The sequence below is a fragment of the Aythya fuligula genome, chromosome Z (genome assembly GCF_009819795.1).
Source record: "Aythya fuligula isolate bAytFul2 chromosome Z, bAytFul2.pri, whole genome shotgun sequence".
NCBI classification, from domain to species: Eukaryota; Metazoa; Chordata; class Aves; order Anseriformes; family Anatidae; genus Aythya; species Aythya fuligula.
This window is the reverse complement of record NC_045593.1, coordinates 11,426,503-11,702,054: the sequence shown is the minus strand read 5'-3', so window position 1 is coordinate 11,702,054 and position 275,552 is coordinate 11,426,503. Positions and strand designations below refer to the sequence as shown.

Genomic DNA, 275,552 nt, shown 5'->3' with positions numbered 1-275,552 from the left:
CTATTCACACCAGCAAGTCTGTGGGCAGAGAGTTCAATCATTACAGTGCCATGAATATTAAACTCAGCTAAAATGTTTAATGAGAAGTGATTCATTCTGAAGGGTGAAGGAGAATAACTAATGCACTCACTGTTTAATAAGAATTGAGAGTTTACTGATTGGGAAAAATTTGCAAGGGGTAGACCCATGACAAGATTGCATAGTTGAAGTGATGTGAAATATCTACACACAAACTGATTTAACAAACTCTTCAGAAGAATATATTCGTGTACCAAATAAAGCAGTACTTTCCAGCACAGTCAGTTTACATGATGCAAACTAACCTTTCTGGCATGTTGTGTAATCACAAGAGGAAGAAAAAATTAGAAGATATATTTAATTTTAAATAATTGTGAGATTACATAATTATTTTCATTATATAATTTTATTATTTCTATATTAAAATGACACCTTTCATTAATAAATTAATGGTATGCTTTTCCTCGGTGTCCATATTATTGTTTTGTAATGTGCTGTACAAACTGCAATACCTGGGAGCGCTACAGGGATTCACTTGGGAAATCTTAACAGTGTATGAAGAACTATTTTGTGCTGCTGGCAACAGTAGCCTCAAAGGACAAAGATGGGTTATAACAATAGCCAGTGACCTCAATTCATGTGATTACAAACTGCAGTTAATGATGGGGCAAAGATATTCTGCAATGTATGCAACAAGGAAAATCTTTGCTTCAATGGAGAATTCTAGGAGAAGCAAACTGCAGAGAAAAGGGTTTTCCAAGAAAAGCTCCCCACTTCCAGCTCCTTGGAAATTTATCACAAAATGTCTTTTGGTTTTAGGGGGAGTGAAATGGGGCTTGTGGATTAGAATTAACAATACATCAAGGAAGGCTTGAAGACTGTATGAAAATAAAATGGTACTAGTTTTATTGGCTGCATGGCTATGTGAAAAGCCATCTACTAGCACTTCACTGCTGGCAAAGAAATGGAAGGTTATGTTGCCCCTGTTAGAAGAAAAAATGACAGTTACTAGTACAGTTACATCTGGAATCACCACTCACAGTCAATTTAAAGACAATCTACAAAGTAGAAACTTTAGAAAAATAAATCTTATTTTAATATAAAAAAAAAAGAAAGAAAAGAAAAAAAAAGTAAAAAAAAAAAGAAAAAAGAAAAAAGAAAGAAAAAAGAAAGAAAAAAGAAAAAAAAAAGAAAAAAAAAAAAAAAAGAAAAAAAGAAAAAGAAAAAGAAAGGGAGTTCTGCCTGTTATTTGCATGAGGAAATCTACACGATTTTTCCTGGAAGATTATGGATGGCTGGAGAACAGGTGAGATTATGACCACAGTAGCATATAAGTAAAACCTAATTAATAGAGAGGGGAAGTGGTTTATTTTTTGGACTGTTTAATGCTTCAAGTTATTTTTGTTAACACCTACTTAACTCAAATACTTGAGAGATGCCTGGGAGAAATATCAAATCCATTTTGGATTTCATTGGAGGACTGAGAAAGCTCATAATACGCATATGGGACCTCCAAAGAGCCTTTTAGGGAAAACAGGAGAGATCAGGTTTAATATTGCTAATACTTTGAAGAGGAAAAGCATCCATGACTGCAACACCATAAAGAAGTATAATAGACCTTACAGCTTCTTTTTCCTTCTCTTCAGGTCTTTGGCTGAGTACTTTTAATACAGGAGGAGCCAATGTTCTCTGCTATTATTCCACAGGATAAGGACACAGTAGACCGCTACATCACCACATCTACTTACCATCAACTTTAGTACTTCAGTTTGCAGGCATCCACTACAAGACTACTGTGTCACAGAAGTAGCACAGCATACCCTAATTAACCCAATAGCTATAGCATGTCAACCTGTTAGATTTCCCCTAATAGTTTCTAAACTGACCTGAGCATTTTGGTTGTAGGTTCAGAGTCATACATACTAGACTTAATTACTTCTGCAAGACCAGTGTCAGAAGAAGGCTGACAGCAGAGAATAAGGTGGGGGTGGAGGGGAAGAGAGAGGAGAAAATAGGACCGAAAAGATAGGGAGTCACAGCTGGTGGTGAAGCTTTTTTAATGGCATAATGTTAAACTAAATTGGAAAATGCAGATACAAATGAGACTACAGTTTAGATAATACAATGGAAACAGTTAGCAATACTAAAAAGTATTGGAAAAAATCCAGAAAAAAATGGAACAAACATAACCAAAATAACCTTCAACACCTACATGAAAAAAATACCATTTCACAAACATTTCACAAACACACATTGTCATTTGAAGGCAGAGTTTTAGGTGTAAGACTAAAACAAGTTTCATATTTATACTCAATACATAAACAGACTGTTTAGAAACTCAAATCTGAAGTGCATCTATATGTAGGTGGAGAGATACTGACAGATAAGTAGGTGACATTTTTCTATATTGTTTTTAATCTTCATTACTTCCATTTGGCCATGAATATCTGATTGAAACTACAGACTCTAGCCCATGCACATAAGACACTAAATATAATAATGCCCCAGGTTATTAGGATTGTTTCTCCAAAACACAGATCAAGATAGTGTGAGATATAAACATCAGAAACTCCTAGCAGGATAGAGGATTACTATCACCAATACTATTTTGCCCTTTAGAGCTTGAACACTGCAGCTTTGCATGAACTTGCACTACTATGAATTGTACTGGCACTGCATATGTCTCAGGCAAAGAGTTCAGAGCATCTGACAGAAAACATGGATAATCAAAACCAAGTGTTAAAACCGATCCTGACAGCAAGCCAAACACAGAGGTTTATTTACCAGTTATCTCAACATGACTGCCAAGCAAACGGCTTTTTTCTTTCAAAGCACCTAAGTGTTTTCAGTAACAGGCATGGTAGGCCAGCTCCTCTTGTTATTCATGTCCAACTTGCGGGAAGAATGCTGCCTACATGTTCAGTTTTCCCAGCCCTCATTTTACATCAGGAGCCTTAAATGAACCCCAGAAATTTTTTTGAGCATTTCTATGTCCTTTGTTACAGAAACATTTTTTCCTAATCGATGTCCATTTCCTAATCAACGTCCATTAGAGTAGACATGCCAGCAAGCATTGACAGCTGTCATTTCCTTTTTTTTTTATTTTTATTCAAGGTTTAAGAATACTTTGAATATAGTAAAAGACATTTAACAATCCTATATTAAGAACTTTCCATGATCTATCTTTCCTAAAGAGGTCATATGGACAAATGTATCGAAACAAAAAAACAAAACTTACTTGTGCTCAAAAAGCCTGCAAATTTAAGAGAAGTTTCCAACAGAGTAATGGTGGGCTCTTCATGATTTTTCTGTTCTTGGCGGATTTTAATGTTTCTTGCTTCAGGTGTTACTTCTTTGTAATCTGACACTATCAACATTTACTTTCCTGAAATCCGATGCATTTATATGATCTTTTACTATTGATTTCACCCTGCATATAGGGAATGCGACAGAGGAGCCTTGCACTTTGTAGATACGCATTCTTGCTCTTTGAGGTTTAAACCATGTGTAGTTTATATAATGGCAATACATTAATGGTGAGTGAGGGGAAAAATGTTCTAGAACAAGCTGTAAATATATCTCTGAGTTGGATAATGTTGGGACACCCCATCTGTGGACTACAAACATCATCCCATCCTACATCATTATCATTCTGAAAATAAACACGCTAATGGTGCTTGCCCAATTAGAACATGTGAGAAAATTCATAATCTCATCTCCAGAGAACAGAGTTCAGGACAAAAAAAAAAAAAAAAAAGAGGATAAGCAAGGAAGCAAGGTACTGAGGATATCAGTTAACATTGAGATTAATTTCTACAGACCAGAAGACATAGAATCTAGAAACAAAACAAAACAAAAACAAAAACAAAAGGCTGTGTGATCACAAAGACTGTCTCACAATGGATATTCACAAGGGTACCTGCCTCAGATTTCATATGCTTTCCCTAGTTCCACTGTTGCCTATCTTTACAGTGTCTGAGTTTGTAACTTGACTCCTATTTTTTACCTGGAGATTTCTGTGGGGACCAGCCAAGTTCCTGGCAATGTTCATAATAACAAGATGAAGGAAAACAACAAGGAACTTGAAAGTTCCTTTTTAAGTAGTTCTAGTGCTGCATCCCAACGTAATCAGTTTTTCAATTTGATTGCATTTTTATTGACAATCCAGCAGTAGGAAAACATGCAATACAGTAAGATAGGGAGAACCCTGAGACTCCATCTATTCAGAATCCACTGTGAAGTTCTTACTGAGCAACATCAGAAGAAAAAAAAAAAAAAAGAAGAAGAAAAAAAATATATATTTCTAATTCAATTGTTTTCATTTCCTAATGTTTTTACCATCCAGCTTTCTTGCTACTACATTAAGATGACTGGCATTTACCAAATGCCTGAAAAATACCTTTATGAATCCATGGGAAAAGTAATTATTAAGTCCTCAGATCTAAACCTGGTCCATAGGCATTATAAGAATGACCTGGAATATTTTGAGTGACTTACCCATGTCTACAAGAAGGTGTTGCTGTCTGTCATAGCTTTAGAGTCCTAGACCTTTCCTGAAAATAAGCAGCATATCCTTCTTATATAATTAACCCAGGCTCAAGCTTCTCTTTCATGATGGGAAGAGAAAACAGTAAAAGCAAGTAAGCAGAAAAGCACATGGCTAGGATTGTTACAGCAAGAGTGTTGAGTAAGTCATTATCCTGGGGAGAATGGGATGTAGAGTTGAAGACCAGCAAGAAGAGGATAAATTGAACCTGTTCCTCTGTCACCCTCTTCCCAAGAATTTAACCTCTGAATTACTGTGCAAGGAGCACTTTACCATTTTCAAAGAAAGAGGTTGCTGCATATTGTGAAGGAGAAAGCTGCAAATGTTCTGAGAACATCTGTTGTATGACCAGGAAGGAGATAAACACCACCTGAAGCACTTCCAAGTAAAAAGACATGTAGGTATTGGGAAGTTTAAAATTAATACATTTGGATTCTACAGAATCTAGGCACCTACAGGATTAGGCAACAGCTGAATAGGGATTTTGAGGATCTAACTTTTGGGTTTATTCACCTAAATCCCACATTAGCATTCAAGACCTTTTGTGTATATAGGCTTGGGTCCAACAGCATCTGTTGCTGGGGAACAGAGCAAAGTTCTTTGTTAATAATAACAGCAAGGAGAGTTATTGCAAAGCAAAGATACTCTTTTTTTTTTTTTTTTTCTTTAACCCTACACAGGATGTAAAGAGAAATGAGTGTATTTTCCAATCAGGCAAATGGAGATTAATCTCAATCTTTAGATCATCCGTAGTGCATAGCTTGCTATTTTCCCATGCCAACTAAAACAGAATAGAGTTCTCCAATCAGTTTTGCAGTCAGGTTAACAGAATAGTCTTTATTCTTCATGTTAGCAAAATTCTTACAGCCTCTGTTAAAACTAGTTTGTTGTTTCTTCAATTTTGTATGAGTCAGGAACACAAAAAATCAGACTCTAAATAAATCTCAGAAACTAGTTAAAACAAAGCAAGTCCAGAGGGCAAAGCACACATAAAACAGCCAGACAGAACAAACAGGTAGAATTATTTTTTGCATGAAATAAGGCTACTTTAAAGTTCTCTTAGTTTAGCACTATGTTTTTAGAGACAATCCCCTTAAATTAGTTTCTAGTGAAATAAAACTGAGGGGGAACAGACAAGCATCTTAACACAGCAATAAACAGCTATCATTGTATTTAGCCTAAGTTTCATGTGTTGCCTCATTTTTAGAAGGATCATCTACCCTTTTACTGTTTACAAGTGTTTATCTGAACAATAGAATTATGAAAATTTAATATAGGTGGAGGACCAAATTGATGATGCATGTTAGTGCTAAACCTTCTTTTTGCTTTTCCCTGAGTTCCCCGAGCCTCCGAGACCTGAATGATTAAATAATCACTTCCAGTACATTTGGAAATGTATTTGTCAGAGCTCGTCCTACAGTATCTTCTTTGCAGGGAATAAACACCTGGGATTTAAAAGTACCTAAGAACTCAGCTGCATTTTGAAAACATGAACACTGTGTTTGGATGTCTAAAAACAATATTCTTTTACTTAACTAGGAACCCTTTAAAAAGTCTGAGATGGGACATCATAAAGGGATCCTAGAAACAGATGTCCCCCAAAATTGAATAAGCCTGTAAAGACACGGGACATAACTGCAGACAGCTGAATTTCAGTGAGACACATGCTTTTTGTTTGCCTCTTGTTTCAATGAACAGAGTCTGGAAAAATTCTAGAGTTTTTGCTATCTTCCTCTGAATGGTAGAAATATTTTTACATAAAATCTGCTAAAATATTTTCTACAAAAGTTTCTTCATACCCTTCTTTGTTTTGAGGAAAGGACCTTTCTCGCTATTTCAAATTGACCACATTTCTCTAAAAAATTGTGGGTTCAAAATAAAATTCTTACTATTTCTTCTGAAGAAATGCATTTATTGCATGAATAAAGCAAGAGGAGCGTAGACTCTTCCCATGAACAGCACATGAGAACTAATGCACATTGCCCATGTTGAAACATTTTGGTGAAACATATCTCTCAGAGGCTCTTTTCTGAAAACTTATTCAATAAATCTGCCCTGAAGATCTTTCTGTCTTCAATTTAACATACTTCAGATGAAATAGGGGGAAAAATGCTGGATTACTAAAATTGCATGAATTTTTTAAATAGAATTTTGGAGGAAATTGTTTTTAAATAGTTGGACTAGCTGATAAACTTTGCGAACATTGTTTTTTCACTTGCCCTGTCCAGAACTCCCACTCCTCCAAACAATACTGCAGTCTGTTTCTGTGTGGCAAAAATGCACCTTTCATTTGAGAAAACCATTTTTATTTTTTTTCTGGAAATGCTGGGCATGTATATTTGAGCACATTCCTGATATTTGTACCCAGGTACTTGCCAAGTCTATTAAATAGTAAAATAGTGCCTTTTGCTTTTTCTGGAATTTGCAAATAGTAGGCATTTGTCATGTCTTATAACCCTCCACCTCCCCAGAACTGTCATACTGGAAAAGAAAACACATTAAAAGACGCATCTGTGCAAGTTAACTTTAAAACAACTTCTTAGACCACAGTTACACAAATGGAAAATGTATTTCTCTGTAAAGAAATCCTGCAAGTTAGCTAATCAGCCCTTAGCCTCAGGGGTTCAGAGAGGTGTCAGTTGGGGATTTTAGCTTGCATGTATCAAGCCAACCTCCAAAAATAGCAAAGGTATAGGCTATAAACCACAGTGTGACTCCTCTCCACCTTGCCCAGTTGCATGTTCAGGGTTATCTGTTCTCCAAAGTTCAGAGTAGTGTAGAAATACCCAAGCTGGCTTTAAATAAACTTGTTTGGGCACCTGAATCACTCAAGGATCAGCAGCACTCTGCTTGGCAAAATCTACCCAGGTAGCAGAAAGACAGCCAAGGACATTTTAACAGTTTGAGACTCTTCCTCTTCTATCTCTATCATCACTCATGACTTTTTTAAAGAGACTTTAGTAAAAAGAGGATGTGGTAACCACCCCATGCACTGGAGAGCTGAAAGAAATTTCTTCCAAAGTTCAGGGGCAACAGGTTTCAGTCCCATTTCTCCTTATCTTAAGACTGGTGTTGATTTTTAATTTTTGTTTTGAATTGCCATAGCAGATCCACACCTGGTTTCAAAATCAGGAGTGAGACAGCCTAGACAGCCCAATCTAGGCAACCCAAGGTTAGCCCTCCAACCTGGCTTGTTGCTTAAGACCTCTTTTACAAGTCAGTACAGAGAAGCTGGTACCTCTGGGTGATTCATCCTTGGTATCTAACATTGGGGAGGCAATCAGCATCTGAAGCAGGTGAGGAAACAAAACCAGAGTGATTATTTCAGATGTAAATAACTAGCTTCCTGCAGTTATGGGTCACGTCTTGTTCCTCCCAACCACATTACCGACGCTGCTGCAGCCTGTGTGAACAGCCCATGCTGAAGCCTGGAGGGGCAGCCTCTGGGCTTCAGTGATCACATCTCCTGGGCAGAAGTTTCTAGAACAGCCATTTGTGTGCTGCCACTCACCTCCAGTGCTAGCTGTTTTTCAAGAGAGAAGATTTGCTGTTGTCCTGATACTTGCCTCTTCTCTCGGTGGGGTCATGCCAGGGAGACACAGCCATCTGTGGCCTGAGGGACGGTGAGCTGGGACCAATCATGGCAGCAAGGTAGGGCTCCAGTGGCCTCCAACATACCCACCAACACCAGACCAGGCTGCTTAAGCTCCAGGTGTTCTTCCAAGGGTTTCCCTTTGTCCCCAGACCTGTCTGGAGGCAAGGAGTGGGGGATGTTATCTGGACCTGGTTATGGGCACCTGAGGGGCTGCCATTGTGCCTTACTGGCCATCTGCCTCACCAGAATGGACACGGCATGACAAAATGATTTACTAAGTCAGTTTACTGAACATATAATAAATATTCTCTTTGACACCGGTGAGCACCAAATCATGAGAGCAGAACACACCTTTCTATCTGAATGGCACTTGAAAGACTTTATTAAAAAAAAAAAAAAAAAAAAAAAAAAAAGCCAGATCTCTGTTCCACAGACCCTGTGCTGCAGTGGTCATTATGCACAGCAAGCAGTTTTCCCTCTGAATGCAGGCAACATGACAGGGGGCTGTTTCACTTCAAGGAAAGAAGAAGCAGGCACCCCATGACAGAAGCAAGGAGGCTTGGGGAAGGAATGAAAACCAAGGAATATTTGAGGCTGCAAGAAGGCTGAATATGTGGCGGGAATTTGCTGCCCAGCACATTCTCACATCAAAGCACCACTGTTTGCTTTGTGTACTCACCCCACAAACGTGACGTTTGCACGTTTTTGCTGTGGCATACCTTGCCTTTGCAATGAAACAAGGCTCTACTCCTCCACCAAAGTACTTAAATAGAATAAAGAAAAGGAAGAGAAAAGGTCTTTCCCTCTTTCCCCCCAAAAAGACATTTGACATCTGACCATGTTCTTTAGATGTTCAGAAGCATGAAACAGTAAATGTCAGGGATCAGGCTTTTCATATGTTTATACTGGAAACAAATCTCTCCACTTTCAAATACCATGTCCAAATGTAGGTTTCAGATATAAAGAATCTGAGTGCTAGATTGAAGTTTTCACTTTATGTAAAGGCCTATATACCTTCAAATACACCACTTCAACACCTAAATGCGTAACATTTTATCCAATAAAATTCGAAGATTGCTGTGATCTTAAAAGAAATTCCAAGGAGACACAGCCCTCGTCTCATTGGTATGGTTTACATTTTTAAGGGATCTAATATAATACATAAGACTTCGTGTGTTTTTATTTTTTGTTTGTTTGTTTGTTTTGTCTTTTTGTTTGTTTGTTTTCCTCAGATATCTGCTTACATACAGATGGGCTAATACATTCAAGATGTATCTTTATATGCATCTGAGGACATTTCATGGATGACAGATGAAAATGTTTTGCTTATGAAACATTTAACATTCAGAAGATGATTCACCTGTAGACAACATTAAAGTAACATACGGGGCTACTTCCAGTCCTTATGAAAAGGACTTTTCATCTGAAAACAGTGGATTTATGGCAAACTATAACAGGTGAAGGCCTGGCTCTGCATTCTTGATCTGTGCAGAAAAAATAACATGATACCTGTTTTATGTCTAACTTTCCCTACTTCTTATTCATTGCTAGCAGTGAACAAGATTCGCATAGTAATATTGCTCTGTTATACTAAGAATCTGACCACAATTTGCACAAGCAGGCATTTAAATATACTGTTCTCTTCACATTGATACCATATATTCTCATGTGATTTGCCCAATATTTTTAGGCTAATTTATCATTCAGTGACTATTACATTTAAACCTCCAGATAATCCACAGGCATCTTTGTATCTCTGGCTTTAGTACATCAGTCTGATATATATCAGACTGCATAATCTGGATTTTTGTCACACACATAGAGAGAATTTTTTATTCCGTGGTGAGTTTAATATCTAAAAATCTCTCAGCCATGACTCAATTTGATATAACTGAGCATAGATGTTCATTGCTAGCCCAAGTCCACAAAAGAATGTTTCATCAAGCCAATGACCAATCCACTGTCTTCAAAGGTCTACATCACCTCGAAACAGTTCTGTAAGAAACTTTACAAAGTATCATTCTTACCAGATTCAGGAGGGCTTGCTATTGGTAACTACTACAGCTATACTCAGAATCTAGACATTAAGCATTTATATTTACTTCATTCTTTATCATTAAGTCACTCAAATTGTTATGATTATTTAGAACTGAATGACTACACTTGCAAACCAATAATTAGAAACCATAGAGATATATATTACTTTTCTATAAAGATTTGTAAAAATAGTTTTAGGTTTAGAATAAGAAATGCAAGATTCAGGTGATCTAATCACAATAAACTGGGAAATAATATAGTTGTTCCTACAATATCTGAATACCATGAATGCAATAAATATGGATTTGTGCAGTTGAATTTTATTTATGGTGGTTATTCAGCAAGTCACCACCTGGCAATTCTCACATAATTTAACATGCAGACACAGGCAGAACTAACAAAACAAAACAAAACAAAACAAAACAAAAGGTTGCCTTGTGATGTAATGTTGTTGTTCTGAAGTTGTGGAAGACGTGCTTTTTCAGAGAGAGAAATCATCTTTCTATTGTATACATGTATTGTGCCTAGACTGAGAAGCCTTAAATTATTTATGAAGATTACAGGCATCACCTCAGTAAAAATAATAGTAATAATAATAATGATAAAATATTACTGCTTTGTCCTGATATCTCTAGGACGCGTTACTTATGGCTTGATGAAAATGCCAGATTATATCAGGGACAAAATTTACCTGCAAAGTGATTGTAATTTGTTTCTTGTTTTTGTATCTACTATAAAAGAGTCTTACCTGCGAATGTGGTTGTTCCTCTATTTCTGGGGAAGAAAAAGGTCTTTCTTCCTGAAAGAACATAAACTGCAACACTTGCTACCTCCTCTACAAAGATTTTATTTCTGTCTGAGATCAAATAAACTTCCTTTAGATTGTTCTAAACAATTTCTCTAATTTTCCACTAAACTCTTGGATGAAGTGGTTTGTCCATGGCCATTCATGGCCAAGACCTATCAAACAGAGACAAGACCATCAACCTGCAGAAATGAAATGAAGAGTCACTCTTTCTGCTACCTCGTGAACTCAGTTATTTGAAAAGGTTAAAAAAAAAAAAAAAAAAAAAAAAAAGGAAAAGGTGATTTTCAAGTTCTTTCACTGCTACATCTAAGGCCCCTTGACTGCCAAAGAGAAGAGATGCCAGAGCCAAATGTGCCTTAGCAGCTTTCCATGCACTGCTTACTGGCACATTCATCCTCTTTGTGGGACCCGTGAAAGGATGAAACTGGAGATCAGTTGCATGTGTACCCTATGAACAGAGGCGATGCTACCCAGCATGGCAAGTGCTCCTTCAAGGTCAAAGAATCTTAGGATCACAGAATCACAGAATTGTTCAGGTTGAAAAGGACCTCTAAGATCATATAGTCGAACCTTTAACCTAGTACTGACAAGTCCACCACTAAACTATGGTACTAAGTTCTACATCTACGTGTTTCTGGAAGATCTCCAGGCATGGTGACTCAACGACTTCCCTGGGCAGCCTGTTTCAATGTTGCACAACCCTTTCAGTAAAGAAATTTCTCCTAATATCCAACTTAAGCCTCCACTGGTGCAATTTGAGGCCATTTCCCCTCATTTTACCACTTGGTGCTTGGGAGGAGAGCCCGGTCCCCACCTCGCTACAACCTTCTTTAAGGTAATTTTAAAGTACAATGAGTTTTCCCCTAAGTCTCCTCTTCTCCAGGCTATGCAAACCTAGTTCCCTCAGACGGTCATCATAAGACTTGTTCTCTAAGCCCTTCACCAGCTTTGTTGCCCTTCTCTGGACACGCTCATGCACCTCGATGTCCTTATAGTAGCGAGGGGCCTGAAACTGAACACAGTATTCAAGGTGCAGCCTCACCAGGGCCACATACAGGGGGACAATCACTTCCCTGTTCCTGCTGGCCACACTATTCCTGATCCAAGCCAGAATGCTGTTGGCCTTCTTGGCTGCCTGAGCATGCTGCTGGCTCATATTCAGCCAGCCATCGACACCCAGCTCTCTTTCTGCCAGGCAGCTTTCCAGACACTCTTCCCCCAGCCTGTAGTATTGCTTGGGGTTGTTGTGACCAAAGTGAAGACCTGGCACTGAGCCTTGTTGAATTTCACACAGTTGGCCCTTGGCCCATCGGTCCAGCCTATCCAGGTCCCTCTGCAGGGGGATCAACATTTACACCTAACCTGGTGTTGTCTGCAAACTTACTGAGGGTGTGAAAGAACATTTGTTCTGAGCTCCACTTCCCATGATGAAATATTGTTTTCCTTCAGCCTTAAGCAGGGGGTTGGAGGATTAGGCCTAAATGAGTTATTTACACAAAGGGATAATTTGTGGGTCAGGTTCAGCAAGAGGTATTAGAATAAGCAAGGCAAGACTGCCACAAGTTTGAATAAAACCAAATATTACTATATTTTCTGGGAAGAAAATAAACACCACCCAAGAGAAAAAGTGGTCAGAAATCAGAGATGTGTTTGACCTGAGTTGTACATACCACAGTGTTGTTGCTCAGGTCAACATTCACAGTGAACAACTGGCCAGAACAACACCACTGCTGAATGCAGTCGCCGCACTGCTAAGCCAGCCACAAAATGCTGGGAACTCAAACAATAATGTTCTAGCACACTGGGTTAGTTTTGTTCCCACCCAACTTTCCTATCTCTCCTTTCACTTTATTATTTAAGGATCTATTACCAGGGGTTTGCACAGCAATTTAGTCACACAAGGCCTGATCCTGTGAGGTGCTGAATACCTTCAGCTAGGGCTTACCGCACATCACTGGAGGAATGTTTTGTCTTTGGCTGCATTTTCAGCCTGGCTGTTTCCCATGTCTTTTCCACATATGGTGGTGCTGCATAATCCATTTAAAGGGCACCTTCGCTGTTCTTTGTATTCCTGATACACAGAGTTATTAACGTAATTGATTTAGTAAAGTATCTGTTTGAGAGAGGCAATTAAGCACATTCAAAACTTTAAGCACAGAGAATATTTCCATGAACTTCAAGCCTACAAACAAAAGCTTTCCAAAACACTCTGCAAAACAGATGGATTAAATTAAGTGCTTGCAATGACAATCAAGTGCATGTCCAACATAATTTGTCACCTGACAGTCACCTGTAGGGAGGACCACAACAGCTCTTTAATGGCTTTGTGCATTTTAGATTCTCCGAGGACAGAAGCAACAGGTCCTTGCCCGGGTGGTCCTTTTGAAGCATGGTATAATCATCCACATGGTTCTCCTCTGCAGCTGGAGCAAACACCTCTTACTCACCACTTACCTGCAGCTTTCCAGCAGATAGATCCTGTCACAGCAGTTAGCCACAGATGTTTCACTTTTTGTGTGATATTTGACAGAGAAAATAAAATAGCAGCTCCTCAGACAGACCTTCTCTGCATTTTATTGGAAAAAAAGAAATAAGGAGAAAAAAAAAAGAAAAAAAAAAAAAAAAGGAAGCAAAATCTGCTCTTGATGCTTCTTGATGAAGAATTCATCCTTAAGAAAGAAAGTAAGTGCAGTCAATCCTATTTGCTTAGAAGTCAAAGGATGAGCAATTAAACTGAAACTAAACTGAAATTAGATTGGAGCTAGTCCTTATGCTTGCCCTTTGGCAAGCTACCAAAAAGTTTCATAGCTGTAAGTGTTCCACGTACTTTGGGAGTCTGCTTTTGTGCTTAAGGATACCATACAGGGCAAAGACTTCCTAAAGTCTAACTAAGAGCTGTAAAATCATTAGCTGGGCATGTGTGCTGAACAGTATGAATGCAAACAATAGTGTTTGCTCTTAGTGTATTTGCATATCTCCTCCTGAGACCATGAAGATTCAAATTCAATCAGTATTAAAATCAGTGTTGGCGGATCATCTGTATATTAGTATGTTCTGGCCTCAGCTGCAGGGAGATGTCAAGCTATCTTTTTAATTAAAATTAATTTATTGTGTTTTCATAGTCTGGTAGAAATAACAAATGTCTATATGAGTAGCACAGTAGTGTTTAATGAGTAACTAATTACAATGTCTGAAATTTGACAAAAAAAATAGTTCACGGAATAAGTCTTCCAAATGAATTTCTAAAGTGGATGTTAATTTTCCTGGCTACAGTTAAGAAAACAAAATTTAACATTTACCAAAGTTGCTGACAAAATACAGCTCAGTGCAGAATCAGATTTTCCATGAATATTTGTGATAAGTGATTGATGCTTTATATTATTACCATATGCAGTAGTTAAACATTTGAAAAAGCAAACTTCATAAAGCAATAACATAGAAGATAATATTTAATTTCCATTTGGAAAAATTTAAAAATTTTCAGATAAAAGTGATCTATACAAGGAGTGAGTAGATCATGTAAACATGAATCATAAAAATGTTCATAATAGGGTGGTGCAAAGCCTTTAATGAAAATTATGGGAGTGTTTGAAACTAAAGTAATAATCAGGATTACAAATGATATAATGTTTAAAAATTATAGCACCATATGTTAAGTACATGCAGGAAATATTTTGATGCACTTTGAAAATACAGACAACAAGCAGGTAGAAGTCTACAAAAAGTGCCTGTTTTCCCTAAACTATATTCTTACTGGATCTGGATTCCACACAAGCTAATTTTATTTCCAAAACTATAGGAAAAGTTGATTTATATTGAGGCTTTGCTTCCAAACATAGCTGATAATCACATTTCACCTCTACATTACAGTGGCTTAGTTTTAAATGGATTGTGGGGGAAAAAAATAAAATAAAAAAATAAAAATCTTTTGGGAGAATTTTGTATTGGTTGTGCATGAACATTCAACATTTCCACCCAAAAGGCGAAATCTTCTAGCCTAATGCAGACCTAATCCTCCTAAGTCTCTTTTATCCAGTCTTTCGTTTGGAAACAAGGGCATGTAACATTCATTACAACTAGAGAAGAAGCTGGACTGGTATATTTGTATTAGAAAGGATAACAGCACAATTTATCTAGCTTTTTCTCTTCAGGAAAAAGGTTCAAAATGTGCTCCGGCTATGACTTGTCGTCAGAATCCAGGAGAACTGTGTGGAAAGAGAAATGTCAGATCATCTTTTAATGACTATACATCACTGGTGTTGCAAGCCCATTCCAAGGAAAACAGAACAGTATTTTAGAGTAGTGTGTAGCTGAGTGGCACAGCTTTGACTATCAGTCTTTTTAACTTACTCTATCCAGGAATGTTTTCATCTGAGTAACAGTCCAGTAGCTGTATTCTTTTCAATGTACTATTAAGAACACACAGGGCTATAAATTTCATGGCTATTAGTGCTGAATTTGCCTTTCTTTGTAGACTATGAAGATTTGGAGAAAAATAATAAACATTTTTTAAAAACACTTTTATGCTGGGAAATGTATTTTTCTCACAAGATATATTCCATATGGTCCTTTTTATTCTCCTTTGATGATACCTGAGTTTATATGGATGAACCAATCCCATGCAAGGTGAAATCTTGATTTGAATTGGATTGATTTGAGTTGGACTGAATCCTATGTACACACCCATCCCTTGGAACTGAATGCTTATTTAGAAAAAAAAAAAAAAAAAAAGATATCTTTATCTTTCTTTGAAGCCTGGAGTGACGGGAGTTCTGACGTTAGTAAGGAGAGTGGGGCTGGGAGACAGCTGTTGGACTGACAAAACTGAATCAATGAAACTAGTTTATGAAGTCTGGCAGCAAGGTGCCATTTCCTCCAACGACAACAATGATACAACAAACCTGTTCTCTTCCAGGAAAAGAATGGGAAATGGGGAGATGCAGAATAGTGGTGTAGGGTTTTTTTTTTGGTGTTTTTTTGTTTGTTTGTTTGTTTGTTTGTTTGTTTTTCTTAATCTTTGTATTTGAGCTGGCCAGATGGCTGTCTGGGCCAACAAAGTGACATTTGCACAGATGAAGCTAGGAACTAGGAAGAAAATTACTTTTATATCGTTTACACTGACCTGGAAATTGATTTATTTTGGTTTAGATATTCTGCATTAACCTCAAGGAAAAGTTTCCAAATACATATATTGGAAAACCAACTGCCTAATCCTCCAATGAGTGAAGCCAATTCAAATGTTGCTTCAGCGAAGACAAAAACCCTGTGCTTGCCTAGGTTTCATCTGGGTTGGTTTCACAGCCTGATCCAAAGCCTGTTGCAGCCACTGGAAGCAGCACCACTGCACTGCTCCAGGCTTTATGCTATTGATCATTTTGTCATCCAACAGTTCCTTTGCTAGTTTGCTGCAAACAGAAATTTGGTCAGTAGGACAACCATTACCTTTTTTCCTAGAAACTAAAAGGTTCTACTGCAGTTATGTCAAGCCTGGGATAGCATGTTCCTATCAGAAGCACCAAAGGTAGATGCTGCCCCAGATTCCCTATATTTGCTTTCACATTTGTCATGTTTCCCAGACCTGAGACAGAAAGAGTCTGTCTGGCCATCCCCTGTTAAATCCTGCATTTGCAGGGCTGTTACAAGGAAACTCTTTTTCACATTGAAACTGAGAGCATTTCAGCAGTAGTCATTAAGAAATAATAAAATAAAATAAAATAAAATAAAATAAAATAAATAAAATAAAATAAAATAAAATAAAATAAAATAAAATAAAATAAAATAAAATAAACACATAGCATCACTGTCCTTTCTTAGTTTCATTTTCAGAGATGATCCTATGTTTAGCAGGGTTGCGGGAAACAATGCAAATAAAAACAGCACAAGAAAGGACAGTTCGATCTGCCACCAAAATGGTGGCATTTGAATTGCTGTGTAAAACATCAGAGATTTCAACAAAACTTAAGTCTTCTCTGAAAGACACCAACTCCTGCAAAATTCTTGCCTTTTTTTTTTTTTTTTTTTTTTTTTTTTTTTTTTTTGGTCTACAGTTCCATGAACTGCACAAACTTAAGAGAAGGCAGAGTTTGCAGGATGCATTTATCTGATAAAGGCAAGGAAAGAGCTGCAATTTTCCCTGCTGCATGAGGTATACCACTCCTCTCTTTCTATACACTGTACTTTTGAACTTTTGCTAGCAAGAAATTTAAACACAAAAACTCTTTCAGGTAGCACTTTTTGAACTGTACTGTGCAATTAATAAATTACTATTCATTTCCATGGAAGAGCCTAGAACTCATGGAACAAAACTGCATATGTGCACATAATGTCCATAATAAAATCCCTAATCTCAGATGAGTACAACCTACAAATTATTTATAAATTTCCATATGATGCTCAAATATATCTTTTATGGAACTGCTCATTTACAGACATAAACCTCTGTATTAATGACATTTAAATGACAGACCCTGTCCCTAGACATACCTTATGTGTAGATTCAATGGAGTTATACTCTGAAGATAATAATCATGAAGTGGGACTTCTGTGCAGGCAGAAAAATTTCTTAGCTTTTCATAAAAAGTTGGCTTTTTATAAAGACCATTCCTGCTGTTAAAGTTAAGCTCTGATCCAGAAAGAGTCTTGAATACTGGCTTAACAGCTAAGCCTCAAAGCAGACTCACTGGTTTCAAATTCAGATGTATTCTAGGGGTGTTGCTGAGTTGAAATGGAAGATTGATAAGAACTTTTAAATTTCCTTTCTTTTGTTTATATATTAACAAATAATCATATCTTAAGACTATACAATATTAATTTTAAAGTACATTTCTTTCTGCCAACATTCAGTTTATAGTGCTCTACCCACTTGTACTGTATGTCAGCTATTTAAAATAATTAGTCAGAAGAAACAGAATAATGTGCAGGAGAAAATTTCAGAAGGAAGAGATTAGGATTTACAGGCCTTAAAAGAAAGTAAGGTAATAAATATAATGCTACTAACCAACCACTCATTACTAAGGCTACTCAGGACCTATTTTTCCTGGAACAGACCCAGGCACTGCTCAATGCTCAAAGCTATTTTGAATCCAAATTGCACATTTCAAACCTCACCTTTTCCTCTGTGGGTCAGTTCAAAAACATTCATGCTCATTTTCAAGAATGGGAAGAGACTAGTTTACAGAACACATCACTAAAACTTTTGCCAGTCTCAGCATCTTCAAAAACTTTCAAAACTATTTTGATGTGAGCTGTTTAATGTACCCTTGAGAACATCTCCATCATACCCATGTATATGGAGTTCATTTATGCATGAAATTACTGGTGAAGAAAGAATCACTGCCATTCCCACACCTTTCTCTGCACCTACCTTCTGTGACATATTTGTGGTTCAATTCCAAATATTCAAAATTTGGAGAGAAACTCATCAATACTAAATCTGGACCCTTCATTTAAAGTTCAGTGCACTTCTGAAATGAAGCTGGGAAAAGTATATTTGAGTCCCACAGGTGAATATTTCCAATTCTAGTAACCTGAACCAAGTCTTTGTGAGCAAATTGCTCTGCAACCTCACATTAGATTAATTACTGATGCTTTTGAGAGGAAATATTGTGTAGAACTGAAAAACCTACATGCCAACATACAGAAGTGTTTGAAACAAAATCAGTGCCAATCTAGTTGGTTTTAGGTGTATTTTGCTGTCTGATTTTCTTTACAAAACCAGGTTTCACCAAAGTGGATCTTTTGCTTACATACACTGAAAATTGCCCTGAAACAATAAAACGGCCTTTCCCCAAAGGTTTTTGACAATAATCAGCAGTCAGCAGGAGGGAATGTCTCAAGGCTGTTGAAAGGTATGATGGTTATTGAAAAGCCTGATGAGTTTTAAATCATTGCCACAGTGGATGTGCTTCAGAAGATGCTGTAAACTATTTTGATTACAGGCATCTCCCGTTTCAGACCACTCTACTCTCACTTTCTTAGTAAACAGGCAGTGCAGGAAGCCTGCTTGAACTGATCTTTTTCTTTGCAAACTATAATACCCTACTTCAAAACCTCAGGAAGGTAATTTCAAAACTTTTCAGATGTTCAGGAACCCAAACTAATCCGCTGAAATCTACTGACCTCACATATGGAAAATAACCAAGTAGGAACTAATGTGTATATCCTCTTTGAACTTCCTCTTACAAATTTCAGACTTAAGAAAAATCTGAAAAGGAAAAGCATTCTTTCCTATAAACATTAAGCTTTACAATACCATTCGCTTTCCGTTCTCAAATTAAACCGGAGCCCACATTTTGTTATGTTTTTAAATTGTCTGCAATAATAACACCTTCCCCCTTTCTAACAAGTAGAATGCAAACTGTACCCAGGACCATAATGTTTGGGGTTGTTTTAAACCACTTAGGAAGTCTGCAGAATCTGGACTCCCACAACTGCTTTGCATTGAGAAGAGAATTAGGCTCCTGAAAGGACACAAGAAGTCTTTGTTTTGGGTTGTTTAAGATGCAGAACAAAGGAAACCCTTTGACAACAAACAAGCCTTAACGGTCCTTAGAAACAGCAAGGGTGAAGTAATTTTTCTTTTACAGAAGAAAGGAATAAATCTAGTTGCATTCCTCAAGTTTCCTATATTATTTTTTTCCCAGGACCTACCTGACATGTTCCCAAAGTCACAGGGGATTCCATCCCAGAGGAAGCTTAGCACATTCAGTCTAGGCTTGTTCTATCTATCCTGTGAAGTGTTGGGAGCATTGCACACTCAAACGCATTACACACTTCCAAAGTCCAGCTTCCCAGATGTCAGTGTCCTGGTAACTCTCAGCAAACAGTTTTTCCTTCCATAATGCACAGCTTTCTCCTGTTCAGTATATCTTTTGCTGAATACATCACTTTCCAAACAGATTTTTTTTTTTACTTTTTTTTTTTTTTCCTGAAAGATCAAGCTTTCATTTGTTGTTTTTTGTTCCACTTGCTGAGAGATCAACTGAGTGTCCTGATGTTTCTCAGCATCATATTTCCATTGTTCTGTGAGAGCTTTAGCTGCTTTCTTGTCTCTGGAGTTGCTCCTACACTGCTGAAATGAGTGGAAGTTTTGCCACTAAAATGTATGGGAGCAAAAACAGATCCTCAAAACAAGGTAAACTGCATCAAGCTCAATTTGGTCTTCTTTCTAAGCAGATAATGCATTTCCTTTCGTATTAACTGATTTTATTTATAATATACATTCTGATTTCAAGCATATAATAGTGAAATGCACAAAATTGAACCTGTATGGGCTTTTCAAAATCAGTATTGTTTTCATCAGATAAATATATAATTTTAAAAGGGAAGCTTACAAGTTATTATTGACTTCCATCTCCAGAACAGTATTTCAGACAAGTGAAGAACTGCCATTTACCTTGGAAGAGCCTTTGAACTAACAGCTTTTAAGAGTATATAAATCCATAAATTCATCCACTGTATTGCAAAATTCATCACTACATCACCTTTTCTTTCTCTCTCTTTTTATAGGAATTAAAAAAAAAAAAATGCATTTGTTATGAATAGATGGAACCAGGGTGAGCTGCTGTGGCAGAAATGCAGTGGAGCATAGAGGGAGCCCATTTGCCTTCTGACACTCCCCATGTCAGGTACACATGGCCAGAACAGATGGGCACAATTCCTCAGGTGACTAGAAGTGCTGGCATGGCTCTGCACTCCCCAGAAAATAGCTGGCGTTGTTCTTGACCTCCTCACCTCCCCTGCAAACCACAAGCTGCCTTTCAGTATGTGTTTCAAGAAGCAAATTAACGCTTTCTCCAAGATCTGAAGACAGGCAGCCCCAGCACTTCTAGAGACTCAGGGCCTAGTCTGTGGCCAACCCTCACACAGGCACCTTTTTCCATTCATAATGATGTATAAACAAATATTCATTCGTGTGTCTCTTTTGCAGGCTCTGTGACACTGATGGAGTCATGAGATAAATCCATCAGAAAAAGGCATCTGTGTATGCTTGTCATGAGAGCTGCATTGATGCAGAGTGCAGGGCAATGGCCTGAATTTACAAAACTGACAAAGACTGAAGGGAACGGGAGAGGAATGGCACCACAGCTGCCAGTTCTGTCTCCTGTGCTTTCAAAATATCATAAGGAGTCAGTCTTCAAGAGATCAGGAGTCCTCTATGTCACAAGCTGTGACAGAGCTAGCAATGATGGGCAGATGATACTTTTTGTTTTTATACGCTTTTGGTAGCAGGAAGCCATGAAAAATTTCTCTGTGCAAGATTAGATGATGCTGGAATGCAATCAGCTTTCTGAAGACGAACAGGTAGCATCTGACAGTCTTGATATATGTCACCTCCGGACATACACTCTTTCACTGCCTACAGCTAATCAGAGGCTATAGATAAGATCATTCCACAGTTGGATTTCAATCTTGCCTCCTTGTCCAGGGACAAGCAACAGATGGACAACACACAGTGCTCAGAAAGCCACAAGGGTGCACACAGAAATATTGTATTTTCCAAAGCAGATACAATTTGTTTGCCAGCCTCAACAATTTCATAGTAATTTTAGGATCATCTGATCACATCAGCATTCTCTGCACTTTATGTATGAGGCAGTAACTTCATTCTGCACTCTGGATGCCATTTAGCTGGTGGGTTTGTACGGTCTCATGTAATCATTTAGCACAGGCTTCTGCCAGAGGCTTGCTGATGATATGAAGCCTCAAACCATATTTTCTGTTTTGTTACAGAACAAGATCTTTGTGGGTACAAGAAATGTAAGACTGGTCATGCTCATGCTGGTTTACTGAGAAAAAAATCTGTATAAAATCATGCAAATATAGGAAGTTTACAAGATTAAAAAGTGATGGGAAGCTCTGCTGTGCCCAGACAAAGTCAAGGAGTCCCACATAAACCTGAGTGTTTTGGGATACCACAGTCCTTTGGTCAGCATCCCATAGCATGAGTTCAGCATAATACAACACCCAGGTCCACTCGGTGTGCCAGGACTCCTCAAAAGCACAGTTCCCTACTTCTTCACTTCCTACAGTCACCATTTAAGATTTTAAATACTAAAAACTAAATTATATGAACGAGCTTGTCAAGACAAATTAATCCCTTAGGTGTCCTCTGCTGCATGGACCTGCAAACAGTAGTGTAAGGTGAGAATCTGGGGCTCAAACTCACCCCTTCTTGTGATCTGGACAGGAGAGTGGTGGTTCCCAGGATCTGGCATCACACTGGTTTCATTTTGCCTTCTGTGCCCCTTCCTGGCATATTCATAGGCCCCCAGGTAGGAGGTTTTAATGCCGATGATGTTCAGCTCTGTCAAAAGAAATGTCTGTAACTAAACACTATAGTTCACTGAATCCTTTCTGCTGATTATTGGGTCTGAAGATTATCAGGCTTTAACTGAGCATTCAGGTTTAAGTGTGCTTTACTTTGAAACCTTATACCACTGATCTATTTGTCTCTAACTTTTTAGCAATTACAACCCAGTTGCCTTTTAGTAAAATCTCATTTAATACCGACAGCTCCTTCTTGAAGTATTAACAGGGAGTGGGAGCATACTACCTCTGCTACTCAGCTGTACTGGCTTAATTACTTCTGAACAGTGACTGTCAGCAGCCATCTACTGCAATACACATCTAGTCAGCTTCTTTTTTAAAGTCTGATTATGTACAAAATGTAACGCTGGACTTTGCTTCTCTGCATTTTAGTCAAATTTTGCAAAACCTACTTTTGATGATGAGCAGAGTAACTCTGTATTCTCAGATGAGAAATCTGTCAGACTCTTTCTGACAATGAGAGTAAGCCTTATCAACTAGCAAGAGTCTCTTATAATAAGATGTTCTGCATCAGTGGACAAAAAACAAATCTTCCTCTCAGGGATTCAATGTTGAATGTGCATATCTGAAGTGATTTGAACAGGGGCAAGGAGATGGGAACAGAGCTCTCAACATTTCTTCAGTGTTGATAGATTATTAATAATATCTTGCTCCTACCTGGAGATTCAACCAAGAGTCTAACTGAGCCACATTGACCTCAATTGTTCAGTATCTCAGATCATGGTCCCCAGACACATCTAGACACAGACACAAAGCCAGAGCTAAGCCGTAGGTGTAGGAAGCTTTTGTTAACCTTTGGCAACTGCATTTGTCATTATACTTCCCTTTCTCTTACCCTGCCTCAACCCTGGAAAGCACTGTTAATATAAACTGCTTAATAAAAGTATTGCTTGCTTAAGGAAGAAATCACACATTTTTAAGTGCCTAGATCTGGCTTTTTAGTTTTCCCAGGCTCCTGGAGAGGTGTGGTTAGGTTTTACAGATCTGGCTAAGACTAACGGGTGCCTGGCAGTAAGATTACACAAATAGAGTCACTCTATGGAGATGAAGAAAGAAATTTTCAATTTAGAGTTCAAACCAGCTGTGATTGCAGAGATCTCCCTCAACATCTCTCAAAACACCAAGTTGGACTCCTTATCAGCACCTGAGCTGAAGGAAGAAGAAAATGAAATGGGGTCTAGTGGGTATTTAAGGATAGATGTACCTGCATAACATAATTACACGTTGCTATCTCTATCTGCAGTCTGCAGATTTTACTGTATACTGACAGAAATAACCAAAGACCATTGATAATGTCCTATAGCCACTTAGAAACAGACCAAGAGCTATAGCCTGTATTCAGTTTTCTTCTGTAATGTGACCTGTATTTCACCAAATTTTAAACCGGCCAGTTGTCTGTCCTTCTTCACAGGAGAGTTAAGGCATTCACACTCTTGAATGAAAGGGGGTTTTATGGCTAATGAAAAGCCACTCTGACCTGTAATGGTTCCAAGGAATCTGCCCCCACAGGATTTCACACAGAAGCCAGGAAGAAGCACTCAATTTTCACTTTTTGTGGCCTGGTGATGCAGCAGTGACTGCACCATAGATTTGTTTGCCTTCATTTTGCAGTCACTGTCCCACTCTCAGTGAACAACGGAAAGAAAGTAGCACCTCTGAGAGTCACTGAAAGGACAGGAGGAACTGTCAGGCTTTACCCTACCCCCTCAGGCTGCCATATGCCTGACCTCCACTACCTCATTTGTTTGTGGGTAAACTCTGCAGTTCATTTCCAGCACTATCAGACTTGGACTTTTGACAAGCATTTGCCTGAACTATTAAGGCAAGATCCTGTTGATTTTAGCAAATTTCCAGCCTTGTTTTTCTTGGCATCATGAAGAAGTCCTACCAACAGTGGTGATCTGATACCATCTCTGAAACATCCCCTGTTATCAGAGAGCACTACAGTCAGTGTAGTTGTACAAAGGAAGGTGCTTCATCTCCCTGTCTCCATTCCAGCTCTTGGAATAATTTTCATGCCAAAGGTAACAAGGAGATTCATAGACCAAAATGCATCAACATTTGCTTATAGCATTCCTACATAGTTCAGCAAACTATTCTCTTTTTTTGTAAAGAAACACCTTGCTAAATGATGACAGCAAGAGTTATATCATTTCTTGGATCAGCTGAAAATTATAGTTTTTTAATTCACACTGCAAGGTGTAAATGCACATGAATTGAATGCTCACTGGATCTGCTTGATGGCAAGGACAGAACAGCTCTCACCTAGAGCAGCTCTGCAGGGAAAGAACATCTTGATAACAAAGGTTTCATCACTGATTGCGTTCATGCTTATCCAGCTCTACTCTGGTAACAAAACCTATGTTTCTGCTGTGGTTTTACTCATACGAGACTACCAAAACACATAGTTCTTGGACAAGAAACACCCAGGAACATGAAGTGATGCACCCAGCATTAAGGGAGGCAGGAGGAAAACTCCTACTAAAAATTTCTGGCCTGCTGGGACAAGCTCCACATGAAGACAGCGGGGTAGATGAGACAGGACTTATCCCTTTATCTGCCAAACCTCTGCTGCTGACAAACACAAATGCAACAGCAAAAACCATCTGTACCCCATGCTGTATTGTTACGACTGATTGCCAAAAAAGACACATTGTGATTCACTGACTGAGGGATTTTTCTGACATACAGTAAAATGGCTGGTGGCTTTTTTTTTTTTTCCAATTAAGAGACACTGATGCTCTGCCTGCATTGCTAAATAAGGCAGTCAGTGAGCAAGCTTAGTGCTGGGTTGCCGATCGCCTTGGCTGACTCTCTGTCAGCAAGTCTCAGCCCAACCGTCCCCTTTGGGATGAGAGCATGGGTAAAACCACTCCTTTTGTGGCTCCCTCCCCTCAACACTGTCCCCCAGCACCCTCCTGGAGAACTCAACACCCCCAAGCACCCTGGATGCCCTAACACCGTGCCTACGATGCACACCTATAGGCTCATGCAGTACAGGTACCCACCCGTAGCCTGTTACACACATGCATTATTTCAGAGCTGGAGCACAGCACTTGACCTGTTTTATTTAGTGGTATGAAGGTAACTCAAGTATCCTGTCTATGGGACCAGGAGAAATTACAGTTAGAAAGCATGCTTCATCAGAAGAAATCTGCCTTCTTCCTGTTCAGCTTGTTCTTCCTAATTTCAGTAGATCTTCGTTATTACACATTCATATAGCACTTTCAAAAGCACCCTACTTGCTTCAGCTGCAAAATTTGCTACTACTTTCTCTAGCATTTGTTACAAAAATCAGTTTCATTCTACCTCTGTGTTTTGGCTCTTTTCTCTTCTTTTCATTCCCTTTTATATATATATATATTTATATATATTTTTTTTCTTTTAGTAATGGAATATATGCATTCAGCAACTACAATTTGATGCCACAAAACCTACCTCTTCTATGATTTTTAGCACATAAACTAAGAGATGAAAATATAGGTAAACCCAACACAGTTTGAGGACAAAAATGTAGGAGTTGTATATTCTGCATTTTTAAACACCATTCTAGACGATCAGTTTAACCTCAGACAGAAATTAGTACCACTTCTCTCCAGAGGTTTGCAAACATTTTGACCTGACATCAGACATCTGCAATGTGCCATGGCAGTGCCTGTGTGCCAGACTCCTCGAGCCTTCAATTTTTCATTAAATGCTTGAGGATGAATGCCTAAAAATCCTGCTATCTAACACAAAGGGGTTTTGCTCATCTGCTCTCTCAGCGTCAGGAAACATGAACAAAAATTGCCTTATGTGTGAAAAACGAAAGAAGAAAGGATTTCAGCTAATTAGAGGCAGATCCACTCCCAAGCCTGTTCTCTAAGCTCAAGTCATTTCTAATTATAAAATTCCTCAAAAGATAAGAACTGTCCTGCACACAACTGAGTGTATAGTGCTGCCTATGACCATTGAGAAAACACAGAACAGACCTTGAATTCATCTGGGATTTTGGGTGAATAACTGTCAGAGAGAATCAGAGAAAGGTCTTACAAATGGCTTGGAAGGTCAAAGGGAAAAGTGAACTCCAGTGTTGAGGAGCATGTGCAGGAAGAGATGTCTCATTACAGAGACGTGACCTTGAACTATGTCTGAGCATTCCTTGCTTCCAAACTAAAACTGACTTCCTGCTTCTGAGTGAGGAGCATTAGAGAAAAAGGACAAACACATAAACAACTGCATTTCCTTCCTCTTCCCCCTTTCTGGTATTTCTGGACTTGAAGTGCTATTTATTTTTGTTCCTGTTGCTGTGCCAACAGGTAGCAAAGTTGGGATCCAAAAAGTATGAAGGCAGTTCCATCTCAGCTTGTTTACGTATCACCCAAGAGCTTAACTGAAAAGCTTCTGGGATAGACTACAGAATGGCAAAGCAATAAGGTTTTTGTTGTGGTTGTTGTTGTTTGTTTTCTTCTGAGGAGTTAAGTATAGCTTGACATTAGGTTTATTTAGGCTGCAAATAGTGCTATTAGAAGCCAGGTTGCTCAGACTCCTCTCCAATTCAATAGGAATCCAATTCAATATTATTAAATTAATATTACTTAGAGGTCTTAAAAACAACAACAACAAATGACAGACAACAACAACAAAGGAGTTCAAAGGAGTGAACAGAGTTCACAACATAAGAAAAGGAAAAGACAAACAGTCTTGCTTCTGCTTCAGAACATGAAGTATGAAGAGGCAAATTTTGGCTTACACAGCATTCATGTCATTCAAGCATTAATACAGGACTACAATGAAAATCAGGATAGAATTTTGTTAGAAGGGACTCAAGAATGTCTTAAAGTAAAGAACACAGTGAAGGAGATGTTTCAGAGATTTTTAATTTTTTTATAACATAGTGGAGATTTGCCTGATACTACATTGATTTAGGGTAATGAGATTCATTGCCAACACCCAGGGAATGGACAGCATTTTTCCAGCAGCACAACACCAGAGACTCACTAGTCCATTAGCACAATTTAAAAATTAATTAATTAATTAATTAATTAATTAAAAAAAAAAAAAAAAAAAAGAGAGAGAGAGAGAGAGAGAGCTTGCAACAGAAGGGGAGCAAACAAGCCTTATTTTTGTCTATAGCCTCAGTGGGGCTGATGGGGAAACAATCTGTTTTCTCTGTAGATGCACTTCTGGGATCCCCACACTTCCCTTGGATATCATCCATTTCCCTCCCACCCACCCCCCTTGGAAATGAAGACACCTTGTGAACTCCTTAGAAAATATGGAGGAAACTGTTGTGAAGCTTGCTGGTCACGATCCAGCTTCTGCATTGGAGGGAAGATAGAAAAATGCCTGGTGTATAATCAGGTCTGATTTTAGAGCCTGAACTTATCATGCTTACTTGAAAAAACTCCAAGTGAATGTGTATTGACCACAAAAATCAGGCCATTACTCTGAAAGAGATAAGTTACATTTTACCTTAATATCTCTGAGAATAAAAGGCTATATAGATTTTGACAAGCAGAGCCAGATATTTGTGAGTGCCTCTTTAAATATTGCTTAATAGATAAATGACACTTGAAAGTACGTTTTATTGCAGTTGGCATTTTACCTAAGGTCATAACTAGTTGCTTCTCTAGTAAAATGTCTTTTTTTCCTAACCACAAGGATATAACTCAGACTCTTGGATTTATAAAAATAAAAATAAAAACAAAAATAAAATTAAAATATTTAAGTGTTAAAGCAGCCCTCTGGGAATAAAAGTAGGATTTCCCATCCAAGAGAAAGCAGTCACTTCAGTGTGCTGAACTGGCAGGACACCAAGGCCTGTAGTACTTCCTACAGACAACTTTCCAACACAACCCTTGAAAGAAAAACTCACTTTTTCACCCATTGAGGTCATCTATGATAACAGCAAACTATAAACAAAAGGAAAACAAAACAAAGGAAGTCTCTTTGCAATGACATGAGGTGGTACACTATTAACTGGGAAAGAATGAAAATAAGAAGGCAGCATACAAGCAGATACAGGCTCTCTGCCATGCAGAACCTTGCACCCACATTTTCACAGCGTGATGCATTCAGCTCCAGAATTGTTTCCCATTGAGCTGTCTGTGAACAGTGTCCAGGAGGAAGGGGCTCTTTGTTTTCAATAAGGGGAGCAGAATCTGGCCCTCTGTAAAACTGTTTAGATCCCAGGATTTGTCTGCAAGCAGAAAATCACCTTAGCTTTTAGCCAGTTGCCATCTGGCAGCTCATTTAGACCAGGGCTCCCTGTGATCAAAATGAAGCATTCCGTCTCAGCCTGCTTTAGCAATTGCTTGCTGTACCTTACAGCTGTTGCGCTTTTTGGGTTCTTGTTAGGCTTTTGGTTTTCCTGTGTAAACTTGTAGCAAAACAGTGCCAGTGATTAGCAAGCTGCAGTATCTGCAGAGTGGCACATACACCCGACATGCAACAAACTCTTCCTGCATGTATGCGTTACACCTTTTGTTCAGCTCACTTTCTTGAAGCTTTAAGTTCTGCCCAGGAATTTGTGCACTCTGAACTGCAGCATACACTTTCAGGGAACTCCTTCCTACTGTATGCATGCATCTTTAAAAGTGTGGCCAACATAACAAAGGTAATTAGGAATTGAAGCCAACTGGGTTTTAGGCACCTGGCCAACACCAGCACTGTTGAAATCCCAGTAGGTGTTTATCTACAACCTGCAGCTCCTAAACACCTTTGTAATCTGTCACTATTTGTGCCAAAGAGAATATTTTGCTGAAACACTGCAAATACACTGGTTTGGTTCATAAAGTTAATGTACACATTGGGTTTTATACCCACTGGGGAGCTGCAGGAGTTCAGGCATCACAAAGCTATCCCCACTGTCTGGCCCAGGACATAAGGGGGCAGGTTCCAAAAATTTTGCCTACAAGCATGAAGGCAGGCACAGGCAGCGAAACCTATGACAGCACACATCCATGCTCTACTGCTGTGAAGTCCAGGAATCCTGTTCCAGGTAAAATCCAAATTTCATACAAGCAAATTTGCTAAGAAAATACATTGAAGATGTGTCTCAGGCACACAGGTTCAACAACAAAGCACTTTGTCCCCTTTCTGAATCCCTTGCAGGCAGTTGTGGGGACAGTGCATGCAGTCTTGGCTGCTGATTGGCACCAGGCAAACCAAGAGCTTGTCCAGCTTGTGTTCAGACAAATTGCCACATGAAAGGAAGCAGATGAGCTGCTAGCATCCTGGCCTTTTGTGATATATATGAGGAAAGGAGGTCTTCTAGCATACTTCCCCTTACCCTTTCTGCAAAAGCCAAATGCATGTTCCCCATGCCTTCATAAGAGATAACTTGTAGCAATTCTAGAATAAAATTACAAATCCCAGATTGTTTCAAACCATCAGTGAACCTGTCCTTGCTACTACTGCCCCAATAAGAAAATGCTTAACCACCTATAAAGCACAAGCTGAAAACACAGTGTCTCTCATTAACATTTTTGATGTGATGCCCATTTGGAGTCAGGAGAATGCTGTATAATTCTCCAGACGAAGGAGAAACCACAATCATTTGACTTAGAATGTTTCCTTCTTCCCGTAGCTCTTGTGTACATTTCTTAGCTCGTATCCCTAAAAAGTTTTTGTTTTTGTTTTCAATACCTACATTCCCCTTTACCTACCTACCCTCCTCATCACGTAATGGTTTTCCTTTCCTAACTTCCCCTCTGGAGGATGGTGCCAAGAATGCACTCCCTGCAGAATTCATAATGACTTTTATTTTCATTTTAGGTTTTTAAAATCTTCTATGGCTGTACATTCCAGTCATATACATTCTTTACACCCCTTCATTATTTATACTGAGTCCCAGTTATTACTGAACATTTCTTTTATTCCCTGCCATAGACTTATGTACTGTACTCATGATTTCTGTGGAAAAAATGAGTGAGGTCTTCAGAGCAGTTGCACTTGATGGTCCAGATTGCTCCTGTTTTCTTCCAAAATCACCCTGCAGTTTTGTCTTTTGGTCTTTTACTGCTGGATCTTCACTTCGTTACGGTGTTTTTTATGCACCATGGTATGGGAGAACATCTGGTGTAGAAATTCATCTTCTGAAGATCACCTCTGAAGACAGCAGTCCTGATTCAGTACCCCATATGGTTCCATTTTGCCCCAGGATGCTACAGTCTGACCAGCAATTCTGAAAACCTTTTTTCCTGATGGCTGAAATATTATCCATGCTTTACCTTTAACTTACAGTAAGTCTTGGTAAGGAATTTCCAAAGCCATTAATAAAGAAGAAGCTTTAAATGGGTTTCTACAAGCACAGAGAATCTCACATTCTTAATGTCTTCAAAATTTACCGATCACTGATAAAAAAATAAAGCTAATATCAAAGTTATGTCTGAAAAGGTATTCTCTAAAACAGGCAAGTTGAGGTGTATATGTTTGTCTTGGTCAATAAAATGCTGTACTTTTGTAATTCAGCCCATCCTTCACTTTGGGAATGGGAGGACATGGGTGGTTAGAGTGATGGAGGAGCACACCATTCCATGTTGGGGTGCTGGCTCCAAAAAACTTTGCAGATACTGATTCTGCAGTTTTCTACAGTCTCTCTCCCAAGATCCCTGTGTTTTCCAGTGCTGCTGGAGGAGCTGAAAAGACTGTGTCACCATGGGCAGAAGTAAATTTCCAGAGAAGGGTCAGCCATGGGAAATGAGAAGTTTTGATGAGAAGCTTGAGAAGTGGAGTACTAAATGACCTTCTGTAAGAAGTTTTAAAACTCTGTATGTGTTATGCATTAGAATACATAAACATATACACATACAAATATAGATATAGATATATATTTTTGACACTGTCTATATGGGAAATCTGTCTTCCCCATATATACCTGTCCAATCTCCACTATGTATCCCTCTCTCCACCACTGTCTATCTGAGCAAACAGCATTCTCACGCTGTATCACCTCCCAGATTTACCCAGCAGCACAGGACAGATTTATGTAGGTATCACCCCAGGGACAGCCTATGCCACAATGGTTACTCTGCAGTAGCCATGTAGGAGAGAATCCAGATCCCTCTGTACATTATACATTATACCTCACATTCCTCCTCCCATTATGGAGCAGTGCTGGCCTGTCACCATGCACCACAGAGCAGGAGTTTGCTTGGACCAAACCCATGCAGCATCCAGCAGACTTCACCCCAATGGCAGGAGAGGGCTCACAGTATGCAGCTCCAACGATGTGGAGGGCACTAGCTGATGATGCCTTGGGATTTTCTTGCACTGAGGGCAGTTTTCCAGCAAGAGGGGCACAGAGCCAAACCTCATGGCACAGAGGACTCTGCCGAGGATTCAGTAGGAAGGGAGGTCCTCCCCCAGACCTCTGGGCAAGACGTACAGTCTGTCCTCTGGCACCAAGAAAGGAAAGACGAAGGCACCCCATCTCCCACTCTGACGTTCATGGTTTAATTTCAGTGCTTGTGTGTTCTAGGTGATTGTTATTCCCCCCAGTGTTTGTAGCCTTAAATAAAAAAAAAAAAAAAAAAAAAAAAAAACTTGAGAAATACTAAGTTAATTATTGTGGTTATTCAACATGCCTCAGAAGGGAACCACAGTCCCATCACTTTAGTTCTTCTGGCTGCAAGTCTGTTCCCTCAGCTGCTTTGAATTTTCAGATGGTCTTAGCCAATTATGAAGATATAAAATGATGCAAGGACTGTAAACTCTTTTTACAGAGAAATGAAGTGAAATGCTTGTTTCTTCTACAGAAGAAGCAAACAAAAGTTTGGGCACTTGCTTTACACTGAACAAATAAATGAGGTACAGTGCATCAAGCCTTACTGTATTTGAAATGTGTCTTTATAAGGTGTAAGCAGGAGATTGTAAACTGACTTCCCTTGCTAAAATTCCCAAGTAAGAATTTTATGTGGCTTGTTATTAAATGTTTAGTCTGTATAAGATGAAGGAAGAACTGAGTCCTCCCAGATTCTAAAAGTGACATGTAAAATGGATGAATCAGTTTATTTCTCATGAATCCTGAAGTGATCAAAGAGCACCAAAAATGAAAGAAAAATCAGAACAGAATCATTTAGGACAATGCTATAAACCACCCTTCAATTCATTACAGTAACCTTCCATTGTATGCACATGAGGAAAATGCCATGGTCTTCTTGCAGTCATACCTGTCAGATACTGCAATTAGCACTATTAGTGTCTCCACACAAGCTGCCACAGAAAAAGTCCAGTTGTCTTTCTGTGTAGAAAAGGAGCCAATTATTATTTAATATTCTGCTTAGACTTGAACCCCAGTAAGTTAGAGGGCCTGCCTTTCCACATCATTACGGTTGGCTCAAATATAGTGCTTTTGTACTCCATCAGAGCCTGGTTTGGCAGGTTTAAAATAAAATAGAGCAAAATGTGCTTGCCTAATGTGCTTTTTCTCTGATTTTTTTCATTAGCTTGGGTGGCCACTTGTCAGTAGGAGGCAGCAGGAAAAATAGTTTGGTTTGTTGGGAGCGCATTGTTTATAAAATGTTCTAAATTAGAAACACATCTACAGATTTGGATGGACATGATTACAAACTAAAATGCATGTAAAAATGTTACCCCAAAGGGCATGTTTGTCATTTGTATTGAGACTGGTTTTGTCCTTTACCACATGAGTTAAGACAGGGTTTTAAGTTCTGGAATTACACTCAGCTCCACAGCACATGGAATGAGAAAGTCAGCAGTAGTAACACTGTACTTGGCTAATAAGCTATAGGATGAAGTAGTAGAGTATCACCTGAACAGAAAAAATACATTCCTTCTCACCAGCCTTTGTATTCCTTCTTCTGTCAATAGGTCACAGCCTGGTGTGATCAAGCAACTGTGATAAGCCTGTGCTTTACTGATATACCTATGAGCAAAGAAAGAGATGTCAGGAAACTCATGTGAGTTTCCTTCAAAAATCAGCCTTCTTTTTTTTAGATCTATACAGTTTTAAGTATTAGAACTGCTTTTTCAATATAACTGAGTGATGACCATTGGGTGGATGGGAGCGACACTCCCAGCCTGCTTTCCTGCTGCACTCCCAGTGCTACCAGCACTGCTGGTCCAAACCACAGCGCTTAGATCAGGTGTTCTGCAGCTGCTCCTTCAGCTGTCTGGCAAAACCTCACCCATGAAGAGGCACAGATCCCACCTGTGCCATCACATATGCTGTGCCTTTCTTGGGCTTCTCACTGCCAGCCCTGAGTAGATCCAGTGTAGAAAGCAGTATAAGTGCCCAATGTAAATTTGTTTTTAGATCAGCCAAGTGCCCAGGCAGATAACATCCTCCTTGAAAAACAGCTTTCCACATTCTCTAAAAGAAAATACCTTAAAGTTTGTTTTGAGATAGTATTTCAACAACATTCTGCTGAAATGAAATGAGAAATGTAGGCATGTATATGCATATATTTTTTCTTCTTTTTCCTTCCTCAGAGCAAATAAATCAAAGCCCCAGTTCTACCTAACATTTTTATTTCTGCAGTACAGTTGGCAAAGAAAAGAGCAAATAAGGCCTCCCTACAGTTATTTGTACACTTTTTAAATGACCTCCCACGTGTAATTTATAATATTCATGAAAATTACCCTGACATTTTCCTATTCATTTATCAAACCCCAGGAGACCATTACAGCTTCTAGCCACTCACACAGAAAGTCACACCATTTCTCACACATTCCAAGTGGAGCCAAAAGATGCTGGCAACCCATCAACTACAGAGCAAGCCTGTGAGCATATTTCTTCCAAAATGTGTTTTTCTTACATTAAGATGGTGTGAAGATTTCTAATTCTTGCAGAGAAACAAAAACAGTCTGTAAAAACCCAGCAACTTGGTAATACTTCAGCATTCTGATCGGAGTCAAAATGAAAACAAAGAAAGGAAGCTAAGTAACAGCAACAGCACCTGCTGTCCGAGGTCCCCAGCAGTTATACAATCAAAAGGAATAAGCAGATCCCATCCCAAGCAATAATTTTCAAAGCAGACCATTGAGAAATGAAAAAGAAATATGGTATGCATGAAAGGCACCTGTCTGGCATCAGCAACAAAACTGTAAGAAAGCAACAGGCAAATGCTTGCGTTTCAGTGAAACACAGGAAATGCGAAACAAATATAAAAATACTGTCATTGACAGATGGGTGAGAGTTACAAACATAAGAGAAACTAGAAAACAAGGGCTGCACAACTAGTACACAGATGGATATAAATCAAGAAACATATTTTGACACTACCAAACAAGACACAAAGGAGGGTGACAAAGACTTCTTCCAAGCATCGCAGATACCTCAGGTCTCTGTCAAAAGCTTGCAAGAAAATTTGCCTTTTATCATTATTTTTTTCTTTTCTGCTCTTCCTGCTCAACAATACTAGTGACAGTAAATTGAAGGAGGAGAATAGAAATTATTGGGCACAATATATTCATTTTGAAGCAAGGAGATTATGCTGTTCACCAATCTTCTTGTCAAAACAGCCAAGAATGGAACCTGATAAATAAAAATTATAATTTTGCCCTTAAATATGGTCCTTCCACATCTTTGCAGGGAGCAGGACACTGTGAATTACGTCTGGTATATTTTACTCTGTATTTATTCCTGACCTTTCATTTTACTACTTACTAGGGACTGTTTTTCTTAGGGTCCTGTTGCAAATGTATCTGGATGGACAGCTCAGTGAAAAGAAGAATTACCAGTGGGTTTTACCTGCCTGTACTCAAGCTTTCCTTCTTCTTTTGGCTTTGGCTGGGAAGGATCTTGTGGCTTAAGTGACCAATCTCTCACACAGAAAGGCCACTTGCATGAGGGACAGCAAGCAAAGTGCAAAGCAATTTTTTTGCTGAAGGGTTCTGGAGTCTTCAGGCTGGCTGGAACACCAGCACAAGCTGGACCGCAGGAATAAGGTAGGTGGGTGCTAGGACTTGTCTGTGTGTTGCTGGCAGTGGTCAGTGCTCAATGATCTTAGCAGGAAATATGGAGACTATGAAATTGAATATGTACTGTGCTTGTCAGAACCGCGGTGCTTAGCACACAAAAACCTCTTAAAATCACTAAAGTGCCTCAAAACTTCTTCATAAACCAGCACAAGAATAGAGTACTGTGTTCCCAACATTATGGATGGAAAAACCTCACAGAACAAAGTCCCAGCCCTTATCACAATTGCTTCCTGGTAGGAAGCAAGGCTAAACAGAGCCCAAGGCCAATCGAAGCCTGCTTGGAAACCTTGTCTCTTGTTGCTCTAGGTATCAAAATAGGAAGTAAACAGCTTAGGAACAGTGCTGAGAATGGTTTGGAGGAAGTACAGTTTCCTCTCCATGCACTTGCTAAATTTGCTTATCTTTCGTGCTCTCAGGATCCCCCCTTTACTCACTGCAGTCAGCAAATGCTGCAGAGGCCTTGCAGAAATGACCTAGAAAAATAACATTTATACAGAAATCTACTGACAACTCACATCTCTGAGAAGCTTTGCAGTGCTCTGCCTGAGAACAAGGGCTTGGAGAGTGCTGATTTAGTAGGAACAGCAGCATATCACAGCCCTCAGACCTTCTCTGTCCAAAGTCCAAGATCTGCACCAAAGATACACCTCAGCTAGGAGATGATCTTACACCTTAGCTGAAGATGCAACCTGGGTCTGATTTTCACCCTATTTATACATGTATGGTTGTAAGTCATATGTATGTATGGATATAAATTTGTAGTGGTAATGAATGGTATAAATTTATACATGTATGGTTTAAACCCTTTGAAGTACTTTATTTGCATCACTTCATGGCTTTCATTTAGCTTTCTTTGGATTTTGCAAAAACAACAAAAACCACAACTAAAAAAAAAAAAAAAAAAAACTTTATATGAGCACTAATATATGGGCCATCTATGAAAGATAATGCTTTGATATATTAAGATATTTTTTCTGAACATACAGATGAAGGATACCTGATCTTTTAACAAGAGATATGAAGATCTTATTGTCTTAGGTGAGGGCTCTGAGGAAAGATTGGAAAACAGTAAACCTAATTATGAAAGAGATGTAAGGGCTATACATGTCACCAAGGCTTTGACCTTACTTGTGGAGAGCAAATCAGAACTGATATCATTATGTCACCAGTATCAGGATCCAAGTGAACCAAGTTAGTACTGGTAAATTATGAGTTGTTGTTGTTGTTTTACACAGTTACAGGATCTTTCTTCTTCAAACACATTGTCCTTTCTCCCCAGGAGAAATTTTGCCAACCTGCTTGACCCATCAGGTTACATAAAACATATTTAAACTATCCTTTCTATGCTACCATAAAACTTCGTATTCTCTTTCTACCCCACATTTTGTGACACTGTCAATACAACTCTAAACTGACACAGGGATGTCCCAGTTCGGCTGATGTTTCCATTTAACTGATAGTAACAAAGTGCATGTAAGATTTGGCCTCAGAGCTAAGAACCTATAACTTTCCTAAGTCTTAACAAGGAACACCAAATGTAACAACAAAATGAACTGTAAACATACATTAGTATTAAGAAGATTAAGTCCATTACTTAGTGTAGAGGAAAAGATACAAAAATGATACAAACAGAAAGATACAAACAGGCTAGAAAATCTGAAGATTTTAACCATATTTTCTCAAGCTGATGGCAAACATAATTCACATTCTCCATGGGATAATAGAAATTAGGTTAGAGTAAGGAGCAAATGTATGACTTTTGAATGAACTGACTTGATGAAATTCACATCAGGTAGAGCAGTGGTTCAGCTGCAGAGCTGCTAACTGCTCTCACTGAAAACACCTGATGTACAGAGAGGTTCCCAAAAACTGGAAAAAGCAGAAATAGGGTACTTTTACAGGGAGGAAAGAAGAAAAAGAAGAAAAGAGAAACCAGTCAGCTTCGTTCCAGCTACTAAAATATACAAGGAAAATAAACAACTGTTTCCGAGGTAAGTAGGCAATAAATTACAGACAACCAGGAATTGTTGAGAACAAATCACATGAAACCACTCCAGCTTTCTTTATGACAATAACAGGCATTGTGGGTGGAGAGAAACCGCAAATGTCATTTATGTTGATTTACACAGAACAGTGACAAAACCCTTACTAGGCTTTCTCAGAAGTTAACCAAAGAAAAATTTTCTAGATGAATCAACAATGAAGTGGGTGCTTAACTGGTAGAAACCAGCGCAGGTAGGTCTCTGTTTTGTTTTGTTTTTACTACAAGGAAGAATCTAGCAGGAATCTCAGCCACTATGCCCTAAGTGGGGACCGATTTGACATTTTCATGAGTGATTTGGTTAGTGGGATATAATTCATCATTGCTAAGAAATTGGCACTGGCAGGGAGGAGTGGTGGGACATGCTGGCTGAGAGCCCTAAGGAATTGCCATAGGTAACAGCAGAAGGGAAAGGGGGGTTGCTTGGCCCAGAGAAAAGGAAGCACAGCTGAAAAGTGGTATTTGCCTGCAAATATGTGATAAGTAAAAGCAAAGCAGAAGGGCAGAGCCTGTTACCCAGGCCTGTATGCCCTCTAAAACCTGGGCTAATAGGCCTACATTTCATCAAGGGAGATGCCAGCAATGCCTTGGTGTGAAGCAGTTTAGAGGAGTGTCTATGTGCAATTGATCCTAGTTGAGGGTCAGGGCTAGAAAAACACTCATCTCCTTCCTAGCATGGCATTTTTTCTGATTTTAATTGCAATGGAACATTAGCGTGGGCTTTAAAAAGGAAGGTAGAACCTGATGTGGGGACATCTACCAATATTTTGCTTGGACCGTTACCATCATGAGATGGTAACATCTCCATTACTATTTCTATTCCAAAACGAAATTAGGTGTTTGAAAAAAGCAAAAGGGAGGGGAGGGGGAGAGAAGGTTGGATTTCAAGCAGGCCTAGAATTTACATGGTCTAGAGTTTACATGCAAGTAGTTTTATGAAGATTCACAAAGGCATTTTCACATCCCATCACTTTTTGCCTTCATCAAGTGAGAGAACATTACATAGTTAGAATGAAAATCGAGACACTCAGAAAAACTAAGTTAAAGACACAAAACTTTAATCACATTTGTTTTTCATTTTCTTCAAAAGCTCTTGACTAGTCTTTCATGTGTGTTGAGTATGTATTTTTAATTCTTTAATTTTATTTATTGGACAAGATTCTGTGCTGGACAAAAATACTATATCAAAACTCTCCTGGATGCTGCTACAAGACACCTAGAGAGTTTTAATGCAATACATGGAATATGTAGAATTGCAGCCCTGTCAAGAGTTTTAGAAAATATGATCAAGAATTTGTAAACATTTGTATTAGCTTTTCATCACCATCACACTCACAGATTTTAAGATCAAATTTAACACTGGGAACCACTAAAGATTTACAGAGCACTTTATACCTGAGGAATTGATGAACAAGAAAACAAAATCCTTTGAAAAGAATAAAATAGGAACTACAACCATCATAATCTCTGAGGGTGGGAAGGACAGACAGGGCCATAATCTTGGTCCATTTTTTTAAGGAAACAGACTAAAACAGGTCAAAGACTACAAAGAACCCTAAAAATAAATAGAGAGAGAGAGAGAGAGAGAGAGAGAGAGAAATTTCAGGATATCAGGCTTTTGAGAAAGTTCTGGCATATTGAAGAGGCAGAGGCTGAATGACTTAGTGGAATACAGTCTATTAAACCCTTGTTAGCTAAATACCATATTTCAAACACACATATCTCTAAAGACCTGATGGAAACATAAGCTGGTTATTTGTAAGGGGGTGTGGTGGTGTTATTCTCTGGGCCTCCTAGCCTGACCCTTCCTTCTGTAAACTTGCTTGGGCAATAAACTGGGCTCAGGCTGTGTTTGGGGCAGAGAAATACAAGGGCTAAGGGGGCATGCACTGCCCAAATACAGCTGGTATGCAAATACAACTAATAGTCAATCATCTCACCCCGCAAACAGGGGACAGCCCAGAGCCCCTTTTACTGTCCCATGCTGTTGCAGGCTGCATGCCTGGATCTTCCCCTTCCGTAGGGATGCCCCTTGAGGTTACTCCTAAAGGTCAAGAGATTCCTGACCTGCAATAGATACTTGGTAACTGACTAATAGCTAGCCAGTTGAAACTCAGCAAGTAAGTTGCTGAGCATGCTGAAATTTTGTGATCTTAGCTAAGTGACATAAAAGATTGATTGTGCATATAATCCTTTAGCCATAAAACATTAAGTCTGGGATTGGGATAGGATCTGGTCATCTAGGTTCTTTGGGGTTTGGACAGGTACTCCATTCTGAACCTCGTTACACGATATGAGGCCTGATGTTTTCAGTCTGACCCTGTACTTTGTGCAGTAAATAATCAAGTGGCCTCACCTTCACAAAACTTGTAAATGTCACATTTACCACTTGAACTTTGTTAAATTGCTGCCTCATCCATGACAAAGACCTGCTAAATCACTGTTTTCATCCATAAATATATTGCTGCTTCTCTGTTATGAGCAAAGTGCATGATCCCTCTTGGGATAGGGGTACGCTCACATTCTTGTCTAGATCCAGTTAGGGATGAGGGCATGGTAAACACCCAGACAGCTCTTCCAGAGCCTGGAGCTTTCCATCCAGCAGAGATTAAAGAGACATGAGAGGTGAGAAATCAGTTTTCAGTGGGGAGAAATAGCAGAACAAATCTTTGGTTTTCTTCCTGAACACGTAGTTCATCATAATAATAATGAGAAAGTAAAGGAGCAGAGGCTTGGATGCCCCCAGATAATGACACATCAGGAAATAAGAGTATTTGGCAGTTGAGGTGTGCATCCTGAATGGATATATGCAGTGATGTGCTGCCAGTATTTTGACAGCATTACCACACACCCTCCCTCCCCATACTGCTGCCCTGGCTGTTCAATCCTACAGGGCTTTTCTTCTCCAGGCATGACCATGTCTGAAGGAAGAGAAAGAAGCATCCTGCATGGCTCATATACAAGATATTTAATAACAGGCATGTGAGTGTTTTCTTCTCAAAAAGCTTCAAACTATCTTGGTTTTATCCCACTGTAGAAAAAAAAAAAAAAAAAAAAAAAGAAAAAGAAAAAAAAAAAAAGTTGAAATATTTAAGATGAAAAGGGTTAAAAGACAGAAAAACTGTTTCCTGCCAAGCTTTAATTTCAAGTCCATTGAGTCAAGACATTCTGACCTCACTGTTTAAATTTCAGATTTACTTGGCCAGCCCTTGGGCTTTTGGACTGGAAGTGCTTACCCTGTGCAAGCAGACCTCTGTACAGCCTTTCCCAAAGTCGCAATAGCAAAATCACTTTGGGAACCTGACTTTGAGCTGGGTCAATGCTTAGTGTCAGGGTCAAGGTTGAGTGTGCATGCAAGAGGTTCTTTAAAAATGCTATTTTCTTGCAATCTAAGCCCATGGTGAATGGGCTCTGTGGTCTTCTGTTGAAGGTTATCTTACTCTGATTTATTTGCAATTCTTTCATATGCAAGGGAAGTTCTGAAAGAAATGTGCACTTTGCCATGAAAGTCACAAACTTGTGCTGGAAGCCACACATCATTTCAGTATTTTAGCTGAATAAGTTTTCACCATGCATCATATGGCTTTGTGATAATAAAACAACTTTTACTACAGAATGGAAATTGCCCCAGGGCAAAGTAAAATAGGTTATATTTGTATTATGTAAAGTGTTTTGTGATGTGAGAAAATATATACACACATTTTTTAAAAGGAGAGAAAAACTCTTTTAGTTCATGTTTGGAAGTTTGGATTAAGTGCCAAGCTTTGATTGAAGGGCGAGCTTAATTTGAACACCTGAACCAACAACGGGTATTTCAAAATTCATCCATACATATTGCATTGCTTTTATTTGAAAGTTCAGAAAATAATGGTGGTAAGAATTTAAGTAGCATGTTAAATCTTCAGCCAGTCTTTCCACTCAATATATTTGTTAAAATAATGTGCTGAAGCAGCAGGAATTTATTATTGGGCTTTTTCACACAAGACACACCTTGAATTTTTCCATTCTAAATCTTTTAACAGATGCACAAACTGGTGAAGTGTTTCACAGAAAAAGCTTCATATATGACATGAGTTCAAATAGCAACATAAAGGAGATATGAATCATCAGCTATTGAACTGTATCTTAATTAGTTTCAGATTTTCATTCTACCATTTTCAGGTGTTTTTGAAGTCAACAGTCCTATGAAGCAAAATCTGCAACAGACATTAGGCTATCAAGAAAAGTCAGTTATCATTTGCTTATACCTGGAGTAAGTTTCTGGTTTAAATTTTTAAAAATAGCTGTTTAAGGTATCACTTTTACAAATTCAAAACACCGATAAGCCAAAGAGTTTGCATACATCATTTTAAGATAATGTCCCACTGCAGCCAGCCTTGCATTTACCAGCAAACTGGCTGAAGCAGTGTCAGAGGCACGGTAACCTCCATTACTGTATCACAGGCAGTAACTGCACGCGAAGATGCCTATATTGTCTGAACAGATGAAGTCAGACAACAGTGCAGAGATCCTGAAAAACAGACTTACTAGGACATATAGCACCTTTGCCTTAGGAGATGTGCACACAAAACACTGCAACAGATGAACAGGAATCAGACTCTTGTCTTGTAAATACACACAGTGCAGCATGGATGCTGCACCAGACAGCACTGCCCTCTCCTCTTGGCACAGGTTGCATGTTTGGATATCACCTCTGGCAAAACGCAGCTAACATGAGAGCTGCTGAAATGGATTAGACCACATTTTCTCTTTCCCCATTTGTTGCAGAATGGTACATTTGCTTCTTGCCCATGGGCCCATTGCCTGATACCACTACATCCACCCTGCCACCTTCTCCACAGAGACAAACCATCTGCATAAACTTTGGCTTTAAATAAATGCCATTATGTTACACAAAGAAATGTTTAATCTGTCATAAGGTTAAATTACAATTTAAAAGTTTAAGGTTGTTTCCTTTGTTTTTATCTTTGTTTGTTTGTTCTTATATTCTCTGCATACATATTTATAATCCTGCCTTTCCCTCAGAAGCGTCTAATCACTTATTCTTGGACAAAACACTTATAGTATGGCACTGATGCAGCGCCTATAGAGATCAGCATCCAGGATCAAATCTGAAAAAGGCAAAGCCCTGTCAAGCTTGCAGAATTCTAGTAATAAGTTCTGGCTTTTAAGTTATGCCTAATGTCTTTTGTTTTCATCTCAGAAGTAAGGGTTATAAAAGAGTACAAAAGCTGTCTGTAAGGTTACTGAATCAGAAGTCTTTGCCCACTGAGATCAGACAGCTGTTGAATCAGGAAAGCCAAAAGTAGCTCACAATTTTATAAGAAGGTTTGCAATTTTCAGAGCCTGTTGTGTTATACCTAGTTAGCTGGGCTGCATGGTGTACGTCATGAGATTTCATCAATTTCCTACCCAGCCTGTGGGTCAGTGAAAGAATCACTGGCTTAAAACTTTTATTAATAAATTGTGTTTCTATGGTGTTTTGCTTCACAGAAGAGTTACTTTGGGGAAGGAGTAAAAAGAGTCTTTTGATAAGGAAATAATCCACACAGGCAACCAAAAAAAAAAAAAAAAAAAGAATTTCACTACATATTTCAGTATTTATGTGTGTTTCTGGAAGCAAATCACATTTTGTTTCCCAGCAGGCTACGTATTGCTGGGCAGACTCCACTGCCTGTGGGCAAACTGGAAACATTCTGGCCAGTTCAAGGCAGTTTGCCATTTCACTCTACTCACTTTTTGGAAAAGAGAAACCAAATGTGAGAAATTGTCCTGGTTCTTAGCTGGTATAGTTTTGGATTTAGGATAAGAATAATGCTGATAAGACGGATGTTTTAGTTGTTGCAGAGCAGCACCTACACCATGTCAATGACTTTTCTGCTTCTTGTGCATCCAAGCCAGCAAGAAGGCTGGGGGTGTACCAGGATCATTGAGGGGCCAGAACCAGGACAGCTGGCCCAGGCTGGACAAAGGGATGTCCCACACCATATGGCATCATGCTGAACGACAAAACTGGGGGATTTGTACTGGGGGGTGCTGCTGCTCAGGGACAGGCTGGGCATCAGTGAGCAGGTGGCAATCAATTGCCTTGTGCACCACTTGCTTTGTATATTCTTTCATCATTATTATTGTTGCTATTTTCCCTTCTTTTTCTGTCCTATTAAACAGTCTTTATTGCAACCTATGTGTTTTACCGTTTTTCTGATTTGCTCCCCCATCCCACTGTGGGGAAGTGAGTGAACATCTGTGCAGTGCTGAGCTGCCTGCTGGGTTAAACCACAACAGAAATGTAGAACAATGTCTGCACTCAAGCAAGATTAACCCTGCTCACTTTTGTGTTTTAACCTTGTCAAAGAATCTCTGCCTGAGCAATTGAAGTTTTGATAAGGACTTACAGCTGCAGGAGTTGTTTAGAAGATTAAAACCACTTGGAGGATTTTATAACAAGAATAATTAGGCACTGAGCTCAGCATTTGTAAAAACAAAACAAAATTGTTGCTGCATTACTGTGGTTAAAAATCCCCAAGATGTAGAACTTGTGGAAAGTTTCTTCCATACTTTTAATTAAAGCAATCGTTTGGAAAAGAAAATCAGTCACGAGATTGGGTAGCACTGAGAGCAGGTGAAGTTCGTATAGGACGCTCCATGAATAAATGAACTATCATCAAGAAGACGGGATACTCTAGAATATAGGTATATCCAAAACAACTCAAGAAACCTGGAAATATGATACATTTCTATCTATTTTAACATTTTAGAAAACCAATGGAAGGACAAATGCAAGTGATATTTGTTGAAACTCTAAATAATACAGGAGAAGAAAATCTGTGGCAGGAAAATAGTTGTGAGTACTACAGAATTTGCAAGTGAGTAAATGAAAAATGGCACACTTTTATTGCAGTTAGGTTTAAATATCAATATGCTTTGTCTGGGTGGGTGGAAGAAGTAGGTCTGCAAGTATTTGTTTTTATTATCATATAATCTTAGAATGGTTCAGGTTGGAAAAGACCTCTAAGATCATCTAGTCCAACCTTTAATCTAGTACCAACAAGTCCACCACTAAACCATGCTACTCAGTTCTTCATCTACACGTTCCTTGAAGACCTCCAGAGATGGTGACTCAACCACTTCTATGGGCAGCCTATTTCAATGCTGCACAATGCTTTCAGGAAAGAAATTTCTCCAAATATCCAACCTAAACCTGCCCTGACACAACTTGAGACCATTTCCCCATGTCTTATCACTTGGTGCTTGGGAGGAGAGCCTGATCCCCGCCTTGCTATAACCTTCTTTAAGGTAATTGTACAGCACTATAAGGCCTCCCATGAGACTCATTTTCTGCAAGCTAAACAACCCCACTTCTCTCAGCCATTCCTCATAATATAATTTTTTATTACCATAAAAATGTGCACACTGCCCTAAAGCAAGGCAGATAGGTTGCAAGTCCAGTAGTCTACAAAATATGTGGCAACTGGGAACAGCGAACACTGAGGAAATGACCAGAACATCTAGAAGTGCATATGACTTCATGATTAAATTATATGGGGAGATTAAATGCATAGAATGAGCATTTTTAGGGACAGCAAACACAGTTAAAGTTTTTTTTTATGGCCAGCTTGTGCTAGCACCTGTCACAGGTCAGCTTTTAGCCACTGTGCAAGACTACCTGCTTGGAAATCAGTTATGGCTTCTTTTCTGTTTTCCCTAGTGAACAGCTTTCCTTTTCCTAGATGTTACAAAAACTTGGCCTTTTCATAAAATTGCTCCCAAGTAAGTTAGCAGCCCACTTCCTACTTTCAAAAAACATGACTTGCTACTTAGGAATGTAAATTACTTTGCATCGTGATCTTTGAGAAACGTAGGTCAATCCAAAGAGTGAGAGAATGATCTTCCTTGTTCTCAATTGCCCAGAGGTCTAAGGGTGGGCAACCTCCGCCCCCACAAGCAGAACATGCTTGGCTGAAGGCACAGGGTAGCAAATGAGTGCAGGTCATGTTGAGTTGAATGCATTTCATTTACACATAGCATGGGCACGCCCTCCACCAGCCTGATGGAGAGGCTGGATGCCAAGACTAATGATAGGGCATTTCAACACCTTTCAAAAGAGAGCATTTGTTTGTTAAGGGCATTTTTTGCTACTTTATTTTGTGCGTGTAGGCAATATACACGCAAAGGCCTGACTTGTCAGACACTCTTGGAAGAGGCACCAACATGGCACAAAAGAAGAAGGTAAAGCCTCTTCCAAAATGTCTTTAAAAGTTTTTGTCAAAGGTTTTAACACAGAGATGAAAATAGATTATTGCAGCACTGACATAGTTAGATTTACTTCTCTGCAATTTAACTGTTTTTAAAGACAAACATTTTTATGAGGTAGATATATCAAAGCACATGAAATAAGTACCACATCACAGGAGTATGGTAAATTATGTACAGTAAGTTTCAAACAATACAGTAAATTATTAAGCTAGTTGTGCGATACCCATCAGGAGAAGTTGGTCTGAATCCACAGTGATATTTATCAGCCTCTATGGATATGTTTCAAACTTACTATTATGCAAGTGCTGCCCTGAGAAGACTCAGGGAGGTCAGACACATTCTCATCACCTTGCAAACAGTGTTAGGGAAGGTCTCAAGGAGATTTAGTTCCCAGAGAAAGACATTAGACATGAAAAGAACAATAAAGAACACTTACTGACCCAAGTGCTTCACAAGCACTTGGCTGCCTACTCTTCTCCCTACTCTTCTCCCTTTTTATTCTCTAGGCAGAGACCTCTGATACCCTTCAGTTTGGCCTGCTTGCTTTTATCCAGGTGCAAAATCATTGCTAAAGAGGGGCAGATACACAGGCAAATCACACAGCATTTCCTAAGCTTCTCACTCAGGAACAGTTTTGTCCCATATTACTGTAAGTTCTTTAAGGTAATAACTACCCTGGAACATCGTATCTCTAGAGGCAAAAGATTAAAAGAATATTTCACAGAGTTGTTGAGCATCATATAATGTTCAAATTACCAAACCCAATTTTAAAAGTTCATAACCAGTAAAAACCATATTAAATTAAATAATTGTTGCTGGACTAGTTCAAAGAAAACATAAACAAACAATGAAGTTACCAATAGTTACTCTAAAACAAAATCCACTTTCCCACTTTGATCTTTCATGTATTTGGGGGCTGCCAAATGGCTTATTTACTTTTACTAGATAGTGGGGAAAAAAAAAAAAAAGAAAAAAAAAAAAAAAAAAAAAAAAAAAAAAAAACAGCAAATCAGAAACTAAGTTATGCAGCCTAATAAAGGGAAATAAGAGAACTGTGTGTTGCAAAATATTTGATTATCTACAACTGTAGTATTCATATTTTGGCAATGAACAACAATCAGAAATATCAGAGTGTCTTCAGTGATGACAGTTGTTTGGAGCCCAAAATTTTAAATTCAGGTATTTATGAATCAACAGAAGTAGACTAATCATAAAGACAATAAAGCAATTATGAAAATTTGCTGAAAGACTACATGATAATAAAATGTAATTCAATTAAATGAACTAAGATGCAATTTCATATTCAAATATCTTAGGCTAAAGAAAAGACTCAAAGGCATAATTAGATACGATGGTAATTGCTTAAAATCTCACCAGTGCACCCTATTAAACAGCTAATAATACCTTTTAGTGCTCCTTCACAGAAAACCTGTTTCAGAGCTAACACTAGGATTAAAAAGATAATGTCATATAACAATCAATCCCCAAGGCTATGGAGTATTCCTATTAACAGGTGTAGCTGAGCATTTTTACATTGTAAAAGTTGGATTAAAATACCTGTATCCAAAGAGATAACTAGAATAACATTACAAAATGGGACAGGAGTAGTGTTGCTTATGCTAGATTTGTTGCACACCAAAATTGGCTTTGTTGAATAAAGGTTAGAATTTTAATTATTTCAGTATTCAGGAAAACATATTTTTCCCATCAAGATCATATCATGGAATCATAGAATGATATACTATCCTGAGCTGGAAGGGAACCACAAGGATCATCAAGTCTAATTCCTGGCTTCACACAAGACTGCCCAAAAAAACAAACAATAAGTCTAACACACCATGAACTCTGTCAGGCTGGAGGCCATAACCATGTCCCTGGGGAGCCTCTCCCAGTGCTCGACCACCTTCTGGGTACAGAACCTTTCCCTGATACCCAGCCTGACCCTCCCCTGTCCCAGCTCCATGCCGTTCCCTCAGGTCCTGTCGCTGTCCCCAGAGAGCAGAGCTCAGCGCCTGCCCCTCCGCTCCCCTCGTGAGGGAGCTGCAGGCCACTGTGAGGCCCTCAGCCTGGTCTTCTTTTGGCTGTACAATCCCAGGGACCTCAACCACTGCTCACATCTTGCCTTCTAGACCCATCTTCACCATCTTCATAGCTTTCCCTTGGATGCTAATGGTTGTATGTCTTTCTTACACTGTGGTGCCCAAAATCACACACAGGCCACACCAGTGCAGAGCAGAGCAAGTCCATCCCTTCCCTTGACCAGCTAGCAATGCTGTGCCTGATGCACCCGAAGCTGCCAGAGCACACTGCTGGCTCAAATGCAGCTTGCTGTTGACCAAAACCCACAGATCCCTTTCTGTGGGGCTACTCTCCAGCCTCTCAACCCCCAGTCTGCATATATAGCCAGTGTTGTCCCTTCCCAGGAGCAGAATCCAGCATTTGCTCTTGTTGAACTTCATGTAGTCAGTGACTGCAGCTTTCTTCTCTTTACTTCAGGGTTCTTCTATCTTCCCTTCACATGTAGGAAGCCTGTGTTCTTCCTTTGTTAAGTAAGTCTCAAGTTAACTAGCATAACCATTATTAGTATACCTTACGTAGGCAAAAAATTCTGCTGGAAAAGTCTAACTGCCCAGAAAAATTTGAAAATATAATGCTAAAGAGTATGGCTTCTGACTAGTAGCATCTCCTATGGTTGCTTCAGAAAATATGTGTTTTTATACATTTCTTTGCATTAGTAGCTGAATAAAACTCCTATTTAGAAAAAAAAAAAAAAAAAAAAAAAAAAAAACATAGATGCAATATTTGTTAAAAGAAAAGTTATCTGTGCATATATTTAGAGTTTCAAGTTTCTTTAAAAATAACTAAATAAATAAATCTGCAATTTTCACTCTTTGTTTGGTAAACTACTCACTTTTAATTTGTTTCTTTTTCTGAATGAGAATAATCTCTTAGAGTTTGCATGGCTGATTAAAAGCCTGCTTAATTTATTTAGTTATTTATGAATGTCCTATACATACTTGCTTCTTTCAACTCCTTAGCAAACAATATGAATTATAAACATGGCACCAAACTTGCTGATTTCTGTGAAAGTAAGGAAAGATCCTCAAATACTAAACTTCATTATTTCAGTACTAGCAATAAATTCCTGATTGCAGCCTTCCTAGGAGAGTTATAAATATTTTTTGTCAGTGTCCAGTTCTACCATTTGCAACATGACGTGACATTCATTGTAGTATCAAAAGTTCAAATCACAATATCCTCTTAGGAAGTTTTAAAGACACTCTTAGACTGAATTAGGATATCTGTTAAGGATCAAATATAGATCAGTAGTTGCTCATTTCCCCACTGACTATTTACTAACCTGATTGTCTGGATGACACACAGAAACAATGGAACATACAACTTGTAGAAGACAATTGCAGTCATTCAGAAAGGAAAACAGAAACAAATGGCACTGTTGTTTGCTTGTTCAAAATACTTCATGGTTAAAGCAAGCAAGTACATCCCTGCACGCACAAGGAACAGATTGATGGGAAGAAGATGCCATGCCATTGAAGCCCAGCAAGGGGGTTGTAACACTAATTCCCATTGCTCTGTGTGGGGCTGCACAGATACGACTAGCTGCTAAGAAGTGCCACGTAATCCTGGGAGAGGTGTTCAAGTCCTGGGTGCTCATTTAAACACTGAGGATATGATGCTAGCATATACATGTGATGCTAGCAGCAGTATTTATGAGATGGCTTCTATATGTGACATCAGGTTCATTCACAAACTCAGAACATGTCCACTTCTCCCTCATATGTAATGCCAATATATTACAAGACTCATCTGTTAACTAATTCCCATCAGTTGTAAATCATTGTGCAAAACATGACATAAAACTTATTGAGTATGAGGTACCACTGCTCCCTTCAAATTAAATACGAATTAGGCCTGAAGTTGAGTTTAAATATTCAATTTCAGATTTTTATATTGTTCCCAGAGTCATTGTTTTCTAAACATGGAATTTTAAAGAAATCGCTAAAGTATGTTGTGAAAGGAGATCAGAAGCATGCAACCAAGTGTGAGAACTGGGATGGGATAATTTTAATGAAAATCATACTTTTCTATCATTGTTACTCAGAGGAAAAACTGAAAGGACATAAAATTAATCCTTTTTTTGCCAAAATTAAGCAATGAAACATCCTAGGGGAATCTTCAGAGGAAGAATATCCAAGCAGAGAAGCAAAGTATATTTGGGGTTCTCTAACCATATGTGAAGCTGTCATATAAAGTTTTATGAGCCCTTTTTGAAAAGCTATAAGGAAGTCTTTGTTAAGTGTACTGGAGATAATCTGAGCTCTTGAAAGTGCTTTTTAAGTGCAGTGAACATTAGTGCCCTCCATGCTAGCGTGAGTTTTATAGAAATACAAATATATTTTTATAGAAATACTACAGATACATTTTCCCTTTTATAAATAAAATACTTCTTCACATGTAAATGGGACCATGACGCTCTTAAGAACTGTATATATATTTTCAGCCTCTAATAAGGGTAAACAGTCTCTTAATGGAACAATTGGCTGTCATGTTGTGAAGGAAAAGTGTAGAAGGTCTTACAATTTATAAAGCTTTTCTGGATACTTAGGCTTCTCAGCTCTTGAGGGAACAAGTTGGAATTCCTGCAGCTCTTAAGTTCTCTCCTCCCAAGTTCGTTTGTTATCTCCTGCTAAATTCAGTCCTTAACAAGGTTTGAAACAGATTAAAATCCTTCCTCTCAGCTTGCAGTCTCTTGGAAGGTTAGGAGTTCATGAGTTCACTGCTATTGAAAAAAAAAAAAAAAAAAAAAAAAAAAAAAAGATACAGAGCTTTCTGACAACTTTCTTTTTCAATAAATAAATAAATAAATAAAGAGTTAAAAAGCAAAGAGAGCACAGGGATGTGCATTATTGAGTCTGAGGCCCCTCAGTCTGCCAAACCAGTAGCTATATAAAGATCTTCTGCTCTTCATTTGTATGTTCTTCTCTGGTTAACCTTCCCAGGTCATGGCTAGATAGGAAAAAAAAATAGGCAGGTGCAAGGAAAAGACACTTTAATTAGCCACTGCCCTCTGCAAGTGGGGTCACAAAAATGATGAACTTAGCATCCACCAGTAAAATCCTTTGGTAAGAAGACAAGTCATAAACACACACCTGGCTTCCTCCTACCTTCTTTGAGTTTCTAGTCCCAACCACATCTCTCCCACAGCAACCTCCATGAGTGCTGTCCTGGCAGGGTCAACCCTGAGTCACCCTCAAGCCTGCAGGTCTTTGGGATAGCCTAAGTATCAGATACAGGAAATAGTAAGAGACAAGTGGGGATGTTCACACTATGCTGGTCTCTACTAGGGAGTGATCTGGTAAAGGTGCTGGGGCTGAGGACCCAGCATTCATACATCAGGGTCAACCTCTCTGAGTAAGCCTATTCGCAGTGCTTCTGGGAATAGGTGCAGCCTTTCCTTTAACCAGGAGATGCAATACAAAGTAAATCACAGAAGAATAAACAGTTGGAGCTGGAAGGCACTACCCTGCAAGATATTAACCACGCCTACCGGCAAGGAGGACAGATGAAATGTACCCTTACTTCTGACAGTAACTCTTGAAGAATGGAGTAACGTTTTGACAATTCTCAGCACAGCATAGGGTGGCATTCAGGAGAGAAATGGAATGCTTCACAGAAATTAAACTTATCAAAGGTGGACTTCAATAGCACTGTTGCCCAAAGAGATTGTGAAATCTCCCTCCTTGGAGATCTTCAAAAGCCACCTGAACTTGGTCCTAGACAACATGCTCTGGGTGTCCCTGCTTGATCAGGTTGGACCAGGTGTGCCCAGAAGTCCCTTCCAACCTCAGCCATGCTGTAAGTCTGTGACTTTGAAAAAGAGATTGCAAATGGAAAGTGAAATCAAAAACACCAAAAAGAGATGCCATGCAGAAAGGCTGGGACTGCTCCAGATCAAAAAGGAACAGCAATTCCGGGGTCTGGACCTCATTACTGGACCCTGTTCAACAGTGACTGAAAAAATACTTGGGATGGGACCCCACCTTCACTCCAGTGTTCCCTGAAAGAGGCCATCTCAGGTTTGCCAGAGTGGTTTGAAACAGTGAGGTGAGAGTAAGAGCCTGTGATGCCACAGAAGGTCCAGAGGGAAAGGAAGGGACAAGAAGAACAGCATTACACAATTACACTTTTTATATATCCACAGTGCCCAAACCACACCATGCTTTAAAGGAGGATGACCTTCCAGGAGGAAGGTAAACAAGGCATGAGCTTTAAGGGAAGCCAATTTACTTCACAAACATCTTCAGGCCTTAAAAGCAGACTGTTCTACAGACTTTGGGCAGAAGTTTGACTACTGCAAAACAGCAAAACAGCTGAAATGAATTTAATTGAAAGTAAACAAAACCACAAACCTAAGCATTCAAAATAAATACTGAGGGCATAAAATAAGTCTTTGCCAATAATCCAGCGTCTGTTTAGATGACATTCTAGGGCTGCTGTTATTTTAAAGTGAAAGTTTTAACAATATACAGTGATATAATCCAAGCACTGCAATAAGCTCTGCCTCCATTAGGAGCTCCAAGCTTCCCCATCCCAAAGGAGAAAAAAAGGTCACATTACACTTGAACAGAGGAGAGAATCAGAGGAAGACCTTCTGGACAAGGGAATTTGCTCTTTTTATCATAGGATGCAGAGGATGTATGTATAGCCCTTTTTCCCTTCAAAATACCTTGGTGATTTGAATGGAGATGTCCTTTCAGGGATACCATTTCCTAGTGCGCAATCTTTGATATTTCTGTGCAATTCCTAGATATCTCCCAGCTTTCTACAGTGTGCTTCTTCCCTAGGAATTACCTGTAGGAACAACACATCTGCCTTAACCATTCAGCCTGAAACTTCCAAGCCACATTCCTGCACTCTTGCCCCAGAACCTCCTTTCACTATTTTTCTCGTCTTGCAGCCACAGGCAGTGTGCAAGGGCTCAGAGCTGCATTTGTGTTCCCCAGCAGACTGATCCTCTGTGTGGGGGGTGAAAGAACTCCACAGTGAAAGAGCTGAAAACAGGGGACAAGTTTTGCTTTTAAAAAAAAAAAAAAGAGGGGGGGGGGAAATAGGCAATCCCCTGTGACACATTCTGCTTCTTGGGCATCTAATCCAAGAACAAACTGTTCTGGAGCAAATGACTAAAACCTTTACAAAAGCAGCCTCTGCACCCAGTGGACAATTACTATGGTGCTATAACCAATATCCCTTCATACTCCCATTACTTTCCCAGTCTCATCATCAGGCAGAGAAATGTGCTCACCCATTCCCAAGGATATCAAAGGTGACAGTGATTTCCTCCACACAATATTTTGGAGTGATGCAGGAAAGCAGAACTATAAGTTAGGTGTCTGTGGGTCCTGTCTCAGGTCAGCTACTCTTTAAATAAAAATTTTGATTGATGCACAAGAAGAATTTCAAAAGTTTTGTTGCCACATTTTCAAAATGGGGGAATATTTGCAGAGGCTGGTAGGACAGACAACTCTTCCAACCATCTGACTCAGTTTGACAGTGTAAATGAAAAGAAATAATGAGAGGCAAAGATTTTTAACAGATAAAGTCTACACACGCACTTATCCCTTTTCTTCTCTGAGAGACGTCACAGTGATTTTATGATGCTGTTAAGGAAAACCTTTGGCTTGTATTGGTTTGGAAACAGAAATTCTTTGCATATCATAGTCATTAACTAGCCTGGCTAAGAATTACTCAATGTTAACCGTGACCTACATGGATTGGAAGCAATTATCCCTTGATACTAAGAGCTTTTTCGTTCAATAATGAAAAAAAAAAAAAAAAAAAAAAAAAAAAGTAGTTATTTTTCACCCTGGGCCACATGTGAAAAAAAGAAATAACAACAAACCAAAACAAAACCAAAAAAAAAAAAAGTTTTCCAAACCAGCCTAAATGCAAAAATGGATGTTTACCCTAAAAACAATTTGTTTAAACTGATGCAACATCACTTCTCATAATATATTTGGATCTATTTCAACAATTGTTGGAGAAAAACAGTGAGTCCGGGACCTCAGAGTGCCTAAGGGCTGCCGTGGCAAGCTTGCGCCATCCCATTGCCGTGCTCAGAAAGCGCTGTGTCACTGGTATGAGGTACATCTGTGAAGCTGGGGGCTGAGCACACAAGATTGGCCTTGGCTGCAGCCCTTGCTGCCCCAGCACGGTGCAGATGTGCACCCTTCTCCCCTTGTAGTAAATGCTTGAGCCGCAGCCAGCAGTAGGGAGTTCCCCTCTTCAAGGGGAATCGTTCACAGCGTCTCTCTGGTCTAGTTAAGGGAGCAAGGAATCCAGGCTTTAAGTATCTCCATGTAAGAGATTAACACTACGAGAGCTCAGTTTGCAGGAATAGAAGTTTCAAAGGGCAGTTTTAAGTAACAAGTCAAGGTGTAGTATGAGGAAAGAGCTGCTACTCACTTCTTTCCAAAAAGTGCTTATTCATATCCTCATGCCAAACTGCCCAAAGTACATCTCTTGGGGGCTTTAAAATGAACATTTTTTGCTCCACCAACTGAAAGTGATAAAAGTTTCCCATGGCTTAAATATGTAATAAGAGCACAGCACAGAGGATTTCTGGTAAGAAACTGCATTATGCTTTCCAGCTCAAACCACAGGATCTCATTCTGAGCTAAGGACGTCAGTAAGGCTCACTGGATGGCAGGTGTCACCCACCAGGGCTGGTGGGAAAGACACCAAAGGGTCAGTCCTGCGAGAGGGCAGAGGGACACATGAGTACTCACTGCTGGGCCTGCAACCACGGGCAGGGTTGTAGAAGTGCTGTGGAAGTGCTTGGTTTGTTGAACCAAGGATTTGAACTTTTTTTTCTAGCCAAGATCAAGAAAGGATTTTAGCCCATTTGTGGGGGAGAAGGTGTCAGCCTGTATGGGAGGGTTTCTCAGCCTTTTGAGGAAGAATGGTTGAATAGGGATAGATCATGAGGAAGGATGCTGGGCTGTAGGAAGATGTGCCAAGGGAGATATTTCTGAACCAGAAGGGAAATGAGTTAATGTTTGGAGGAAAGAGTGAGGGTGAAGAGGTGGTGAGGGGAAAACACTCACATGTGCAGCAAGCAAGGGGACAAAAAACACATGGAAGCACTGCCTTCTCTTTGGATTTCACACTCTGGTTTATGCAGCTCCCTCCTAAACTGAGGTAGCCACAGCAAATGAAACATAAGGAGTACATCCCACTGCAGAGATATTTTTGCTTCCTCGGATGAGATGAGCTGTGTACTCTGCTTTTTCCTTCTATTTTGACCCTGCTTTCTAGCTCAGAATTAGTTGTGAACTTGCAGTAACTGTGTCTGGAAACCACAGGGAAAAGCAAGAGTCTTGGCGAGGGATGGCACAGTTGCAAAGCATCTTCCCCAAGCTCCCTGAGCAGAGCTGTGCTCCTCCGGATGCGCTGCTTGCATTGCAGAGAGCAGAGCAGTGACCTTTCTTCTGCAGCCTGGAACAGATGAGCTTGGGCTTGTTCAGAGAGGGCTTGGGGGCACGAGGGAGGAAGGATATTTCATTCTGTTTACCATCGCCAAGAAAAGTCTTTCAATAAATGAGAAATAGTTATTTGTTTTGTATTGGACTAGATTGCATCCAGATTCTTCCTCTGTTGGAGCTTGGTTGTATTTCATTCCACTTGTGTAACAATCCTGGCCCTCTCTCAGAGGGGTGGGTTTGCATTTTGGATGATTGCCTGATAAGTGCTAGGATGGGACCCCTCAGCATTTCCCCATGTAGTGTGTGTAGCTTGTACCATAGGGCTGTTTTCCAGGGGGTGAACTTGTGGGACAGGGAAAAGATTTTTCATGATACTTAACACACTGTGACTCAAAGAGCATTGGGGTCTCATTTTGGCTTCTCTTTCCCATTCAACTGATGGTCAATTTCTTGCCTCTTTCTCTAAAAGTAATGGTTGGACAACACCATTTTGCACACAGTAATCAGACACCTCTGGGACATGGCCCAGACTCACACTAAAGGTGGACTTTCTCAAGTTAGAATTGAAAAAAAATACATCATAAATGTGAAGCCAAGGGTTTATTGCATTTCTTGTTGTTGCTGAGGTTTCTCCATGTGGGTCCTTTCTGCTGCTGTCCCACAGTTAAGAGAAATAATCATCGCCACTGTCCCTGAAGCTGCTGCAAAGATTTGTAGGCAGCAGTTGACTCCTGAAGGAAGCTGTCAGTGCCCTGAGGGCACCAGCATGAACTTCTGGCCCTCACCAAACTCCCTAGGGCCTCTCTGACACCCACAACACCCTGACAGAAGTTAGGGGATGGAGGCCAGGATTGATCTATGCCCCTGGTGTCGTCTTGATCAGGGGGAGCGAGAAGCAGGAGCTGCCATGGAGGAGGCACCCAGGGGAGCAGAGCCAGGCTGCATGCACGGTAGAGCAAAGGATGGCCTGGAAGCACACCCCCCATGGTACAGCCGGTAGGTAAGTGCTCAGCTGGCACTTGAACACACGTTCCTACTTCCCAAGTTTGTCATGGATCTCTATAAATGGCTTTTTGCAGTAATTCCCTATGGAAAATGCATGCAGGGGATGAGAGTAGGAACCAGGGGGAAGGTAGCTGAAAGAAATTGTAGAAGAGATTTGAAGGCAATATGAAAACACAGCCATCCACTGTGTTTTTAACACAGCATTTAAACACAGCATTTCTGATGACTACAAATCCAACATGACAAAAATCCTCTCTTTGCTTCTCAGTCTAGTAACAGGTCTTGTTGTCATACAGATAGTTTGTTAAAATCCCATACCAGAGATAGGGCCAGGATCTGACCAATGACTTTGTCCTGGGAAATCACAGCCTCAGATCTGAAGCTCCTCAAGATACAAATCTGGTCAGAAAGCGGTGTTAAAGTGCTTCTCAGCAACACAAAACTCCAGACAGTCTCATAAAGGTGACTGTGCCTACCTCAGTGGGCATCAGCATGGATCGAAGGGTCACTCATTGAGTCTGTGAACTGTTGCTACTATTCTGAGATTGATTTAGTAACTGCTAAGTAGAGAAGTAAAAAGAAAAGTGGGGTACAGTTCTCCTCCCACAGACAGATGGGCAGACACAAAATCTTACCTTTTTACCTTAAAGAAGAGGGATTTGCTTGTTTGTTTGTTTTTCACAGTGACAATGGCTTTTTAAAAATCTTTACAACTCTTTGAAAACACCTGTGGTCCAGAGAGCACTGAAATTACTCAGCAAGGACTGAAATCAGTCAGCCCTCAGGCTGTCCCAACAGGTCATATTGGACCTTTCTTCGTCCTGCTAAGGCTTCTGCGTAAAATTTATCTTCTTCATTTTTAATCCAAAGCCACAGCCTTTCGGAAAAAGCAACAATATCTGAGCAAACCAAGCTGAAAGCCTTTGCACGGAGCCCTGCTCGGAGCTAAGGCGCAGGGCGATAGAGCAGCCGGCAATGCCACCTAGCTGCGGCACTGCCTCCGGGAGCTGCTCGCCGTGGTGGTGAGCAGTCAGCCTGCGTAGCCCTTCCTAAAACAACTTCTGGTCATTATTCCTTCCGCTGGAAAACGGGTTTGCTTTTACTCGGGGCATGAGATAAAAGGCTGGTGCTTCTGCACCGGTTATGTTTTATTGTACTTTCAATCCGTTCTTGTTTTATTCGTCCTTTCTTCTGATTTTAATCAGTTCTGATTTTAATCAGATGCTGTGACTGCCTCTGCTCTGGTCTTTCCACCAGTACTGGTGGAAATCTCCACTCCCTGCTTCTCACTACCTGGATGCCTGCATACCATCAGCGAGTTTCTCCTTCCTTTTGACCTTCTCAGTAATAAATATAACTGTTCATTTCACAAAACAGACATAGGTTCCTGTGCAGTAGTTTCCAGCAGCTTTAGAAAAATAAATGACTAGAGCCATTCCTCAGACCATCCAGGTAGCCCTGGATTTCGCAGAGAGCACAGCTGCCCCTGCTGTTTTTGTCTCCTTTCTGATGTCCCAGAAAGCTGATGATAAGGAAAGAATTATATATCCACAGTCTAATATTTCTCTGCCACTAATCAAAAGGAATATGAAATAACTTCGGCAATAAGCAAACCTTTTAATGCAAATGATGACTGTTACTCATGAAGGTTTCAGCAATTCTAAAGAGGATTTAATTTTGAAAGCATTCACCTCCCAGCAGACTCTGTAAGCCACAGAAGACCTCCTGGACACTCACATCATCCATGGATCCAGGCTCTAAAGCCATCCAACACCTGTGCAAACAGAGCTAGTATTACACAAGGCAGTGTGCCCTGCCATAACATCCACTGTGCTGGGCTTCGTGCAAAGGACACACATCTTTCCAAGGAGATACAGTGCAGCGGTGTTTGGTGATGGCAGTGTACCTGCACGGTGAAAAAATAACACGAAATGATGTCAGATAGGTCACAACAGCAACAGAGGATGCCCGAATATCTGTCATGGCTCATTTGTCTTGAGGTAGTTTGAGCTGCCAACAGTCTGGCCATGGGGGGAGATGCTGTGTTCTGATTCATACTCGGCCAATGTGAAATATCTGTAACTCAGTTGGAGCTCATTAACCACTCATGACTCCTCTGCCTTTTCCAGGAATCGGACTATTCCTGCATATTATGGCCAATGATCCCATGCATCTTCCATGGTGCATAAAATACAGCCAAACAGACAGGGACTGTGCTAGGCATGCAGGGGAGGACACGCTGGAAGGAGGCAGAGAGGCAATCCCTGGAAAATCACGCGCTACACAGCATCGGTGGCCGTCTGCTCTTATTCTGCCTCGGGGGGAGCCCGCGTCTACAGATTCATCCGTCCAGAACACAGCAAGGGGGAAGTGGTGGTGGTGTGATAAAAGAAGGATGAGTTAATGACAATGACAGCCCAACTAGAGCTTGTTAGAAACCAGAACAATGCAGGGTAAGCTGTTGCTAACACATCTGTCAGTAAACTGAAAACCCCATCTATTTAAACATGATGAATGCACGTAATTGCAGGCAAGCAGAACTCAAAAAGGAGCGCTGTAAGCTGTGTTGTGTGAAACCCCTCTGTATTATGAAACCCCTCTGCATTACACACTGTTCACTTTAATCCATTTCTTCAGTATGGATCCCAGAAATTTGCTTTTGGCCAGAATACAATCCCCCAGAAAGGCGTTCAGCCCTACCTTAAGCATACATGCTTTGTTTGCAGTACAGGTGACAAAGCAAGGTACTGGGCTGTGACTAAAGGTCAGGCTGTTGACTTGACCTCTCACTTTACAGTGAAAGCTTGATCCCTCACATTGTAAGATCCTATTTTCAACCACATACAACGTTGCCAAACTATAACCATTTGGAATGAAATTTTCCATGCCAGGTATCTGCCTCAGGCTGAAGTGTTTGGAAAATGTCCACAAACTCAGCCGTTTCCAATAATGAGGGTAAGGAAAAATTCCTTGTTTTGTCCAAGTTAAAAAACAATTGTGACCTTTTCTTTGAAAAGCTCTGGCACCCCTCTTCCTTGGAGCAGGAACTTAGGGGGTTGCCTTTCATCAGAGATATCCCTTTTGCCCTTCTGAAAATCTGCCCAAATTTGGCTTCATTTTAAGCATTTGGAAAGCTGAATTTGCACATGCTCACTGTATAGCTATGAGATTCCTTTCATTTTAGCAATCGAACCCCTGAAGGTTTCATCCTCCCTGAGCAGGTTTCAACCTGAGGTCAATCAGGTCTTTCCATGCAATTTCAGCTGCAGACTTCCACAGCCTAAAACAAGGCCAGGCACCTGAAATGGGAGCCAGGAGTCTGTCTCTTTTGCACTCTCAGTGATATTCTTTGGGGTGAGACAACGTGGAGGAGAAAATTCCTGTATTCCAACACAGAAAGGACAAGAGCCAGACGTGTAGGCGGTGATGAGGGAGGGAAAGTCTCAGAAATCCTTCTGACAAGACAAGCAGAAGGAGCAGGAACTCAGGGATGGCACATAGATGTGGAGCAACAGTATGGGATGGATGGAGAGCAGGGTGGCAGGAGGGGGCAGAGGAATGTGGTGGTTGTGGAGGTTGGGTGAAATTAAGCAGGGAGCTTTAGAACTGATCTAGTCCAACCTCCCCTGCCATGGGCAGGGACATCTCTCACTACATCAAGTCACCCAAAGCCTCATCCAACCTGGCCTTCAACACTGCAAAGTCTTTTCTCACCTGAGAATGTGTTTCCCTGGACTACATGTATGTCATGGAGTCCAGGGTCAGCATTTCTACGTGCCACATCAAATGTATGTGAAATGCATGGCCTCAGCCCAGGCACCAGAGTGAATGTATATCACAGAATCACAGAATCACAGAATCACAGAATTTCTAGGTTGGAAGAGACCTCAAGATCATCGAGTCCAACCTCTACCTAACACTAACGATCCCCACTAAACCATATCCCTAAGCTCTACATCTAAACGTCTTTTAAAGACTTCCAGGGATGGTGACTCCACCACTTCCCTGGGCAGCCTGTTCCAGTGTCTAACAACCCTTTCGGTAAAGAAGTTCTTCCTAATATCCAACCTAAAACTCCCCTGGCGCAACTTTAGCCTATTCCCCCTCGTCCTGTCACCAGGCACATGGGAGAAAAGGCCAACCCCCACCTCGCTACAGCCTCCTTTAAGGTATCTGTAGAGAGCAATAATGTCGCCCCTGAGCCTCCTTTTCTCCAGGCTAACAAGCCCAGCTCCCTCAGCCGCTCCTCGTAGGACTTGGTCTCCAGGCCCCTCACCAGCTTCGTTGCCCTTCTCTGGACCCGCTCAAGCACCTCGATGTCCTTCTTGTAGTGAGGGGCCCAAAACTGAACACAGTACTCGAGGTGCGGCCTCACCAGAGCTGAGTACAGGGGGACAATCACTTCCCTAGCCCTGCTGGTCACACTGTTTCTGATACAAGCCAGGCTGCTGTTGGCCTTCTTGGCCACCTGAGCACACTGCTGGCTCATATTCTGCCAACTATCCACCATCACTCCCAGGTCCTTCTTTGCCTGGCAGCTCTCAAACCACTCCTCTCCCAGCCTATAGCTCTGCTTGGGGTTATTGTGCCCCAAGGGCAGGACCCAGCACTTGGCCTTGTTGAACTTCATGCAGTTGGCCTCAGCCCATCGGTGCAGCCTATCCAGATCCTCCTGCAGAGCTTTCCTACCCTCGAGCAGATCGACACACGCACCTAACTTGGTGTCATCTGCAAACTTACTGAGGGTGCACTCAATGCCCTCGTCCAGATCATCGATGAAGATATTAAAGAGGACCGGCCCCAGCACCGAGCCCTGGGGAACGCCACTAGTGACTGGCCTCCAACTGGACTTGGCTCCATTCACCACGACTCTTTGGGCCCGGCTATCCAGCCAGTTTCTAACCCAACGAAGCGTGCGCCAGTCCAAGCCAAGAGCAGCCAGTTTCTTGAGGAGAATGCTGTGGGAGACGGTGTCAAAAGCCTTCCTGAAGTCAAGGTAGACCACATCCACAGCCTTTCCTTCATCCACCCAGCGCGTCACTCTGTCATAGAAGGAGATCAGGTTCGTCAGGCATGACCTGCCTTTCATAAAGCCATGCTGACTGGGCCTGATCGCCTGCTTCCCCTGCAAGTGCTGCATGATGACTCTCAGGAGGATCTGCTCCATGAGCTTCCCTGGTACTGAAGTCAAACTGACAGGCCTGTAGTTTCCCGGGTCTGCCCTCCGGCCCTTCTTGTAGATGGGCGTCACCTTTGCTAGCCACCAGTCAACTGGGACCTCCCCTGATAGCCAGGACTGCTGATAGATGATGGACAGTGGCTTGGCCAGCTCCTCTGCCAGTTCACTCAGTACCCTTGGGTGGATCCCATCTGGCCCCATCGACTTGTCCTTTACATTAATCTTCAGGATTATTCTGTAAAAACTTCACCTCTGAATGATACTGTAAAAATGAATTATATGCCTCTTATATGTGAGAGCCTGGCTATAAAAACAGAGTACCATGAAACAAAAGCACATTAGAAAATCAGTAACTCTTGATTTAGGACAGAGTTTGAATAGTGGGACATAATAAAAAGGTACTTTCATGGCAGAGGAGAGAGTTAAAATTGCACAGATAACTTTAATTCTACTATTTCCCTAACTGCTTCCTTTCAAGATGGCAAAGTCAGGTGTTATGCTTAAAATGTTATCTTTTTTTACGATAGTCTAATTTTCTTGGCAATGCTGGCATTATCCATGGGAGCTAACTTGCACGTCAAAATGAAGAAGATCAATAATCATGGATAGCAATACAAGCTGGGATTTGGTGTTGGCTCTGGTTATTTAGAGATGAAAAATCTGAGGCAGTTTTTCAGAAAGGAAAGATAGACTAAACTGTAATTCCCAGAAAGCTAATTTGGACTGAAGAACTGCTTACTCTGGAAGAAAGGGGGTGACCCTGGGAAACTCTCTATATAGCTTTTTCTTCAAACAATTTTTCAGGTATACTTAGAAGGGTGCATAAAAGAAGCACACCTTTCATCATATCACTAGATTAATTTCACTTTGTAGGATCTGAATTTCAACTGGCAAAATTATTCTGCAAATTAAGAAGTTATTAAAAATGACAACTAACGTTTCTGGAAAAGAACTTCTGACCCACTGACGTGTGTGCTGATACAAGGAAGCATTACAGACATCGGTGTATATTTGCCCAAAGTTCTTTACTGTATTTGCTAAATGCATATGGCTCTGCCATGGGCAGAGAAACACTGTTTCCATGAGACAACCCCATGTTTCAAAGTCTTCGAGACATGGCTAAAGACAAAATCAAGAGTCTGTTGTTGTAAGGATGCTGATGGTACAGTTTGGTACTGAAGAGAGATTTATAACAAAGGGAAAACCTGGTATTTCAGTGTTGTTGCAGTCCCATGAAGGGAAATTTCTCATTGTTTGACTGTCTGTGGGATATCTGTGTGTTCTACCTTAGTGACTGGGCACAAAAATTCTGCTACCTACCTACCCTACTTACATAACAAGCCTGCCTGATAGCCCAAATCCAGACCTAGTCCCTCTAACGACCTCTGCTTTGTGCCCTTACAGACTTTCATAAAGTGAGCAAGTGTCTCTGCAAAGCCACCAGGTACCATCTGAGTAACCTACCTTAGTGTCTTAAAACTCTTGTCGAGACCTATAGGCAGACTCAGAAGTTCCTGTGCAACTATTCTGTATGCTTTGGTCACCCAAGATTTCTCTGAAAGCCTCCAGATGTCATTCACATACATTAACAACTGCTTAGCATATGCTAATATTTCCCAGATGGGAAATGTTGCTCTGCATCAAGTAGGTCCAAAATACGCAGAGATTCTGAGCATTACTGCATGGCTTCACATGTGTCCCTTATCAGCCTAGACATCAGAGAGCCTATTGTCATGTCAGCAAGCTGAGTACAAAGGCATCTGATCAAAATATTGATCCAGAGACACAGAGAAATATGCAGTCCTGCTTGTAGTACATACTGGCATGAAGTCAGAGTCAGCCTGGAAAACTGTTACGTTCAAACCAGTTTGAGGAAACACCACCTTTTTCTTATGTTTATTTTTGGGTTATTTTTGACTGCCTGGGAGGTGCTCAAATATTAGTGTGATGGGAATTACACAAACAATGAGGCTGAATAGGGGACGCATTTTTTTCTTGTGGGAGACATGTCATATGTTCAAGAGTGGCAGTAATTACTAGGCAATTTTTACCTTAAACGGTCACCACCAAAGCAGCCTTTGTAACTATTATTTCCCAAGAGGTCTCTGGACTTGGGAGGCTTTCACAGTTTCTTGTTTGCATGCCACTAGGGAGGGGTCATTAACCATGCTGAATTTATTCTATCCATTGGCCTTTGGGCAACTGTCTGTGCTTCTTTTTAGCTAGAGGACTAACTATAGAGGGGCAACAAGGGGTTTTTTGTTGTTGTTTTTTTCTCACTGTCCTCATTCTTCCAGAGTCAGTAAAATTTTTCAAAGCATCAGAAGCTCAGAAGTGCAGGAAACTGCTCACACCACAGTCTGGAGTGTGGGTTCAGCTTGAGTGAATATTCAGATGTTTCTCCAAAGCTTATCTAGCCTAGCCAAAACCTCCTGAATTTACAAAATTGGGCTGGGCATTTTATGAGAACAGGATCTCTTACAAGATTTTCAGTATTTCCTCTACTGACTAGAGTGAGATCAGCTTTGAAATCAAAATTATTTTGATTTAAAAATGGATCATAGTGCTTCCAGATCTTTAAAAGATTCAAAGTGAATTGGCTTGTAGAAATTGGTTTAAGGTTGAGGAGGATGACTCCTTTTATTTTGCTCTCCTTGATCCAGTTTGCCCTTCTTCAATGGCATCCAAAGAATGGCAGCTGTGTCTCATTTCAAACACCACCCTCTCGTCTCTCTGACATTGCCTTGCTGCTGCAGCACCTTCTCTTGAAATAAATTATTAACAACTTGTAAATTCTAAGCCAGCAATTACTCTCCAAAAGGTCAGGCAGATCAAATGACTTCCACATCAGCTTGAAGCTCCTCCATCAAAAATGAGACGAAAGCACTTGTGTGCCTGATCGTCATTCCAGTCCTGCATCCCAGGTTTCAAAGGCCACCCTTTGGTTTTGAGGTTGAGGGTGGGCAGTCAGCTACCTTGAAGCTTTCCATCCAAAGGGTTTTCCTATGAGGCTGATTGTCTGTCTGCTCTTTTGAGCAGACATGTCAGGTCATTAACATTTACACCCACTAGGGTGGCTTTCTTCCTGTGCTCACAGCTGAGCTGTCTTTATCTCTGCAGCCTTCAATGTGGCAGGAGTCGAAATGCCAGCTCCCAGCAAGACCTGATAAAGCTTTGCTGAGAGACACGGCTGGCACTACTTTGCTGAAGAGTAGGAGCAGCAGCTGTATCCCACCACTCTTTACATCTTCATCTTGCACACACCACCCTCTCTCCCAGAAAACATTTCAACAGCAAAGGTTACTTGTAGTTCTTAGAAGCTTTCCCCAGAAGAGGCTGTTTTTCCTGGTGTGGTCGGTGAGAAGGAACACAGCCACTCTGATGACTCCAGACGCATGAAAATGTAGATGCCAAGAGTGGTGGAGACCAACCTTGCTATGACCCGCAGTATGGGGCCAGGAAGTCTGGAGAGACTGCTCATACTTGCTCTGCCTTCCTATTTTCAGTTTGCTTTTATTATTTGTTTCTCCCCTGGTGGGTGATTGACTTTGATGACTGAGTTGTCCCTTTAATGACCCAGGAGATGGGCAGAACCCAATGGTCATCTGCTTTGTACACAGACTGCCACATTTCCCCTTTGTGCTAATGGGGGTTAACAAAGGTGATCAGAATAGGGCTGCTTTTGCTCCTGTACTGTGTGCTGTAACTGGATGTGCTGCAAGGAAAAACATGGATGTATGTACATACAACCCTTCGAGGAGGCAGTAGCAGCAGTGTTAGAGGTTTTTTCACACTCAAAGGAAAGCCAAAGTCAACTGTGAAGAATAAAACACAGTGGCTGTGACTATTTCAGAGAAGAGTGAGTTCTGGCCAAGCCTGGACTGTATCCACACATTACAGCTAGAGAAGCTGCAGCACTGCCACAATAAGAAGAAGCAGCCACTGACCCCACAGAACAAGTTAATGTGTAAAAGCTGCTTGAATATCCTGCTCTGAACTACAGCTTTTTATTTTTGCTCAGTGTCAAAATTTGCAGAGATTAAGGAATAATTGGGTGAGATTAAGGAAGAGATTAAGGAATAATAAGGAATGGTTGATAGTAGGCTGTATATGAGCCAGCAGTGTGCTCAGGTGGCCAAGAAGGCCAACAGCAGCCTGGCTTGTACAAGAAGCAGTGTGGCCAGCAGGGCTAGGGAAGTGATTGTCCCCCTGTACTCAGCTCTGGTGAGGCTGTACCTTGAGTACTGTGTTCAGTTTTGGGCCCCTCACTACAAGAAGGACATCGAGGTGCTCAAGAGAGCCCAGAGAAGGGCAACGAAGCTGGTGAGGGGTCTGGAGAACAAGTCTTACAAAGACTGGCTGAGGGAGCTGGGCTTGTTCAGCCTGGAGGAAAGGAGGCTCAGGAGAGACCTTATTGCTCTCTACGGGTACCTTAAAGGAGGCTGTAGCAAGGTGGGAGTTGGTCTTTTCTCCCACGTGCCTGGTGACAGGACGAGGGGGAATGGGCTAAAGTTGCGCCAGGGGAGATTTAGGTTGGATATTAGGAAGAACTTCTTTACCGAAAGGGTTGTTAGGCATTGGAATGGGCTGCCCAGGGAAGTGGTTGAGTCACCATCTCTGGAGGTCTTTAAAAGACATTTAGATGTAGAGCTTAGTGGTATGGTTTAGTGGAGGACTGGTTAGTGTTAGGTCAGAGGTTGGACTAGGTGATTTTGGAGGTCTCTTCCAACCTAGACAATTCTGTGATTCTATGATTCTGTGGCTTTGAGAGAATAAATCTCCCAGCATCAAAAAGATGAGAGAGCAAGTCCACTGGACATCTTAAAGCAGGCAGGAGAGAATAATAGTACAACAGCACTGTGGTGATAGGTAACCCACCTGCCAGTAGTTTCATTTGTGTCATCTATGGAGATGCTTATGGTGGCCAGAGGTGAAGGTAAGCACCACACTCCAACCTGCGTTGTAGTCAGTGCAGTGAAGTAGCACACTGAGGCTTCCTAGAAGTAAATGATGAAACCCCAAAAGATGTTACCCCATATTCTTAGGAAAACACTTTGACAGAGAGTGTGGTGATTTAAGGTGCGCAAGTTGCCATGAGTTTAAGTTCACTCTCATGAACGTAAACCAATTTTCCTTTTCAGGCAACAGAGATAGATAATGAATAGATAATGACCAGACCAATCTATGGAGTCCATAGTTAGCTTCAAATGCTTGATGCTGAAGGAATACTTTTGAAATTCAGGGTGATTACTGCCTAGGCAAAAGAAAGCAGGTAGCTGGATATCAAGGATTTATTCAAGTTCCTTTCTGCTATCACACCCTGGTATGGCTCAGGCTGCTAGGGAGATTCAAAACTTGCTGTACATGGCATTATTATTTGTCAGCACTTAGCAAATAAATGCTGGTGACAATAGAGCCTTGGGTCGGATACATGCACACTTGATGGAGTCTCTGAACTGCATTCTTTCCCTTCTGAAAGTTGACATATGCATGCTTTAAATGTGTGTCTATCCTGCAGTTATTTCCTTCAAAGGGAAAGAGCTGCTTCCCTCTAAAGAAATCTAAGAAGGAAAAAGGCAAAGATTCAGCAAGAAAAGACAACTCAGAAGACAGAAGCATAAGAAAAAAAGGGAAATTAAAAAAAAAAAAAAAAAAAAGAAAGAAAGAAAGAAAGAAAAAAAAAGGGGGGGAAAAAAGCATAACTTTCACTCTGAGCCTTAAGGACTGGTGATGATGTATGAGACTTTAGAATAACGTATTTTCTGTGATTTCCCTCTCCTTCAGACCCACAAGATATCTTTCAGCAAAGCACAAAGCCCATCATTGCAGCTGGGACTGCACAGGACACCCAACAGTAACTGGAGCTCCAAAGGCATAAGTAAACTATCATAGGGAAGGTAAGACGTCTCCTTAACCAAACTATAGTGGGAAAAATATCTGAAATAACCAGAAAAATAACTACCAGACTCAAACAGAGGGGAAGGGAAGAAATAAATCCAGTGGAAAACTGGACCAGTGTCACCTTCCCACCAGACGCCTGTCTTGTGTCTCCTCTGAAGCACACAGCATGGTTCACACCATGCTTCCCCTGGTCAGAACACCTTGGCAACAAATTCATTGACCATTTTAAGGATCCAGGTGAAGTTTTGGGAAATGACATTTTTTGTGCCCTCAGATGGCTTGCAAACCTCACTTTTTTTGTGGTAATGTTTAACTGGGACCTTTTCACTGTGAGCTGATTGTTAACATGGATTTCACACCACTGAGAGAATGTGCAAAGTCTACAAAGAAAGACATTGTCTGCTTTGTTAAACAAATGACATTATTTCCCTTCTGCCTAGCAACCCATAACAGGGCCAGAGGATTTGTAACAGGGAGCTAGCAGAATAGAGCATTTCAAACTAGCAAACAGGTCTCAAGCTTTCATTGCACTTTGTAGCTTAGCCAAGAACTTGTAAAAGGATTAGAAAAAAGAATGGATTTCATAATCTAATAACTGTAAAATAAAAAAACTCTCCATAAACTCACATATTTAAAAATTTCATCAGAACTGTAAGGAAATATAGCTTTCAACAACATTTCAAAACACATTTTTTGGAACAATTAATTACTTGAGTCTTTCCAAAATAATGGAAGCTTTATAGAATACTTACATCTTTCCATGCAGACACTAAGATCATCACCTTACCATACCCTCAATTTCCATAGTGAGAACCAAAAAAAAAAAATGTAATACTGTTACTGTAAACATTAAGAGATCCATAACCTTGGCCATTTTCTCACACTTCTTCATAGTTGTCATAATTCCCTTTATGCCTGTGATATGCTGAAACTGAAAGAATATCTGCATGTTCCTTATTTTATGCCTTGCACTCAGTAGGCTTGCCTACAGCCAAGCCATATGACTCAGGCTCTGTAATTTCATGTGGAAGGGAGAAGAGGATGAAAGCAAGAGGCAGGTAAAGGATTCCAGCCATCAGCTGGGCTTAGTGGCTAACCTGTAGGCCTTGTACATGCAGTAGAATGGGGAGGGGAGAGGGGGACACTGCTATATGTAGATTTGTTTATCAATCGAGAATGACTTGATGAGCTGACAATACACCAATGAGACCAGAAAACACACGGGGAAGCAACAAGAGCTGGATGTCCTGCAAGGGCTGGCAAGCTAGAGCCGAAGGTGCCAAGGCCACCAGAGAAGTGACAATACCAACAACCCCCTCCCGCAAGACTGGGGCAGTACCTGGTGTCAACCACCACCCAGGGATCACCAGACAGGCCCATGGTGATGAGACAGGGTGGAGGCCAAGCTGAGGAGGCAACTCAGCAGGTTGGGGTGAGGATAAGCAAGGTGCAAGGCTGGGTATTGACATTCCTGAAGCATGGCTGGAGAAGACATCCATGTTGAGGGCCTGAGCTTGGCTGCAGCTGCTGAGCAAAGAAAAGGAGATCCCAGCCAACCTTCTCTGTGCTCTTTTACATGGATTAGTTTCTCAGCAGTCTGATCCCATGTTGCTGCAGGGCCCGTTGATGCACGCAGGGCGTGGACAACATGTATGACATGATGCCTTTCCAGCTTCTTCCTGGAATGAAAAAGGCAGAGAAGGATTGACTATGATCACTATCTCTTTTAAATTACTAGGCTTAAAGACCTCAGAAGAAGCTCCTGAAGTTTAAAACACACACATGGAGGTGGTGCTTAGGGCCCCCAGAGAAGTCACTGCCAGCAGATGCTGTGACACACGTGAAATGTTGCTTGGCTCAAGGGGAGACCAGGCAAGCACATAGAAGAGAAATACACTGAGGGTCCCAGAGAAAACACAACCAGCTGAAGAAAATCCTGTGCTGAAGACAGAGGAAGAAGGCTGCAGCAGGGAAGGTTCCTTTTCGCTTTTCCTGTCTTTACTCTTCCCTATCACTTACAGCCACTGCTGGAGACAGGACACTGAGCTGCAAGAGAACTTGGACTGACCCAGGACAGCTGCTTTGATGAACTTCCTGGACATACTAAAGGATCAGCTTCATCCTCCTTAAACTGGGAGTGATTCAGGCTCCTTGCACAGTTATTAGAAAAAGAAATGAGCCTCATAGAAAAGCTCATCTGAGACTCTTCTTTCCTCCATTCAGTATATAAAGACCAATTCCTCAGAGTTCCAGTGCTATGTAGGATGAATCTAAGTCCTGATATCCTTTTCTGTCTTACTGTAAAAATGAGACAATAAAAACCTCATTTTGAACATCCTTATTGCTATAAGAATTGCACATGGAAGTTTAAAAAACTGATTTTCTCAAATTGCAAAACAGGGGACCTAATATGACTCCTGTTGTAAGTGATAAAGTATTGAAAAAACTCACCTGAGAAAAGATTTAACAGTAATCTTGATGAGGATGATTTTTAGATAAATACAGTTATTCAATGTACACACAAATGTTCTGCTTTATTGTACATCCCTTATATGATCAGATCAGAAACTTTTTGCAGAGATATTTTTATATGCTGTATATGTACCTTAATTTATCTCTGGTATATTACAGGTAAGGTATAAACTGTTACATGTCATGGAGTCCTTCCTATTGGTACCACTTCTTGTATTGCTCTGGCTGAAAAGCCATGTCCCTCATTTACCCATGTTCAACAAAGCATACTGAAATGTGATTCTGTGAAACTTCATTAGGGACAGGCAAAAGAAAGCTCCAAATGATTAAAAGTCTCCCTAAAAATGTGCTAGACCACACTTTCCCAGGTTGAGCTGTCTACACCCTGCAGTCTATAAGTTATCATAAGGTGTCTGCAAAGCAGATAGAAGAAAACAATAGCACAAACAAGCACTCATGGCCACACACAGGTAAAGCAACAAAATGAGGGGGATTACAAATATTACATGAACATTCAAGGCTTGGCCCAACTTTCAGTTAATTGTGAAAGACAGACATTATTGCTATATAGGATGAGATGGCTTTGAATTTTCAAGTTGTCTCTTAAAAGTGGGGAAAATCTAGGTCACTATTTTCTTGACAGTTTAGGATTTAAAAAACTTCCTAAAAAGGAATCCCTTCTGCTTATGTTCAGGCAGCAGTAATTTGGGAGAACAGAAAATGTCAAAACTAATTGTGACATGTAGATTTTGAATATGTATATGTCTAAAGCATAATACAAAATACTGTAACAACAAAGCAAAACAAAAGGCCATTGCCTTTTTGAAGGAACTTAATATCCAGAACTTAGAATAAAGCCTAAGGAAATAGTACAAACCCAGGTATTTGATAATTAAGCAATACTTTTTTATTATTATTTTGTCATGGGTACCATATCTATATACCGTATCTATATAAGAGGATGTGGAGTATGCACATACATGCACAGCAGCAGTGAACTCCATTCTTGTGCCCATCCCTCCCACCCCTCCCCCCACTCGCATGGATTCTGTGATTATTTTAACAGCACCATGTGTTTTTCCCTATTTCCATTGTTTAATTTGAACAAAAACAACCTGCAGCCTCACTCACAAAAATCATAAATCTCCCAGTTCAGTAGTCTGTTCGGGCGAATTGTGTTAGAGCTCCTGGGCTGTATGAGAACTTAGGCAGTCCAGGAAGTGTTTACAAAGATAAGAGATTTGCAGTGAGAGGGGAAAAAATAAAAAAGTGCGCAGTTCATGTGGGATTTCAGTTATTCATGGGCTCAGAGGGGCAGCAAGAGGAATGTGGGTTGCAAAGTGGGCTGCCAGGCCCATGGCAGCCGATTTTCTGTGGGCAGCATCACCCCAGGAGAGATGGAGACACAAGCACCTTGCATGCTTTCCAGAAAAATGAGTGATGGAAGAGTTAAAGAACCACGCAGTGCATTGCATGGCTTACAAACAAAAGCCAAAGTAAACAAAAAGCAATAATTTATCCCTCAGAAGTCATCGATTTCCCTTATTCTCACACCAGGCGCTGCAGCGTCAGGAATCTGTGTTTGCAGCCAGCACCATGAAATCCTGACTGCTGGGGCTAAGGCTTGGAGGGATCATTTGCTGCGGCAGAGCAGCACATAGGCAGGAGCCCAGCTGGGAGAGAGATGTGGAGAGGCCTCATGCGGGCAGAAAGAGCCCTGTAAAAGGGGTGATATGAGAAAGAGGGCATCATGCTCTTCCTCTGCTGCTTTCTGGCTGGAAAGCGAGTCACAGCAAAGAAAAGAGGATCCATGACTCCTTCTAAGCTGTTAAAAGTATGAAATGGAAGCTTAAAATTAAAGGATTTTTAACTAATTAGAGGAATGCTTCTAAATGAAGTTGCTCTGGGAAGCTTGCTGAATCCTATGTGAGAGCAGAGGAGCCTGGTGACAGGGGCTCCCATCCCGCTTTCATGTGCTGAGCGAGTAATTTAATTAAAAGCGAATTCAGGAAGTTTCTCTAACCCAGCCAGGGGACATGCTGTGATCCTCAAAAGGTAGGTGCTGAAGGAGCACATAATTCGCATAAATTCACTATTTCATGGTCCCTGTAAAAGTTGTTAAGAGCTAGGTAAACAAAGTGTTTTCTCAGTAGCATGGACGCAGTGAGAAGTGGAAGGCTTAGTTTGATTTAAATTGTGACAAAACGCTCAGAAACCATGCTAAGGGCTTAGGGCAGGCAGACGGGATGTTTGTCAAAGCACAGCTCCTGAATCCCGCTGCCTTGGCTCATTGAAAATGGGAATTTTTAAGGTTACACGTGTAAGGCTGCCCTATGCCTTTTGAGAGTGACGGTTGAAGGCAATGTTGGCTGGATTATGTGGATCACAGAGAGGAGATTAACATGGAGATGATATCAGGTACCAGAGGACAGCACAGAATCACTAGGAATTCCTGGACTCTTGGTTTGTGTAAATAAATAGCACGAGTGCAAAAGGAAGGTTTCCAGGTTTGATATTTAGATTCAGCAAATCTCTACGCAGATACAAGGGATTTAAGAACCTATCCAAGAATTTGCACCATGCAGCTATCATAGTCCATAAGACATAACTGGGGGACAATAAGGCTGGAAGCAAACCCTCACAACAGGAAATACATGTTTAAAATGCAGGTGCTGTATCTGATTGACCAGGGACATTGAGTTATTATAGACAAAGTCCTTAATTCAATGTACAGCTGCAGACAAGAGCTGCTTTTGAGATGCTAAAAAACTTGTTACAATTTACATTTAAAGGCACAGGATTTAATTTGATTGATTTTGAATGTTTTTAGGGGCCCTCATGCTAGGATTCACATATTATGGCTTTCCCAGATGTTTCACTGCAGTGGCTCCTTTATTTATACAGGGCAAATGCAACTGCTGGTCATTCTAGACTTCCTCCTGGGCAATCCCAAGCACAAATAAACGCTGGGTGGGGAATGCATTGAGAGCAGCCCTGAGGAGAAGGACCCGAAGGTGCTGGTGGGTGAGAAGCTCAACATGGGCCGGCAACGTGTGCCTGCAGCCCAGCAAGCCAGCCATGTCCTGGGCTGTGCCAACACAGCATGGGCAGCAGGGGAGGGAGGGGATTGTCCCCCTGTACCCTGCTCTCGTAGGACCCCACCTGGAGCCCTGCACCCAGCTCTGGGGCCCCCAGCACAAGAAGGACACGGAGCTGTTGGAGCAGATCCAGAGGCCATGAGGATGCCCAGAGGGCTAGAGCACCTCTGCTGTGGGGACAGGCTGAGGGAGCTGGGGATGTTCAGCCTGGAGGAGAGAAGGCTCTGGGGACACCTTACAGTGCCCTGCCTGTGCCTAAAGGGGGCTACAGGACAGTTGGGGAGGGACTCTTTGTCAGGGGTGGAGGGATAGGACAAGGGGGAATGGCTTTAAACTAAAAGAAGGTGAGTTTATATTAGACATTAGGAAGAAATTCTTCACTCAGAGGTGGTGAGGCCCTGCCACAGGCTGCCCAGAGAAGCTGTGGCTGCCCCATCCCTGGCAGTGCTCAAGGCCAGGCTGCATGGGGCTTTGGGCAACCTCAGCTGGTGGGAGGTGTCCTGCCCATGGCAGGGGGCTGGAACTGGGTGATCTTTAAGATCCCTTCCAATCCCAAACACTCTGTGATTCTGTGGTCTCATCAATGTCTAAAAATACCTGAGGGCAGGGTCCAAATGGAATTGATCCAGGCTCTTTTCAGTGGTGCACAGTGCCAGGGCAAGAGGCAATGGGCACAAACTGGAGCATAGGAGGTTCCCTCTGAGCATCAGGAAGTACTTCTGTGCTGGGGGGGGGGGGGGGGGGGGAGGGAGAGCACTGGCAGAGGTTTCCCAGAGTGGCTGTGGGGTCTCCCTCCCTGGAGATCTTCAAAAGCCACCTGGATATGGTCCTGGGCATCCTGCTCTGAGTGTCCCTGCTTAGTCAGAGTTTGGACCAGATGGTCCCAGAGGTCCTGCTAACCTCAGTTATTCTGGGATTCTATGAAGCTAGGAGTCAGCTCCTTGCTTTCTACATCCACCTTAGAGATACTTTGTTTTGCTCTCTTGAAAGAGAAGCCAGCATAGCTGTGATTCCTTACCCCACCTGCAGAACATGAAACTCATTTTCTCATTGTGGAGGGGACAGAAGATAGTGTTTGCCCAAGGCTTAGATAAGCTGGAGAGCATCAACAGCAATGCCACAGCTCTTCTGCATTTCTCTGGATAAAGCAGAGCTGAGCCCAGCAGAAAAAATCATCTTATTTGTGAGTCTTTAACAGGTCTTCAGCCTGAATATTCAGGCAGCAACGAGCTGCTCCTATCACTAACATCACCCTGCAACTTACTGTGTTTGTTGGCATGCTCGCCTGTTTATTTAGGTGTGTGAGAGGCTTCCGTTGTTATTTGGATCAGACCTGCCTCATTATGTTCATTCCAAGCACTGCTTGCGTGCTGTTTTGTAGACATCTCCTAGACGTGCAGGGCACCAAGGGGATTAATAACATTCATCCAAATGTTTTCCCAGAGGTTGGTGCGAGAAAGAAATATTCATATTGACCTCACAGAGCTGGTTTACAGATCAGATTCACTTAGAATGTGCACAGAGTTAAGGTTTGATATGATGGAACAACATTATACTCCACAGGATTTCATGCTGTTTTTCTTTTCTAGACACTTGGTGTTATTCCCTCTACCTCCAGGCCCCAGGAGAGAACTTCTCTGTGCATTCTGCAGCCGACAAAGAAGGGTGGTTGAGCATTGCAGGAAAACAACCTACATGTAACGAGTCTTGTCAAGGTATCACCTCTCCATCATCTCTGATCTGCTCATGGCACCTGGTGGGTGAACCACCAGGGAGGGGGATAGCTGGCCATTTGGTGCCATGGAGGGTTAGGACCATCTATGATGGGTCTGGTGGCCTTGGTAGAGCCCATCAGTACAAGACAGGGAGATGGAACAGAGCTCTTAGCATTTGAAGAAATGACCTGATTATGAATGGAGGCAGGAGATGGGAAGAGGAGTACAAAAAATTCATCTTCAGTAGGTGCACTTAATATCAGCAGGATGGATTATAATTTTAACATTGCACTTAGAAAGAGCAGGGTTTTCTTTTCTGCTCTCATTGGATGGATGTGAAACAGCAGTTCACCCCCTGGGGAAGGAGCTGATATGTAATGAATGTGGCATCCTCCACCCCACTCCCCAAACACAGGAGAAAAGTAGACCACGGAAATTAAAGACATAAATATCATTGACTTAATTCTCTTACACTTTGATCAGCACATATTAAAGGTACTTGCTCACTTTCCTCACTGTCTACATACAATCTTATATCTGCCATTATCAACTCTGGGAGAGAAAGAAGTATTACTTGCATTATATGGTCAGGTAAGGTTCATGCTATTTTTGGATGAATCCAGGGTGCAGAACCCATGAGTGACTTCATTAAGAAAACATAGATTTACAAAAGAATTTACCAACACATGGGCAACAATTGGAAAAATGCAGAGTTACGCTCCCAGGGCCAGTTGGGCATGGGACATAGGGAGGTTTTTTGTTTTGTTTCCAACAAGAAGTAATTCCACAAGTGGAAATCATGTTTATGATCCTTTTCATAAGCCTTTAAAGACACTTGTTTGTCTTGGACACTAAATAGGATTTTGGCAAAGGAGTGACAAAGGAATAAACTTAACACTCAGTAAAAAGCACTGCAAGAACAGGATAAAACATATATCTTGTGACAGTTATTATCCTGAAATAGGTTATTTCAAAGAACAATCCCAAGCAGTAACCATCTGCACTTAGATGGAAACAGGGACATCAGACTTCTAACTTCAATCCAGCTTACTTTTCAAAATCAACATTCACCAAACTCTTGCCGAAATGAGCAGGCAGTTCCCACTGAAGTTAGTAGAAGATCTGCCATTATCTGAAATAGGAGTTTTTCACACATGGCTGAAATCTGGTGAGATTTGGGAATGTTGTTTGAAGCTAGATAACTCTGCATCTGATTTGTTGTGCCCCTGACTTAGAGTGTTCATGGTTTTGAGATCTACTAGTAATAGCTGACAAACCTGTTTTGCTTCCGCATTTCACATCCGTTTTAGATACTATTGGTCATACTCTGCTGAATCAATAGCCTTATGAAATGGATCCAATACAAAACCAAAGCAACTGAAAGCAATTCCTTTAGAAGTGGTAAGTCAGTCATTATCTCTAATCTCACATTTGGCAGTGCATGGAGGAATGAGTGGATGGAGTGCATGCATGGAGTGCATGTATTTGAGATACATGGAGGAATTAACTAGGCTGCAAGGTAAAAAATCCTCATATTCAGTCTTGATTTTTACAGGTTACTTTAGTGCAGTCATATTATATACATTACATGTGACAGTGTCATGCTCAGAATCCATTCCTGGACATTGGCTTTCCCAGAAAAAAACACACAGTGGACTGGTTTCTTCAGTTGCTTTCTTACATATAGCTGCAAAACCTAGGAAGGGAGCTCTAGAAGCAGGTACCTCTTCACTGCAGGGCAAGTGTTTGGTCTTAAGCAAAGCTGACCTCCAGGAAGCCCAGCTGCATCTCCCTCCAGGTTTCACCTATTCCACCCCTCAGTTACCCTGGCTCAATGGTCAGCCTTCTGGGATGCATCTCAACATCCCTTGTACCTTGCCTGCTAACATCCCACAAGACTTTCCAGGGAAACATAAAGTAAACAGGGAAGCATTTCAGGGAACATAAAGTAAACACAAGTCTGACCATCCCAAAGCCCTGGCAAGAGGTATCCCAGCCCTTCTAATGCACTGCAAGCTGCACAAGGGGAATGGGGATGTTGCACAGCATGGTAACTCAAGGCCACTGTATTTTCCCTTGCTTTCATGAAATTATTAGGAATCAAAACTTTATTAAAAGCTTCTAAATGAGCTTCACAATTCTCTGGTCTTTCCCCAAGGACTCACACACTGATTTAGTTTACAACCAAGAACTGTTAAAAAATACTGCATTGAGAACCGTTAAGGACATCTCAGCTGCCAGGAAATGAAGTGTGAAATGGCAATAAAGTCAGAAAGTGCAGCAAACCCTGTTCTCAGTGGCCTGGCTCAGACTCCTGCATGATAGAGTTAGAGATCTTCTGGGGGCCTGATGGGTTTACCCAGCTGTGAGCTGGGTTCATCTACTTCTGCAGGTTTCTAGCTCAGGAGGCTGCCACACAGATTTTTGGGCTACCTGGTTATCCACCTCCCAAAGCTTCTGGTGCAGCAGGGAGATGGGCTAAAGGGAAGGAAGGTCCACAGGCAATGATAGTGGTACCACTTCACTAAAGAAAAAAAAAAAAAAAAAAAAAAAAACTTTGGGGCAAGCTTTGGGGGACATGGAATTTAGGGCGATCTAGGATTCTTGACTGCTTCCAGATTATGTCTGTTTAAAGCAGCATCAGCCACAAGTGTCTGCTTACCTGTTGGCTATTTCTCAATGCTTTCTGGCCTGCAAGGACATTCTATTTCTCTGTTCAAGGAAATCTGTAAATCACTGAACTGGGAACAATAGTGAGACACAGAAAAGGGCTGTGGCACTCTGTGTACCAAAAAAATCTCCGAGACCAACTAAAACTATTAAACATTACCAGCCAGGCCAATGTTACACGTTTTCAGATTCCATCAGTGTTTACATGAGTAGAAGAAAATTTCATCCCTTCTTTATGGTCAGAGTGCAGTAGAAAGTAAATTTTTATCACTCCCAAGGGTTCTTTGCTAGGGTTCATAACTCAGACTGTAATGACAATAAAATAATATTAATATTATTAAATATATCCATAATTACTTAATAATAATAATATTGTCAATATGACAAAATAATAATGACTGTAATGACAGCCCCAGCATACCAGCCCAACAAGGCAAGGGAACTGTGTCAATCTATGTACCAGTAGTTCTCAGCCTGTATCATCAGATTTGATTAATTACTTTGGGGTCAATCAGTTTAGATGTATGTTAAATAATATATTTCCCTATTTAAATCCATCCTGTTCACCAAATGTGAGGGAGTGGAGCGAGAAGGAGCATGATACTGAGTGACACATGACACTCCTTTCCCGAACCGCTCTCTATCATCTTTGAAAGGTCCTGGAGAATGGGTGAGGTGCCTGAAGACTGGTGGATAGCCAATGTCACTCCGGTCTTCAAGAAGGGCAAGAAGGAGGATCCGGGAAACCACAGGCCAGTCAGTCTCACCTCTGTCCCTGGAAAGGTATTGCAGCAGCTTGTTCTGGAGGCCATCTCCAAGCAATTGGAAGAGAAGATTGTTATGAGGAGTAGTCAGCATGGATTCACCAAGCGGAAGTCATGCTTGACCAACCTCATTGCCTTCTATGATGGCATCACCAGCTGGGTAAGTGGGGGGAGAACAGTGGATGTCATCTACCTTGACTTTAACAAGGCTTTCAATACTGTCTCCCATGACATCCTGATAGCAAAGCTGAGAAAGTGTGGGATAGAGGAGTGGACAGTAAGGTGGGTTGCGAACTGGCTGACTGGCCGAGCTCAGAGGGTGGTGATCAGCGGCGCAGAGTCTGGCTGGAGGCCTGTGACTGGCGGTGTTCCCCAGGGGTCGGTGCTGGGTCCGGTCTTGTTCAACATCTTCATCAACGACCTTGATGAGTGAATAGTGTCCACCCTCAGAAAGTACGCTGATGACACAAAGCTGGGAGGAGTGGCTGACATGCCAGAAGGCTGTGCTGGCATTCAGCGAGACCTGGACAGGCTGGAGAGATGGGCAGGAAGAAACCAAATGAGGTTTAACAAGAGCAAGTGTGGAGTCCTGCACCTGGGAAGGAACAACCACATGTATCAGTACAGGCTGCAGGATGACCTGCTGGAGAGGAGCTCTGAGGAGAAGGACCTGGGGGTCCTGGTGGATGACAGGTTGACCATGAGCCAGCACTGTGCCCTTGTGGCCAAGAGGGCTAACGGGATCCTGGCGTGCATTAAAAGGATCGTGGCCAGCAGGTCAAGGGAGGTGATCCTCCCCCTCTACTCTGCCCTGGTCAGGCCTCACCTGGAGTACTGTGTCCAGTTCTGGGCTTCCCGGTACAAGAAAGACAAGGATCTCCTGGAAGGAGTCCAGCGGAGGGCCACAAAAATGATACGGGGCCTGGAGCATCTTCCCTATGAAGAAAGGCTGAGAGACCTGGGTCTGTTCAGCCTGGAGAAGATTGAGAGGGGATCTCATCAATGCATATAAATACCTGAGGTGTGGCAGACAGAAGGATGTAGCCAACCTCTTCTCAGTGGTTTGTGGGGATAGGACAAGGGGCAATGGCTGCAAGTTAGAACACAGGCAGTTCCGCACTGACGTGCAAAAGAACTTCTTCACGGTGAGGGTGACGAAGCACTGGGACAGGCTGCCTAGGGAGGTTGTGTAGGCTCCTTCTCTGGAGATATTCAAGGCCTGTCTGGATGCCTACCTGGGCAGCCTGCTCTGAGGAACTTGCTTTGGCAGGGGGGTTGGACCCGATGATCTTTCAAGGTCCTTCCAACCCCTACAGTTCTGTGATTCTTTGAAAACTACAGCCTCCTCAAAACATGTTATATTCTTTACAAAAGAAACTGCATTTATCATAACACAGGAAAAATCCCATGGCAATTTCCTCTCCTGGCGATGGTGTCAAAAGCTTCTTCTCCAGCCGTGACTTTAGTTCTCTCCTTCCCCCTTCTCTGAACAATACCCAAATATACAACCCATGCTGCTTGATACTTTCCCCTTTGGCTCCAGCTTTGCCCATTTTACACACTTCTTGACAGTTTTGGCCTCAGTCAGCAACTCCACTCTGCTTTTACTGCTTTTACATTTGTCACCTAAATGTCTTCCCAATGCCTTCTCACACAACTTCTGTCTTAGGTTTTCACTCAAGTGGCCTTGGCTAAGTGTTTTGCCTCATGCCCCGCTGTTTCTCTCATTGCTGCCCTGTTAGTCACCCTCCTGTGGGTTCTCCATGCATGGAAGCTTTCAAGATTCACTTAGACAGATACACACAAATAGCATTTGGTGTTGGCAATAGTCCTGATCTAAGCAGGAGCCTGGGCTAGATCTTTGGGTTACCTGACCTCCATAGGTCTCTCCCCACTGCTGTTTCTGTGATTCCTGAATGAGATAGCATCTTCAGGGATGTTTTCTATCTCTCACTTTGCATTTCATACCTCTGATCTATAACTTTTTGTAGTTTTTGAACTATAACTTTGTACAGCCTTTCTGCTGTCTTGAGAGCATTTGGTCATGCTCAGAACAAAGTCCAAAAAAAATCTACAATTTCAACAAAATAAGAAGTTCCCTAAAAATTGATAGTACCACCAGTCCAGTGCCCATATGACATAGTTTTGGGTTAAGCTGTGCCTTACACTAACAGCCTGTCTGCCAGGGAGTAGACTTCACAATGTTCTTCCATCACTTGATCATGTAGTCAAAGCTTACAGTGGGCTGTGTCCCTTCCTGCCACCCCATACTTATTTTGTTGTCGGTTCCAGGCTGGAGAGCTGGTGGAATGCATTCTTGTGAAGCCTAATCTTAAAACCATTGAGATTTGTATGAAGTTTTGGATCAGTCCTGCATCCTAATTCCAGAACTGGGCAGATGGCAAAAAGTGAAGCGTATTCTAAGAGAACGTATTGGAATATCATAAGAAGCAATAATGAGTAAAATTTGTTTTTTTAGTGAAACATTTAATATGCATGACATACACTACACAATTACTCACATTCTTAAAATGAAATGGATAAATGTTTCCAGCAGGCATCATCTTCTAACAATTCTTTCAAGTTGATGCCAAAGGAAAAAAAAAAAAAAAAAAAACAAAGAAGCTAGTAAAAGTTCTGTACAGAACATACCATTATTGTCTCCAAAGCTATCAGACATGTTTTCATGAAAATTAGAGTCAGGTTAAGAGAGAGGCATCCAAAATATATTTTCTCTAAGGGTGGGGATAAGTAAGTGAATCACGTAAGACCACTGTTTCACGTAAAACATTCTGTTTCCATTAGAAAAGGGCTGTAGATGAGAGCTTCCAAAATATATTTATCTGTATTTACTATTTCAATAAATGTTTAGTTAAGGTAGGTTTAGATCTGATCAAATATCCCATAGAGGAGTGTAAAATCCTTAACATTTTATCCTGTTAGCATACCTGGCAACATCAAAATCTGTCCACTTCTAGAAAATGTGCATACCTCCCAGGTTTACTGAACCAAACACAAAAAGTTGACCATCTGCTTTCTGATCGTATTTGTATTATTGGTCCATTCCTCTTACATACACAGCATGTGAAGTCATCCCAAACCCTCTCTAGTCTGAAAACCCCCCTCATCTTTCCAGGCTTCTATATTTGTTTCTTCAGCCACCATCTCAGTACCTTTTTCCATGCAGTTTTAGAAAATTCACTCTGATTTCATTGCTTTAAGAGACTTGCGCTAACTTTACACTAAAAATGATCTGGTGTTATTCTGCTACTCTTGTAGCTGCCTGCTTCTCTGTCTAACTATGCAAATATATATATATATATATATCTTGCTTGTCTATAAAATTCCTGGCATGCGACAGATACTGACAAAAACTTAAAATGTCCTGCTTGCAGGCTGGGATCATATCTAGATTTTACAGTGAAAAAAAGTCTTTAGATATCACCCACTATTACTACACCTATTTTTGTCATTTTAGATAGTACCTGGGCAATATTTCAAACAACCAGACCTACAAAACACGGGCATGCAATTGCCAAAGTGCTTAGAACAGGTAGGGCACAACAGAGCAGCAGTCAGCAGCCAGAAGAAATGCAGACCATGCAATGAGCCAGCTGCCCTGGATACACACACAGCTGTGCAAAACCAGGCAGTGATGGGAACTTGGAGACTGTAGGGTTTGCTTCAGGATCAGTGCTTAAGTTCATGCATCCAAAATGTCCACAGATTCTTTGTTTTGTTCACTTTTTTCTATTTATTTTTTTCTTTTTCCCCCAGGTCTGTGCTTGAGGATTATTTAAAAAGTTGTTCTTCCTCCCCTGACTACCACATTACCTTGAATATTTTTCTAGCGATGCTTTCCTCTTTCCTCTCCTTCCCTGCCTCTTCCTTTTCCACTTACATAGTCTTCATATACTCAGCAATGGCTACTCTTCCCACCATTTGGAGGATCAATCCTGGTTGCTACATATAGATGGTAGCAGTGACATGCAGCCTACACTTCCAAGTGAACACAAATAAATAATGTGGAATTAGACCATCTTTGCCCCATTCACCAGCTTTTCCCATGTGGAACAGGTGGCCAGTGAAACATCTGCAATTGCTGTTGCTTTGTCCCACAGCTCTTCCCTTCAGGGAGCACCTCCCATGGGTAACCTCGGTGGATGTGCTTGGGCAGGGTTTGGACCATCTGATATCCAGAGGTCCTTTCCCACCTCAACCACCCTATGATTCTGTAATAGCAGACTTACAGCTCACCATGGAGGTGAAGTGATCTGGACCTTAAAAGTGATCTGGAAAGATGTAGTAACATGTCTGGGTCTACCAGTCACAAATGATTACTGAAGCTATAGGCATGTGTCATACACAAGACCTTGCATGATACCTCAAATTCTATTTAGAAGCAATTAGTAGGTCAATAAGTTGCTGGGGTCAATGATTGGAAGAAGACATTACCTATTATATTAAACCACTGTGAAAGAACATTTTCTCTTGTTATGGACAGTGGGATCAGGCTGGGCCCTTCCATCCTTACCAGTACAACCCTCAGTGTGGCTAGTCATATGCCCAAAACATTGGAGGAATGAAGTGTCTGTAATCTTCCTTCAGCTTTTCTCACTTTAAAAATGCCTTGTAACATTTCTGCAGTGTTTTCTGTTGCTGAGATGACTCATTACACACTATATTGCTATGTATCTGCTTACAAAATGCTGGTCCCTCTGTTTTTACTGCATATCATCCAGTCGTGCTATCTATGAAGGGTTACAACTGCAACATCTCCCCAGTTTACAATGTTCATCAAGACCAACTGTTTGCACTACTGCAGTTTGTCCCTAATTGCTCATAGAAAGAGCAGAAAAAATGTCTAGAATCAAACCAGATCTCTGCTTTATCATTGAAAGGTTCAGACATCATTTCACAAAAGACATGCAAGAAATAAAAAAAAAGGTAATGTGGAAACAAACCAGTAAAAGTTGCCACCTGATAGGAGCTAGCAATTACTTTATTTCAAAATAATTGAAAACATCCATTCTTTCTCTGCTGGTAGTTATGCTTGCTGAATTTTAGATCATTTTGATTATAACCCATGCTAGAAATGCATTATAAAAGAAAATTTCACCCCATTGCCATCCAGCTGAGGTGTGCAAAGCCACTGCAGAGTCTGACTTTGTCTCTTAAGCTTTATTCCAAAACACAGCCACGTAAGGCACAATTAATACACAGGTTGTGTTTATTTATTAGTTATGATGTGCATTCACATATCTATACATACACTATCTTGAAAATGCATTAATGGAAGGGACTGGCAAACTAGTACTCAGGTTTCCCTCCTTGGAGAACAGCCTTTTTGTGAAGAAAACCAGAAAAATATGAGAAAGAGAGCTATAGCACAGCTCATTTGCCATCTTCACATCCTTTGTGGTTCATGTTGATATCCCTCAGCCATGCTGGCCAGCAGTGCATGAAGTGGCCAGGCTCCCCACAACCCTCCAAACACAAGCATTTGAATTCACCCTCCCTACTAGAGATTTGGCTGAGACAAGGGGCAAAGGGAGGACACACTCCTTGCTAAATCTGTGACAAGTATGAAAGACAAATCCAGGTCACATATGAGAGTGCCTGATAATTTTAAGACAGTCATAGAGTCAAACAGCAACTAAAAAAGCTTTTGGAGATTTGAACTTTTTTGTTAGGCACATGCAGTCAACCTGTTTCCTACCTCTGTGTCTTTTTCTGGATCCTTAACTCTTCTTCCCTGCATGTTTTCTCCTTTAGTCAGACCAAAATTCTTCAGGCAGGGACTGTCTTTTATTTCATGTAAGGAATGTGCCTACTGTGCCCTCAGCCCACCATCTAGCTTGAGGCTCCAGAGAAAGAAACAAAAATATTATTACTAAGAATAATAGAACAATGAGTTGTCCTTAGAAACCTCATATGCCCCACTGTGTGTCCTGTTTTTGTCCCCTACTGTTGACCAATGACTGGGCATATGAAAGAACATGCTTGATTCTGGGTTACCCTGTGGAGACTGGTTTGCTATTCTAACCAAGTTCTGGGAATAACAGCACATTCTTCATCTTGGAGAAACAAGATACAATAATAAAGAATATTAATGAAATATTGTATTGTGTTCTCATCTTTGGTGAGCCTGAAAACATTTTCCACAGTGAATGAAAATAAATAATCAATAAAGGAAGCTTTTCTAAAGGAAGTAAAGCTGAATATCATCCTACAAATTTACAAAGCCAAATGCAGTGTATTTTTATACTGACCCATAAAATGTTTATAAACATTGTTCATTTTCAGTACCATGGACCACTGAGCATTCAGTAGATGGCAAGGCAGTATCTGATTCATTTTTACAGATATTTTTCTCACAAAACTTGTCTGCATATTCATCCAAGACTGCCGTATGCCAGTTCTCCTCTGTTTGTCATAGTAACTACAACTGAATGCCATCTCAGCTGCAGCAAAGTGTCCTGCGAAGCCTGGAATGTATTACTCAACTCAGAAAAATAAGGGCTTGTAATGCCAGTAGGTTCACTGTTTTTGAAAGGAAAAGCATCATGTTTTAAAGCATTCAATACATGCAGGAAGCATACTTCAGGATGCCTCTCCTGGTGTGTTTTGTTTCCCTTACTGCACTGCGGACAGCCCCATGTTGTTATTTCCCTCTTTTTTTCATACCCTAAGTGCAGTTTCCCTGCTCTAGATGCATTCCGGCACAATGGGAAAATATTTTGTCCTGTGCTATGCATAGTGATTTCCTCTGAAATGCCCCCTCCTGATGGTGAAAAAGAAAGCAGCCTGCTTGCCTGTGACTGCCAGCCAACACAAAAAAACATTTTCCAGCAGTTGACAGTGCTGCCTGGTTCAGAGGCTGTTCATCCAGGAGGAAAAGTGGTGTGATCAGTGGGAACATAGCCTCCAGAAAGATACCAGTGAGCACAGAGGATCCATCGACCCCCCAGCCACAGGGCAGTCAGCAGATTATAATGTTGTAATGCCCCAGTTATACAGCTTGCTCTTGTTTCCTCTGCCACAGCTGGTTCAAGTACACATCTGCACATGTCACAGTGCATAAATATATACATATATATATATCTATACAGACACATGCACATGAAATAGACATTCTTGCTAGCATGACTGACTTCCAGTAAAGCTGAGCTTCAAAACCACCCAACTATCCAGGAACTTTAGCTCTTATTGTTAAGGATATTTAAAAGCCTAGTTCTCACTCCAATGCGCTTCATCCTTTGATACATTAAGAATCTCCCACAGCTTACTGAGCAACACTTAGATGAATCCAGTTTGGTTAGCTTATTTTTATTTGTTTTTTCCCAAACAAAAACACTCTCAAGGGTTTTAGATTACAATATAGGGAATGTTTAAAATAAGATTTTAACCTTATACAAAATCCAGGGCAATGTGTTATCTTCTAAATCTCACATTTGCCTTCTTATATCTATGTGCTAGCTATTCTGCACAGACAATAAGAAAAAGAGCTTCGCATTACACATTTCTATTATATTTTGTTAAGAGTCTCAAGGGATCATTGAATTCTGCAGAGCTGCCAGATTCTGTCCTTTTCTTTGCTCTTGACAGTGTGACAGAGGCACGTGTGGTGAAGGAATACAGCAGCAAGCTTACTTTCAGCCTGCTCTGCCCCTTCCTGGAATACCAGGGCTAAACGCTTACTTCCATGATGGGAGCAGCCCCTTGTGCCAAGTGCCAAACAAACTGAAGTGGAAATAGTGTTGCAAAGCAAAAGATGATATAAATTAGAAGGACAGTGTAGGTAGTGGCAGATTTATCAGGGTATAAAAGGAGCTGTAGCCCTTTTGCTAACCTCAAAACTGGGTGGCAAGTCTTCTGTCATGGGACTGCTATTAAATCATTCCTCATGTGGCTTTATCTGAATTTATGCTCAAAGCTGACCTGTGATACAATGCAGCCCTGGCCCTGACATCACTTAAAACAGGTTGGAGCTGGCCATCGAGCCTACTGGAGCCACAGAGCACAGAACAGAGCTCTGGGGCTTAAAATATATATATATATATATTATATATATTTATATATATATATATATATATATATATATATATTGAAAGGCAAAGGCATCTTGCTCAGGTTATGGTTAATCACAGCAGAGCAAAAGGCTACACGGAAGCTGAACAAGGGAGAAGATTCACCAGGGGCTGGATATCACTGCAAGTTCAGCTGCTTTAACCAGCAAGTTACGGGACAGCCCTCACCAGGCAGTGAGCACTGTATTAATCCAAAATTGTGTCCAGATACACAAAATTTGTGCTGGTACAAGTCCACAGTTCCACTGGAATTCTCACTCTAGCTGAATCTGGGAGAAGTCAGGACAAGGGAGCCATCTGTAGGGCTCCCACCTCCAGTTTTGCTAAAAAAAAGCCCTCTCCCTCCATAACCTCTGCAGTAGCCAGAGTTTCCCTCCATAACCTCTGCAGTAGCCAGAGCTAGGGACTCAGCTTTCCATCTGTTCAGGCCCCTTCACAACACTAATAAACACATTGTGCATGCTGTCTAGAACATAAAGACACCCACAACACAAAGCAATAAATATTTTTGGCAGGTTCTTCTTAACCAAACACGTCCAGTCTGCAGGCAGAGGGCCCTTCTTGGCCAGTGGGCTTCTTGTGAGCCACAGCATGCACCTGGAGGAGCCCCAGCCTGCACACTGCATTAGGAGACAGACGAAATCAATCATCACCTGGAAATAACTACAACAGAGAAGTGGCTGGAGACACAGGTGCAGAGCGATGGATGACAGGAGCTTCCACTGCAGCCATAAATCTGAGGGAGAAGCAGACGCCTCACCCACCCCCTAAAACTGACTTTTCTTCATGTGACCCAAGCCAGGCTGTGTCTCCTCTTTCAAGTGTCAAAAAACCTTCAGGTGCCCACAGACAGGGTGCATGCAGCTAAAATATAGGGCACAGGGGAGACATCTGAAGCAGCAGATCTCTAGGAAATCTTTCTGTGCTTTCTAAATTCTCCTCCTAAATCACATTCCATCTGCACTCCCTCCTTCCTCCTCCTCACTGGCAGGAAGCACTGAAGGGGGAACAGCAGGAGATGGTGGGAGAGCTGCTGAACTTCCTGACCTCTTATGCAGGAAATTATCCCACCAAGAAGATGTTCCTTTGACTGCCCTAGTTTCTCTTTTCATTGAATTTGAAAAGAGGTAAAGGAGGACCATTCTCCCCTCACCATCTTTCAAAAGGGAAGGAAAGCTGAACACAATGCACAGCTGTCCTGGTTTCAGTTAGGACAGAGTTTCCTCCTAGTAGCTGGTAGGGTGCTATGTTTTGGACTAGGATGAGAAGAGTGCCAATAACGTGCTGATGTTTTAATTGTTGCAGAGCAGTGCTTACACCAAGCCAAGGACGTTTCAGCTTCTCACTCTGTCCTGCCAGCAGGCAGTCTGAGGGTGCAGCAAGAGCTGGGAGGGGACAGACCCAGGACAGCTGACCCAAACTGGCCAAAGGGGTATTCCATACCATCTGGGGTCATGCTGAAGAGTATATAAGAGTGGCTAGCCGGGGTGGGGGGGCTGGCTGCTTGGGGTTAGGCTGGGCATCGGTCAGCGGCTGGTGAGCAATTGCATTGTGCATCACTTGTTTCGTACACATTATTATTCTTAGTACTATTGTCATCATTGTTATTATTATTATTTTCCTGTCTTAACAAACTGTCTTTATCTCAACTCACGGGCTTCACTTTCCCTTTCTCTTCCCCAACCCAAAGAGGGAGGGTGGAGCATGAGCGAATGGCTGTGTGGTGTTTAGCTGCCGGCCAGGTTAAACCACAACAACAGCCAATCTCATCTGTGATATTTTCTTTCTGGGGGATTTCAAGGCTGCCCAGGCAAGCTCTGACATCCAGGCCACCAGTCTCAGTGCATCTCTGCATACTCTGGGATCACAGCCACTACCACAGGGCAGCCCTCCTTGCTCAAGGCTCAATGTCACTGCTGCATCAAGTGCATCTGGGGCTCAGGCCTGCTGTTCCCCTACTTACACTCACCTGTGGATTGGCACAGGCTGTGTTCCTGCTGTAATTCAAGCACACACATGTCCAAGTTGATACCAGAAGTTTCCAAGGGTGGCCTAATAATATGATAATATTATAATAATATGATAAATAATAATATGATAAAACCATATGTCAATACACCTCCAAAGGTGTCTGTATACCTGTGACTGTCATTGGCATTGCTTTCACCCCATCTCTGCAGCTGGCAGGCTGGTGGGCTCCCAGCACACCCTGGGAATCTGATCTGGCTGATGCATCCTTCCCCAAGAAAGTCTGGCAGCCCACACAGGAGCAAGTATTGGACGGCACATTGCAGCATGTCAAAGGTTTTTGGTCTCTTAGTTGCTGAGACTGAAGATCTGGCTTTTTGGCCACACACTGTGGGTCTTGCCTCAATACAGAGCTAGGATATGACCAGAGCACAGTCCCACAACACTGGAGTTCAAAAGTGCATCTGCATTCCCTGAAGCAGACATAAACTAAGGGCCTGGTTTCCCCATGAGAACTGGGAAAGACCTTGGAGCCTGGGCTCAGGAACAAAAGGAAGAAGCCTAAAAATTAAACCTGCCTGGGTTTCTTGCATGAGAGGGCAAGGCAGTTCCACTGCATCAGCTCTAGTTCCACCTAAAAGGCAGTGCTGAAACTAAGGAGAGCTAAGCAAATTATCTCAGTAACAATGGTGTGATAGCCACTTTTTTTCTGACAACTCATATTACTCTTGTTCAGTTGCAGTAACTATGGTCTGATGCTGATTCTCCTTTCAGTGGCTTTAGCATGTATATGGGCACAACATACATTTTGTGGAGGCTTATATGTAGGTAGTTCATATGTTGGGCCTAAAAGCTAGAGCAAGAAGTGTCCAGAGACTGGAGTTACAGTCTCTCTGAAATATATATTAAATAGAACAAAAACAGTTTAGTATGTACGACATCAAGAAGTGAAGACATCTTTCAGGACTGTCCATGTCAGTGAAGAAATGCCGTGTCATATTTCCTAGCACTACTATTCCCTAAGCAATACTACATATGCCACAGACTGGAAGAGAATTCAGCCTTTATTTCAGAAAACATTAAATTTTAATCAAATAAACATAAGCAAAAGAAAGGTGTTGAAATAAATTCAACCTCTCATTAAGTCTTAGATTCCAAAATAAAAATCAGTCTTGAGTCTTATCAGCTGAGAAAGAATTAACATAGTCTGGACAAAGTTTAGTGTAACCTTGGCTAAGGAGAGCCAAAAGCCACTTGAGCAATGTTTCAGACAACCCTGTACCCTTGCAGACACTTTCCCAAAGAGCCTGGTTTACTGTGCCCAAACCAGCACTGAAGTCCAGAGAAAATAAAATAACAACCCATATGAGACACCATCAGTCACTGACTTCTGAAGCCCGGGGAGGTTAGGTTAAAAACTGCTGCAACTGAGAAAACAAGTTCTCATTTCAAGAACATTTGACCAGAATAGCTGATCAGACACCGGGGCTCTGGCCTCCCACCCTGGATCTGCAACAGATTTTTGGTTTCTTTATTTATGTAAAACAATAAGCTGTAATAGGACCTATTTTCAAAGTAACTTAAGACTTGTTGCCAGAAGATGAACAAACAGCTCTGATCACCAAGAAGCTGCTGCAGCAATGCAGTATTGGAGTTATTCAGCTGGTGAGGAACCAAGTATGAGTGGTGGGATTTAAATCTTCATTCAAAGCAGCAGTTCTGTATGCTGGGTTTACTGATTTATTTGAAGAAATAATATTAGCATCAACAGGAGATCAGCTAATCATTCTTAGTGATGGGAAAAGCAGCTCCAATCCCTTCAACTTTTACTTTAAAAAAAAAAAAAAAGAAAAATCATTTTTCTCTGCAAAACAATAGGTTGAAGGCTAAATCCCTTCACTGGGATACAAGTTGTATATATTCATAAACAGCTACCAAGGATTATTCCTGATGTTTGTAATGAAATCAGATTTAAGTAGCACACTTATAGCAGGCTAAAAAGCAAAAACAATCACATGTGAATCAGTTATTTTGGTGCACATAACAGCAAATTAGTGTTGTAATTTCCAAAACAGTCAGGGAATTGTATACTTGTTTCCCAGTGAGCACCACTGGGGCTTGGGCACAAAAGTTCCTTGAGGTCCTGTAACAAGGGAGTTGGAGATGAACATTTTAAGCCTGTGAATTATCCCACTGACCTAAGGCCACCCTTAAAAAGGGTAGCTGGTATTAGGTGGCTAGTATTTCACCCAACTAATCTTTTGACAGAAAGAACATTTGTTTTCTTTCTCTTCCTCTCTTGAGTCCACAAGCAAGTTCCCACACATCTAAGGTGTGCTGGAGGTCAGTTACCAACTGTGTAGAAGAGGGAATAAAAAGAAAGCAGACTTATTTCTCTGCATTTTTGTATTTCACATTGTGAGACATCCAGTTGCATATTTCTATTGGGACAAGAGACTTCAGTCAGAGTAAAAAGACTTCACTTTTCATGTTAGCATGTTCCTTCTAAAGGCTTTTATGTTTTAAGCAGCTAGAGAAATACTGACACAGCTAGATTTTACCCCTCCTTCCTACTCCTTAAACTGGTTCAGGACATGATTTCACAATCAGATAACGCTGAGCTATGCCCATACCATGACCAAAAAGGTCCCATCACAGTCTCCACTCATGTTAAGATCCACGTTCCTGCTCCTTCCTCCTCTGGAATCCATTGCTCCCACAGTTACACAGAAAAAGACTGAAATAAGTTGTATTTCAATTATATAAAAATATATATTTTCAGCTGATGCACTTAGATCAGCTGAACTCAGTCCGTCCTCCTCCTTTTGTCTGTGCACCAAGTTTTTGGGCCACCCAAGAGTCTTGGGAGCCCACAGTTGATCCTGCAACCTCAGACACTGTGTCAGGACAGGCACACCACACAGGCAGAGGTGAGATCAGAGAGCACAACAGAGGTGAAGATGAGAGAAAACATGGTTTGCACACATAGTGAGATAAGATAAGGACAAAATGAGAGATCAAGATACAAACTGAAGATAATGCAGGAGACTGCCAGAATAGGTGAGGGCAGGAACCAGGGGATAGGGGGAAATCATTTGCCAGAAGGAAGGAGACGGAGCTTGAGCAAAACAGCATGCAGAGAAACGTGGTTCGCTGAATGCACAAGAAACAGACGTGAAGAAAACATCCAGCAAAGCTCCTCAGAATTGAAGTGAGAATCAGCCAGGGAAAGCTATATGAAGAGAATTATATTCTGTCAACAATCCTCCAAAAGTGTACACTGACACCCAAGAGCATCACTTAGCGCTTAAATTTTCAGATTGTGTCCTGAAGGGGAGATGCCACCACTCCTGGGTAAAAAGGCAGTGGAGATTATGGTCTGACCAAGTGAACAGGATTGAAATCAACAGAATTTTTGCTATGTACTAGTCTTCAGGATTTGACTTTTTGATTTGAAGACTGATGATTAACATCAACTGATTAAAAACGTAGGAATATAAATGGTGCTGGAAGAAGAGGTTTTACCGTCAGATGGCTTGATTTCAGGGAAGAGAAAATCATTTGAACTATTAAGAGACAATGAATGTATTACTTTTTAAACTACACTATTTCTGATTTTCCCTTAATTTCAAGTCCACCTTTGGGAAAAACAACTTGCAGGAAAAAAAAAAAAAAAAGTTTGCTCATACCCAGCAAGCTTAAGAGTGAAAGATGTTGGCAAATCATACCTCCTGTGGGAAACAAGAGACAGCAGAACAGTTGTTAGGTCTCAAAAGATCAAATAAAGATCTCAACTATGTCTTGGAAGAAAAAATATTTTTAAGTATATTTCCCCTATGGGCAGCCTTGTCTGTACTCAGTCATGCTTATGCTATGTGATATTGTGATGAAAGTTTGTATACTGTATGTTCAGTAACATATAAATCTGAAAGAGAGTTGGCTGTGCCATTGTCACAGTAAGCCTGCATTTCCTGGAAAAACAGCGATCGTTTTAAAGATATCACAAGGCCTACTTATCACTTTTATTAATGCAATTATTTATTCCCGAATCAGAAATCATGTAAAACATATTTCCTTTTAACCACATAATTCTTTGCTTTCCTTTCAGCCTGGACAGGCTTACAGTTGGTGTTAGTTTCTGGTGCCAGAAACCAGATCAGCCTATTGCCCTCCAATTCAACATCTTGTCTAAAATACCAGCTGCTTAAAACACCTTTCCCACGGATGGAATACAGGACACCTTTCTCCAAGAAAAGCCGATTTCTAACCACTGTTCCAGAAGCTTTGTTCCATTACTATGTCATGACATGGCTGGGAAATATCTCTGCATCCACCAAATTCAATGCAGCAAGAAATACGAGGACTTCTATAAATGAAAACACAGAATAGATGTAGTTGTCCCAAGAGGACATGGCAATTTCCAATATACTAACTCTGCCTCCCCACCCCAAAGCATTCTTCCCTTCTTTTCTTCTACCTCACTAGAAAATCCTCCTTTGTATTCCTGGCTATATTAGCAAATTGAATTAACAGCAATACAAATGCCATTTGTAAGATTACAAGCTGTACCACAAAAATAATAAAGGGTTGAAGGAATAACTTTTTGCTTAAATTCCTGTTGTTTAGTGTGGCACTTGAGAAGCCGAAGTATTTAGTTAGGTACCTTATGTAAGTGAAGAACGATATTATTGCTTATACTCAATATTAAAAATGCACACAAGATCCATGTGGATCAGATTATCACACAGCTAATAAACTTATCTCAATGACTTCTAAGAAAAATTGCACAAATTCATAGTTATCCAGTTCCATCAGATCTGCTTCCTGTTCCAAGCAGAGTGAAAAAAAAAGCAGTCAAATGAAAAAAGATTCAACCTGAATTTGGCTGTAAGCAAAGCCACAGAACAATAAATATGCATCTGAACATTATTCCATCCATGTATTTAGGATAGATTTTGATGTTCATTGACAGTATTTTTAAGAATGAACTAAGGCATTCCTCTCTAGCTAAAGTCAGTTTATGTGCAATCTGTCGTATGTTGCTTGAGTTGCAGATATTCCAAAAATAAGGAAAATATTAAAAGCTGAAAGAAAATATTTTAGAATTTTATTTCAATACGCTAAGAAAAGATACACAGGGCCAAATTAATCTCTGTTGCCATCACACTGACCACAATAGAATTGCATTTGGAAAGTTCTGCATCAGCACTGCCAACAGTATATCTACATCTTACAAAATTAAAAGCTAACACAATGAGCCAAATTGCTGCTGCTGTCTGCATGCCTGCAGATTCATTGGCTTTCACAGCCAAAGGAAAACTTTGCCTTGGTTCTGTCGCTGCACAGGTCCAACCCAACAGTTCTTACAGACTAGGACGTCACCTCTGTGCTTTGTTAACAAGATAGGAAGTCAAGATCTGTACAGTCCTGATTCTGTTATAAAATTGCCCTTCTGGGTGTTCCAGTATTGTATATACATCAAGCAGTGGTAAAGGGGGCACTGTTTCAGAGCTTGGCCTTTCAAGACCAGCACTGCCTGCTGTCCATTCCCCCACACTTCCCCAGCATCCATAAAGATGGATGTGAGTATATCCCCCTCCCCTTTTTTTTTTTTTTTTTTTAATTCCCCCCTCATGTACATGCCTTTGTCACACACTTTCAAACCTGTCTCCACCACTCCTGAGGCAGTAGGCTCCAGATGTGTTTTCCTTTTTCTGTCCCAAACCTCTCCCCAGCTCATTTCACTGATTTTACCTAGTGCCACCTAGTTCTTGTGTTGTATGACATACAGAACAGAAATCCTCCCTTTCAGTTATCCACCACTTTCCAGATTTTCTAAATCATAACCATAGAGCTCCTCAGCCATCTCCCCACAGACTGAGGAGTCCCAGGTTTTGCTGAGGTCTCACACAGGCACAGCAATTCCATGCATCTGTCTAGCAGTGCCTTTCTTTTGAAGAAGTAATTTTAATTTTTTTTTTTTTCCTGTGGCAAAAAGAAATAGGCAAAAAATGTAATTCATTATAGTTAATGACTATTCAAGGATGAAAATAAGATAGCAGATAGGCGTAAGGCTTGAAAGGTGAATATTTTAAGATTTCATTACTTCTTTGCAATACTGTTTTCTAACAGCATATAAAAATCATCACACTGAATTATGGACTTGCACTAACTATACCAATATTGACAGAAGATTTATGCTCTCAGGCAGACAGTTGCAAGTATTGTAGCTAAAAGAGGAGGTCTGACCAGCTTCCATAGAAAGTATGGAAAAGCTATGCTAACAAGCAGCCACTGGAAACATCCAGCTCTGTTCAGATCCATTGAGATTAGTCTGCCCACCTGAAACTGAGCTATGCTGTCAAAATGATATTCCCATATCCCAAATTCTAGACTTGCCCTGCCCTGGGAGCACTCAAATTGTAATAAAGATCTCTCAGTTTTCATCCTGTCCCATTAGGCCTTTGCAATGAGGCATAACGAGGCATTCAGAAGAGCCAGGCTCTGCTAGGTAAAGCAATCACAATAAGGCAATTTATAAAAGTCCTTAACTGAAATTGCTTGGTTAGAAATTTTCAAACATTCAAATATACAGTACAGGGGTTGCAAAGCAATCAAGTCAACAGCATTTCTAGAAGATAAATATCTTGTCAGTATGCATGGTGAACAATAAAAGCCTAGTTTAGCTTAATGGCAAACCTTAACAATATTCTCCACATCACCCAGCTTTTAAAATATAAAATATTATTCTGTAAAACAAATAAGAAACCAGCTAATACTATTTTCCCTTGCAGATTCCCTGCAAAGCCAAGTGTCTGAACCAATTGCACTCACATTTCAGAAAACATCAGCCTCCCAGGCTGAGCATGCATCTGCCAAATTTTAGCCTGAAAGGTATTTGGGAGTGGGGGACACAAGACCAAATGTTAAATTCCACTAAGGCTTTTAATGGAAGCACTGACAGCACAACATCATAAATGCAACCCTATCTTCCTGGATGCTCTCTCCCCCCCAGCCGCTGGTTTGCTTCTGATTTTAAACTAGGAACTGCTGAGATGTGCCATTTCCAGCTATTTCTTGTGTTACTTATACTTGGTGTAAACTGTTTCTTGTGTTACTTATACTTGGTGTAAACTCATCCTGAGGACTCAGGGCCCCCTTCCTGCAAGCTGATGCATGTGGCCCTGCACAAACTCCCATTATCTACAACAGGGCTTTGCGTGGGTGTAAAAGATTGCCTGAACAGATCAGTTTGCAAAATCAAAGCCTAAGAGACTGCGTTTAAGTGCATTTTCATCTCTGTCTCCTCTCCTCCCTGCAGCTGGGCCTTAGTTATCTCTCCCCCTAAGACATACTTCCTCTTCACTTCAATCAATCAAGGCTCACATCCCAAATTTCACTGCACTGAACTCCAGACTTTCAAGCTCCCCATCTTTATACTCAACAGGCAACATGTTTCACTATTATTTTTTTTTTCCTCTTTTCCTAGTTAGCAGCTATATCTTTAGCCCTGCTAAAAGCTCCATTTGCTTCCCAGCAGATCAGCTCAGGCTCAGCTCCTCATAACCTTCACTCATGAATGAAGATGAACTACAGCTGATATTTTCATGGACTAGAACACAGACGTATTTGATTCCCCAGGCGAGTGTTCGACTCTCTGGGGGCCACTTTTTCATAGTTAAATTCTGTTCTAGAATAAACTTCCTATGGATTTGTTTTTAAACTTTAAAAAAAAAAAAAAAAAAAAAAAAAAAAAAAGCTTGTTTGAACTAAGCTCTGTAAAACATATTTCAAAAGAAAACTATTGTGATGCAACCAGTAAAACTGTCCTTTTAAGCCTGGCATAACAGTCTTCACTTTGTAGATTTTATTTCAAGGCCATGCTTGCAAAAAAAACCTGCTTCCATTAAACTGAGAATCCTCAGTTCTCCATGGTGTCTGAGCCTGGTTTCTATTCCCTTTGTTGCTCTGATGTTCTATGATGCTCTGATTCTTATCAGGCTGGTCTGCTTTTACAATTCACAAAACTACTATTGGATACTATAGAGGGTCTGTCTGGCCCCAGATCTGAGATCTACTTCTCAGAGACCACAGTTCAGAGAGGGGATGATATTGGAAGGGATCTCTGGAGATCACATAGTTCGATCCCCCTTCTCAAAGGGAGGCAACTACAGCAGGTGACCAAGGGTCATGCTTTTGACTATCTCCCAAGGTTGGAGCCCCACCAGCTCCCTGGAGAACCTGTTGCAGTGTTGATGACCATTAGAGGAAAAAAAAAAAAAAAAAGTTTTGTTCTGTCCTTATTACTCCTCACCCCACAAGGGATTTATATACATCAATAGCCCCACCCCAAACCTTCCCTGCTCCATGCTGAACAGACACCCACATCACAGCCTATCCTCAGGACAGATACTCCAGTGTCTTCATCATCTTTGGAGCCCTTTGCTGGACGTACTCCACTATGTCCATGCCCATATGCCTACCTTTCTCTTGTTTTGGGGAGCCCAGCTCTGGATCTAGCACTCCAGATGTGCCCCATCAGTGCCATACAGAAGGACTCAACCTCCCTCAACCATTTGCCATCCTAAATAAAGCCTCTCATCATTAAGAGCAAAGCTACACCACTGACCCTCCCTTGTGATCTCGTAGAATCACAGAATGGTTTGGGTCAGAAGGGACCTTAAAGACCATCTAGGTCCAGGCCCCTGCCATGGGCAGGGACACCTCCCACCAGACCAGGCTGCCCAAAGCCCCATCCAGCCTGGCCTTGAGCACTGCCAGGGATGGGGCAGCCACAGCTTCTCTGGGCAGCCTGTGGAAGGGCCTCACCACCCTCTGAGTGAAGAATTTCTTCCTTATATCTTATCTAAATCTACTCTCTTATAGTATAAAGCCATTCCCCCTTGTCCTGTCACCCCACCCTCTGACAAGGAGTCCTTCCCCAGCTGTCATGTAGCCCCCTTTAGGCACTGGAAGGCTGCTGTAAGGTCTTCCCAGAGCCTTCTCTTCCCTAGGCTGAACAAACCCAACCCTCATCCTGTCTGTAGGAGAGGTGTTCCAGCCCCCTTGATCATCATATCAGTTCCCCTCCTGTTCTCACTGAGACCTTGAAACCAAAGGCCTGCAACAGGTCCTGCTCTACACTGTTATTTGCCAGTGCTTTTACTGGACTGGTGCACACAGGAAACATTCATCGTTTACCAGTTAATCCTAGGTCTTTCTTCAATCCAGAGAAACTACACTGGCATAATAAATTACCAAATTCAGAATTCCAGAGGGGAAAGTTGAACACATTTATACATTGCTTTCCATAGATACACTCACTATTACTCACTATTACTTGCATTGCTGGACCTGCAGCTTTTTTTTTTTTTTTCCACAGACATCTGCTTTTCCTTCAGGATAAAGTTTGTCTTTTTTTTTTTATGGCGCTTTTTCAGATTGTCAGTTTTAGAGAGTACTCTTTTTCCACTTCCTTATGTATAGAAAACTGGAAAGACACAGTATTATTTGATGAAGGGAGAGTTTGCATTCAGCATGACTTTTCTCCCCAGATTCTGTCCAAGCTGGAAAGCATAAAAACTATAATCTTGCACTTTCAAATGTGAGGATAGCACGCTTGAGTTTTACATATTTCATTCCCACAAGACAGCCACCTTTTTTCACCTTAAAATCTCTGCTGACCAGTAAAAGTAATAGCCCAGATATCCTCAGCAATAGCTAAAGCTGAAATTCTCAACTACAGAGAACACCCGGCTTGCTGAAATGTATTAAGTGCATCTTTGACATAATCCCAATTAGCTTAATGGGTTGTTAGAGTTTGCTCCTAGATTTCTCTCTCATAGTAAATAACTTGAGCTATTTACTTGAGCACATTTATTAAAGAAATGTGCTTTCCTGTTTCTATTATAGGGAAAAGTCACCTCGCATCCCCATAGCATTTTATAAGTAGCATGTTTCCTGAAGCTTTACATAGGTAAACATGGCAAGAGGTACACTGATTTAACTTGTGTTTTTCCAACAAATCCAGACAAAACAGTTTCAATTTTCAATATGCACAATCCTTTCACCTTTCAAAAAAATGATGAAAGGCTTCTACCTGCAAATCCACAGGGCTAAGAACCATAGGCATCTTGTTTCATGTATTCAGATTTCACCACATCTTCCCACCTCCTACGTTATAAGATTAAAAATATATACATACTACAATTGAACACAATTAGCAAATTGATTTTTTGTTTTCCCACTGTTTAGTTGGTCAAAGTAGAACAAATTGTCAGAGAATGGTTAAGGCTGGAATGGATCTGTGGAGGTCATCTGGTCTAATGCTCTGCTCAAGCAGAGGATTTGTGTATATTATAATACACACTTCAACAGTATAATTTATCTCCTTCTCTTTTCCCCTCCCAAAACAACAAGAAATTTTATGGAAAATTTTGCATTTATTTTTTCTAATTATTTCTGGGCTGAGACCAAGTTTCCAAGTGGAAGCAAATTTCTATGTCCAAGTTATAACCTCTGAAAAATAGCTTATAATGAGAATGCTGACACAATCTTAAGTGAAGTGACATGAACGGCGCCAATATAATGTAGTCAAAACATGTGGGAAATAAAGTATTTTGTTCCAGAAGGATATGAAATTCCCAACTCAAAATAAAGTATATGTCTGGTATTTACTGGATTCTACCAAACACAGCAATTTTGCAAAACATAAGGACTTTGGGGAGTATAGGATTCAATCACAATTCAAAACCTCTTAGATACACTTGAGACACAGGGATCCACAAGCCACAGGGGGTAACTTCTTTCCTTCCTCCAGAAAACCAAAGGAGATCCACCCTGAGTGAATACTGCTAATTGTTAAAATAAGAGTTCAGCAAAAGATCTGCCTAGAAGAGGCATTCAAAAGCCCACATAAAATACAGAATACTATAAACCAGTTAAAATGAACTGTGTAGTAACTGCAGCACAGAAACTGTAGCAGTACACCAAAAATGAAGAGTTTATATGTCCTTTGCAAGTCAGCCGAAGTAGTTTCAACACTGACATGAAGTAGAGCCTTAGATTAGAAATGATCATGTTATTCTTTATTAGCTGTAAAGCTCTTCTTTACCAGAGGGCCCTTGCCCTAATGAATTTACAGTTGTAGGCCCTCTGCCATTTGTTCCAGCCAATTCTTAAGTCCTCTCAAACTCCTAATGTCAAATGGAGAAAGAGATCTGCCAACACAAACCCAATGACTGTGATGAAGAAACTGTATGAGCCAGTAAGAAATACAGAAAGAGTTAATCGCACTTGCACAAATTACTTACTGTGGGAAATACAGAGAAAGAAAATGTTTAAGGATGATTTGAAGAGGTAGATTGGTGAAATAAGGGAAACAAGAAAACTGGCACAGAGTAGAGAGCAGCATACGACTTGCAGAGCTCTACCCCAGCATAAGGCTGGAATGAAAAGGAATAGACATGAAAAGTAAAAAGAGAAAAAGGGGGTAGAAGTTAAGGCTGGTATAGGACAGGTTGATATTGTGCTGCCTGGGCAAAGACAGCAAATAGGACAGGTTGATATTGTGCTGCCTGGGCAAAGACAGCAAATAGAAGTGAGGAAAAACCTAATGACTCATATCTGCCAAAAAGAGTCACCCCTTTGCCTTCCTTCCCTCCTGCCCTGGCTGTACTGTCTCATTCTTGATGCTGGCTTGGGCATTTGTCTGATCAGAGGAGTCACCTCCCCAAAATAAAACTCCTCATTTGTTCCAGCTGTGTTATTTGTTCTGCCAAATTAGCCACATGAACAGCAATGGAGAGATGAAGGGGACTACCCTTTCTGCATCAGGGAGCCCTTAAAAAGTTTGAGCCAACACTACCCCATAAGATGCAGCCCTAATTTGCACACAAACGTTTTTCAGCTTTGCTGAGGACCCTGTGGTGCAAAAGCACTTCTGCTGGCAGGCAGCTGCTCAGGCAGGGGCTGCAGTCTCCCCCACCTCTCTGATGGATCCACACCTGAATACAAACACAACTGAACTTCAAATATCTTATTATTAAATATCACTTTTTCTTAGCTATTTTAGCAGGTAATGTCGTCTTTCTCATAACTAAAATGTGAGAAATGAGGAAAACTCACCCTGGCATGCTGCTAGCAACATGGGTTTCACTGAACGTTTCACAAATATAACTGCCAGTAGTCTCTTCATACTAGTTACTAAGTCTTGTGCACAGCCCATTGTTTCAGTAGAATGAACCCACAAAAACAGCTATTAATTACTGACTCTGAGCCTAAACATACAATGCAACTCCTACTACTCGGTCAAAAATCAACTTCACATCAGCACGTTTTGAACAGGAATGGACAAGTGTGGTCCCTCAGCTGGTAATTCTTAAATAATGCTGACATCTAGTGGCTGGCTCTGCTCATACCTTTCTTTGTAGCCCAAAGCTATTGCTGTCTGCATCTACCTGAATTTCTTACCATCTAGTGGTTAAGAGGCTTCAGCTGGTATTGTCACATCCCACCTAGTCATGCGCTATTCAATGAAAATGCATCCTAGTTCTACAGATACGAGGTTTTTTTTATGGCAAGGAAAGGGGAAAAACGTTTTTCTTCCCATTTTGTGAATGGAAATTACTACAGAATAAGGAAATTAGGAAGCCAGACAACTAAAAGCTGATGGGGTCAATACTGCAGCCAAATGGGGCTGGAGTAACCACTCTTTCCCAGGAACATCAGGTGCTTGAAAATTGTCAGATCAGATGATCTGGAGTGAGGCACATCAGATACTTACCCTACCCCAAATACTCTTCAGTGTCAGCTAATGGGCTGCTGGCTGGCTCCACACTAGAGCACTGCCACCTCTGAGCAGGGAGACTTTGCAGGTTGAAGGGTCCTATGTTACCCATATAACAACAACTCCTGAAAGAAGTTGGGACATTGAGATACCAAGACAGCTTCTCTTCATGGAGAAGAGAAAGATGAAACCCAGCCAGGACAACAAAGATTAGTGCCTTGTTCAGCCTTGTCTGGACATTTAACTTTTTGAGACCTAAAAGCTACAAAGCAAATAGCTCTACACAAGCATGACCCTGTTGTGTTTTTTTTTGTTTGTTTGTTTGTGTTTTTTTTTTTTCCTCAGAACTAAGAAAGTTCTGCAAAGACATTTGAGTGGAACTCACTTTGGCCCAGAACTGTAGCTCTTCTCACTTTAACTGCCAGAATATAGGAAAAATCTAAATAGATGCACTTCCAAACAAACAGCACTGCCCATACACTACTCCCACACTACATTTGCCTCCTGATACATGAAAAAGCAAGAACAGACCCCTTGCTTGTGCAGGGCATTTACATTTTCTAGTGTAAGCTAATCATGAGACTGAAAAGCCATGCATATATTCATGTGCTGAACTGTGGGATAGTTTTGTCAGAGATAAACAAGTCAATCTGAAATTCCCTGAGTGTTGGTTAGTAAGGCATTTGTTGATAGAGCGTATGTTGATCCTTCATCTTACCTGGTGCAGAAGTAAAATACTCCAGAGATGGGCGAGTCAGTCTTCCTCACGATGGAAATAAAGTTTTGCTATTTTCAAGGAACGATAGGCACATTCTTCCTAGAAAGATGTTATTATTCTACAGACACACTTCATACAGCTGTTCGTATTTTACTTTTTTTTTTTTTTAACCCTATCAAGAAGAATCCAAAACCGCTGCTGAACCTTACAACAGTACCTTGCCTTGTTTCAGAGCAGACTTTGGTGGAAGGCTATTCCTCATCTTCCAGGTGTCAGAGTACTGCAGATAATAGGTACAAAAGCAGGCAAGGAAGATCTCATAGGCACTACTGCTGCTGCTACCAATATCCCAGGCGGTGTGCTCATCCATACTGTGAGAAGCTGACAGGGGTGAAAGATACTTTAGGGAGAATTACAAAAGGTAGGACCATAGTAAGATTGCTGATCATTCAGGAAAAATTGTTTGCAGTAAAGAGATGAATTTCATGTCACAAAAAACAGCGTACTCCAATACCAGAAGAACAAGTATGAACAGACCACATCTTGTATTTTATAGCATTAACAGCTCAGTGGTGTCTGAAATAATGAAATGCCAAGGCAACAGAGGCACAATGTGGTCAGTGTGATCTGTACTGCTTTTCATCTAAGTGCTCTGGCAGAGTTCCAATAGGCTGAAACAAAATTCTCAGCAACTGTAAACACGTTATTCTAAATATCTTGCACAATGAGCATTGTCTTGTTTGAACATATTGCTCAAAGTAGTCATACCAAGACAAAAATGTATCTGCAGAATATTGGGCAATTAGGACATCGAATGGAACTGACACAGGAACATTTTTCCTGAAGGCTGAAGACAACTGTTTTCTAATATCCCCAACCCCATCATTAACACAGTAAGAGGGAGTTATTTAAGACAGTGTTTTTAACTTCAGCTTATTACATTGAAAACAATGACTCAAATCCTTGTCCCAAAGTCAAAGCATTGACCAAAGGTTAATGTGTCAAGTAGTGAAGAAAAGCACTCCCACAAATGTTTCATTTCCAAATGCTCCAACTTCCTCTGTGCAATTGGCAACCAGCAGTACAGAAAACTCAAACAAGTAAAACTACATTTGCCATTACAACCTAATACTCTCTGAGCTAGCTTCAAACCTTATTCTTTTCACAACAGCCCTCTATAAAACATGGGAGAGTTTGACCTTTAAAGTCTAAGCAAAGTACAGAAAGTATCTAGGTTTAGAAATACTTTCAGAACGAAGGACTCCAACCCAGCAATACAGGACTAGGACTATTATGGGCTGCACACATGGAAAATTTTAAGTCTTCTTCAAAAATACTTGCAGTGACCTTTTAACTCTGCATCTCCCCCAAAAGTCTTATGTCTCTGAAATAAAACACTGGCAAAGATTAACCAAGAGGTACTTGAACTTTATATAACAGTTTTTTAATTCAAAGCTTGTACACTTGGAAAGGTAGTGATTTGATTTTTTTTATTCCACTTCATTACACGTTTCCATATATGTTGCCATATAGATTGCATTAAAAGATCCATATTAGAGAAAAAAGCACTGTTCATCATCAGAACAGTATTAGGTTACCTTGCACCCTAGCTGCCACCCTAAACACTGTACAGATGATGCCTGCAGAAGTACATCAGCAATCTGTCTCCAGCAAAAATGTAACCAGATACAAAACAGAACTGGAAACTTATCCAAACTAAATAAAGATTGTGGAATTATAATCTTGCTATATGTGTCTAGTCTCAATTCTTTTGAAGACAAATCCACACAAAATAGAATGGTTAATTATAAAAAAGCTAAATAATAATACAAATATAACTTTAATAGAATAAATACACCAAAAACTAAAAAAAAAAAAAAAAAAAAACCTCAGTTGTGCCCTTCATTAACATAGGGGACTGCTAATACCAAAGCTTTTAGCAATGGCTGATTTAGTTTAGGTCACTATAGCCTTAAGTGAGACTCTGTCCAAGGACTTCCATATGAGGAAGTAACAGATCTCTTCCTTCTGCCAAGGATAAAACCTCCATCTGTAGAAGGCTCTAAGTTCTCCTAAAAATGCATTGAAATTTACCTACTAAGTAACATGAGAGCTTCCAAGTGTCAAAAATACAAAAAAAAACAAAAAATCATATAATGGTGTAGGTTTATAGTTCTAAACAGTGTTCATCTAGACAGATTTCTCAAAAAAATATTACAGCTTTTACAAAAATGCTGTATAACAAAAGGACGTGCCTGATGAACTTGTGTTTCAATAGCAGCAATTCCAAATTTCAGCTTTATTTTTTAAAAAAGCACAAAACACTGAGGTATAGATTTTGCGTTGCAATTGAGAAAAACATTATTTCTGGAAGAAGACCTGAAGAAGTTGATAAGAATCTCAGTTTTTAGCTGCACAACTCCCTCTCCTCACCTTTTCACAAGGCTTATCAAGCTCGCGGTATTGTAGTCCCAAAATACACTTCTATCTCTTTTCAACAGGTGCCAAGACTACAGAGCAAACAACCACCACCAAGGTAACAATTAGATATCTAACAAAATCTATGAAGAAATGCATCCAACTCTGAATTTAACAAGTTCGTTTTCAAAAGCTATAAGCACAGCATGTGTTAAAAAAAAAAAAAAAAAAAAAAAAAAAGAAGTTGCAAAAACCAGTAGTGATCCCAGGAGGAGGGGGGAGGGGGGTGTTTAAATCATGTTTCCAGCAAAATAGTGACAAAATTAAAATACCAAGGCATGAACAAGTCTATAGCAGGAGCAGGGAGAAGAGCTAGATAATTTACAAAAACTATTTCCCAAACCAAAAATGTTTGTCCCTAAACACTTTAGCAGGTAAGCCACAAACATTATCCACAGGTTAGTGAAACCTTTTATGATAGATAAAAGGCACATTACTGTGGAGCAGTAACATAACAGATGTTGTGTCAAAATGAGAAAAAGATACACACTCTCCCCTATTGCAATCTCAGAGAGCGATAGTGTCAGGAAGAACAGTTCTACTACTTAAACAGACTACACAACATACGCTGACAAATCTCTAAAAAAAGAAAAAAAAAAAACAGGCAAAGAGATGGATGAAAAGAAAAAGGGTACACATAGGAACAAGCAGGCAAAGTAACAAAGAAATCCTTGAACAACGTTAATTTGTCTGCTTGTCCCTACATAGGAAAAGGAGAGTAGCCTTTACACTGTAAGTGCTACGTTTTTTTTCCACACAACTTCAGGAACTTTTCAGGTTTTTTTCCATTAAGCATTTGCAGTTACAAATGCCCTTGCTTACAAGGAGACAATATCCGAGTGATATCTATTTTTACCACATGAACTCTCTCACTGTAGCATTTTTCAAGTTGTTAATAATCACTTGAAGGAAAAAGCATTTGTACAGGACTTTCACTGTACACGATCATCCAAGATAGAACAAAGAAAATTATTTCCTTCAGGATATATGCATGTGAGTTGACTAGTTAGCAAGATTAAAATATACTTAAAATAGTTGCATTATCACAACACTAAAAAACAAAATTGACCTATGATTATTAATTGGCCTGTGTTAGCAATGGCAGCAATTAGTATTCAATGTAGTTTACCTCTCCCTGACATGTTACATATTTTAGTGAACAGAACTTGTCTTTTCATTTGTGAGAAGAAACTGGCTTTGTTTTCAACAGCCCCAAGAATTATTCTGATACATTAGCCTATCAGTGAAAGCAGAAAACATTAAAGTTCTTAATATGTGAAATAGTTATTCTTTCCATAGCTACTCTCTATGCAACACAATTAACAGTTTTGTGTAAAATCTTACCATTTCCTCACTTCAGCAAGTTTCACCTCATTAACTTCTGCCAAAGTGAATGGACACCTAACAGTAGTCTATTAAGCATGGTGGCCAAAGAAGCATAAAATGTTTTTCTTGTTTACCCTTAAGGTATACTATACCTACAGATTTCTAAGGATGTTCTGGTTGTTCCACTAGCTCTTGCAGTTTCACAGCAAGATGTATTCATCTGTAGCATTTTGAGAGCCTACCTCCTCACCAAGGACAAAAATACTTTTAAAAATTGACTATTCATCTCAACCTCATTTCCTTCCTCATTCTTCACCACATCAATGATGAGCGCATGGATTCATTCAAAGCCGAAAGGAAGTACAATGAAGACTAAATTAAGCAGTAAGTGTCGTACCAAGGGAACAGTTCTATCACCAAGTTCTCAGCCTTAAATTATCACCAAAACTAATGGTATGTCGCCTCTGCTCACAAAAGAGCATTAGTTTTTCAGGGAATCTTAAACATCACTGAGCCAAGTGCCACTTATTTCAGTTCGTTCTCAGGTATCTTCACACTCTTACATTTGTAAGCTTGAGAACACAGGACAAAAGGACTTGGTTCACAACAGGAAAATATTGCCTATCAGATTGCTCTTCCATACTCTCGTCACCAGAGCTATAGTCAAAAATGGATCCTATCAATAAGGGGAAGGCAGTAATGGGAAACATATAAACAGAGAATCTTCTGTCAACCCCAATCAGTGTTTCTTCCCTTTAAGCCACACCCATAGCTTCTGTAGCTATGTAGTGCTGAGCTAATCAAAATTACTTTTAAAGCATCTGTTTGGTTCAAGGCTACAATCAGATAAATTCATTCCTTATAGATCAATCACAACAAGCACTCAAAAAACAAACATCCTTCCTAAAAGATCCTAAATCACAAAATGGTTTGGGTTGAAAGAGACCTTAGAGATCACCCAGTTGCAGCCCCCTGCCATGGACAGGGACACCTCCCACCAGACCAGGCTGCCCCCAGCCCCATGCAGCCTGGCCTTGAGCACTGCCAGGAATGGGGCAGCCACAGCTTCTCCAGGCAGCCTGTGCCAGGGCCTCAACACCTCTGAGTAAAAAACAATTGTCCAAAAACTAAATCTTCTATCCTTCTGAGGCCACCACCCACAAACACGGACAAAGTACAAGATGATTAATTGTTCAAATTTCCAAATTACAACAGTTGCAAGAAACAGCATTCTTCGTAACAACTTAAGAAAAAAAATAGTGCAGCTAAGTTTCTATTAAAAATAACACTATGTCAACAGAAGTCTTAATTTATTTCCAGGTGTTCAAACTGTTATTACACATATGCCATTTAACTACTTTTTATTTGAACATTAAGAGAATTACAGTTGGAGGGCTCATATTTCCAGTGGCCTCTGTAATAGATACCACCAGAACAAAACATTAAACATTCCACATGTTAACAATATGACATTTGAGTTACCAGAATTACAATTTTATTTATTTTTATTTTTTTTTTTACTAACAAGTCACATAAGAAATACGTAACTGGGGCATTTCCTTTAACAGAAATATCAAACTCAGTACTGCATTTGTTTAATTTCAATATGAACGTCTCTACGTAAGAGCAACATCATACATAACAGTTTGATTGAGCACACATGGTACTTTGGCATATCTAACTCTGATGTATGTTTCCCCCTATGCTCCATAGTAGGTATAAATTATAAAACATATTGCTAATATGCCCTGCATAAATATTAAGAACCAAATGCATCTTTCTTTTGCAACTTCAGTGGGAAAGCAAACAGCGTTTATTTTCATCTCATACTAGTCTTTTTCATACATGCAGATTTCTTCCATGGACACTTGTACATATATCCTAACTACCATTTTTTCTGCAAGAAAATAATCTGTATCCAAAAAAAAAAAAATTTCTTCTCTCAAATTAGAAAAACTACAGCCATAGACAACACATGACAAATCACAACCATTAATTTCAAAATAACACTGAATGTGTCAAATTTATGTCAACTAACTATCAGTCAGCTGAGGTGCAAAGAACTCCCTCACAATTCAGGTTCTGTTTGGAGCTCATTTGTGAAACTAACTAGTTTATCTAGTTACCATTTTTGTAGGACATGCAGATGTTATGACCAGAGCAAATAAAATTTATTTCAATCAGTGTTACAGGCAGGAATATATACCCATCAGATGGAAAACTATTTTCCAAACACACAAGCTAAGTAAAATCAAATGGCCCCAAATTTTACCAAGTAAAATGGGATAAACAGCTCCAGTACTTATCTCCACAAATTCAATAAGGAGGTTATCTGTAAGAAATAATAGCTCTTGATTAACAAATACTAATTTATCTGAACATCTCTACCATCAGTTTCCACAATAGATGTAATCACTACAGGAAAAACTTCTTCCACTTACCCTCCCAAAACGAATGAATTTAATTTTCCACCTTCCTGAACACAATTATATTGTACTCTAATATACAACTCCCATCCAATGACCTACTATCACAGTAATCTAAGTGAGGATAATGTTCCTATTCTTATGATAATCATGCACTTACGCACTTTAAAGGAGCCACATGGAAGTTTTGAGGTAAAAAGTTGAAATCTGGTTGCAGTCAGATTTAAAGAAAAAAATGCAAAATACACGCTCCAAATAAAAAGAGTCCTAGAAACTGTCAGTAATGATCTACAGCAATTTATTTGATTCACTGATCTACTAATCTGAGAAATTTTAGCAGATATTTCGTTTATACTGTTTGGTCCAAGTGTCCCTACACACCACTTGAAGTTGTGCCCAAAAACATGTCTGCTACCACAACACATCTCTTCCTCTTCTATTCAACTTTTTCATAGCTCTGAAACATTTCCTGAGCTACACAAAACAAGATCTTAACTTTGAACTATCTCAAGAACCCCTAAGTCAAATAGTAGATGAAATTATCTAACACAGTATTTAAGTTAAATGATCTATACTTAATTTGATGAGGTCACCTCCCCTCACCATTCATATACCATTTGTATTGAATTATAAAACTCCACAGCACAGGAACAGTCTGTGTATGGCACTTAGCAGAACAGGACTTCCAAGTATGTCTGCAATATAAGCAATTATATTAAAATATCCCACAGTTAAACAGTGAATCCTGTTTATCTATACAAAATTTAAAAACATTTAAATTTACCAAATGGGAAAGTTACAGCTGAACCAATAAATTGTACATTCACTACATAGTACCACAAAGTCTTGAAATGACAGTTTTCACGAAGTTTTCATCTTCTTCCTTCTATTAATCATGAACTCTTAAAATGAACTCTTCTCCAATTCTGCTAATGTTAAGCTTCTTCACTGTAGTTATTATGTCAGCTAACTCTGAGCTTTAGCCGTTTCTCTACTTGAGTGCTCATTCGCTCTGTAAGTCCTACTTGAACATATCCATCCTTCTTCTTTCCATAGCCTCATGATGCCTACCAAGATCTCCCTGCAGCTAAAACAACATCTAGTCTAATAGAACTTCCACTGGACAGAGGCTTCTCAGAATGTACACTGGTAGACAAGCAGAGTTCATTACTTGTGGATCCACTAGGTACCAGTGCTCCACTGTAAACACTACGTACCTCCTGTACAAAAGAAGAACCAGTTATAAGAACCATGTAAGCCACACAAGGCAAGCCAAATGGTTTGGTCAGGCAGGGTGGTCAGGGCAAAAGCATGATAGTCTGGCTGAAGCAATTTTAACCCTGTATGACCATTTAACCTGTGTTACAGCCTATTTTAAGCACTATTGTTTAAACAGTGCTCTCAAACAAAAGCCCTACAAAAGCAGGTTAACTGCTATTTTATATGGAATAATTCAGTATGTGTTGAAGAATTTAATGCAAAGATTGAAAAGTGTGCCTAAATAATAACAAAGTTTGGAGCTTTTAAACCTACCTTACTCTTAGATATATATGTAATACTGTAAAAGTTTATGCATCACATTCTAGAATCTAGAGTCCATGAATAAAGGCTAATTGTATTTTCTAAGTCAAGCAAGCTATATAAAAATGGGAACAGACTGTGTGGGTGATGTTCAAGTGTTACTGCTTAGCATAACACTCCATGCAAATAATGCAAAAAAGTCTATATACTCAGGACTGTTTACATCTGAATAAATAGGGAAAATTAGCAAATACAGTATTTAAAATTATCTACAAAAATGTGTTTTTACCAGGTATTCACTGTTTGTATCAAGTTTTAAAGCAGAAAGCTGAGGGCAATACCAAAGGGTATGAAACAAAAAAAAATGTAAATGGAGACATTTTTTAAATCTCCTTAGAAAACAAACTGTAAACTAAACTGAAACAAAGGCTAAAGCCAATAGGTGGCCTTATCAACAAACACCTTCAATCAAAAGGCCATAACAACTATGCTTTACATATTACTCAATTTGTTTATTTTACACCATGAGGTGAAAGCAACACAGTTCTTTTTAGTAAAGTATACACAAATAGCCTCACTCAGAATACACTTTTAATGCACATAAAAAAAGTATCCATCTTACAAATTGTTTTGCAATCCAAATATACAATAGCTTCGAAAACAATATTTTAGAAAACAAAAGCCAATGTATAAAGACCGCTTAAACCAACAAAAGTGATAAAGATTTCTGTATGGCTGTCTTTACAGTTTTCTTACTGCATCATCAATATCAGAAATCTGTTCCTTCAGTTGATTCCACTGTTCTGGATTTAAAGAAATACCTGAAATAATTAAAAACAAATACTTAGTACAAAAAGAGAATTGTCATCAGCATCTTGCATACTTACAACCAAGATTGATTTCATACACAAAGACTGTCACAACTATTAATGCTTGGACTACATCACGTGTACTACTAACAAGTCTCAGCTGCATGGTTAAACTACTTACTTGGAACCCTTTAGTTTAGACTTTCAGCCCTGGTCTGGGCAGGTTTACCTTACAAAGAAAATGGGTACAATACAAAATTCATTCACAAGTACTTTGTGAAACGCAGAAAGGGAAAGAGACCTATCGCCCTGATAGGAGGCGGCACAAAACTGGATGAGATGGGAAACCAATCCTATTTAGGTTGGCTGCTAAAAGCCAAATACCTCTGTAGACTGAACTAAGTATTTTTGATGTACTATAAGTCTGTTTTTCTTCTCTTGTGAAGAAAAAAATGGGGGGTGGGGGGAGGGGCATGTCTTAAACCACTGTGAATAATGTATGCTATCAGTAACATTTTACAGAAACTCTATCCTATTCCCTAGGATTCACAAACTAACATGAAAGGTTGTTTTTTTTTTTGGTTATTATTTTTAAACTTCAATATCACTACAGATTCTTGTGACATTCAATCAATAATCACTCAGTACCCCAGAAACCATCTCCTCAGTTCTGAGTTTTTACTTCCTCAAGCTTCAGTCCAGGCATGTTTTCTTTCATGTAGTAGCCTCCTCCTTCTTCCACTATTAATCTTTATGCCCACTCTATATAAGTACAGACTCACAGGCCTACCTCTCACTCTCTTCAGCCAGGCTCTTCTACTATTTACCCCCTTTTTCCCCCCTCAGTGATCAGGCTTCATTCATTGCTTTCTCACTGTAGGTGGAGCAGGACCTGAAAACAGGTGAAACTATGAATTCCATCTTTGGGACTCGTCACCTTTTTCCCTCCCTCTTCTACCACCACTGTTTTGCCAGAGTACTGTTATTTTAAGCAGCAAACACTCCACATTGTCACTTTTCTAGCCAGTTCTCCCACCCGTCCTAAGGTGGAAGATTTATTTTGAAAATAGTTATGCCAGACATGCTAACCATTATTGGAGGACCAAATGTCATCAAGTTGCCCCTGAACAACATACTATATGAACTGTACGCAGACATGAATTTAGAACTGCTATTTGAAATAATCTGACAAAGCAATTCCTAACTGTTAAGACTTTTTTCTTTTTTATTATAAAATTTCAATTGTTTATACCATTTGCAGCATAGCTTTGTAAGCAGATCGTAAATGTATCACTGGAACATTAAACCCTCATGCTATCACATTATTAGTGGTATCCTAATAAAATCCAGTCCTGTTTGCCACAATGATAAACATTTCTATCTATATCATGTAGGTAGACCATCACTTCACCTTCCCACCAAGTCTCACTGTTGTTTCCCACTCAAGCTTTTGATTGATGTGCTTTTAATTTCCACCTCAAAATACACCAGTTTAGTCTTTAAACACTAAAGTCATGTTTTTTTTTTTTTTTTTTTTTTTTTTTTGTTAGACAGCAGCAACACATCCAAAAAAATAAATTTTCCTGTAAGGTGCCTATAATACTCTGATCATACAAACCTACTATAAGTGATTATCTATGAGATGTTGGAAATTCTCAAGCTTTCCAAACATCACTGTGCTGCTCCTGGACACATCATAAAAATATGAATGCCTTTGATCTTCAGAACAGAATGTTTCACACTCACCTTTTTCCTTTGCAGAATGTGAAAAAGGAGTAAAGTAAGCTTTTCTAAACAACCAAATGACATTAAGGAAAGCAACTATCAACTCATCCTCATCCTGCAGGTGGCCCAAGTTCCAAAACCAGTTAAGTGAAAGGATGACATAAAAATTAGGTATGGGAGAAGCAACTAATGGCTTAAAGGCTTATGTTGTGTTGCAGATTAGACAGACGCAAAGTACTAAAACTCAAGCACTTCAAGTATTTTCACCTCAAGTAAAATATTTTTTCCAAAAAAATTTGTCACATGAAACATTTCTATTATTTTAATTTGAAATTTGATAAAAACAAAGAACACAATTGTTTTGCATAATTTAACATTGTATTCCAACTAAAGTAGAAAAAGGTAGAAAAAGTATGGTGAGTTTTACAGCTCCCATAATAAGTTTGCTTGTACCCGATGCTTTGTTTCCATAAATTATGCAGGATCCATTTAGAAAAACTGACTCAGGCCAACAAAATCACTTCACTTTTGTTAATAATGTACAGATAAAACTAGTCATCTGTTAAAACAAAAGTATTACTCTTAAAATGCCATGCAGTAACAAAGCATAAATATCTGGTACACATTTTCAATAAATTGCAGACAATGTTTTAATACAAAATAAGATGAAGCAGAACGATACCTTTTCTGCCTGGCTTCATTTCACCTTCTTGATCCATCCAATATTCTCTAATATCAATTAAGACTTTCCCTTTAAAGTCACGAACACTGACATACCTCATTTTGCCAATCTGTCAAAACACATAGAAGGATCTTTTAGGTATTTTACATATTACACCACTTTTCCTAACAGTATTTGACTCAGACATGTGACATTACCCACTGCAGCTTATTATAGACATGAGAGAAACAACTAGATCAAGAGCTTAATCTGGAGTAGTCAGTAGGCTAATAGGTAATGACAATATAAATGGATGAAGGACTTAAACCAGTTAAGCATTAAATACTTTTTTTTTTTTTTGCAGAAGAGGCTCTCATAGAATAGAAATACCTATATTCTTATCAAATTGAATTCTTACAAAACCCACTAATTTCCTTTTATTTTATTATTACCTATACTATAACCATCTTTGTTAGCAGCAGTTGTGAACAAAGAAAGAGGCAGCTCTATTACCAAAATTAAATTTTAGAACAACCCAAAAAAAACCGCTTAGATATTCACACAAGAACAGCACAATTTCTAGAGGAGTCTTAGTGATATTTGGTTAGCTTGTTTAAAACAAAGCAAATACAGATGGAAAATGAAAGGAAACGACCAAGTGGCCCCACATCTGTTTTCAAATCTGCTTGGTACTTCATTGGAACAGAGGGCAAAAATTTCTCAATTGTCACCAGATGTTGCAAAAAATCAAAACTTTCAAAGTTTGCCAGCATGTACCACGGCGTGAAATTATCTTCATTAAAAGTGATGCTTTGGGAATTTCTGTACCACAACAACTTAACTGAACTTTGAGGCCTTTTTCTTTTTTTTGGGGGTGGGGGTTGAGAGCAGATGGGGAAGCATAGCATACTGCACCACACTATACATTTAGGCTTATTAATTTTTTCCCACATTTGACGACATATTTATTCACATCAATTCAATGTATGTGAATTTGAGAATCAGAAACTAGATAATGAAAATGAAGCAATTAATTTAAGAAACACTTAAGGGTTCTGTATGTACTTTCTGGATACAGCTTCTGAACAAAGAACACATCCTAAAGCAAATATTAAAACAGAAAAAGTAAAACAGCTTTATTAAGAATATCAAATTTCCCTAATTGATGCATCTTGCACAAACATAATTTAACAGGGGATAAAACACATCTTACAAGCTTCAAGCCTGACCAGAAAACATGAACTCTTATATCAGTTAAAGTCATCCACGAATGTTTAAGTCTAAGCTGTTACTTCATAAAATAGATATAAACAAGTGTGTTATGTTTGGTTAAAGACATTTTTCTTCTTATGCAGACCCTGTTCAATTATCTCCAAAATTTATTTAAAAAAAACTGGAAAATCTTTATATGCCATAAGCATGAAGCTTTTTTCTTACTTCAAAGTAGCCCTTAAAACGAACATGAGCTTACATTTCTTAATAGTATTTTGTGATTTATTAAATACTTCCACAGCACTACAAATACAACACAAAAATAAGCTATGATGTCAGAGCAGCTGAGTTCTTTCAGACTTAACTTGGTAACATGGCCATATCTGTCAGCACTGCTGGCAAAGGATAGCCTAAGTAGTCTGCATAAACAACATTTCTTGGTTTTACACTGTAACACTTCACCGACTTCAAGTGACTTAGGTCTCCAAGTACTAGTACTCCAGAACATCTTTTATCCCAGGTCTATCAAAGACCACTAGCGCATTGCCAGGTAGTTCCAGATTTGCTCTAAGAAATAAAATCCTAAAACAATACAGCAGATTAGAGATGCAAGTACAGTAGAAGGGTTTAGGATTATAAAGACTACATATCTTAATTCAACTACAGTAAGACATGGGTGCAAGAGTATAAAGCATGCATTATTTGGCCATTAAGTCTACCTTAACTGGAAACAGTTCCAAACAAAAGTGCTGAAATTCTTAGGTTTCATGCCTCTGCCTACATTTCCTCTGAATGCTCACATTAAATTCAGAATGTTTAGTTGAACTCTATGCAAAACAGTTCTCACTGCTAAAAGCTTTAATGCTGGTTTCTAACATACAGTTCTAATTAGCAACAAATGTTAAAATCAACCAAAACTTATGTTTACCTAAGTAATTTGATTTTTCTTAAGGTCGCGATACCTGTAATTCTGGCACCAAGTCATTTCGGAATATTTTTTTTCACACAGCAGCTGACAGTACTGGAATAACTTCACTAGATATAACACTATAATCACTGTAGTGTTCCAAGGGTTGTATTGCTTTAACACAGGGCAGTTAATGCTGCTCAACTTTCACACACAAGCTAATATGCTTTTTTTTATTAAATATCACAACTCTTTAGATACACTATTATATTAAGTCAAAGATACTATTTCCAGGTTTCCATTACTTAGAATAAAATGCACTGAAATGCTTAGGTTACTTTCAAATACACTTATCTGACTTCCTGAATGAGTTTCACTGAGTATATTTATCTACATTTTCCCCCTAAATTGCCAGTTGCTTTTAAACTGCATACACACCATGAAAGTAGGAATTGCCAAAAGTCAGCCTTCTATCGTAGCTGGTAACTGTATGTATAGTGTTAGAAGGAGCACAGTAAGATAATGCAAACCCCTAGAATGCAAGGTTCTGTAAACAGCTGAGCTCTGCAGGACAAATTGGTTCAGAATGTTAATTCTGAAACTGAGGTGGTTACCTATGCAACACTATTCATTATTTCCATGATCAATCACCTCTAGAGAGCATCACAAGCTTGTTTATTTATCTTCATGGACCTATGATAAATAAAGACTTTACACTGTGAAGCTGATGAAATTATTTCTCACAAGTCAAAAAGTACATACAACTTAACTTTCTAAAATGAGAGAGAGCGGGGGCAAAGTTCTTTTCGCACGAACTGAAATAACAAATTCTGTGAAATACCTTGTGTAGTGTGGCTCCATTCTGGACTGTCATTAATACTGTATCCAGACAGCAATAACAAACCTTATCCAAATCAGGCATAGGCAGAAGACAGGATTTTTCTCAAACTAACCAAAGCACACGATGCAGAGCTTACATGGGCTTGAAGCAACAGATAGGAATCTACTGCATGAACACTAAGCCCTTCCACATTAACATGATCGATGCTTCTCCTTAGGACCTCTAGCAGTACATCACAAATTGGAACAAGATAAACTTCTGCACTTCAGTTGTGCCCAAACCACCCTTTTAACAAATTCCAACGTATGCTAGGCTACCTATAAAGCCTAAAAAAGGCCATGACATGCAAATAAGATACATTTGGTCTCATACTGAAATAATTCTCTACTACTTAGATTAATTCTCCTCTTAATGAGCTTCAAGAAGAGTTACACCAACATCTGCTTTAAAAGAAAAATACCTAGACCTTGACAAAAACGCTGAATCTTCTGAGTACAGCAGTCACGAAGAGCTCTACATTAAGTGAACCTGTATACTTCCAGAACACAGCCTGAGGTTTGGTACATTAAGTCACTAAGCTTCTCATCATTTGCTGCCACTCCTACACACAATATGGATATTATAAAACTTCTGACCATCCTGTGAATGCTTCACTGACCGATTTCTATCAGTATCGGTTCAAGCCACATCTGTGCGAATTCACTTGCACATCAATTTTACTGTCACAAGGAAACAGAAAAGAGGTTTGCAGTATTAATATCCCCAGAAAAAAAAAAAAAAAAAGTACCTAAAAAAATTAAAATGCAGCTGGAGCTTCTAGCATGCTATCATGGGTAGAGGGGAGAGAGAGGAAGTAACCATTGACCAGCAATGCTATTTCTACACTGAATCAGTTACACCTCAGTTAATGCACATTAGGCTGATGTAGCATAAAAAAACCACAATGCTTCTCATAACAGAATAAGCAATCTAAAAAATATTTGCTGTTGAGTAACTGAAAGGCAGGCAGCGATTAATATGGTGCTGTCAGCTGAAGCCCTCTCTTCAACTATGCATGATAAACAATGTAAGGACTGATAACACTAAGAGTAACTGCCCTGTATGACAGAATCAGTCATGCAGGTCTTATTTCTTGAAGAGATTTTTTTTTTTTTTGCCATATTCCTTTGCACAACTAAAGCCAAAAGCCATTTCTTTTGCCTTACCCAATATTGGGACCATTTTATTAGACATCCTTCCCATGCCCTTCCACAAACTTTAGTTCACTGTATTTAGTACACTGGTTCTTAAGTTTTTCCCTGCCCTTAACAAGCTACCTATACACAGACATTTATTAACTTTTGACACACTCCCCTAGAACAGGTAATTCAAAGCTACATAAATTCTTGCACACCTTAAACATGAGAAACTAAGTTGTGTTTTTGTAGTAGAGAACTAATTTTCTGTACTTAAAGGTGTAGTCATATAACAAGGAGAAATGCTAAGTAGGTAAGTGGACAGTAGAAGGCCTCACTGTTCCAAAATAAGGTGGAAACTTGAGAAAAACAGGATGAACAGTGTGGGAACAGTAAGACAAAAATCACAAGTTCTCAAAACATAAAAAAGGAGGAAAAAGCAAAAAGGGAGAAATTAAAAGGGTTGAAAAAAGGAAAATTGTACAGATATGGTATAGCGGAGCATCAAGTAGCTTGTGAACCTGTAGTACTCAGCCAATGAGGAAACAGGAGAGGTGATCGTGTGTCAGGTAATAGGGAATAAAAGGTAATGATTTGTTTACTAAAATGAGCTCCTAATTGGCATGCCGTTGCAATCACAAATAAAATAACTTCACAGAAGATTCTGTCTGAAGAAAACTTGAGATTTTTCTCCCATTGCAGTACACAGTGCTACTGCTACAGCTAACCCCAGAACCACACCTTGAGCTCATAAATGCATCTTGCTGCAAATAAAAAGATCTACATTCAGATGATCTTACACTCTTTTTGAATGTTCAGTGAGAAAAACCTGCATCACAAAATAAACAAGCAAAACCTATTCCAAGACACTGTCTTATAAGACAAAAGTCAAGATGCCATTGACCTAGTTAAATAGGAATGAAGAGTCCATACTTAGCCTTCCAAAAACCTTTCTTTCAAGAGCCCTGGTTAAAATACATTTCCACCCAGAGACTGTCCTGATTTAATACGTACAGTTTATTCATGACGAGTGTTGTATTTAAAGACAAAATTACTACTTAGAAAGTTACCATGGACAAAGACCATGAGGAACAGGATAGATCACTTGCCACAACTCAGATTCTTTTCCTCTACTGGAAATGCTTTTTGAGTACCTCATCTATACCATAGCATCACAACTCTTTAACCAGGGCTTCAAGAAACTAGACTCTACACTACCACCATATTCATACCACCTCAAAATTTATATTGAATATGATGTAACATGCTACTTTAACCAGGCTTTAAAAGAATCATCAACTTTACCTGAAACATATTCTCATCTCTGTTACTGCTTTGCTTAGAAGAAGCGGCACCTTTTGAACTTTCACCCGTCTTTTGTTTCTTCACAGCCTTTTCTGGAGCTGCTTGCTTTTTCCGCTTTGCCTTGGAGCAAGAATAAAATAGAAATGCATGAACCACACCTTGCAACATTTAGTTACAAACAAAGCTTCCATTAGAGGCTACAAACTACTACTACACACTGTATCACCTTCCTTTTGTAATGGCAGACCTCCAATACTGTACAATTTAGACTGGAATTTCAAAAAAATCTCCAAATGAGTTTAATTCTGTTCCCAGTGAAGTTTTTAATAATACTCTGGCTTTAAAGAGAGTTAGATCAAAATACATTTCAAAAAGCCTACTATTTTTGCGCAGCAATATTATCAGTTCAATAGTTTTAATCAAAAAAATAAAGTCTGATGGAAGTTCCACATTCCTTTCTTCTGAAATGAACAAAAAATGCAGGACAGCTACCAACTTCTAAAAAAAATGAAAAATTAAAAATGAGATTATGAAGAAAGGATCTGGAAGTCACCTCCACCTGGGGAACATTTTTTTCTTCATTACCAGTGTCCCATCTCTGTCTATATATCACAATAAATGGTTTTAAAACATTCAGATGGTATTACCTGTAAATTAGATTACTTGCAGGTGCTACAAAGTTACTCTGTCAATATTTATATGGTAAGCACACTCTCCCAGCCGACCTCCCTCCCACCAAGAAAACAGTGATACAGAAATACCAGAAGTTGGTCTCACCTGCTAGAACCATATTGTGGGTAACCTTTTTCAAACAGAAATGGTTGCAACAAATATGGGAGGTTGTCAGAGGAAAAAAAAAGACTTATACCCACTGAAGCAAACAGTTTGAGTATGACTTTTCAAGAATACATTTCCCTACCAAAAAGCCATCACCTGACCGTTTTATCTGATACTATTATTTGACAGAATACCTAATTTGCTTATTGCAACTAAGTCACATTTGAATCAATTCATTAAAGCAAACTTGTTTTTTTTCACATACAACATTAAAAGACCTGATGCATCATTACCACCTAGTGTTTCTAAAAAAGGTAATTCCCTGTTGTACTCAGTTTTTGATCATAATGACTGGTACACCAACAAAAACTTATAAATGAAATAAAAATAACTCGGAACATGTGATTTATGCATTTAAAAGCAGTTAACATGTAAAAATTAATCAGCTCAAAGACACTCAGGTTGGCCCAGCTTTTAAGTAAGAAACTAGCAGATAGTAAAAGAAAATCCGAAACAGAAAAAGAACATGTAAAAAAGATAAGCAAGTGGTAGGGGGATAACCAGACAGGTGGAGGTTTTCACTTTGGACTTGCAAGATATCCAGACAACAGAATGAAAGAGGAGGGGGGTTGTCTCTCAAAAGTAGTCCAAATTCTTGCCACAAGGGGCTGCTTATACCAAAACCTATCTCTTGCCACAAAACAAGAATTACAGAAAGCTTGTGTCCAGATATACCATATGGAAAATATTGTATAAAGCAAAATGCAACGTAAGAAAAAAGTTTACCACAAGGCAAAAACCTCTTAACTACCCAAGCCCTAGCCCTGTTTTTTTTTTCCTCAAGTGTCTAACAAATCATATGGAATGACATGCACTTCACCACGTATAAGTTATTACAGTAGTAATGAACTGAATATAATTTTCACCTTTTTGTCAACTTCACTATCTGAATCACTGGCAGATGAGCTTGAAGACACAAGTTCCTTTGACTTAGGCATTCTACAAAGAGAAAGATAACATGAGAACACTGTACAACAAATACAACCCATTGTATCTGGAAAGCAATCTTCAAACCTGTTTGTAAAGCCTCACCTTATTCAAAACCCTCCTAATTTTTCCTGCCTTTTCATATAAGCTTTAATGAACTCTTGATGCAATCACAAACACCATTCCCTATTCCCCTTTTTGCTGCAATGGCCTTAAATGCAGTGTCTTAGTTTCCAAACTGTTTAGAAAGGGACAATTTTTTCAAAAATACTGCACACTACTATCCTTATAGTTTGAATTCTCAATACTACATTCATCAACTATTAAGGACAGAGCATTATCTATATTCTTATACAGGCATTTCGCCTAGCTGAATATGCCAGCAAGAGCTGTATAATGACAGTACATTAAGATGAGCCTCCCATCAGTCATAGGGAAGTCTGAAAACACACCTTAGTTACAATGGATTACAGTACTGCAATTAATATTTCAACTGCAGCTTTAACACATCAGTCATTATGGTCTATTCATTTGCCAGACAAGCGGACATTCAATTTTCCTTGAATGCATACTGCCAGGTGTGTTTCTACATCTCTTTACTATGCAAACATGTGGTTAGATATAGCAGCTGAAGATCTTGCCTGCTACTAGAAACTCTTTGTGACAAACAAATAGCTCTTTCAGAATAAAAATAAACATCACAGAGAAATTAAATATAAAACTCAAACTATGGAAGACTTAAAAAAAAAATATTAGAGAAGCAGATCTCAGTAAAGGAAAAGGGGTGTTTTTAAATAAACTTGTGGTCAAATAAACCACGTACACAGGTAAAAATGGAGTCTGAATAATGCTAATGGCTCCATGCGGTTCTAAAGTGGGGCAAGTTCTGTCGTAATAGCTTGGAGCACAATGATGGAAGCCGTAATGCTGGAAATGAAACACCGTACGTGGGAGCTAACAAACCATGCTACAGGATGGAGGCAGAGGAGAGCTGGAACGGGACAAGGCAAAGCCAAGCATAGTAATGGCATAAAATGGAGGGGCAGAATGAGACTGATAATCCAGGGTCAGGGGCCACAGACAGAGGTTGCAATCCGCATTAGGATGAGAGGGCGACAACATGGAGGAAGGCTGGGGCTGGAAACTGGAGGAAAGAGCCATGGAGAGGGAGGGGTGGTACCCCCTGTGGAGAAGCTGGCAAGCAGAGGGCGAGGCAACCCCGCAGCAGTGGGTTGAAGGAGGGCGTAATGAGACAGGCCACGGGAGGGCTGAGGGCAGGGAAAAGAAGAAAGCGGGGCCGGGATGAGCTGGGAGCACCGGTAGGCGGCTCCCAGCCGCCATTTTCCTCCCCTCAGCCTCTCCTCGCCCCCCGGGGGCAGGGGGCGAAGGCTTGAGGAAAGGCGGGGGGGGGGGGGCAGGGGCAAGGCCAGCCCCTGCCCTGCGACGGGAGGGAAGGGCGGCAAAAGGGGACTGCGGCGAAAAACAGCAAAACCAGCCCAAAAAAAATAAACACACAAAAAGGGTCGGGGGTCGTCCGCGGGCAGACTGCAGGGGGCGAAGGGGGGGGGGGGGGGGGGGGTAACAGACCCGGGCGGTTCCCTGCCGCCATTTTCTCCCTCCCTCCCTCGTTGCCCCCCCAACATGGCAGCTTCTCCTCAGCGCCAGCTCCTCCTCCCGCCCCCGGCCCGCTCCCCGCCGGGGCAGCCCTCCCGCGGGGCGCAGCGGGCACTCGAGGAAAGGAGGAGGAGGCGGAGGAGAAGGGGGAGGAGGGGGAAGCGCCGCCGCATGGCCGCCCTGAGCCGCCCCGGGGGGCGCCGAGCCCCCGTCAGTGAGGTACCGGGGAAGGGGGGGCGAGGGGGGGGCACAAAATGGCGGCGGGGCGCTGAGGGGGGGGACCCCAAGACTCACGTCCTGCTCCGCGCGGGGCTCGGCTGCGCCGCCAGAGGAACGGAAGTGACGCAGCGCGGGATCCCCGCCCTTGCCCTCTCACCACGTGAAGGGGCGGGAGGGGGGAGGGGAGGGGGTGCTTAAAGGGGACGCGGCGCTGCGTTACTCCCCCCCCCCCCCACCTTGGGGTGAGGAGGGGGGAAGATGGCGGCTGCTGAGGGGCAATGGCGGGAAGGAGGGGGGTGGGGGGGTGGAAATGGCCGCTTGCTGCGGCCGTTCCTCGAGCTCGCTGAGGTGACGGGAGGAAACGCGATGAAAGGGCGCCGCCGCCGCCGCTCCTGCTTTGCATGCCGAAACCGCAGCGCCGGCCGTCACCTGAGGCGCTGTCCAGGAAAGCGCCGCTTCCCCTTTCTTCCCCTCCCTCTTCGTTTTCCTCCCTGCAGGTGTGTGGCGGAGGGTGAGGGCTGAGCCTCCTTGCCGCCCTCTCGGCGGCAAGCTCAGGGCACCCCTCCCGGGGCCGCAGGTTCTCGGTGTCTGTGGTAAAAATCCGCTTTTGGGAAGCCCCCCTGTCTCTGTGGGGTGGGGCACGACACCACAAAGCAAGCCAACCAACCCAGAAATCTGACCAAAAAGACCTTGAAAATATAATTTGGCATCCCCTGGTGGGTATTCACGCCAAAGCACGCTGCATCTGAAGCGCCCTGCTGGTGCTCTCTCCTGTGTCAGTGCCTGAGAAAGAGCAGTAGGCTTAATTCACCTGAACACGTGTGCACGTAGGTGCTGGGATAAGCCAAAATGATGCCTCGTTTTGGGAGGTTGTGCCCTTTTCCCCCGTCTTTGTTGGTGGAGAAGACTTCTTGCAGTGCAGCAGCCAGGTATGCTGTTGGAGCAGGAGCGGTTTCTCACCATGTTCTTTCTGTATTCCCTACACTCTGTTTCAGTTTCTGGCCTTCCTTTGCGGGTAAACTTGAGAGCAACATGGGTTTGGACAGCATCTGTGAACACTTCAAAACATTTTGAGAAACAAGATGAAAAAGCTGCAGGCAGACCTCATCGCTCCCTACAACTACCTGGAAGGAGGTTGTGGTGAGGAGGGTGTTGGTTGCTTTTTCTCAGGTGACAAGTGATAGGACGCAAGAAAATGGCCTCAGGTTGCACCAGGGGAGTTTTAAATTGGAGATCAGGAAAAAAAACGGAAAGTTTTACATTGGAACAGACTAATCAGGGGAATGGCAAAGTCCTCATCCCTGGAGATATTAAGAGTTTTGTCAGTGTGGCACTAATGGGCATGGTCATTATTTAATGGTGGGCTTGGTAGTGTTAGGTGATGGTTGGACTTGGTGATCCTGAAGGTCTCTTACAACCTGAATGACTCCAGGATTCTAGGAGTCCATGATGAGATTTATTACTGTTAAAATATTGTTGCAATCAATGTAACTTCACACGAAACTACCACAGCCTGTCATAGTTTGCTGATCCCTGTTAGCACCAGTTGGTCATGTAGTACTGTAAGCATGGCAGGATGACAGTACTTCAGATACTCACTGTCAGTTTACTTTAGTCTCTTTATCGTTATCTCTCAACCTGTGCTTTTGCTACCATGACAATGTGAGCTTTTCCAAAAAAAAAAAAAAAAAATAGAGCGTAAACAATCAGAAATGGGAACTGTGCTCTAGTCCCAGCCCTAGCTTCCAAGTAAAGCTGTTATGAATAAAGATGGCACAGGGTGCTATGTAATCTGCCCCTGCTGTTCCAAGAGCAGACATCTCTTAATAAAGTGTTTAAAATCAAAAGTTTTGGGCTTTCTGGATTACAAAGATCCCTGTTCATGAGACAGGGTCAGAAGGATAAATAAATTTCAAATGAGGATAATACCAAAAGTCAGTAATCCTAGACAGTGTTTCTGAAATACTTATATAAAGGGAGGTTGAGAGATGAGATTTCTAGAAGGAATCCATGAGTTTTTCATAGTTTTCACTATGAAGTGAGGTAAATAGGCGTTCAGTAGAGCCTTTTTGACTTTAGTAAGAGAAAAACAGGAAGTTAATACCAAAAATTAGAGGTGTGCTATTTTAACTAATTCTTGGAAATTCCCCATTTCATAATGCTGTTACATGTCTTGCAAAACAAATAGAAAAATACACAGTTCTTACTACAAGCCTGACCTTTGGAAAATAAAATGATGTTTGTTTACCTAGAAGTAAAGCACAGTAAATCGCATGCATGTAAATATTAGTAATTATCACCACTGATCAAATATCAAGACTGTCAAGCCATTTATTCATGGAAGATGAAAAAACGATCTCTCAGTACTTAATGCTTAACAGCAAGACTAAAGGCATTCCACACAAGATCGTCTCCATATAGAGAACATTAATGCAAAAAAATATTCTCAGACCATGACATAGCTATTGGCTTCAAGGCTTTTACTAACTTTCATATTAGAATAGTAATGGCAATTCAGATCTTTGTAATCCCTATCTGCTTTGCTTTCTAATAGGTCAACACCTGGTATACAAAGAACGCAAAGGTTTTAGGAGCATCACATTCAGATCAGCAGTGCTTTATGCATTTTTATGTGAGTCCCTCAGCCTTGAAATAAAACAAAATAACTGAAAAAAAAAAAAAGATTTTTCTGCTGGATCTTAATGAGTTAACCTCTTCCACCTGCAACATTTCCTCCAAAGCAAGCACCAAGTTTATTTTTATAGCTGAATTCCCAAATAACAGGTGAGTGAGGGGAAGGGAGTGTTTGCTGCATCTGAGGTTTTCATGTTACGTTCTTCTGTAATGATGGGTTTCTTTGAGAATTATTCTAGTAGTTAAGTTTAGTGGCTCTTTGAGCTTTTTGGTAAATTACCCTTACTGTATTTTGTTCTATTTAAAAAGAAGAAAGAAGATACTAAGAAAAGATGCTGGCTTTTAAAATGTGGGGAAGGAGCCTTAATCTTTGCAAGGTAAATTTGTTCTGTTACCTTCTGAGTGAGTCATCTATCCACCAAAAGGGTATAGTTCACCTTCTAAGCTCTTGAAATAGTTTTTTGTAATGGATTTGTTCTCTCATCAGACACTTTCATTCAGTAGCTGCCTTAAAAGGGCTGAAATTCTTCTAGTTACGGCCTGACTGCCTCATTTCATCTTACACATCTTCAGCTGAGAAAAGTGTTGAAGCATTAGCTTTTTCTTCAAAGAGGAATTATAGCATGGAGATTTGAACAGGAATGCTGAAAACTGCAAGCTCATACTTATGAACATGGAGCAATTATTAACCACAATAGTTGACTCTGCTACTTACAAATACTAGAGTTGGTATGTATGGTGCAATTGCCTAAAGTAACTAGGAAAATAAAACTAACATTCACATTTCAAAGAAAATGTACGGCATTGAAGAGGCTTTCACGGTAGGGTGTAGTTCTACTACCTCAGCGTTCCCTAGGTTTCCAACTTCAGATGCTGTCGTGCTGCGGAAACCTGGTGTGCTAGCTCTAAGGAACAGTACAGAGCATAGAGTGGAGTGGAGACACCACGGCTAGGCTCTTTGACCAGGTGGAGACTCGATTGTTCTTGTGCACACTGAGACTGATAAGCTGCACTTTTTGCTACCCTGAGCCAACAACCTGACATGTTTTGACAAATGCTGTACCCTAGTGTACTTTTCACAGACTCATAGAATCACAGAATCGTCTAGGTTGGAAGAGACCTCCAAAATCACCTAGTCCAACCTCTGACCTAACACTAACCAGTCCTCCACTAAACCATAGCACTAAGCTCTACATCTAAACATCTTTTACAGACCTCCAGGGATAGTGACTCCACCACTTCCCTGGGCAGCCCATTCCAATGCCTAACAACCCTTTCCATAAAGAAGTTCTTCCTAACATCCAACCTAAATCTCCCCTGGCACAACTTTAGCCCATTCCCCCTCGTCCTGTCACCAGACACATGGGAGAGCAGACCAACCCCCACCTCGCTACAGCCTCCTTTAAGGTACCTGTAGAGAGCAATAAGGTCTCTCCTGAGCCTCCTTTTCTCCAGACTGAACAAGCCCAGCTCCCTCAGCCGCTCCTCGTAGGACTTGTTCTCCAGACCCCTCACCAGCTTTGTAGCCCTTCTCTGGGCTCTCTTGAGCACCTCCATGTCCTTCTTGTAGTGAGGGGCCCAAAACTGAACACAGTACTCAAGGTACAGCCTCACCAGAGCTGAGTACAGGGGGACGATCACTTCCCTAGCCCTGCTGGTCACACTGCTTCTGATACAAGCCAGGCTGCTGTTGGCCTTCTTGGCCACCTGAGCACACTGCTGGCTCATATTCAGCCGACTATCCACCATCACTCCCAGGTCCTTCTCTGCCTGGCAGCTCTCCAACCACTCATCTCCCAGCCTGTAGCTCTGCTTGGGGTTATTGCGCCCCAGGTGCAGGACCCGGCACTTGGCCTTGTTGAACTTCATGCAGTTGGCCTCAGACCATCAGTGCAGCCTATCCAGATCCTCCTGCAGAGCTTTCCTACCCTCAAGCAGATCGACATACGCACCTAACTTGGTGTCATCTGCAAACTTACTGAGGGTGCACTCAATGCCCTCGTCCAGATCATCAATAAAGATATTAAAGAGGACCGGCCCCAGTACCAAGCCCTGGGGGATGCCACTAGTGACTGGCCTCCAACTGGATTTGACTCCATTCACCACAACTCTTTGGGCCCGGCTACCCAGCCAGTTTCCAACCCAATGAAGCATACGTCAGTCCATGCCATGAGCAGCCAGTTTCTTGAGGAGTATGTTGTGAGAAAAGGCATCAAAAGCCTTCCTGAAGTCCAGGTAGACCACATCCACAGCCTTTCCCTCATCCACCCAGCGCGTCACTTTGTCATAGAAGGAGGTCTGGTTCATCAAGCAGGATCTGCCTTTCATAAAGCCATGCTGACTGGGCCTGATCGCCTGCTTGCCCTGCAAGTGCTGCGTGATGACTCTCAGGAGGATCTGCTCCATGAGCTTCCCTGGCACTGAGGTCAAACTGGCAGGCCTGTAGTTTCCCGGGTCTGCCCTCCGGCCCTTCTTGTAGATGAGCGTCACCTTTGCTAGCCGCCAGTCAACTGTGACCTCCCCCGATCACCAGGACTGCTGATAAATGATGGATTGTGGCTTGGCCAGCTCCTCTGCCAGTTCACTCAGTACCCTTGGGTGGATCCCATCTGGCCCCATTGACTTGCCTACATCCAAGTGTTGTAGCAGGTTACCAAACATTTCCTGGTGGATTATGAGGGCCACATTCTGCTCATTATAATATCGTTAAAATACCAAAACACACCTCCATCCCAAAAGCTACCCGCCTCCAAGGTGTGACCACCCCTCACTGAGCATGCGCTCTGAATTTCTCAGAGCCTATTACTTTAAATGGAGATGGGAGAATTTTTCACCAATCATAACTAAGATATGCTTGACTAGAGTTACTCAACCTCCACCTGAAAGATAGAAAATAATATAAATTGGCCTAAGAGAGAGGGGATGTGAGGGGAAAATATGACTGTCAGGGGAGATACCATCCCAAGGGAATACACCATCCAGAGGACTTCCTGACTCCTGGGATCAGTCGATAGGCTGAGTCTTTCTTCCCCCCTCCATTGAGATGCCTTTGGGTGAGATTTGAACATGTGGTTATACTGTGTGTCTCTTGTGGAAACTTAAAAATCTCTGTAGAGTCTTTTTGCCTTTTAATGCATGAATTTCCAGGCTGCGCACCTGTGTCACCTGTGTATTTCATGCATGCTTGCTTGCTTTTGCAGGCAGTCACTATTGCTGGCAATTCAAAGAACGTGTGTACCTGTTGCTGTAATAAATTGCACTTGAATGCGTTGTTCCTAGCCGTGATAGTTCTCATTAAATGCGACTAGAGTAAAGGTGGTTGTATGTTATTGATGAATCCATGACTGCGGTAGTTTAGTGCTCTGAATCCAACTGAATCCCTAACAGTTCATGTGTTATTGGTGAATCTGTGATTGTGATAGTTAGTACCTTGAATCCCACTGGATCCATAACCGTTAATCGGCTATACCCCTTAATGCGACAGTATGAGACACATTTTGGGGAAGACAGAATGAGAGACAGCTCTTAAAGTTTTAATATTCAGTACTTAATAGTATAACAGGTGAGTGAAAAAATTGGAAGAGGAGTGTAAGGCTAGCTTCCACACAGACTTTTTTTTTTCTTTTAGCTTCAGGAAAGAAAAAGTGCATTGTTAGGCATTATTTTTGCTTGTATACTGTAACTGGTTCATTTCCCCCATGTGTCTGATGTGTGATTTCAGTTTGCATTAACACTTACACATCTTTGTGTTATGGTTGAATGTTGGGACTTTTTTTTTTTCCTGTTGCAAGTAGGTATTATAAACATTAATAACTTTGACATATGATATAATAAATATTTTTTATTTATTTTACTGTCATATATGTTGTTCTTATCACTGTTCAAGTTCTAAACCCTGTTGTTAAAAGGTAATATTTTTTTTTACATTAATCACTTCAAGTCTTAGTGAAAACATCACTTTTTTGTCTTCTCTGTTTATAAAACATAATTTCACTTCAAAAGAATGTCAATACGGTGATAAATGTCTTACCTCTGTATAGCTCTCTGAAATAATTTCCAGGTGAGAAGATAGTACTGGATTCCTTAAACTAATAGAAAAAAAAAAAAAATGCTCCTATTCAGGGCTTTTTCAAAGAGAGCACTAGATGTTAAATTACCTATTCAGGAAATAAAAGTTTCAGTTTTTGTGAGCGTGTTCTGTACTTGCCGTGAGTAAAGCTTTTATCTGCTGCTACATCTGCCCTGCCCTCTGGTGGTCAAACAAGCCAGCTGAGAGTCTTCAGAGTAAGATTCAGAAATTTAGAGGTGTGTTTTGTTTTGTTTTGTTTTGTTTTCTGTTTAAATTGCGGTCTTGGGGGCCTGTGGTAGTGGCAGGGACGTGCTTCTTTTAAAGTAGGACTGTTGCCACTGCATGTTAAATTGTGGACTTTCTTCTTGCTGTATTTTGGTGATCTCCTTTCATATATATGAAATGAAGGTCAAAGATCTGTTTTTCTTAATGCTAGCTTGCCAGTTTTGTCTGGTATTTTTAGATGCACTGAGCTTTGGACAAATAGAGTAGCTGTACTGTTTAATCCCAGTTTGAAGTTTTGTCTCCACTGTAGATTTTCATTCTGGAAATTCTTGGCAGTTGTTCCATAACTTTAATAGGAACATAGATGGAGAATTTTTTTTTCCTATTTGGAAAAAAAATCTTTTGAATGTTTCACTAAAGCTTTTCTGCATTTCTCCCTCTGCCTCGTGATTTGCTGTTTATCACTCCATTTATTTTCCTTCCAGTCAAGGATATAGAAATAGGTAAAGTTCAAAATGCCCTAAAGGGCCTAATTAAATTTATTACTGCTTCATTTTGCAGTAAATCTGATATACATAAAACAAGATCGCATCTCTGAATGATAAACCATTGAGGTTTTCTTAAGTATAGACTATGAATCTGATCCTGTGAGCTAGCAGTAACATAAATAGATGTTATGTAATGGTTTACAAAGTCATCAAGAAGCATCAGGTTCTTATGAGGGAACTGCTCAGAGAAAGACTTCTACCACTTTTTTTTTTTTTTTCCAAGAATATGACAAGTCTTAAACTCTTTTTTTGTCATGCTTAATAAGTGTGGCTTCTCATAATGTGTTATATATCTTTTTCAAGTGATATATATACTAAAGATTCAATGTACAAAATTCAACTGGAAAAGTAATCTGAAACTTCTGCTGAAATTGCAGCTGAATCGAGCTGCCAAGCAGGAGCTTATGCACAGACATATACAGTGCTGAAATCACAAGATATAGGATGGAATATTTAGGTTAGACTCCTAGAAATTACTTGAATAAAAGAAACTATGAAACCTAAAATGCAAATGTCTTACGAATAAAAAAGATTTATTTTTCTTCAGCTTTTGAAACCAAAGGTTTAACAGGGAGAAGATAGTCCACATTCATCAATCTAGAAGAAATAAGCAATTGCAAGCCTGACTATTTGAAAAATATAACTTTATTGGTACAATTTCAAAAGGTGTGTGAATGTCTATGTGTGTATAGAGATGCATATGTTTTTAATGAAATGTGTATTGTATACTTTATTTTTCACTATATTGAGAGGTTTTAACTGAAAGAACTTGAAAGGCGGTGGAACAAATAAAACTTCAATTTCCTTTTTGTTGAAGTGCCATGATTTTTTGATTCTTGATTTTTGAATTATGAACAATGATTCTTTGATTTTTGAATTATGAACAATGTTTACTAAAACAAGGAGAGTATAGCTATCTCATTTATGTATCCTGAGTCCATTAAGGATATAGTGACAGAGGTCATGTCCTGTAAATTCTTCTATGAAGCATTTGTATAGAGCCTTCTCCTGAAGTACTCTGTTATTTAGTTGCAGGATTAGGACTTTTGTTTTTCTAAGCAACAGCAATAAAATGTCTTTACCCGATACCTGCTTTCTTCACAGAACAGCTTTTTTACTAAAAGTGCACAACAAAGGTTGGAAATTTATTCCTTTTCCCATGCAGGTTCATTTTCCTATTGTGCTTGATTAGGATAAGAAAGAACGAGAGGTACAGTGCTATTTAGTTCCTATGTGAAGCTAATAATAATGACCAATGAACTATGTTCATTGAATTGGCAAGGATGCTTGGCTTCGTAAATACCTGTGCTTCATATGTAGCTGTAATAATGTAAACTTCAGATGAGATTAATCCAGAAGTGCTGTTTTATGAGCCTTCGTTCGTTTATGAAAACTGCATGTCACAGTGCAAAGCACACAAACGAGATGAAAGTATTTAAGGCTTCAAGTTTTGCTGTATTCAGAGTTTTGAGAAGCGGCCAATGCTCAGAGGGAAGCATTACTTAAAGGTGACATGGTCACTGCTGCTTTCCCAGAAAGTTGAATAGCTTGTTAGTAACTTCCTTCACAAGTGTTTTCTCCTGTCCTGACAGTAAAAGATCATCCACATATTTGTAACAGTAATACCTCCTCAGGAGGTTGCAATTGCTCCAAAATCTGTTCTAGAACTTGCCCAAACAAATAGGTTGCCCTGTAAACCCCTGAGGTAAAACTGTCTGCCTGTAATGTTGCTTCCACCCCCATTTCAGGGTCTTTCCAGCCAGAGGTGAATGTATCTTTGCTCTCAGGGCCTGAGAGCACTCCATTAATAACACTGTTATTCCAGTCTAACAATTTACTATTTGAATGCCCAATTTCATCGTCAAATCCCTTCCCAACAAGTTAGTCCCTGCCTTGGGTACATACAATAATTGCCCAGTGATCATTTTATCCCCTAGTCTCAGCTTGGTATCCCCCAAAAGTGGCACTGTTATCCCAGCCCCTTCTACCCCCATCACATTTATGGTTTCATTAGTTCATTTAATCCCTGATACTTTACAAGCCAGTAATGACCTAGCTGTCCCAGGTATTGGGTTCAATGGGAAGGTTTGGGGGGGAAGAAGGGAGGCTGCAGTGGCAGCCCCCGTGAGAAAAATCCAGAAGCCTCCCCGTGGCAGATAAGGGACAATTTCATCCGGCCCCAAAGAGGCCCACCGCTGCTCAGAGCCAAGCCATGAGCAATACAGTCCATGCCTCTGTGAGAACACATCCACGAAAACAACCAAACAAACATAAACCTGCTGCTCAACAGCAGCTGGGAGAGCGAGGAGTGAGAAACCTCCCCGCAGACAACAAGATCAGCGCAGAAGTATGGGAAGGAGGTGCTCCAGATGCCGGAGATGAAGCACCCCTCTGGGGGGGCTACAGGGGTAAGATATGCTTATCACTGTAAGCATATCTTAATGCTACATTCCTTTCCTCTAAACAACATAACTGTGCAAAAACAACATTTCTATTCCCACGCTAACAGGAACAGAACTGCACAGGTGCAGGTTCAGTCACCCAGAGCTAACTGCATGGCCTGCAGTATGCTGCCCCACAGTTTCTAGGAGCAATTTGGTGGACTGTTGCCGTGTGGAAACATCTGATAAATGTGCCGTGTACATGTAAGTCTTTACCTTGCGTGCAAAATAAGCATAGGGAACTATGGGAATTTGTGGGCAAGCTGTGGTATGGTGGGGACGGGTCAGGCTAGGTGTGCACATGGCCTCAGTTGGGTGACAGCTACTCTGCTTTTCTCTTGCGTGGTTGTGGTGGCACACCACAGTGCACAGGTGAATTTGGAGCTCAGTCATGGCAAATGGAGCCAACTGTAGGTTTTGTGGCGAGCTCTGTGTGAATGCAACTGTTTTTGCTGTCTTCTGGCTGCGTGGCCTTGTGAGTGCGGTAGCTGGGTGCTTGGTGTGTGTGTCAGGGTTGGGGTGGGAAGGTGCTGGGGTGGGACACCTCTGGTAGGTGTGTGGGGACAGGTATGGCGTGGGGCACAGGTGGTGGGCACCCCTTGTGTTACTGGCTGCTGCGTGTGCTCCCTGCGTAGGCAGGAATGGGAAATCAGCCCTATACTTTGCCATATAAGCTCACGGGTACGCCCGTGGTGCGGCTACGGGCACACACACAGAGTAATGGAGGGAGCGAGGAGGTACACGCGCTGCTCCCTCACGCCTAGGGCCTCACACAGAAGAACTACACCTCCCAGCAGCCTTTCGCACATCCCGCGCACGCGCACCCTCCGGGGGCTCGGCTCTCCGAGCTGCGGCGGCGCTCACGGCGCGGGCGGGCGGGCGGACTACAACTCCCAGCGCCCCCCGCGCGCATCTTCTGGGTGCGCACGGCGCCGGCCCGGCCGCACTCCGCCGTTGTCGCCGTAGGTGGGTGGGAGGGAGGGAGGGAGGCAGCGAGCGCGGCGCTGAGGAGGAGGAGGCGGAGGTGGTGGAGGAGGAGGAGGAGGAGGAGGCGGCGGGAGGGGGGGGGGGTGAGAGTTGAGAGTTCAGACGCCGCCGCTGCCGCCGCCGCCAGCTCGGACTCATGATTCCCATATGCCCGGTAGTTTCGTTCACCTATGGTGAGTAACGGCGCTGGGGGGGGGGGGGTTATGGGGGCGGCCGTGAGGGGAGCGGGGAAGGGGGGAGGGGAAGGGGATGCGGGGGGGGGGGGGGGGAGGGGAGGGGGGAGGTTGTGAGGGGAAGGGATGAGGGGGAGGGGATGCGGGGGGGGGGGGGGGGGGGCTGAGGTGCCTCGGCTGACCGGGCTCGTTCTGTCTGTCCCCTGTCCGTCTGTCCCCTTCTCCCCCTCACCCCCTCCTCCTCCTCCACCTCTATCCCCCCCCCTCCCCCCCTTCCACCCTCCCCTACTCCTGTCATGGCCCCGACCGCCGCCTCCTGTCGGTTACCGCCGCCGCCGCAGTGCCCGGCCGGCTGGGAGAAGATGCCAAAATGGCCACCGGCAACTACTTTGGGTTCACCCACAGCGGGGCTGCTGCTCAGTACAGGTAACCGCCGATGCGCTTCACTCTTTTTCCCCGCCCCGCCCTCCCTCCCCTCCGCCCGGGCCCGCAGCCCCCTTCTCCCCCTGCTCCCTCCCTTCCAGCTCCCGCAGCCTCCCCCCCTCCCCGCACCTCCCTTCCCGAGGGGAGCCTGGGGCTCGCTGCCCCCCTTTTGGGGGCCTCCTCCGCACCCCGTCCCCGTCCCAACCCCCACCCCCCCCCCACCCCCCCGGGTGGTGGTGCCAGGGACCCTTCTGCTCGCCTTGCCCCGCCCGAGGGTGTGTTTTGCTTATCCTGCTGCCACCCGCGTCCCCCGTGGTGTGAGGGTGGGGAGGTGGAGCTGGGCACCACGGTGGGAGGAGGAGGAGGAGGATCAGCGGCAGCATCAGGTCCCGAGGCCCTTAACGTTAAAATGGCCACTTGCAGTCAACAACACCAGCGAATTACCGCCTGCCGCCCCCGGGCCCATCTCCTTCAGCTGCAGGGAGGACGGGGTTTGCCTCCCCCCCCCCCCCCCCCCCCCCCCCCGTGTCTTTGCCCCCACCTCTGTCAGCGTGGGAGGACAGAATCCTTTAAAATTACACCATCCCAGCTGGTGGGAGACTGGATGGATAGGGCAAGAGCTGAAGCTCGGGGAAATACAGGGGATTGTCTCGTTTCGCTGAAGCAATGTTGTAATTAATGCTTGCCTGAGAAAATAGGGAATGTACTTTCATGGCCAAGCAAGCACCTTTTTAAAAAGATTTCCTTACTTGGTTATCTAGGACCAGGGGAAAGTCTTGGAGTGGAGCTCAGGGATCTGAAACTGTACCTCTTTTATGTAATGCATGACGTACTCCCTTAAATCTTGGTATCTTTGTGCATCAAAGACTGTGTATCGGAGTTGAAAAACAAAAAAGTGGTAATTGGTAGCATCTATTGTCTCTTTCTGAAATGAATGCTCTTAATTTGGCAACAAAAAAAAGCAAATTATATAACCAGAAACATCTTTACATTTTTGATTTGTATTGGAGTAGTACCTTGAAGCCAACATTTTAATCCCTATTATTTGTTTTATACATCTCTAATAAAGATCGCCCTAAACACCCAAGTCTTGACTAATGGAAAAAATGTAGTAATAAAGCAAATATATCAGAGGTTATTAACAAACAAATGCAAATGTTAACAAGCTAATGTAATTACTGTTAAAAAAGCTAATGTTAACCATTGTTAACAAGCAAATCAAACTTGCATACCTGGTGTAGTTTCAGGAGAGTACAGTTCTATAGAGGTCTTGCAATGATGCTAAAGTCGGTGCATCTATTCTTTCCTGGAAATAGATATAAAATATGTTTGTTTTCATTTATCTTCAATGTTGAATATTTAAAGGAAGGGATTAAAATTAGCACATCTACTAGTTCTTTTAAGATGAGGTGCTCATGGTGTATTTATGTGTTACTTGACAGTTATAGTGAAATTTGAAACTGGGTTCTCATGGGTTGTAGAACAGATTTTAAATAGCATAGTGGATTTTCTTTTATTTTTATTTTTTTTAAGAAATGATCTTAATGAATGATTCTTAATGAATAATAAACTGTGAGGTCCATATGACTGCAGTTATGGAGATGAATTTTTAAAATTATTTTTGCTTTTGTTGTGAAGCTGAGGGGGTAGGTATATAGACTTAAGAACCTGAACAGCTCAGTTGAACTTTCCTTTTGCATTGTAATATTAGAGTGTGTAATTGGAATAAAGTTCAAGTTCAAAACTGTTTTCATAGTTAATCATAAATGTGTTCTTGAGAAAATGGAAAAACTGATCAAAAGATGGTTTTTCCCCTTTCCTACCACAAGTATATCAGTAAGACTTTGTGTCCTATAAATGGTTTGAATGTGTACTGTGTCTGAAAGTGATGAGACACAGCAACCAGTATTAAAGCAGTCCTTTCTTGAGAGAAATTGAATACTTTGATCAAAAACCACAGAAATCACTTGGAGCAGCTGAAAGGGGGTCTTAGATTCATAAAGCAGATTTGACAGGTCCTTAGTGGCTTATTTACTGAGTGCTACAAAATGTATATTCTACTCTAGTATGTTTTAGGTAGAGATAGAGGCCATCAGGGAAAGATAATTGAAGATGTAATATTGCAAAATGCTCTTTAAGCTTGTTACCAGTATTCAAAGTATCACAATATATAAAAATACTAAAATTCCTGCCTTATCAGAAACCAGGATTGTAGGGAATACGGATGAATGTTTATCTGCTAGCTAACACACAGGTGGGCCTCATAAATCCACAGAAGACTTCTGGCCACAAAAGTAGTCTGTGGATTTAAAAAAGTTGATCAAAATAACAGGTGGTTTAGGAGGGAAAATCAGACACTTGCAACTGCGGACTTTGTTTTTTTTATTCTTTTTTGTTATAAGCCAGTTACAAGTTGTCCTAGATCTGACCCTTCCCAGCTCTTGCTGCACTCCCAGCTCTTGTTGCACCCCCAGCCTGCCCGTTGGCAGGACAGAGTGAGAAGCTGAAACGTCCTCAGTGTAAGCACTGCTCTGCAACAATTAAAACATAAGCATGTTATTGGCACTCTTCTCATCCTAGTCCAAAACATAGCATCCTACTAGCTACTAGGAGGAAAATTAACTCTGTTCTAACTGAAACCAGGACTTAAGTTTTACTGCTCTGGCTTTTATAGAAAGTAACAGAAATGTTCATAATAAACATGATTAGTCACATTTTTGGTTTCTCTCTTGACAAAATGGCTGTCAAAAATTCTGGTGCATTGGGAGGACTTCAGGATACGACTTTAAAGGGAGTATCAGTGCTTCTTTATGATGATTTGTAGAATCTTGTTCAGCACTTCAGCTAAGTGCAAAAAAGTCTTTGCAGTTCTTTGTAGGATATAGGCCTTTCTTGGAATATCTCAAAGTGCAAAACCGTTAAATTTTCTGTTGAAAACATGCAGATGGGAATAAAAAGAACTTTGCATCAGAAAGTAGAGGGTCTAAGTAGTTTCTGAGATACAGTTTCAGAGGAGAAAATCTGACATACTAATTGATAGTTGAAAGGTGTTTGCAGCAGAGGTTTTCTGTACTTAATTGCAGGCTCATAGATGACCGGTATGAAGCCTGTTGGAATTCTTTTTTCTCAAAATGTTAAGTCTGATTCACATTAATGGTAGTGAAGACACAACGTATTAAAAGTGTTGGGCTCAAGGAGGTGGCTTCTTAATGTCAAGAAATGAAAAGATGATGAAGCTATTATTGACATAGAAATCACTGCATGTCTTCCTGTGATTCTGGGTTGTTTGTGGCCATGGTGGATCATTTAAATATTGTCTCATCCTTCGTGTGCTGAGTGAATGATCAGTAGCTGCACATATGTTAGATCTTGGGTTTGGGAGATTCATGAGCAGAGTGTTCAGGAGTTGATAACATGTTTACTGTTTAGACATGTAAGCAGTATAGCTCCTGAATTGGCTAGATAAGAAAGGGAATAGATGTCTTTTTTATTTGTTCATAAATATTAGTTTTCATAAAGTACATCTGAAATCTTACCTCATTTCATACTTAATCAAAGGCAGCAAAAGAACTAAGTGCCCTTTAAACCTATAAATAATGGATTAGAAGCATTCTTGTTCCTTTCAATGTTGTTACTGCATAAAATTTCCTGCTGCCCGCTTCATTTAGAATTCTTCTGTGAACTGCACAGTAATAATATCATGACTTAATGAGAGAAGAATCAGATTATGCAAATACCCATACAGGAAATTTCTCTGAATATTGGAATAGCTTTACAATTTGTACTTTCTGCTGATGGTGGTATTACGACCTAAAGTTATAAATCTGCGTGCAGTGCAAAACTCATCTGTTATTTTTTTCAGTATCTGTTCTAATCTATTTAGGAGTCTGAAATAAATGTGTAATTTGGTGATACCACTATTCTTCTCTTGTGTGTGTGCACATTGTAGCTCACATGAACCACTGTGTGTCTTTGGTTTGAAATGAAGAGCTTAGTATTGGCTTGTCTTTCACATGTAAAAAAAAAAAAAAAAAAAAAAAAAAAAAAAAAAGGCATTCTTATTTTGATGCTGCAGAGTCATTGTTACACTTTTATTTTAAAGTTGGCTGATTAAAATATGGGGATGCTGGTGGAAAGATGAGAGCATTGAGAAACATTTGGATAGAGAAGTAAGCTTTTCTTTGCTTGCAAATGTAATGGTCTCATTTAATCAACCTCGCGTTAAAATTTTGGTTTCAAGAAGATAGAGTAACTATTTGAATTTCATCTTAGTGATGTTCTTACCAAGGCTTTGCTGTAATGAGACAGGTCATAGATGGGAGACCCTTGGTTAGTTAGGAGTGATTTGTTAACTTCAAATTGCTCTCAAGTAGCGTGAATATTGTACATTCAATATTGCAAGGTGTAACACATAAGGGCAAAGGAAGCTGCTTGGGTCCAGAGCAAATCATGACACTTGTGAGTTTAGGTTAACATGCAGTCTTCTAGGCAGCCATATGGAAGTGAATTCTTACAGTTCTAGCTCGTGTGGCATTCAGGTGCTGTGCTTAAAATGAATGGGGAACAAAAGTAATCATAATTTTATCACAGGATGAACCTACTTATATCAGATAGAAAGCATTTACAATTTTTACAATCTGTGAATTTTATGACCCTTGCTGCTCTGAGTTGCATCACATCTTAAAGGATGTGCACTTTTAGTGAAATGAACTTCTTGATATGATCAAGGTGCCTGTATTGCTGATTCTCCTTTGCTCAATCTATGGTAGTCTTAAACCTGCTATTCCATCTTGCTTAATGTACACAAGAAGTGTCCAATAAGCTACTGCTGTTTATGCAAAGATTTTGGTAGACTTGTTTCCAAACCAGTGAAGTGCCACCCTCAAGTGAGATGTGCCAACATTACTAAGGCAATATGGAGCTCTGGTTCTGTTAGTGTGGGCTGTGTGCCAGTTCTGCAGTTGACTATAGACAGGGAGGTGGTGGTGCTTGGGGAGGAAAGGTGCCTCAGTAATAAGAGAAAACTTTGTCGTTTGTAAGACTGAAGTCTGACAATGAAGTGAAATTTGCAAAAGGCTTGTGACTTTAAGAACCAAGAGCTTGGGGAAACTTTTCAGTTGATTCTAAAGTCTTTTGTAGTTGTAACCTCAAAATAGATTGATTGTAACTCTGAGGTGTTAAATTTTTTGTAAAGTTTGTCTGTCACCAGGTAGGGTGAAGTGCAGTTGCATTATTGGTACCTAGAAAAGCAAAGTAGCAGCTAAAGGCAGGAAATATAGAGTGCTTTGAGAATTAAATACATTTTTCCATACTATTGAAGTTTCTATCATCTAATAGAGAATTTGCCAATTTTAGTGTATCTTTTTCTGACAGGGAAAATGTTAGTAGTTGATATTTTTTCAGGCAGATGTGACATCTTGAGCTCAGTTCTTCTGTTGTGCTATCATTGTGAACGTGGCTGTTAACTAGACTTGAAGAAAAGTAATGTTTTGATAATGAAGAAAGCAATATAGGGATGAGCCGTCTGTTGTGTGCAACTGAGTGTGGGGGTGGTAGATACAGAGTGTATATTGCATCACTGTTGTAGATGCTTGCAGCTATGGTCAGAGGTACAGAGAGAAGAAACATTATCTGATTTGATTGGCTTAAGAAGGTGGTGAGAATGAGTGTGAAGATTAAATGGTAAAGGTATATTAAAAGCATGAGCATATTCATCTTTGAGATGAATTATTGATAGCATATGATTTAGCTATGCAGTTGCAGTCAGTACTTTTTGTAATAGAATGATACAAAGATGTTTTTAGAAACAAGGAAGAGGAAGAGAAAGTTAAAATTGCTATAAGGAAATGTCTTCTTCAGGTCATGTGTAGTTGGACTGTAGAATGCATTACCAGAAGCTGCTAAAATTTAACAGGATTCAAGAGAGTTGTACACTTGCATACCTTCATGTCTCCGTTTGGATTCTTTGTGAATTGCATTACAATCAATATTCTGTTCACAGAATTGTGATAATAGGAAGTAATAAATTTTGTTGAAGTAATAAAAAAATTATATTAAATCTTCATTAAAGTTTGATGCTTACATTGAGTGACAGGCTACAGAAAAACAGAAGTCTCTTCTAAAATACAAACTAACTTACTGTAACTGAATATCTTATTTCAGCATTTTATGCTGTTTATCGTTCAGGAGAAAAATGTTTAGTATTTTTCACTCTGCCCAAGTTTCATTAACACATCTGAAACTTCATCTGACCAGTTAATTCAGTAGTGCCACTTTATCCATTTCTCTGTAGAAGCAGCAGGTTGTAGCGCTTCATGCAGTTTTTGCAGAGTTAGGTCGTACTCATTTCAATCTTGATGTCATTGAAAGAAAAAACTGCAGAATTATATTTTTAGACAGACATTTTCTATTCTGCTATTGATAGAATAGTCTATGAAACTTTGAAAAATCCCACAGTTGGGTCTCAATAAGTACAGTTTCCTTAACATTAAAATATTTGAAGAGGTTGGAATTTTCAAGAAATAAAGCTTATTTTTTGTCTTAAGTTCTAGATATTTGTATTTTTAAAATTATGTTTGAGTAGCTCAAATGTTGTGCTAAGATGTCACGTAAATCACTTATTTAAATGAAAAAATATGCAAGAAACATAGTGAAGTTGTTGTTTCTGAGGAAGCTGGTAATTTGGGTTGAGACAATTGGTTTTAGACTTACTCTAAAATCTCTGTCCAAATAGCACTCTTCAGAACACTAAAAATGAAAATACAAGAATGTCCTTTGTCTCTAGGAAGAGTTTTCAATGCTCTAAACCAAGCTGGAATAGCAGCAGAGTTAAAATTTATGTATTGATTGTTAGTACACATGCATAGGAGATCAGCATTTTTATATTCTATGGTCTTATGTGCATGTGAGCTGTAATTCATTTTTAAATTAAATAAGTTTGTGTGGTGAAACGCAAGGCTTATAGGGAGCCTTTTTTGTAATATTCTTTGTTACCTTTCACATGCTGAATACCCTGTGTAGAAATTCTGTGTTCTTTTGAAAGTTAATTCCTCTGGCAATAATAGCAAAAAGTACCATATTAAGTTTCTTAATGCATGGCTTGCTCCACAGATGTCCTAATGAGGAAAATAAAGTATCTTATAATCTCAGGTCACCTGAAGTTATCTGGTAAAACAGACAGCGTTATATCCACGTGTTACATTTGCTTGATATTAATAATAATAATAATAAAAAAAAAAAGAAATAAAGCATTAAATAAATAAAGCTTTCTACTTTCAGTGTAATTTTTTAGCAAAGCCTCAATTATTTTTAATAGAAAAGGCCAATATCTGGAAACGGGCAAAAGCAAAGTGTATTCCAGAGGAGGATTTAGTATTTGTTTCTTAAATTTAAGTGCTCTTAGTTCTCTGTCATTGTTAGGAAGATAAATCACAGGAAATCCAAGCCTTCCATCAGTGTTCATTTACAAAAATAACTAACAAGAGGGGTGGGGGTTCTGCTGTATTGGATCTAACAGTTAAAAGTTCCCATCTAAGCTTGTTTTTTGTGGAAGGATACTACTCACTTGCCAATCTTTATTATATAGCTGTTTAAACTAGACAAACTTTTATTATTTTGGAACTGGACAATAATGTTTTGCTAAGTGGACACCAGTTCTTCATTAATTGCTATTGATCAGCAACATCTGCTTCCTGGCTAGCTTGTGATCTACAATAATTTGAAGTGTTCTACCATCATGTGGAGAAAGGAATAAGGACTTTCAAAATGGGGGAGGAAAAAAAAAAAAAAAAACACTTCTAGAGACCATATTTCTTCTTCTATATCAAAAACACTGCTGCAGTTTCCTTGGTGAAGATTTTTGTGCAGCACAGAAGAGGCTTTGAATCATTTCTTGAATATACCTACAAGCACACTTTTTTATTTTTTTAAGCTATACTATAGCTTAGCGGATTTCACAGTGTAGAATTGGGCCCTCATAACTCTTCGATGCCTCTGTGTTTTGGAATGGGTCCAGTCTTGTTTAACATCTTCCTTCCTAATCTGGACAATGGGGTAGAGTACATCCTCAGTAAATGTGCAGGTGATACAAACTGGAGGAGTGGTCTACTCACCAGAGGACCATGCAGCCATCCAGAGGGACCTCAACAGCCTGGAGATGTGGGCTGACAAGGATTTGATGGAGTTCAACAAGAAGAATCACAAAGTCCTGCTGGGGGGCAATTCTGCAGAAAAGGACCTAGAGGTCCTGGTGGACATGAGTCAGCAGCATGAGTTGAACACGAGTGAGCAACGTGCCCTTGCTGTGAAGAAGGCTAATGGAGTTCTTGGCTGCATTAGGCAAAGTCTTGCTAGCAAGTCAGGAGAAGATGATCCTTCCCCTTTATTTAGTGTTGGTATGGCTACACCTTGAGTACTGTGCCTGGCTGGTTCTTCACTCCTCAGTACATGAGAGGCATGGACATACTGAAAAGAGCCCAACTGAGGGCAACCGTGGTGGGCCACCAAGATGAAGGAGGTTCCCTCTGAGCATCAGAAAGCACTTCTCTGCGGTGCGGGTGACAGCACTGGCACAGGTTGCCCAGAGAGGTTGTGGAGTTTCTCTCCTTGGTGGTCTTCACATCTGGACAGCTGGGCATCCTGCTCTGGGTGTCCTAGCTTGGGCAGAGGTTTAGACCACATGTCCTCCAGAGGTCCCTTCCAACCTCAGCCATTCTGGGATTCTTAAAATTTTAACATGGAAAAGTTTTCTATGTTACACAGGTTGAGAATCACAGATCTGGGTATACACAATACCAAATGCTGATACTAACACTGCAGCTACAGTCATGGTCTTAAGTCCAGCTTGCAAAGTATAAAAGCAAAACATGCATCTATCTTGGAAAAACTTTCTTTGACTTCGTGAAAGAAGTTTCGTACAGCACACAGCAATATGGACAAGGCTAACTTCTGCAGTGGCCTTAGCTCTGGGATGAATTCTGCAAGATTGCAGGACAGTGCATCCCTTTACCCTTCAGAATATCAAGTTGATACGGGGTTGGAGTTTAGTGTGGAAAAAGATGTATGGTCACAGCTCACTGCAGAGAGTCTTATCTAGGAGGTCTAATGTCATGGTATGTCATATGTGGTACTTTTTCCCTGATACTAACACATCAGAAAGATTTTATTAGTATTTTCCAACATTAATGCCAGTAGAAACTAGTATAGATGTTCTTCAAAGATTGAGTCAATGATTATTTTTTTTTTCATACAAAAAATACTTTTCTCACTCACTGTAGTCCAATAATTATGAATGTAGATTTCATTCTCAATCTCAAGGTTTCTTAGGTATGTTATGGAAGATAAGAGCAAACTAGGTATAGTGTGGGGTGTAAAATTTGAAAAGAAGCAGATTTATGTGGCAGTAATGAGCAAAGAGCATGGGGAAATACAAATATGCATAGCAGCAGTTTAGGGCAGGAAGGGAAAGACAGTAAATTCAGTATGGTGCTGGAAATGACATTAAAGTTGACTGAAATTGACTGGAGCAGGCGACTTTAGCACTAAGTGTAGACTGTAAACTGGCTGTGGCTGGGATAGTGAAAATAAAGTGAAATCTGAACTGGAAGATTCTTACTAATTAATGTGCATTGTTCCTAGAATAGAGAAATGGAAGTGAGCTTGTTGGTGGGGAAGCACTGTTGCTGTTAAAATCAGCTAAAGAAATAGATTGGCATGAATTGAAAATATTTTTTGAATTAAAATTCCTTTTAAAATTCTTTAAAGTCCTTTACTAATAACTTAAATAATTATGTTTATTTTGATTTTGTTCTTAGAGTAAGCTAAAACACTGTAAGAATTGTAATATGAAGTTACCTTGAATTGAGTGGTCACAAGCTGGATTTGCTTTAAGTAAATGTTCATCTAGCACTCCTTTGCTTTCCTGGAAATAATCAGAAATTGACTAGAGAAAACCCTGAGAAACATAATTAAACTTCAAAAATATCTGTGCTTTGAGTGTAGAATTAGCAGAGATGATTTCCGAAGGTTTGTTTCAATCTGAATTATTTAGTGTTTTTAAGCTTTGCCCATTTAGTGAAGTCAGTTGGTCTCAGTGAAACTCCAAATTCAGAGATGCTTATAAGGACGTGAGAATTTGTTTTGGGCAAGAAAAGATTTGACCTGCACAGAAAACTGGCTAGGTTAACAGAGCATTGAATTTGTTTGTGTTAGCTGTGGTGCAGTAATTGTGTGCATGTTCTTAGCACATAGAACATACGGAGGAATTTAGTTCAACTTTTTCCCACTGTGTTGGATGATTAAGCTAAACTGAATTACTTTCTTTGTTGTGTTGAAGAACACGCACGTGTTTTGTTACCATAGCTCAGCTGGCATATTCATTGTTGCTCTAATAACTTGATCACATGCCCAAGTCTTTGGGTCTTGTTTATTGGGACTAAGTTGAAATACTTGATGAGGTGCAGTATGGAAAACTATTACTTAATGTAGAGATTAATAAAATAATTGTAGAGACGTGCTGGTAGGGGTGGTTATTAGAAGAGTGATCGTCAAATAGGAATAATTACACCGGAGTTATCCACGGTTTGGTTGATTGTTATTTAGTATTTACTTTAGTATGGTATGTCATCTTAGAGTTTGACGTGAGGGAAGTAATGTCAATACGTGGGTAGCTTTACAAGAAGCTTATTTGAGAAAGCCAGACTGGGAAGAAAGCAGTAGCTAGCAAGCACAGCTGAACCTTCGTCTGAATTGATGCCATGCATAGCCACAAAAGATGAGTAGGTAGTAAATAGGTGCAAAGATGCATTGCAAGAAAGACAGGTAGAACAGGGGGTCTGACCAAATAGTCTGAGAGGAGTTAAGTTGTGTGATGAGACGCTTGTCCCTGAACAAGGATAAAACCTCATGTAAGTCAAGTGACAAAGTTGGCAGAAAAATCGTTAAATACAGGTATAATTACATGGAAGAGTCTGGTCATCTTAAGTGTTAAAGGTTTTCAGTAAGGACCTGAGGAGAAAAAGGAAGCCTGTACATTTGGAAATGATTGTGTGAACTTCTGTAACGATGAGTAGTTCTTTCAAAAAGGAAGAAGCAGCCAGTTCTAGAATATTTTTCTTGTAATCTTGCAAACTCGATCACTAGCTCTGCATGTTGTTGCAGAAGCGAGGGGAACAGGTTTGCTAAAGTAAAAATGGTGATAGAACTGTACTGGCCTTAGAAATCAAATGATTGGGGCTGTTAATTCTATACCATGATAAGGAAATTTAATACAAAAATAACAAAAAAGTAAGACTGAGTAGAATCTTGTTAATATTACCATCACAATCTCTTTACACTGTTGAATACAGAAAACTTGCAGGTAGCTTTAATCATGTATTTCTGAGAATAAAAGCATTTTCTTTGATAAACCGGCTGATAGTGTTACCACATAATGTGGTGTGAGCACTGTAGTGCTGTTACTAGGACAAGGGGGATTGGCCTCGACTTGCACCAGGGGAGGTTCAGGTTGGCAATGAGGAGACATTTTTTCTCAGAAAGAGCAGTCAGGCACTGGGACGGGTTGCCCAGGGAGGTGGTGGCGTCACCGTCCCTGGGGGTGCTCAAGGAAAGGTTGGACGTGGTGCTTAGGGACATGTGGGTGACATTGGGGGTAGGGAGATGGTGGGACCAGGTGGTCTTGGAGGTCTTTTTGAACCCTAATGATTCTGTGATACTATTTTGTGATAGCAATTTGGGCATGATTTCATGAAACTAGAATTTTGCTTCCTTGGCAGGCCCCTTTCTTGTCTCCCCCTCCAAGTTGTTTTTTTTTTTTTCCCATACATATGCCTCATGTCAGTTCTGGCAGTCAGACTGCTCTGTGAGCTCCAATGTTTCTAACCATTCTACCATGTCAGAAACTGGGCCAAGGGAAAAAAAAAAAAAAAATCTTGTACTTTTCTGCTAGAGTAATGAACAGCAGAACTAGCTCAAGGGATGGAATATGGCATGGCCAGATCCAGAATATGGGAGGAGGGAAGAGCGAGAATGAGGCTGGGGTGGAGCAAGACTGACCCTTCGTTGTCAGTATTGGACTGTTGATGAGTTCAGGTGAAGTCCAAGTGAAAGTGTAAGGCTGCCTGTTTTCCAAATGTAATACAATTACCTCAGAACTTGTGAATATTTTACACTTCTGTGCTGCTACGTACATAGATACTGCAGCCTAATTTTATAGATTATCATTCACTTTTACTATCTTAAAATAGTCTTCATGAGTGTTCTGACACAGTCTGATTTCTGACCATATGCTTACAAAACAAAGGCCCTACCTATGTAGATCAGGTAGGAGGAATTGTTTCAAGCGGTGGTAGGAGCTACACCAAAGTATTTTAGGTCTTACCCTTCCACTGTTAATGCTAAGAAGCTGAAAATAAAATGAAATATAATTGTGAGTACAACCCACAGCTGCGTTGAATTTGGATGTACTGTAAATGGTCTTTTAACAAATGAAATGTCAGGGGACTATGGTGGAAAGAAGGTAGAGTCCAGACATGGAAGTCCAGTAGTAATAAAATTTTCTCAGTGTGTTTCTGCCATAAAAATGGCTTTTTAATATGTTAAAATCAATGTGTTCTGCTCTAATTGAATGACAGTTTTATTTTATTTTTAATTACTGAACACAAGGGAGTTATGGAAATCTTTTTAGCAAAAATTTCTACAGCACAAACATGCTTTGTTTCTGGTAGTTATGTCAGGGAGAATATTGCTGTCTTTTGGAAAAACTGTTGTGACTTTTTGTTCTTTCTGGTTTTGAATATAACCATTTTTCAATTCCACTTTGTCACTGGTTTTCTTTCAAGTGAATATAGTTTCTATTTTATTTAAAATAGTGGCTATTATCCCCTCGATGGACATGAAATTGAGTTTGAATTAGCTTGTAGTAGTTCTATGGAGATGTAAAACCCCATATAGATTCTTAAGTATTATTGGACTGTACTAGAAGCGTACAAAAAATCAGAATAACCACTGAATCCCCATTTCATATCGTTGTTCCAGATAATGATATTTTGCCCAATTTGTTTTATTTGTTTAAAAAGCAAAAGCACTATTGTAAGCTTTCAATCGTAATGGGTACAGAAGTAAGTAACATCAATTTCTGTTAAAATAATTAAACCTATTATTAATTTTCTGTTTCCACAGTTAGTAATTACTCATTCTTAGTAAATAGAGGCACATTAATGTCCTACCTGCAAATATTAGAAAGGCACATTAGGCACAGCGTGTGCCTGGAAGATTGCCAGAACTCTGGTGGCAGTCTTCTTGCTTGATTTGGCTGTCTTTTGATGATGCTTCATGTGGTGAGGCAGTGTATTCCTGTGCAAGTGTGGCCAGTATTTTATAATTCTAAACTTTAGTGGGAAGAGCCTGATATTAGAGGTATGTTTTGAAGTGTGTCTGCCTTAACTTTTAGAGTTCTGAGCTAATTTTCATGGAAGTCTTTAAAAGCTCATACCTTTAATATGATTTACTGAAAAACTTTTCATTTACTGTGCAAGTGCAGGTCAATAATGAGCCTTAGAAAATAAAAGTAGTATTTTTCTTAATTTGACAGGTGGTTTTATTGAAGAACTAATGAAGCACTTATAAACTTGTCAAATATTAAAAGATAATGGTTTAAAACATTGAGTGAAAGACTTCTGTTCCACTGCTTCAGAAAAAAAACAACCACAAAACCAACCCACAAACCTTCTCTAAGAAGAAAGTAATCAGCCACTTGATACTTCTATATCCACAGAAACTTCAAAATAATATACTGTTGTTTATTTTTTTTTGAGAGAGTGGAAAAGAGGTAATACTAGCCATTGAAGTGTATACATAGGTAGATAGCCATTCCTGTTTTGTTTGTAGAACAGACAAGTATTGATCAAATCCAGGATTTTGAAATGTTTACGTGTGATCTTAATATGTTGAATTAATCTAATTATTTACTTACTGTCTTTCTCCCGTGTAGCCAGCAGCCTGCTTCGGGTGTAGCCTATTCCCATCCAACCACAGTTGCTAGCTACACTGTCCACCAGGCCCCAGTCGCTGCTCACACGGTTACTGCAGCCTATGCCCCAGCAGCAGCTACAGTTGCAGTAGCCAGGCCTGCTCCAGTAGCTGTCGCAGCTGCTGCAACAGCTGCTGCATATGGAGGCTACCCAACAGCACACACAGCTACAGATTATGGTTACACACAGAGGCAACAAGAAGCTCCACCACCCCCACCTCCTGTCACTACACAGAATTACCAGGTATGTTAAAAAAAAAATACTCTGTTTAATGGTTTTTAATGGTTTTTAAATTACATGTTAAAAAATGGTTTTTAAATTACATGTTAAAAAGAAGAGGCCTGTGATGAAGAGAATGTGATGGTATTTGTATTTTTTTTTCCTTCTGTGAATCACAGCATGAATACAACACAAATTACTCAGCAACTAAAATTGATTGTGTGAAGTGACTGCAGTCTCGTGGCCCACATAGAGAATTATCAGCAGTACTACTGTGAGATCTAAGACGTTCACACAATAGTGAACTGACATTTACCTCCAAGTGATTTTGTGAACTGCTGCTGAGAAAAGTAGTGCTGTCTTGGCTAGCCTAAATGTTCAAGTAGCATGTGTTAAATTAGGTCATGGAACTGACTTAGCTGACAGAAATGTTTCAATAAAATTTTTCAGTGGGAGGTAGAAATTGTTGTCTCATCAGATTCTTGGGTGCCACAGGAGTTGCAGCAGCAAACATAAGAGGACAGAAGATTGCCATAGGAGAGAAAGCACCCTTTTTCCTCTCTGCACTAGCGAGGTCACTGCCTAACCTTGTGTGACTACAGACTGCCACAAAAAGGAACTGTTTCTCTATTTTCATTTTTCCCGGTTTTCTGTTGACACTTCCTTGTGTTGAGTCCAGAAGTTGTCAGCACTCAGGTGGGTCAGTTCAGGAAAAGGATCCCATAGAAAAATAACCAATGAAAAAAGGAGGATCTTTCCATGGGATTGATAAGCTGAGTTAAATCTGTTTGCCTCTGCACAGTTACGATGTCAGTGCAAGAGGTAAAGGTGCGATGACACAAGGCTGTGAGGAGTGGTTTATTGGTACCTCAAATAATTTCCCATTCTTGCAGTGGCTTAAACGTAGTATGACAGCATCCTGTTACTGAATCATATTCCTCCTCAGTTAACGAATAAATAAACATGCAGTATAAATCAGAATGCTTTATCAGTTTTGCAGCTGGAATAGTTCAGTCTGCAGAGGTCATCTTGGAACTTTATAACATACATGTTTACTCCTGTTCAGTTTTTAGAAGAGAGTTAGAAGTTGCAATTTTTCCTGTCTGTCTAGATTCACATAATACAGGTGTATAAGCACATCAATATCCTAGCTCATTGGTTTAGATAGGGCATTTTAGATGCAGAAAGAGTGGGGGTTTTACGTGGCCAGGTAGTTTTCCATTGGAAATGTGAGCTTGATTTGTATTTTTAACAGCGTTTTTTCTAGATTAGCATTAATTAGTCCACGTCTTCAGTGGATATCTCTAGGCTGGTGTGTTTATGCACAGGAATTTTATAAATTTTGTGACATGGCTCATTTAAAATTTGCATTTACTAATGAGGCAGAGGATGTTGAAATAGTATGTCCCATGTAATATCTCCTTAATATATTAGTTATAAAATTATCAAGGCGTTATATAAATTCTAATTAGTAGTTTTGTTTGTTTAAAAGGATGGTAGTGTTGTTCTGTGTTATCAGTTTTTTTTTGTCCAGTTTTCAGAATTTGTTAGATACGGTAATGCATTGTATGTAACCTAGGAGTCCTTCCAGTTGGGTGTATACTCACAAGGTCGTTAAGGTAGTCAGTTACAAGATATATTCAGACAGATAAGAGGGTCACCTAAATTAAAGAGAAAAACAATTCCATTTTATGGAGTTGGATGGAAGAGAGTATTGTTATATTTCTTGGAAATTTCATGTGTCAGTAGACTTCAGCTAATGTAGTTCATGTGTTGCTACCCACTAGTCAGTCGGTTAGTCACACTTTACCATAAATATGGTAAGGATGAGAAAATACACGTACATGCATATAGTGGTTTCCAGGATCACCTCTTCCAAGCTTACTTACCATCTTCTTAGTTTTGGCCATGTTGAATGGACTATTTGCCTTGCCCTTCTAGACTAGTTATGGTTCCCTCATGGAACAGTTGATATGTCAAAAAAAGAAGAAAGCTTGAAAAGTGTCACTTCCATATTCTAAAAAATACAACCAAGAAAAAATATTCTTGATTATGGGATTTTAAAGGCAAATATATGGTGATGTTTTTAACCATGTGACTTTTTTGTTTATGGAAATCACATTTTGTGGAGACCACAAAATTGTTGTTTTTTCCTTCATATACTTTAGGAATTTGATATAGTCCCTGTGAAAAAAACTACAGAAACTAGTTGCTTTTCAGTTACAAAAATAGTGTGGAAGGGAAAGTGATTTAGAAACGTGAGGTTAATTTCTATATTAAGTCTGAAATTACCAGGATTGTCTTTTGTATGGAACTATTTGTGAACAAATATAATAATTTAATTTCTTTAATGCATATATCTACATATATTGTCTCCATAAATATATATCTATTAAATATCTCCTTTAATATAGACTAGCAGGAAATATGTTTTGGTTTTTTTTTGACACTCTAATGATCTTTATTACTCTAGATACCTTATTTTAAGGAGAAAATTACTATTTTCTTTTTTCTTTTTTTTTTTTTTAATTTTTAGGATTCCTACTCATATGTTCGATCTACTGCCCCAGCTGTAGCTTATGACAGCAAACAATACTATCAACAGCCAACAGCAACTGCTGCGGCTGTGGCTGCTGCTGCCCAGCCTCAACCTTCAGTAGCTGAATCATACTACCAGACAGGTGGGTTGCATCCTTCCAGCTCCTGTCATTATATAGTATGGGTAATACATTAATGCCTTAAAAATATGTCTTTGAACATAACACATTACCTAGATTTTTTTGTTAGTTTTCTCATGTATTTCTCGCCAATATGTAGAAGTATACGCTGCATCTAGAACTTGAACGTTACTGGGACATTGCTGTAAGCAACTGTCTTTGTTTTGGATTGTTATTAAATGCACACAAAACATACTTCTAGGCAAACGCTATGCTGATTTGTCTAGAAAGTTTGCTGAACTAGGTACAAATAGTCAATGATGGGTTCGTATGATAATTTGGTTAGACTTTATTTGTAATTCTGTGGTTACTTAATGATATATGTAGTTCTTTAATTATTGGTATCATGGCTGCTACTAAGTGTATTTTTTTTTTTTTACATTAGTGAGAAGTAATATAAAGGTTTAGATGTTATTTGGCTGAGTATATTCCACTGAGTAAAACCACTGAATGAGAAGGTCATTTGAGAACGTGACAGCGTAGTAAAAATAAATAAATAAATCTGAGGCTTACTAATGTGACCTAAGACATAATTACACAGTTGTGTGTTACACAATTGCACAATATGTAACCATGACTGTTAAAGTAGTAATAATAGTAATAAAGGAACTAACCAAAAAAAACACCTCCCCTTGTTATATTTAATTCCCAGAATTATTAGGTATTAAGCATTACTTAATATGGTTTACACTGCATTCAACTAAAGCCTATCTAAGTTTGTATACTTCTGTTTTCTATATTTAGCTCCAAAAGCAGGATATAGCCAAGGGGCAACTCAATATACTCAAGCTCAACAAACGCGACAAGTGACAGCTATAAAACCTGCAACCCCAAGTCCAGCAACAACTACGTTTTCTATATATCCAGTATCCTCTACTGTGCAGCCAGTAGCAGCTGCAGCTACTGTTGTTCCATCCTATACTCAAAGTGCAACATACAGTACAACAGCGGTTACTTACTCTGGTAAGGGTTTTGCATATTATGCTGCTGGGATCTATGCAATTGTTACAGAAGATTACAGGATTTAAATACTCTGAACATTTGTGTTCAATTACATCATAGTCTACTGAGAATTGTCAACCAGTTACATCAAAATGTTTTGCCAGTATAATGATTTATCTTTAAGAGTTTTGATGTTCAAGTGTGCCTATTTTGTTACATGTGAAACTATAGAAAGTATTAGCAGTGGTATGTGCACCGTGTTCTGTGACTTGCTATAAGTTTTGGAGGGGAAATATGGGGGGTTCGAAAAAAATGAAGAGACACGTCCACACAAATAAAACCCAGGGAAACTGGAAGAGAGCATGATACTACCAAACAACAGAGAGGAGCAATCCAATATAAATCTTGTAATTTGGGGATGTATTGGCCCAAAATGGGGGGAGAATGGGTGCTAAAAAAATAACAAAAACACTTTCCTTTAAACCTTAGGGGTCCAAATCCTAGTTAAAGGTGAAAAGAAAATTAAGTTGTATGGCCAGATGGTGATCAACTGGCATGTTATAGCTACCTTGAAGTCTTTTGTTTTCTATTTAAAAAGGAATTTTAAAGGGACTTCATTGAAACAGAACTTGATCAGAGGATTAAAATATTTGAACCAGTAGATGTAGAAAGTTTATGGGAAAACTGGCTCAAAGGTATGAAGGCCAATTTCCTTGATTTATTCAGCTTTTATACTAGAAATCAAGGAATGCATATGTCGAGTGTGCTGCAGAGGTTTTAGCAGACAAGCAGATTTGCACTAAAACAATTTAAATCACTGAAGTAGAATGTAATAGCACTAGCAATTCTGTCTTTTCTGTTCATTTTTTTCCCCTCCCTTTACATAATTTCTGTCCTCCTTTTAATTTTGTATCTTGAACAGTGAATCTGGTTCCAAAAGACCATTCCAATTGGCTTCGAGAAATACTTTATTCTTGTTACATCATACTCCGTCTTGCCAGATGTACCAGGAATTTTCATGTATTCTTTAGGGATGCTTTGATATATCCAGCAACATAACTGTGTGTCTGCAAGGACGACAAAAAATATATATATATATTCAAATATTCCCAATACAAGTAGTATGCTGTATATTTGTGTACTGTGAAACATCAAGAAAAACTTGGAATGTGTAATATGATATCAACAAATTGCTTATACCCCACACACTATTACGCAGCATGCTTGTAACTACTGTGTTATGTAATTGATACAATATGTACTGTACAGTGATGTAATATTAATTTTATTTTGATCTTTGAGGTACCTCTTATTCTGGCTATGAAGCTGCTGTGTATTCAGCTGCATCATCCTATTACCAGCAGCAGCAGCAGCAACAGAAACAGGCAGCGGCAGCAGCAGCTGCTGCTGCTGCAACAGCTGCTTGGACAGGGACCACCTTTACTAAAAAGGCACCATTCCAAAACAAGCAACTGAAACCAAAACAACCTCCCAAACCACCCCAGATCCACTACTGTGATGTTTGTAAGATCAGCTGTGCTGGACCACAGGTACCTGTATTATGTAATATTCTGCTATACGTTTTTGTTGTAATTTCTTCAGCTTAAAAAAATGACCCACTTTAGAACATCTGTTAAATTTTAAAGACCAATTCTGCAATTTTATTAAAGGAATAATTAATTAAATGAAAGCGTGTGCTATTACAGAGTTACTATGAGAAGACAAAAGATGCATCCTGTTAGCTTGTACAGCGAAGCTTCAACAATACTTTGAACTTCAGAAGTATTATAAACTATGAATTTTATTTGCTTGTTTAGCATAGCAAACGTCTTAGAAAATAAGTTTTTCAATATTACTCAATTATATACATTTTGTCAATGCTAAGCCTGAAAATTTGTTCTTCATTGTATTCCATCAATCCAGTTTAGTTTCACAGTGGGTAAAAGTGTGTAAAAAAGTACATACCAATTCACATAAGATCTGCGTGTGCTTGGCTCAACAGTTCTTCAAGTAAATATATCATTATTTCCCACCCTGTATCTCTCTAGGTTGCCATTGCTGTTATAGGAGCAAATATCAACTCCTGCATTTCATTTTCAGCACAGCTTTATGTGCTACCTTCTTTTGAATCAAACTGTTTTGCTCTCAGGATACGCTTAATTAGTGTAATCATGCAGGTTGAGGCAAATGCAAATTTGAGAATAATTCAATGCAATGCAGGAAACTGCAACTGAGATACAGTTTTCTGATCATCTCAAGTTTACAGTCACAGTATCTTTAGAACTGTACTTGATTGAGAAATTGAGCAGGTAGGGGAGGAAAACCCAGACTGTATTACTTCTAACAGTGGAATTCTGGTGGAGGAGAAGAAAATTTCTTGGTCTTACAAGTGGCCTGCTTATTCTTGAGAGCATGTCATATAAAATAAAGGTTCGGAGTAGGAAGTAGTTCTTATACAAAGCATGTATTTTATGTTACATTCTATGTGTATTCATTTGAAAGATGAACAAGCAGTACAAAGGTGGTTTACTGTGTATTATTTATTTAAACAGACTTACAAAGAACACTTAGAAGGCCAGAAACACAAAAAGAAAGAAGCGGCATTAAAAGCTTCCCAGAACACCAATAACAGCAGCACTTCTGCTCGTGGAACTCAGAATCAGTTGCGCTGTGAGCTTTGCGATGTGTCTTGTACAGGAGCAGATGCGTACGCTGCCCACATCCGTGGAGCCAAACACCAGAAAGTAAGAGCTTTCTTTGTTCTTATTACACAAGTCAGTTGTATATTTCCCCCCTCATCTTAGAGGGAAGAAAATGAGCAGAAATAATTTGAATAATTTTGTTTAAAAATGTTTAGTTCTGCTTTCTGTTTCAAATGTAACTTTAAGCTCACTATTAGAAGGGCATTTTGGGGAAAAGGGGGGAAAAATACTGTCACTGCATCAATGAGGAGGGAATGTATTAAGGAAAGGATGGAAATCATAGCATGAAGATGGAGAATAAGGTGGGGAAAAGAGTCAGTAAGTACATGCAGTGTCATGCTTGTCTTTGCTAACTCTTTCCAAAACTTTTCTTGGTAGCCAGCCTACGTGTTTGGTGCTGTGGAGTTCACAGTGTGCTTTGAAACACTGTAAGCTGAGTCAGTACCAAGGGACGGGACAATTACACATCACACCTTGGCATTTCTTGCTATCAAAATTCCTCTGTGGGAGCACAGAACAGTGCCCCACAATAGTAGACTTCATAATGAGTGTGTTTGGAGTACTTCAAGTAAGCATGCTTTCCCTGCTATCTGGGTGCAGATATGTAGGCGTGTTGGAATGAAGACTACAGGCTTCGCTGTGACCCTGTGACCTGTGTTTTGAATTTGGTCATACAATAGTAAATGGAATAGCACTGTAGTGTGTGTGTGTTTATATATTACAGATCTTTTTCATAATTTGAGCAAGATTGATGTCAGTAACATATACGGTGTTAATATTCAGCTTTTACAGCTCTTACCTTTCTATGTCAGTGGACTGTACAAAGTGGTATCAGTAACAACATTCCTATTAAAATAAAGAAATCTCACAGTGCATTTAAAAGTTTCCTCAATATCAGTTTTGTTACTGCAAGAACAAATACAATTTAGACTAGTCTAGTGTTTTTTTCATAAATATGTTTAGCCATTATTTTTTTTTTGTGGTGTGCCCAGTAATTGGGTAGGTATATGGAGTGTGGTATATATTAACCTCATACATGTGGATGTTTCCCCGTAGATAGTCACTGTCTACTGCTAATTTAAGTTGTCATCTGTGTAAAACTGAAATCTCAAAGAAATCTCTTACTTTGACACACTATGAAGAATCCTGTACATTCTACTACAAAAGTAATTTTGAAGAGTTGCTTAAAGTTACAGTCTGTATTCCAGTGGAGAAAATATGATTTACTTTAAAAAGGAAAAAAAAAAAAAAGAACAAAAAAATAAGTGTGTTTGTACTGTTGTATGCATATTATTGTCTACACATGTTTGTGTTAATGGTGTGTCTAGCAGATTTTTTTACTGCTACATTCAAATCTTTCCTAATCTTTAGCTTTCATTTTGCATGTTTGGTTTTTATGGACTGCTTGCATTTCTTTTTCAGGTGATGGTCAGCTGTTCCAAAAAAAAGCAATATTCTATCCTTAAGTACTAGACAGCTAGATATCCTTAAGCACTAAGATAGAAGTTATGACAAATCATGTGACTCTTTGCTTTCTATGAATTTTAAGAGCTCTAAAATACCTCTCACATCCTCCTTAGTTGCCTCTGTGGATGTGCTTAACGAGAAAAACAATTACTTTGTCTAAGGAATCTCTTCGGTTTTGCTAAGTAATTTGGCTGTTCTTTCAAAATGAATATACTTAAAAGATAGTGATCAAAAGAGAGAGAATCGTTGAATTTGATTTAAATAACTTTTACTTCTAAGGTGTATATTTGGAACCAAAGTAATTTAATTTACTGTGCTTTTTGAAGAAAAGAAAAAGCAACCAGGCAGCAGAACAGTGACATTAGAACAGTTTGAGCAAAATCCTTCCTTCAGTTTTATGGGCCTTTCAATTTATTGGCTTTCTCATCCACATAGCTTTTGGAGTAAATGCTGAATTTGCAATGGAAATAAGCAATCTGAGATGACACTTAACTATTTCCTTCTTACAGATGACAAAAACTTCTACGTGTTCTTTTTTTTTTTTTTTTTTTTTTCCCCAAATCACTTGATTTTTTTTTTTTTTTTTTGGCATCATATTAATGTTTGCATTACAGCTTCAATAACCTATAACAAGTTATTTTTTTTTCTGGTTGTCCCAGGAACATTATATGAATTTCTTTTTGTTTTTATAGGTAGTAAAATTGCACACAAAACTTGGCAAACCCATTCCTTCAACTGAACCAAATGTGGTTACCCAGGCAACTTCCTCAACATCCACATCTGCTTCCAAACCAGCTGCATCTGCTTCAAATATAGCAACTAGCAGCAGTACTGTGAACTCCTCTGTTGCATCCTCTGCAGTGAAAATTCTTACTCCCATGACAAACACACCACTTAACACGGCGTCCAACAACAAAACAACTTCACCTGCTGCTAATATAGCTGTAAAGAAAATATCTACACCGAAAATAAACTTTGTTGGCAAGTACAGAAGTCAGTCTTTATTTTGAAACCTAACCTATTCCATATTTTTTTTAAAGATCTTAGTGTAGCAAATGCAAATGTATTTAGTTAACCATGCATGACTAATAAATGATAGCTGAAGATAAAAATGCATATAAAAGTTTTGCTTCACAATTCATGGTGTTTCCTGACCTGTTGTCTCCACCTGACCTTTCCTGGAGGCTTCTTCCTCTTTCATGAGTGTTTTGGTTTCTTACATAGTAGCTGATGGAGTATTGCAGTTTATAATCCAGTTGGTCCTAATTTTAGTTTACAGTTTGGGCTGCTAAGGCAGGCAGGCCAGTTAATAACTGGACAACTGAAACATCCGTATAACAGTGGAAGTGTAACATGGAAGCTTTTGAAATGAGCTTGATAGACATACAGAGATAGGAAGCAACTGTTCTGAAATAAGCTATCCTCCTCTTGAGGGAGAAACCTATGCAGTTGCAACATTGAGAGCGTAGTACCTTTGCTAATATGCAAATTATGTGGTTTTAAAACACGTTTTTGGATCCACTTACAAAAAGATTTGATGATGACAAGAGACTATTACAATGTCTTTGTCCCTTTCAGTCTCACCTATTTTGAAAAATCATGAAAGTAAATGATGAAAATCATGTAAAGCAGTAGGTTTTTGTGCTAAAACTAATATTAAATGTTTAAAACGAACTCGAATGTTTTCAAACTTATTAAAAAAAAACAAGACTGTTTAATTATAGTTTTAATATGTTTAAGTTTTACCTTGTTTTAGAAGACTGATAAAGCTTTGGCCAGAACATTGATATTTGTACATCATGTGTAATCAGGTTCTCATTTTATGGAAGTTAAAAATTTTAATGTTTTGATTTGTAGGTGGTAATAAACTTCAGACAACAGGTATTAAAGTGGAAGATACGAAGTCAGCAGAAATTGTTAAAACAGCTCCTGTTGCCATGGTACAAACACAGGAAATAAAACAGGAAGTAAAAACTGAACCGGTGACTCCTACAACTCTTGCTGCCTTGCAAAGTGATGTCCAGCCAGTGGGCCATGACTATGTGGAGGAGGTATTGAGACAAAAATGTGTATTTTAACTATTTCAGTGAAAATTTGTTCATCATGAAACAAGGCATTGAACCTGCAAAGGCTTGTGCAAATGTTCACATTTTTGTGTTGTGTATGTTTTGAGCAGAGTGGGGCACTCTTCATGTTGGTGGTATGAGATGTGGACGAAATTACTAGAACCAGAATCTGATGTAAATTTTTCATTATTTGCAGGTTTACAATTATGAATTTCAACTCAGTATGTTCAGGTTGAAGTTTAAAGCTGTGTGCTCATTGGAATGGAAGAACTCTGTTCGTTACGGAGCACAATGGTGTCTCTGGCAGAAGTGAAAGTTCTAGTTTGCCTTCTTTTAGTTATTGTGTGAACTTTAATTTACCATATGTTGAGTAGACAGTATCCAATGTCACTAAATTAAAATAATTTTTACATCACTTTTGGGTTTAAAACAAGAAACAAAAACAGCAACAACAACAAAACCCACAAAAACAACTGTTAAACTTTATTTTCCAGGTAAGAAATGATGAAGGAAAGGTGATCCGCTTTCACTGTAAACTTTGTGAATGCAGTTTTAATGATCCTAATGCCAAGGAGATGCACTTAAAAGGGAGGCGGCACAGACTTCAGTATAAGGTTAGTTAAAATGTTGATGCTGCTATATGAAAATCCACTAGATGACAGCTGACTAATTGCACAGTCTTACATTTAAAGAATAGCTAAGTACTCTGAGTGAACAGCACATTAAAGAAGGTAGAGAAATGCATTCACCTTCCAGTTGATTTTCTTCACAGAATAGTCTTCAAAGTAGTAAGGCAGACTATAAAACTGCATTTTGAATTTGTTTTTTTTTTAAGCATTTTGAATGTAGCTTTTGGGAAACTTTGCAACATTAAAATATGGTACAACATATGCAACCAACAGTAGGTTCTTTTGTGTTGTTTACCATTAATTTCAAACAGTGTAAAAGAACAGTGTTTAATATTTGGGCAGGATAGACCACATAAACCTTTTGTGAAGACACTTGATAAACAAGCGTTGGAGCTCTTTTTCCAGTCCTGGATGGAAAGCCACCTGTATTGACATATGGTGTGCATTTTGATTATTATGAGCAATGTAAGAAGAATCTACTGTGGTCTCAGGAGATGTAACTAACTTGTGTAATCGTGAAAGGGATGAAAGAAGAGAATTGCTGGAAAAATGTATTCAGTAACTCATGCCTGTACATCTGTATGAGGTACCTTTCAGGAATAGGGTGTCAAAAAGCACACAGTAGGTGTGAGGAGATTTTTTTTCAGGCTACAGAATAGTCACCCAGCTACAGAATGAACAGCAAATTACTTGGTGTTTCATGTAACATTTTAATCTTAAGTAACTTTGTTCTTGATGTAGGTAAAGAGGGGATTCATTCTATTTGTAATAAGTTATTTATTTAAAATACTGGATAGCTATTTTTCTTCAGCTACTCATTCAGTGTAGTTCTGAAACTGCATTTTACTCCCCTGTTAAGCATTCCAGAAAAAAGCCTGTAATTTTGAGATGGCAAGAGGTAAACCAACATTTCATTCGTTTTTTTTTCTGAACTAGAAAAAAGTAAATCCAGATCTACAAGTAGAAGTAAAACCCAGTATTCGAGCAAGAAAAATCCAAGAAGAAAAGATGAGGAAACAGATGCAGAAAGAAGAATACTGGAGAAGGCGAGAAGAGGAGGAACGCTGGAGGATGGAAATGAGGTAATGTGGTGTTTTATCAATAAATGAGACAAAGCTGCAGGCAGATTAAAACTAACTCTGCTTCTGTGGTTATTTCTTTTAAATGATGTGGGAACTCTGTACTGTCTTGTTTTAAATTAAATTGTCATTAACTCACTGGGGTTTTCATTTGCTAGTGTTGGAGCCCTCTGAGGAATGTGGACTTACTAGAATTACTTTGCTATAAACAAAAAAAAAAAAAGCCATTCATTTTTGTTTACCCTCTGGAATTCTCTGGTATTTGCACAATTACTAGAAGGGAGTGAGTTAGTACATCCAAGAATTCTTTTAGAATGTTTGGAAATACTAACATCTATGTAAAGAGAATTCTTTGATGCCCTTCAGGCGATATGAAGAAGACATGTACTGGAGGAGAATGGAGGAAGAGCAGCATCACTGGGATGACCGTCGCAGAATACCAGATGGAGGATATCCTCATGGTCTTCCAGGACCTCTAGGCCTGCTGGGAGTTAGACCAGGAATGCCTCCTCAGCCCCAAGGACCAGCTGTGAGTTTAACTTGAGGAGAAGAAATTAAATCTTACTTACCAGGAGGCACAGTTAAGGGCTATAAATTATTCAGTGCTGAGATGTCTCCATTGTTTCTTAATAAAGGATTTGGAAAGGTGAAGAAAAAATTACATGCTAATGAAACCATGTAGACGAACCTTTCTTCCAAAATAAGTCCACTTAATATGACCATAGGATGCCTCGAAGACAAATACTGATGCTTCTGAAATACAAGTCTTTCTGGATTTGTGTATTACTTTTATTTAATTCGCATTATACAACATTATCTTCTTGATCTTTAAAGGTCCCTTCCAACCCAAACCATTCTGTGATTCTATAATTGTGGGCAAATATATGTGTAAAAAGTGGTTGGATCATCAGTCCCAGAGGATAATGGTTAGTGGTGGGTCCTACTCTCCTTTGAGGTTGGTAACAAGTGGAGTACCACATGGGTTTATCATGGAATTTGTCTCGTTTAGTACCTTATCAATCATCTGAAAGGTGATGGAGTTAGTGCATGCTCATCAGGTTTGCTGCTGATGTGAAACTTAATTGCATCAGGGTGGGGAGAACAACCTGTACCTTTGAGAACAGGATTTCCATCCAGATGGACAGAGGAATAGGCTGGCAGGAACTTCATGCAATTCTGCAAGAACAAATAGCTAGTGCTGTACTTGGGACTGAGTAACCCATTGCATTGGTGCAGGCTGGGGAATGACAGGCTGGGTAGCAGAGCTGCTAAAGGGAACCTGGGAATCTTGGCAGACAGTAAGTTGAACATGAGCCAGCAATGTGCCCTGCCAGCAAGGAACACCAACAGCATCCTGATCTGTATTAACAGCAGCATAATCAATAGATGATAGAAAGCAATCTGCTTTCATTAAACCCAAACTGCAATACTGCACTCAGTTTAGGGCTTTCTAGTACAAGAAAGACATAGATAAATAATAGCAGGTTCAGTGTGGGGTTACCAGAATGACTGGGGGCTGCAACACACGTGCTTTGTGGAGGGATCTTGTCACTGGCAAGAGAGGTTCAGACCGCATACAGGAAGTAACTTTTTTCACAGAGATGTTGTGCAGCCTCCATCTTTTGCATTTTTCAAGGCATGACTGGATAAATCCCTGAGCAATGTGATCTGATCTTATAGCTGACCGTGGTTTGCACAGGAAGTTTGACTAGAGACCCCCTGAGGCACCTTGCTATTTGAATTCTTCTTTATAACAGCAACTATAGATACCTTGTTTTGCAGCAGTGAATAAGTATGCAAGTATTTCCCATTTAATAAAAAGACCATAGATATTTATTTTGGGGGAGAGGAGTACTTTGGATCTAGAGATTGCATAATTGGTTTTATTTTGATACAGCTTATCTTTCTTCAAACGTGATTGTTTGTGAGCAGTGTAAGTGTTCAAGTACATCTCAGCTCATGTTTTGTTACATTTCAGTCATTTGAGGCTTGAATATTCTGTGAACTTTGAAATGTTGTCACATTTCAGAAATACACTTTTTTTCTCTGTTTAGCCTGTACGCCGCCCTGACTCCTCTGACGACCGCTACGTGATGACCAAACACGCAGCAATATATCCAACAGAGGAGGAACTTCAGGCAGTCCAAAAAATTGTTTCTATTACTGAGCGTGCTTTGAAACTTGTTTCTGACAATATGACCGACCATGAAAAGAACAAGAGCAAAGAGGGAGATGATAAAAAAGATGGCAGTAAAGACAGGTATTTTTATTTTTTAAGAAATTCACCTTTTGTTTCTAAAATCTTACGGTTTTCCTTGTACCTTTTTCAGTGCTTCCAGGGGTCCTGTTCTGTTCAGGTTTTTATACAGTAAATTTTGATGAGGACTGTGTCCTCAAGAGTATGTGGAATATTCCTATTCCATTTCGTTTTTCTATCTGCAGGACTAGCTTTAAAATTTTAATACTACTTTAAATACTATTTTAAATGCAACTTCTGACTATAATTTACTTCACAGAGCTCTGAAAGGAGTTTTACGGGTAGGTGTTTTGGCTAAAGGTTTGCTGCTCCGTGGAGACAGGAATGTCAATCTTGTTTTGTTATGTGCTGAGAAGCCTTCAAAGATGTTACTCAGTCGTATTGCTGAAAGTCTTCCCAAACAACTTGCAGTAAGTACAGTTCAGATTCTTTCATCTGATTTTTTTTAAGTTTCTGTGTAAAAAAAAAAAAAATAATAATAAAAAAAAAAATCTGTCCAAGTCATGTGTCTGCAGGGCTGACTACTGCATTCCATAGCTCAAGTTGAATTTCTTCTGTTTTGCTGAGTGTTTCCATCTGAATTCAGTGACCACGCTGCATGTTTTGCTTTCTGTACATTGTGTTTACAAGTGTCTAAGTGTCTAGGTGTTTATGCTAGTGGTGTAGTATTAACCATCATTTAATAGACTTCATTTGACTGGAAAACAAAAACGAGCAGAAGATGACTTTCTGTTGTCCAGTTACCACCAGTGACAGAGGTAATTTGTGCAGTGTTACAGAAAGCTTACTGCTTTAGGGTCAAAGTTCTCCATTAATGCCAGTCTGCTTCCAGTACGTATGCTTCGTAGTTCCACAGTTAACAAATTAAGTTTTGTAGCTTCTTAATGTGGCACCATTCTTAAAAGTTACCAAAAAATAAAAAGGCTGTCTTAGACCATTCAGTGGAACGCATATAAACTATTTGCTATATTCCTATAACAAATGAATATTGAGTCTTTAACTCCATTGCTCCCTACAGAAAAAAAGCCTGCCCACCATCATTATAGAAAGGTTTCTTGTGGCATCAGTGTTTCAGTACAGTCTGGTAAATTGCTCAGCAGAATCAGTGGCATGGTAGAAGCATTAGCAGGATCAGATTAATTAGGAAATAGTCTTGGGTCCTGCTCAAAGTAATAAAGCAAGAAAAGCTGAAAATTGCTCATCCTGGTCTGTCTTTGTAGAGAACTGGCTTCTAGTTTGTAAAACGAGATGACAGTTTCCTACAGCTTCTTCTTGAGATATTTAGAACTATTAAATCAGTAGCAAGAAGAAATGCAGAGTAATCTTTGTTCTCGTCTGAAGATGTGACAGCCAAGTATAAAATGTGCCTAGCAGTACCCAACCTCTAAATGAGAGCTGGAAGGAGGAGAATCACCGAGGCTTTGTCTTTAAAAAAGACTCGTATGTTTGACCAGGAATAATACCCAACTGACATTTCAAGTGGCACTGAGGCTTTTCTTTCTTTTAAATGCTGTCCAAGTTTATGCTGTGTAATTTACTTTGCATATGAACTTCCTATATGGGTAGTTTTTCCTCTTTCTTTTGCGTGCTTGGTGACTGCTGTGTGTTTTCATTAATGATTTGATAACAGTAAGTCAGTCCACAGATCTATGTGCATCTACATGTTTATACGTTTTTTTTTTAATTGCATATACTGTGACCTCTTTGAATACAGAGGTATTTGCTTCATATAATTAATGCTGCATTTCTGTCTTTCTGTTAAAAAGACTACATTGAAGTCCATTTTCTTCTCCATACTTTTATTGTTGCTGATAGAAATCTCTGTTTCCCAATATTTAGGTAATAAGTACTGAGAAATATGATATCAAGTGTGCAGTCCCAGAAGCAGCAATAATTTTAAATTCATATGTGGAACCCAAAATGCAAGTTACTATCACGCTGACATCTCCAGTCGTTCGGGAGGAGAACATGAGGGATGGAGGTTGGGAAGTTGTTAAAAATGTTACTTCTTTCTTATGTATTTTATATGTTTATCTATTCTGCTTAAGGTGGCGTTAAGGTCCTGGAAGGTAACATGCTGGCACAACTAATACTGATTGAAACCTTGTTTTTCAACAACCAGTCTTAGTAGACAACAGTTGGTTAAAACAAATGTTTATATGATGCATTTATTTAATTTTTTGAAATTGTAACTTTATGTCCAACCTCAGCTTTCTGGAAAAGGTACAAACTTAAGTGTTTTTCCCCTCTTATAAAATAACTTGAAAAACTAAGTATTTTACAGCATGTGGCTATAAACTGGCTTTGTAGAGCAGTCTTGCCCTCAGATAAAGATTTTATCATTTTAGAAAAACAAATCAAATGGTCTTGGATTTAAACCAGATCGGTATTACCGTCACTTACACTTCCAATTAGCAGTACCACTTAAAATACATTTGTGTAATAATTTTGATGGTAATGGTGCTTCTAACTTTAAAAGACAGTGCGATTTTTTCCAGCTCTCTGAGGTTGCTTCTTGGTCTGGAGTGCTTTTTTGAGTATATTTAGGCTCCTGGTATTACAATCAGTCTTCTATCCAACTGGCAAACCCAGACGAGTAGTGTAAGAAATGGCTTTGTCATTGAGCTGAAGAAGAAGGTTGAGTTTATAAATCAATTTACATTTCTGAAGTCCACAGTTTCTCTGGTGCCAGCAGTGTTGCTTTAGGGTCTGTTCTGTAACACTTTCAAAGCTCCAAAAGCTTTTAAGCCAACAAGCATGATTAATGTCTGCAGTACATTGGTTCTTTTTATTTACGGGTCAGATAAAATTAACTTTTGTTTCCTTTTAATCCTGTATTTTCATAGTTGAAAGACATGGCAAACAGGGTTCTGGTGATTGACAATGAACCTACAAATAGGAAATCTGGTGTTAATGCTTCTCATGCAGGTTGAAAAATTGTGTTTGTTTATGTATACATGTGCTTGTGTATATACATATTTATATAAGCCACAGTTTTTTAATTTCATCTGATCATTACATGTCCTCTAAAATACTTGAGGTTTTATACTGTATTAGTAAATGTTCTGTAGCTGTGACTAGTGCATCAAAGGCAAACTGGGTTAACAAAGTCATCCTATGTAATCAGAACAAAATCAAGATGCATTCTGTAGTTTGGATGACTTCTGAAGAGTCTTTGAGTGCTTTGTACATGACTTTTAAGCTGCACATATCATACCTAACTATAAATGCTTTGTACATGTACTGTCACATCCAACCAATACTACTTGGTTTTTGGCAATTTTAAGTGTCACGTGACTTTTGGTTTGTCTGAATCAGACTTTGCATATTGCTTAAGTCCTTAAGGAATACTTTCACTTAAAAGCTTTGATTATTAAATTAGATTAATAATTAAAAGAAGTTAACCTTAAACACTATGTTAATTTCTTAGTGTACTATGCAAAAGTGCAATATTGATTCCTGCCATAATACTCAATTTCAATTGAATTTTTTCAGGCCTAAAATTTTATGATGCAGACTAAAAATAAATTTCAAATGCCTACAATCAATCCCTTAACTTATGCCCCCCAAAGGAAACAAACCTGTATTTTTGTCTGACCCACACTTGAGTTAAAATGATCGTTGTGAGTTTATTCACTGCTGAATGCAGTACTGCCTCTAGGCAAGCCAAATCAAGTTAGTTTTCTCTTCAAGACACTGAGCAGAATAAAATGGATGTGCAGTAAAGTTCACTCTTGAAACAAGAGAAAATAGAAGACTGAATTGCAAATTATTGCAGCAAAGAAAGCCCTATTATGAAGACTGCTGGTTATTTGCTGCAGAGTTAACAGTATGTGTTTGTTTTTTTTTTCTTACTGCAGCTTCTCATGCTCTGTGTCTTACAATGGTTTAAAGTTTTCATTTTTTTTTAGCTCGCTTGGGAAGCTAGTTCAGGTGATAAGGAAGGCTTTACCGGAAGAACCAGTTTGAATAAAGATGAGACTGAGATTTGCACTTGGAGTAGAATTGTGTTTGATGTATAATAATCCCATTACAAGATAAAAGGAAAAAAAAAAAAAAGAAAAATACAGTGTGAAATAAAATTGTTAACTGCATAGCTACTGTTCCTTACAGTGTTGTGCATTTGACAGTTTCCCAAATCTGATACATTCAAAGTGCTCTAACCCCTGCTGTGGAATATTTCCTTCAGCAAACAAAGTGTACATATTTATAAACACATATGTGTGTGCGCGTGTGTTTTTTTCCATCCTTAGCTAACAGCCCCGGTCCAAAGCCTTCTAGCAGAGGGACTTGATTCCTGTCAGGGGTTGCTGCCAAGACATCGGAAGGATTTTTGACCAAGGTTTTCTAAAGCTCATTGTCACACCTGCCATACATTATAAAGGAGGGGGTTTGGATGCATAGTCCTAGCATCTCCTGTTACTTTGTGTTTGGCTTTTTTTTTTTCTTTTCGTCTTTGTCTCTCAGAGTTCAGCAGTGTTCACACTAGTTTTGAAATAGTTGACTGGGTAATATGTGTTTCACGTAATAAAACTACCAAAATTGATATACCTGTTAACTTTTAATGAAGAAGTAGTGTGGACACGGCATGTTTAACTGAAGATTAACCCCTTATATTTAGGCTAGTAATAAATATGTAGGGTGAGAATTCATGCTTGTGTTTTGTAAATTAATTCAGTTTTGTGATTTAGCTTTAGGGTGGTAGGTTAGGAGTCTGAATTTAGTTGAATAGTCTTTAAGGGGTTAATCCTAAAATGTGAAACATGCAAAAATCCACAGATTAAATATTACAAGAGTTCCTTTTTTTTTTTTTAAGTCAGTATATTCTTAGTTCAATAAGTGCCTTGGCAACTTCTGACTTTCACAGTCTTTTTAAGTTTCAAGGGTATTCATATGATTTCTATTATTAGAGGGACACTGTAGATTGACATTTCCAGCACTAAGTGCACTTCTGTGCTCTTACAGTGTAATAGTTACTAATAAAATTATTTTCCAAATTAAAAAAAATATAATTTTTTTTTCCAAAATTATTTTCCAAGTTTTTGTAGAGTTGGAATTGAAGTAATCAGAGTTTAAAATTACATAGTGAATTATTGTGCTATAAATTTGCAGTGTTACCTATTTGCATATTATGCAAGACCGATGGGCGGAGGCCAGCTGTATGAAGTTCAACAAGGCCAAGTGCTGGGTCTTGCACCTGGGGCACAGCAACCCCAAACAGAGCTACAGGCTGGGAGAGGAGTGGTTGGAAAGCTGCCTGGCGGAGAAGGGCCTGGGAGTATTGGTGGATAGTCAGCTGAATATGAGCCAGCAGTGTGCTCAGGTGGCCAAGAAGGCCAACAGCAGCCTGGCCTTTATAAGAAGCAGTGTGGCCAGCAGGGCTAGGGAGGTGATCGTCCCCCTGTCCCTCTGGTGAGGCCACACCTCGAGTACTGTGTTCAGTTTTGGGCCCCTCGCTACAAGAAGGACATTGAGGTGCTCGAGAGAGCCCAGAGAAGGGTGACCAAGCTGGTGAGGGGTCTGGAGAACAAGTCCTACGAGGAGTAGTTGAGGGCTGGGCTTGTTCAGCCTGGAGAAGAGGAGGCTCAGGGGCAACATTATCGCTCTCTACAGGTACCTTAAAGGAGGCTGTAGCGAGGTGGGGGTTGGTCTATTCTCCCATGTGCCTGGTGACAGGACAAGGGGGAATGGGATAAAGTTGCGCCAGGGGAGGTTTAGGTTGGATATTAGGAAGAACTTCTTTACCGAAAGGGTTGTTAGGCATTGGAATGGGCTGCCCAGGGAAGTGGTTGAGTCACCATCCCTGGAGGTCTGTAAAAGATGTTTAGATGTAGAGCTTAGTGCTATGGTTTAGTGGAGGACTGGTTAGTGTTAGGTCAGAGGTTGGACTCAGTGATCTTGGAGATCTTTTCCAACCTAGACGATTCTGTGATTGGTTTTATAAGAATGTAAATAATTGACTCTTTAGGCTACTAGAACAAACAAACCCATATTTTGTTTTAAGCTTATCAACTTTATTAGCTTCTCTTTTCCTGCTGTGGGTTTTCTCTGGGTGTACCCCTTGTCTGTAATATCTAAGTCATACCTATTTCTTCTGTTATCTTACCTGAAACCTTCCTTGTGTAGGTTTGCGTTGGTTCACAGAATCACAGAATTGAAGAGGTCAAAAAGGACCTTGAAAGATCATCAGGTCCAACCCCCCTGCCAAAGCAGGTTCCTCAGAGCAGGCTACCCAGATAGGCGTCCAGAGGGGCCTTGAATATCTCCAGAGAAGGAGACTCCTCAACCTCCCTGGGCAGCCTGTCCCTGTGCTCTGTCACCCTCACCATGAAGAAGTTCTTTCACATGTTGGTGTGGAACTTTCTGTGCTCCATCTTGTGGCCATTGCCCCTTGTCCTGTCCCCACAAACCACTGAGAAGAGGTTGGCCAGATCCTTCTCTCTCTCTCACTTATGGTATTTGTAAACACTGAGGAGATCCCCTCTCAGTCTTCTGAGGGCTGAACAGAGCCAGGTCTCTCAGCCTTTCTTCATAGGGAAGATGCTCCAGGCCCCGTATCATCTTTGTGGCCCTCCACTGGACTCCTTCCAGGAGATCCCTGTCTTTCTTATACCGGGGAGCCCAGAACTGGACACTATTCCAGGTGAGGCCTGACCAGGGCAGAGTAGAGGGGGAGGATCACCTCCCTTGACCTGCTGGCCACGATCCTTTTAATGCATGCCAGGATCCCATTAGCCCTCTTGGCCACAAGGGCACAGTGCTGGCTCATGGTCAACCTGTCATCCACCAGGACCCCCAGGTCCTTCTCCTCAGAGCTCCTCTCCAGCAGGTCATCCCGCAGCCTGTACTGATACATGTGGTTGTTCCTTCCCAGGTGCAGGACTCCACACTTGCTCTTGTTAAACCTCATTTGGTTTCTTCCTGCCCATCTCTCCAGCCAGCCCAGGTCTCGCTGAATGGCAGCACAGCCTTCTGGCATGTCAGCCACTCCTCCCAGCTTTGTGTCATCAGCGTACTTGCTGAGGGTGGACACTATTCCCTCATCAAGGTCGTTGATGAAGATGTTGAACAAGACCGGACCCAGCACCGACCCCTGGGGAACACCGCCAGTCACAGGCCTCCAGCCAGACTCTGCGCCGCCGATCACCACCCTCTGAGCTCGGCCAGTCAGCCAGTTCGCAACCCACCTTACTGTCCACTCCTCTATCCCACACTTTCTCAGCTTTGCTATCAGGATGTCATGGGAGACAGTATTGAAAGCCTTGTTAAAGTCAAGGTAGATGACATCCACTGTTCTCCCCCCACTTACCCAGCTGGTGGTGCCATCATAGAAGGCAATGAGGTTGGTTGAGCATGACTTCCCATGGTGAATCCATGCTGACTACTCCTCATAATAATCTTCTCTTCCAATTGCTTGGAGATGGCCTCCAGAACAAGCTGCTGCAATACCTTTCCAGGGACAGAGGTGAGACTGACTGGCCTGTGGTTTCTTGGACCCTCCTTCTTGCCCTTCTTGAAGACCGGAGTGACATTGGCTGTCCTCCAGTCTTCAGGCACCTCACCCGTTCTCCAGGACCTTTCAAAGATGATAGCGGTTCGGCGTTCACCTCTGCCAACTCCCTTAGCACATGTGGATGCATCGCATCGGGACCTATGGATTTGTGTGGGTTGAGCCCACTCAGACGCTCACAAACCACTCCGTTGTCAACAAGGGCGGAACCCTCCACTTCCCAGACTCTTTCTCCTCCCTCCAGGGTCGAGGAGTCCTCTGGGGGAGTCCTTGAAGCAAAGACTGAAGCAAAGAATCATTCAGGATCTCTGCCTTCTCAGCATCTCCCGTTACCAGGACACCCTCCTCGTTCAGCAAGGGACCCACATTATCCCTAGTCTTCCTTTTACTGTTTACATACTTAAAAAAAAAAAAAAAACCTTCTTGTTATCTTCTATGTCTTTTGCAAGCCTGATCTCTAGGTGGTCTTTAGCCTTCCTTGTTGTATCCCTGCAGACCCTGACAACCCTTCTATACTCCTCCCAAGAGGACAGGCCCTTTTTCCACATTTCATAGACCTTCCTCTTCCTTTTGATCTTATCAATGAGCTCCTTGCTCATCCACACAGGTTTCCTGCCCCCCTTTCCCAATTTCCTACTCTTGGGGATGCATCAATCCTGAGCTTGGAAGAAGTGCTGTTTAAATGTTGCTCAGCTCTCACAAGCACCCTTGCCTTCTAGCAACCTAGCCCATGAGATACTCCCAAGCAAGTCCCAGAAGCGGTCAAAGTTGGCTCTCCGAAAGTCCAGGGTTGCAAACCTGCTTTTCGCCTTACTTCTTCCACCAAGTTCCATCTGGAACTCCACCATCTCATGGTCGCTTCATCCCAAGTTGCCCCCGACCTTCACATCCCTAGCAAGCCCATCCCTGTTGGTAAGGACAAGGTCCAGGAGCAATCCCTGCTTCATTGGCTTCTCCACCACCTGCGTCAGAAAATCATCTTCAACACATTGTAGGAACTGTTTGGACTGTTCATGCCTGGCCGAGTTGCTTACCCAACAGATGTCTGAAAAATTGAAGTCCCCCAGGAGAACCAACGCCCATGATCGTGAGGCTACTACCAGCTGCTTGTAGAAGGCCTCATCAACCTCCTCCTCCTGATCTGGTGACCTGTAGTACACCCCCACAACAGTATCCCCCATACCAGCCCACACCTTAATTCTCACCAACAAGCTCTCCACTTGTCCTTCACCCTCCTCCAGCTGGAGCTGGGTACACTCTAATTGCTCCCTCACACCCCTTCACTTCCCCAGCCTGTCTTTCGTAACAAGGCCGTAGCCCTCCATGACAGGATTCTACTCATTCAAGCTGTCCCACCAGGTCTCTGTGATTGCAACGAGATCGTGGCCCTGCGACTGAACACAGATCTCGCGCTTATCCTGTTTATTTCCCATGTTTCTGCGCATTCCTATACAGGCACTTTAGGGAAGCAGCAGGCACAGTGACCCCTGGAGGGATGCAAGAAGAAAAAAATTCTGGATGGAGTATTGGGATCATTGCCTTAACTGAGGAGCACTCAGACAATCCTATGGGACAACTCAGAGGTTTTTCCCTACTATCTTCAACAGTGAGAGCAGTGACAACTTCACCCGGCCCTTCTCTGTCGCTTTTAGCTCCCCTCTCTTACGGTTTCTTTGGGTTTTCTTCCTTTTTTTTTTTTTTTTGGACTTTTTTGATTTTGTTTTAAATGAAACACATTAAATGTCTTCATTTGCTCTGTAAAGGCTTTGTTCGTTTCTTATTTCCACTTCAACATATGGTCCATAAGTTGATTATCTGTGAGAGAAGATAACCTTGTTTTTCTCAACTTGGTTCTTAGTCCTCATTTTAACCCTATGCAGAGCAGTAAGAATATCATATAAAAATGCCTAAATCTCAGTGTAGTACCTTAGTTGAAATTCAGTTATTGGAAACTTAGAGCACCATGCTCGTTTACAGTTTTTTTTTTTTTGCTCTGCGTAGTAGAGTATCCTACTGTTCATTATATATTTGTCTATAAGTATGTGGCAGCTTCAGGGCTGTCTCTGCAGCATACCTAGAATTTTCTCCGTGTTGGCCTGTTTCGTAAGTCTTTCTGTTTTACTAATTCAATTCTCTGACTTACCGAAGGTTATATCTTGCTGCAGTAAACCATATAGTTTTACACAGTCAGTTCCTGTGAAACAAGTGCCATTGAGAGAGGGCTTTTTGTTTCCTCTTACCTGGTATATTACCAGTCATGCTACCTTTTTTTGTTGTTGTTACAGGTCACAATAACCATTTTCATAAATAATAAAATAAAAACATTAAATGTATCATATGCTTATAATTTTAAGCAACCTGAATATACCATTTCAGACTGTTCAGTGTGGTTCCTGTTGTTGATTAAACCAATTCCAAAATGGCCTTCTGGTCTACTCTATTTAGGTAACAAAGCAGTCAGCTTGGTAACTTAATTAAGTCCTTTTCTGAATATTTAATACACAAGATCTACATTTGCGTTTAGACATTGTGCTTTTGTTTTTTAAACTATTCCTAGCTTTTCTTTTTTCCTGCTGAATCTTAATTAAAGCAGTCCCCTTTCAGATCTTTCTTTACATCTGAAGTTATATTGGAGCATATGTATTATGGGTTGAGGAATTTGAGTAAGAGAGGTTAGGTACTAGAAGGTAGTGGAACTCTGTAATATTGAAGAGCATTTCAGATTCCTTCAATTAGCTTTTAAAGCAAAAATCATTTCATACCAAGGTTAAGATATAATAAAAATAACATCACTACTAAACATCTAGTGCTTCTGAGATGTTATACGTCTTTTGAGGACTAGGTCCCAAATAACAGATGACAGTTAAAACATACAAGAAACTGAGATTAAATGTTACTACTTGGTTAAAGTGGATTTTTGTGTTCTGTCTGTCTTGTGTTCTCTGTGCTGGCGCACTGTGTCCAACCATCCTTCCTTCAGTATTTAATTTTAGGGGATACGTATTTTTCCAGTGATAGCTTAAATAAAGAAGTGCTAAGCATTGCGTAATCTGCAATGCATTTGAAAATAACCTGAGAGCTAAATGAAGTTTATTATGCTCTTGATCTTCATGCTGGGTTGCCCTAATCCTAATTGAATACCTTTTATGGAACATTTACACGTGTTGTTCAAGGGTTTAAACTTCAAATGGCATGTGTGACATTGAAGCTACTTTAAGGAAGTGTCTTGCTCACCTGGTCAAACACCCATTCCTCACTGCATTTTGCCAATTCAATCCATTTTAGATGTAACCTCGGGTATGGTGAAAGACCCAGCGGACGTCTTGGACAGGCAAAAATGCCTTGACGCTCTGGCTGCTCTACGCCACGCTAAGTGGTTCCAGGTTCGGAACATCATTTTACTTTCTTCTTGTAGCCTTATGAGAGATTAGTTCAGTTGCGATATAAATGTTTAATTGTGTGAAAACACTCAGCGTTGTTCATGCTAATAATACTTACTATTTTTCTGGTCCCTAAATTTAAATGTAGAAAGTTGAGTATGGAGGAACTGCTTTATGCAGTTATTGCTCATTTGACATGATTTTTTTTTCTGGTCATTGAGAAGGCGATGTTGAAAGTTTGACTTGCTTGGGGTGATCATATGTTGTATATTTGTTATATATTCCATAAGGCTGCAGAGTAACTTTGCTTTAAATAATGGAATATGTGTTTAAAGCTTTGTGTTTAGATTTAAGACTTTTTTTCCTATTTTTTTTAAGTGCATTAAGTGTAGGGAATGAAAGGTGAGAAGCAACTGTTTGGTTTAGTGACTTTGCATTCTGGCAAAGGCACAATAAAGAAACCAAACAGATTCCCTTGACCTTTCAGTCTCTATACCTACTTCTTAGGCATTTACTTTATCCTTTTTATTTCTAATATAGAAAGATACTGTATTTATTGTTACAAGTGAACATAGGTCAAAGTGTACAGGGGATCAAGAAATGTTATTCTTGTATAACCTGTGCACTTTGACTTTTACAAGCTTAAATTACTAACCCTGTATAAAATACTGCTGTAAATGGCAGCTCATGGAATAAACTTGTAGAATGATTTGTTTCAATCTTGTATCTGAGCTTCCATTGAACAGTGGTGTTTTAGTCTTTCAACAAGGCCTATTTGCTGTAGGTGCTGGCATTGATTAATTTGATTTTGTATCGCTCTCAAGGCTAGAGCTAATGGTCTGCAGTCCTGTGTGATTATCATACGTATTCTTCGTGACCTCTGTCAGCGTGTTCCAACTTGGTCTGATTTTCCAAGCTGGGTGAGTAATACTGTTCCTGAATGAGTCTTTTCAATGCACATGGTGCTGCAAGTAGGGCACTGGAAAGTGTTAGCTGCAGTTAAGTGTAGAAGTAGTATGTTTTTTGTGCTTGTATTTACAGGGAATATAGAGGGTGCCTCTAAAAACATAATTTTCTGAAGTTTAGTCATTTGGAGCTGGAATTTTTCCAAAGGAATTCTCTTGTTCTTTGGAATTCTTTGTGTTTAGCATCCTTTTTCTAGATTTCAAGTGTTGTTTGTTTATTTTAACTTTATATAAATAAGTCTTTGTTTTGTTTTGTTTTACCACCTACTGGTGGTTAGAAATTCCTTGGGTTTTACTGAAACTGGTTTGAAGTGATGTCAGCTATGCCCAGGTACCTTTGTGATAACAGAAAGGTCACTTTACAGAACAAATCACAGTAATTCCTGTGATTGTTAATGTGACCATTCTCCAAGACGAAATACCACAGTGCTAGTCAGTGGATGTGTCAAAATTAGCATCTTTAATCATTATCACTTCGAAAAAGATCTGTAGGTTGAAACCATTTACTTCTGATAATGCCTGCAGCTGAGCATTCTTGTAGCATTGCTTTTGCATTGGTTATTTTAAAAGATGCCCTACAGGAGTGTAATTTGCTCTCCAGTCTGTGGACCAGCCAAAATTAGTCTGAAAGAAAATTTCAGAAATGTGTGTAGATAAACTGACTGTTTTGTTTCACAAACCAAATTGTGTTGCATTGTTCTGCTTCCCAGTATAAACTTTTCAGTTTTGACAAGAAGATCACTAACATTGTCAAGACAGTTTCAGTGGTTGATACTCTTTGAATGAGAAATGTGTTAGACTTTGAGACAATTCTATTAAATTCTGACAGTGATGATTTTTTTCTGGAAAAATATAGAAAAAGTTACATACTTTTTTTAAGTGTGAATAGTAATATATAGATATCATGCCAGTTTCTGTGCTACATGTCTGAAAGGTACACTGTATAAATACAGCATACAAAAGCTAGAAAATTATGTAACTGTCCTCTTAATTATCACTGTGATGCTGAGTTGCCAAAGAATAAAATCTGGTGTGCCTGCAGGAAAGCACCCTTACAGCTGTTGCAACACACATGAAGGTGAAGAACAAGGAATGTTGTTTCTTCTTTGTCACTTTGTCTGTTCTAAGGCACATCTAAAAGGAAAGAGAAGTGTGTGTGAAGTCTAGCTGCATCTTAATTCTCTACAAGAGTGTTCCCTGGTTTTCTGAATTGATTTTTGACAATGCTGATATGCATTGTCAAAATGTCAGTGATGTGAACCAGCACTGAAGTCTGTGTAGTCAGTAATTGTTGTGGCCTACTGGCAAAGTCTTACTGACAAGGCAGTTACAGAATGAAAAATTGTGATTTTAAATACCTGTAATTTATGCTGGTCACAGATTGAATTTCACAGATTGAAGAAACATATGTATTTTTCTGAATACAGAACTTGTTCTGACCTGTATGCTAGAAGCCTGTTACAAGTCAAGGAGCTTTTCAAAAAGAACCTAAGTGCTTCTAATAATAGAAAGTCTTAGGAAGCTTAAACACAGACATTCATAGCACCATCCTTATTTACCTAAAAATAAAAACTAAATTGGAAGAATTTTGTCAACTTCCTGCATGTTAGAAGGAATGACTATTCAGGACTTACAGGTACCTTAAAGGAGGTTGTAGCGAGGTGGGGGTTGGTCTGTTCTCCCACATGCCTGGTGACAGGATGAGAGGGAATGGGCTAAAGTTGGGCCAGAGGAGGTTTAGGTTGGATATTAGGAAGAACTTCTTTATGGAAAGGGTTGTTAGGCATTGGAATGGGCTGCCCAGGGAAGTGGTTGAGTCACCATCCCTGGAGGTCTGTAAAAGATGTTTAAATGTAGAGCTTAGTGCTATGGTTTAGTGGAGGACTGGTTAGTGTTAGGTCAGAGGTTGGACTGGATGATCTTGGAGGTCTCTTCCAACCTAGATGATTCTGTGATTTTCCAGACTTGAAATCCAGGACCTTACATGTACATGAACACTAGGGCATTGTCCTCAGGTTTTTGGTTGCAAAACAAGTGAATAAATGCAAAAACTTGTTTTGTTTTTTAAATTTACTGATGTGTTTTGCTTCATATCTGAAAACAGCTAAGTTACTGTGGATAGTACTCCAAAGCTTGGTCCTCAGTGATCCAGTGGAACTATGGAAATGCCTCGCACAGGAATTGAAATTTATTAGTTAAACAGAGCTAAAATGGAAAGGAATGAGCACCCTTAATGAAGAATTGTAATCAACACTGACTGTAATTAGTTGCACGTGTCAGAATGTGCATTTACTCTTACAAAGTGAAAATAAAAGGCAGCGTTTGAAAAAGTGTAAACTCAGAGGAAGGGGAAAAAAAGACATTGTTTGAAAATGAGACTTGCAAATGAAGTGGTATTGAAACATCTGTTCAGTGCTGAAAAAGCTAAGGAAAGCTATTCCTTGCCATTGCAAATCTTTTTAACAGTTTTCTGAAAAAAATACATAAAATAGGCCTATAATAAAAAGAAGCAATGGAAATGATCACAGAGGGGGGAAAAAAAAAAAAAGAGAGAGAATTTAAAATACACCTTTTAAAATGATCATTTAAACAATTTCTGATGTGTAAATTTTTGAAAATCTGTTGATCAATAAGATTTTTTTTTAAATTGTTTAACATCTGAGTTAGTATTAGCTTAGGTCCAGAAAAAAATTGCTGTGAACTTCAGTTTTGTTAAACCAAGGAAGTAGTAGCGATTTAGATTAAACTTCAAAAGACACTTACATTTTTGATGATTTGAGTTTTTGTGTTCTTATAGGAAAAAAAATATTTTTTGTCATAGTCTGTTACTGTCATTAGATACGCTGTGTGCTGTTTATTCCTCTGGCTGCCAGGTTTAGATAACCCATCATTTTTCAAGCGTTCTAAAAAAGTTGTTGGACAAATTGGCTACCTGTCATACAGTATGTTATCTTATAAATTTCTAAAAGACTTTTGGGCAATCTCTGATGAGAAGAGGCATGTCCACATTGGTAGTCAATGTTAATCTTGCCCCAGCTTTCTTCTATTCATTCTATGCATTTTTTTTCTATTTTAACTGAAATTGTTTTGTGATGTGTAATGTTCTTCAAAATTTCTACATCAATTTAACTGAAATTGTTTTGTGATGTGTAATGTTCTTCAAAATTTCTACATCAAAAGTTGTTGAGTGAACCTAATGAGGTTCCACAAGTTCAGGTGCAAGGTGCTGCACCTGGGTCAGGGCAATCCCAGACAAGAACACAGACTGGGAGAAGAACCCACTGAGAGCAGCCCTGCATAGAAGGACTTGGGGGCTCTGGTGGACAAAAAGCTTGACAGGAGCCAGCAGTGTGTGCCTGCAGCCCAGAAGGCCAACTGCGTCCTGGGCTGCAGCAACAGAGGGGTGGGCAGCAGGTGGAGGGAGGGGATTGTGCCCCTCTGCTCTGCCCTGGTGAGGCCCCACCCAGAGTGCTGCATCCTGAGCTGGGGCCCCCAGCTCAAGAAGGATGTGGGGCTGTTAGAGTGGGTCCAGAGGAGGGCCAAGAAGGTGCTCAGAGGGCTGGAGCACCTCTCCTGTGAAGAAAGGTTGAGAAAGCTGGGGTTGTTCAACCTAAAGAAGAGAAGGCTCCAGTGTGACCTTATTGCAGCTTTTCAGGTGCTTACAAAAACGATAGTGACTTTTTGCTCAGTTAGATAATGACAGAACAAAGAGAATGGTTTTAAATTAAAAGATGGGAGATTAAATTAGAGGTCTGGAGGAAATTCTTCACTAGAGGGAGGTGAAGCACTGGAACAGGTTGCCCAGAGAGGTTGTGGATGCCCCATCCCTAGAAGTGTTCAAGGTGAGGTTGGACAAGGCCCTGAGCAACCTAATCTAGTGGGCACCCTGCCCATGGCAGGGTGGTAGCAGCTAAATGATCCTTCCAAAGCAAGCCATTTTATGAAAAATTCCGTATAGAACAAGAGTAGCAGCTTTTTTCTGTTTTGATCAGTCTTCTTCATTAGCCGGTTTTCTTATTGTTACAGGCTATGGAGTTGCTTGTAGAAAAAGCAATCAGCAGTGCTACCGGACCACAGAGTCCTGGGGATGCACTTAGAAGAGTTTTTGAGTGTATATCTTCAGGAATCATCCTTAAAGGCAAGTTGAATTCGATCAATGTACTTAATGCTGAAGTAATATAAAATAAGTAGTCGTGGTCACAATAAGGTAGAGATGTGCTACTAACAAGCCTAACCATTCTAGGTGGTCCTGGCCTTCTGGATCCTTGCGAAAGAGACCCTGTTGATACACTTGCTGTAATGACAGATCAGCAACGAGAAGATATTACTTCAAGTGCACAGGTAAGGGAGAGTATGTGTAACATTACTAAAATTGAAGGCATTTGTTGTTTGTTTTTGAATGAGGCTATGTGTACATGAATTTTCCTTTCTTATAAGAACATAGTCCAGTTTTTTAGATGATGATCCTGAAGCTAAGCAATGAAAATGTCACAGGATAGGATGCAGAGCAGTATTGTGTTTTGCACTAAAATAGCTGTGACAAGTTTGAAGCACTCCTTTCTGTATATGACCATAAGGATGCTCTGTCTACAGCAGTATTCTATTAGATTTAAAATGATGTTGGAACTTAAGATTGTATAAATAAATTTGTTTAAATTTTAATATTTATCCATTTATAGTAATGACCAGTCACACAGCTGAATAGCTCACTGACTATGTTGAAGTTGAGATGCTGGATTTTGTACAGAAGCAACAAATGTGACACGCATATATTAAATACTTTGTTGACATTGTGGGAAGGAAAAGGATGGATAGTGAGAGCTAAGGATGATACTATCTTACACAGTTTCTTCATTGTTTGACAAAGTACTCAAAACTGACATTTGCTTCTAACTGAAATGTCTTCTTTATTTCCTTTTCATAGTTTGCATTGAGACTCCTTGCATTCCGTCAGATACACAAAGTTTTAGGAATGGATCCATTACCACAGATGAATCAACGCTTCAACATCCATAACAATCGTAAAAGGAGAAGGGACAGTGATGGGGTTGATGGATTTGAAGCAGAGGGAAAAAAAGACAAAAAAGATTATGATAACTTTTAAAAAAAGTTTGTCATTTTATTCTAGGATTGAAGGTGATAAAAAGTCCATTTGTTGCCTTGCTTTTACTTCATTCATAATAATGTCTGTTTAAAACATCCAAAACTAACTTGGGGATTAGATTTGGAAGAGAACAACCTAGCTCTTCTTTGAGATTCTGAACATGGTAATGGATGTGCCGTATCAGACAAATTATGGATGGAAAGACTACAAATGGAAACTCTGTCCTTGGAAAAAAAAAATAGTTTGAGGTTTTTACTTTCATTGCATTTTCTTTAAATGTGTTGCTAACTTTAGTAACTTTTCTTCTTTTTTTGTCCTTTTTTTTTAATTAAGAAGTGTGTTGTCTTACCTTGACTGTATTTAATGCAGCCTTTGTGCTTCTGTTGCTGTGTGTATTTTGACATTTTATTTAGAAGTTTTTTTGTTTGCCCTTGACACTAGTTGTATAAGTTACTTTGTGTTAGATAGTATAAACTGTTCCCTTCCCAATTAATATTTCACAGAACTTTTCTTTTTTTTGTAAAGTGAGACTGCAGGATTATGTTTTTTTTTTCATAAATGTGAAGGGGTTACAACACAATTATCCTGCCATTTGAGTGCTCAGAATTAAATGTTTTTGCCAATCTTGTGGCATTTGTCTTCTTAGTGTGATATAACGGTGTAATTAAGACAAATTTGTGTTAATCTAATCAAGTTTGCCGTTAGTTGTGCATTAGCAGTATAAAAGCTAATATATACAGTATGGTCTTGCAACAGTTTTAAAGCAGCTGCATAATTGATCAAAGTTTTGCATGACGTTTTTGTTTTTAATAGAAGGGCTTTTAAAACTATAATTTTAGATTAAATGCGTAGTTCTTCTTATGATTGACTTTGTGACATAGCAAGGCCAAAAAATAACTTTCTGAATTTCTTTTCTCAACGTATAAGCAGAAGCGGGCATTTCCCATTTGGACAAAGTTTGTCATTCTTTTCAAACAACTTTGTCAATATGATATTAATGCCTCTCAGCCCTTAACAAATAAATGTTTGTCATATCAGTGCCTGTGAGGTTATTCCTTATAGCTATTCCTGTATAAAACTTCTGTGATTTTTTTTCGATATTCAAATTTTAAAAGTGAAGTATTACTAAGTGAAGGTTATCAAAGAAAAAACCCAGAAAATTATTTGATGTGGCCATAGTGTATGCTTATGTCTCTTTCAAAAAGCTAAATATAGCAGTGGTGTAAGTAAAGTTACATCATACTGTTGATGTATGCTCTGGTACACAGGTGTGATTTGTTGTCACAGCACTACAGTGGAATACTCGAATAAAAACTAAAATTTATTAAATGACTTAAATTCATTATACACTGGAAACTGAAGTTTCAATTACTCTGTTCAATGTGTATTACGCTTTGTTGCAAACCCATAAAACACACAGATAACATAGACTAACATTCCGGTATCTAATCACTGGCTGTATGAGAGTGTGAGGCATCACAACTATCATTTGTTATTTCTGATAGTTTATTAAAAAAAAACCCTTTTGTTCCAGTTTGTGGTTGATTTTATCTTTGACCTTTTTAAATAAAATAAGTTTTGGAGTAGGGGGATACTTTTGTCTTGCAACACCCACTGCTAACAGCATGGGTCTGTGGAATGCAAATAAAATATTTTAGAAAATAGAAGTGGTCTTAAAGAAAAATGTTAATACAGTGTTCTTCAAGTATCAGAGTGCAATTTTAAAAGGAGTGAGTATTAGTGGTAAGCAAATAAAGAGAAAACATTCTCATTGTAAGTAAGTTTTCTTAAATAATTTCAATATCAGAAATAAAATAATTAGTGTGTGCTTTAAAATTCCTGTAAAAAAATAAAAAAGATTACACTAGTTTCTGTTGTCCAGCCTTGAGGCGTAACTTCCAAGTGTGTGCTTGTGCTTAGTCTTTTTTCTTTTTTTTTTTAAGAGGGGGATATCTTGCTGCCATAGTGTCTAGTTAGCCATTACTATTTATTTTGAAAGCTACAGGTGCTATTCGTGTGGCTAGTTCAACTCCATACCAAAGTTTCTTTCCTCATAAAGCTAAAACTTGTCTATTCAGGCATGGGACCCTAACTTTAGGATTAAAAAGGTCAAAGATGTTATTTTGGTTTTCCTGTATTTTTGTTCTGCTGGCTTTTATCTCTTAACCAGTTTCTGGATCTTTCGAAATATTGTATACTTAAAGTGATTCCACATTAAATACAAAGCTGTGACCATGATTTTTGCGCTGTGTGGTGAAGAGTTAATTTCGGTTTCTTCCTGTTTTTCCTGCCCGTTTTAATGGGCTGTTTTCACTAGGTAACTACTGGCTCTGGAAAAACTAAGAATGGAAAAGCAACATTTTAAAATGTACAGAGATAGTTTTGACTTTTAAGTACATTGTGTGCTTAGGGAGACAAAACTTCCATTCTTTTTCTTTCTTTTCTCTGAAGGCTGTAAGCTGAAGAGTTTTCTAGCCAGAAAGGCTACAAATCAAATTTCTCCTGATCGATTATTTTGTAAATCTTCTCAAGAGTTTTTCATTATTTTTTATTCAGTGTGGTATTTCTCAGACCTTTTCAAATGAAACAGGTAACAAATCTTTTGGGGATGGGGAAGAAATCCAAGGTTTGTCATCTGTAGTATAGTGTTACCACAAAGGTTCTCAACCAAATAAAAATCAGGCTTAATTCTGTAAGTATCTGTTAATTTTGTACCCATTTTGTACCATTTTCTCATTTGAATTTATGAAAATTGCAATTGTACATATAAGTTCATAGTACTGTTCCCAGTTGTTCATTGGACTGCTTTCTGATGTTGACCTTCTGCATTTTAAGAAATGCTACCCTAATAATACTTGGCAAGTGTAAAGTTCCTAACGGTAGTGTGCATCATTTTTCATAGCTATCAGATTGGCAGCAGGGGATTTTTGTCCTACACAGTGCATACTTTCCCACTTAATGTTGCCTTAACATACCAGCATTAGAAATGGTCATCTAATTAATACAATTGTTTTCTTAAACTGTTTTGCAAATCCATGTCTATTAATATTCTGAAGCCAGTGATTAATTAATTGAAGGATAGTTTAAATTTAGAGGCTCAGCATAGCTTAATTATATTCAAATACATTCTACATCAATCCTATTTCAAATTGATGTCCTAAAATCCAAAGACACATAGAAGGTATCAAGAAATAGCTATTAATTTTTGAAGTTTCCTACATTTGAAAATGTTAAGTTTGCAGAATGGAGCAGCTGACAAAGATAAAATAAATCATTTACAGCAGAAGGTTACTTCATCATTAAAAAGGAGATTAAAAGTCTTGTTTCTACATGAGTCATAAACATTGCTCCTTACATAAGCCTTTTTTCTTTCCTCTTCTGCATACTGTGTCATGTTTACGTCAATTGTATGCATATGATTAGGAAGCTCTCTAGAATATGAGATACCTTCGTCACAGATTTAACTGCAGGCATATGTTTAGATTTATCAGTAATCTGCTGGTTCTGCAAGTTAACGGTTTGCTATTAGGACAGGAAGCTGAGCTGTATTGCTGACAATGCAAGTCAGAACATTATGAGAGAGGTTAAGATGCCTCAACACAAGGGTTAAGTGCTATTTTATGTGCTCCTAAGGTATGTGGTGCTGCAAAAGGGGACAGGTTTTGCAGAAGTCTGACTGTATCAGCCAGCCCTGTATGTATATTTCAGTACATGACATATAAAATGGCATTGTTTAGCTATGTATTGTACCATGTATTCATTTCCATGATAGAAAAGTGTTGGTATTTTTACCTTTTTAGAGTTTGTGCCAGTGTGGTCCAGAGCATTGCCAGTATAGTCACATGAAACAGCTACAGCGAGGCTGGATAATCATGGAGAAAGCACTGGCATTAGCAATGTTGTGTGCTTGTCACAGAAGGAGGGGAAGCTCAAATGCCTGTGATAATTAAATACCATGCCGATTTGTCCCAGTAATGATGGTCGTTTTTTTAAGCATCTGTTCTGTGATTTACTTCTGTCCAAGGTTTTAAGAATACATAGGAATCATGGTCTACAGCTCCCTCACGAGGGGAGCGGAGGGGCAGGCGTTGAGCTCTGCTCTCTGGGGACAGCGACAGGACCCGAGGGAACGGCATGGAGCTGGGACAGGGGAGGGTCAGGCTGGGGGTTAGGGAAAGGGTCTGCACACAGAGGGTGGTCGGGCACTGGGACGGGCTGCCCACAGCAGTGATCACAGCACTGAGCTGCTGGAGCTCAAGAAGCATTTGGACAAGGCTCTCAGATGCATGGACTGATTTTTGGGTGGTCCTGTGTGCAGCCAGGAGCTGGGCTTGGTGATCCTTGTGGGTTCCTTCCAAACTGGGATATTCTGTGATTCTACGAATCATTGACTTGACATTTTTCTCTTCCAAGCTATTTTAGTAACTTTTTTAAACATACAATGGCTAACTTGGTTGGATTGTGTTCTTACTGCTTAAATGGAGTAAGAAAGTTGCTCTTCCAGCACATGAGGGACTAATTGTTTCTAATCATTTACAAAAAACATTTATCACCCATATAAATATTTAACCTGTACAAACGTGCACATGAATTTTCCTGTTTCTTATATTGAGCAATCAGCTTTCTGTGGCCACATCTCGAGAATGTCACCCAACAGTCTTTTTCCAGTCCCAAACATATTGTTTCTGATAATGTGGCTTATTTCAAGTTCATTATGATTTTGGTGCCCTTTTGCAGAAACAAGGATGTACACATTTAAGCAGGAAAAAGAAGTAGGATTTTAATGAATTATGAGAAGGGGAAAGAAACTGAGTAAAACAGTATCACAACAGAACTTGTTAAATGGTTCCAGTTGAATAAATTAAATGAGGAAGGCTTTTTGCTGGAGAACTACCAATGAAATCTAAATGCAAAACTGAAGAAAAGTGATGTCAAGTACTAAAACAGATCACTATAAATATAAATAGTGCAGCAACATGAAGGCTCTGTCTCATGCAGAGAGAAGGGCCAGTGCAGTATGTAATTTGCCACCTGTGGCAACTACTGCAGTGCTCTACTAAAGCGTCAAAGACAAAAAGTGCCAGGTTATTGAGGAGGTTGAGACTGAAATGGTTTAAGCTGGTCACCGTTCATGTGCTTGGGGGGGGAAATGAAAGGGAAGACGAAGAGAGGGGGCTGAGCTTCCATATGCATCCATCTTACTTAGCAGGCAAAGCTGTACGTCTGGCATTCATGCCTTGTTCTGCTACGTTTGAATGAAGGGAGAATCTGAGAGCAGTGGTTAAAAAAAAATAAAATAAAATCTGAAATCAAGATGCTGCAGAGCCAAAAAAATTGCATTTTTATGCAGGAGGAAATCAGCCGCCTCAGCTGGGCAGATGCTTGAAACGTGTCCGTGTGCTCAGAACAGCAGAGAGCGCTCTTGTCATTAGCAGCAGCTGCCCTCTGGCAGGGGACGGTTAATTCTCACATCGCTGCGACGAGCACGAGGCGAAAACTGTGATCTTTCAGCTACTCCGGTGTTCCTCTATTGAGAAGGGTGCACTTAAAAAAAAAAAAAAAAAAAAAAAAAAAAAAAAGGAGAGAGAGGGAAAGAAAAAAACGCCAAAATACACTCTCGATGCATCAAAGTTGCCATGGCAGCAAAATCCAATCACTGCTAGTGCATAAGAGGAGATCAGTGGTTAGAAGCCCAGGCAGGACTACCTCATGAATAAATTAGAAGCAAATACTTTCTGGGGTAAGGAAATGAAGCATTTCAGCAAGTAGGTTTGGGAGAAGAGCGATTCAATTTGTCCAGAGTCACTTTGGAGCTGCAAAGAAGAAATGAGCTCTAGAAGTTTTCCCAGGTAAATAGAGATTCACATTGAGAAAGAGGCTACAGATGAAGACTTGAGAAAATGTGCTTCAGAAGAATCTGTCTTGCAAGTCACTGGGAACAGGAAGAGAGGCATTTTAGATGTAATTCCTGTACGAAGAGACAGCGTATTTCTGCATTCTTGCAGCCATTTCTCAAGAAATGTCTTGCAGCTGTGTTTGTTGTCTGCCTCTTGTGCTGTCAGGGGTGAATTCAGGATAATGGATTCAGGATAAGCATTCCTCATGTGGCAGTGGTAAATCATAAACCAGCATTCTGGATGCCTCAACTAATGTTCCCGGCATGCTGTCCAGTATATCCAAAAGCATAAGATGTGCCAGTTTACAAGCTGCACAACCAATTCAGAACTCATATAACAAGAGCAGCCAGAGCAGAAGTGTTTCCTAAAGAGCAGCAAAGCAAAATCAGAGAAAGCAAACCTGAATGCCATGGGCTTGGAACAAAGCCCTCACAAGAAACTTCCATACACCCTCTCTGCTCTTTTATGTGTTTTCCCCGAGGAATAGCCCCTCTACAAATGTCACCCATGCATTAGGGAAAAAAAAAAAAAAAAAAAAAAAAAAAAATTAAATAAAGTAACTAACTTCCCTGGCAAAACATTCTGGAAGCGCAGGCAAATGCTGGGTTCCCCAAGACAAACAGCCAGATTTCCAAATACCCATCTGACATCCAAGTGTGCCAAACCCAGTGCAGGCATCACCACTGCCATGGTTTAAGTCTAGAAAATTTGGTCAAGAAACTTTCCACATGAAAAGTAGAACTGAAAAACCACAGTAATTCCAGAGAAAAATGTTCTAGCAAATGGAAGACAGTTGCTAACATGGAAGAATATATGGTATTAGCAGATTTCTTTTACAAGATCTGCTTCTGTTGCAATGGTTTGCTCCTTCAACAACTCATTTTCCTAGCAGTATACCTTACTTAGATGAAGGTCATTTTGGAGACAAGGACAAAAATGGGAAGCTAGATCCAGTCCCTAGACTCACATTTGTGTATTACCATCAGTTTCTGCTAAAAGACACATAGCTTTCCTTAATGGGTGAGTTTATGCCTGTTTCTTAAATTATCCATGTTGGAATTTTTAGTTACAGCAACTGTATGGGAACTGGGGATGACAACAGGAGTGCTGGGCTGGATGGCTTCTGTCAATACCCAAGATACGCGATTACTGTGAGTCACACATGCATTTTTCATTGGGAAATCAAATCCAAGAGTATGTCAAGGGCTTAGCAGGCAAATTAAAACAAACACATGTTTTGCTTCAGTCATGCATTACATACAATTTTTACTGATAAAGTAGAAAACCGAAGAGACAGGACATTGTTAGCACAAGCTTCAACTCTGTGTCTGCTTTACAAAGAGAAGAGGCTCCTGTCTCGAGCAAACACTGAATATTTCTCCCTACTGGTGTGCTGGAACCTGCCTGTCCTGTCCTGTCTGACTCAGATGCCGGACGGTTCTCTCTGACTTCTCCCAGAGCGAGACCACTCAGCCATCAGGAAGAGTCCTGCAAGGAACAGCTATTGAGCTAGATGGACCACATTCTCACCTGGTGATGGATAGCTAGAAATCTTCCCCAGGAAATTTCTGTCCACATTGTATTTGGAGAAGTTACTTGGGCAGAAAGAACCTGGGCTGCCTGGTAACTCTAGAAAGAATTCCTTGGCAGCTTTTTCCATCACCCTTCTCAGGGACTGACATCCAGACTGGGAGCTGAATGTTTCTCTTTCCTTACCTGGGGTTCATTCCAAGGCAGAAGAACAGACTCAGGCTCTTTGATGCCAGTAGATCTGTGTCTACACTTATTTTCTTGTTTTATAACAATCCTTAGCAGGTCCCTTTGCCTGCAGGTTGAGAAAAAATGACGTTGGGAGGCAAGCCCTGACGTAACTGCCTCATATCCAGTCCTGGCATAGGCTTGCTCCTGAGGCATGGCTAGAGAGAATAAGTGTACAGCTTGATGTAATTTGGATTCAGAGCCTTTGGAGAATAAAACAAAGGTATACCACACAACAAAGATGACTCAGCATGCCCAAGTAATTGCGTTTGCTTTCAGGAGAGCTAAAAAAAGGTGGAGAACTTCCCTAGCTCCTGTGGTTTTTGTTTCTGATGCATGTGCTTCCTTGGGTGATTAGAGATATTAGTTACTTCCTCTTCTCCCACTTAAAGCTAAGAAAAGGAGGTGGTTCTGCTAATAGAAGTGAAGTACTTTGTTCCCTCAATTTTCACAGCTCTCATAGCAATATTTTGCTTTTTATTCTCAAGTTTAAAACATGAAATTCCCAAGTACGTCTGTATGACTCCAGTAAACACTCTGCTTCAGGGTGTGTTCTCAGCAGTGAACACCTCCGTCCTAATCTTCATTATGTTGTTGTTAATAAAGTCTTGCATTCATGTTTTGGCAGATGAACCCCAAATGGCACGTGAACCCTCCTGGTAATTGGTGGGATGCTCTCATGGCATCTCTCTACTGCCTTTTAATACCTGGCTTGATACTTGACCAGGGCTTAAAAAATCTCAGTTTCTTCAATGGGCTCTGGAAGGCCCTTGTAAAGCAAAAATATTTAGTAATTAGGGGATGGAACATTTAGTATTTAGGGGATGGATGCAAAATTGTAATGGCCTGCATCACTAGGGCTGAAGGAACTGCTGTTTGCCATCTGAGTAATGACAAATGGCCACATGGGACCTCCCAGACAGTTTCACTTCAGAAGTTAAAATGGATCTCTTCAGCGACCTTCAGAGAGGAACCAGGCATATCCTGCCCCAGAGCTGAGTCAGAGGATGGTGCAGGAGTTGTAGCAAGAGGGCTCTGCCGAGGAAAGCTGCTACAGTGCTGCTTTGCCTTTACTGGAGGATTTTTTTTTCATGGTCTGCAACAGTGTCACCTCTCAGACATGCACACACAACCCTCCCTAGAGAAATTCCCAACAATGAATAGAAAACGTTACTGAAAAATGTAAGTACACTATGCAGCCAGTGCAACAGAAGGAAAACACAAAAGATTAATATAGGAGGACAGCATTACACAATCTCTGACCATATACTCAGTACCTGAGAGTAAAAACAAGAGCTCCAAGCTCCAAATGCTACCTTGAAGTTCACTATGAAGGTGCCAGACTGTGAAGGAAGAAATCTGAACTGAGTTTGGGAACCAGGTCCCAGAGGACATCTGAAAGCACCTGCAGATGAAAGTGTCAATCCAGCACTAAAGACATTGCTTTATAATCTTCTTTCATCTGCTTCTTACTTTGATAGAACTCTCTCAATTTATATAAAGCTAAGACTTTTAATATGAAATTGTCTTAACCTGTGTAGAGCAGAGACAGCTGCTGGTTGTTTATGGGCAGACAGATTCGCTGACCTTTACCCAAAGGACATGGCAGTACATTTCTCATTTCCATTTTTTTTTTCTTCTGGTAATTTCCAGTAATCTGATATCCAGGTTAGGATTAAGTCTTCCACATTTCTTGCACACTGTTTTCAGCTACTTTAATGTGGTCTCGTACCTTTTAATATAATAAACTATGAGTTACTTAATTGAGCAATGCAAATAGGGAGTATCAGACTCACTGTGGCTGATCTCTGGATACTCAGGGTAAATCCAACACTTTTGGGATACCTCCTGCCTCCTAAGCATGCATGGCCATCTGCAATGCTCTGGGGAGTATCAGCCCAATTATACTCTAGAAATATCCAGATTTCACACCTAAGGACAACTTTTCTTGTAATGCTCAGACAGGAGTAAAACAAGAAAAGTCCTACAATTCTATCTGGGTAGCTTTTCTGGAAGAAAAAAAAAAAAAAAAAAAAAAAAAAAAAAAAAAAGGTTCAGGAGACTTTTATAAATAGGAGCTTTCTCATTGTGAGTCTCTCCTTCCAGCTGCGACTTCAAAATCTTTACCTGTGTCACCACTGGAAGTGCATTTTCTGGAAGCAGCCTCTGGATCCAGCCCTGGTGAGGGCTCCAAGGGGCAGCACAGCCACAGAGTCCTGCCAGTGATTTCCCATCCTGGAACAGAAGCTCTGCATCCCTCTGTGCCTTTGCAGGTCTACAGTAGGGCAAAGCATCCCTCTGTTTTCTTCAAAATAAGGAAGTAGGGAGGGTCAGATGTAGTCATTCAAGCGTGCTCAGTGCTCAGGAATGGATTTTACTGCTCACTTTGTTAAACCTGCCTAACCTAGAAAGTCTGTGGGTAACAGGGAGGAGAACTGTATCTCCATGAATGTAGATGAAGAGTGGGTGCCAAGCTGGGCTGCTCTCTGAATCTCCTTCCTTGGAGTCCTGAAGAATGACGGCAAGGCATTTCTGCCATCACAAACAATTCAATTAATAGATCTTTGACTTGACTCCAGATCTGATTTGGCAGGAGACAAACATTCAGATCCTTCCCAAGAGAGGACATGTCTCCCAGCAGAAGTGTTGCCACAACACCAGTTTTAAACACCCAGAGGCTACTAACTCAGGTTGCGGGTGGGCTTGGCTTGAAGATCAGCAGAGAGGCTGAAATGTGGCATAAAGCCGTATTCGGTGATCTTCGCCAACTGCACTCCAGCCAGTGCCTGGGATAATGCCTTATGCAGGCTGTGTGGGACCCACAGAGCCAACAGAACCCTGACAAGGAGGGAGAAAAAAGAAAACAGGAGATACGATTTGTTGTAGCTCAGAAGATCTCTGAAAGTGAGCTGATAGGAAAGCTGCAGACAGCTCCTTTGTGGGCCCCCTTCATCAGCTGCTCCACCGATCCCTGGGCACAGCTGGGAATTCGGCCCAAGGAATTACTCAAATTCATGGCATGTAAGTTTTTTAAACAAAGTAATCCCTGTTCATGGGAAGAGCGGAGCTGCTCTGTGAGTTTCCCTCCTGCGGACGGCTTTGTAGAGGTAAATACTGCAATTATATTTTTAGAAAGAATGCAAAATATCAGGAGCAGGTTTAAAAAAAAAAAAAAAAAAAAAAAAAAAGGATAAAATGAGGGCAATGAAATACCAGATGTCCTTCAACCCCCGTGGACAAGCTAGAATTTGACTCTTTACAAAGTTTTACTCTCACATTTGCATGATTGTCATTGACATGCATCCAAATTTGAATTAATTTAAATGACAGCACTTGATCTGCTCACTTTTATCTTGAAATGGACTGAAAGTTGGTGGAAGCACGGAACTAGACTTGGAATTTGGGTGTTACATGAGACGACAGACAGCAAGAATACACCACCCCAGGAACCAGCTTTGATTTTTCTGAACACTCCTCATGTATCTTGCAGATTTTGAGAAAGGGAGAAGACAGCGCAAAGAGGTCCTCAGGAGGAGGTGAAAGGGAATGGAGCCCCTGGTGCCCTGTAGTTTGTTGGAGCATAGTGACTTTGGGTGGCAGCTGGCCTTTTTAGATACATATGCACTTTCCTGAGGGAAGTTACCTTGCCTGCCTTAGCAGCATTGTTTCTTCCATTCTAAAAACATGAAAACCCAGAGATCTAAATCTGGCCCTCAAATTACTGGAAAAGAGCTTCAAATCTCTTCTGCAGTGGGTTCTGCCCAGCACAGAGGAGTCCTGGGGAGCAAGCCCCCAGACAGAGCACTCCTGCTTGCCCCTATCCTCTGCTCCTACTTTCTATCTGGGGGGTGGACACGGGGCTGTGGGGCTGTTTGGCTAATGTGAAGCAGTGGCCACATTCCGATTTTTTGGATGCTGGGCTTTTTTGATGAGAAGTTGAAGAAAGAATTCCCATGTGCTCTGTGGGAATTAAAGCTCCTTTTGCACTTTCCATCCGAGTCAAGACTCTGGCCCAGTGTCAAAACATCCCTTCCATATGTGCTATGCCATCGAACAGCTGCTTTTTGCCTTAGGCTGCTGTAAAGTCAGGGAGTGCTTTGAGGTAACCTTGCGATTGCCACCCTAACTCCCAACCCTTATTTATTTTTTTTTTTAAATGTATTATCCTGTTTCTTTGCATATATCCCAGTTTTTCCCTCCCCCTGGACTTACACCAACCAGTGTAATGTCATGGGCCACGCAGCCGAGAGCAGAGGCAGCGCACAGGAATGGGGTGGGAGCAGCTGTGGGGAGAAACACAAGAGCGTGGGATGACGCAGCAGGGCAGCCCTTGTGAAACTGCTAATGAAACCTAGCCTCCGAGTTTTCTGGGGTTTGCGGTGTTTTTTTTTTTTTTTTTTATTCATCCATTTATTTATTTATTTTTAGGCAGAAGGCGGTTAAATCAGAAGGGCTGCTCGTTCTTTGCGCTCGGGCTGAAGGAAGGGGAATTAATTTCCTTCTGAACTGCCAGTCACTACCTTTTAGCTCTATAAATGCTGCCTTACAGAGTCCTGACAGTGTTTATAGAGCTAAAGTGCGTGCACTTCTTTTGCCTTTGCTTTTTGTACACCTGGGCTTGGAGTAAATAAAGCGGAACACTACAGCAAAAGGAGTAGGAGGAAATGAGACATGCTTATCGTTAATATTTCATACATTGTTGTTTGTTTGTTTTGTTGTTTTTTTTTTTTTTCAAATAAAAAATGCCCACGTCCTACAGCCTACTGACACTAAAATAAAGCATGCTTTATTTGGGGGGGGAAAAATATATATATATATATATATATAATATAAAATATATATATATATTTCCATAAAGTCTACCCCGCATGCAAATCGCCGCCTGGGCAGCTGTTGTTTCAGCGGCGGGGCAGCCCGCCCCGCCCACGCCCCGCACCTCAGCCTCCACCAGCACCCGAGCAGCCGGGGGTTAATTAGCAGCGCTAATTAGCTGCTGCGCAAAGGCGGCGCCGACGCCGGGCTTCAGCAATGGGAGGAGGGCGCGCCTGTGACTGATGGCGGCGCTGCCCAGTCAGGGCGGGCGAGGCGGGGAGGCGGCGCCTCACAAAATGGCCGGCGGGGGCGGTTACGTGCGCCGGATGCCGCAGCTCCTGCTGCGGAGCCGCTGAAGGAGAAGCCCTGGGGAGTGGCGGCGCCGCCGGCTCCTGGGGACGGAGAGACGGGCGGTGGGGCGGCCGGAGCCATGTTGAGCAGCGGGGCCAAGGCGGCCAAGCCGTCCTTCGTGTCCTACGTCAGCCCGGAGGTGCGGGGCGGAGCGGGGCTGCCGGGTCCTCGCAGCGGCGGGGAGAGCGGGTCGGGGGCTGAAGGGGCTCCGTGGGGTTGTGGGGGGTCCTGCGTGGGGCTGTGGGGTCTCCGTGGGGCTGTGGGGGTTTCTTTCCTTAGTCCCGTCTCTTGCAGAGCCTTCTGTTGGTGCTTCGGCTCGAGGTCTGCTCACTGAGGGTGTATTGTTGGTGCTGTTAGCGCTGTGGTTGGGCTCTGCTCGTTCTGGTAGCCGGCGAGTAACAGTTGTCCGGGAAGGTTAATTTTCGTGGAAACTAGCTGTTTGCCCTTGTTTTCCCTTCAGAATTCTTTGTGAGCTGTGGGAAACTGATTATTCTCGATTTTTGTCCTCTTGATAACTAAAGGAAAATGTTTTTCCTTGTCTTGTTAATTAGTACTGGGTTTATCACTGACAGAACCTTGAAGAATGTTGTTTTATTTTTCAGTGCCTCTAAAGCACCCGTGCGATTATTGCAGCCTGTTCAAGGCAACTGTGCTGTTTAAAGCTTATTTTCTTGTTACTGGTAGCAATTTTGTTTTTATTCTTTTTTTTTTTTTTTCCCCTCATTTTTATGATCTGTAGTCTTGTAATTTTACTTCAAAAGCTTTCTGTCTTCTCTGTATACTCCCTGGTGAAAAAGGATATAAACAATAGGTACAAAGATTTCGTGAGTCTGCCAATAAATCCATGTGAAGTCAGTCTTTCATTTTAGCAAGGTGTTTACGTAGTACAAATAAACAAAAACGTTTACACTCAAGAAGCTGAATTTTTTGTGAAAGTAGGAGCTTCACTTGTTGGACTTACTGGAAGATATTTCACCATTAAAACAAGCATGCTGGACGATTAAACTTCATGAAAAAAAATGACCAATGGTAAAAGCTGCAAGTCATATGTGGTATGGTAAGGCATCAATGAATAAAGAGTGCTTTAACGTGATGGTAACTACTGTAGTGTAACTCCTCAGGTCTCAATGGCTGCAGGAACAATAACGAAGGTACTTAAACTGGAAGATGAGGTTCTTAATGAAATATCCTGATGTATCAGAGCTTGCCCTCACTTGTTTTTTATTTGTTCCTGTTGCTTTTAACCATCTCCCTGATGCACTTACATTTAAGGACTTTGTGGGCTATTGCAGTGGAAACTTTGAAATACAACCGTGACTTCTGCCACAGAACTACCATCTTTTTGCAGTGCCTAAAAGCTCCTTGAAACTGAGGTCAGGCATTGGTAGCAAGTAAAGCAAGTTTAACTCATTGCCCTGTCAGGCACTGCTGCCTTTCTGACAACCTGTAATTGCCTTATGGGATGGTTACACAGGAAGCTGAAGACTTGAGTGGTTCTTACACGGATTAGAAATACAACTTTAGAGATATGGTGAAACTTGTTGAGGTTGTTTGGGGATCTGGAAGAGCATGGTAGCTATCCTCAAATAAGCAGAAGTGATTATCTGTCAAGGAACTGTATTCTGTGTGAATATGAGAATAACCACCTCCTGAACACAAACTTTATGTATGTTTTAACTGCCATCTTGAGTTTTAAAACTGGGACCAGACAGGTAAAACAGTGGAAATACTTCAGTCCCTCCTAGTTTGGTCGAGTGGAAACTGTCATCGAGGTAATGTAATTGCCATGCTAGGGCAGATATTAGATAGCCTGCTTCTCTCAGTAGTAGATGCTTGGGGAAGTGCATGCATGATGGATATGTTTAGTGTGGTGTTTCCTCTGGTAGACCCTGTCAGAAGGTGGGAAAGTGCAGTGCAGGGGCTTTGTGAGCTTGAGGGTATATTGAGTTAGAACCTGACTTTGTGGTGGGATTGCCTGTGAGTGTATGGGGCTTTGCTTTGTCTCTCTTTATGCTTCTGACTTGTAATAGGACTTTCTGTCACCCCCGATGCAATACAGAGCAATATAGTAGTGTTATAGTGTAGTCCTTCATGCTGCAACTTTTAGATTTGTTGGGCTTGTCCTCCTTTGCCTGGAAAGTTGTTTGAAACCTTGCTCTAGGTTAGGGGAGCTGCGCAATAAGAACGTGTGGCAGGTAGAGCTGAATTTTTTTTCTAGTCCCAGTTTGTTTAGCCACCATTCCTCACATGTGAGGGACACATGAGGTAATGTTCAATAAAATCGAGTTAGCTTTAAAATGCATTAGGTTTTTGTTTGAATATGAAGAGAAACAGGAACTCAGTTCCTGTTAATAACATATGGCAAGATGGAAGTAAGGTATGAGCAGAAAATCCTATTTATTAAGGAAGTGAGGTGGCTTCCGCTGTGTTTCCCAGGATGTCTGGAAAAGTGGAGTTTTTGACAACTGACTAAATATAACCTAGTTATGCTCTGCTATATGGAACCACAGATCAATCATAGGTCTGTTGAGAGTGAGCCCATAGGATGTTGATATTAATGACACACTTCCCCTCAGGACAGACTTGGCTACCCTGCAGGAAATGGGGTGAGCACTAGGGTATGAGAGTCAATGTTTTGACATGTCTGATCACAGGCTAGGACTGTTTGTCTATAGAGACACAGAAACTGGGACCAGTGAATTATTTCAGGTTTTCCAACTTCAAAATGGAAAAGCCTTGCAAGGTTAACAAGCTGGATCATACTTCCCATAAAAATCTCAATTTGAATAAAGTTTGTGGTGTCAAATTTGGTTTGAAGCTTACTGCTTATTTTTGTGTGCATTCTGAGAAGTTATATACTATAAGGAGTAATGTGAAAGATTTTAGTTCTTACATTTGCCCTTAAATTTAAAACAAACAAATTGTTTCTTGCTTGTAAATCCTGTAATGCTCTTCCATATAATTTCAGAACAGCTGTAATGGTGCCCAGTGGTTGCTTTGCCCAGTCAGAGCTCTGTGAATGGGTATGTGTGTAGAGTCAAAGCAGGATTTGAAAGAGGTGCCAGCTGCTGCTTATTTATTAAATGCAGAATGTGTCCTGTGTGGAATGTAGGTGGAAGTTAAGTAGCCCTTGAAAATATGGGCTCCCACAAATACTTGTTCCCTGTAAATCTTTGTGCTGTATTATGTGTTCCGATGCTCTGTCTGAATTAGTAGTGGAGGTGAAGCATGGTGTAAGGAGGAAAATTTGCTGAAGTGGGCAGCTGGACTCTGAATTGACGTGGGGGAAGCCAGGCACTGAAGTCAGAGGAGATGAAGAGAACAATGTAAGGAAAGAGGAAAGGATAAAAGATGAAACAGCCATGGAAAACATGTGCTATGATCTAATGGGCTATTGGATAATGGAGCTAGGGAAGGAAGGAAAACAGGCGTTTAGAGATTATTTTCAGTGTTATTTTAATTGAAATATATTAAGTGTCTCCCCTGGATTTTACAGAATACAACATGGGATTAGGTTTGCTTGATCAAGGAAGTCATTCAGAAAATACCAAGCATGGATTCTGGTTTGCTTCTGAATGCTCTGTATATGCTAACTGTGTTCGCAGTATTCTGTTTTTCTATGAAATTCCAGTAGGGCTGTTAGACATTAATTTGATTTATTTTGCTCAGAAATAGCACATTCACTTGTTTAGCACAATAACTTGCAAGTATTTCATTATACTGTTTAACTTTACAACTGAAAGATAGCTTTCTTAACTATACATTTCTCCGCCCTCTCAGCCTTATAGCAAACCATAATCAAAATGAAGTTCACAGCAAGCCTGAGCATAATGTAGAGCTGTTCTGTGGAGTGATTACTTGTGAAAGCTACATAATACTAAAATACTCTGCGTTCTCACAGCAGTATCTGCTGTCAGCCTTGAAAGAACAGATGTTTCAGCCAGTGCTCTTGAAACCTTGGAAGTGATAACTGGTTCCTCCATGACATGACTCTAATAAATGTTGTTTTCCCCAGCATGTTTACTAAAATTTTGCCTTCCACTGCTGGAATTACCTCTGGCAAAGATATCAGGCTATGGGCAAGTGGAAACTTCACTGTGGGGTAAGATAGGTTCAGAGCTTACAGCATGTAATTTGCTGTAACAGACCACGTATATGGTTCTCTCTGGCATGAGAGATGAGCAATATCCTGTATCATTAGGCCTCTATATGCATTTCGCAAGTTTTTCAAAGAAATTCTTAATTTCATGACAAAATCAGAGTAATCTGGGTGCAGACATACAGGGAATGTTTCTCACTTCTTCCCCTTTTTTTGTCCACAGTTTATTTCCCTGTGGAGTGGGAGGTGAGGAATTGCTGTCAGTTGTGGTGAGTCTCCAGGATGCAGAACAGGATGTGGGATCCCTCTCCTGCCCGAACTGTTAGGACCCTGTTAATGCAGCATAACAGCTGCTTGACCTTACTGCCTTGAGCTCGATGTTTGTGGCTTTCATATGCTTCAGCACTTGGTAAAAAGTTACCTCCCCAGACAGACCTGGGGAATACCCTGTAGACCCTCTGCAGTATCTTTTGCAGAGAGAGCTGAATGGAGTCCCTGGGTATTGCAAACTGCGATTGTTCCTTGTACTTGAGTAAATCCCTAGGCTGTCTAAATATTCATAATAGAAGAGGTGAGCCTTTAAGAAAACTGTTTTCTTGATTATTTGCTGCTCTTGAAGCAGAGAATGTGCACAGAGCATGGTGCCCCTGTCCTGGGCACTTCAGGGTTGTTGTAGTGCTGTGCTCTGCTCAGCTGAGGTTGGCTTGGGCTAATGAGAAGGATGGTGAATAACAAATCTGTATGGTGTGACATGCTTTCAGCCTGCAGTTTCAGTATGACTAGGTACTCTGTACTGTTAAAATTAATAACTATAAGGTTTTGATGTGTTGCCTCTTGCTATTTACTCAGATAACCTGGGAAGAGGAACATAGTCCATGGTAAGTGTGGGAAGCACCTCAAAGTAAGAAGCTTCTATAAAGCCTCCAGTGAGGCAGAGGTCTTTGTTTCTATAATTTTTGGGGGGAAATCCATACTTCTTGCATGGTGTCCTCTAGGTATCTGTTTTTAGATAGCCCTGATAATAGGGTTTCTGTGTTGTGTCTTGAGTAAGAACTACAAATATGCTGCTTGGGGCACTTGGAATGAGGAACTCCAGGTGAAGAAACATCTATGTAGAGGTGTCTGACTTTGAGTGGTTTGTGTCCTTAATTTCAGCAAATGGTCAAAGGGTAAAATTTTCCTAAGGCCTGAGCAGACTTAGCAACTTGTTCAAGGGGATAGACCTGCTTCTGATGCTCCCCTGTTGTTGTTTCTCTACTCATCTTCTGTCCATGAGCCAGTTCTGCTAACAATAGGCAGTAACAAGAAAACCAAGCGTAGCAAAAGTACAGACTTCCCAGCTGATGTTATGAACTGTGAATTACCTCACCATGTAGGTGCACAAACCTGGGTGTAAGGGGAGGCAGAGGGGCATAAACTTCATGCCTCTGATTAAACCGATGTTGAGGAAAAAGGACAGACTAAAGTGACTGTCTAAGATTTGTATTATCCCAAAGTGGTAACCATTAGAAAAATGAAGTTCAAACTGAGAAGAAAGACTAGCTGAATTTCTGGGTTCCTACATAACTCACCAGGAATCAGTGCAAGCTAACAGCTTTTCCTCATGGAGATCTTTGCTTTCTCTCTTAAAAAGAACAAATATGAAATGTTATGTCAGTAGAACTTAACATTTTAATATCCATCCTTGGAAAATGAGCGAGGCAGAATGTATTCATTAGCAATATTCATCTGTTCCCTACTTGCATTCTAGCCGTCCCTAGTGCATATGTATGAAAACTGTCTTTAAAATATCTATGCTTTTATTATGGGAATGCATGTGTTGACTCTGAAATAGAGCTTGCTTCTAGAGGCTCAGAGGTTGGAAGCTGTTGTATAGGAATTCTACCTGCAGTAAGCACTTCAGTTTGTGTTTTTTTTTTTTTTTTTGGTCAGCAAATAGTGAAACTGGATTTTTAAATCTTAGCTCTGGTTCTTGTTTGACTGAAGTTTCTTGCTGTGATGCATTTAATTAAAATTCTCGCTGCTTTCAGAAGACAGCCAATTTACCCTCTAACCACTTCTATCATACAGGCAAGTTATTTTGAACCTGTAATAAAAGCTTCATTGCACTTTAAAAAAGATGGATGTGAGCTCAAAGGACTTTTTTGGGGTCAGTTATGTTTTTGGTCTACTTTTCTCACAGCATTAACATAGTGATGCTCATATCTGTAAGAGTGAAATTTAAGCTATTCCTGTATACCCAGAAGTTCTCACATGTCTTATGAGATCTTGCAGAGCAAAGGCTAATGAGGAAAACACCTAGTTAGTATATTACTTTATTGTTCTATAGCAGTAATGGTTGGCATATAGTTTGTGAGGGAACAGTGCTGCATTTAGTGGTGCATAAACAGTGATGACAGAAGGCACGGCTATACAGACACTAGGCAACCCAACATTTAGCTTAGAGCTGCTGGTGGTGAAGACACAACACAGGGAAAACTCATATTTATCTGAATGCAGCAGTGCTCTGCCTGAGCCACATTTGTATAATAATTTTTTAGCTTGAAAACATGAACTTTGATTAAAAATGACTTGTACAAGATTCAGACTTGGGAGTCAAAGGCCATGAAATGTTTTGTTTTCTTGTGTTAGCTGCCAGCTACAGTTAGCTACTCTTCATGACACCACCACTTCTGTTTTTTGTGAACCTTTACCACTGTCAGCCTACCTTGAAAGCCTCTGCTGCTCTCATGACAGTTTCCTGGTGTTTCTAATTTTGCTATGTCTCCTTAAAGCTTTGTTTTAGGTCTTCTGAGCTTTGAGAGCAAGTGTTTATGTGAATGGCAAAGGGAGGCTATTTTTATGCTCTCAGGGGCTTTTTTTCTGTGTTTAATCCAGCAAAACTGCTATTGCTTATGTCTCCTTCTGATTGCTTGCCATGATTTGCAAGATCTGGTTCTGGATGCTGGTCACAAACTAAAATTAGTTTGCTGTGGCTCCCTGGGGGGTTCCCATTAACTAATAGCCTTCCATGAAGACTCCAGTGCGTGTGAAGTGACTCTGGCTGCAGGAGGAAGTTCTGATGGGCTGAGCAGGAAGGGTGTAGTATGTCCTCTGGCTTCATAGTCTCTCAGCTGGAGATTTTTAGACCAACTGTCAGCACCTCAAGGATAGAGTAAGTGATACTGAGAGTTGAATAGATCTGTTCTGTGCAGTTTGAGTCCGCACTAAAGGATATCCTGTGACTTGTTTTACCTCTTTGCTCTGGGATTCTGAAATCCCTTTCTCTGCAATTTTAGTAGTACTGTTCAAGTGACTTAACTTTGTTTGCAGTAATGCATATAAGAGAAGTAGAAATGGGTAATGAAGGATGAAGCATGGCAAAATTACAAAGGGTACATTAGAAACAAATATTTAGTCATGTGGAAAAGCTTTTGAATGAACTCTGGGAGATGATGTAATGCATCAGCTCTACGCATACCCTGTACTGAAAAATTGTGAACAGTGTTAGTAATGCTTTGTTTTTGTCTGTTCCTTATGCAAGTAATACATTTCCTTTTTTGTTTTTCTAACTGACACTGTGGGTGTCAACTTAAAACTTATCTAGCCAGTAGACCACTGACCTTAAATGGAAGAGCGTACTGCAGTCTTTTTGTCCCTAGTTTGTAAGTATTCTCCATAATTTTCATATTAGCTAGAATGTAAGGAATTTAAGAGAAGGTGCAGTCACAGCATATATTACAGATATGATCTTGCAAAGAAGTAATTACTCTTCTCTTTCTAGGAGATACAGATAAAGGAACCCATAGAAAAGGAAGTAAATCCTCGTTTATTACCAGGTAACTTGTATGTTTAGAATTATATAATTTACAGTATTTTGTTACTTACAAAGATTCTAACTGTTCAGCAAACACCCAAATGACATCTGTGTCCATAGTAGTAAAATAGAGGTTTGGGAGTAACCACTCAAACCGGTTGAATATTTTAAGTATCTGTATTTGCATGGATTACTGAAAAAATATAAAAACTGGATTTTTTTATATAGAGAACAGTATCTTCAGGTAAAGCTGCATGTGGCAAATTGTCTATACTTCAGTTTGTCCTGCTTCTTAAAGGTGGCTTTGCCTTTTGTCCTGGGACCAAAGACCAAGAACTAGTAGAGACATAACTTCTAGTTGCTTTGCTTCTAGTTTGAGCTGTTCAGGCCTTTCAATGCTTCATTCACTGTTAAGATTTTATTGTTAAATTTGCAGTTCTTTTTTTAAAAATTCTTAGTGTTTTTCAAGGTCAGGAAAGATGACATTGCTAACATAATATACAACTAAAAACTCAAATGTGTTGTTCTGTCAGATTTTTGTACTTTGTAGTAACGACTAGTCTGACTGTTCACCTATTAAAACCTGTCTTTATTTTAAACTTGAAGATCAGTTCCTGCTAATTTGAATAGTAAAATTTCATTGACCATTATTTATATAAATTTGTTTGAGAACCTTAAGATAGTGCTTGGGCCTATAAAATCAGCAACATCTCCAGTCAAAGCTACAAAAAACTAACTGTGATGAACTTGATGTTTTAGTATTGTTAAGAGTTTAGCAGTGTGGAAAACTGGAACAGTTTTCAAATTATTCATTGACTATATTAACTATATTTACTGGGATTTGTTTTTTTCAGGTATATGTTTGCGTGGTGTCTCTTTGCTACTGCATGTATTATTCTTCCACCAGTTAGTTGGCTATAATAGAGATGCTTCTGGATACAGAACTCCTAAATCTGTTCAGCTAAACAGCGTTCAGGCCATACTTTGAAATCTTAGTAACAACCTGGGAAGCTCTGAGTACTTATTCCAGGAGCTACCTCTTAGTCTTTGCCTAACAATGATGAATTATCTTCAGGCACACAGTTACAAGAAACTGTTGGGAAGTAAATACTGTGTTTGAGATAACTGACGTACCATTATTTCAACTAATGTTATGTTTTTTTATACAGGTGAACTGCTACTATGTGAGGCAAGCACAGTATACAAGTACATACACGAAGATGGGTCAAATCGTGGCACCTGTGGGAAACTTGTATGCACAAACTTCAAGATTGCTTTCCTTGATGATGATTCTGCTTCAGATGATAATGTAGGAAGACAAGTCTTCTCGTTATGACCAAACAGGCTCTGAAGAAGTATAGTGTTTCTTTGAATAAATCTTACCTTTCCTTTATGTAAGAACACAGACTGCATATAGATTTATGGAAAGTTTAATGATCACAAGCTTCATGTGGATCAGTCTGTGCTACCTGGTCTATATGTAACTTTCCCCAGTCTCTAATGACTATTTCAGTGAAAATATCCGAAGTCTGTATGTGGACACTTACAGTTAGATGTGATTCATAATTCTTTATATCTTGTGAATTGGTAATCATGTAAAGCTTAAGTTAAAAGAAAGGATTGGTTTGAAAGGTAAATCTGTGGTTAGTTTAAGCTTGATTTCTGACTGCTCATCTAATTGCAATTGTAGAAGTGTCAAAGTGTTGTTAGAAGTGTTAGAAATATCAAACAATTGTAAATTGGGGCTACACGTGCAGAACCATTCTAAGGTTGCACAAGACTGAGTGGGCTGATATGCAATTGAAATGCTCCAGATAAATGCTTGCCCTGTGGCTCTGTGTTATTCAAGAGTCAGGTGTCAAATGCGAAGACTTGAAGCTGACAAACACTAGAGAAACTAAAAAGTCCCCAGTTCTTAGAAATGAGTCTAGTTTACTTTTTTAGATGCCCAAACTAACATTATCACTCCACTTTGTCAAAGAGGAGTGATAATACCACACTTCTGTGGATATGCTAGAGCGTGTGATGCTCTATGAAATTTAGAGGAACATAATACAGGTGTTACAAGTGGAGGAGAAGCTAGCTATGATTCTCAAGAGTGCAGGATGACTTTGAAAGTGAACAAGAATGAGAATAGTTTGACATATTGTTTGTCATCCGAAGTTTCTCAAGCTAAAATTCCAGGGAGTTGAATGCTGAGAACTAAAGCTTCTGCAGCAACGTAGAGATTTTTGGACTGCCTAGAATTAATTTGGACAAAGCTTCAGAGCCCTTTCCCCAGATCACATGAGGTATATGTTAAACCCCATAGCGACCTTGCTAATTTCTGTTCTATCACTAGCTTGCTAAATCCTAGTTTTGTAGCATGCTGAGGTCAGCTATATTTCTCTCAGTGGAAGTTTGGTGTTAGTCACTTAATACAGAGTAGCGCAGACCTGAACATCATTTGAATGAGATTGGCTGTTCACAGCTGTCTTCATGTAAAATATAATTGGCTCATGGAGTGTACCATAAGCCTTCTGGTAGTATTTAACATAAATGTTTAAGTGTAGTTAACTTTTCACCATATCCTTTTTTAACCTCTGAATTAGTGCAATTGAAGGGAGCCTAACAGAACTGAGTTGTCTTTATTTTGCCTAGTGATAAATCTGACTCTTAGGTTGGAATATGTATTTCAAGAAGACGTGGGATACTTATTCTCTGTCTTAAGAGAATAAGTATCCTTTCCTGCCAGGTTCCCACAGCAAGGAAATTTTTCGTAAAAAGGGCTTGGATTACATCAAGTTACTGTACTTCCTGTTTACTGCAATGATTCTAGTTTAAAAAGTGACCCTCAATAGAAATGCATACTTTGAGGTTATTTGAAAAGTAATAACTATCTACGTTGCAGGCATAGTTAAGACTTAATCAAACTGGATCTGCAGTTTATGAATTATGCCTATATAATGTGCATCTGTTTGTAATTTACTAACTGTTCAGTGTTCTCCCTTGCACAGCTTATAAAAATAAAACTGATATTAAAATGTACCAAATACATGCTTCACTTGTGAGAAGGTGCTACTGTTTAGTGTGAGATTCCTGAGATTTTTTTTCCTGTTTTAGGAGCCACAACTTAAGAATAAGATCATAGGAGAAAATGACATAACCCTGCAATGTGTAGATCAAATCTATGGAGGTAGGTCAGCTCTTAATTTAACATGCGTCATACTTCTAAATGAATTCTCATGCCAGTGTTCTTGTTACATACCCACACCTGTTTTAGAAAATGGGTAGTAGAGTTCTTGCTTTTGAAACTAGGTGTGGACAGTCTGTAAAGAGCAACTGCAGTGAGGTTAATTGATGAAATGGCAGATGAGATCTGTCAGAATACAGCTTCATCTGTGAAGCTTGTCCAGTCTACATTTTGATTACTTACCTTGCTGAGACATATGAAACAGTTCCTTTAAAATGCTGCGATTCATACTGTACAAACTCTCTGGTTAAGATAGGTGTACAAGTATCTTATTCCAATGCACCAACTATTTCCTATAAATACAGAGGTACTAACTTTATTTAAGCAGTAGTACTGCAGAGCAGTACAGGTGACATTCCTCAATAACCTCTTGTTTATCTAAGGGATCTTTGTTTCATGAGATTCTTCATGTCTTGTAGATATCAAAGATGGTAAAAAAGGAATTTTTACTTTACAAGACAAACAAAAAGGACTTGATGTTTTGCAGCAGGGCCTACAGATGTGCCTGTATTGCTTTTTAAAAAAAGAGTACACAAGAGTGAGGCTGGTAGTTTGTATGCAGTAGGGAAAGCTTTATTGAGTAGCTTGACTTTGGGCTGGTATTCAGAGTATTTGTGTGTTGATGTGAATTGGTGAAGGAGTGGGCTAGGGAGAATATTGAAGCATGGTTGTGAGACAGTATTTGTTTTCCTTTCCAGTGGCCTATCTGGCTGTACTTGAAGATGTGAAATGGTACACTCAAACAGAACTGAACAAATGGTTGTCTTCAAGGCTTTATGATGGTTTAAAAAAAAATCTTTTAGGGAACTTAATACAGATGGTTGCCTGGGGACTCTTTTTGTCAAAACTGCTAAATTCTTTATGTTTATCAAAACTTTGAACTTCCTGTGCAGCCAGAATGTGTACAGAGGTAATCACTGAGCAGCTGGCTTGCTCTTAAGTTCAGTTCCTATTTTATAGTGAGTAGCTTGAGTGGGTTTATTTAAAAAACCTTGAGCGTATCAGCACAACAGCTTGCAATGCTGCTATATGGTGCTTATTTTGACTTGGGCTTGAATTAGTTTCTTGAATTTTGAGATGTCAAGCAGGGATAGTATTACCAAGTAATGGCAAAGTTTTTTGATATTTACTTAATTTTTTAGTTTATGATGAGAAAAAGAAACTTCTAACTGGACAACTGAGAAAATACCCAGAGAAGCTAATTATCTACTGTAAAGACCTTAGAGTATTTAATTTCTGCCTGAGATTCACAAAAGAAGAGGAAGTAAAAAGAGTAAGTATAGTAACTTCATTTGTGTTTTTCCTCTTTTTAAGCTTGCTGTTGGGTGTTGGTTTCTTCACTGGGGATGAGAGAAGGATATGGTGTACTCTGAGAGATCCCTTTAATTTGAAGTGCTTTCTGAGAAAGTTTTGGGTATTTTTTTAAACTAACGTTATTTAGTAACATGTATAACAATTAAAAGTGCACTGGCTCTTTGAAGAGAAGTAGAGTTTGAGTATTGCATATAATTAGCTTCAACTTAGGCAAACATGTAATACTATTCTGTGTTTTCAAGATATTATTTTACTACATTATGAACTGAAGCCTTGCTCATATGGAAGCAGTTTTCTGATAATTTGAATTCTTTTGAGTTAATTTGAACTCTAAACTAGGAGTCTTTGTAGTTTTAAATAATAAGAGACATTCTGTAAGTTTAATATGTATAATGCTTCTCACAGAGTCAAATATGTACGTTCTACAGACAATGGAGAAGGCTTTCCAAAAGTTACTTTTCAGCTGTTGGGGATAGAACCCATGGAACAACTTTGTTTAAAACCTGGGAGAGAGGATTAAAAAGTGATACTGTTTACACTGTTTTATTAGTCTGCTTGGGTGTTAATTTTTGGTCCTTTCCTAGATTGTCAGTGGCATAATTCATCATAGCCAGACTCCTAAGCTGCTTAAACGCTTGTTTTTGTTCTCTTATGCATCAGCTGCCCCAAATAACACAGGTAAATGTTTTTATATTTTTAGGTAGTATTTGTTGCATGCTGTTAGTTCCTTAAGCAGTCTGGGACACTTAGTAGCTGAGTTTGCACTTATTTTATGACTCTGCCTGGTTAGCAGTTTGCTTCTGAAGATTCTAATAATGCGTGAGAAGAGAAAAATGACTTGTTGATTAAAAAAATAAAATAAAATAAATCAAAATATCTAAATCATCTATGATTGATCTTTGTGGAGTTGCACAGAAATTTTCTGAGTAGTATGTGTGGATTGAAAACTGTTCAGTATATGCAAATGCTTTTCATGTGCTTCTGCCCAGAGTAGTCTCATCTAGAAAATATTTTGCTTAATTTATTATGGTGTTCTGTACCATTGCAGTGAACCAAACTTCCTGCTCTTAATTTTTAAATTATTACGGTTGCAGTTGCAACTGATGGAAAGAATTTCCCTTTTTTGCTCTTCTTACAAGCAATCTGCTTCTCCCAGACATCTACAAAAAAATATAGGTTTGCATAATGAGGTTTGAGTAGTTGTCTGACTTCCTTCTTATCTCATAGCTAACTTATTACATAACCTTCCCACTTGATCAAACTTCACTAATAACATAGTAAGCTGCAAAGTTTAATATAAACAGTTGTTAGTTCATTCTCTAGCATTTCATAGTTTTGACTTCACCTGACATAATAGTACATTTTTGAGTTAACCTGATTCTTGGTGCACCAGGAACACCTGCCCCTTTTGCAGAAGGATGTTTTCATGTGCCTGTGGTGTTAAAAAGACTTATTGAAATATTTCATGATTACAAACAATTGAGGTTATGTGAAAACTTGAAATCTGTTGTGTGCATGCCCATCTACTCCTCCCACTTGCCTTGCATCCCTCAGAGTAGGATCCACTGGGTGAGGTTTTCCAGGGCCACATCCATTTGGATTTTGAATATATGCAAGGAGAGTGGTGCCCACAACACTTCTGGGCAAACTGTTTCATTATTTGACCATTCTCATAGCAAATAAGTTTCCTCTTACATTTAAATGGAATATTCTGTATCTTAACTTGTGTATGCTGCTGTTTGTCATGTCACTGGATGCCTCTGAGAGTCTAGCTCCATCTTTACTCCCTGTTTCCTCTATTCATTCTTAATCAGGAATTTATACACACTGAGATCCCATACAGCTTTCTCCTCCAAGCCTGACTGATCCCAGTGTTCAGCTCTCATATCCGGTGCTTCAGCAAGCCCTTAGTGGGACTTTGCTGGACTTGGTTCAGTGTGCCTGTCTTGTACTGGGGAGCCTAGCACTGCATACAGCACTCTGTCCACAGTTTCACCTGTGCTGAATTGAGAAATCCATACTTCACTCAACCCATACACAGTGATTTTGCTAATGCAGCCTGAGAATACGCTGGCTTTCTTTGCTGCAAGGGTATGTTACTGGCTCAGGTAGCTTTTGAGGCTTCAGCTGCAACTGGTATTCAGTTAGAACTACAAACATCAGGAAGATTATAAGTTTTTCCAGGTAGAGACTAAGCAAATGTGGAAGAAGCTTAATCTTTTATAGCAACATTAAAGTGTTGTATCAGAATTCCTTCATAATTTCACAATTGTCTTCAGTAATAAATGCCTACTTCTCATTCTTTAAAAATTGGGTTTTGCATGGTGGTATGACTCTTCAAATCTTAACTTGTCTCCTACAGCTTGTACTGTTCTATTTCCAGCTGTAGGTTTTTCAATTGCTTTATCTTCTTACAGTAAAAAGTTTCAACTTGCCATCGTGTCTGCCATGGAAACTGTAGCTCTGCTTGGTATTTGTTAGCTATTTCAGTGTTGCATGATGCTTAATTATGACCAGTGTCTAAGATGATTGGCATCGCTCCTTAAGTTGTGGCTTGTAATTAAGTTCTGTGGCTAAATCAGCCTGCTGTTGTAACTGCTGCTGACGTGGCTAAATAAAAATACAGAAGAAATCTGGGTTGAATTAACTGAGTCTAACTGCTGTAATCAATTTTTCCGTTCTTATCAAATGCCTGAAATGTTGTCTTCAGTGGGAAACTCCTGTTTTTGATGAAAGAATGAGCATTAAACAAAATGCAGTATCTGAATTATCATAATTGATGTCTAACAGATGAAAGAAACCAAACGGTCATGTTTGATACTCTTGAGGACTGGCGCAATGAGTTGGAGCGAACCAAAGGGAATGTGCAATACAAAGTGGTGACAACCAATGAAGGCTACAGAATTTCTGAAAAGTAAGCTTGCCCTGTCTAATGACAATGTTTATATATACATCTCATTAATACTTGTAAAAATGAATGCTCATCATCAAGAGGTAGCATTATAACATTTTGTAGGATTTGTTTTCCATTTTGATTTGGGACTCCAGGTCGTTTTACAGAACCCTGAACTTCAGTGTTAGGTCAGGCTTAATCTGTCAAATTTTGAATATCTTCAGGGGTGAAGAATACCACCTTAATGTGGAATAGAAAATCTGTACACCTAGTACCTACACTTATCAGTCAAGATGATGCTATTGGTCTTATATCTTTACTTTGGTAAGACTTTAACATGCAACTGAGGTTTCTTATTGTTTTAGCTGGGGACGGAGATGGACTAAGTATCTCAAGTAACTGGTTTGAAGTGTATCTGCAAATGTGCTAATGGAAACTAAATTGCATGTCCTGTAGTGGAAGGTTAAAGGTGTGTTCATCTGCCAGTTTTGCTAGGGAGTATCTGTAGGTGATTCCTTTGAGATCTATACAATACTTGGTATATTACTGTTCAGTAGTCAAATCCTGAAAAGCTTCACAGACCTTGGAAACAAAGACCAATTTTCAAAGTAGAGCTAAATCGTGTTTGTTCATTCTGGAGCTGTCTTGAGACCCAAACTGAGGTTAAGTATGTATCATTGCTTCTGTGGCCCTTTAACATAAAAGTGCTGTCTGATGCTGGAAATTCATAATACATCAAATGGCATCCTTAAACTGTTATGAAAACAGCTTACAAGAAATAAAAATGGAAGTAGTTATCCAGCATTACAATGGTATTTTTGAAATGTCGAAGAGTGAGAGAGCCAAGGCAGTCTTAATGATCAGTTTTGGATGTTACAATTAAATGTAGGAGTTAATTGCAGCATTGTAAAGGCAGGGTAGTGTTGCAGTGAAAATAACATCTCAAGGTTGGAAGAGAATACATTATCCAGCAGGAAATAAAGCAAGGGTGTTGAGGACAATATAATTATCTAGTTAAAACTTTTCTAGTTGTAAGCGTGAATAAGTAATTATCATGTGGGGTAGAGCACTTGCTGTTGTTAAAAGGAGCTTGGAGATGTTCCTTTTTCAGTTCTCAAGTGCAAGAAACTTTTTTATCATCTTAGGTTGCCTCTATATTTTGTTGTTCCGATATGTGTTTCTGAAGAGACTATCTTGAAGTATGAAGGCAGAGGCATTCCTGTAAGTATATTTGCATGGCTTCTTCTACTGAGAAGACAATTCAACTAACATTTCAGATGTTACTGCATATTATTTTTGAACTTGTTTTTAACAGGTCATGTCTAGAATACTTAGTTTATAGAAGGGAAAATAGGTTTTGGAAGGAGAGGCACACAGTATTCTGTATTCCCCTAAACAGAGTAGAGTAAACAGTAGTCTGCTTCAATTCAAAGCACCATGCACTTAAATAAAATGCCTAATGTCCTATACTCCACACATACTACTAATTTTATTTCCATCAGTCTGTTTTTCATGACTGAGTACTGGCTGACATCTAGCTGAGGTGGGATGTAGGGCTTGAAATGGTCTTTAGATACTGAGGTGAGCACTATGCATGCTCAGAGTTGAATACCTCCAATACCCTTGGGTACTGATAAGTAGTATGGCTGTAATGATGCAGCATTTTTTGCTAGTGTAAATTGGTAGCACAGAACTTTTAACTTCCCAATTTGGCTTTCATAATTCTTATGAAAAGGATACTGATTCTTAATTTCACATTGAGTTTAAAGATCAGTTTAAGAGGTTCAAGCAGGAGATGTAACTCAAATTGTTTAAGGGAAATAAGAAACTTTGAGGACTGACTTGCTATAGGGAAAGTCTGCAACAAACTGGAACAGCTTGTTTCAGTTGTGGAGTGTTTCATGTGCCTAGGTGACTTCTCATGAACAGTTCATGTGGGAAGGCATGACAGGATCTATTGAGTTATCTCAAGGCTGAAATGTAAGAATAATGCTACCACCTGTGTGGAGAAACTAGTGTGAGTTAGTTACAGAGACATCTTTAGAGTATCTTCTAAAATACTTTGGCCATAGCCATTTTGATCCATTTTTCACCCATGAGCACAGTTGAGAAAGCAATGTTTTGTTATAATCTTATATCTTATGTATACTTACGTTTTCCTGTGCTTGTATAAAGCTTAACTTAAAATTTCCAAGTGGTAATGCAGTATACTGAGACATATAGTTGGGGTGCAAATACAGGAGTGTGCTGTTACTGATAGATTCACTGAATGCACCAAACACTCAAAGCACAGCATAAAGAAACATCTTGTAATGACTCAGTCACTCAGGCAACTATTTTGTACTGGACAGTTTACCAACTTTTATCCACCTGGTAAATGTCTTTCTGCAGATTTGGTGTTGGTCTTGCCATAACGGTGCTGCTCTTCTCAAAATGTCTGCATTTCCCAAAGAACAGGATGACAGTACTGCACAAATGCAAAAAGCCTTCTTGGATGGGTCAGTAATAGCTATTCTGTCCACAACACTTTGCTTGGTATGGACCTTGCTTCTCTTTTTCCATATATGCTATATCTTTAAGCTTGCACGCATCAGGAAACAAGTGCTAGATCTAAAAGTAGTTCTCTGTAGTGGAGTGGTTTTAAGCCCTTGGCCTAACAGCATCACTTGTAAATTGTGCTGGACTGTAACATCACTGAAGGCTTACTTGCCTATATGTATTTGTATATATACACAATAGAAGAATTTCTGTACAAACTGGTTTATTAAATAAAGCAGCACCAAATTCTTTAGGTCTTAAGTACAGTGAAAGTATCGTTAACTGATAGGCCTAGTTGTGTTTGTAAGGAAGTGAAATTCAGACTCTTTGTATCCAAACTTGAATTTGCAAGCTGAGGTTTTAAATTTTTGTAAACTCAGCTGTCCTTTCAACTAAATTCTTGCTCTTAGGTAATGTTAGATAAAGTGACCCAGAATGGCTGAGACAATTTATTGGTTCACATTTGCTACTCTGATTATGTGGTGGCAAGACAGTACTTTGTTTCAGCCAAGTTAGTGCGCTGATTTTACTCAGCAGTTTCAAAAATGCCAAACATAGCATAAATCCCTTTAAGAGCACAGTTGCCTGTCTGGGAGTTACAGCAATGACTTAGTGCTCTTTTTTCCCTGACTGTTTTTGTGACTTGGGTCCTGGAGAGAACTTCTCTCTTAGGAGCAAGCTATAAGACAGGTCCGTACATACCGTTTATAGTTCTTGCTTCTTCATAATAGATGCGGAGCCTGTTGATCATACAGAACTAATAGATGGTAACTTGATTAGGCTCTTAAACCTCTTTTTGTTTTTAAAATTATTCTTGCAAGGGCTTTTGACCCTTCCTGCAGGTTCTTCAGCATTTTCCTCTGAAATGGGGAAGTTTACTTGTCTTGTGTCTCTTCTTAATGCTGTTTCAAAATATGAAAGTAAAACTAGCAGTAAGCTCTAACAATGTATAACTGATATTCTGATCTCTTGTCTGTGGCCATCTGAACTTGTGGGAGGTATTGTTATATGTATTTTCTGCTGTGGAGTGCAGGTGGTTAACCACTAATACTTAAATATATATATACAAGTTGTCCATAAGGGTGTGTTAAGCCATTGTGATGAGTATCTGAACTCAACCACACCGCAGATGTATACTATTAACAGCTTCTTTTATTGAAATGATTTGTTAAGTACCAAATCTTCTGCCAGAAATTATTTATCAATTATGATACTATTTCCAGATTGAAATGATTGCTTTTGCTCTATTCTCTTTTGATCTGATACATCTCCCAGTAGGTATAATGATCTGCATTCTCACATGGACTCCTGTGGTTCTTTCTTAAAGCAGGGTCCTGTTCTACAATAAACAGGAAACTAGATACTCTCTTGTATACTGGCCAAGTGTCTGCAAAGCTTTGCTTCTGAAGTACAGGCTGGAGTTGCTCTTCCCAAATCTTGACAATAAAGAGTCAGCCTGACAACAGAGATATTTACTAATATATGTGTTCAAGTATGGTATTCACAGATGACCTCTCTTATTCAGGCTCCAGAGGTTATTCTGGGTCCAAATCAAAGCTTTATATGACCTAGCATTTTTGTCCCCTCCTAGGGGAAAAATGCAGGTATGTGAGGAAGTACAAGGCAGGTATACTGTCTTGAATCAAAACAATTAAAATATTTTCTTTTTATTCACATGTTTCATGAGCAGACCTGGCAGTTACTTGTCAGAATACAACTTGGTAAAAGTCAGGAAAAATAAGTGTCTATTGGGAGATTTGGGTGTTTCTGTCCATCTGGTCTTTCTGGATTTACTTCTATATAGCCTGCTATTAAAATAGTTTTGGTGCCTGGCCTCCAGTGAATACCACCTACTAAAGAAGCAGTAATAGAAGTCAAGTATTCTTTGTAATATTCATAAAATTGCACAAATATGCATGAACATCCCTTTGTGTAAGAGGTCAGAGCAGCAAAACTTGTCCTAAGCTTGTAGGTGGTGTTGTCATAAGCTTCCAACCAGTATTTAGATGTGTATGGAGGCCATTAACTTTTATGGGTGTGTATCACTTAGTCTTACAGCTGTTTCCCACACTATATCTGCTAACTTTGTCTTCAGTGGTGGTAGTTCAGTGGTGCATTGTTTCTTTTGTGAAGGAGAAAGCTTTAATTTCTTGATGATTTGATCTAGAATCTACAAGACAATTAGCAAACCTCCCTATGAACTCCTGAAGACAGATGACTTGTCAAGCAGCCTTCCATCTCTGCAAGATATCCAGACTGCATACACAAGATATAAGCAGCTGTTTTTGATAGGTAAGGCAAACTTTACTTGTTAATCTCTAAAGGGACTGAGAAGCAAGGCACGACAATGCTGTTTCGTGCCTAATGAATGTATTGCTTGTCTTGATTAGTGTCTGGCTTCTGATGGTTGTTAAAAGCAGACTTTTAAATATATAAATGAGAACTGTGCTTAGGACTGGCATACGAATGCAGATCTGTAGTACTTAAACTTAGTATCTCTTGCTAAGCAGTCACAGTATCTGAAAATCTTTTTTCAAGAGCAACTATTACTGGAGTTTAAACATTAGTTTGAATACACTAGCTGGATTGAAATTGATGTGAGACTTTCAATTCTCTCTGGTCCACTGAAATTGAATGCTCAGTGTTAAGCTTTTTAATCCTTTAGGCTATGTCAAGAGTTCAGAGTAAATGCTAATTAATTTTTCCCTTGCTTTTGTTGTAAACTAGTTACACATCAAAATGTAGGAAGCATGAGCCTGATTAAAATTCTGTTGTCATTCTGGCTGTAGAGCTGTACATAACCACTGTAAATAACAAGTCCACTTGGAAGGGGTGGAACCTGGAGCCATGTGAAAGTGTAATCTAGGCTTTCAGGCTCTTTTCTGGGACTCCTTAACTATTTTGCTGCCATGAAACTACATGGATCTCAGATACTAGCATAATAAAGGCTCCACACCAACTTGCAATTGTTCAAAATGTGCAGTTAGACCATCTTGGAAAAGTGGGTCTTTACAGGATAATGAGTGTAAGTGTTGCAATATCCTCTGGTGACATGCTGAACACTGAGGACAGTTCACCTAAAGCTACTGATGCTAGACATAAAGGAACTGGGGAACTGGTCATCACTGAGGAGCTGTATATTTGTAGTGTAGCCTACATACAGCATGTAAGTTCTGTTGATTTAATACATGGATTGTAGCTGGTAAGTTGAAATTGTATGTTAATTAGCATGAATAGCTTGTTAAATTTGCAGTAAGTATTTTGGTGATGCTGAAGAGCAGTCTAGGATATGAGGTATTTGGCATTTGAGGTATTGGTTTATACTGAAGATGTTTTTCTAGAATACACTGACAAATTCATAATGAATCCTTCATACTACTTCAGAGCTAAAAACAGTTGCCTGTATTTTCATGTAATTTCTAATACTTTGCCCTCTTATAAGAAAAAGGCCAAGGTTTGAATTTGAGTTGCTCAACTTCTCACAAAACACTAAATTAAAATAATGTAGGAGTAGTACATTTACAACATTTAAAACAAAAGGAAATACACGTTCCATTTTATCATAAAACTTTTAAATAAGTCTTGTTAGTAAACTACAGTTCACTGAATATAACATTAAGTACTAGGAGTGTGAGAACCATTCAGGCAAATTTTTGCATAAGAATTATGATCTTACATGAATCATCTGCCTTAACATTGCTTTTCAAAATCTGAACACAGTAACCATTATTTTTGTTCGATGCATGCCTAGTTAATTTGTTTTCAGTAACTTTCAGTGTGGTTTTAAATTTCCTGAATACATGCCCAATCTGAAGAGAATTTTGAAATTTAAAAAATCCTTATTAAAAAAAGCTGAAACAAATAGGTAGCTTCTTGAAAGAGTATTTTGATTGGAAAACTTGTATCTTTTTACATTTCAAATAAGGGGAACAATTTTGCAAGGACAAATACTAGTTCTGCTTGACTGATCAGTAGTCTGTGTGTGCCATTTCTTTGCACACCTTGAACAAGACTTTAAGTATATCAGTTCTCAAATCCTACTGAAGTATTTCTTCCCCATAGAAAATGGGCAGAAAGGGAAAGCTTGTTCTCCATTGTAATGTTATTAAGAAAATATTGAGAAAAATGCCACAGTTAAAGGTAAAGCAAGCTGGAAGTGCTTTGTTCTGGCTTTTAAAAAGAAGTTCCTGTTTTGACTTGGAGATAACTTTGGATGGAATGGAAGTGCCAGACTAGGCAATTGTTTATAGAGGCCTACATTCAAGTAGTTGAGTCTAATCAGTGCAACGGAACAACAACAAAAAACATACAACAAAGCACCACACCAAATTTAGCTACTCAGATTTTTGAAGTAAACTGAATTCTATATTGTCTAGAATGTAAGAGAAGTAATACACATTTATATTACAAGCGAAGTGTAATCATCTTGGGTGAAAATGTAATATTTTGGCAGGCAAAGATGACAAATCTCTTTTCCTTGGCATTGTGACTTTGTTTAGAGGTTGTCTTTTTTTGATAGGACTAGAAATTGGTGCTATACTCTTGCACCAATTTCAGAATGGAATAGAAGTCTTTCAGATAGTGATGATAAGCTAAATGGAATGTGAGACTTAGAATATGCCCTTCAAAAATATGCATTCAAAACTTGGATGGAAAGAAGGTGAACTGGGGAGTAAATGGTGTCTGTCTTGAAGTAGTATAATATATATATACTTAAGTATGTATAACTTTCAAGTAAAGTACTTTTATACATACTTTATAAATACTTTTTAACTTTAAAGTTCTTTATATGGAAGTGAACTTGAAGATGTCAATCAGAAAAGATCAGAGAAAAATGTTTAATGTGAACAGAAATGACTAGAGAGCTTTGAAGATGCACTATAATGCTTAAGTTGCAGAGAGCAGTTGGGAGTGAACATTGGAAGCATATGGAGAGGCTTGGGTGAAAAATTATATGGAAGCATGAAGAACTGAAGTATCAGAGTGGCACAGAGGGTTGGGGAGGAAGTATGATGTATCAAATGATATCAAATTGTTTTAATAGGACTGTCATAGACCCTGGGACTTAAAGGTTTGTGTCTTACGCAGGAAAGGTGATCTCTTCTGGTTTTAATTGACCATATAGGCTAGTGAGAGCCTTTCCGTTTCTGAATATTGACTTGAGTAGAAATAAAAGCAATAGAGGTTTTGGTTGTGTTTAACCAGCTACAAACATCCTAGAGAAATTCGTAAGAGTTAAATGACTGTGGTATTATTCTCATGGTTTATCCTTGTTATTTATTGCCTTTTTGATGTTTTAATGCCTCTTTTATAATTGCAGTGAAAACTGCTTAACACTTGTCTTGGTATTTTTCCATCTCATAAACTTGTGTAACTCCCTTCTAAAATCCACTTATTTCTGGCTCCAATAGTGGTGACTTTCAAAATCATACCTCCTTATGTTAGTCTTTGTATAGCTCGTGCTTTAAGGTCCAGGCTACTGGAACTCAAAAGAATTCATCTCCTCTGATTAAACTTAATTCTCCAGTTTTGCCACCAGATTTATTTACTTGGTCTGGTTATTATGAACCTACAGTGTACTTACTCTAAAAGCCTGTCATGCTACAAAGCTTTACTTGTGCTTGTATTTGTAAGGTTACTTTACTTATTGGTTTAATTATAAATAGTGTCAACTTTCCTGGTGATCAGGATTTACTAACTCCTTATTACTGATTGTTTTATAGCCCTTCATAATTGAGGAATAATATAATGGATGGCTATTAATTAGCACTACAAATAAGTTAACTTTTTTTTCAGATAATAGTGCAGACTTCTGGGCAACTGATGTGAAATGGTTTTCGTTACTGGAGAGCACAAACTGGCTGGAGATTATCAGGTTTGCTATATCTATAGATATCCATATTTTTCTGGGTTTTAAGTTGTTAAAGGAATTTGTAGTGTTTGAGAGATCTTTGTATTTCAAGAAACTGTTACTCACCTTTCCAGTAGGAAAGAAAATGAAGAGAGACTTATGGTCCTATGTATATCTTATTTCTACAAGATGACAGTATTTTTGCAGTGTGCAATTGTGTTAAGCCTCCCACATTAAAAGATGTAGGAAGCAGCAGATCATTTCCAACTAAACTCATTCAACAAACCTATAAAAAAGAAAAGCTACAGATCAGTAACTTCCCTCCTGTACTTAGCCACCTTCTTTCCAAACTGAAGAATCTTTTCTTGCATGAAACCAATTCCATGTCTCTGACTAGCCTTGCCGTTCTCTGTACTCTCTACTTCTATAATATCCTTTAGGATGGGATGAACTGCAAGATGCTAGCCTACCACAGATTTATAAAATGACAGTTGTTCTCAGTTTTGTCCCCTTCCTCTCCTGATTATTCCTCAAGTTCTTTTTCTTCTCTCAGCAGTCCACAGTGAGTAAGTCTTGAAATGGTGTTGGCTTAACGCAAGGCTTGTTGTAGTGGAATGTTGAGGTTGTTTTATTTTTAGTGTTATTTTGTGTTGGCTTAATTGTCTGTCAGCTTATTCTGTGATTGGCTTGTTTACTATGAAGTATTTCTGTGGTTTTCTCCAGTCAGTTTCAGTTCTTTGTATTCTGAATAATAACCAAATATTGACCTTAGTGTTCATTTACTATTCCAGAACTTGAATTTAAGTTGAATGAGAGGTTCTAATGAAGATTATATGTGAGAAATGCATGGATGTAACTTAGAAGTAGTTAAAAGTACTTACTATCCCAAATTCCTATCCTTAAGTTGTTTTGAGACTGGTTGCTTCCATACTTGGATCCAGTTGCTTCCTGGATTAGTCTATTCTTAGCTTCTTGGAATCAGTAGGAATGCCTTCTTAACTATTCTAGATGCTTAAAGAATCAAACAATTTCACACTTATAAAATAAACAGTCAGCTTTGAGACCTAATCTTTTACTAGAATCCTAGTTTCTGTGCGGACTTCTGCTGAAAATAACTTTATGAAGTTAGGACTAGAAACCAACCATGTTAAATCTGGTTTTACCTGGTCTGTAATCCCTCTGTCATTTTAGTTTAATGATGTTCTCTGAATAAATATTGTCTGCCTGCTTACAAAATCTGGTTGCTGATCCTTCTGGTGCTCAGAAAGATTGTGGGAGAAACATACTATAGTAGATTTGAAAATAGGTGAGGCAATGTACATCTCTTCAGGATAAAGGTCTGGATTTTAGCAATAACACTTCAGTTTGTTTCAGTTTATACTGATCCAGAATAGAGTACTGTATTATGAATGTACAGAGGTAATATGGAAATACATGATTCTTTGCCAGATAAAGATACCTCTTAAGTCTTGAAACTAAGTATTTTTTAACTTACAGAAGTTGAGCATGACTTTTTGGTTGTAAAGGACTAGGCAAGCTTCAACAGTGTGATATTTTCTCCCCTTTTTAGGGGAGACTAATGTGAAAGACTTGTTTTTAAAAATGCGATTAGGATGTTCACTTAATCTTTTTTGTACCACAATAGGCGAGTCTTGAAGAAAGCCATAGAAGTTGTTGAGTGTCTGGAAAGGCAGCATACAAATGTTCTCCTTATCGGTAAGTATTTCATGAGACTATCCTGTTTAATATATAAAATCAGGAAATATATATAAGGAAGGTATCTTACATTTAATTTTCTTCTGATCTCCTTTAAATGTAGCTTAAGCTGTAAGCTTGTAATTAACAGGAAAACCTAGTACAATTCATAAGCATCTGCTACTTAAGTATGCTAAAGCTCACACATTCCTAGAAATGCTTCCTGTAGCTTAAAAACAAAGCAGAAACAAACAAAAACCCAACCAAAATAAAAGCAAACACTTCCAGTATAGTTCCAGGCAAAGAAGAGTCTATTATGAATGAATAAGCTGCATATAAATTTGCATGAAAGTCATTACCTCTTATGTGTTCTTATCCTAATGTGCTTTCATTAAAGGTCTTCCAGACCTTTTGCTGTACTTTCAGGTGGGGAAGAGAAGGAGTTACACACAAAACTTAGAACACAAGAACTATCTGAGAGGATGCCTTTGTTCTAGATGCATGCTGAATAATATGCAATCTCCTTATTAAAGAATATGTTTATTGTACACATTTCGAGCAATTTGCCTAGACGGAGGAAAGTAATCACACAGAAAACAATCTTAATGTCAACCGTTACCCTATTTTTGTGTTGTCAATTCAGGGATTTTTTCCCCCACACTGCTGTTTGAGTAACTTGTTACGAGATGCTTCTAGAAGGCACCTGAATGGTAGAGCATGCTTATTGCTTGAGGAAGCAATTTCAGTGCTGCTGCACACTCCATGTGTGTATGTTTAGGGATACTTAAGTCACAGCCACACCTCGTGAAAAGATGTATGCAGGTTAGGAGGGGTAGACTTGAATAGCTGTCCTGGTTGCATAATGCAGGGGAATAGTATGTGCACTGTAGTAGACTGGAAGAAGTAGGGACCAAAGTTACAGTATTAAAAGCTTTCTTTTTAGGTATAATCGTCAAAGTTTTATCCTGGTATAAGTGTACATAAAACCCTTAGGTTTTCACAAAAAAATGTATTAGAAATATGGGTTTAACTCTATTCGGGTATATAATTTGTAAGAATGTGCTTCTCTGGGTTTGCAGTACAATTTTGTTTCAGTAAAGCCACCAGTTCTTTGATTTCTTATCAAAAACTTTAGGAATGGCTTAGTAGACAATGTAGCCTTTTTCTTCTCTTCTGTAGAAGAGAGTGCTACTGATCTGTGCTGTGTAATCTCCAGTCTGGTTCAAGTGATGATGGATTCATACAGCAGAACCAAGTCAGGTTTTCAGAGCCTTATTCAGAAGGAATGGGTAATTGGAGGACATGGCTTTTTGGATCGTTGTAACCACTTGCATCAAAGTGACAAAGAAGAGGTATGATTTTTTTTTTCTTTACATGATATTTAAAAGTTTACTTAATGTGAGGAGGAATTCAGATGTTAGCCCAGAAGTTCTAATTGCTCTGAGGATCTTCTATTCTACATTTTGATTCATGGCTGGGTGTTTTTAGTGTTACTATTTTTGCTATTCAGAGTTCAGCAATGTCCTTAAAACTAAAAAGAATACTAATTTCACTTCTGATCCAGGAGTATTTTGAAAGACATGTATCTCGTGTACTTTAAACTGTTAATTGGTGAAATTCATATAAATTACTTAGTGAATTACATTTTTGTCACATCTAGAGTTTAGCTTTATACTGTATTTCTAGATGCTGCAATCTCATTTCTACATGTTTGTATTTGGGGAATAAATCAGATCGCTACACAAAAAGAAAGCCCTAGGTGTAAACTGTTCAGTTCTGATCAAGAATTGCTGTAAACTAGAATTACTCTGTCAACTGTGAGAGTTGCTGCTGTGCAGCCTTTTATAGTGAGTTAACCTGAATTTGTACTCATTAGAAAGTATTAATTACTTCTATCAACAGCTGGTCAGGGATGATACTTCAGAGTTCAGCCTAAGTTACTTACAGCAATTTTTGTAGTTCACCAGATTACTTTCCTTAAGACTTGTATTTGGGGACACTAAATACTGTAATATAATTGGTCTGTGTGATAGAACACTTTCTGAAACATGCAATATTTTCTTCTAGGCTCCTGTTTTTCTGCTCTTGCTAGATTGTGTTTGGCAGTTGGTACAACAGTATCCTGCAGCATTTGAGTTCACAGAAACATACTTAACTGTCTTGTCAGACAGCCTCTATGTGCCAATTTTTAGCACTTTCTTCTTCAATTCACAACATCAAAAAGACACTAATACGGTAAGGGTTTGTTTTATCAATGCAATGTGTTAGAGAACAGGTTTGACCAATGAACTAGGGATGCTCAAAAAAGGCACTAGCAGCATGCTTATTTTTGCCTTTTCCTATTTTTTTTCCTATTTAATTGAAGGATAATGTGATGCATTGAAGGTGAATGAGTGCAATATTAGTTGTATGCAGTCAAGCTCAGTACTCTGACAACATGAAAATAACTCAAATTACTTCTACTGGGGGGTTGTATTTTCATGTTCATTGCTCTCCATTGAAAATTGAGCTCTTTAACTGAAGGAGAATATCCCTGTCGTCCATAATAAGTTACCTACAAAATCGTTATGTACTGTTCTGTTCCAAAATCAACACTTATTGAATGTTGCTTTACATTTAGTTCATGCTTTTCTATAACCTAAGAAGCTGGAAGCAATGAGGGTATCCTCTGCAAGGTTGAACAAAGACTAAAAAAAAAAAGTTGAGACCACTTGCGTATAAAATACTGACCATAACATTTAAACTGGCAGCACTACATAGCTGCAGTTAACTTTGAAGTTTGGAGAGGTTTATTCCATAATTCTAACATGCACCCTATGTTTGAAGAATGTAAGTGTCTGTTTCCTGCCCGGTTTTCAATTTTGTTTTTTCCCCTCAGTTTTTGTCTCATTTTCAGCTGTGAAAGACATTCTTGGTAGTGTCTGATTACACAGTTGAATCGAAATACTGTCTTAAGTTAGAGAACACTATACAGGTAGGCTTTGTTTTTACTTACTTAGATGTAATGATCTTGTCCAGCTGTTGAATATGTAGAAATCAAGTGTGTTGCAACTCTGTGGGCTTCTGTATGAAAAGCCAGTTCTTAATTCCACCTTGACTTGGTCAGAACTCCTTTATAGCAGTCCTAATTGTGACCTGTTTGTTTTGGCAGACTGGTGAAAGCCTCGAGACACAAAGTGGTCCTTTCAGATTTCTGACTGTGTGGGACTGGTCTGTGCAGTTTGATCCCAAGGCCCAGGCTTTTCTGAACAACCCTCTTTATGCAGAGAAGCCAAAACCAGATAAAAGTCAACGGAAAACTGCACGATTCAAAGTAAGATATTTGCTGCTTAACCTGTTACTTCTATCATTTCAAAATAAAGGTATAACTCAGTCATACTTCCAGTGTACTTAGTGGAAGCATTAGTGCCAGCAGTTAATGGGCAAATTATGTACACCTCAGACTCACCTGTGTCTTATGAATGTGGCTTGTCTTCCTCAGTTTTCCAATCACTATTTTTACAGTTGCTGTACATAGCCATGAACTTAGACTTTCTCATAGTAGTTTTGTGCAAGTACAGTAATAACTTCTCACGGGACTTAACATCCAAGTGACTTGTAGTGATGGTTGAATTGATTTTATTGTTCCACGGAGTATTTAATTGAAATACATAACAGGTTTAAAGCTGCCTCCCTAAATTTGTTTTGAATGTAATGGGAGAGTGTGCATGCATTTAAAACACAAAACCCAGGAACAAACAAAATTTGTCCAGGGTATTTAATATTATAGATGGATCACCTCATTACTAAAAAGCAGTACAAATCCAGCAGAAACGTTTTTTTTTGGCTACCTGTTTCTGATTTTTCAGTTTCCCTGTTATGTTGGTTAAACTCTGTTCTGTACAAAAGCATTCTCAGGTGAGATGCTATTAGTGTGATTTACAGCATTATGCAGGGAACTTGTGTGGTGGGAAGCAATGAGGAACTGACAAATTAACCTTCAAAATCAAATACATATTTCCAAGTTTAAGCTAGCCACACAAAGTCATTCTTTCTTGAAAAAGAAAAATGTTCTTCATACAAGTATGCTTTATTCAGTGTTCCTTTCCCTGCTACTGTAGTGGTGAAGTACCTTCAAAATAATCTGTGTGAAGTATTCAGCGTATTAGCCATTGAAGAGTTAACAGTTTTTAGACACTATAGCAAAGGTGTAGCTGTGTTTAAGCCACTTCAGTGACTGCAAGTATTTTCTGAATACAATTTAATATTGTTCTTTCTCTTAAGACATTCTTCTTGTCCCATTAACACTTTATATGTTTTTTTCTCTTTAAAGCATCAGAGACAGCTTTCTTGTCCATTGACACAAACAAAATCTTCCCCGAAGAGAGGATTTTTCAGGGAGGAAACAGATCATTTAATTAAAAACATTTTGGGCAAAAGAATTGGCAAGTTCATTAATTCTTCAGATGAACCTCCTAATAGCTTCAGGGAATTTTACGATAGCTGGCATAGTAAACCTGTTGACTATCACGGTCTTCTGCTACCTCGCATTGATGGGCCTGAAATCAGAGTCTGGGCACAACGGTATTTACGGTGGATTCCTGAAGTTCAGCTACATGGTGGTGGTACGATAGCCACAGCTGCCAGGATTTTGGACTTGATGGAAGAAGTGGAAAGATTACAGGTAAAAATGGATGAAGAACATAGCCAAGCTGTATCTGGAAACATACATGCTGTTCCAATGCTCAGAAATTCTGCCCGTTTGTCGTCTTTGTTTCCATTTGCTTTAATTCATAGACAATCTGTCAAACCAGCTTTACCCACTAGCACCTGGAAAGACTTGGAAGATGAAGATGACTTGGTCAAGAGGGATGATGAATTTGTTGATCTAAGTAGTGATATGTTAAAGTGTATATATTAAAGTATGAATTGTATGTGGCTAAGCTCTGAGGTCAAAATGTTGCGCGGTATCCTAATTTAAAGAACAAGTATTTGTAGCCTGCTGAGTGGATTTGTGGGATTTTAAACACCTCAGTTAACTGAGTGTATTTTGAATTTCTGTTTCACTATAACAGTACTGATTGCAGAAACACTTGTAGCATAGGTATAATAAAGTCTAGGCTGGAGCAGCCATATGGTTGGTTTATACAAAAATATTTTCTGAGGTAAAGATAGAATACTGAATACAACAACAATCATAAGGAATGTGCAAAATTACTTTTAACATAAGCCCTCTTCCCCATATGTTAAAAGTACTGGAAACTATTAATACATCTGCATTTCTCCCTGATGTAAAATAAAGAGGGGAAGGTATAACTAAATGTGTTTTTAAGCAAAAAGTTTTTTACAGCTGAGGAATGAACTTGTGGTCACCAGGGTTTTTCTGTCTGTTATGGCATCAGCTGAAGTCACGTGTTTGTCAACCTCATCTTTCCTGACAGCGTTCATCTTCGGCTTGCAGAACTTTACCTTGTGTAGTATTGTAATAGCAGCTTGGCTTTTCTAAGCCTCTGCATGCACTTAGCTTAAGGATCAGATGCAAGGGCTAACCTAAATGTTTCAAGTCGTGCGCGTCTCTGCTGTGCTGTACTCCATTGCTGCCTTGAAGTATTAAGTTCCAAATGTTTGCTGTTAATTGTAGAAAATAGCCTGACAGATTCTGGATTGTTATGGGTATTTTTCCAGTCCTTTTAATGGAGAGATCTTTTTTATTCTAATTCCTGTGCTTATCCCAGTTGCCTTTGAGGATTTCTGAAGCTAGCACTGAGACCCATCACACAGAAGCAAAAACAGTCATGGATTTGCAGTCTGTTGCCACTTGTCATGAGTTAGTGGTAAAGCTTATGAATGTGGCTTTCATACCCTATGAAACACTTGCATCCTGTTTGCTGGATGTTAGAACAGTACCTCAGTGAAAAAAGCCATAAAGAAATGCCTGACTTTTTGATCTACTGTGTATGTTTATATAAAGTATTTTTGCTGCAAATAATTGTCCTTTGTAAAGTTGAGTATTGTTTGACTCTCAAATGTATTTTGAACCCTTAGGTTCTAGAGTACCCCAAGAAGAGATGCAAATCATATTATCAGTTACTTTGAGAGGGTAGACATTAATGGCTTTCTCTGTATTCTTGCACCAGTTTAGAAATCCATGCTGAAAGATCTATGTGGTAAAGTTGTCACTTAAATTCGATCAGCTCAGTGTTACTAAACTGGGTTACTGATTGGTCACTTCAAAATGAGTTGTACTTAATCTGTATAGCAAAATATTGTCTGCAACTCTCTAAAAATATACTATGTTAAAACAAATGTATTAGTTGGAAAAGGGGGAGACCTTGATGCAACTATATGCCAAACTGAAGCTTCTCAACTCTTGATTGCCTTAAGTGTTAGTAGCACAAGGACAATACTTGAGTTTGTAGCATTTTATTTTAAAATGTGCTAGCACTTACACTTTATTCTGTGATACATATCTCTTTTTTCATAGCTAGCATTTGCTAGAATGGGCTGTCCAGTACATGTCCTTCAGGCTTGATTGTAGCTCAAGTGATTCAGTTTTGCAGTAACTCTTGCATATTGAATGAACAATGCATTTTTATGTAGAAGAAATCTATCATTTTAAGGTCATTTGGGTTCAAGGGTTTTTTAGAACACTGCTATTAGGGAAAAAAAAAAAAACTATTACATGGATTTTTCTGTACTTTTGATCAAACTTGTAATGTTTCAGTCATGACAATTACATATTTATATTAACAGATGTTGGACATCTGATTTGTACATAAGTTATCGAAAGTTTATATAGAAGAGAAATATATTTAGAAATGAACACGAGAACACTTCTAATGTAGAATAAATACCATTGTTACTGGTTTTCTGCACTGTTGAATTGGAAATATACTTTTAGTATTTTTACTTAAGGCTTCTGTTTATACCTCTGAGTTTTTACACTGAATGCAAGCTAGAAACTGTAGTTGGCTTTAAAAAATGCAAAAAAGACTGGTATTCCTCTCTAATGGGCTGTTTGGAAAGTGTTAATAAAATACATTTTGATGTATGTAACCTGAAATAAGAACATTTAAGCTCATATTTTGCAAAATGACACTAAATCATAGTAAATTTGACAATCTGCAGGGCCAAGACTTACTGAGTTGTACACAGGGTATTCACAGACTTAGGGAAGGAAGCTGTTTTGACCTGGCTGTGCTGTAGAACAAGTGTGTCAAAGTGATGCTGTAGGATGACTATGGGAAACCACTGAAGTGGTCTAGAAAGTGGCTGCTGAATGGTGGTATTTGGAGGTCTATTGAAACACTTCAGTCATGGCAGCATACTTGCCTTTCATTACATAGTTCCCCCAATTCATGAGAGAATGTTCTTACAGTATCAAGTGAGGCAACTTGCTGAAATAACAGCAGCAGAGCATCCCTTGAACCAGATGCATGTTGAGCACAGATTGCAGGCTGGTCACAGTAAACTGTAGAGTACAAATGAGAAGCATCTCTTTTATTATTTTCCAGAGATGTCAAATTGCTATCACAAATAACACTTTCAAAAGCAATTTCCTGAAGGGAATGTACAAAATTGTGATGAGGTTTAAGACAGGCTTCTTGAAGGAACAGGAATAGCTCAGTCTGTGAAGTGCTGGGTCACATTGTAATGCAAGGTGTGCCACTGCCTCTCCCACATCTTCTAAAGATCAGCGCATGTACTTTGACCGCTTGGCTTTAAGGCTGCATTCACTGGGCTGAAAATGTTCAGCTATTGGTGGACACTGCTTTGGAATGCAGGCATGTGCTTTACCGGGGTACTTACAGCCAACTTAGCCTCCTGATCTGTTCCTTCAATTAAAGCTTTTTCCTTTCATGTTTTTTTCTTTCAGGTTAGAACCATGTAGCCATAACTTCTTTACTACATCCTAAGAAGTTAAGTACTTTCTGCAGTAGATGTTTTAACCATGGTTTACTATGGTGAATTAAATGACATTTCCTCATTGGCATTCCCCTGGGCTGCATTCCATGAGTACTTAGGGGCAATGACAATACTCAGAATATTCATGCATTCAGCACTTAAATCTATGAACTCCTAATCACTGAACTACTTCTGTTACACTGCAGATTACCTTCATGGTGGTTGTTAGCTGGAAACTTCATACACGGTACACACTGCCTTGTATACACTTGAAAAAAGCTTACTTTTTGTGTAAAACTCAGTTTTGAAATTACCTGGACTGGACTTCATTTTCTGGGCTGGGGAAGAGGTGGGTTAGTGAACTCTTCTGATTCTCATGAAGGGCATACCCCATGAAGAACCACGTAGGCTCCTCTACTTTGAGGGTAGTGGTTGAAAAAGGGGGTGGCAAGATCTTTGTAATGGTTGCGTGTCTTTTTTCATTTATAGTGAAGTTATTTTGTGTCATATTCTTTCTGCATTTTGCCATTCTTCTTTGCAGAATGGCAAAACTCTTGCCTGGTGGGTTAGTAGAGTTATCCTGGAAAGGAACAGGCGCAGATGACCATTGCTGCTGTTTGAGCTGGAAAAACAGCTATTTTCTCAGTTTCTTTTTTCTTTGACAATCCAATAAAATGAATTAAGTATTTCCCCCAGCGGTTTGCCTGGCTGCTTGAAGCAGGCAGAATGCCCTTACCTCGGAAGTGCCTTTAATGCACTATTTTATGAAAAGTAGAACTATGAAGACCAATTTCCCTGCCATTGTCTTGTCTGGCCACACTGCAGTTCTTTGAACTTCCTTCTTTCTTCTAGTGCGTCCTACCCTTCCTCATACCATAACATCTGTCTTTCCTCCCTAAACTTCCTCTCTAATCTTAAGTCACATGCTGTGTTAGCAGTTAATAGGTTTCTCACTGCTATTTACTTGCCGGGCAAGCCACATTCAGTATTTCTGTTCCTGGGGACCAAATAAAGGGCCATGAGTTGGCTTGGCTGTTAGATTGTTGGAATCTAATAACTCTTAAAATCTATTTATGTCAAATATGGTAAAAGTTACCTACTAGTTTTCCAAAGCTTTGGTGCAAGTGGGTGGAGAGCAAACATTAGCTGCCCTGTGTGGCCACTAAGGAAATGAAGGTGAGAAAAGGAAACTTAAACCCCCTGTGCCTGCAGCTCAGTTGTGATTTCAGCCTACAATTTTCAGACAAAAAGCCATGCAGCTCCCAGATAGGAAAACCCACTTGTTTACAGTCGTATCGGGTGTCTGGGCTTTCTTTTAAGGCAACAGAATTTTTATTTATCTTGGTTAATGTCTGTTTTTGCTCTCTGAAATGTATTTTTCATTACAAAGTAGGAGCCAAAATTCAAGCTTGGGAACCTGTTGAGTTTCCTGGAAATAAACTGCATTTGTATGACTTCTGAAAGGTCACTTATAATCCTTATTGTTAACAGTATTCCCATTCTGGGAAAAAAAAAAAAAAGTAAATCCAATTAAGAACAGCTAGCAACTAGAATTAATGTAAAATTTTGCTAGTTGAGTGTAAATCTTCAAATACTTTGTAAATACTATCAACTATTTAAACGTCAGAGCTCTGTAGGCTAGCTGGCTCACTTAGCATTGAGTGGGATTCACTTCCTCTTTTCATTTCTGCAGGCATTGTTTTAAAGTATGTTTACGCATGAATGTGATGACAGAGAAACATATTTTATGCAAAGAGCTCATTGCTTCATGTTTTGGTGATGATGCAAGATATTTTAACTTTCACTGTGACCCTGATGCACAAATCAAAACAGGATGCTGCTTACCAAGCTCCTGATGTTCCCTACACAGATTAATCCAGTTTGTTTCCTACAAGCCACTTCCCCTATTTTCTAGTTTCCCAGCCCAGACTTTCCACTGTGAGTTTGCTCTTAAAAAAATAAAATAAAAAAAAATCTTTTTGACATTCCTTTCTAAAGGCTTTGTTGAAATTTGAAAAAGATTGGTTCTATGCTTGCCATGGTTTTTCCTGTTGTGCTCTCCTAGGGTGATGGGGATATGTGAAACCCAGATAAGATTTTCTGCAGATGGCTTAACTCATAACAATTAACGTGCAGTCTTTTCAAAGTGCAAGGTCACTCATTTCCCTATCAATGTGGAACACGGCAGCTCTGGTAGCTGTCCTGTAATAAAAGGTAATTATTTAGAACAAATAAAACCCTATCCTGTTCCATTTTTCTGTAAATGGAAACTGCATCAAGGAAAAACCAGGGTGATAATCCTATACCATGCTTTCTAATGTAACACATCTTGTAGCTTTCAGTACATTGCTGCACTGGTGCCAGCACTGGAAGCAATGGTCTGTTCTCCCAGCGGTGCCTGGGTTTGGGTTACAACTGATGTGGTGCAACCACAGGCTGCAGCCGAAGGGGTCCTGCTGTGTCCTGCCCCAGCAGCGCGCTTCCACTGCCTTGCCATTAGTGTCATGTAGCCAGCAGCATGTTTTATGGAAAAACAGGCTTTACTTTTATGGGTTGGTTTTCTATTGCATCAGCTTGTTGACACAAATCACCCCATGGTGGTACAAGGGAAACAAGAGGAGCAGAGTGCTTGAGGATGCCCTGTGCTGTGACTGGGGGCTGTCCATTAAAGAGGAGGTGAAAGATGGAAACACAACTGCAGTAAATCTAGCTCTGGAAAAGAGGGAATTCCTGGGAACCATATCTAATGTGCAGCTAGTTGAAAGGTTTTAAATAACTTGCACAACTAATTCCAGCTATTTAATACTTGGGAAAAAAACAAACAACAAAAGCCACCAACCAACCGAACAGTTTTGGTTTGAGGTTGCCTGGGAAAGCTTTATAGGGTGATTAAAAAACAGTTGCATTGTATTGGATATGGTTGCTACACTAAGAAGATAAGGTAAGCAAACAAAGCTAGTCTGATCTACAGTCATCAGACACTTCAATGCCTGTTGTTCCTTAGGCTGTACTTTGGTTTGGACTGGGGTGGTTTTAAATACCGTCGTGCTGCCTGGGCTGTGATTTAGCAGTGATTGAGTGTGGCTGTTGAAAAGCAAAAATCATGTTTTGACTTGTAGCGTGAAAACAATCAAAGCTCTGAAAATGATCTTGGACTCCTGATGCATTCCTGTTTTTTAAGCTTCAGCCATACATAGCTAACTGGTTACCTTTTTTTTTTAAAAAAAAAAAAAAAAAAAAAAAACCTTCTTTCCCTTTTTAGCATTTTACTCATTTATTTCTGATTTTTGGTTAGTTTTAATGCAGGTGATGTGCTTTGTCTGTATGCAGCCCATTATCTGCCTCGGGGTCAGGGGGAGATGGAGCTCTCTCCATTCTGAGGAAGACCCTGATCTCCCAGGGGTATTCATGCCCCTAGTGCCTTTGCAGAGGCAATGGCCCTTTTTATGATTCAAATGGCAGTGGAGATGTAAATCTGGCAGAAATGATGATAAAAAGGGCTAGTTACTGAAATGCAATACATTAATAGTAAAACCATTACTTAATGTATCAGTATTTAGTAGAGGCTCTGTGAACACACAAAGCCCCTGGAGTTCTGCAGGTAATAATGAATGCTGGATGTAGATGAAATACGATTACCAGAGACCTGGACTCACTTAGGCAGCAGGAAATGACTGAACATAAATGTTTCTTCATAATCCGTGTATCTTATTAAAGCATTAACAGCTCTATTGGTGCTGGCTGCTGGCATTAATATTCTGTCTAGACTGGTAGACATGCTTCCCTTTTCCAAGCGTTTTCCCTCTCAGCTGTTAATGCCCAGCCTGCTGCTGACCCTCACAAGGCAAAGGGTTCTCCAGCCAGAATGCATGCTCAGGGGAAAGTTGACTTATGTCTTTGCATTTTTCAGAGTAACATTATGTATGGCTGTTCCTCTCACCAAGAAATTTCCTTTGAAAAGTTCTCTTTGGTTAATTCCATCATTTTCTGAGTGAGAACTGGGGTTTAAAGGGTAAATGTAATCATGGGACTGAATAGGAGTTCTTTAATACAGCTGAATGAACTCTTTTAAGTGAGGAAGAAGTATTAGCTCTTCGATCCATGTGTGGCAGAAAAGAGATGCTGAAGGAATGTCAGCCTTCAGCAGCATCTGGCCAGCTGTGTGAATTTGTGGAAAGGTTTTATGAGGGGAATTTTCTGTTAGTGTAAATCCCTTTAGATATGGCTGAGCACTAAAGGTGTGGAAAACTTATCTCCTGCCTCTATCTTAGATTTTGTTCATTTAACAGTTGGTTTACCAACAGGTACCACTCTGACAGCTACACTAGCTGCAAGGTCTTTTTCATCTAAAATCTGGGTTTTCCCAGATCTCCTGGACGTCTGCTTGTGTCTGCTGTGGGAAGTTTCCGATGGGGGCTTCGGATGTTGCAGAATCACAAAATGGCTTGGGTTGGAAGGGACCATGAAGACCATCTAGTTCCAATTCCCCTACCATGGGCAGGGATGCCACCCCCTAGATCAGGTTATTCAGGGCCTTGTCCAACCTGGTCTTTAAAGCTCCAGGAATGGGGCATCCACAGCCTCTCTGGGCAGCCTGTGCCAGAGCCTCACCACCCTCTGAGTGAATTTTTCCCCTAACTTCTGATCTAAATCTCCCCTCTTTTAGTTTAAAACCACTCTTCCTCATCCTGTCAATATCTGATGGAGAGCAACTCTTTGCTCCATCTTATAAGTCCCCTTCAAGTACTGAAAGGTTGCAATGAGGTCACCCTGAAGCCTTCTCTTCTTTGAGCTGAACATCCCCAGCTCTCTCAGCCTGTCCTCATAGAAGTGCTCCAGCCCTCTGACTAACTTTGTGGCCTTCCTCTGGACCTGCTTTAACAGCTCCACATCCCTCTTGTGCTGGGGGCCCCAGGCCAGGACGCAGCACTCCAGGTGGGGCCTCACCAGGGCAGAGCAGAGGGGCACAATCCCCTCCCTCCACCTGCTGCCCACCCCTCTGTTGCTGCAGCCCAGGACACAGTTGGCCTTCTGGGCTGCAGGCACACACTGCTGGCTCGTGTCGAGCTTTTTGTCCACCAGAGCCCACAAGTCCTTCTCTGCAGGGCTGCTCTCAGTGGGTTCTTCTCCCGGTCTGTGCTCATGTCTGGGATTGCCCTGACCCAGGTGCAGCACCTTGCACTTGTATTTGTTAAACCTCATTTGGTTCACATGGGCCCACTGCTCAAGCTTGTCCAGGTCCCCCTGAATGGCATCCCTTCCTTCTGTTGTGTCAACTGCAGCACTCAGCTTGCTGTCATCTACGAACTTGCTGAGGGTGCACTTGACCCCACTGTCTATGTCATTTATAATGTTATTAAAGATATTTGGTTATCACCAGATCCTCAGAGCTGAGCCAGAGAAGTCTGTCCTGTGCTGAGGTTAGTGATCACGGCGTAACCACGATGAGCAACTTTGGTGCATCAGTCAGATCATGTTTTGAAGTGGGCTAGATGGCAGTGTGGAGCACCAAAGTGTTGCTTCTCAGAGAAGTGGTAAGAGAAGCCCCTCAAGAGGGCTTTGGGGTCAGGGTGCTGACTGAAGTATCTGTGTTTCAAGAAACTGTCTCCAGCTGCTTGATTTAAGCTGTGCTCAAAGAAGCGGGGCTGTGTGTTTTTTGTAAATAAACCAAACTGCATCAAAGGTGCTTTATTCCCAACTGGAGTAACCTATAGGACTTTGAGCTGGCCAACTGCCCAGATCAAGAAAGAGCTCTTCCTGCAGGAGGGAAGTTGGCAGACGGAGAAGAATTAGGAATTTTGATGGGTTGTGTTTTTTTTTTTTTTTAATTTTTGTCAGCTGTGCTGAATAGACATAGTAAAAAAGCCTGCTTTGAAGTAGTTTATTTATGTATTTTCAAATCTGAAAATTATTTCTGTGCTACAGTATCTTTCCAGTATGGTCTTGTCACTCAACAGTGGTAAAAATGGCATTTTTCTTATTTCAACAGTTTTGGTCCTCATGTACATCCCATGCTGTATTTCTTGATGTTAGTGTCAAAATTAAATCCCCACTACTGTCAGCACTCCAGAGAGGGGAGAAGAGCTGTGAGTACACCTTTGTAAAAGGCATCTGCTGAAGCGTGTAGTTCAGTCACATGTAGAGCTGAGAGCAACATGGCCTCGTCACACTCCAGATATAGCTCCTGTCAGAAAACAGGATGTTAGAAACACTTTAGCACCTTGTACTAATTTTATTTTCACACTGACTGGTGAACACATATTCAAATGTGATGTTGTGACCTGCGGCCAGTTCACACTCCTGGGTTCATACAGGTGCAGGTCGTGCTTTGGATGTTTATGGCAGACGGTGAAGTGCCAGCTTGGCTCTTCAGTTCCAGGCTGAGTTTGCCATTAGGAAAATAGAGCTCATTTCAGTCAAAAAAGAGGGAACTTCCTAAAGGCTATTTTTTTTTCTCACAAAGCTGGTTTTTAGAACAGGACTGTGCTTTCAGGACAGGGAGTGCTTTCTTTGCTTTGGCATAGTGCCTGGTCTTGCTGCTGAGCTGTAAGCAGCAGAGATCACCTTGCTGGATGACAGCCACAGGTGTGTTTTGAGGCTTAAGGCCAGTAAAAGCTTAAATGTCTTTTCCTTGTGTTTGTTCTACAGAAACACAAGTTGCATTTGCTGTTCCAGAAGGTAGGATACGAACAGTGAGAGTAGTTTTAGTTCAGGGATCTTTAAAAGTTTTTTTTTTTTTTTTAATTTTCTCTGCAGGACTTACTGTATAGGATATAGTTAAATAAAATCAATGTTGTATCATTTGGCAAAGAGAATTAAGCTGTTTCCTAAGTATCAGTGAAAATATTTAGTAAGACCATACATGCCAAAGTAGGACACCTTGATCGGAGAGGTTGACTCATCAGTGTGATATATTCCGTGTTAAATATGGAAAGCTCATATGTCTTCTCTCAGTGAGAGCAGAAAGAGATTTATCTTCCAGAGATGACTTATAAACCAGACAGCATCTTGACTAACTCTCTAGGGAGGTGAAAATACTGATGTGCTGTGCAGCTTCTTTTCGTTCTCTTCCATCCTCCTCATAAGGGGAACTCCAGGCCTGTCAGCCTGACCTCGGTGCCAGGGAAGGTGATGGAACAGGTCATCTTGAGTGCAATCACACAGCATGTGCAGGACAACCGGGGGATCAGGCCCAGCCAGTATGGGTTCATGAAAGGCAAGTCCTGCCTGACCAACCTCATCTCCTTCTACCATTGGGTGATCCACCTGGTGGATGAGGGAAAGGCTGTTGACGTTGTCTACGTAGACTTCAACAGGGCTTTGACACAATGTCCCACAGTATTCTCCTGGAGAAGCTGGCAGCCCATGGCTTGAACAGGCACACTCTTCACTGCGTTAAGAACTGCCTGGATGGCCAGGCCCAGAGAGTGGTGGTGAATGGAGTGAAATCCAGCTGGTAACTGGTGACCAGTGGTGTTCCTCAGGGGTCAGTGTTGGGGCCCATCCTCTTTAATATCTTTATGGATGACTTGGATGAGGGAATTGAGCGTACTCTCAGTAAGTTTGCAGCTGACACCAAGCTGGGGGGAAGTGTTGATCTGCTGGAGGGTAGGAAGGCCCTGGACAAGTTGGATCAATGGGCAGAGGCCCATGGGAGAAAGTTCAACATGGCTAAGTGCCGAGTCCTGCCCTTTGGCCACAACTACCCCATGCAGCGTTATAGGCTTAGGGCAGGGTGGCTGGAAAGCTGTGCAGAGGAAAAGGATCTGGGGGTGATGATTGATGTTCACCTGAACATGAGCATGCAGTGTGGCCAAGAAGGCCAGCAGCATCCTGGCTTGGATCAGGTACAGTGCAGCCAGCAACACCAGGGAGGTGATCATCCCCCTGTACTCTGCTCTGGTGAGGCCACACCTCAAGTACTGTGTTCAGTTTTGGGCCCCTCACTACAAGAAGGACATCGAGGCCCTGGAGCATGCCCAGAGAGGGGCTATGAAGCTGGTGAAGGGCCTGGAGCATAAGTTCTGTGAGGGGTGCTGAAGGAACCGGGGGTGTTTAGTCTGGAGAAGAGGCTTGGGGCAGAGCTTATGGCTCTCTAGGAATACCTGAAAGGAAGGTGTGAGGAGCTGGGGGTCAGCCTCTTCTTGCAGATAACTAGTGATTGGACACGAGGGAATGGCTTTGAGCAGCATCAGGGGAGGTTCAGGTTGGAAATGAGGAGACGTTTCTTCCCAGAAAGAGCAGTCAGGCACTGGGACGGGTTGCCCAGGGAGGTGGTGGAGTCACCGTCCCTGGGGGTGTTCAAGGAAAGGTTGGACGTGGTGCTTAGGGACATGGTTTAGTGGGTGACATTGGGGGTAGGAGAATGGTTGGCCCAGATGATCCTTAAGGTCTTTTCCAACCTTAACGATTCTATGATTCTGTGACTCCCTGCTGCACCCATGCAGCTGCATTGGTTTTATCTGTGGGATCCTGGATCATGCCAGGACCACCACCTTATGCTGCTGGATGTATTTCTTTTTCCAGTCACCCTCTGGGTTTCTCCACTGAATTTTTGTTTCTAACTTTCATTGAAGAGTGTGTGGCAATAATTTTTATGCTCTTTCCTTTTTCTCTCTACTCGTTGGGGAAATTGTCGGAGTCCTGAGGATCTAATCCTGGTTTCCATCACCTCCATGAGCATCAGATCGCCTCTGGTGGCTGTGGGAGACATATTTTGGGAGGTTTTGTTCTGTAGCCAGCCCTACAGCTGCCTCAGCAAGGGAAACCTGCCCGATGGCCAGTTGCCACATGTTGCTACTGCTGTAGTAGCCTGAGGTTTGTGGCTGACAGGGATCAATATCATGCTTGAAGCTGTAGTTTGACTAATAGTAGATGGATTCAAGAAGAAAGGAAAGCTTCTTTCACCCTACACAAAGCTAGCTTCTACAACCACTAAGTACCTTTAGAAAAATATAATAACGATGCCATCAACATTATTACCATTACATATCTTGCCATCAGCAAGCCAGCAATTTCATATAGCTGAATACATCCCCCCCACCCTGTCTGAAGAAACCCCCTAAGAACACACCCACATCCAGTCATGCTCTCAAGTGCACCATCCCTGCCTGTGGGGTTCCCTTTGGATGTGGAACTACCTCAAATCCAGCATTCCCAAGCCAGACTCTCCTGCACTGGACTGATTTCAACTCAATTGGAAGCACCCAATAAAGAAGTGAAAGCACAGTGTTTTGCCCATGATTTTACTCTTAGGTGACATGCATGCCCTCAAAACTGGACCAGATCCCTAAAAAAATAAAAGAAAATAAAAGAATCATCACTCTTGTCTAATGTTTCCAGCTATACGGTTTGTTTTTAGAGCTGTTTGGCTTCAAAAATTAAGCCCCAAATGCCCTCTTTTCTTCCTCAGTCTAGTTTTGAAAGGGAAAAAAGGTCCACTAAAAGGCAGGAACGTGAGCGGGCTAAGTGTACAAGGCTGATTGTAACACTACTGCTTTGCCATGACTTGTGAGATCATTTCAGATTATGTAGTCAAGTTTCTGCTCCGTTTGAATCCACAGTGATTGCTACAAATACTAGTATTAAAAAAATGGAGATACTCAGTTATCAGACACCCTTGTGTCCCACGTTTGGATATTGTACATCATCTTTGCCATGTGCAGGTTGTCTTGTGCATGGGGCTGCACAAGTACACAGCAGGAACTCATACATATTTATAGTCATTAATGAGCTCCTAACACAATCAGTACTTATGGAAACGTGCTTATTCAACAGGGCAGTAACATGCTTTTAAATAACCAGGTGGCCTCAGAGATTATGTTGTATTTCATGCTCAAACACTCTTCAATTTATACTATGCAGGTAACATCCTGAGTTGCATTTGTCCCACCAATTCAAATTATTACTTTAAGAATGTGGTCTGCAGAGTAGATTTCATTCAAAAGTGTCTTTCCATGAAGAGCTTTCTGTTGGAACAGCAGTTCTTTATCATCAAACGTATGAATCAATGTTTGTGTTGATAGTAAAGTGTTAGCTGGTGCAATCTTTTTAAAAGCCGTCACATAGAAATGATCTAGTGATAATGTTATTTTACAATATTAAAGATAGATGGTTGCACAGACATTGTTCAGTGCAGAGTTCACCCAAAGAAAATCAATCCATGTTTGGCTTGTTTTATCCCTGTGGGAAATGTTCACAGGACAATTTTCTCAAGATTTCTTCTTCACAGTCAATGGAGGTGCCTGAAATTCAGTCAAAATGGAGAAAAAGAGCAGTGCCTGGCAGAGTGCTCTGCTGCTGAGTGAGCAGTCCCACTTCTTGTCTCTTCCACCCCACGACAATCAAGTACGTCCCCTCCAGACAACTGGAATTTTGTTTCTTGTCCTGTCACAATCAAATCTACATTTAGTTTCTAACAGGTTGTGACGGCAACGGCAGTGCAAAGTCCACAGCAAGATGGTAAGACACAGTGCTCTATATGTAACACTTGAGTAGCACAGGACTTTGTTCAGTGTTTTCAAAGATGAGTTTAAGTGAAACAAACCTAGCTAATTAGATGTGCTGCCATGCCGTTTTGACTTGGTGAGCCAGGGAGAAGCATAACCTAGAGATGTCGGCATTTTTAATCTACAAATGCTTATCACAGGCTTTGAGCTCCCTGAGTAGAAGGTATTACGGAAGGCATTATCATCTGGGCCAAAATCCCAAACCTTCTGGTGTTCACTGTGATCACAGCCTGGCTGCCCTCAGGAGTAAGTGCAAGGCAGGTGTGCAGCCTTGCCCAGGCACAGACCAGACCCTGCAATGTACTTGTCTGAGTTTTCAGGAAGAAGATTCCTTGAAAATACAGCTTCATCTCCTGACTTCATAGAGGCTTCAAGATGGCTGCTACCAAATATTTCTACCTTTTTCTTCCATTTCCCCTTCCCCAGCTGCTCACACACTGAGACGTTTAGATGTAGAGCTTAGGGATATGGTTTAGTGGGGATTGTTAGCGTTAGGTCAGAGGTTGGACTCAATGATCTTGAGGTCTCTTCCAACCTAGAAATTCTGTGATTCTGTGACCACTAGATCTGGGAATTATTATTATTATTATATTTCTCCCTAACCTCTATGTTTTTTTTTGTTTGTTTGTTTTTTAAAAAAAAGAACATTTACTATGTTCTAAAATTATCACTCATTATTTGATTATCTTTGCATGAATCGTTGGATATAAGTAGAAGGTGCAAACCTACCAAAAGTCATGGGTATGTGTTCTATGCACACTTCTGCATGAATGTGAGTATCCTTTAATTAGACAAAAAAAATACTGTTCTAATCACTATTCATCTTGTAAATTGCAACTCCTTGGAAACATTTCCTTTGCACCATCTGGCTTTATGTATTTTTTTTTTTTTAATGAGTTGATGAGTATTTATATACTTTTAAAGGAACAGACAGTAAAGCATTTGTTACATGGGAAGTGAAATAAAGCTTTTTCAAAACTGAGTTTATATAAAATCGATTGCATTAAGCATTTTCAGTTTTGCCAAATACCAATAACAGTTTTTGTGTTTTTTTTTAATTTTTTTTTTATTTTATTTTTTTTTTATTTTCATGGGACTTGCACCTCATTTTACTCATTGAACATGGTAAGAAAGCTGCACATTTTTCCTAGTGATGCTGGTTGAATTGAACCAATGTGTAGAAATGAAAGCACATCTTCGTTAGAAATAGCACCTTAACTGATACTTTTGTCTTTATGATTTAAGTACTATAATTGCTATATTAAAATAACAAGTGCAGATTTTTGCTACTGAACAGCACCACTCAAACACAGGGAGAAGATGCTATTAAAATGCAATGATTTCTGAACTCCACAGAAGACGAGAGGATCTGGAAATACATGGAATGAAGAAAATGCTTTTTGAAATGAGAAAATGTGACTAATACCTATCCACGTTTGCTTTTGTTTTTCCTATTTTTTTTGTCACAGTCTGCAAAAACAAAACAAAACAAAATCACAATTTATTGATTTTGTATATATAAAAAAAAAGCAGTACTAAAATTTTGACTGAAAGCCCTGTGAAGTTAAAAGAAATCTTTTTACTGACTTAATGGCTAATCTGATTTTATATGAGCTAGGTATTAACATCTGGCACTATGCCACTGAAAGTAATTTGTGAGTTCTTCATTTACTGATACATTCTATGTCAAATATGGAATAATTCTTCATATTTTTGAGAAAACATCTTTAAATCACACCAAGGTAGAGACTTAAAAAGAGGTTTCTTGGAAAAGATATATTGCTGAACTTCAACCTTGTGAACTGATAATTTTAATTATGTCTAATGATTGAGTGCTAACAGCTGTTAAAGCGTGGGTTTGTTGTATGGACAGAAAGAGACATATCAGTTGGTGCTTTTAACTTAGCAAAATGTGCTGCTAGTCTTGTAAAGTTTATTCCTAAAACCAAAAGAAAATGCCAGCTGGTCTACACTGGCTAGTGAAAAATTTATTGGGTAACCAAAACAACATGATATGAGTAAAACAGGTACAGCTGAAACTGAAAGAACGGAAAGGATAGAGACTATTATGCATCCACTGTGTATGGCACGTGATTTTTAGTCAGTCGACCACCAACTCTGGTTTCTTCCCTCTTATAATATTGCACATTAGTCTGCTCACTTCTCTTGCCCAATAACCCTCTCGTCACTCTGCATCTTTCAGCATCTTGATTCTTACTGCAAGTCAAAATCCTGTTCTTGGAGCTGGTAATAGTGGATGGAACAATTCTCAGAAGATATTTTGTTCCTTCGTTTTTTATTATTAATGTCTACTGCAGCACTTAAGCAGCATGCTTGTAATCAGCATGGTTTTAAGGATGGTTTGGCCTTAAGAAATCCCTGTCTCCGTTTCCTCCTGTCTACTGGTTTCCACATTGTGTACGATAGCTCCTTCAGCAATGATATGGTGCCTATTTGCGAGGCTGCCTGTCAACAGATTTCTGAAATGGTATGGGGTAAATATTATGTGTTTTGTTTTGTTTTGTTTTTGATATTATATTTTCCAACAGCTGCTCCTGACACCAGTTTGCAGTGGCATAGCTGGGAGTGGCAAACTTTCACTGCAAGGGAATGGAAGACACAGATAGGAATGTAAACAAGCCCAACTGGCAAAACCACTGGATGGTGAAGCTGTAGGAGAGCTGGCAGCTGGCTGCTGTTTCTTCTAGAAAACCACTTCTGTACTCTTGCTATCAGTCTCAGAACCAGCACATGCTATTAAGCTGATTGTCCTTCAAGAAAAAAATCTGCCCAGCAGTATCTAGTTCTAGTTTTAACCAGCTCTATGTCATGCTCGGGATGTTCAAGCTACAATGCATTTGTTGAAAGTGAATAGCAGGTGACCTCCTGCTTATTAAACAACATTACTCTTTTTTTTACCTGCTATCCCAAGACATTTGCATTCCGTTTGTTAATCAGTTTTTCTGCTGACATTAGAGGTAAGCCCCACTCCCACTGTGAAGTAAATCATGGGAACTGCAACCAGCACAAAACAAAACGAGAGACTAAGATCCATGCCTTTGCTATTTTCCCTTTCATTTCTCCTTCCCAGGGGGCTGGCAGCAGTTCAAAAAACCCAGGTACTTTTGAAGTTCTAGTACAGATAATTTAGACTCATCGGCAACTGTTAATAGAAATTCTGCCAGATACTGGCATAAGAATAAACAGGGATGCGTTACAAGGTCAAATTACTGTAAGACAAACAAAAACTATTTAATGGACTACAGCCCCTGCTTTTGCATTATTTGTTCTTAACAGAACATGTCACAGATCTGGCCCCTCATCTCTCAGGCTGGGGGACACTGGAGTTGGGGCAGGGGGAGTGACATGCCCAGTGGCAACGCAATGACAGGAAGCATACATTGCAGCAGCCACTGCCAAGCACAGGGCTGGGGGTTACAGCCTTCTGAACTCCTGATAAAGCCATATATGACTCAGAAATATATTTAAAATATACCCTGGTACTGTAAAATAAATGCAGATGAGAAGGAGGTTGTGATATGGCACATTAGGACCTCCTAGGTGAGGATCCAACAAGCTGTGTGGTCCCCCTTCTGAAACAACAGCTCTTGGTAGTGTACAAAGGATAAACATCACCGAAATCTGATGTTGAAATGCCTCCTTTGATATCCTTTTCCTTCAAGTTTTGGTTTTGTCTATCAGTGTTGCACTGGTGTTTAAAATAAATAAATAAATAAAAAGTAGTCATCTCAAAATTCAATGATAGCCATTCTTAATTTGATTGACTCTGAGTTCATTAGTTGAGTTCAATGATAAATGATAAGGAATCAGAAATGACACCATTAAATTCATGCAAACATCTGAGTGTGTAAATCAGAAAGGTGACACTATCAAATAATGTATGGAATTTCAAAGTACACCTCATCCTAACAAACATGAAATCAGTCAACAAAATATTGAATTATTATTAACCTGTAAGTGATCCTACTTGATCACTTTTGTAACACAAAACAGAAAAGCAGGCAAATCAACAGAATAGTTAGCTACTGCTTTTAAAAAGCAATTTTCAGAAAACTGAAAATAATGGGGTTCTCTAAAAAAGGACACAAACCAAAAAATACATTGATAACTAGGAACTGCCAATGAACGCTCTACCAGTTAACTCTTAAAATGTAATCAGGGCAAAAAATGAACACAGTTAAAATGCTGTAGTAGCATAGTAGGAAATGAAAACAATTTTAACAGCCCAAACAGCGCAATGTAATGATAAGAAAGGAGAGGATAATATTGCTTTGTTAATTAAAGAAAAAAAAAATGTGATGAAGAGAATTTTTTGCCAGCAGAAAGAAACTGAGAAATTAATACAGGTGCAAGGAGAATGTAATAATGAAATTGCTAGAGGGAAATGCATGAATTTTTAGCAACAACCCTTTTTAAAAAATGTTGAACCTTTGCATTCTGAGGAAATATTAATGTTTTATCATATAATACAATGATGAAATGCTTTCCATTAACAGTGTACTTCTGTTGTTTTGAATTTTTCTTAGAACTACGTAATTTGTAATCAGTAAGCCAGGGTAAGTTGCATACAGGTTTTTAGAAGATCCTTTTGGAACTTCTTTTTGATTTCTTTTCAATAAATCTTGGGAGTTCCAAAGAACTGGAAGAAAGCTAATTCAGAAGGTACAAGGAATGAGCCAAGTTAATTACATGCCTGTCATCTTGATCATAATCCTCAACAAGATATCAGAGTGGCTTATATAGGACTAAATTAATAAGGATTTGATTGTAATTACTACTCAGAAAATACATTTCCACAAAGCAGGTCTTGTAATGCTGTTGTGGTATCTCTTCTTCATGCAAATGCTTATTTGATAAAAACAATAATGATGTTATACCCTTAAGCTTCTGTTGCCATCTGACTTGGTACAGCAAACATCTTAATTAAAAAGAAACAAACAAAAGCCACACACACACACACACATAAAAAAAAAAAAAAAAAAACAACTAGAAAGACTGTGTATAATTGGTGGGCCTCAAAATACGTAAGAGGAATGATTAGCAAACACACATCAGTGATTCAGTGTGGCAGGGTCTACAAGGTCCTCCAGTGACCAGTTTTGTTCCTCTGCTGTTCTGTTTTATCGATGACCTTAAAGAAGTGATACTGAATGATCACTAAGTAATGCTGGCAGATGATATTAAAATCAGCGTGTTTGGGAAATGATGGAGGCTAAAGTCATTTACAAAGTGACTTGCAGTCTATCCTACCCCTGGAGTGCAGACCGTCCTTGCGTCAAAGGCAGCTTTATTCCGCAACAAAACGCATTATCTTGGAATGAATACATGTGGGATCTGGCTTTGATAGTCTGAAGTTTTGGTGCAACACACCACTTCAGTGCTTGAATTGGGTGAAAAGGAGAGAAGTTCATGGGTAGAGAAGTTGCGTTGCCTCTGTTTGTGGCCGGAGCAGTGGCACCGCTGGCGGCGAGGTGTTGGGCAGGCACACAGGAGGAATCGAAGGTGCCCTGGGGACAAAGGATTGTGTTTGTTCAGACGGCTACGATCAAAATACAGCTTGAGCCTGGTCGCTGTGTTTATACATAACGTTTATATACCACAAACACACATCCAGAGGGCTGTAGCAGCAACCGGGCGGCTGAAACTGACACAAAGCCGAGCCAGGGCGGTCAGCAGGACACTATCCCTTTGTCTGGACACCCACGGCTCCTGAGGGGTCACCCCCGAGGGCTTCGTGTCCGCCTCCCTCCCTCTCCGCCCCTCATCTCACCGTTAACCCCCCCCACACACCCCACAGCCTCCCCTCAGGGCGGAGCGGAGCCGTGCGGGAGGCGGGGACAGCGCTGGCTCCGCCACCATCCCCGCCGCCGCCACCGCCGCCGCCCGCGGCCCTTTCCGGTGCCTCCCCCCCGGCCGCCGCTGCCACATCCTCCGCTGACATCAGCCCGCGCCGCCATATTGCGCCAGGAGCCGCCTCCGCCAGCTCGGCCGCTAAGGGGGGGACCCCGGCCCCGGCCCCGGCCCGTGCCCCCGCCGCCTCCCCCCCCCTCCGCGGCCGAGCCCCGCTCCCCATGAGCCCGCCCGGCCGGCCGCAGCCGCGGTGCGGGTAGGGCCGAGGCGGGAGCGGCTCCCTCGCCTTCCTCCTCCTCCTCCTCCTCTTCTTCCTCCTCTTCCTCCCCAGCGGTCGCCGAGCGTCCCCTCCGCCCCTCGTTCACCTTCTCCCCGCCATGACTTCCCTCACCCAGCGCAGCTCCGGCCTGGTGCAGCGCCGCACCGAGGCTTCCCGCAGCGCCGCGGCCGCCGACAAGGAGCGGGGGGCCGGCGGCGGCCCCGAGGACGAAGGCCGGCGGGACGAGCCGGGGGACGACGAGAAGGGCGACTCCAAGGAGACGCGGCTCACCCTGATGGAGGAGGTGCTGCTCCTCGGCCTCAAGGACCGCGAGGTGCGGGGGGTGTAGGGTGGGTTTTTGGGGATGTGAAGGAGAAGAGGGCTCCCGGGGGGGGACCCCGCTGCGGCTTTTTGGTGGTTGGAGGGGGGTTGTGAGGCAGACGGAGAGCGGCTGGTGGGCGATCAGGACGAGGGAATGGTTGTAAAGTTAAAGGAGAGGAGGTTTAGGGTAGAGGTCAGGAGGAAATTCTTCGCTCTCAGGTGTGAAGGTGGTGGCGCAGGCTGCCCAGGCAAGCTGTGGGTGCCCCATCCCTGTAAATGCTCAAGGCCAGGCTGGACGGGGCGCTGGGCAGCCTGGTCTGGTGGGTGGCATCCCTGCCCACGGCAGGGGGCTGGAGTGAGGTGATCTTTGAGGTCCCTTCCAACCCAAACCATTCTGTGATTGTGATGGTGCTGGAGGATTTGTGTGCTGTTGCGTGCCGAGGGGTTTGGAGGAGGTGGGGAGAGTTGGGACCCACTTTGGATGTGGGCTTGGCAGGAGGGTTTTTAAGTTTGTAGCATCTCAGAGAAGGCTCAAGGGAGAGTTTGGGGGTTGGGTACCTGGAGGTGAAGGCCAAGGTCTCTGGACAGCACAAGTGCTTGTCTTGGAGGCCTGGGTAGACCTGTGATGTTTGTACTTCTCCTCCAATTTACCTGTGGGTCTTACCTGGGAGACCTGTCCACCCTGTGTCAGACACAGCTATACTATACTTCCTTCAGGATGTGCAGCAGCCCTTTCTAAAAAGACTTTTCAGGCTAAGGCACGTGAAAAACGCCTTAGAATTCAAGGAGATACGTGTGATAAAAATGGGTCTTGAACCGTAAGTGGGTCAAAATGAGGAAACTGCCTAACTGTAAAATTCTGTGTTCTTGCTGAATTTATAGATTAATTGTTTGACATGGTGCTGTGAATAACAGAAGGTATATTTCTACTGGCATGGTGGTCAGTTTTATATTGATGATCTTTTGGAAGGGATAATCAATATAAAAACCATGCACATTGCAGAAAGTCAGCCCTATCAGGGGAAACAGTTTGATATGGTGTATGGTGAAGCATAATATGAGTTTATTTTAGATCTGAATTACAATATGAATTTCATGGAGTGACTTGTTTTATTTTTATTTATTTATTTTTTTAAGTAAACTGATGAAGACAGCTCATTGATTTGGGTGGAAGTATCTTGAAGTTGTGCCTGTTCACAAGCACAGAGTAACGGGGGGGGGGGGGAAGCTGATAAGTTGTATGCTCTTTGACAGTGCACTGCATCTAAAATAGATTAGCTGTTTGATGACAGATTAAAGAGTAGTTTTCATGCTTAATGTTTGTTTTCTAATGTGTGGGGGGTGTATCTGTGTACATACCTGCTACAATAACATGCCTTATTTCTCTCTGACTGCGTGCTTCAGGCCATATTCTTATAATCCCGTTTTTTTTCAGATGGAGCTTGCCATGGCACCCTAATAAAGTCAGTAGATATTCGCGATGATGTGTGCTTCCACCTGTTGACTCTGAAGATGTGTCTATGCACATTTCTCTTCCAACTCACCTGAATAGTTACAGGGAAGCATTAGGCATGCTGATACAGGTTTCTGTCAGGATTGCCTACGAGGAAGAGGTGATAGACTGGGTTTTTCTTTCAACCCCATTTTTTCAGGAATCTGTGGTAAATCTGCTGAATTTGTGGGTACTGGGCTGTAAAGATTTCAAGTTAGGTAGCGTTCTGTCTGCCTATGAATATACACTGTAAGTGTTTCTAGTATTTGAAAGTTAGTAATTAACATTGGGCCTAAAAAAAAAAAATATCCAGCTTTGCACTGGTGTACATCAGAATTATAAATCACCTGACTTTAGGAAGAGCAGCAGTGGCACATGCTACAGATAAAGTATTATTTCTTTGTATGGAAAGAAGAACTGATTACAGTGACATTACACTGATTAAAGTGGGTATTCATGACTCCCTTAAGACTTTGCAGTGGAAACATCAGCCAAGAAGAATGGTAATGTCATCTCTAGAGTAGGGGGCTTATGTATACAAACAGCATATACGGTTTCTGAGGTTTGTTGGACATGAATCACCAGGGTTTGTTTTGCTTTTCTGTCCCTTGTGTCCCTCTCTTTTATAATAAGCTCTTTGTCTTTTTTATTTTAAACTATAGGCTTGTTTTCAGAAATGACTTTTTTCTCTATTTTTGAATGATAAGTAAGCAAAAGAAGTTTATGCAACTGGGAGTGCTTTTTATACAGTTTTTACTTCTAATAGAAATGGTTCCCAATGACGTTTCTGTGAGCCTTTGCCATGACAAGAAAACAGAGAAAAAAGTAAAACAAGCTCTGTAAAGTATAATTGTGAAACTACACAAAGTATAAGGGAAAGACAAAAGCAGGGATGTGATCTTAAAACTCAACTGAAAACCAGTAAATCTAAAGCTGACAACATCATTCCTATTTAACTGAACGCTGAATTATTTTATCCTTTCTGGAATAAAATAATGATTTGGCCACAAGGCTGAATTTGTGTAAGAGCATATTTCTCTGAAAATATTTCCTCTCTTGGAAAAGTCACTAATAACTGCATTGTTAACTTAGCTTTGATGTTTTGAGGGGTAATTTTTTTTTTCTCCAACATTAAACACCGGTGAATGTGGCATAATACAACATAAATTGTGTATGGAACACCTTGCATGCAAGGCAATGTCATTTATAATTTGTACATGTAGGTGGAAGAGCCTTTACTCTTAGGAGAGTATTACAGGAAGATTCAGGCAGTGGTGGATAGATGAGTTGCATGTTTCTAGGAGATCGTTAGATCCTTATGTGAATCATGCTTTCAGAACAGAGCAGGGCCTTTAACAGCCATAGCAGAACTCTTGAGTTGTTGCCCGGTTGTCGCTGCAGTACTGGTTGAGTGATATGAATGTCCAGCTGCCCTAAAACAAACACAGCGTGCCTCAGCCCATTTTTAATGCTTGCACACAATTAACTGCCTTCACTTATGCTTCCTGGGCATTGCCTTTTTTTTTTTTCCCCAAGTTTGATCTTATTAAAATGTAATTTATGGAGGGCTGGTTGCTCTGTTTCTTTTTTTTCCCACCAGTGGTTACTCTTGGCTTGTACCTTCTTCGTATATGTAACTATTTCTGTATTCCAAAGTCAGGATAGGTTGCAAGGGGTAAATGCTGAAATGCCTGCATAACGTGACAAACGCGGTGTCCTTGGAGGAGCAGGTAATACACTGGAACAGGATGCATTACTGCAGTTCTGGAGGGAGCATCCCCGAGGAAATACTTGGAATCCCTTCAGAGATAAGGCTGGGAATAGGAGTCGTGCCTGTCCATTTAGAGCAGAGCCATAGCCTGTTGCTATAGGAATAAAAAATACTCACTGAAATAAAATACTTTGCTGTATTAAGTTAAAAATAGTTTTGTGGTAGGGTGGGTTAAAGCTGCACTGAAAGGGAGGCTATTATGTAGAACTCTTGAACCATCTGAGGTCACTGCTGCCAAAAGAATGGAGTAATAAATAGTGACAGTCAGCTTATTTGGAAATGACAGCTCGGAGATGAGCACAGACCAGTTTGTTCCTTATGGCTCTTCTGGACATCTTGTGACTCTCCCTTAGAAAACTGACAGGCTGAAAGGTGGCAGCGCTCTGTGACCGTCTCTCCATTTCATTTGTGTGTGTGTGCATATATATATATTTATTTTTTCTTTGTGGAGTTTTCTCTCAGTAGGAGTTGGGAATCTGTTCAAATGCAGCAACGCTCACAGCTGCTCCTGTACACAGTGTGCCACAGCGAAACAAATTGATCTAGCTGTAGAGACATGGCACCTACTTCTCTAGATCAGATAACTGTCCTCAGTAAGTAAAAATACTTAAACTATTTCCTTATTTGCTGAAAGAAAACTCACATCAGTGTGCTGAAATAATAGTCCTGCACTACTGCAACAGTGAATATCTCTGGATTTATTTATTCTTTGGTGAAGCCAAAACACCGTGAGTGAAGTGGTGTTCAGTCACTTTGTTCAGTACAGAAGTTCTCTTGGATATGTGCTACTCATGTTGGTTCGGGTATTGCTGAAAAGTTGGTGTTACAGTAGTCATGCAGCATAGCTTTCTGTCCAGATAGTTCGTGAGAACGTTTCTAGATTGTGTTTTCATTGTAGGAAGCAAATTGTTAGGGAGGTGTTTTGCTTACTTCAAATTTGGTGTTTTGTGTTGATCAGATCGGGGCTAAAATGAAATTTATTCTTTAATTCTCTTACAAATCTGAGCAGCTGGATTTTTTTTACTGAAATTTGTGTGTTAATTTTAAAGATACTCGTTTAAAAATGAGAATAATTTTAAAAACATCTGAGATAAGGGTGGCATTTTCTATGATCTTAGAATTTGGACTTGAGGAATTCTTATCCTGATGCAGAAATGCTGTGATTTTTTTTTTTTTTCCCCTGTGTACAAATGATGAAGTTCTGGAAAGTCTTGTTGGTATCTATTTTTTTTTCTGTTTGTTTTTGTTTGTTTGTTTTCAGTTGTTCTTCCTGTTTAATAAAAGGCTTCAGCAGTAGCCAGAGTATCAGCTCTAGCTCCCAGGTTTTGCTGAAAAAATTCTGGGACGAATGAGTGAAACATGAGGAGGCGTCTGTCGGGAATTCACATCACGGTTGAAGAATGATGTATGAATGTTGAAACCTTGACAAAGACGTCCTTTTTCTCAAATGTTCAAGGCCTAATAACAACAAAGTGTGTAATGTCTGTTATGAAAAATTCTTTTTCGTAATTGCCTACCTCTCTGGTCTTTTTTGTTTTCATGACCATACATAAATAGCAGGCCATCAGAAGAGAGGAGGCACGGGAGGAGGAGTGCCCAAGTTCTGAGCACTACAAGATGCAGTGAAGTGCCTCTTCACTGGGCTTCTCAGTAAATCTTGCTGCTTTGGGGCTCTTTGGAGGACATGCTCATCTGGAAGCAGCATTATAGTTACAAGTTGACTTTATGTATTAAAATGGAGTTTACTTTTCAGGTTTATTTCATGCAGCCAGCATGGTTATCCCTGCTCTTCTAGCATGGCTAATTTGTAGTCTATATGACTTATTCACAAATATCTTTAAGTGTAGTGTTAGCTCCTTCTTTAATATAAGGCTGTAAGAAGACCAGGCAAAAATTAGTCAGCGCCTATCTAGTGACACTTATGATTTTTTTTTTTAAGTGCTCTTAAAAAGCAAGGCTGTAACTCTTCTTCGTCTCCTACAGCAAGCTATTTTTTTGTAAATTTTGTATGAAGTATACCTGAGAAAGCATGGCTGGTTAATCACAGAACTGAAAAATTAACGTTTTCCATTAAAGAAAAAGTGGTAGTCAGCTGGTTTTTCATGCTAAAGTAGTTCAGGCACTGCTGCACTTAGAAAGCTACATGCAGTGAGCCGCCTTTGCAAGGCTAAAATGACCAGCCAAAGTGTTGCAGACAGTAAGAGTAATTAAGAATGACTGTTCTACACAGAGCATATGACTGCTGCACTTGTGTTTGTGAACAGAGGAAAATCATCTCCAGTAGTGGTGTTTGTCAGTTTCCTCTGCATGGACAACGTTCTCAGGCTGTCTCGTCTGAACTTTTGGTAAAGAAAGGAAAAAAAGTTGTAGTCAGCCTACTATGTGCCACTGCTGACTGTTTTTCACAGCTAACCTGCTTGTAAAGTGTAAATTTCAGTAATTTTTCTTTCCTTTCAGAAAGAAATGCTCATAATACGTTATTTCTGAAATCTTTCTGCAGTAAAATTGTGAATAAAATAATATACAGCTGTTCTCCTCCTCTGAATTGCACTGTATATCAGCCTGGACGAGTAGGAACACATAGATATGTGGTATTATGATTAACCCATATTACGCATAAGTAAGCTATGTCCACCAACTCCATGTCCTAAACTAAATTACTGTATTTCAGCCTTTTTTTGTTGTTGTTGTTTGTGGTGGAGCTTTAAAAGGATGAATGGTATGCCTTGTGAGCTAGGTCTTTGTAATTAGAAATGCAATGAACATTTGCAGGTCCTTTGCTGTTTGTGGATGTTGTATGATTTATTTCTCACACTAGGAAATCCGGCTACTGGCCTTCTTTGCATATCTTTCTGTTGCTAAATTTCTTTTAAGTACACGTAAGCTGCTGATTGCTATATACTTTCTCATCATCTCCCGTTATGGTCTTACTGGGTAGCACTGTGTGGTTCGATACAGTCCTTAATTGACAGGCTAGCTGTCTTAGGTACACAGAGTGTGTACTCAGACATTGTACCATGGGTTTTCTGTCCAGAAAATGATTATTTCACAGAACATGGCACTAACAGTTCTCACTTTTGTAGATGCCTGACTTTTACACTGGCACTTCCATGTCTGTCAGCCTGTTCCACGAGTGGAGCATTCCTTTCGTATTAAGTTCCAGCACACATTCTGCGTAGTGGAGAAGGCAGGTATTACATGCATTGGTCAGGTTGAGGTAAATGCCCTGTAGATGTTAAATCTGTGCTAGTCTCTTAAATGCTGATTACAACTGCTTTGCCCATGCAGGATATTCAAATGTGCCTTCTGCTTTAGCAGCATCTGCAGACTGTGTGTGGGGCTTTCAGTTTGCTGGTGGGTACATCTTAAGTGCTAAATGGAATAATGTGTTCCTTTTAATGCAAGAACAGTGCATTGAGTGTTATTTCTTATCTCACAGTGAAAATTTGTGATGTGGCACTGTTGTGAGATGGTCTGGTTCTTGCAAATTTTTTGCACCTGGGCAAGTGAAACAAAGAGCAGTTCTGGAAAGGACAAGCTGAAAGGAAACTGGGAGTTCAGACAAAAGAGAGGAACCCCTATTGGTTATGTACGCTTTTTTTGGACACCAAAAACATTACTCTGGATGTACATTCTCATCCATGACTGATAAATAAAGAGCGATGAAGATCCATCAAAATGAAATACTGCACTGCTCCCCAGTTTGAAATAGCCCTCTGCTTTACTTAAGAGTTTTAAGTTGTGTTAACTGTAGGGTGGAAAAGGTTTATTTTTATTTTTATTATTTTTTAAAGAATAGCTGTTGTATTTGGAGACAGATACAGTATATTTATAAACCCAGAGGAGGGCATTTTAGTTGTAATGTTGCCTACTCAATAGACAATTGGGCCAGGTCTCTTCAATATCTTCATCAATGATCTGGACAAGGAGATCAAGTGCACCCTCAGTAAGTTTGCAGATGACACCAGGTTGGGCAGGAGTGTTGATCTGCTGGAGGGCAGGAGGACTCTGCAGGGGGATCTGGGTGGGCTGGGCCCATGGGCTGAGGCTAACTGTATGAGGTTCTACAAGGCTCAGTGCCAGGTCCTGCACCTGGGGGAGTACAACCCCATGCAGTGCTATGGGCTGGGGGAAGAGTGGCTGGAAAGCTGCCTGGTGTAAAGGACCTGGGGATATTGGTCATTTGCCAGCTGAATGTGAGCCAGCAGTGTGCTCAGGTGGCCAAGAAGGCCAAGAGCATCCTGGCTTGCATAAGGAGTGGTGTGGCCAACAGGACCAGGGAGGTGATCGTCCCCCTGTACTCAGCTCTGGTGAGGCCACACCTTGAGTACTGTGTTCAGGGTTGGGCCCCTCACTACAAGAAGGACACGGAGCTGTTGAAGTGAGCCCAGAGGAGGCCACGAGGCTGCTCAGAGGGCTGGAGCACCTCTGCTGTGGGGACAGGCTGAGGGAGCTGGGGGCATTCAGCCCGGAGAAGAGAAGGCTCCAGGGAGACCTCACAGCAGCCTGCCAGTGCCTAAAGGGGGCTACAGGACAGCTGGGGGGGGACTCTTTGTCAGGACTGGAGTGATAGGACAAGGGGGATGTCTTTAAACTAAAATATGGTGATTTTATATTAGACATCAGGAAGAAATTACTCAGAGGGTGGTGAGGCCCTGGCCCAGGCTGCCCAGAGCAGCCGTGGCTGCCCCATCCCTGGCAGTGCTCAAGGCCAGGCTGCATGGGGCTGGGGGCAGCCTGGGCTGGTGGGAGGTGTCCCTGCCTATGGCAGGGGTAGGAGTTGTATAATCTTTAAGGTCCCTTCCAACCTAAACTGTTCTGTGATAGTTGGTCAAAGTCAGTTAAACCTTCTCCTTTTACTTTGCTAGTACTAGCACTGCCTTCATTGCCTTAGAGGGACTTAGCGGATTTGCTCTTTTCTTAGAGTATTTAATAGAAGTGTACTGAGTCTGGCTGGGTTGGAGTTAATTTTCTTTGTAGCAGCCAGTTCAGTACTCTACTTTTGATTTGTGACCAAAACAGTGGTGATAACTCACCTGTGTCTGAGCTGTTGCTGAACAGTTTGGGCTCAGCATCAAGGCTTTACCTGTTTGCCCCTCTGCTCCCCATAGCGATGAGGCTGGGCCTGTGCCAGAAGCGTGGAGGGGACACAGCCGGGACAGCTGACCCCAGCTGAACACAGGGATATTCCATACCATATGGCATTGTGATCAGCAGAAAAAGGATTTTTTTTGGTACGTAATCATTGCTTGGAGGTTGGATGGACATCAGTCTTACCTGTAGGAGGTGGTGAGCCATGGCTTTTGCATCACTTTTTTATTTGCTTCCTTTGTTCTTCTTTTCCTTTGTTTATTAAACAGCTTTTATCTCTCACACAAGTGTTTTGTTTGGTTTTCCTTTTGCCCTTCCTAATCCTGCTGATAAGGGAAAGAGAGGGAGCAATTGTGTGGGGCTCATCTGCCAGCCAGGGCCAGCCGCAGGGAGGCACTGAACGTGTGCAAATTGCGTGTTGTAAGCTCCTGCTCGTTATACTTGTATCTGGGCAGGATGTGAGCTCTTCTTCTTTTCCTGCCATGTTTGCTTACTGCTGTTTGAAGACTTCTTTAGGGTGAAGTATGTGATGTGGAGGATCTGAGCTCCAGTTCTAAATAAACACTTCTTTCAAATGCATGCCAGATTTTATGCTCAGTGACAATAGCTGGTATTGTAGGAAATAATTGGCAGGCTATGGAATAAACTGCAACTTCATTTTACATGAAGTATGGAGAATATAGGTTGGACCCTGATGGAAGGGGGTGGCTTTGAAGTAATTCTCTCCATGTGCATACACTAATCATGCTGAAAGTTAGGATGCGAGGATTTAAGTTTCTTTTAATTCCTAAAGGAACAATCAGAGTTCCAAGTTGTGCGTGGGTGCATTGCCTCCTCTTCAGCAAAGTTGCATTTTTTTTTTTTTGTCTCCCTTTTAGCGAAGAGATGTCTGTGTACATGCTTAAAAAGCTGTGCGGTAGCATTTGGCTTTAGTGTTTTCGGTAGTCGACAGCAGTTGCTGTTTGTTATTTATTCTTAAACACAGTGTCGGGCTGATCAAATACCTGACAAGTTCCTTGTCAACAATATTGGATTTTTGAATATGCATGCTTGCTTTCCAAAAGTATTTCTAGTGTTTGGCTGTCAGAACACTTCAGAGACTTTTGCTCGCTAGCTTACCTTCTGTTTATAACTAGACTGCAATTTATGTTCCAGTAAAATGGCTAATGATGTAAATTGCATCAGAAGTTGAAAAATAGGGACTGCAGTCTGAAATAAAATCTTCAGGTTGTGGTATTTCAATAGAAAGCACTCTGCACTGAGCCTTGCTTTTCCTTCTTAAACCGGAGATTAGTTTTTAAAGGTTCTGTAGGTCAAAGTGCATCATTAGATGTTCCTGCAACCACCTTGGCTGAGAAGGTGATGACTTGCTTGAAAGATAAGATATTCAGTGAAGAGCTAGCAAGGTATAGGTTGGCATAGAATTTTAGTCTGGTTTGCAGAGAACGAGGAGGAATCCTGTGTATTTTAATTGCAAAACCGCGGACTTGATGTTAGAATATTTTTCCTTTGATAAGTGAGAAAATTTGCAATGTTCCTTTAGAGATGTGTATTTCTTGAATATTTTGAATATTCACAAATTCTGGACATGTTTTTATCTACATGTTTATATGTACTGCTTACTGTGTATTACTATATTTGAGGAATGACTGGTAAGAGTGATGAATGTCTCTTTTACATTGTTTTGTTTTCAGAAGAACATTGATATATTTTTTTCCAATTACGTAGGTAGACAGAACTGCTTCTTTTGCTGAAACTGACATCTCTATGTACCCATTTAAGGGCTACCTGAGAAATTGTAATTCCAGTTTTGGTTACAAGCCATGCAATATATACAGAGCAGCCCTCTCTGAATACATTTCTGTCAGGTGAAGATCTATCTTGTTTCTTTCACCAGAGAAGTTGGTCCAGAGAAACGGTTAAAATTGCAGTCTGGCCAACAGTAGGTGTGAGAACAATTCTGTTTAAAGGAAAAAAAAAAAAAAAAAAAAAAAAAAAAAAAGGAAGTTTGGTCTTTTTATAATTTTCTAGATGATAATAATAAACTTTATTGAAGCTTATTGCTTTCAACCCCCACCCCTCAAAAAAATAAAAAATAAATTGCATTTCAGGGAAGCTTTTTCTTATGTTTAGATTCTAACACAAACTTCGAGCATGTTCGTAGCTAACTGTTTTCTTATATTCCCGAGCAGTCTTCTGTTATCCTCTTGTCTTTTAGGAGGGAATGGATTGATAAACAATGAGAAGAGACAAGGCAAGCTATTACTAAGGAGCTCCTTAAGCAAGACCCTAACCCTGAACATTATCTTTTTAGACAAGCATGAATAGGTTGGGGTAAGACCACACAGTTCCTTGCCAAAGGAAATCGATTTAGGACTTGTTAGAGAATTCTGCCACGGAAACTCAATTTGGTTTTGTGTTCTAATGCATCTGGCATTGTGCACTACTGTGGTGTAGTGGAGTATCAGATTTTCCTAGAGGTAAAAAATCTATAGCTGTTAGATTTAGAGATTAATACAGGAGCTCTGAATATGTATTAGAAAGTAACATAGAATGCCTAAATCATTAAACCACATGCAGATAATAATAAATAAATAAAAGTAAAATAAACGTCTGCTTTTCTTTTCACTGTTAGCTGCAGCTTCTGTGCTGTGGTTAATCCCAATTTCAAGTAGATTAAATCGCAGTAACCTGTGGTGGGAATAAAAAAAATACATATCTTTTTATCCTTTGAGGGTGAAAATGGATTAATGTGTATAATAAAAAAATGCCTGTGGTGAGATCAGCCTAACATTACCTTTATGGTTCAAACAATTTTAGACATGCTAGCCTGTCTTCAACTAATGTTGCGATGAAGCTTTTCCTTTTCTCTTCTTCCATCATTGTTTTCTATTGTTTGCATTTCCTCCCAGCTCATTGTGAATATGTTTATGCTGATGAAGGAAGTTCTGATTGGTTCTCCCTGGAGTTTAAGGTCCTTTGTATGTTCACAGCTTACTTGAATAGCTGGCTAAGAGCATGTAGAAGTCCACATAAAGACTTAGTAGAGTAGAAACAGATGTTGGCTGGCTGCAAAGAGGAGTTGAGCAGAACTAGTGCAGAATTGCCCATTATATTCCTGTTATGTCTTGTGTCCACAGTGAGCCATCAGCGGTTTGAAGCTTATCAGATTTTTGCAGAGCAAAATTCTGTATGCATCATCTGTTTCCCATCTGATAAAACTAGATTTCCAGTTTTCCCGGTTGCCAAGAATTAAATTATTTTAGTGGCCTATAGGAAACATACAGAAGCGGTATTTGAAATACTTGATAAAATATTTAAATGTAATTAGCAGATTAGATAAATTTATAGTTTAACACAGTAATTAAATTTGAAAGGCACCATGTATTATCCAATATGTCAACCAGTATTACATCAAATTAAGTATTTGTGCAGATCGGAGAAATAAGTAGCATTTTTTTTGCAGTGCTTTGAAAGTTTAACAACCTTAGTAACTTCTTTACATGCTTTTCTGGTATTTCTGTAATGAGATGTGTGATTGCCAACCATTCCTACTGATGTGGCAGTGCATGTTATGTGAAGTTGTGCCACCCAGCCGTATTACATAGACCACAGTTTGAGAAATGTTGATCTGAGGGATTCAAATGATAAGGATGAATACACAGCTATTTGTCCAAGTAGTGACAAGCTTTTCCTATGTGTAACTGAGAACATGGAAAAAATTATGTTTTTTGTGTGTGTTTTGTTTTCATTTTTACAAATCCTGTTTACTTGTTTTTATGTTCAGAAGCTTCTTGCAATGATATCCTGGAAGAATAAACTTAAATAATTTTTTAAAGTGTTTGTTATTCTAATATAAGAATTTCCTGCTCTGAAAAAAGGATATGGTTGAAGTTTTTAGGATTAACTGAAAAAATCAGGTACCAGATTGTTGGACAAATACTTTATAAATATGCTCAATGTTAAATTAGGCATACATTGCATCAATCTTGCTGATTTCCACTCAGAAGTTGTATTTGTTCTTCTTTGTCGAACGATGGTGTTTCTAAATAAAACACCAGCTTCCAAGGGGATTTCTTATCTAAAGACTCTGTAAGCGTTCGACAGTAACTCAGTTATTGGCTTTGATCTGCATGAGATTTTTGCTTTAAGTTGCATTATCTCAAATAATAGATTTACTTACTTGTAACAATACCAGGCAACGTTTTTTCTTTTTAATCAGTGATTTTACTTTCAGCTAAAAGGATAGGAACAACAGAATTGTATAAAGAATTGTCTGGATTTGAGGGTCACTTACTATTGTTTATCCTCTCCTGCCCCTGTCTCCTGGGATCTCCATTTAGTTGTATGACTTGACCTTAATATCCAAGAAGATGTAGTTTGTGTCTTGAAGAAGAATCTTGATAACAGGTATGCTTGAAATTCATAAAATGAACCTTCTGAGTCAACGTGAAGGAGTGAACTTTTATGTCAAAGCGTAATTTGTAATAAAGAATAATGTAAGCATCTGGTTTATGTATACATACTTGCTTGTATTTCATATTTTACCTCTTTGGATTTGAGGAGATGTTGACGCTCTTGAGGTGCTTCCAGCTGCTTTCAAAAGTTCAAGATACTAATAATCTCAGAGACTATATAAAGGGAGCAGTATGTTAAGATCGTTCTCCTCTTTGTGGGGGTTATGATAGCCCCATGCTCCCCAGTCTGCTGGTAGTCTTTGTTAAAATTACAACACTTAAAAACAGTGTTTGGAGTCAGCAATCATAGCTGTGCAGCAGATAATGTGTTGCAAGCCGCTTTACAATTTATATATATCAGATATATCAGCAAGAGTATGCAAGGGGAGGGAAACAGCCATCCCTGACATGAAAACCATGGCAGAAAAAATTCCTTATAACCTGTTGCATGGCACCTGGACAGCATCTGCTGTTACTCCTTTACCCCCTGTCCTCTCCAGCTCTTCCTGTAGGTCCCAAAATTATTACTTCAGACAGGAACTCCTTGACTGAAAAAAGCAAGAGTTGCATCGCAATTGTGGTCAAGTCCATTATGAAATACGACTTGCAACAGCCCACGTTTCAAGAGGAATTGTCTCTGCCTGCCTTTTACAGTAGGTTTCGTATGGGTGACGGATGATGATTTTGGATTATTAGGTTCTGTCTGTGCTTTGTGCTAGCTAATAATAGGCTAGCAGACACCTCTGAAAGTACTTGCTGTTGCTTCAGAGAATCAGAAAGGGATGCTATTGCTGTCCTGTCAGATTTAAATAATATAACTTCAAGTTTATGATGATCAGGGTAATAATCATTGCTGAGATCCAAAAACAGGGAGCTAGAGGTAGTGATGAATATAGAGTGTGATACCTCAAGCATTGTGTCCTTTGTGTCTTCTGAGCAGATAGTGCTCATTAATGGCTTCACTATAGGTCACCCAATAATGTGTGATTTTTTTTTTTTTTTTGAGATTTTTATCCCAAAGACTAACTGAATAGTTCTAGCCTTAACTATTCAGGTTGTGGTTTTGAAGTCATGCTAAAGAGGGGATTGTCACTGAAGGGGTATCTTTGCCTTTTGCCAACTGTCCTAACCATATTCCTTTCCTTTCTTGTGCTGCCACTGAAATTCATTCACCTGCTCAGTAGATGAGGTGATGGAACCGTCCATTAGCTTTCACAGAGACCACTTTCCTCATCTAGTGTGCTACGCAAATGCTGCTGTGGGCCCAGCGAGCTGCTATGGGATGACAGAGTAAATACTGTTTCTTAAGCAGCAGTTCAGGATTTGTTGGACTGTGTTCTCAGGTTTGGCCCTCAAATGCTAATAATGAAGGTGTGGGGGAGGACTTAACCTTCTCAAGTTAAATGATTTTGTTCAAGGTTAAAATGAAATGCTTTGACGTTGATTTTAAGTGTCAGTAAAACTGATGCGAGTCACTCAAAGGAAGGTTAGTTGAAAAGTTTTACAGTTTAAGAGATGCTTATGGTGGCAGAGGAGTTAAATGCTGGGATGTCATTTTGTTCTTGATTTCTCTTCCTGTTTTTTCTTTTCCTCCCTGGTATTTCTTGCTGCCATGTTAAGTACCTCTAAGAAAAGACGCTCGAATTTACGTAGATACAAAATGTGAGTCCGTGTCTCAGCACTGAAAACGAGCATTCAGGTATTCTTGCTTCATGATGCACCGTGCTGTGTAAATGTGAGAAGACTCTCTGATAACTGTGCAGTGCAACATCTTCAAAGGAAAACTGAACCACCTCATGTATTTTACTCCTCCTGAACCATGACTCATGAGCAGCCCATGAGGTCTCTAACGTTGTATTTTTATTATGGTGGATTGCAAATTTGGTGATGTTGATCAATGAGACCTGGAGATAATTGATGTCAGTAACATCCCATGATGACACCAAGCACGGAATGTTTTCCAGTATGTTTGTCATCTGTGATATCTGAGAACGTACCATAAATAGTATGCCACATATCAGAAAGAATAGAAGGCAATGAAGAAAACCATTGTTTGGGAAAGCTCAATACTTGTTTATGTATAAACATAATGATAGTTTTGTCATGGAGCTTTTATACTGCTGCCACTAATGCAGTATTTGAATGCCATCCATGCAGAAGTAATATAATAGCAAACTCCAGCAGAGTTCGAGAAGTCTGGAGTTTCTGTCTCTCAGCATCCAAGCAGAGCTGGTTGAAAATCTTCCTCTGAAGTATTCTTCTAATGGGAAAAAGGCTACCTGTAAATTCGGGATTTACTGCTAGTGAAAGCAAAAGCTTCCTTTGACCTAGATTGTGCCTCCTCGCTGTGACACCCTGAAGTGAGGGGTTTCATGTCTTCATAGTAGACTATCAGATGTATTGCCTTGGACCTAGAACCTTCAAGCCTCTTGGGAACTGCAGTTGCTGTTCATGGTTTTCTCTTAACTTCCCAAGTTGGCCAGCTCCTGTTCTGATGGGGCTATCAGGGTTCAAAAGGGTTACAGCATTTTTTTTTCCTGGTGTCTCTACATGAAATTTCAGAAATTGCATTCTTTGCTAAATTTAAGTCTTTTTGTTTGTGTCTTTCGTAAAAGAAGAATTTGGAATCTCCTGAGAACAGGAATTTAGGATTTTGGGTAGCTTCAGTGATGGTCCTGGTTTAGTATGTTCCCCTTTAATTGCTTGGTTTATTTCAGTTTGGTTACAGTCGATCTCTTGTCTTGCTTTTAAGTAGAGGATGCTAGGTGAGGTGTTTAAGGAGTGCTCTGAAGCCCAAATATTAAATGAAGAGGCTTTTAGAGAAGTTTAGACTGGGTGAGCATTGTGTTCCATCCCAGAGGAGCTCTGCTGTTGTGGTTCTTCATAAATGTGCATAGAGGTCAGTGTTGGGTCGAAGTCTCTGCTCTGACTCAGACTCAAATACTGAATGTGAGTCTGGATCTAAGGGTGGGCCTGAGAGGGCCTGTTGTTCATAAAACAAATATTTTGTATTTTTTGGTGAGCAGGCCATTGTATCCCTCAGTAATATTCACAGACTATTACATAGTTTTAAGATATTTTTAATTAAAAGACTTATAAAGCTGATACTCATTTGCTCTGGCTCTGTGGTCTGTAAAGTAATCTATAATAGCATGAGGCTCGCTGGGTTAGATCAGCAAATGCATTGGCAGCTGCAGTCTGCAGTGTGCTGTAGATGGGTTTGTAAACAGGTAGTCTTAACCAAGCATGTTAAATGATTTTTTTTTTTTTTTTTTTTTACCATATGTGTACATTGAAGCCTCAGGGTTGGAACTCTGCAAGTACTTTTCTTCTCTTCCTTTCTTCAGAATCTGACATATTTTCGCAGATTTTTCAGATTTCCTCGCCCTGCTCTGATCTCAGCCAGGTAGAGTAGAGCTGCTGGTCTCCCCCTGTGAGTTAATTGAAGAATTCCAGAGAGAGTGTATGTTTCTGTAGTGGGAAGAGATCTGTAGTACCTCCTATGGATGAAACAAAGTATTCAGAAATAAGACATTATATGGTCCCATACAAGTTTTTTGTCCTCATTTTCAAAAGGAAGTATTTTTTTAACCTCCACTCTGTAATCTGTTAAATTTACTCAGTCAGTACTTTTAAGATAACAGCTATAAACGTGAAATGGCATCTGCAATTTATTTATTTTTTTTTTGTGTTGCTACTGTTAGGTGGCTTTAATTTGTACTTGAGAAACTATTGAACTTTTTTCTCATTAGAACAAAATTGACAATTGCCTGGAAGCTGCATAGAGCAATGAAGGAGGCAACTGAATGACTGCTCCATCAAGGCGGGCTGTTTTAATACTTCAGTGAAACATCTTTGAAGTTTCTTGCAAGTTTTTTTTAGAGACACTGCTTGTGTTGAAATCACTGATACACTTGGCATTGATATTTACCAAATATTTGCAGTTGTTCTGGTCAGGTTAGGGTCTTCTCCTTCTGATTGTTTACACACTTGGTCAGTCACAATGGTCATTAGTGCAGCAGCTTTTGGGATCTGAGATGAAGAAAGCGTTATCTTCTCTTTGATTTTTCTTTTTAATATCTTCAAATCATGACATTTATGTAACTTCTGGATCTTAAATATCTGGAAATTTATATTTTGAGTGGTGTGGAGGATAGGAAATAAATGTGTTCTGTGGGAGTGTACTCTTGATACTTTTGCTACAGCTCTTATGCTGCAATAGTACTGAGTGATTCAAAAAAATACACGAATAGACTGGGCACAGAACCCTGGTGTTGTCAGTCTTGTGTATGTGTTTTCTCTTTTTGCAGTGTGGCTTTGTTATAGCATAACCAGATGATGGCACTAGGTTTTTTGTAATCACAGTGATAACATTTTAGCTGCTTCAAGACATCAATATTTTTGGCTATGCAGGATTTCTCACAATTTCTAACAATCCTTACAAACACTTCTAGCAAGCTCTAGAACACTATCTTATTTTAAGTATAGTTTTGAGAAGATTGCCTTCAACATCGCTGAAAATCAATCTGCGTAAGGACATCCTTAGGGAATAACACAAGTGAAGGGTTTGAGGGACACTGGTAGGACCTTTCAAGTCGTGGCCTCTTCCCTGTGGGGTATGTATGTGAACCCTGCCCCATCACGCTCTGTGTGCCAGCATCTGTAGGGGTTAGAGTCCCAGCATGTGGTTACACTGTGCTGTATTCAGATGTGAGCTTGTGGATTCCCCCTGCACGTAGGAAGGAGCTGCAAGAGTTTGTGCCTTGCTCAGCAAAGGTAGACCCGGTGTATCAGTGAGGCTTGCTTGCTTGAATGTGTTTTAATATAATTGTGTGGCTTTTCCATCCCTCTTGGCGGCTGCTCACCGTATGTACATGTAGCATAAATACTTTGCCTTGTCTGCCCCATCTGCCTGAACACATCTGAGGAAATCCACGAGGGTTGCAGAAACTCAGTCCTTTATAAACGCAGAAGTGAAAATCTAATGTATTTTATGTTATAGAAACATGTGGTGGTGAAGTAGGCAGCTGTAGGATAGGGTGTCACAGGCAGGTGGTGTGGACATGCAGCTGAAGAGGCAAAGCAAAAGTGGGAAGTGGAAGGTAAGGTGGTAGGCTGGTAATACCCAAGCACAGGGCCATGGTCAGGAGATGGGTGGTATTTAGGTTCCAGGTGACTAAAGGCTAACCATGCAGGAAGGCTTGTGTCAGCAGGGAATTGGGGAAGGTGCATGTGAAGAGCAGAAAGTGAGTAAATGCTGCAAGAAGTGATGGGAGGGACATGGTGTAATGCATGTGGATTTTAGATAACCTATTCTTTAAGTAGAAAGAGGATGTTAGTCTTGGTTATGTGCTTTGCCATACTTGAGTGGAAAGTCTGAGCTTTCAGAGTTAATAGAGTAGCAAGTTTCCATTATAAAATTCATTTTCATTCCCCTTTATGCTTGTCTAGCAAAAGCATTTTTTAATCTTAGAGTTTCTAGGTCAGCTCAGAAGAAAACCACTTCCATGCTGTTTCTGTAAATAAACATGACAGTTGTAAATGTTCTTCTGATCATTGAATCAGCGTAGATTTTAAAATTGGCTCACCAGCTATTCATAGCTTAAAGTGCAATTCTAATGCGAATGCTGTCAGATAAAAATAATTCAGTACCTTTTAAGACACACATGCGCCCCTTGCTTAGCACCTTTAAAGAAATAAGTATTTCATTGAGTTAGGACGTTTATAAAATTAGAGAAGACTTGTAAGAAGACAGATACAGCAAAAAATATTTGGTGTTTTATTGGTGGCAATATTAGTGCTATTCAAGGGTATTAAATAGTGGAATGACTTGCTGTAAATAGTACTGTAAATAGTGATCTTAGGTCTATAATGAGAGTGTTTTGAGACTGCTAGGTATTTGGAACATAGTAGGAGAACAGTGTTAAAAGGCCAAACCAAATACCTATTGTCTTCAATAACCTGTAACCAGCAGTGTTCAGGGGCTGATAGGCTCAGACAGACCCCTCTTATACTGTACACTCTGACCTTCAATTGTGTGGGGGCTTAACAAATCCTTTTTTTCAAATTTGTTTTTAATTTTGCCTTCCTGTAAGGACAATTGAATCCTCATGTAGAGAAGAAGTTGACCTGTGACTTTACTAACCTGTCAGTTTCAATAGTCACCCTCTAGGTCTTGTCTGGAAAAAGAAAAAAATGCTTGTTTCCTGTGTAAATAGTACAACAGTACTTCATACTGCTGTTCTTCCTCTCTGTATATTGTTATTCTCTCTGCCCTTTCCATTCCACTTTTCTTCACTGTCCGTGTTGCCTCTTTATTAGGCAGTAGTTCTGTAACGCTGAGCGTTAACATTATTGTTTTCTGCACTTGCTTCTAGTTGTGCTATATGCCACTTGAGGTAGGTGTCAAGGAGCTGTTTGCAGTGTTGAAGATAAATGTCCGGTTCTATTCTGTTTCAGCTACACCAGGAAGCTTGAGTTAATTTAAAGGATGATTTAGTTAGACTGTTGTGTGCTAACCTGACCTTCTCTGAAAGTTCCTTCAATTGTCTGAGGTCTTTACAGTAAGTGCCAAACGTTATCTATCCATCTGCTTGAACTACCTGGAAAGAACAGTTTAATGGATTGAAAAATGTTCAGGATGACACTGGCTGTTACATAATACCTCCTTCCTCACTTCATTAATAGTGGTATAATTTCTGGATATTGAAATACGATGTTTCTTCTCTTGGATCCCCTGCAAACTATGAGCCTGGAGAAAAATAAAAGCGAGGCAGTATACATTCTCATAACTTTAATGTCATCAAACCCACTAGAGCAAGCAGTTCCGTTTATGAAGGTCATAATCTTTTTGAACTGCCTTTCAGGATCACTTGATTAAAAACTAGCAGATGGTTGCTCAGTCTCCTTCCTTGCAGATTTTAAAGACCTGCCTGGATAAAGCCCTAAGTAACTTGGTCTGACTTTCGTAGCTGAACATGCTTTGAGCTGGAGGTAGGACTAGAGACCTGAAGTCTCTTCCAACCTGAATTATCCAAGGATAATTTATTTCTCTGCATCCCACAGCTTGTGGCCACATATGTAGAGTAAGTGCTGGAGCTAAGGATTTTATACCTGGTAATTGCTGCTGGGAATAGTCTAGTTAACGTCACCTCCTTGATAAATGCTTTAAATGCAGTTTTCATTACTAAGCAAGGGAATAGGTTTTAGAACAAACTGTTTGCATAATAATATAACAATTTTTTGTGAATAGAAAGAGGTATGTATTATGCCAGAGCTGTTTGTCTGGTAGATATTTAATTTGCATATGTGTTTTCTGATTTCAAAAATTACTTTTTTTTTTTTTAATAGTATAAAGAGACTATTTGATTGGAAATAAAATGTAGGAATCCTTGTTTTGTTTTGTTTTTATCAAGAAAATATGGCACCATATCTTACACATTTTTTTGGCAAAGAAATGTCTGGTGCCTACCGAAAACAAATTACCAAATGGGTGATTTCTGAGAGTAGCTGATTAGATAACTTCTCAAATGCCTTTCCAACCTTATGTTTCTGGCCTTTTAAGTAAATATCTGTGACATTTCAGTAATGGCTTTCTACTAATTAAGTATTTTTGTAGAATTTTTTAGAAGTATGGGTCATTTATGTAATAAAGCTCTTGAAAATCGTAGAATGGTTTGGATTGGAAGATCATTTAACTCTAACCTGCTGCCATGGGCAGGGACATCTCCCACCAGCCCAGGTTGCCAATGGTTGTTGAGCACTGCCAGGGATGGGGCTTCTCTGGGCAGCCTGTGCCAGGGCCTCACAACCCTCTGAGTGAAGAATTTCCTCCTTATGTCTAGGAAAAATAGCTAAGAGCTAAATGAAAACAAATATTTTGTTGTTTCTAGAGATCTATATTTAATGGCATGCCTTACTTGGGACTGGATTGTGTGTCTAGTGGACATCAGGTGTTTCTATCTGGAATCTCTATACACTGGCAGCTGTCATTTGCAAATAGGATGAAGTTGTATTGTTCATGATTTAGGCTGGTCTTTGTTACTGGCTAGGGTAAATTTTTGGAGAGAGTACTCGTTTTGTTTTTGGTTTCCTGTATTCCAAATTGGATGTTTTCATAAAGAGGATGTATTGCTAAAGAAGTTTTGGAAAATCTTTCAGGGTTGTACCAAGTGTTTCCACAACCACTTCCCAAAAGACAAATTATTTCTCAGAATGATTTTGTTTTGAATACTGTTCTTGCATGTTTGGTAATATTAAATGTCGGTTACTGTATAATTTAAATAGAATCCTTTTCATATTTTTGTCGGAGTTGTCAAGCAGTGAAGTACAAAATTCAATAAATGTATTTCTAGGGATTGAGTAAATTTATCATATCAAATATTTGGTTCTGCTATTTAAGCAGACAGCTATCTGTGTGGAAATATGGATGAAGTGTGTTAGCTGTGGTGTGGTTCATAGAATAAACATGGTTTGCAGCTTTGCAATCCATGTAAAAACTGTATGTATCTTAATATTAATTTTCACATTATTATTTCAGTGCTATATTGTTTATGGAAGTAAAAGCATGTTAATGTTTCTCAGGAAACAGATAGCCCTGTGTGATGTTAGTAATGCCAAATGCTTGATGTCTTAAAAATGCAGTTAGTTAATTTTGACTACGTATAAACTAAATGGTATGTACTATTTTGTTTGGTGTCACTTTCTTGAAGTTTTGCTGTTCTTCAAAAAAAGACACTAAGTGAAAAAAACAGTGGATGAGTGTTTCTCTTTCATGTTTACAGTACAGGAAAGGTGGTTGTCTAGTAGTGCTATTTTACAAGTGTGTGAGGATAAGAGGACTGCTTACAGAACACAGCAAGCCTCTTCTATTTGTTTTAAGGTGGAAGTATCTTACTGTCTTTCAATTTTCTCAGGGTTACACATCGTTCTGGAATGATTGCATCTCCTCAGGATTGCGTGGCTGCATGCTAATCGAATTGGCATTGCGAGGGCGTCTTCAGCTAGAGGCTTGTGGAATGAGACGCAAAAGTCTATTGACCAGAAAGGTAAGTGGGCACGTTTGCTTTTATGTCATGTTCCAGGCAATGCAGTCGTTACAAATTACAATCAGTTGTAAGGAAAAACTTTTTTTTTTTTCTTTTTATGGGTTTAGATGTTCTGAGTAGTGGCTTAGGTCACAGGTACAGAGTTAGTAACTACACTGTTTAAATGGTGAGCTTAAAGGCTTTGTAAAAATCTTCTGTACTTGTTCTCAGCTCCTGTTAGTTCTCCTGAGGTGTTCCTGCTGCTGCTGGGAGCCTTACGCAATCAGCTGGCTGTGGCTGTGGCCACGGTGCGGTGACAGCAGTTACTGCTGGGAGCCAGCAGCACCAGTTGTAATCTGTCCAAGGAACTGGCTTTTGCAGTGTCAGTGAGATGTGGGCTGGGGCTGAGACAGACAGCTAACTGACAGCGAGCCAGATGTATCCGGCAAGCCACCAGTTTGTGCTGGTGTACACAGTATCCTCTGCATGGTATGCTTTGCACTGCATGGGAAGGAAACATCCTTGTACTTTGGGCCCCTGAGAGCACAAAATTGTCTAGCTGAAGCATGTGACTGGTGTGTTAAATTGGTTATACTCTCTGACCTTTAAGATGGGCAAATTTTTAAGGTTCTGTATTGAATTAGGCTGAAGATTTGAAGCTTTAATTTATTACTTTTGCTGCTGGATTTTTTTTCCTTAGTACAGAATGTGCAAAGTCATACCACTTGAAGAATTTCTACTTCATCAGCATTAGTGGATTCTTGTAAAATAAGTTTATTGAATAGTTGGTCAAATATTTCTATCCACCACAAATAATTTCTCTTTCATAGCCTGTTTCCTTGTCAATATTACACTTTGCTGATTTTTTTTTTTTTTTAAAAAGGAAAGCTTCCAAATTCCCTAACCTTTTCCCAGCTTCCTTCTCCTCTAAAGAATTGAACCTCTGTTCAGGCAAACAGCTCCTACTTCTTTTAGCTTCATTTAAGCATATTCAGCACTGATTAGTTTGTACATTTTTTTCCCCCCACAAAGCTTTTGGCTCCTTATGTATTCAGGAATGTTCTTTAGCAGTTATTTTCTTTCTATGCAAACCGTATCAGGTCTGTCTAACTGAAGTTTTAACTACTTTTTTTTAAGGAAAATGAAGAAATAACCTGTGTGTATCTTTACTACAGCGTACAAACCAAATTCTTGTTTGTCTCCCCTCCTTTTTTTTTTCCTAATTTTATCGTGATTTTTGGGGGTGGGTCTGTGTGTTTTTTTTTTTTTTTTTTTTTTAAGGAGAGATAAAAGCTATATAGTATTCAATGCTTTGTTCTTTTTGTTGTTGTAAGAAAATGTAGAGTGTCTTTTTTGCAGGCAGGAGCGTTCTATGAAAGAGAAATAACAAAATTCAAATGAAGATTGATTTCTGCTTATATAATTTCATGCAAATAAAACCCTTAACTTCTGATATCTATGATATTTCTTCTGTCCTGCCCCATCTCTCAGTTTAGAAATCATTCTTGTTTAATTTCTCATTTTATGCAAATTTTTGCGTTGTTTAATATGAAATTGCAGTCTTGTTCCCATATTTGCTAGATTTATGTGCCTTAGCTCTACCAAGTGTCCACCTCTACCCTCTTTGGTACAAACTCACAGGCTTTGCTTGCTTTGACCTTGTTGTGTTTTTTTTTTTTTTTTTTTTTTTCTTGCTGTGAATTAAATATCATGGTTAGTGAGTGGAATGAGCTGTCTAGTTGCATACAAGGTTGTGATTCAGTGAGGCAGCAGTATCACTTTATATAGCATCTGCACCTCAAGCTAACCCTTCTTTTGCCCCGTGCCAGACCTTCCTGGAGCTTTGTGGGAACGTAGAAGCTCCTGAAAACTCAAAGCTCTGGTATGTGTCTCAAAAATTGTGTATCTTCCAGCCATGGCATGAAGGCAGAAGCTCTTTTCATTTCAGTTGGTGCTGCAGCTGAGAAGGGTAGTCCTGTTTTGCAAGGAAGCTTAGTATTTTTGCAGTCTCTCGTTAGTGTTCTTGCAGCCTTGTCAGGTCATCACTGTCTGAAAACTATTCCACATATCTGATCCATTGAATTTTTACTTGGATCATTTTCTTGGTCTTGTCACGAGGTGTGGCACAAGTAATAACTGAGAAGAAGAGGAGGGTAGAACTACTTCTTTGGGCAGTAGTACAGATACAGCAAGTACATGCTTGAATGCTGGAGCCAAACGAGACTGAGAAACTGGCAGGCAGACTTGATGGACTTCAGTAAAACTTTGAAAGTCAGTATGACATGTTTTTATCTTGCAACATCCTTGTACGTTTAGCTTGAGAGTATATAATCACTGTATTGTTTTAGAGTTGCATCTATTGATGGCATCACTGCTGGAAACAAATAAATGAAAGCTGAAGTTTGTATGTAAATAAGCAACTTCTAAGACAAGTGGTTATTGAAGACAGAAAATGGCACTCTATGCTGCCTTACTGTATCAGAAAGTAAAACCAATAATTAAGCTTTTTTTTTTTTTTTTGGAAATAAAAGAAATCTCAACAAATCCTTGGTGAATTAACTTCTTATTTTATAACTGATAATTATGAGTGATCCATGCATGAGTGACTTTTTACTCATTATTAAAACTAAATAATGAAGAGTTTACTCAAAGTCAATGCACGAGGTGCTTCATCTTTAGCATTGCCTAATTGCAGAGCTTCATTGTGGAAAATGCAAATTAAATACTTTGTATAATTGAAATGTTCATAGCAGTCAGATACCAAGCAAAGCTAATATGTGATAAATTGCTGAAAAATTGGAATAAAGAAAGACTTCCTTAATAGGGCTAAGGATCATCATCTCTGAAGAACCAGGCTCTTAGCTTCTTTCTCTATTTTAACTCATCTATTAAAGAAAAGAAAATATTCCCCTTGAGGATACTTAGTCTTCTGTGATGATCCAATTCACAAGATGCCCGACCCACTCAATTTCCCACTTTTCTTGTGCTCTAATTAACCGAGAGACATTGATCAATAAATCCTCATTCAAGAAAGAGCAGATCAGTGAACACAGGAGAGAGGTGGCTGAGCTCCCATTATTGCCCATCTCCATGTGCTGAAAAAGGGAGGAGGAAAAAGAAATACTGGGGAGGTATAAATCAAAATGCTTTTATTTCAGGGGAAGGATAATTGGAAGAATCTGTACAGTAAATGTTCACTGTAGCAGAGAGTGAGAAGAAACAGTGCTTTATTGCCTGGCTGCAGAGAATGGTAAACTTGGATACAAAAACAACGTGTTTTGTGGCTTCACTAGGGCTTACGGTGTCCTGAGTTGAATGGAGGAGTCTATGCTCCCTATAGGTCTTTGCTCTAACGCCTGTATGTTTAGTCTCAGACTGTCATCGTGCATTATCTTCAAACTAACTTCTTAAACTTCCTTGCAGTGGCAGTAAAAAGTATTTTAAGTGCAAATAAGCAAGGAAAGCTGTTTTCTAAAGTTTCTAAGATTTTTTTTTTTTTTTTTTCAAAAATGCTCTGAAGTCTGGGGTATATCTCTTCATTGAGGGGTATATGTGGTGCTGGTTGTTTTTCACAAAACATGTCAATAACTTGACTTTGCATCTTAGTGAGATGGTGAATAGTAGTAGGTTACCAACTGCAGGAGGCTGGAACTATCCACTATAACTAAAGTTACAATGAAAAAAGTTACATGAAATTAATCATTTGGGACACTTCAAAGAAACTAAAATTTTGCCAGAATGTCAGTTTTTAAAAGAAGTAAAGATGAATATATGTTGGGTGTTTTTTGACTAGTTTCTTAAGGAATACATGAAAGGTGGCTATTAATAGAGCAGAATCTAGCAACCAAAACTTTAAATATACTCAATATTATATACTCAAATCGTATACTCATAACCTCAATACAATGTATTTACTTGAAATTAAATAATAGAAACTTCCAAAAGTTCAGAAAACACAGTTTAGAACTGGGAGATAGTATATATTCTTATACATCATTAATGAAGTTTTTGAGTGAAGCTACACTACAAGCTTGTAAATCAGAAATACAGTGGTCATTAAGTGTGTTTAGTTTCAAGTAGGGATTGCCTGGACTAAAATCCTAAATTTCCTGATTGATAAAAATCCTGACTGATAACCACTTTGCAAAAATATTTTATATGCTTTGTTTTTGTATCTGAACAAGCCTAATTTTTTTTAACCTGTCATTGTTGACGGCTTCATTCTTGGTGATTTAATAAAATTTTAACTTTTATTAAAATTTTAATTTTTAGCACTTTATATGTACTGTCTAAAATGGACATAATATTCTAGCTATGACCTGCTAGGTATTCACTAAGATCTTTCATACAATTTTCCTGTTAATACAGTTTAGATTGAAATTATCCCTTTGCCAAAAGACTTGTTTTTTGTTGATTCATTTGTTTTTTAGTCTGCTGCTAGAATTACTAGATGTTTTTTTCTGCCATTCCAAATTAGACAGTCATTTATTGTATCTTTCATATTTGTTCCCTGTTTTTCACTCTGACTATAAGACTTCGCCTTTCTTTCTGATTTTATCTCATTGTCCTTGGATATATCTTCAGTTAAGGATCACTTTGCCATTATGAAGTTGTCCTAACATTGCAACTCATTTCTGTTCAGTGTTATCTACAGACCCTATAAGAGCATATTCTCCTCTTCTATTGCTTGTAGTAAGAATTATTAGAACTACAGAACTAAACTCGGGATGTATTTCAGTGGAACGCTGAAAGCTTTTTACTGGCTGGTAACAAGCATCTTCCTGATTACTGGAAAGCTTTATTAAAAATAAGACTTTGTATCTAATGATTCTCCTTTATTTGTGGAATTGTTTTGATGTGGTTAATTTTTTCTTTGTTTATTTTTAGCACTTTATATGCATCAGGTAAAAAGATAACTTATAAAACAATTTGAATTGTTATATCTAATCATTATTTTCATAAGCAACTTTGATGCTGTACTAATTCTTTCTTTCCTAAAGAAAGAGTGTTGTTTTTTTTTTTTTGGGGGGGGGGGAGTATTATTTCTTATAATTAAAATATATTGACTTGAGCTAATGAAATTCATATGTTTTTAGTTCAGTGCTGTTACCTTCTTTTTTTTCCTCTGGTTAGAAAGACATTTGTACATGGTTGATATAACTGCTTGTACTGGTGTACTGGTAAACAAGCAGTTACTCAAGGTCTTAAAAGTTATTATGTTCCTGTGAATGATTTTCTTTCTCTTGTGTTCCCTTGGGTAAATAATTCAATTAAATCATTTTATAATTTATTAAACGACAAACATAAACCCCTGTAATATGTAATGTCATCTCTGGTATGTACATATTTTGCCTAACATGTATGAATTAACTGTTAGTGAATGGAATGTAATATTGCTGGTCAGCACGTTCTTTGGAGCTGTAAAACTTACAGATGTTGTCATGAACCCATTTTTTTCTGCTGATATATGGAAGAAAACCAGTTTTCCCATTTTTTCAGTTTTTAATTGATTTCTCAGTTTCATGCGGCCTAATTGTTTAATACTGCAGTATTTTGAATAAATTGATTTGAAGCAGTAAAATAGACTGCCATCAGAGAGCAGTTTAACACTGTAGTATACTTTGTTTTGAGGAAGAAGTGAAGGACTTAATAATGTCAGTGGATTGTCTTCCTTAAAAATATGTATATATAAAAAAGAGATATTAGATATGTATGATTGCTATAAGTTTAGTTAACTAGCCTTTAATGTAGGTTACAGGTAACTGACTTAATATAGCTTTTTGTAATTAAAATCTTGAATAGTTTTTTTAACAACTAGACATTTAAAAAAATAATGATTCTTACAGATTTCACTTTTTAAAGTTTTCCTTTTTTCTCATAACAGGTAGATTTTCCTGTGTTATATTGATGGATGTCTGTGTTGTATGAACTATGTGAAAATACTGTGTTTCATTCTGTCTTAGGTGATCTGTAAGTCAGATGCTCCTACAGGGGATGTTCTGCTTGATGAAGCTCTGAAACACATAAAAGAGACCCAGCCTCCTGAAACAGTACAAAATTGGATTGAACTGCTTAGTGGTAAGCCTTGGACATACCATATTTGCTTTTTTCCCCCTCCATGTGTCATCACTAGAGACTACACTGCAGGATTTTAGAGAAAAAATTATACAAAAGTGTAATTAGTCTGTCCTCTACAGTAGTCTCTTGTTGATTGTAGCCTTTAATCATACATAAGTAAGTGTTTCCTGTGACTTAAGTTGGTACAGAAAGGATCTAGATGTAAGTGTCAGAGAACACTTCAACTCTGTGGAAGAGATGTCTTCTGCTGAATCCAGAGTGAATCAGGGCTGTGCCCTGTAGATGTATAACTGCCTTCCTCTGTAACTAGCAATGAGGGGCAGTGGAAGTTTAGAGGATATTCATATGGATTCAGTATTCAGAGCTTTTTGATGAGGAAAGAAGATAAGGAGCTGACTGTTCCTATGTAAAAATTGAGACAGAAAATTCAGCCATCAACCACAGAGAAACAATAAAGAGATGTAACATATTCAACATACATTGTAATGTCATGTGTTTATAGTTGTTCAAAACAAAGGCTTCAAAAGGAGCACTTAGTGCACAGCTTTTCCTGTAAAGGAAATTAAACTGAAATAAAACAAACTGCGTAAATTACACTGAAAAGACCAGTGACCAAGAGCATGTAGTGTTGTTTTTTTTTTTTTTTTTTCTGTCACCAAAATTTATTACCAAGGCTTTGCTGTTTTCACAAAACACACAAGATGCAACTTCCCTGGAGTAGATCAGAGCTGTACGTCAGTTATCTGAGCAGTAGCGGGGAAGGAATCATTATTTTGTCAACAACATAATTTTGGGAGGTAGGGGTAATGAGACTTGAAGTTGTTCATCTAAATACATGTATGTTTGTTACTAGTAACAACAGATAAGTGAGTTTCAAAAATGAGCATAACCTCTCCAGCTTTCTCTGCCTTCTTGTTTTCATTATGTTTTTCCTATTTCTCCTGTACTGCCTGAAATAGCCTTCCTTGCACTTCAGTATTAAACTTGCACAGTTCATAGTCTGTGTCCTTGCCACTCCTTCCTTCCTGTCCCGTGAGTGTTTTGTCAGTGAGAGAGAACAAAACGTTTCTTGTCAGTAGGGGGCATGGCTGCTGCACATCCCTGCAGTCTGGCCTGTTCTTGATCAGCTCTCCTCCACTTTTACAGCTTGCAGAAACGACTCTTTTTCTCCGCCCAAATACGTAATTTGCACTGACTATGTCTCCCAGGGAAGAGCGCATGAAGTTAGTACTGATTCAAAAAAGGTCAACTAATGAATGAACAATGCTGTAGGTTTCCTTGGGGCACGAGCCTGCTAAGCTTTGTCTCTGGGAAGATCATCATGATTAGTGCTGTGGCTGAGACTTGGATCAATCCTTTTTACTTGCCCATGGTGTTTAATTACTAGTTCTTTGATGGCATTAGGGTTCTTTGCATTTCCCAGGTTTAAGAGAACTGCCCTCTGATATTTTCTTTCGAAGTTTTACTTTAGGGCTGGATCCTGGAAAATAGCTATTTCAACCATAATTATCGGAGATGCAAAGAATAATGCTTAAAGTTCTAGTACATACAAGTTCAAAGCCATCATGGAAATACTTGTATGGACATTTGAGGCTATGTTCGTCAGGCTGTTGTTGTTTATAACAAAATTAAGGGAAGGAAGTATAGGAAATACCGAAGTTCAGATCAAAATGTCAGGTCTTTCTGCAGATGTAACAAATGTTATACCATTACATCTGTGTAATGGTGGAGATTGGTCACAAGGTGTCAGCACAGTACTGGTGTTTAGTATCGCATAGATCACCTGACAGATTCAGAAGCATCTAGGAAATAACCTTTGCTGTGGGGAACACTACAAGGAGACTGCATTTTTTGGAGGGTGGTAGTGGCTGGTATATGCCATTTTCATTCATGGTCAAGCTGGGAAATCACACCTTGGTGAGGTGTGGGACCTACAGGGACTTGGCATAGCTCAGGCCTGGGTAGGTTCTTTACCTTTCACTATGCAGTTGGTGTCTCCTCGATTATGTACTTAACCTGGCTTTTACTTAGATGCAGTTTGTCACCTTTTATCACAATGATAGAAACCTTAAATTCATCTTTTTTGTTATTATTAAAAGTTAACCAAAGATAGCTTTCTAAAATAAACACAAGTTGCTATGTAAGTTGTCGTATTGTTTATGGAAAAAACATTTCTGCATAAGAAATACTGAATGCTGTTTCTGCCCTTGCCTCTTAAAGAGCATAGGCTCTTTAATATCAGGAGGAGATTTTAATACTTAAGGTAAATACTAAAGGTAAGCTGGACCTAAAAACTTTAGCTGAAGTAAACTTCTAATCAAAGAAGAATTTCTTGGTGTTTAACAACTTCACTTTTATCAGTAGCTCCTGCTGTATTATTTTGTGCTTTTAAAATTTCTTCAAGTGCATGCACATGCTCTGAAGTGCCCATTTGTCCTGCCATAACAGAAAGCATTAGAAATAATTATTATAGAAACATCAAAGCCCACCTCAACACAAGTGCTCTTGTGTACATCCACTCACCCACACTCACAAAGTGCATGCCTGTTTCACCTTGGAGGGATCAGAATTGGAAAGAAGAGCATGAACCTGAAGAAATAAGGGAAATGAGGGCGTATGGGATAGGTATATATTAGCTTGTCTTTGTGACAGAAAGAATGGTGATGATGCTGCTTCCAGTCCCTGAATTGACAAAGACTGAGCAGACAGGGTTGGAGGAGATGCTTTTTTTTTTTTTTAATTTTTATTTTTATGGTTACTGTTTTAAAAAAGTCTCCATGACTGATTTTTCATCAGTAGAGGAGTGCTTATTTGTCATATCCTTGCTCAAGATGTAGCTTGGCTAGTGTTGCATCCCAACTTTAAATGCACACAAACTCCTCAAAGAGGCTCTCATGGTCTCAGTGTCTATGCATGTATCTAGATGGGTCAGGGATCAGAGAAATGCTGACATGAGCACGCTATCTTACTGTTATAGTCAGCTATATGAATTTGACAGCTCATTCTGCACCACAGGAGGGGAAAAAATTGCTGTAGTAGTACAGCTTAGATTTTGCCTGACTGTTGGCTTTTTTTGTTTGCCTTTTTTTAGGTGAAACATGGAACCCATTAAAGTTGCACTACCAGTTACGAAATGTCCGTGAACGGTTAGCTAAAAATCTGGTGGAAAAAGGTGTACTGACAACAGAGAAACAGAACTTCCTTCTTTTTGACATGACTACGCATCCACTCACCAACAACAATATCAAACAGCGCCTCATCAAGAAGGTTCAAGAAGCAGTTCTTGACAAATGGGTGAATGACCCCCACCGCATGGACAAGCGCTTGCTGGCACTCGTTTATTTAGCCCATGCTTCAGATGTTCTGGAGAACGCTTTTGCCCCCCTTTTGGATGAGCAGTATGATTTAGCCACAAAGAGAGTGCGGCAGCTTCTGGATTTAGACCCTGAGGTTGAATGTATGAAAGCCAACACGAATGAGGTTCTGTGGGCTGTTGTAGCAGCATTCACAAAATAACTGCAATCAGACTGAAGTGTTCTCTTTTCTTTCATGTAAACCAGTTGTTTCTCTTCTATTGACTATTCATGTTTTCTGTAATTTGTACCTTCTCACATGAATCAGCTCTTGTTTAATGGGGATTATAAGTGGTGTATTCCCTCTTTCTCTGTGCATCTGTATACAGGATTCTGCTGGTACAAGAGACCTTCCTGTTTAAAACAACAACAGAAAAAGGTTTTACTGCCATATTGGCATTCCATTTCCTATTAAATTTGAGTTAACTGAAATATTTCTGTTACTCTATTTTTCATCTTATTGTTATTGAAGTGGTTTAACATGGAAAGCACCTCGAGGAAATATGCATGCAATTGGATCACTAGTCTCAGCTGACACAGATGTGTGCATGCATCAGTACTTCTGCAGTACAATTCATTACAGATCAAAAAGGGCCTTTTTAAAAAATCACCAAAGCTCCATGTTGAAGTGTCTGTCAGGGCATTTTATACACAGGTATTATTTCAATTATATCTAACAAAATTACTTTAAAAGCAGAAATTCCATTTAGCAGCTTTATCAATAGTTCCTGTAAAATGCCCCATAAATTTTACTTTTCATGTAAGTCTCTTGTGTACTTATACTTTCATTAGAATGGTAGCTGAGTCACAAGGCTAGTGTAGAAAGGTCCAGTTGTTTCATAAACCAGTTTTGGGATGGGATACATTCCATTATATTGTAAATATAGTTCAAGTTGTATATTAACAACTGCCCCATCTTAGTATTTTGCAAGATCTACTTAGTTGTACACCTGGTGCCCCTTACTTGCTGTCAGTCATTGCCATTTGGTGGAAGGAAAGGCCTCTTTTAAGGAGTATGTATGTGAAAGCTGTTTGTTTCCAGTGTCTACAGAGTTTGCTGTCTGGGTATTCTCTGTCTATGCATTGCCTTTAATAATTAGCATACAGAAAGAAACCACTTTCTGTCGTTCTTTTTCTTTTTCTCCCTCCTGTATGGAAGAGGCTTGTGACCAGTGCAATTCTTGAGTGCAGTTTTTAATTTTGTTTGTATACAAGTTAATGTTTGTCTCTTAAATGTTATAATCTGTTTTACATTTTAAAAACAGTCCTAGCAGGTGTTGCATGTAAATGGTTAGCAAGTAATGACTGCAGTTCAGATGATTAAGATTTCTGTAATGGGACACTCTACTATATTTTAATTTTTATATACAATTATGCTGATTAGCACACTTGTAAAAAAAAAAACAAAAAACAAAACAACTATATAAAACTTTGGCTTTTTAAAACTTATTGCCTCTTTACCACTGCTTGTTACATCTCCCATTCGTTTTACAGTGTAAATATTATGCATTGAACAAATTAAGCATTGATTTATATATTTTTTTCCTTATAACGCAGATTTATAGCGGGGCTTACAGGTGTTTAGAAACTTTATTGGTTAATATTCAGAGCAAGAATACTAGATGGTGTATAACTGTAGAGCTGAAATTTAAGAGATCCCTTAATCTGTATACTAGCTTTTTACCTACAGTAAATAAACTATGATCTTGAAAGTGCCTGAAACAGAGCAAGCATGTCATTTTTATTTTTTGTTGCTAATTAGTAAGGTTTTATTGCTTAACTGAAAGCTTTAGTTAATATCCTTCTTATTAGAAAGGGCGAGTTTATATTAAGTAGATCAAACTGACCTAATCGGTGGAGTCGCTCAGATCTGGAGGGTTCATGACCGAGACAGATTGAGTTAGCGTACGAGTGTGCAGCCGTGCCCGCCATGGGTAGACCTCTTCTATCTCAAGCACAACTCTACAGCCTCATCTGTGACTGGACTTCAAATTTTGCACCTCATTTCGTATTACTTAGATGCTTAGGTAGTTGATTTTAAAATAGAACTTAAATTCATCATACTTAAGTAACCTTTTTTTTAAATAAAGGTTTTTAAAATATGGTCCTTAACATTTAATGCCACACTGTTCTTTCAGTTCTTAAATGCTGTTTCTTTAGAAAAAAACAAACAAACAATAAATTAAAAGTATATTGTAAGGTATTTCAAACTCTGGTTTACAAATAAAAAGATACAGTGTTTTCTCAGTTGTAAAATGCTGTGTTTAAATCTTTGAGGAGCTTGGGCATGAACTTTCAGCTTGGACATTTATTTTAAGCTTTTTCAAACTTGTTTGTTTTAAATGGAGGAAAAATGAGAGTTGCTGCGTTGCTTTTACATTTGACAGCTTACAGAATTCTTTCTGTACTTGATAGTATATTCTCACTCACTGCTTTTATTATCTCGTGATGTTTTCTGATTTTCTGTAGCTCCTTGAGAGGAGAAAGAAATCAGTTGGAAGTGTCAGAGAAATAGTGAAGTATTCATGAGTAAGTTGAATGCACAAATTTTTTAAAACAGCTTTGAAAAGCTGTATTTGAAACATCCTTCAGACTGACAGTATCTTTTTGTAGTCCCTTTTCTGTCCTCTCATCTTCATTCTGTATTTATGTTTCTGCTGGGTTTCACGTTAGGTTGTGGAAGACACAGGGGTTTTGTCTTCCTTAGAGCCAATATGTTTAGAAATGTTACCCTTCTTTAGCCACCTTTAGAGAGGCTTCCACCCCCAAATAGAAGATAACTCCCTACAATATTTATCAGCTTTCTCTTCCTTCAAGGTAGAACCTGTGTGATAGAGTTTACTCTATCACACAGAGTTTACTGTGTGATAGAGTTGTACTAGGAGTATCAAAGAACCCTCTGATAGGTTTGATGTAAGTAACAAGTGGTTTGTGAAGAGCGATGGTACCTTTTGCTAGACCACCTGATATAAACCTGGGTGTATGGGGGACACAGAAGAGCTTTTGGAGTCTTCAAGTCCAATGTGCTTTAAAAAAACCCAAAGCCTCATGGGTGCTACCAGACCTTAACTCTAACAATAAAGGTAAGTTTGGTACGGTAACAGGGATTAATTTAGCAAACATCCTTGCCTTCGTTTCAGGTTCTAATAAAGTGGTTGAACGTGGGAGGCTGCTTTGTTCTGCTGAGATTCAGGTATCCTTTCTTCGTATTAGCTGCTGCTGCAGCTCACAG

At 39.8% G+C, this 275,552-nt stretch overlaps 4 protein-coding genes, 1 long non-coding RNA gene and 1 other non-coding gene across 9 annotated transcripts; 5 read left to right on the top strand and 1 right to left on the bottom strand.

Moving 5' to 3' along the window:
- Positions 1–106,523: 106,523 nt before the first annotated feature.
- On the bottom strand, positions 106,524–121,554 carry SUB1 (SUB1 regulator of transcription). The gene is made up of 5 exons (XM_032205671.1): positions 121,485–121,554; positions 119,516–119,588; positions 117,813–117,932; positions 112,394–112,502; positions 106,524–109,998 (listed from the first exon to the last, which is right to left on the bottom strand). Exons 2-5 carry the CDS (start codon positions 119,585–119,587, stop codon positions 109,919–109,921), a joined length of 381 nt encoding a protein of 126 aa, XP_032061562.1. The 5' UTR covers position 119,588; positions 121,485–121,554; the 3' UTR covers positions 106,524–109,918.
- On the top strand, positions 121,346–124,026 carry LOC116500574. Its single transcript, XR_004254314.1, has 3 exons — positions 121,346–121,409; positions 122,405–122,549; positions 123,964–124,026. It is a non-coding gene; the product is annotated as an uncharacterized LOC116500574 (long non-coding RNA).
- Positions 124,027–132,407: 8,381 nt separating this feature from the next.
- Positions 132,408–178,035, top strand: ZFR (zinc finger RNA binding protein). 3 transcript variants are annotated; one of them, XM_032205473.1, is made up of 20 exons: positions 132,408–132,486; positions 132,828–132,912; positions 146,897–147,179; positions 149,692–149,836; positions 150,617–150,835; positions 152,117–152,364; positions 153,367–153,558; positions 155,676–155,964; positions 156,841–157,034; positions 157,544–157,663; positions 158,615–158,760; positions 159,124–159,286; positions 160,812–161,017; positions 161,274–161,424; positions 162,854–162,995; positions 171,810–171,907; positions 172,729–172,824; positions 176,896–177,007; positions 177,113–177,210; positions 177,794–178,035. In XM_032205473.1, the coding sequence occupies exons 1-20, from the start codon at positions 132,450–132,452 to the stop codon at positions 177,971–177,973; spliced, it is 3,204 nt and encodes a 1,067-aa protein (XP_032061364.1). In that variant the 5' UTR covers positions 132,408–132,449; the 3' UTR covers positions 177,974–178,035. The 3 variants fall into 3 exon arrangements, with proteins under 3 accessions (XP_032061364.1, XP_032061363.1, XP_032061365.1); XM_032205472.1 differs by having other exon boundaries at positions 155,676–155,976; XM_032205474.1 differs by lacking the exons at positions 171,810–171,907; positions 176,896–177,007; positions 177,113–177,210; positions 177,794–178,035 and having other exon boundaries at positions 155,676–155,976; positions 172,729–172,789.
- LOC116501232 lies at positions 144,030–144,166 on the top strand. Its single transcript, XR_004254388.1, has one exon. It is a non-coding gene; the product is annotated as a small nucleolar RNA SNORA66 (small nucleolar RNA).
- Positions 178,036–190,809: 12,774 nt separating the features above from the next.
- MTMR12 (myotubularin related protein 12) lies at positions 190,810–223,102 on the top strand. 2 transcript variants are annotated; one of them, XM_032206295.1, is made up of 17 exons: positions 195,141–195,159; positions 195,740–195,768; positions 198,654–198,708; positions 199,856–199,995; positions 201,789–201,861; positions 203,061–203,191; positions 203,817–203,910; positions 206,023–206,146; positions 207,271–207,346; positions 208,517–208,623; positions 210,831–210,955; positions 214,460–214,538; positions 216,160–216,230; positions 217,389–217,561; positions 218,277–218,444; positions 219,361–219,522; positions 220,522–223,102. In XM_032206295.1, the coding sequence occupies exons 2-17, from the start codon at positions 195,766–195,768 to the stop codon at positions 221,107–221,109; spliced, it is 2,169 nt and encodes a 722-aa protein (XP_032062186.1). In that variant the 5' UTR covers positions 195,141–195,159; positions 195,740–195,765; the 3' UTR covers positions 221,110–223,102. The 2 variants fall into 2 exon arrangements, with proteins under 2 accessions (XP_032062185.1, XP_032062186.1); XM_032206294.1 differs by lacking the exons at positions 195,141–195,159; positions 195,740–195,768 and adding an exon at positions 190,810–190,930.
- A 17,569-nt stretch (positions 223,103–240,671) lies between these two features.
- Positions 240,672–273,717, top strand: GOLPH3 (golgi phosphoprotein 3). Its single transcript, XM_032206080.1, has 4 exons — positions 240,672–241,065; positions 262,779–262,910; positions 268,853–268,967; positions 272,059–273,717. The coding sequence occupies exons 1-4, from the start codon at positions 240,850–240,852 to the stop codon at positions 272,481–272,483; spliced, it is 888 nt and encodes a 295-aa protein (XP_032061971.1). The 5' UTR covers positions 240,672–240,849; the 3' UTR covers positions 272,484–273,717.
- Positions 273,718–275,552: the final 1,835 nt, after the last annotated feature.

What these genes read in the sequence shown, in the direction of transcription:
- ZFR (XM_032205472.1), top strand. Translation starts at nt 132,450, where the DNA reads ATGATTCCCATATGCCCGGTAGTTTCGTTCACCTATG. An exon ending in CTTTGTTGGCAAGTACAGAA is followed by an intron (nt 155,977 to 156,840) that starts GTCAGTCTTTAT and finishes TTTGATTTGTAG; the next exon opens with GTGGTAATAAACTTCAGACA. An exon ending in CTCAGCCCCAAGGACCAGCT is followed by an intron (nt 159,287 to 160,811) that starts GTGAGTTTAACT and finishes TTCTCTGTTTAG; the next exon opens with CCTGTACGCCGCCCTGACTC.
- MTMR12 (XM_032206294.1), top strand. Translation starts at nt 190,871, where the DNA reads ATGTTGAGCAGCGGGGCCAAGGCGGCCAAGCCGTCCTTCGTGTCCTAC. An exon ending in TGTCCTACGTCAGCCCGGAG is followed by an intron (nt 190,931 to 198,653) that starts GTGCGGGGCGGA and finishes TTCTCTTTCTAG; the next exon opens with GAGATACAGATAAAGGAACC. An exon ending in ATTCTGCTTCAGATGATAAT is followed by an intron (nt 199,996 to 201,788) that starts GTAGGAAGACAA and finishes TTCCTGTTTTAG; the next exon opens with GAGCCACAACTTAAGAATAA.
- SUB1 (XM_032205671.1), bottom strand. Translation starts at nt 119,587, where the DNA reads ATGCCTAAGTCAAAGGAACTTGTGTCTTCAAGCTCATCTGCCAGTGAT. An exon ending in GAGATGAGAATATGTTTCAG is followed by an intron (nt 112,503 to 117,812) that starts GTAAAGTTGATG and finishes GTGTTTTGACAG; the next exon opens with ATTGGCAAAATGAGGTATGT. An exon ending in AATGAAGCCAGGCAGAAAAG is followed by an intron (nt 109,999 to 112,393) that starts GTATCGTTCTGC and finishes TAATTATTTCAG; the next exon opens with GTATTTCTTTAAATCCAGAA.
- GOLPH3 (XM_032206080.1), top strand. Translation starts at nt 240,850, where the DNA reads ATGACTTCCCTCACCCAGCGCAGCTCCGGCCTGGTGCAGCGCCGCACC. An exon ending in TCGGCCTCAAGGACCGCGAG is followed by an intron (nt 241,066 to 262,778) that starts GTGCGGGGGGTG and finishes CAATTTTCTCAG; the next exon opens with GGTTACACATCGTTCTGGAA. An exon ending in TTGGATTGAACTGCTTAGTG is followed by an intron (nt 268,968 to 272,058) that starts GTAAGCCTTGGA and finishes GCCTTTTTTTAG; the next exon opens with GTGAAACATGGAACCCATTA.